Below are 288,358 nucleotides of genomic sequence, written 5' to 3' on the forward strand. Positions count from 1 at the left end.
CCTTTTTCGAAAAGTCAGTGCCTCGTTATCCACGCAGGCTGAGAACAGGGATTCATTTCCTAACACCTATGTCCATTTCAGATCCCACCAGAAATCAGGAGACTACCACAGTGACATGAATTATGCCAATTACGAGAAATGGTTAAAGGAGTGATTTATTTCCAATCTTTCTCTTCATTTCGTCTTAATTGACAATGCTCCCTATCATAATATACAGCTGAACAGAGCCCCAACCTCCAATTCAAGAAGAGACGTTATGATATCCTGGCTCATAGGTGTATCTAGGCCTAGGAAGACTAGGCAGCTGCCTAGGGTGGCAGATTTGAGGGGGTGGTTTTTAAGCTATTGTTATTTTTTTTTTATTCATAACTCTTTAAAATAGTACATGAACTTAAATGACAGTGAAAAGGATATTAATAACATTGGCAACAATCAGCTCAAATTTATTCAACGATCTGCCATCGGACAAAAGGACAGTTTTTCAATAATAGTGTCACAATGTGATCATAGAAATTTTTTCAATGTTATACCCTCTCACCGTGAGAGAGTCACGTAATATCCCAGAAAGAACTTAGTGGTATTATATTATGATACATTAGGAAGACAACTCTCGTTTCTCGCAATCATAAGCTTTGTGATGAGAGATGCAGCAAACTCTTGTCATAAGAGTAGCCAGTTTCAGCACTCAATAATGCCCATTCAGACTTCAATTCAAAGAAGATACCGCCAGCCATTGTAGCAGCCAGACGCATGGCAGTTCAGTTTAATTTGAACTGGTAAAGAGTGTAGTTGTTTTGTACTTAGGTAATTTATATTGTAATATTCATTATAATGAGTGGCAGTCGGAAAAAGCTAAGTGGTTCTCAATACCAGAAACACCTCTGGTTGAGGTTCTGGCAGATATGTAAATCTATTATTATCAGGCAATACATCTCACTTGATGATATGTGTCGGAGGAAGAGCAATTCGTTGACGTTCCTGCAATAACTCCTATGTGCAAAATAAAAAATTTTTCAGTAGGAAGAAAAAACACATTTATTCATTCTGTGGCAGTGGTACATAGGGGATTGTGAATTCTTACATTTTCGACAGAAATAAGTATAATTTTTTTATATATAGGAGATATTATTATTTGCTGTATCTCTATTTAAGTTATTTAATAGAGCAAAAATCTGAAAATATGTCACGTAGGAGTTATTGCAGGAACAATGATGAATTATTGTTTGTTAGCATCTGAAGTCTGATTAGTGGAATATATAGCTAGTCAGCGATGTATACAATGGAGAGGGAAAGGAACTGACCACTCTACCCCATTATCTCCTGGCCTAGTTGCCTCATGAGTGATGTCTTGATGGTGTCACTTATGGAGTCCAGACCTGTCTTCAGACAATTGACTAAACAACAATACCGGAAACTCGCAAAAGACAAGGCAATAAAAAGAGAGGAAATTGTGAGAAAAAGTGCAAAAATAGATGTGCTATTTAAAAAACAAACACAACCAGCTTGTTTCAGTTTCTGTCCAGATACATCAGAGTGTAATAATGTGGCGAACAGTACCAAAAATAGTGGAACGTGTGTTTTATCTGAGTGAGGCGTTTCCGATATTAGAAACAGTAATAATGATGCGGAATCAATTATTTCAGTTGATCCAAATGACGTATATAGGGCGAATTAAGAGGCAGAAATATTTGTTCTCTCCCTAGAGGCGCCAAATTGCTAGATTCGCCCCTGTCCTGGCTACAAAATCGCTTCCCACCTATCACCTTTAATAACACTGATTTTTCTTCCTTGCGCAAGCTTGACATATATATAAATATAATATAATCATACCTTTGAAGCCAAAATATTTCTCATATAAAAGAGATAGCATCTTTGCAGAGCACAACCACATCATTTTGCGCCTCCCTCATCACCCAGAACTCAGTGTCATTGAATTACTTTGGACCACTGTAAAGAACTGGGTTGCAGAACACAACATTTAATATGGACGACGTCATTAAAATGACAGACGAGAAATTTGCTTCAGTAACTGCAGACGTTGACCATTCACCAGTGCATCCTTCAGTAGGCAGTTTCTTTTCAGTCCGTGATCTAACCAGTTCCTTTTTCTCTTCGTGATAGTTTCAGCATCATTCTTTTTTCACCCACTCTTTCCAACACAGTTTCATTTCTTATTCTGTCTGTCCATTTCACATGCTCCATCCTTCTCCATATCCACTTTCAAATGCTTCTAGTCACTCCTTTTCATTTCATCGTAACGTCAATGTTTCTGCTCGAAACAATGCCACACTCCACACAAGACACTTCACTAGTCTCTTCCTTAGTTCTTTTTTCAGAGGTCCGCAGAATTAAGTTTAATGTCACTAGTTAAATACTGTATTCAAGTTATTTCGAAAATCTCTCAACTATTCTGTTGTCGGTCACAATAACATCTACTTTACTTGAGGATTACAACTAACAAAAAAATCCTTCCTTGTATTGTGTCGCTTATCATATAGCATATCATATTACTTCAATGGGAACCAGTGAGTACTGGACAGATTGTTGTTCCGATAAATGTCCTGTCTTGGGATATTTATCATCTTTTGTCATATAGCGTAGTGTATCCTATCGCATCAGTGTGCACTCCGACTTCCAGTAGACCTCTGCTTCAAGGGCGTGTGACCCTTGACAGGATTTGCTTTTATGGTTCCTGCCACTGGTGCCTTTCACATTCGACTGTTAGGTACTTGTTAATGGCAGGCATAACATGAAAACAAGTTCAGAGACTAAATTAGCTGCACTTCGTGAATTAGATTGAGGATTGAAGCAGACTGAAGTGACTACTAGGTGGGGTTTAGGCAGTCAACACTTGCAACATTGATAAATAAATCAAGACAATAGAGTAGTGTCGCAATTGATATAAATAATTAGTCCTGAACATAAGTGTTTAAAAACTATAGGAGCAGAAGACGTCATTGCTACCTTGAAGTGGTTTAATGTCTAGTATTCCACTGGATTCTCTGATTGTACTTGCAATAAGAAACATATTTATTATAGAAAAACCAAAAAACAATACAATTCCTGATTTAAAAGAAAGAAAAAAAAGACAACATTGTGAGAATGTTAAATGTACGTCATGCAGGGTAATCAAATGGTATACTTCTACACACATCAGAATTGTCTAAGGAACAGACGGTTTTATTAATAAAATTCTTTTCAAACCCAAACAGCCTAAGTACTAAGCATTGGATACACATAAGTGAGTTATTCGTTTATCTATGCACCAGATACCATAGCAACCAGTGTTTTGTTTTATTTATGTTATTACATTGGAATTTCTTATTTTAGTGCGTCAGATGGGGTAATTAGTTAATTTGTAACAGAGAAATCGGGTAACTTCAACAGTGTAAAACATTAAAAAAAATGGGAGAAATGAATGCTCAACATCTTCATTTAAGCCACGATGACATGTTTGGAGCAATTGGTATAATTAAAAACAGTGGAACACAACGCTGATACAGTGGGTGCTCTGAATACTGGAAGACGCATAATATCCAGAATGTGGAGTTGATATCGTGAATTTGGTAGTCCAGAATAACAACATCCAGGTAAACTGAGAGTTACAACTGCTGCACAAGACAGATTTCTGTGCCTACGAGTCTTGAGAGAAAGGACTTCAACTGCAAGCATGTTAAGAAGTGCTTTGCAGAATGTTGGGAATGTGGTTGTATCAACCCAGATCATTAGGAACAGATTGCACGAGAGAGGTCTTAATGTCAGCTATTCAACGTGAAAATCGAGAACCTCGTGTTTTGAGTGTCAGCAACATGAGGATTGGACAGATGATCATCGGGGTCAGGTTCTCTTTACTGATGAATCACGCTTCGGTCTACATCCAGATTCCAGAAGAATACACATATGGAGACAACCAGGTCAAGCAGAAAGGCTAAGATATGTATAGGAGGTTCATAAATTTCAAAGAAGTTCTATCATGATATGGGGAGGAATAATGGCACACAGGAAGACTGACCTCGTTTTAGTTGAAGGAACACTAGGAGCAAATTGTTACATTCAAGAGATATTGTAGCCTGTAGTCTTTCCCGTCGCTAAAGAAATTGTCCTGAATTCCTTCTAATGCACGGCAGTCCCACTGCACATGTTGTCAGAACAACAACAGAAAAGTTGGGAAGACACAGTATTCAAGTTCTAGGGTGGCCTGCTCAGTCCCGGGTTCTTAATCCAATTGAGAATTTGTGGGATAACCTTCAAAAAAAGGAGTTCTAGAGGACATTGAAAACATTGAGGTTCTCAATCAGCTGTTCGCATGTCTCCAAATTCACTAACAGAATATTGGTAAAGATGAAATCTTCCATCTCATAGCTTCAATGCCAAGAAGGTGTCGAGCAAGAAGTGGTGCTACTCGTTATTAATGGCAAAAGTGGTTATTTCCAAGAAGTCGTCGCTGAACGATTCACATCGTTTATAGTTCACTTCTATTGTTACACAACAAGATGGATGCACTGAACGATTCACATCATTTATAGTTCACTTCTGTGAACGATTCCATTGTCTATTGTTACACAACATTTTCAAGATGGATGCTAATGCTAATGTTGCGCTATAAACCAATTTTCGGCAATCTAATGTAAAAGACTGCCTACAAATATTTGGAAAGTTTGAGAGAAAATACACAAATTCAATCTTCTAACACAATTTTTTTGTTTTTAAATTAAGTAATTTGCTGGGAGGCATCGTCAGATATATAGGCCACTCTTACACTAAACCTGGAGTAATTTAACCTTATTAATCAAATAAATGATTCTACTTACTGTTTTTTATATGCTCACTTGTATGTAATTTCTATTTTATAACATATTTCATTGTTATTTTCCATCCAAAGATCATTAAGAACGATGAATATTACTTAATATGTCTATCTTTCTTCAAATAGTGTTTATATGCCATGTTAATTTTCATTTGTTTTCATAAGTTAACAATGATGCACATTGGAAGCAACATATAAGAAATTATTTTCCTACACAATCCACGCTATATTCACGTTGTTTTGGAATTATTAATCGAAGATGGTTTGCTTATTGTTTATTACACGCACATTTGTATGTAATTTCTATTCCATACGTTTTTTTCTATCCCCCGATCATTAAGAATGGTGAATATTGTTCATGCTTGTTTCCTGTGTTTCTTAAAATAATGTTATGTGCATTTTAGTTTTTATTTGTCGTTATTTACGTAAAAATGATGCGCCAAAAAATAAAAAATAATAATAATTCCGTACTCACTCCACATCCTATGTATTCACGTTTGTTTTTCAGTGATTTATTAATGTACCGGTATTTAAAAGACTAATAATTTAGAAACATGTTACATAAATCATCCTTGTGCCAAAATAGAATGCTCCCTGGACCAAATTGTCGTATTTTGCAGTGGTCGTCAGTACTCGCTGAAATGGGTAATAATAATATAATAAAATTATGTTGTACGTAGCATTTAGAATCATGTTACATAAATCATCCTTGTGCCAAAAGAGAATGCTCCCTGGACCAAATTATCGTATTTTGCAGTGGTCGTCAGTACTCGCTGAAATGGGTAATAACATAATATAATTGTGTTGCACGTAGCAAGCGGGGTATCGGGGCTTTATGATGATCCGACGTGCAGCACATGATGAAAAAAGGCGGGGTATCGGGGCTAGCCAATGATGATCCGACATGTAGCACATGATGTAATAAGCGGGGTATCGGGGCTGCAAGCCCCGATGATAATCCGACGTGTAGCACATGATGAAAAAAAGCGGGGTATCGGGGCTGCAAGCCCCGATGATGATCCGACATGTAGCACATGATGAAAAAAGCGGGGTATCGGGGCTGCAAGCCCCGATGATGAGCTGACTTGTAGCACATGATGAAAAAAAGCGGGGTGTCGGGCACTTAAAAGTGCCTTTTCGAAAGCATGGTGATGCGCATTTGACAAACGCAGTGTACGTACTTTCTAATAATCCCTTTTTATTTTTCGTTACTTACGTAAAAATGATGCGCCAAAAAATAATAATAATTTCGTACTCACTCCACTTCCTATATTCACATTTGTTTTTCAGTGATTTATTAAAGAATGTACCGGTATTTAAAAGACTAATAATTTAGAAACATTTTACATAAATCATCCTTGTGCCAAAAGACGATGATGCTTCCTGAACCAAATTATCGTATTTTGCAGTGGTAGTCAGTGCTCGCTGAAATGGGTAATAATATAATATAATTATGTTGTACGTATCAAGATCGATTATTCAATTGATAGGATATTTTATGAAGTTGTCATGACTGAGATATCTATTGTCAATTGCTTTTATTTGTCAGAAGGCCTTGACTGACTGGTATATAAGGACCGGCGCTCTTAGCGGTGGAGGTCGGGGTTTGGGATGGCTCACAAGTAACAAGAGAAGGGAGAGAGATACCTAGTATTTTAAAGATTTATATCGTTCACTAGATGAGTTGATTCAACTAACCTGGAAATAATGTGAATCGTTCAGCGACGACTTCTTGTAAATAACCAAATGGCAAAAGTTTACCAACTTGAAAAGTTTTGTGTGAAGTTGAGAAAAACAGCAGTATTGTAAAGATTTCAAACCATTGAGATTTTAATCTTTTCATTCTGAGAACAGGTTATGCATGTTTTTTTTAACATTATTACACACTTTCATACCGTGTAGAACATCTTTCTAGACATAAATAATACATAATAATACTTGCATGTCATGTAGTATGTTTCTTCATTGAGAATTAAATGAAAAATACTCTATTCCTTAGACAATTTTGATGTGTGTATTATATTCTCTTTCAAAATGTAAATATGGGTAAAATTTCATAACCCCTCAATCCAACAATAAGTCTGATATAACAATACAATTTCCTAATCTCCAGAAAATAATTGTATCGAAGTTCGACCGTATCAACAAACATTCCGCCTATTATTTAACTAGTCTGCATTTGTGCAGACATAATGCTTTTACAAAAACATAGTAGCTATGCACAAACCAAAGTAAGAAAGAAAACATTGACACAAATTTTCTATTGTAGACACCGGTACCTTCTTGTTTTGTGCTTACAATGATGTCCTGCATGAAATAACTGCATAAAAACAAATTGATGGATGTGCTGTGGAAATTAAAAAACTGGGGCAGGCTGCATCGAAAAGACAGCCACAAGTTTTATGCTTGGATAGGTCGCTGATAGAATAATTGCTGTTAAGTTAAAATATGTCAGCAATGACAATCATCGTCTCTTTTTTTCCAGTATCCTGAAAACCTGGTATATATTCGCTGTGCTGGGACACTCTGGAGTAGCCATCTTATATGTGTTGAGAGTAAACATGTTGGTTGCTATAGTAATCCGTCATGCTCTATCATTTGCTATCTGTTGCTTATATGCCCATTCTCATTTGCACCACATATGTCTCGACATTATGAATTTTCTCGCTTCACTCAAATTAACTTACGAATTTTTTCAATATTTAACTTGTCTCTGATTGTTGCTCAGTTGTGATTGTGTGTAATAACAAAATTTTGAGACAATTTAAATTATTAAAGTTAAAACGCTTTAAAGGAAAGTGTATGTTTTGAAAGCAGTCCACGTTGAACCTTACCAAGATTAATATATGTATACCGCCGTTATAATGAAAATCTTTTTAGGGTTTCGACACGAATCTTTTGACACCACTGCAAGTATTGTATTGCTTCACTGCCTGCTGAACTACATCCTATAGATGCATAAACTGCCTGCTCAATCAAAGTTATTTTGCTGCTAGGTGGCAGGCAGTACCCACCTCTATTAACATTTTTTATTTTTATTTATTTATCTGGTGGTGTCAATAAAGACACATCACAAGTTCCAGGTCACATGGACCCTTGCCTTAACAAGAATTATTAACATTATCAGTATATGCAAAGTCACTACCTGCCACCTAGTGGCTACTCGCGCATAACCATTGATTGGGCAGGCAGTGTTAACAGTCATAGTGTGTGATCCAGCAAGCAGTGATTGCTTCACATTCTCGAGTTACACTGCCTCGACTGCCAGGTGACCTTGCAATTCATGCAACTCCCCCATCTACGTATCACTAGATGATGTCACCTACTCCAATTCGAAGTCACATTGGATACATTGATTCTTCATCTGTCAATCGCCATTTACATCATTGGAATATACCTTATAGTTTAGAAGTTACAGGCACTACAAAACTGGCCTGTGTTGGTCGACTTTCTGCAATGGCATCCTATTACTAGTTCGAAGTAATAGATTTATTCACGTCAAAATAATAATAAAAAAAAAAACCTGTCGACTTATGAAAAATTTACTACTAGGAAAACCTCCATTGATCATTTACAAGTTCTTACACTAACTTTCAATGCATTTGCTTCTATTTCAGTGGGCTATGGCAGTTCCTTTGAAGTGTTTTCATGAACTGATTGACAGTGCTGCTGTCTCAGCATTGCTTTTGATACAAATTTGCTCTTAATCCAACAAATTTAGTCAGTTACTCTCCATTGGTAATTAATTACCAGGAAAATTACATAATTATAGACAAAAAGTAGCTGGCTTAGTTGGCAGAGCAATGGCTTAAATAAGTGCAGACCTGGGTTCAAATCCTGAGAATTGCAGAGCCGTATTTGTGATGGATAAAATCAAGATTTTCGGGGGTTTTTCTTGGAATTCTCCTATTTCTCTTCCATCATTCTGTCACTCTCCAGTTCATTTCCATAGTATCTATCAAAATGGTGCAGCTGAACATAGTACTATACTGTAACTGATCTTACAGATGTCATCAGTGTGGGGATGTGCTACTTGGGGAGGGGGTGAAAAGGCGCTTTAGCAGGACTAAATTGGACCTTGAGCCTACATGGCTGAATTGATAGATGACATCACACGGCTGAGTCATGATACCTACTAGAAAGCGACCATTTTCACATAAAGGAGTAGTAAAGCACAATAAGCCTTGGACTGCGAAGCTAGCCTTCAGGCCCCTCCCCCATATAAAAGGAAGGAGGGGTATGGAAAATATGCGAAAAGTGCTGATGCAGGCTGTCAGTAACATGGACTATATTCATTCCACAGAAGGAAATTTGAAAACGAAGTTTTTGTTTCAGTGGTTGTGGCATAGCTTATAGAATAGTACTGCAAAAGTGGAAAATGTCAAAATATGTTTTGTGTGCGATGCATAACATTTTTGATTCCATATTCAAGTATATATGATTTCATTTCTGGATGTTTTTTTTTTTTCTTCAAAGAATAGCTCAAGAAAATAATCTACAACCCACAAGACTATTAGTAATATATTATGTAATGGCTGTGAGAAGTGTCCCAGGCAGAAGTCGAGTAAACCATTGCCACATGTGCAATGAGATGGACACCGTACCACATGTGCTTGGCTTCTGTAGAAAGGGAGAACTTCTAAGGATAAATCTCCACAATAGAGGAAGAAGCTCAGTTGCCAACTTCTTCAGTGCAACAAGTTTGAAGTGCATGAAGAGATTCATTGTATTTCAAACGAAGGTTCTACTAAGAGTCCAGACATAGTTGTAATCGACAGACAGAGAAATAAGGGATACATAATTGACTGAACAGTATACTTTGAAAGAGGAGGCGTCTTGAGGAGTCGGACTGGTTGGCTCAGTTGGTATAGCTCTGGCCTTCTATGCCCAAGGTTGTGGGTTCGATCCTGCGTCAGGTCGATGGCATTTAAGTGTGCTTAAATGCGAGAGGCTCATGTCTGTAGATTTATTGGCATGTAAAAGAACTCCTGCAGGACAAAATTCTGGCACACCAGGGACGCTAATATAACCTCGGCAGTTGCGTCGTTAAATAAAACATAACATTAACATTAACCATCTCGAGGACATGAGGCTGCAGATCTTAAGAGCCTCCTCAGCTATAGTACATAATCATTTATATTCTTACAAAATAATGTAATAACTTTTTGAAAATGATAGCTGCCCACTCAAACTTACGTAAACAAAACGAAAACAGTTATTGTACTATTGCATTAAAATTATTAGGATACGGTACTTGAATTAAATTAAATATTTTGTTTATCTTCATGGTAACCCTTAGAAAGGGCAGCTATAACTTTTTTTTTCTTTGGAAGTTTCCTAGTACCCTGTACTCGTTACATAAGCTGTTAAGTCGGCCATCGTTGTATAATCATAAAATATGTAGCCAATATTGCCCCAATATTTTCGCTGGATCAAAAATATATTACAAACTGACTAGAATCACATCTAGTAACAAACTATTAAAATTCTTTTCAGAAAGGAGCCACTGTGTAAACATAAAAACGACCTATGTAACGAGTACCGGGTACTAGGAAACTACCCCCCCCCCTTTTTTTGTTTTGTTATTTTACAAGTACGGCATAATTTTCTATTCCAAAATCGGAGGAAGTCACTCAATGCTTGTTTCTCCATTTTACATACGGTAGTTCAAATTTGGATATGAAAAACATATACGTATGTTCAAAGTAAATTTTGCAAATATTTTTCTGTCGTTACTATAGGCCTATAATGCATAGAATGGAATATATAGCCCTGATCAGGCCCTATAATGCATAATCGAATTATCTTGAAGTGTGAGTCAGATGACGTATGATAAGAAATGAATCATCGCATATCGTATTTGCAAAGAGTATAGACATTGCGTTGCTCATCACAGCACGTTGTTTTATACCTATATGTAAGGATTGGCAACTCCGCAGAATCAATCCCGTGCAAAGTCAAGTCCTTTGTACTTTAGTACTTGATTTTACCACTAGGCTTCTCTCTAGGACCCATTTAGTGCCAATTTATTTTCAATACTGAGTGTTTAAATAAAAAAAATATTTTATTTGAGCTTATTTTACCCAAATTGGAACGTAATTGATATAATACCAGTAAAAATGTCCTTAAATGGATAATAATATGCTGTCGGAAGGAGACAGTTCATTGTGCTCATTGTGTTCATGCGAGTTCTTCGCTTTCTGAACGCACACAAGCATAAGTCTTGCAGCAGTAGTTGGTTCCTGCGGTTTCGCGCCATCTGAAAGGACGCTTAGGACGCCATTAGGAAGAGGTGATTTGTTGAAGAGAGTTCAATCACTAATTCGCAGCAAAATGTCTGGTAAGTTTACATTTATTTATGGATATTTTGAACTATGTGTATGTAAAGTCATGAAAAATGTAATTTTAAATGAAGCTAATGTATGGTTGAATGAATAATTGATCAAAAGTCCATGCTTTATCTGAACCGGCACAATGGATTGTGTAATAGTATGTATATATATATATATATATATAGTTAGGGTGTGATTTATTGAGGCGTAATATGGTTTGTATACATATGTCTTGGGCGTATTAAGAGTAAATATATGGTGTGTGTGTAGGTAAATTCTATATTTTTTGTATTTGATACTGAAAATGTGTCCTCACCGATATGGCGCCGAGAAGCGTTGTAGAGGAAACCGGTTGTGCGCATGGAGGTTGAATGAGTATGAGGTCACTGCCATAGTCTTTAGGAGAATTACGCGTTATGGGCGATGGTTGTTAATTTAACTTTTTGTTATACGTTTAAACTTTTGATTATCACGTTGGTGAAACTATGCTATTTGCGTATTTTTTTTTTTTTTTTAAGTATTTACTACTACTACCCGAAGTTTTATATTAAGCTGTAATATCCTTGCTCACACGTGCATATACATTGTTCAGAAACTGAATGAATATCCAAAAAAAGGAAGATTTTATATGAAAAGGAAGTTTAAGATGTGGTGGCTTAAAACATTTGGATGTACCAACATTTGTAGCGTATGACATAATAATTGAATATTTTATGTATTTTTAATAGGCCTATATTCTTGGGCGGGAAGTGAAACGGTGGAACGCCTAACCGTAGTTAATTGAAAAGTTACGCTGTTTTAACACATTCGCCTCACTTGTTACAAATATAATACTCGAGAGATTCAGGACCAAATATTAAGCAGGAGTAGGTTAAACTGATCGTTTTCCTAATACAGTATTGCATTCTGGATCTTCAGAGTGTTAAAAAAAAGCTACACTAAGAAAGGCATAATTTTATTTCAATATACGGATACCCGACAAAATTATCTTGAAATACTAAAAAGAGCAGATTTGTCGAATGAACATTATCAGTTACGAAAAGGCACTTCCCAGTGCCAGTAATTTATTTTATTTGCACAAAGTTGGAATTTGGAGTAAGAGGGAGTGGAAGGTAAGTATCCGTGTTCTGAAATTATCTTCTCTTCCCTACTAAATTAGCCTAATAATTATCGACATAACATGAGAGTCAAGGATGATTTACTAGGCAAATGGTCCCGTTTTCATGGTATTGAGTCCTGAATCTCTCATAAAAGTATAAACTGGTTTTATATTGAAAGTATTTGCGGCTCCAAACTAAAACTATTGAATCGTCGATCTAAGAAATAAAGATATTTGGGCAGGTCTGGTGGGTTTATAAACGAAAAGAGTAACAAACAGTTAAACCCGTAGAAAAATAAAACAAAAAAAATCCAAAGATATTTACATATAGCGTTCGCAAAGATCACACCTTGTTCTAGAGTGTTGGACTACATTTTTGAGGTTATATTTCAATGATTTAAGTGCTTTTTGACGGTTCACCAAATTTGTAGGGAAATGGTTTTAAGCCCAAATTACCGGTGTGAATCATAACTGTTCCTTCTATCCCCAACCCCGTCTCCTTTTACAGCTACAATGCACCAAATTCATCAACATAGTATTTGCGAGACGTAATGCTTATAGGCATACTATAGCTTCCTGTTTTTTTTTTGTTTCAGATCTCAGGACATCCAGCACTCCACCAGTAAGTATGCAGTGAAGTTTGGAGATTTAGGAAGATATGGTGAAAGCATATTCTATTTAGTATTTTTGCAAAAAAACGGTTAAACGTAACTATCAGTATAGAGATTTCTATCAATTTATAATACCATTTTCATCTGTGTGTAAATTCTTAGACAAATTGGTGATTACTGGAAGTTGGCTGCTATGAAGTCGGCAGGGGTGGTGATTATTTTCATTTACATTCCTCTGTGCTTAAGTGTAAATAAATTGCCAGTATAATGTTGACTGGATGTTAACCATGTGACCGAAATCATGCTTTAATTTGCAAATGTAGAAATGAGTTACTGGTGGAAGTTTTGCTGAGTGAATTGCATATTTCAGGAACTTTGTAGTTACATTTTTACACTCCTCTAGCAGTACTGAACTTTCCACTGAGTCTATAAAATAATTAAAGACTGGAGATTGCTGGGTTTGCAGTGAAAGACCTGTCCTTGGATAGAACACTATGAATCAATGAACCCATTCTTACTAATATTACAACTTTTTATCGGCAGAAAGCCGCATGTAATTTCTATATCACACATGACTAGTGAATGACTGCGAGCCTGTAGTTAATTAGGAATTGAGACACTGTGCAGCGCCACCATTACGATTTTGAGACCCATGCACGGTGCCTATTATGCTTGTTGAAAACTTAATATTTTTTTTTTCCTACTTACATACTGTTTCTTATTATTAGGGGACAGATGTTGATGAAACATTATTTTATTTTTCACATTAGGATGATGCCTATTAATGTAGAAATCCTTCCTAAGTTAATATCAACGTAAAAATTAATTTCTTATATTGCATTTTTTAATGTTTTTGAACTAATGTCATTTTTTACTTTTTTCAGAATTTTTTTTGCCATTTTTAATATTGTGAACTTTTAGACCATTTTGAATGCATTTTACTTCCTTCTTTACATACAGGCCTGTTATGTCTTTTTCTAAGCAAACAGATCAATAATAGTCATTACATTCTGAATGAGTGAATAATATTGAAGTTTGAGCTTTATAGTTTGGAAGTCCATTCCTCATTTCACTGAAGGCTTCAACTCTCACAACAGAAGTAATGTAAAGTACTTGATAACAGCTTAGTTTAGGTGAGGGCTTTGACCGCTGCTGTTCTTTTGTTGGTATGAGGGTGTGTTTAGAATTTGTTTGGAAGGGAGGAAACTTTCACCGTTTCCTGGACAATAGGATGTTGTGTCCCCAATAAGGTACGGAAGGGATGTACTACAGTAGACAGTATTTTTAACACAAAGATTGCAAGTATGTTTTGTCATTTACACTCCCCATCTTGAAGTTCTGGTAACAAAAGTGAAGAGTGGTAGGAGACGGAGAATGAAGACACTGACATGGACCACCTCTGATTGAAACACATTGTAAACCTTCATTTAAATCTACAGTTTTCCCTTAAAACTTTCATTGTATTGAATGCTCTTTTCTTTTATCTTAGTCAAATTCCAGGAAGTTGCCTTCTCCGATATTTGCAGGCAGTCATTGAAACAAGGGGACCGATTTTTTAAGAAGTTGTGCGAGAATGGTGAATAATATTTAAATGTCATTTTTTTTTAATTTCATGTCATTTTTTAATTATTTTAAGGCATTTTATTGATCATTTTAAGGCCCAATTGTATAAATCTCCCTGACTAAAGATCAACTTTGATCGAAGATCGAAAAGTGAACCGAGTTCAGACACTGCTTCTATTGTATAAAACTTTCCCGCGATCAAATTACCTTGGTTCAAATGCAATCTAAGTTCACGTGAAAAGGATTTGGCAACATCGCATAAACAGGTGAAAAACGTGATGCGCGGACAGGTTTGTTCAGTGTTTCCAATCTAGCGACTTTAACTCTTTTTCAACAACAATTTCTTTTAACTTTTATATTGCTTAAATAGGAATTTAGCGACCTTTTTAGCACCCCATAGTGACAAAATTTAATCTTTCTTTGTCGATAATGAGAAATCTAGCGACTTTACAACTACTTTTTGACGACTTTCCGTACACTCTGTTGGAGACACTGGTTTTTTGTGCAATGTAAATAATGGCGGACAATAAGAAGAAGGTTACTGTTCTCCGAGTTGTTATCATGTTATGGTGTTTGATACTGCTAAACATAATAAAGCTTTATAAAACGACAATTTTCGTTTAGTAATACAGTTAATTGAAAATTTATGAATGTACCTATCATATCCGTTAATAATTAATGGTTGTTATAAACATAATATAATTATAGGTTATGTTATTTGATACTGCTGAACACGATAGAGCCTTATAAAATATAAGATTGTTTGTGTATTAAGGCAAGAAATTGAAAGAAATATATATAAATGTACCTATCATATCTATTAATATTAATAATAATGGATATTTTATTTGCACAATCTGTCACTCGTATAATTCAAACAGAAAAGAAATAACTGAACTTGGATCATCTAACTTAATCGGAGAAATTTCTTCAGTCAAAGTTGACTTTAGTTTGAGACAAATTAATCTCAGATTAGACTTTATACAACACAAAATTCCAAGTTCAGCTGAAACAAGGATCAGTTCAACCTCTGATCTAAGATTAAATGGTTTATACAATCGGGCCTAAGTAGAGTTTTAGGTCATATACATCCGCCTCCTACTTTTTATGCATTACTCAGAAATCCATTGTAACTATTACCCGACAGCTTGGTGTGATGTTGGTAGCGCGATATGAGACGTCACAATTACCATTACACAACAGATTTATCCTGCACTGTTTGCTATTCTGCTCCATTAATTCAAATAGTAGTTATGTTCATTTCAATTATCATTAATAGTACATTACTATATTAATTAACATATGTACAATATAATATTTTCATTGTAGATCGTAAATTATATTAATTATTATATTCATATAACTTTTCTTTATGATAGGCCTAACTAATAATTTTATTATAGGACTTTACAAATAAACTTATCAATGAAACTTTCCTTTAAATAAATACATGGCACCAAGCAAATTCCTTCCACTCTTTAAATTCAAGAGTCCTTTGCACCAATTCTAACAGCTATTTAATGCTATGTCTTTACACAAAAGAATCTCCCTGTGTGAGTTCTCCAGACGTCATGTTTTCGACATACCACAGCAAGGCTATAAATTTACAACCCTTAAAACTTACTAATCTTCGTGTAGTAACATACAATGCAGCATGTAGCAAACCGAGAACACAGGAGTGCTCTGTGTAGCAACACCAGGTGATAGAAAATGTCTAATTTCTGATTGGTTCAGATTGCTACTGTGAAACATTCAATTTTTTCATGGAAAGAGTTTCCACTCCAAATGGTTTTTGGGTGCATAGTTGCGAAGTTTAAACACTGTCATTCTGTTGTCACTGAATTTAACTAGCTTTTTCTGCTGTTTTCATTCACATTATTTGGTACTTGTTGCTTTTAATGCCATTTAAAAATTTTTTTTATCCTAATACTTGCACCACACGCTGAGGCTTATTGAGCTCTCACTCCTTTTGTGGGAATTGTTGAAGTCCAAATTGTCGCTTTTCTCTAGGTATCGTGACTGAACTATGTTTTGCTGTCTATCGATTTTTATCATGTAAGCTCAAGGTTCAGTGGAAGTCCTGCTAGAGCATCTTTCATTCCCTGAGGAGTGTACAATGATTCCCCAGACTGATGCCAGTCACAATACATTCTGCTGTCCATGTTAGATATTGACATGATGGTAATGAAATGGAGAGTGATGGAGGGAAATGGACGAACCCCGAGAAGAAACCCCTCTGGAATCTTGGCTTTGTCCACAAATATTTACATGACTTTGACATATACGGGATTTGAATGCGGGTCTGGAGTTACCTTATCATAAGCTGAGCTACCAAGGTGGCTTATATAAATATATTAAAATTTATTTCAGAATTATAGGCATCAACTACATCAGGATATCATTGCAGAATCTAATGTGGCCTCTGCACAATGTATTATGGCAAACTTCTTTCAGGGATAGCAATCTGCATTATACCTTGAGTGGTTTTATTAGCTATTCACTGTGAAGGAAGCTAATTGGAACTAAAATTGAATTCATACGTAGTTTCTTTAAGAATATACAGGCTAATGTGCAAGTGTATTATCATTGTAGTGGTAATTAAATTGTTATCCCATGCCAGAAACTGTACAAAATTGCAGTACGTTAGAAAACTGCATTCTGAAATGTAGGTACATCAATTGGGACAATTTGGGAATGAAAAGATTTGAAATTACTAAAGCTCTATATTTTTGGAAGTCTGAAATGAAGTTCTCATTTTATTACTCCCTTATTGCCTTACCGGAAGTGTGTAGAAATTTATACACGTTTCTGTAATGGGGTGGGAGCCAACAGAGTATTACGTGCATGCTTTGCATCATAAGCTCTTGTCAAGAAACATAGAACTAGAATTTTCTTCTTTCTGTACTGATAGTGTTAAAGATGGAGCAGGAAGCACACTGTAGCAGTTACGAAATCACACCACCGAGTAGAAAAGTAACCCTGTTACCCACAGGACATTATTGCAAATATCATAAAGTGTTATGAGGAGGAAAATTTGAATAAGAAGTTTGTTGGAACTTTTTGATAAGACCTTATATTCCAGATGGCTCGTAATTGATCTCTCTGCTGTCTGTAATAGTTTCTTCCTATGTTGTATGTCTTAATTGTTTTTGGGCAAATATATTTCAAGTGCGTCTGCATTAAAAAAAAAGAACTCGATAAAGCATATGAGATCAGCTAAATACTCTGGCAAAAAATATTAGTTCTCTTAAGAAAATTAAGTTAATTACAATCAAATGAATCATTACTCTGGGAAAGAATAGATATATGATGTTCGCGTAGGCTTCCGCGGCTGGTGTACATGGTGTGTGGATAAGCTTCAGGGCTTCTACCGCATTGTCTTGGTGTTATTAGCTATTTCCTTATCCAACAACTGCTCTGAAGATGGCCACAACACAGTGGTCGAAACGTCAGCCAATAACACCAAGACAATGCGGTAGAAGCCCTTAAGCTTATCCACACACAATAGATATATGATGTTTAGAAGATACTGTTGTAATGACGACCTTCAGTGATTTGTATACTGAGAGCGACATGAAGATGAGTTATTGCAAGATATTACTTTGTTATAGTTCTGCAAAACAAGCTGTTTCATTCCAGAATGAGTACTCATGAGAAAGTTGAAGTGGACGTGTTTGATTAATGTGTCATTCAGGATACGATCGATTCTGGTTAAGAAAGGTTAGAAAAATGATACTGATTTTGGAACAGAACGTTGGGTGGCGGTGGAGTTATTCTTCACTTTGTAATCTGTTTAAAACCCCAGCCCAGACGAGAGAGGAGCATTGTACACACGACTATATTTAGGTGTTCACTCATTACAGAAGAAGTAAGACTGAAACCATGGTCTTCTCTGAAAACTGGAATGGCGTGCTAATGTCATACTGTTATAGTGGCTGAATCAAGTTTCTTTGCAGTAGAGTGCTGCAGTGAAAGGACCAATATTTTCGGAAAAGACTCTCGTTACCTTGGGGAAGGGGCATCCTTGCAGTGTAGTTGACAAGTACATGCTGCACAGAGCAGTTCGAAAGATAAACCTAAAGGATGTAAGGTTCAAGATAACTTGCAATGAACAATATATGTATATATATTGTCAGCAGTTCTCTGGAGGATGTGAGGGGTTTTTCATGATATGCATATCTGCATTTTTTTCGTTTTATCTGTTTTGTTCTTATTCAATAGTTCATCAGAAGTATTTGCTAAAGATTATCCAAAATTACATTTCATTATGCTGATTACTCCAACTCGAAATAAGACCACATAGACCACTGTTGTATAATTCTCCATTTTATTTCAAGGAGTGCAGTTTCGGTGGCTCCTTTGAACACCCACTTACAGATTTATGACTTCCTACACAAACACCTCTGACAATTCCATCCTGTCTCCTCGTCCGAACATTGCACAGTTGCCACAATCCTGGTGACCCTTGAAATGAGACAGTGAGACTGACGGGATTCTTGGAATTCGGAAAAGATGCGGCAACTCTGCCTCCACGTGGATTTGACGGGAGCCTGTCAATTCTTCTGAAAGAGGGTTGTGATTGGTTACTGATAGGAGAAGACATGATTTCAGTCACATTAAGGAAGACATTTATTTATGACAGCCAATTAGTAGGGGCAGTAGAAGGTCTATCGGCGAAGTCCTTTCTATGAAACTGCACGCTATGAAATAAAATAGGGTTTTTGCGGGAGAGACGCCACACTAAGTGTAATTTTATTCCTGTCAATAGATGGCTCTTGGTACTCTCTCAGGTAGTTGTAAGGAAGACACAGCCATACGTTGAGCAGTCTGAGTCGATTCTGTGCAGAAGAAAGGAAGGTTTCAGCACTTTTGTTATGCGAGTACAGCTTTTTGTCCTGAAAAGTTTTCGTAGTTCTGCACTGTTTTATACATATAATGTCGTGGAAGTGTTTTGTTATGAATTCTGTCATATTTTCAAGTAAATACCTTTCTATTGAAGACATGTGGAATGCATTCCACTGCATAACGTCAAATGACGCCATATTAGACCAGTGTGGCATCTCTACCTCAATATCGGGAGAGTCGCCACATGTTGATATTTTCTTATTTGCCTCGAGTTTCAAACTTCAGCAACAATTGAAAATATATATGTATAATTGAGTAACGACAATTTTATCGTATTTTCATCTAAATTCACAATTATTATTAATATTAATGAGCTATTGAACATTTTGTGTGTGAAATTATTGGGATTAAATATATTAATAGATTTTCGATTTGAATAATAATTATTCTAAACACATTTTCTTCGTTAATATCCGTTTAGAAAATGCCAAGAGTGTATGTAAAGAAGCAGGGTGTGCCTCCACGGGGCACATGGACAGAAGAGGCTTTATCGGAGGCAGTTAAGAGGTACCAGGCAGGAGAAATTGGCCTTAGGGAAGCCGCAAGGACCTACGGAGTACCCGCCAGAACTCTTAGTAGGAGAATGGCAGCTGGGAATTTTAAAAAGTCTGGTCTTGGTCCACAATGTAAACTAAAATACTGTGACTACTTAAGACTTCACACAATCACTCATTAAGGATAAGAATTCAGAGTTTATAGTTAGCACTATTTTTTTTCAGGTGTGTTAGGTCAAGAAAACGAAAAACGTCTAGTGACACACATTCAGCGTTTAGGGAACGCAGGCTTTGCTCCAGATCGACAGTCGGTTCGTAAGCTGGCTTACGCATTTGCCACGAAACTTGGGGTGAAGCATAATTTTTGCAATGAAAAGAAAATGGCAGGGTATGCGTGGCTCACTTCCTTCTTGGAGAGGAATCCGGAATTATCTATAAGACAAGCAGAGGGGCTGTCTGTTGCCAGGGCAAGGGGGATGAATCGTAAGGAGACAGATCATTTCTTCAAGCTTCTAGAAGAAGTTCTGACAAAAGAAAGTCTTATGGATAAGCCACAAAATATTTTTAATATGGATGAAAGTGGCATTCATTTAACAAATAAACCAGGGAAGGTCTTGACTTCGAAAGGAGCCAAGGATATCCACATCCTAACTCCTCGTGAAAGAGGAGAAAATGTGACTTATCGCCTGCAACAATGTGGGGGGAGTATTTCTACCACCTGTTCTTGTGATGAAGGGTGTCAACACGAAAAAAGAGTTTGTCGATGGCCTTCCTCACGGTTCTGATGTGTATATGAACCCAAAATCATCATATATAAACGAAGACTTGTTCTTGAAATGGTTTCGTGAGCATTTCTTGCCACGAAAATCTCCTGGAAAGAATGTGTTTATTTTAGACGGTCACACATCTCATTGCAATGCTTTCGACATGTTGCATCTTGCAGATATTAATGATGTGATCATACTATGCCTGCCAAGTCATACCACGCAAGCTCTTCAACCTTTGGACCGCTCATTTTTTAGCCCACTTAAATCCTATTTCAACCAGGAAGCCAAAACGTGGATGCAGCATCATAAGGACAGGGTGATTACAAGATACCAGGCAGGATATCTTATTGGAAAGGCCTGGAAGAAAGCTGCCTCTGTTGGCAATGCTGTCTCGGGATTCGAAGCTACAGGAATATTTCCACTTAATCCCGGAGCCATTCCACAGCATTTCTATTCAATAAGTGATGCATGTGTTGAAGCACTATCATCAGCTGCTCATCCAGTTGCGTCCACATCGCAAAGTACGAGATCGGCTGTTCCTGTTACTTCCATGCCTGCGGCAACAGACCCATGTGCTTCCAAATCGCAAGCTATGAGATCAGCTGTTCCTGTTGTTTCCACATCTGCGGAAACCGACCCATGTGCTTCCACATCGCTGACGAAATCGGCTGTTCCGGTTGCTTCTACATCTGCGGCAACAGACCCAGGTACTCCCTCGAAGTACCTACACCAAATTAGTCCAGTTCCAACTGTCGGTGCTCCACGAACCAACCGAAAGAAGCAAAGCGCAGGAATCCACACTTCACCGGAACACATTCAAAAATGCAAAACAAGGCAAGAGAACAGAAAACTGAAAGCCAAGAAAAGCACTGGGAAACCTCAGCCGAAGAAGAAACAACATGTTGAAGTGTCCGAAGACAATGACTATAAAAGTGACAGTGATGGATCTGAATCTCTCGATAAATTTGTTGACAGTAATAATTGCACAGAGTGCTGGGAGAATTATTACACCACAAAAGAAAAAGCAGACTGGATTCGATGCCAGGAATGCTGCAAGTGGCTGCATGAATCGTGCACACTTTATGGAACGAAGTGCAATGTTTGTGGTAGACAAAAGAAGAGGAATGAAATTATGAAAAGAAGAAATATGAAGTGAGGCATCTCTCCCACATGCTGTGGCGTCTCTCCCCTCCCTAAGGGAGAGATGGCCATTCACACAGAATTATTTTTGTCTTAAAGTAAAGTTGCATTTCAGAGATGTTCATAAGCTATATTTTTTTTTATTAAAACTAGATACCTTGAGTAAGATTGTATCAATTTTTCATAATTAAATTACTTTTGTTACTCCATCTACGATTTTATTTTAAAATGTGTGGCATCTCTCCCGCAATGACCCTATAGTATAGCTCAGGCGACATATATGTTTGTGTGCTGATTTAGAGCTGCTCACGAGCGTGAGTTTAGTAAGTACCTGCTTGTGCTGAATACCTGGTTGGATTTATTCCGCCCCAACAATAAAGCGAATGTTAGGCCCAGTTGATACACCATTAAATACTATGGTGTAGAAAAGGAATGTTTTATTTTCAGTCATATTTAACAACTCTGTATTAAGTTATTTATTTAGTGTCGATGGATTTTGTGTGATTATCCGACATTCACCTCAAAATTGGGGGAAATCTCTGAAAAAATACTTGGCACATTTACCAAGCAGGTAGGGATTCCACACCCGAGCGCAGCTGCAGTTCAGCAAGCATACACGAAAGAGTTAAGTGGGTGATTATTATTTCGAACTGGCGGATCATGGTCACGTAAAAAAAAAGTACAAACCATGCATGAGTCACTGAACTGAAGCACTTGGTAATTTCGGCTGTCCCAGCTTTAGTTGAGAATGGTCCAGGATTGGGGTAAGCACACGTGGCAAATGTAGTCCATTGCTTGACCTTGAGCTGCCAGTTCGAGATGCACAAATAACTGATGTGTACTAAAGGTACGGTCACACGTCGCTATTTTTGCTGCACAACTTTTGTACAGCAGCTTCAAAAGTTGCATGTCGTGTTCACACGTAAGTCAAAAGTATAGCGTGCTGCAGGCTACTTTTCGTGCTGCGCATCCCGGCCGCTGCAAAAGTTGCAACTGGAGGTTGCTAGTCTGTTCACACACAAGGAGCTACTTTTGCAGGTGCCTCCGCCTTCCAGGTGCCCCAACCTCAGAAGTGGGTTACAACCACAATCTACTATATACAGTTGCGAAGCTCAATATGTAGTTAAAATGCAAACATGGATAGTTGCCCACCACTAGGATCGCTACTATCGCCTCATCGCAGATCTCTCTCCTAGCAGACGACAAAATATGTTACTTCCGTTGTCGTGTTCTTTTGGAAAAATTAACACCTTCCTTCCATTATTGAAATATTAAATGCATAAAGTTAATTTATTATTTTAATGAAGTATATTAAATTCCACCATAAACTCGAAGATACCTGCAAGAAATAAGTTAATATAATTTTTGTTTGTGCAAAACGAACTGAAATTTGCTATAATAGCTTCACTCATTCAAGATTATAGCGATAATTAACTATGAAACCAATAATATTAATTTGCATTTCCCTTTACAATAATAATAATGGAAATATGAATTAATGGAGTATCTTACGTGTACCGGTACTTGTAGTGTAGGCTTACGTAGTTAACAAAGTGGGATGAGGTTAAGCAATAATAATCACACCACAATTGGAAATAAAACGTGATCAATAAATTTTATTGTAACAGACTTTTCTACGTCTCTAGTAAAGCAACAAATAAAAATAACAAAATTAACAGCTATAATTAAAAACATATCCTTTGAAAAAAAAAAAAAGTAGGCCTAAGCAATAATAATCCCACCAGAATTGAAAATAAAACTTGATCAATAAATTTAATTAAAACAAACTTAATTTTTCTAAGTCTTTAGTAAAATAACACATAAAAATAATAACAAAATTAATAGCTACAATTAAAAATATATCCTCTGAAAAAAAAAAGTAGACCTAACCTTTATTTCTCTGGAAATTTAGCAGCCTAAATGACAGAACTTTAACCGGTATCTAATGTCCTTTCGGTTAGACTGAAACCTTTCATTGTGAAATTTAAGGATATAATGTATTCTAACAGTCACAAAGAACTTTAAAAATTAACAGTTTTGTTTCTGCACAGCATTCTTGTGGAAACCCAGGAACCTTTCTGAATATTTCGGAAATCGGAAAAAGGATAACTCTGGCCTCTTTCTCTTACTGTTGCTACAATTTATAGCACTACAAACGTTTCCTCCTTGTCTCATATTATTATTCCAATTATATTTTAGCCATTAACATTTTCATTACAACCAATAACGAACATTTCACAAGCATCAATGTGAAATATGCAACGAGCTAGCACTCGATTGAAATTCTTCACAGTCCAAAGTCGACCATGGACAGTCTTGGAGCACTTTATCACGAGATTTGCAAAAAAAACACCTCAAGCTTCGCGACTGTATATAGTAGACTGTGGTTACAACTAAGCCATGGCCAGGAGAGAAGACCAGAAATGTCGAAAAGACAACTTGGTGGCATTGGATTAAAAAAAAAAAACTTTTGCAGGTGCAGTTTTAGGTGCAGCTTTTCCTCTCCGTGTTTTCTCTTCCATACATTTTGTGGTTGTGTTCGCATTAGAGTTTCAGATTATGAAACTCCCGCGATAGCTTACTTATGACTTCTTTTCATTATAAAATGGAGAACAAAATGATTAACTACAAAAGGAAATGCCGATTCCCAACAATAGTTATCAATAGCCCATAGCGAACTTGGCAGCCACAGTGCGGCGTCCGTTCCGCTATGCGGAGACGTTCCGGTGCTGCAAACTCTGTCCTGTGTGAACTGATACATTTAAATTAGTGTGCCATAGAAAATGGAATACTTTAAACTTTACGTCCACAGGCAAAATGTGTTGTAAAAACTTGATTTTGGGGTTCCATAAGTCTAATGATGAATTGCAAAAAGGTAATGAAACTTTGAACTTGAACCACTAAATGACAATGCTTTCACTGGATGACAACGAATTTTAAGTTACATGGAGGCATTTACTTTGACGACGGAGTCATCGTTGCTGGCTGTAGTTGCTCAACTTATACGAGAGATGGTATCATTCCAAATGTCAATTGAACATAGAATTTCTTTCGATACCATAGAATAGACAGACATAAATCAATAATGTTGTATAGAATGCTTCTGTCAGATTAGATTTGGGTAATTGCAATTTAGTCTTAAAAATAATAAACTTTCTAGGATTATGTAGTTGTTGAATACAGTTTGACCGTGTTTAATAACACAAGTAAATAGATTTTGATTTTTTATTTATCTATTTTTTTCGTAAATGCACAATTTTCCTGATTGATGGTGTTGCTAATAACGCGAGTAAGTAGATTTGAATCTTTTATTTATGAATTTGTTCGTAAATACACAATTTCCGTGTACATGTATGAGAATATGCCATAATTAACTCTACCACGCACAAATACAATTTTTTTTTCTTCAGTTAACTTGGAAATAACAGGAACCTAATCTTTTATCTGTAAATTTAGGAAGCCGGTTGCTTGCAAGTTACAATAGCACCTACAGGACCGTTCTAGAGTTAGAGAAACATGTACTTGTACCGTATAATATAATTTTGAAAACATTTAAATGCTATTGGAAAACTTTTCTAACATGTGAGATAGTGAAAGCGCTTGCATTGCAATTTTACTTCCCCTATCTCAAAATTATAACTACTTTATTTATTTATTTATTTATTTATTTATAAATCAACATCTTAGAAAAACAATTTGCGAAATTATGCAAATCTGGCTTTCAGGTAGAAGCTCCCTGTAAAGCAGGCTTGAATAATTTCAAGGGAAAAATGGTTCTGGGGCTGGATATTCAAACCTGCTTCACAGGGAGCTTCTACCTGAAAGCCAGATTTACATAATATACTGTATTCATTACTGTAGGGTACGTTAACAGAAAGCCACAATTTCAGTCGTGCAGAATTGTGTGCACTCAAAGTTGGGTTTCTGGCTTCTTGTCAGCCCATTTGAATTGTGTGGATATAAAGGGAAGAATTGTGACGGTGTCCTGTATAGTTCCTGGGGTAGCTCAGTCTGTAGAGCATTCGTGCACTAAGCAAAGGGTCCTGGGATCGATACCCAGCTCCGGAACAATTTTTCCCTTGAAATTATTCAATAGTGAAATGTTTTAATTAAACATTAATATATCCGAAAAATATAATAATTTATTTTATTTTACCTGGCAGAGTTAAGGCCTTCCCTTCCACTGACCCAAGTCTATACTTAATAATAATAATAATAATAATTTCAAGGGAAAAGTTGTTCTGGGGCCGGGTTCGATACCTGGCCCCGGAACAAATTTTCCCTCGAAATTATTCAAATCAACTTTACAGGGAGTTGTATCTGAAAGCTTGATTTGAATAATAATAATAATAATAGAAACTTTGTAAAATCCTATTATTGAAACTATATTATAAAGGAATATGGAATGAAGTATTCATTGAAAACTACGGGACATCTTATTCAAAGTTTACTGTTTCCGTTAGCAACAATATAACCAAATTACCACTTGACATAATTTCAAAATTTGTAATAAGTTTAAGGGGGTGTTAAAGGACTATTTGTTTTCATAATATTTATCGACATCAAGAATTTCATTGTAATTAAATATATATACTGACATGTCTACCGTACATTGTACAAGCGTACAAGATAATGTATACCAAAAGAACTGTGCTTTAAAAAGCTTCAGCTTACGCTCTTATTTATATATATATATATATATATATATATGTATGTATATCTTCTGTTTTGTTGGTTCTGAACAGATGGAAAAACTATTTTGGACAACTACTAAATATACATAGGCCAAATAGAAATGATCGGGACGAAATTGAAATATAAACTGCTGAGCCATTTATACCCGAACCCACACTTTCTGAAGTCGAAATTGCGATAGAAAATCTGAAAAAATTATAAGTCTCCAGGTATTGATCGAATTCCAGCAGAATTAATATAAGAGGGTGGAAGCGCATTATCTAATGAAATTTATAAGCTTGTACTTGCTATTTGGGAAAAGGAAATTGCACCAGATCAATGGGAGGAGTCCATAATCGTACCTATCTTTAAGAAGGGGGACAAGACTAACTGTAGTAACTTTCGAGGAATATCACTTTTGTTGATGTACAAAATTTTGTCCAATATTCTTTTGAGAAAGTTAACTCCATATTTAGATAAAACTATCGGGGATCATCAGTGTGGTTTTAGGCGTAATAGATCAACTATTGATCAGATATTTTGTATTCGACAGATAATGGAGAAAAAATGGGAGTGTAAGGGTACAGTGCATCAGTTATTCATAGATTTCAAAAAGGCATATGACTCTGTTAAGAGGGAAGTATTATATGATATTCTTATTGAATTTGGTATTCCCAAGAAACTAGTTAGATTAATTAAAATGTGTCTCAGTGAAACGTACAGCAGAGTTCGTATAGGTTGGTTTCTGTCAGATGCGTTTCCAATTCGCTGTGGGCTAAAGCAAGGAGATGCACTATCACCTTTACTTTTTAACTTTGCTCTAGAGTATGGCATTAGGAAAGTCCAAGATAACAGAGAGGGTTTGGAATTGAACAGGTTACATCAGCTGCTTGTCTATGCGGATGACGTGAATATGTTAGGAGAAAAACCACAAACGATTAGGGAAAACACGGAAATTTTACTGGAAGCAAGTAAAGAGATATGTTTGGAAGTAAATCCCGAAAAGACAAAGTATATGATTATGTCTCGTGACGAGAATATTGTACGAAATGGAAATATAAAAATTGGAAATTTATATTTTGAAGAGGTAGAGGAATTCAGATATCTTGGAGCAACAATAACAAATATAAATGACACTCGGGAAGAAATTAAACACAATAAATATAGGAAATGGCTGTTATTATTGGGTTGAGAAACTTTTATCATCCAGTCTGCTGTCAAAAAATCTGAAAGTTAGAATTTATAAAACAGTTATATTACCGGTTGTTCTTTATGGTTGTGAAACTTGGACTCTCACTTTGAGCGAGGAACATAGGTTAAGGGTGTTTGAGAATAAGGTGCTTAGGAAAATATTTGGGGCTAAGAGGGATGAAGTTACAGGAGAATGGAGAAAGTTACACAACACAGAACTGCACGCATTGTATTCTTCAGCTGACATAATTAGGAACATTAAATCCAGACGTTTGAGATGGGCAGGGCATGTAGCACGTATGGGCGAATCCAGAAATGCATAGTGTGTGTTAGTTGGGAGGCCGGAGGGAAAAAGACCTTTGGGGAGGCCGAGACGTAGATGGGAAGGTAATATTAAAATGGATTTGAGGGAGGTGAGATATGATGATAGAGACTGGATTAATCTTGCTCAGGATAGGGACCAATGGCGGGCTTATGTGAGGGTGGCAATGAACCTCTGGGTTCCTTAAAAGCCAGTAAGTAAGTTTGTTGGTTCTGTGTGTGCAGTTGTTTGCTGAACACACAGCCGGCATTGTTCCAGCATTATAAAAATTATTTTACACCAAACTGACAATGTTAACATGTGTTAAGGACAGTGCTTTCTGCTTCTCTATAACCAAACAAAAAATGGCGGTCCAAAGTACCGCCAGCCTCCACAGGGAGTGCCTGTCAGAGGTATACAATGGATATCCACAGATTTTGGTATACAGCCTCTCTATAGTATTATAACTCGTTGAATGCAAATACAGTACTTGCACTTGCACAGAGTGAAGATTTAGGCTCATACTTTCAGTATATCACCATATCTCAATTTTGGTCAGGAATGTACACTTAGCAGCAAAAAGAATGGGCCGACTCTTGGTCGATAGAAATGCTAAGTTCTATCGTGCAGTTCACTCGTGTAAAGGCATTGCTGTGGTGTCTCTTCATTGAAAGTCGTCCGTCTATAATGCAGTAAACCTTACGCACAGTTTGTGGCCCAGTGGTAAGAAGTCTGACATCCGTACCAGAGTTTGAGAGTTCGTCTCCTGGTAAGGTAAAATTATTATTTATTTTCATTTTTACTTCATTTATTAGTTTAAATTGTGAAATGGCATTTGTTAACAAACTTCGTTATACGATGAAAGAGTAATGGAACGGAGAAAAATTCTCTCCGGCGCCGGGATTTGAACCCAGGTTTTCAGCTCTACGTGCTGATGCTTTATCCACTAAGCCACACCGGATACAACCCCGACGCCGATTAGAATCGTCTCAGATTAAGCTCCAACTCTTGGGTTCCCTCTAGTGGCTGCCCTCTGCACTACATCATAGATGTCTATGAACGCAGGACCGAAGTCCACACATGTGTTGAGGTGCACTCGATATGAGTGACTAGTTGGCCGGGATCCGACGGAATAAGCGCCGTCTTAAATCACGAAGTGATTTACGCATATCATATATATATTTTGATGTACCGAAGTGCATATGATATTTCCATGCAGATATTCTGCGTCATCATACGATGAAAGAGTAATGGAACGGAGAAAAATTCTCTCCGGCGCCGGGATTTGAACCCGGGTTTTCAGCTCTACGTGCTGATGCTTTATCCACTAAGCCACACCGGATACAACCCCGACGCCGATTAGAATCGTCTCAGATTAAGCTCCAACTCTTGGGTTCCCTCTAGTGGCCGCCCTCTGCACTACGTCATAGATGTCTATGAACGCAGGACCGAAGTCCACACATGTGTTGAGGTGCACTCGATATGAGTGACTAGTTGGCCGGGATCCGACGGAATAAGCGCCGTCTTAAGATTTACGCATATCATGTATATTATTTTAATGTACCGAAATACATATGATATTTCCATGCAGATATTCTGCGTCATCATACGATGAAAGAGTAATGGAACGGAGAAAAATTCTCTCCGGCGCCGGGATTTGAACCCGGGTTTTCAGCTCTACGTGCTGATGCTTTATCCACTTCGTTATGCCTGCCTTGTAAAAATATTATTGCCCATCACCTGTGGGCTATTAATATGCGAGACCTGGCCTGTATAAACAAAGATACTTGTTTCAAATCCTAAAAAACCGGACGCATATCAAACACAAATAAATAATTAAATTAACAAAAACAAACAATTTGTTAATATATTAAACAAAAAAATGCCTGTGGTGGAGACTAGTATTTCGTCCACAAACCACCTGCGTCAACAACTGCCCTCATTCTGCGCGGCATGGAGCCCACAAGATTATGGAACAGATCTAAATTCTTGGCCACCTCCCATGCATCTAGAACTGTCCCACAATTCCTCAGGTGTCCGAACTGGTGCTGTTTCTGCCCAATTAGAGTGTAGGATCCTTTTGACTGCAGCCCACAAATTTTGAATCGGATTCATATCTGGTGAATTTGGAGGCCAGTCGACTGGGTCGACATCACGCCTCCTCGTAAACCATCTTTGAATCCGGTTGGCGGTGTGTATCGGATGATTATCGTGCTGGATATCGTTTTCGGGTGGAAGGGATCATTACATTTGCCAAAATGTGTTCATAGACTTCTGCTGTAAACTGTCCGTGGATGCATTCCAGAAGTCTTGCCCCATCATATGACATCCACCCCCAACACACGACCCTCACGCAACCAGACTTGTTAATTCATCTCACGAAGCGTTCATCGTATCGGCCATTCATACAATAAACTAGGGCAGTACTATCGTTGCTATTGGAGACAATTACCTCGTCGGAGGAAATGACATTTCTCCAATTGAAGTCCTGTTGGAGAGTAGCATACGCAGAATGCTACTGGAGACAATTACCTCGTTGAAGGAAATGACATTTCTCCAATTGAAGTCCTGTTGGAGAGTAGCATACGCAGAATGCTACTGGAGACAATTACCTGGTCGGAGAAAAGGACATTTTTCTCCAATCGAAGTCCTGTCGGAGAGTAGCATATGCAGAATAACCTATGCAAACCAGGGCAAAAAGTTGTTTCTGTGCCATCTTCAAGCGTAATGACGAGACAGAACATTGTATTAACAGATAGCAGTATTGCTTGAAAGAGAGAGGGTGGTTTATTACTTATTAGAGTTTGGGCATATTCTAAGAGATATCCCCACATAATTATAGCTTTGCGAGACACACATGATGGCAAATTTGTAATTAAAAAAAAGATTGGTGGAGATTCGAACCTTGAGCTATTACTATCAACTTGTTCAATAGACCAATGCCATAACGACTTACGCTACTGTGACTCTTAATATTGGTTTGGCATAATATCTTGTTTTATTATTATTTCACTCTTCAAGGGCCCTGACTCTAGAATCAATCCACCATTCGATTTTATCACATTTTAGACTCTTCAATAAAATAAAGCAAATTTAAATGATTTAATTATGTTGTTACCTAGTGAACTACGGCTTTGACGAGATGAGCATGCACAATGTTGTGTCTCTGGAACTTAGAAATTGTCAACGGCTCATTCTTTTTGCCGCTAAGTGTACCTGCAATATATGTGCGTAAGCCATCGGCATGTGAAACTGTGGGTGAAATATTTTGCTAATTATGTCCACTTTTGTGTATCGTATAAAAAGTGAAATCGAAAAAGAACTAGCATTCGAGAAAATGAAAATTAATACCTTTGGTATATGAATTAAGAGAGTAGTGGAGTGTTTTGTGTTGAATGTGGTATTGTACGGACATTACGATAATGGGAAGAGATATAACTAGAAGCACTTAAAATGTAGATATGGAGAAGAATTCAGGATGTGAAATGGACAGAATAAGAAACGAAGGTGTGATAGAAAGAATAATGCTGAAACTGGTAAGGAAGAGAAAATGAAATTGGCTGGGTCACTTGTTAAGAAGCTGCCTACTGAAGAATGCACTGGAAGGAATGGTGAATGGGAGAAAAGTTCGAGGCGAAAGAATATATCACATGATAGACAACATTAAGGCACAGACCCAGAAATAAAATTTGAGCTACCTGAATTTTCCAAGTTCCAATTCTATATAACATGCTGCACATGCTCAGTAAGCATTTGAGCATGTGCAATAGTTAAAACTGGAACTTGGAAAATATATGGCCCAAATTTTGTTTCTGGGCCTCTGCCTTTGGGCAGAACACAGTGAATGAAAAGATGTACAGATGAAGTGGCAATGCAGTACTGGTATATGCTTTGAAGCTCTGACCATTGCTAAACGATATTAATAAATGGTACATGATTATGTCTTTTAAAAATTGGGTTATGGTATGATACAATATGCAATCAGGTAGTAATTGGAGCATTTGCGTTAACTCAACTGCTTGCACATTCATCACTCTGAACCTATGTGATTTTTGTTGTATTGTGGGAATCTTAAATTGTAGTGGAGAAAAATTGTCATTCTCTAGATAAACTTATTAGGAGAGCAAGGTGTCTACCAATAACCATATATAACTGATTTAAGCATTTTGTAATGAAAGTAACAAATTTAAAATGCTCGAAAGATCGTGGGTGGATGAAGTTACGCTTATTTTGCATTGCTTATTTAATCTTGGTGCTCTGCCAGAGTTGTGGCTTTCAGTAGTCCGAGATTAATTTAATGCAGTCTAGAAGGCTGGGAGAAAAGTTGTGTGCGTCCATTGAAATGATAATAGAAATTTAACAAGATATCAGATCGTAAGATGACTGAAATATGATGAATGCTATTTAATTGTGCTTATGAATAATTATTAACTTGTAACTTAAAATAAATTTTATTCACATTTTCGGTAGACACTCTGAGAGAGACACTGAGATTTAGGTTGTGACGACTATTAAAATGTACTTTGGGAAGTGGCTTAGCCTAAAGCAAAGCTAGATTTGAAGTAAATCTTAGTTATGCACAAACACATTTCGATGAAGGAGAATTTATTAATATTTTGTATACGTCTAAGGAATTTTTTTTAAGTTTGTCCATTATGTATATGTTAATTTCGTTTGAGTACTGAACTAGAATTGCATTGTTACATTACAGAAAACGAAGATTTTTGTGGGTCGATTGCCTGATGAGGCACAGGCACAAGACCTGAGGAGGCTCTTTGAACAGTATGGAATTGTAACAGAATGCGACATCTTGAACCGCTATGGTTTTGTTCATATGAAGACGGAGGAGATGGCTTTGCGAGCCATTAAAGAACTTAATAATGCTGAATTCATGGGTGTCCAGATTAGCGTCGAGGTAAGTATATTGTGGTAAAAAGTCTTTGTTTTAAATTCAGTCTTCTGAAAGCTGTGATAAAATTTCGAAGTATGATTCATAAGTGTAGTGCATCAGAAGTTCGATATTTTTCATTTTGAAATAAGCTAAATGCTGTTGACTCTTGAAGCACATAAAAATACAAAGATTTATATACATTCTCATCATTACGGAATTGTGTATTATTTCCATATACAAGGTAATTTGCTTTGAGTTGTACAAGATACACTTCAAATAATATAATTATAAGTGTTCTTAAGTACAGTGTTAAGAAATATTGCACTTTTTTTTTCCATCACTCGAGGAATTTGTACAAATTGCTGTGAAATTTTTAAGATTACATAACTTAGTAATTTGATAGTAACAAATTTAACAACAGTGTTGGTTTGAGTATGAAATCACAAAAAGTTGTCTGATAATTCATGTGTTGATGAAATGTTTTACAGTTGTGAACTGTTGGCTATTTCTCCAGTTGTATGCTGAAATAGGTCATTAAGAGGGACAATTCAGTTCGTAGAGGAGGACTAGTTGAGGTGATAAAACTAGTTTTGTTTCGTTGTATGTTTGATCGTGCACACTGCCTCCTTTCTGGGACTTCCAAAGTATCTGTGCAATAAAACTTTTTTCTAAGACTGTACATAATGTAACTTAGATCCCCCACTATACAGTCTGTACAAAAAGTACAGAATAGTGTAATGTTGTAAGATGAAAATATCATTTTGAGACTGAATGATGATTTGCTTCATCTGACAAAAAAAATTGAAAAGATTATATCAACATCAATGTTAAAAGGGAAGCCGTTGTTGAAATTTGTTCAGTTGTGATATCAGTTCAGAGGAAATTGTTACTATAAAGCTGAGTCAGTTTTATTTGTGCCTTGTTTCAACTGTGTCTGGCATAAGGAATGATAATTTAACTGTTATATTGATTTTGCGTTGTGCATAATAGGAAATGGAATACCTTGACAAATATATTGGTCCACAATATTAAGTGCATTATTTCTCATAGTACTCCAGAGTATGCACCATTTTTAGAGCATACAGAAATGTGGAGTATGCAATATGTCTCACTAAATGTTAGCTGTAGAAGTTATGAGTTAATACTCATCTCTAGTATTCTGTAGGGAAAACTTGCATTTGTCAACAATTTGTTAAATGTCAAACAGATTATTGCTAGTAGTCAATAGAGAAATTGGAGCTAAAAGGGATGAAGTTACATGAGAATGGAGAAAGTTACACAACCCAGAACTGCATGCATTGTGTTCTTCACCTGACATAATTGGAACATTAAATCCAGATGTTTGAGATGGGCAAGACCTGTAGCACGTATGGGCGAATCCAGAAATGCATATAGAATGTTAGTTGGGAGGTCGGAGGGAATAAAACCTTTGGGGAGGCTGAGACGTAGATGGGAGGATAATATTAAAATTGATTTGAGGGAGGTGGGATATGATGATAGAGACTGGATTAATCTTGCTCAGGATAGGGACCAATGGCGGGCTTATGTGAGGGTGGCAAGGAACCTCTGGGTTCCTTAAAAGCCATAAGTAAGTCAATAGAGAAAAGTTGCATTTGTTAATAGTTTTCATAATTAGCCAAAGGTGTTACAGATGTGTCAAATTGTTCTATTCAACGTTCTTGCCACTTTCGAATTCTTAGATATATGATAGAATGTTCTGGATTTCTGTAAGATTCTACGTGTATAAATATAAATATGTTTCAGTCTGTGCTATAAAATTTATGTAGAATATTTCTTGTAGAGTGGGTATTTCATACAGTTAGGAGGTGTGATAATGTGAATGTTTTCCATTAATTGCTCCTATTTTGCTAAGAAACTTGCTTTTCAGAAGACTTACTCTGCCATTGTTTTGTCTTTATATTCAAAATTATAATATTCTTTATGTGCTTACAGCAATCAACTGGAAAGAAAAGTGGTAGGGGTGGAGGAAGAGGTGGATTTGGCCCTATGCGTGGTCGTGGTGGCATGCGTGGAATGGGTCGTGCCCCTCCATACATGCGAGATGGCCGAGGAGATTATGATCGGAGACCAGGAATGCCTCCTCCACCAAGCATGAGGAATGGTTATTATGACAGTTACGATCGAGGCTATGACAACTACTATCCTTCACGGGGACCTCCACCACCAGTAATGCCATCGCGGGACAGGTGAATTATGTTTCACAGTATTATTCATGTAGGCTTTTCGTATAGGAGGAACCCATGTGACTAGCTTTTAAACTGAAGGGGCTTCGATGTGTTTGACAGGGAGCCAGAAAGGAGATCTTATCCAGACATGATGCGTACTCCTTATGAGCGCCGATCCTTCTCTGATGTTGGCCGCAGCCCATATGATCGCCCATCTATGCCACCAGTGCCCTCCTTTGAGCGTCGTACTGACTACGGTGGTGCCCGTATTTCTACAGACATCTATCGCAGAAGAACACCACCTCCATCTTCTAGTTATGGTGCTGGAGGGTAAGTATATTTTTCTAAGGAGTAAAATACATATTTGTAATTCTTGAGAAATGCATTTGAGTTTGGAAAGCAGTTGTGTTTCGTGTAAAACTGTTCAGTTAGGGCTTAGAATTAAAGATGCGAACAATAGTTGTAGTTTTGACAAAACAGAGGGAATAAATAGACAAATGGCCATGGCAACCTGTCTTTTGCATCATCTTAAGTAACTAATCGTGAAAAACAACTGAATAGACTACAGTCGACTTCAATGTTGTCAGCAAACAGCTGGATACATTAAGAAGATTAAGTAACTAAATAATTGGTAACGAAAGTAACAAATTTAAAACATTGAAACGAAATTATGCAGGTTGTCCTGGTTCACTCATTTAATCTTCCCTTAGGTGGAGCTGAAACAGCTGCAAAAAATTTTATTGGAAGAAAAGGCTGAGAAGTTGAAGTAGATTGGAATTTAGATCAGAGAATATAATCAAATATGAGAGAGTAAGATGCCTGAAATGTAATTAGTGTTTTTTCGTCGTACTTATGAGTAATTATTATGTGTGTGTGTCTGATGCCTTGGGTAGGCATCAGACACTTTGCGTGATTTGGGTTCCACATACTGTGGATAGATGGCAGGACTGTGACCCATTTTCAAATTGCACACCACTTTGACAGACCACATTATGCATGATGTGTATCTGTGAAGAGTTATGTCGTGTACTATGGCGAGTGTATGTTAAGTGTTCGTGTAAGTGTAGTATAGAGAATGGGTGAGGTTGATGATGGTGAGGAAGGGAGAAGAGAAAACCCAGTGCTGGCACATAGCCTACTCCTGTCGAATAGCACCAAAGGGGCTGCCAGGCTTAACATCCACATCTGACAGACTAATCACTATCAACAGTGATATATGCACTGCAGAGAGATTTGGGATTAAATCCAGGCATATTGGTGCACAATTTAGTGATCAGTTGTGCACTGCAATCTCTTCTAGTCTCGAGGTAGAAATTTACAAGAACATTTCTGACCCTGCTGGGAATCGAATCTGGGCGGCTCGTCTGGAGGCAGACACGCTACCACAGAGCTAACTTGGCGGGTTAGTAATTACTAAGTTGTGATAACTAAAAAGCAACTAATTTTTGTATCACATTTTCAGTAGGCACACTGGAGAACACAATGCTAATGAGCATCTAAATCCTTTAATTAGGAATGATTAGTTTTAATATTTATTCTAGTTTCGTCTTGATAGCTACTGTCGTCTTCAGTTCATGAAATTTTCTTCTCTATAGTAACCCTATTTCTTGATGAATCTCAGATTAGCTGATTTAATTTTCAGTTTCCCAAAACAATTCGAGCAATTGCAGAAACTTTGTCATATTATGTAGTATAATATTTTGCTTTTACAGTTTTGCGTTCCTTCCATTTCTTTTTGAGATCATCTTAAAGAAGAAATTAATTTTAGTCCGTACTAAATTGTGGATTGAATGAACCAAGTTGTGAATTAACATCTCAATGTATCACATGAGCACTGATGAAAGAAATTATAATGTATAGTAACAAATATAAAATTACCACAATATTGTCGCAAATCAAATATAAAATTATTACAATATTGTTATTACATGTAACATCAGTGACCTTTCCTCCATTTTTCAAGAACGAAGTTGTTAAAATTTGAATTCTCGGTGACCCTTTGGTGTTTGTTACAAATATTGAAGGTGAGTGAAATTCTATTTCGAGAGATAAAAAAAAGATAGGTCTAAGCATATTAAGAATCGAATTCTTTTTTTGCAGCTGAAGCAAATGCAAAATCTACGAAACTTTTGGTGTATTGCTAACTATATGAAATAGTTCTTTATCATGCTAGTGAAGAAAAATTTAGTTGCTTTTGCAGTATTTTTTCTCAGCAATATTATTTCAGTTGAATTCCATTTTCTTTTATTATTGACTTCTCATACTGTATCTCAGTTCTTTTATGCCTGACCACACTGAAGATATTTCCCACAGTTGTAAATGAGTGATCTACTCTTTCATAGTTTCCTGCCCAAGGGTAGGTCTTTTACTGCAAACCCACAATTCTCCAATCTTTCCTATTTTCTGCCTTGCTTTCAGTCCCCAAATATGTTCATATATCTCAATGTCCTATCTGATACCTTCTTCTGTCCCAAGCTTTTCTCCCATTCACTGTTCCTTCCAGTGTATCCTTCAGTAGACAGTTTCTTCTCGGCCAGTGACCCAACCAATTCCTTTTTCTCTCTGATCAGTTTCAGCATCATTCTTTCTTCACTCTTTCCATCGCCACTAGATTTCTTATTCTGTGCTACTGGAGCTAAATGACAGCTCTGAGCAATATGGGATGATATATTCAAACAAAACGAAGACCATGGTTATTGGAAGAAAAATAAAGAAGAAAAACGTGCGAATTTCAAATGAGGCAGTAGAATAGGTGGACAAATACTTAGGGTGTAACATGAGCCTACTGCCAGGAAGTCGAAAGAAGGATAGCAATGGGAAAGAAAGTTTTAATAGAAAAAGGAGCATCTTCTGCGGACTTCAGGAAGAACTAAGGAAGAGACTAGTGAAGTGCTTTGTGTGGAATGGCATTGTATGGTGCAGAATCAAGAAGTGATTTATGTGATTTAACTGCGAAAGTTCTAGGTAGTATAAGAATAAACTGGTGATTATCTTTATGGTTCACTAAGTAATTGTTTAACTGCAATTAACTATGAAATTCTAACTCTTGTAAGAAAATAAAACTGATCTATTGGCCAATTGATAACAACCACACTGGGATGTGATCGTAGACGAAAATGTATAGGGAAGATCTCCTCAGTCCTCCATATTTTTTCTCTCTCATCTGGTGGTAAAATCGTAACTCGTCAGTGAATAATACTTGTTACATTGTTACATTGTCCAAGCCACATCTCGTATAATGCAGTTGAAATGCGTGATACTTTTGAATTCTGGACCTGTGGCAGGTCTTGTGGAGAGATGATTTGGAGAGTCCCCCATTGTGTTAACTCCTTGAATTTGCTTGAGTCGATCTTGAGTGTGGCAGTAATATGGTTGAATGGGGAGACATCACGTGGTTGAAGAGTACAGGAATAGGACAATAAATGTTACTGCAAAACTTTCGTCATAAACAGTTCTCAAACGGAGGGATCAAGCAAAGGAAATTAGTGTAATAAACCATCCTGTAATGCATTATTCTCAGACAAAATGCATCAGACAGCCTTCCCAGTCAAACAAAATATCAGAGTGCTAAATCTTGGCCAAGTGGACAGTTACATGTTATTATTAAACTTTTATGCCATGTTGCACGTCTTGTACCAGTCAGTATAGTGTAGAACGTGTTAACCAGTAGCAGCTCGTACCTGAAAATAATAGTGTGCTAAAAATATTTTTAGACTCTCCTAATTTTTTAAGGTGAAATCCATCCGTCAACATTTTGAATCGACTTACAATTGCCTTTAAACACTTTATTTTTAATGTATTCTCTCACTGCACTGTCCACACTGCTTATCAGATTAGTAAGCCCTATGAACACACCATTTCCGTCTCATTGTGGCCATGTAGCGCTAGTTCAAATTTCCCACAAAATTTAATACAATCAATTATTTTCGATAAAATATGTCTATTTTCTTTCGACTTTCTCATGTTTCTGTGTTGATTCTTGATAAACTCTATTAGCTGTGCTGCAATATTTATGGTGCCAATCATACAAAGATCAAACGAGTTTGTTTCTTGCTGTGTGATCTTTGACACCTGTCATAGACATGAATCATCGCTACTAAATAGGAGGCAAGGGAAGCAGAACAGAGCATTTCGTATTTCGCATCCACATATCCAGTCACTGTTATAAACTGTTCTGTTCCTTTACTTTCTGCACAATATTGGTGTTGGCCGCCCTAGATTCTTAATTCTAATTTAATCTTCTATGACTGCTTGGAGAATGCAGTTTTGAGTAATGAATCGATGGAGTTCATAATGATATAACTACAGTATATTTTTGAAACTGTTTATAATCCCAATATTAAAACCTGTCTCTGGATTAACATACACATTAAACTTATATATTTGAATTACACTAGGCACAAAATATAAACAGACACACAGCAGAATATACATTTAAAATGACCACAGTATAAAAGATAATGAATCCCATCAACCTACACACACTGTTTTGAAAGTGGAAAATAATCCCTATTTTAACGGACTCCCACAAAAAAGGCATGCCAGCATAGACCCTTAACACATAGATAATAAACTCAAAACTATCTGCTGAGATTATATAAAAGTAAACCTGTTTACACAAACGTTCAAAAATGTATTTCAATATGATTATATTTATGAAAAATACAAAAAGCAAAAATAAGCTACATATATAAAACGTATTTTCTTTATTTCAAAGTTATATCTTTAGTGGTGTCTAGGCATCACTGTTCCGGCTACTGCTACGAACCAAAGAATATGGAAGGGAAGAGAGAAAGTTTCACCAAAACAAAGTGAAGAAGAGCGTACCGCACTGCACAATAGTGAGCATGGTGTCGTGTGAAAAAGCAGGACAAAATATCAAGGATGGGTGAGGTGAAGTGCTGTTCTGCACATGAGCAGACACTGTTAGCCGGGCTAAATTGGAAATTAGCATGTAGAGTAAGGATGGATTCTACTCAGTCTATAGCACCAAATTATCGAAAATAGTGAACTATTATAAGTAGAATTTGTATTATGTGCGTTTTTTAAACAATATTATTTCGACAATAATTTTATGGCGTGCTACAGCACGTTAGCATGTAGGGAGCAGCCGCCACTGGTGTTAACATGAGGGAATGACTGATATTAGATTGTACACATCTTCTTACAGGTATGATCGTGACGGCTTGGACCCATATGGACCTCCTGCTAGACGGTAAGAATTTAATCTTTTCTTAACACCTATTGTACTTTATGCACTGGGCTAGTGAGTTTGTCCTTTTGTTACACATGGTGAGTTAAAAATAATACGCTGCAGGGTTGTTACATATAGTTTTTGTTGGTTATTGTGGGTTTTGTACAAAATGGACGTACTTTTGTATGTACCAATTAACTGCTTACACATGTACAAAAGTGTAGATTGTGTACAGAACTTCACAATATTGATTTTGATACTCCTTATTCTCTCCTACTAACATGGCTACTTGAACTCTTAGTTACAGAAATGCTTTAGAGTATAAAGGTTTTCTCAACAAGAATGCCGGATTTAATAATGTGAATAAATGGAACAAAAATGGGTAACAATAGATAACAGCTCTGTCAAACCAACAATACAGTGGCACAATGTCATGTTATTTTTGGGTTTGCTGCATTGCTATGTGCTCTGTTATGTGATATTGTTGCATTTATTCACATTCTTAAAACTGGCGTTCTTGTTTGGACACCCTTTATATATGAAGTAATAATGTGTAGATAAAGTGTGGCAGCTTGGTACAAGTATGGGGAAGTTAGTAAAGGACTTTGTGATGACCGTGCCATCAAAATTTTCGCGACATATCATTCAGCAAATATTTCCATGTTAATAAGAGATACCTTTTACAATTTCCAAGTATAGAGCTTAGTGTATTCTCAAAGGGATCTTGAATTCTTTTTTCAGTGAAAGAGAAGATTTATGTGTAAGAGACGAGATCTTGCTTTCAAGTTTTTTTTATTCTAACATTTTGATATAAAAATTGTAAGACTTGGGCAGGTGGGTGTATTTTTAATTTTGATACTATTTATGACTTTGTTGAATGCTGTACAAGAACTTCCAGTTTCTCCCTAATCCCTTTATAAGTAGTTACCCTTGAAAATTTTATGTGCATCAGAGGAGAATATGTTCGTTGAAAAATTTATCATGTCTTAGAGGAGAATAATTATTTAAAACACACTACAGTGAAACATGGCAAACTTATTAGAATAATAAAAAATACACTCTTTCAGCTTTCCCAATAATGGGACTGCCTCATTGGACAAAACATAACAAATACACAGAGTGTTCTTTAGCAGTATCTATATGCCAGTATACTAAAATTAGAATGATGAAAGTGAACTAGTGTGAGCCATGTAATTAATATTATGAATACAAACTTTTTTTTTTTTCCTAAATGTAATTACTACAGGATACTCGGAGAGTCACTGTGCACTTACAACATATGTTGGAAATGACGTCCACGAGCAGATGTACAAGCCTGAACCTGTTTAATATGTTAGAAAATACTTTCTGCAGAGGATTCTTCATTGATCGTAACTATGTGTTAATATAACCAGAGAGGTGGGACCAGGTCTTGTCTGTATAGAACAGTCGATGGCATAAGAGGGAAAGTGAAAGGGATGAAGAAACTTCCTCTCACATTTTTTGCTCACACCGCCTTAAAAAATGCAGAATAATGTTCTTCGCATCGATGGTGGATTTTAAGTGACTAACAAAAGCCAAAGTTCATAAAAGCTGTTGATGTCCACCTCATACAATCTGTCAATGACCTTTCTGTCTGCTTGTACCGCACCAAAACATTACTGTCTCAGCTGGGTAAGGTGGAATGGGTAGTTAAGGGATGGTCTGCTGTGACTCAATTGAGTTATTAATTCCCAAACCTGGCATAGAAGGTGACCTCAAGAATATTAACAATGTTATTTTCAATAAAAGTTGTAAACAATTCACAGTAACGGATTCACTTTTTGTGACCTGCATCTTTCAATTCTTACACTGCTTCTACTTTGTACGGGAACAATTTCAGTGTTTTCTTAATCACTTTGTGCTGGTTGCAAGCCTGATATCTTCCTCTTGTGCCATCTTATGCAGTGATTGTGATTAGCTCTGAAGCGTAGTTGGAATCTTCAACAGCTTCTCTTTGGTTAGTTTAGGTGGCCCTCCAGTTCATGGACCATCTAATACTGAGCCTGTCTCTCGAAATTTCTCAATAATTCGAACTGCTTTGCGATGAGGTACAGTAGTTTCTGGAAATTTTTCAGCAAATGCCTCCTGCACTGATTCTGTGTACTTATCGCTTTGTTGAAAGATGTGTTCAATAAGAAACACATTCCTCAATTGAAAGAATCCTAATTGAACTAAACACTACACCAGTGTCACTTTTTAATAGTTGTTTACATACTGAACTAAAACAGTTAAATGTTACATAATACTATGTAGAAAAATTTGTTTGATTCGAACTTACAACCTAATCAACATCCGTAAATGCACAATGACTTCTCAAATGTATTGTATTACATTATATGTGTTGAAGTAATAGACTTTAATAAATTTGATAGTAAATTTTAAAAGATTGAAGGCATTGCATGCATGTACATTTACAGAAACTGAATACCAAAAATTAAAGTAAATTACAGATAAATTGTTTCTTTCCAATTTTGACCACATGTCATTTGCTCTTCCAATAGTCTTATTTTAACAGCCATTTTCAATTTTAACAACGATTTTACATAATATTCTGATCCATATTTGAATTTTATGGAAATGACCCATAAAATGCAAAATATAAAACTTTTGTGTTAGTTACTATATTTCCAACTTCCCAAGTTTTGAGGAAGAGTAGAATTAGTAGGGTGTAACTCATGGCTATAGAATTACAGTAAGTGTTGGCAAGCTGATAATTGGCTCTCATGGTTTATGGCTTTCACGTTTTTATGATGTGATTGTCTTGAATTTTTGTAATTATTGAAAATTTCACATTTCGATTAAATGCAATGAAAGCAGAGGTAGTCTAAGAATCTTCATATTTCACGGAACATAGATTTATTAATTGTAAACAGTGCAGTGTATTGCATTATTTTGTTGTGTTATTAAACTTTCTCCTTACTCACCTGATTAAAAATGTCTATTAAAAAATATTTGCAAAGCTTTTTTAGAAAATTTGCAGAATTTGGCCTCTACTAAGGTTTGTTTAAATAATTGTGCATAATAATTTAAAGTGAGGTTCTGATCTTAAGAATTCTCTGATGTTTATTGTACCTTAAGTAATGAATTTATCACACAGAGCACAGAAGTACCTGTTTTTAAACAGGTTTTTTATTTTACTCATGTTTCACTGCAGTCTTCGAAAATTAATGTTTTTTTAGGATACATTAATTATTTTGGGATTAGGTTAGTGTGCACCAGTCCATGTCTTGCATGTGGGCTTGTTTCACTCTTTCACCAGAGTTTTTAAGTGGTGACATTGGCACTTTTTCTGTACATAGTCTTGCAACCAAGCCATGTAATTGTTAATTGACAATAAGAGGATGTGAAATTCATTCAAAATTAAGTAATATTTAAAATTATTGGCACAGTTTGAAATTTCACTCTTCTGTAGTTGTGTACAAATTGTTTTTTCTCCTCCCAGGAATTAACTAATTTCGGTATGTTTATATGATTAAAATATACAATTAGTCTTTATTCTTCCCCTTTTGTGGTGTATTACGACACATGGATTGGCTTGACTTGGCTTGGCTGAAGACTACTTTGTAATGACAAGGTGTGGTGGCCTTTTGCTGGTTGCATGCTTGGGGGTTTGCATCTTTTGGTTGTGGATTAGTTTACAGGTGATATAATGCAATCACTGTTTTGCTGTTATAATTTATATTCAGCTGTTACATGTTCCAAACTCTCATTTCTTGTACACTCGGGAACTTTGTCACGAATTGTGTCTTGCTATGACATTGATTACATTCATTTTGTGAGGTTCATAAACGTTAATTTATACGCAAGAGCACTGTGATTAATTTGTTGAAATTGAATGTAAGTTAATACATTTAATAAAAAATTGATATTTGTAAACAAATAGTCCAAGATTGTACGGTGTCTTAGAAGTGCTTTGTACAAAGAACTCTGCTGGTATCTTGTATGATTTGCTTCACTGATATTTGATAAGATATTAAATCACGTACTCACTACTGTGAATAATGCGTTATTGATTGGATTCAAATTCAGTGACCATATCAGAGATGAGATAATATATTACAGAAATACTTATTACTATCATCAGAAACTTATTTACAAGGAAATTTGGGATTTCTCCCCTTCTATATATTCTAGGTGGGACGCAGAAATTGTAATAACTAATATTTAGGGTTTGAATTTCTGTGACATCAAACTTGGAAATATGATGCTAAATCGATTAAAGATTGTCCAAGAATTACTAAAACTTATACATTCACCATTCTATAAAGCTTCCTTTTAATGTTAACTCCTTGTATTGGCCATGCCGAACTGGTCACCCTATAAATATAGGAGGAGGGAAAGAGGATGAAAAATATCCAGAGTCTCTTCTCTACGTGACTAAATATTTTAAAGCTATGTTAACAGGATCACTGACTGTTTATGAAATAATACCTGGCAACAACGTTGTTGGATCCTCTTAAGATTCGCATGTTTTGGAGGGGGGAGGTAAAGGTGAGACAGATGGCAACAATTTGGTCATATTCCTAACATTCTTTTGTCCATGTTTTGGCAACTAACATGTAAAAATATTAAGAGCTGCAGCTGATTAGACTTCATAGAGAGTTATGTTTTACATTTTCAGTAATGGAATTATTCTAATATTACCCAACATGATTTAGAAGCATATTGTTAACTTTTGGACTTTAATTGATATGTACCAAATGAGTAAGGGACCATTCTTATGTCATAAAGATGGCCCTTGCTTTTGCAGTTTATTTACGAAAGCTATTATAAGCATTTTGGTCATGAACTCTGAATGAACATATGACTATTGAAGTACACTTAATGGCAAAAGGAATGGGCCAATTCTTCGTCAATAGAAATGCTAAGTTCTATCGCACGGTTCACTCGTGTAAACACACTGCACTGGAAGGCATTGCTGTGGTGTTTCTTCAGTGAAAGTCTTCTGTCTACAATGTAGTCAACCTTACGAGCTGTGTATAGCCCTGTGGTAAGATATCTCACATCGTACCAGAGGTTGAGAGTTCACCTCCTGGTATGGTAAAATTATTTTTTTTATTGATTTAAATGTGAAGTGGCGTTCGTTATTCTGCCTTGTAAAAATATTATTGCCTATCACCTTTGGACTGTTAATAGGCGAGACTTGGCCTGTATAAACAAAAATACTTGTTTCGTATCCTAAAAAACCGGACGCATATCAAACAAATAAACAAAAAACAAACAATTTGTTAATATTAAGAAAAAAAGGCCTGTAGTGGTGACTAGTATCTCGTCCACAAACCACCTGTGTCAACAACTGCCCTCATTCTGCATGGCATGAGTTCACATGATTGTGGAACAGGTCTAAATTCATGGCCACCTCCTCTCACGCATCTAGAACTCAATCCCACAATTCGTCAGCTGTCTGAACGGGTGATTGTTCTGTCCAGTTGGAGTGTAGGATCAATTTGGCTGTAGCCCACAAATTTTCAATCATATATCTGGTGATTTTGGAGGCCAGTCGACCAGGTCGACATCAGGCCTCCTTGTAAACCATCTTTTAATCCGGTTGGCGGTGTGTACTGGGTGATTATCCTGCTGGAAGAATAGTGTTCCTTCTAGATATTGTTCTCAGTCAGAAGGGATCATTACATATGCCAGAATGTGTTCATAGACTTCTGGCATAAACTGACTGTGGATGCATTCCAGAATTCCTGCCCCATCATATGACATCCACCCCAAACATGAGACTTGACCTGTTAAGTCGTCTTGTGAAGTGTTCATCATATCAGTGGCCATCCATGAGATAAACTAGGGCAGAACCATCATGGCTACTGGAGACAATTACCTCTTCGGAGAAAATGACATTTCTCCACTTGAAGTCCTGTTGGAGAGTAGCATACGCTAGATGGTCCATGGCATGCTTCATCATCAAATGTTCTGTACTCACAGCTCGAAGACATTGCATGCCACGCACTCTAAATCGTCTCCTTACAGTGTGTGGGGAACCTGGAAAGTTGGACGCCATCTTGAGTTGAGAGGCAGTTCTAAAGGGGTGGTTCTCACCTCTCAATAACATGGTGTTCTCTTCCCTTGTAGAGTTGTGCAGCCGACCAGGAATGGGATGATTCACAACTTCACTATTCTCAATAAAACATCTAGCCCACTGCTTAGCAGTTGACAATGGGACTCCAATCTCTCTGGCTGCCATCGACTTAGAATAACTTGCACGAACCAGGGCAATGACTTGTTGATGGAGTTGTATCTCTGCCATCTTCAGGTGTAATGATGGGACAGAACATTTTGACAGACAGGAGTATGGCTTCTAAGAGGGAGGGAGGTTTATTATGTATTAGTGATTGGCCATATTCTAAGAGATGTCGTCCCATAAATATAGCTTTGCAAGACATACCGGTATATGATGGCAAATTTGTAATTAAAAATTAAGAAGATTGTGGGAAATTGAGCCTTGAGCTACTACTATTAATTCATTCAATAAGACCAGTGTCGTAATGACTTACACTACTGAGACTTAATATCATTTTGGCATAATACTTGGTTCCTGTTCATATTCACTTTGGTTGATTTTGTATTTATCAGTTTTATTATTTCACTCTTCAGAGGCCCTGATGTATCTAGAATCAACCCTCCATTCCATGGTCACGAGACATAATCATATACTTTGTCTTTTCGGGATTTACTTCCAAACTGATTGCTTTACTTGCTTCAAGTAAAATTTCTGTGTTTTCCCTAATCGTTTGTGGATTTTCTCCTAATATATTCACGTCGTCCGCATAGTCAACAAGCTGATGTAACCCGTTCAGTTCCAAACCCTGCCTGTTATTCTGAACTTTCCTAATGGCATATTCTAAAGCGAAGTTAAAAAGTAAAGGTGATTGTGCATCTCCCTGCTTTAGCCTGCAGTGAATTGGAAAAGCATCAGATAGAAACTGATCTAAACGGACTCTGCTGTGTGTTTCACTGAGACACATTTTAATTAATCGAACTAGTTTCTTGGGAATACCAAATTCAATAAGAATATCATATAATACTTCCCTCTTAACAGAGTCGTATGCTTTTTTGAAATTATGAATAACTGATGTACTGTACCCTTATACGTCCATTTTTTCTCCATTATCTGTAGAATACAAAAAATCTGATCAATAGTCGATCTATTACGCCTAAAACCACACTGATGATCCCCAATAATTTCATCTACGTACAGAGTTAATCTTCTCAAAAGAATATTGGACAAAATTTTTTACGACATCAATAAAAGTGATATTCCTCGAAAGTTACCACAGTTGGTTTTGTCCCCCTTCTTAAAAATAGGTACAATTATGGACTCCTTCCAATGTTCTGGTACAATTTCCTTTTCCCAAATAGGAAGTACAAGTTTATAAATTTCGCTAGATAATGCGCTTCCACCCTCTTGTATTAATTCTGCTGGAATTTGATAGATACCTGAAGACTTGTACCTTTTCAGATTTTCTATCGCAATTTCGACTTCTGAAAGCGTGGGTTCGGGTATAAATGGCTCAGCAGTTTGTATTTAAATTTCGTCCCGATCATTTCTATTTGGCCTATGTACATTTAGTAGTTGCGCAAAATAGTTTTTCCATCTGTTTAGGATTGATGGAGATCTGCAAGCAAGTCACCATTCTCATCCTTGATCACGTTTACCCTTGGCTGATATCCGTTCTTAAATTCCTTTATACCCTTATATAAATCTCGAATGTTTGTATTCTTACTATTTGTTTCTACCTCATTCAGTTTTTCCTTCAAGTAATCTCTCTTTTTCTATTCCTAAGTGTACGACTTGCTTCCCGTCTTTCATTGAAATAATTCTCTCTCTTCCCCTCAACTGGATCCTGTAAGAATTTCAATTTTGCCTGTTTCCTTCTTTCTACTACCATGCAACAATCTTCATCAAATCAGGGTTTCTTTTTCTTAGTTTCATAATAACCTATGCTCTGCTCAGCTGCAATTTTGATACTATCTCTGATATTTTCCCACACGCTATTAACATCTAATTCTTTCTCAACTTCGTCGGAACTTTCTAAAGTGGCAAACCTGTTCGAAATTTCGACCTGATAATTTTGCTTAGTTTCCTCGTCCTTTAATTTCAAAATATTGAATTTAGTAATATTAACTTGTTGCTCTACTTGCTTGGCTACTGATAATCTTTCTCTTAATTCACCAATTACCAAATAATGGTCAGAATTACAGTCTGCACCCCTGAAAGTTCGAATGTCTACTATACTAGTATGTCTCCATTTATCTATCAAGATGTGATCTATTTGGTTGTGTGTCAATCCATCTGGAGAAGTCCAAGTATATTTATGTATATCCTTATGGAGGAATGTTGTACTTTTAACAATTAAATTTTTCGATATGGCAAAGTTGACTAATCTAACTCCATTGTCACTAGTAAAGTGTAGGCTCTCTTTTCCAATAGTTGGTCTAAAATATCCTCCCGTCCTACTTTAGCGTTGAAATCCCCCAATAAAATTTTCATGTGATATCTAGGTAACTGATCAAAAGTATGTTCCAAATCCTCATAGAAGCTATCCTTTATATGGTCGTCTTTCTCTTCTGTAGGGGCGTGAGCATTTATAACTATGATGTCGCACCATCTACCCATTCCCTATTATTATTATTATTATTATTATTATTATTATTATTATTATTATAATAAGGGTTATAGCGCAGTTTTTGACCTTAACATATTCTGGAACAATAGCGCTATCGTTTAGAACATTTTGCATCACTCAAGCTATGTGGTTATAAGAAACAGAAAACATTAACACTCGACACACATTTATGATTCTTCCTCCATATTTATAGGTATGTTGCACGAGCAGTTCATATCTCCTTCGTGTGAAGGAATATTTGTTACACCATGTCATTGAAAAAAAGCAAGCATTAGTGATAAACAGAGACAAAAGGTTTTTTTTTACATTGCCATCCACGACAATATTGATATTAGTTTTTTTTTAATACCAGCGTTCTTTATCTTTTAATCCAAAAAAAGGTTTGGTCTTAAGTTTTGCCAAGCAAAAATGCTGCTATAACTCACCGTAACTAGGAAACCAGTGAAGATTTTTAATAGCATCAACTTTTGAAAGCAATTTACATTCTTCCTCAACATTTCTCCAGCTCTGACCTCCATCCAACGTGAAAAATTAGAGTTTGCTGTTTACCAACTTGAAGGTGTAAATGTCTATTTTGAACAGATCACCTCGACATTACTATTTTTTTTTTCCTCTGTTGTCAAAAGGAATTTTGATTTCTAATTATTTTTTCTGTGCTTTCCTTAGACATTGATCTATCTTAACTGCAGTGCGGTTGATTGACTATCATAGGAGCTACAACATGATAAATGTTAACGAAGCTGGAAAACTATTATCTCCTCCTCCTCTGTGGCAGTCTTTCTCTTGCACGAGACATCACTCTCTTACACAGGCCACCAATATTACAATGCTGCAGCAATCTCTTATTGGTTTTTGTCATATGCAGATTTGCTGCTGAGAATAAACCATACTAACTTTGTGCTGTGTAACGTCTGTACATGTTACATATAATAGTATAGGTGATAAAGTGTAATAATAATCATTTTTAAAATGTTTCATTACATGCTTACCAGTAACAAGCATTATAAAATGTTACGTCTTATTCTATCAATACAATCACTTGTGATATTACAGTTTTACTGAAATGTTTGAATACACAGAAATTAATGTACAAGTAAGGGGGGTATGTGGTTAAATATTACAAAAACTTATTGTTAATTTGTTGACTTGTAAATATTACTTTCATAGTACTTGTACCATAAAATTAGGAACTTGATTGTAACCTTGATATTATTATTATTATTATTATTATTATTATTATTATTATTATTATTATTATTATTAACTCTTCCGTATCTAAAATTGTTGTGCAAGCTGCTCTGGCTTACCAGTCATGATTTCACATTTTCAGTGGTGTTGCATTATTAACGAATTCCTGATTATAGGGCATAGGGAATGGTCTACATATTAGTGACACTTTGGACAGAAATTTAGGTGGGTAACTCTTAATGGCGTCATCTTGTTAATTAAGGGGCCTGAAATATATTAATGGGAGGGTAGTTTGCTCGGTACTTTTCTGGCAACCATCCTTGATTCTTTGCTGCATTTGGATTTTTTGAAGAGGAAGAAGTAGATTTATTACTGGTTGAGGCAAATTTTAAACTTATCAGTATACATATAATAATTTCCGAAATTGACTAATTGAAGTTAAAACTTAAAGGACATTTAATTATAATAAAAAAATAGTATATTTATGGTCAGTAAAAGGAACTGGAATGCGAAGTTGCTATCTCTGCTCTAACAACAATTTTTCGGTTTTAATATTACTTCATTGATACAAGTTTAGTATATAATCCTTCAACAGTCCTGGGTGGTACACTGAAATTTCCTCATATGGCAAAAGAAGAGTATTGAATCATGATAGTCATTCATGGATACCACTGCTCGTACATATTTTTTGATAAAATTTTGCTATTACGTTGTACATAAGTGTAATGTACCAAATCTAGCCACATGTTTAGATCAGATTGTTCCATGCTGCTACACCCCACTCTGAACTATTGACTGGAATGTTCGTTTACTATGTTTTATTTATATTTGAAGTTCTCTCTCTGTCAGTAGACAGTGCTTGATTACATTGCCACTTTCCCATCCAGAATACTGCTATTCTATCACTGCATCTCTTCTGATCACTCGGTTGACGTGAACTGCATGTTTCCAATAATATTACTAATTTGGTAAATTGCTTCTGAGTCATCTTGTCTTTTAGATCACCTTTGTATATGGACTGATATTAGATGAGCGTTCTTTATAGTCATGACATGAGACAAGGGAGATTTTAGGGCGTTAACATTGTCATTCTAAAAGAAAATATTAGTTTGGGATTAATTCAGAGATTGCATGTTTAATTTAAAATATTGATTTGAAAAACAAGTCCTGAAGCTATTATGTGTTAAATAAGAGGACTGTACATATCCATGTACCTTCGCAAGTTTTAAGAATGTGCAACAGTTTTATGGATATAATTGCATCATATCTAGTTTCCTAGATTACCATAAATGCATTGCGTGGTGTGTTGCATTCAGAAAAAAAAAATGCAGGGTACATGAATTTGTTCAGAACTAATAAACCATGTGTAAATTTTCGGAGACCACTAGCCCTCTCGTGATAGTGTTTATTTTCCAGATCGTGTGTCCAAACTCTCAATTATCCAGGATTCTTATTTATAGTGGAGATTTTGAAACTTGCAAATTGTTTTAGTTGTCAGTGAATGTTCGAACATTTAACAGTTGCGGAATGTTTGGAAACTTACTTTGAGTTCAAGTTAACACTCTAGTTTATAAACTAGAAGAGATATTTAATGGATAATCGAGAGTTTTAGTTAGGTTGACGCATGAAAAAGTCGTAATTGGTGTTGGCGATTTAAGAAGATTAGTACAATCATTAAATATTGCAATAGTATTTGATAAATCTCTAAATAAACTTCTCACATTTTTTTATAAATGACAAATGGGCAATTTAAAGTCTCTTCGAATAGGTTTCATTCTTCTAGATTATTCTTTTACTGGTAGTTTTGAGATCATTGCTTGGTAGATTTAATGCAGGAAGTGGGTTATCTAGTAATAATACTTTTGATTTTCATTATAGCTAATTTGCAAGATGCAATGGCACGTTCTTCAGCATATAAATTGCTTGTTGAACGATGACGTAAGAGTTGCGTGCGATTGTTAAATAACAGCTCTGCGTGTTGTCTTTGTTGTGCCGTAGCTACCCCGCGCCTTCACCCCTTGATCGTGACATGCCGCCGCCACGTCGGTTCTAGATGAGCGATCATGTGCGTCTCTTCGGCGTAGCGATCTAAGAAGTGCGGACGGCGCTCACTTGGAAGGTGTCAGCGGTACAAAACACGGAAAACACTTGTGCGGAGATGTCTTAACTTTTACTCTTCACCATTTTATTTTCGATTAGATATTAATTTAGCTTAGTCACTTGGCTTGATAGAATAATTTGAAAACAAGAGAAAGACAATCAAGAGCTGATGGTTGGCGTGCACATCCAAGAGTGTGTAGTGGTCCGTGATCATTCAGGTGTAATCATACGTAGCTTACTGACAAGATGTGAGTAAATCCGTGTCACTTGTTCTTTACTATTTGTGTTGTCTTGCATTGCGCAGTCTTGTAGATTGACTATAAGAATCATTTCCCCATGTTTTGATCAAATACATATACGGCTGGTAAGTTTTGTTAATTTCATACAGCGAATTGTCAGGCCCCTCACTTCGATTTTATTTTTGACTTGTTTTCTTTTTACTCACATTTCATTTGTAGCCCTTAGTCTTCCATTTATTGTATGTGTAGTAATCTCACAGCATCGACCATCATTGTAACCTGCATATGAATAAATAATAAATACATTTTTTCATGGAACAAATCACGTGAAGTTTGAAGTACGATCCTGACGTATGCGTGAAGTGAGGAAACATTACCTTTCCATTCTGAGACGTAAGGGTCAATGAGCTGGATCACTTAGCTTCACACAAATAGAAATGTTTTTACTGTGAACGTATTTGTGCACACGCCGTAAAAGACTCACAAGATGTCTGTCATGTTTTTTTCTACAAGTCTTGTTTTCCGTTTGTAAAATGATGATTTCAACATGGGAGTTTGATATCTTCATTTGTATTGTATTAAGGTAAGACTTGTGAGCTGATGATTTGTCAACATAACTTCCCTCACTAAATTCCTTTAATCGTACGTATAATCTTACTTTTAAAGTTATTACATTATGAGGATTCAGTGTACTACAATATGTAACGCATGAATTACATGTTCTGTGAATAATTAGCACATTGTAACACAAAGAAGGTGTCAGTTCTTTCAGCAATATCCAAGTACTAGGCAATGCATTGGAAATGTGTTGTCTCGTATAACATTCAATCCTTTCATTACCTCAATGTTTTGCATTTGGTTTTATCTGTATCTTACAATACATTTGATACAGATTTGTTCACGAATCCATGGTTTTTTTCGGTCACTCATGATGCCTTATTATTGTTTTCACCGTATCATTTGTGCCATAAAACGATTGATAATATTCTTTAGTAATAGTATGGAAACATATGCTTGTTTCCTTTTAAATGTCAGATTTTTTAAATTTATGCTAAATGTACAGATGGATTACAAGCCATTCACATTTGTGTTCAAAGTTTTCATACATTTCGATTGCGTTTTAAATACAATTGTATTGTTCTCGCTTCCTTTTATTAATATTGTCCTCCCTTTCACAGTCCTAATTTACCTGTCATCCTTCTCGTAAATTAACCTGCCTTAATCACAATGAGATCAGGTTGTCTCTTGCACATATTGTTTTCCTTACACACATATTACTACTTCTGGCATATACCTATATTTTTATCAACCAACACATTGCATTTACCTGTGTTCTCAGCTGTTAGGAGTCCTGTATAACTATGCTGTGCTATTTTTCAACATACAGATTAGCAGTCCTGTTTCTTTGCCTGACATAGCATTGTTACAGGTCTCGGTAACCTGGCATATGAGTAAATAAGTTGTGAAATAAATCAGTATTGTATAAAAATGGTGTGTTGGAAGGGAATATGGATAAATTCTTTTGTGTAGTTTTCCTGCTTGTCATTTATGAAGAGACATGCAGAATGCTAATGTTCAGTATTTGAAAGATGTCTGTAAACATTTCACACATTAAACAGAAAACTGTTGCAAAGAGCAGAATTGTATTCTATGCATGAGAAATACCGACAGTTATATTGATTAAGAATATTTAAAGATCCTGTATAAATATAGTATTGATTTCAAGGATATGCATCTGTTCAAAATTCCTGGCCAGCCTTGAAGTACTGCATTTTAGTAAATATATATATATATATATATATATATATATGTATATGTAAGCAATGGCAGCTCTTGTTCCAAAAGATTTGTGTTTATGGAAAAAGACAGCAGTCAAGGAAGTCATCGTAAAATTCTCTAAACAATAAAATTAAGATATTACATACTTCGAAAGTATGTTTAGTGATCATTTGGAAGACGGAAAACTTCTTTGAAGTCAAATTATGCTCACTTTGGAATATTGTCCTAAAGAGAGAAGATAATGCAGATAAATGTACGTATCTTAATTTATTTGCATATAGTCATTGTGGTGTAATTACATTATTATAGAGGTTTGCACATTTGTAAAGAGAGAAATCAGCGAAGTGTACTTAAAGTGGAAGGCTTATATTGGTACGTAAAATACATGAACTCAAAAAGTACTATGTCATTTATATGACACTTAATAATTGGGTCATTTGTATAACAAATGGACGATTGAGAACGTAAAAATTTAAGTATTATTTAGTGCATATTCTGCATATATTAATGTAGTGCAATGTCTCTGCCATAGTAATCAGCCACTGTACATGCACCTTGCTTTAAAACATTCTCTACAAGTATCAGTGAACCTTGATGGCACTGCTAAATGTCAGGTGTGTTACAGGACAAGGCAATGGATCTTTTATAGAAATAGAATTCCTTTATTTTTTTATATCAGGTAGTCTTTAAACAGTGCATAGGCTCTAGAATAGTAACATAACTAACTTCAAATCAAAATTGAACAAATATTTTAAATGTCTTAATATCAGATCTGTTACCTAATATGAAGATAATAACTTCTTCAATAACAGAAAAACATTTTTTCAGTAACAATATTATCTTAGTAGATTGCCCTTAAGGCGAAGATATTTTAGCCTTAGTTTCTTTAATGATAGATAATTAGAAAAAATTAAGGCACTGTTTTGAATGATGTAACAGGCATGACACGGAGTAACAGATCTGACAGGTAACAGACATGACAAAGCAAACATAAACAAGTGCTAACCTAAAATTTTTTTCCTTAAAAATCTTCAAATTAGCAAATTAACTACTGCACACGTGTACTATTATGTCTTCTTGATCTTGACTTTATATGTTATTTGTGGAAAACACAACACATGCAGATCTGACAGAGTAAAAAAATTCACGCTTAGACTAAAGCACAAAGCGAGAGTATGACACACAAACTCGCCAAATCATATTGGGTGAAGATAGCAGTAAATCAAGATGGCTCTTTGTGTCATCCTGGCTTGTGCTGACATCTGAGGGATTTCTTTTTCAACTGTATCCATAGAACAGAATGGTGTAACAGACCTGAGTGATTTACTGGACTAGAGTAATTTTGAAATCATATTTAAGGAAATATAAACTCAGACATACATGAAGTTTTGATATCAAATGTTTCTTTATTTTTTTTCTCAGTTACATTATTAAACAAACTTTTATCTGGACAGAATCATACTACACTTTAAATACTGTGATTTCCCATAGCTATGGTCCATCCAAATTTTGTACTCTGTAACTTAGTACCTCGTTCATATTTTTGCTGTACTGTAATTTGAAGTTGTCACTGCAGCTATCTACAAATGGTTCTTTGAATAGTTGTATCATGGACCATAGTTGTGGGAAATGACAGTACTTAACTAGTATGGACATGGCATTTTAGCTGTTACTATGGGAATTTTATTTTATTCTCGTGAAATATTTCATATGAAGGAAATCTTGTGAGGTTCACTATATTAGTATTGAAACTACTCACTGTTAGGAATTTGTAACTCTATCGTTATAAATGGAATAATGCGAAGGGTATGAATTGGACATTATTTGTTATACAAATTCTGCAAATGACCCAATTTCAAATACATTAATTCTCTTTTCTAGAAGAACTGTAATATCATGCATAATAGAAGTCTTAGATGTTGTGGACTTACGATGCGTCCTATTTAATAGAATGTATTTGAGAATTAGTCTGTTATAGTAATCTACATAAACTGCACTCTCATTGGTGAGTGTAAAAGATTATTGAAGACACTACACCCTAATGCAAATTGGCAACGATGACATTACTGGGTGCAACCTGCAATACATGCGACTTAATATCGATCGAGGAGTATAGAGCACTCTATTCGGATCCCAATGACTGACTCTGAACACGAGCTTCTGATGTAGACTACACATTACAAAGATTTATAGATGGACAAATTATATTTTATTTCACCGTAATTTTGACTGTGTTACAACATCCTAGGTAAATACGTCACAATTTACCACTCTTAATACATTTTCGTCTGTTTGGTACGATCTTTGTTTAGATTTTTAAAAGTTTTTGTTCAGAAAGGAATTGTTCGGAAAAATACTGAATGTAGAGCCGAACATAGTAGAGTAGTGACATAGACCTAAGATAGGACTATAGATATTTTTCTGTAGAGTGTATTTTAAATAAATCTAAGCCAGTTGGGTATGTTATGTCATATTTATAGTCCCATCTGTTACCACAGATACAAGTTGATTTATATTTAAATTCATTTTTTCGTGCTTGGAATAACTCTTCTCCTGTTGTAATTTCCTTTAAGTGAAATGCTAATGAAAATTACCAATTATATTCCGTGAATATCAATGTTTTCACCTATAACGAGAGTGATCACAAATTGATGCATCTTTGATTTTCTCAGTGTTCATTGTTCTCCTTTGTATTATCGGTGTGGATTTCATACTAATAAAAACGTCAGATTATTCAGGATAAATAATGTTAGAAACTTTATTCGGGCATGTTTTAATGAACTCACCTTCATTATTACACTTAAATGATTTTGCGATTTCCAAAGCATTAACATAACTGGCAAGGAGTTTTCTTTCACTCATATCTTGTTTAATCATATTTTACTACCAGAACTATTGAATTTCGTTTTTTAAATGTTTTAATTCCATCACACTGTCCAGCCCTACAAACAGAAAATTTTAATTTTTTACTATACACATTTCCGTTTACATTTAGATATGTTCATGTTTACCTATGATTTCGTGATCATCATTATGGCATAGTCATAATGTCTTGATGTTTGATTTATAAGTGTCTAGTAGAATTTAGAACATGCAAGACATCTACATTGTCACTGTATGCCCAACAAATACTGTTCCTTCCATTCTTCCTTAAAAACACGTTTTCGAACAGATGTAGATTTTGAGAAAGAAGCAATCTAATTTTAAGCAGGTGACCTGTCACTGATAGATGCTTGTATACTGTTGTAGGGGAGTTGGATGGAAGGGAGGGGGTGAAGCAAAGACAGTTTACTGCGCTGCCCCTGCAACATTATTATTGCGAGTGTTTACAATTACAATTTGTCAATGTCTGCCCTAATGTGCGTCACAACTAGCAAGCTCTTCTATAGTACAGAATTGTCTTCATAAAAATTTTTCATAAATAATGCATTTGCTAAGAATTCTCTGTAATGACATTAATCTAAATGGAAACTAATTTGGTTTTATTTTTAGAACAGTGGAATAAGCCTATCAAAAGGAAGTAAATGTAATGCAAAATAAAAACGAATTATTACTCTCAAAGATATCATAAAATGTCGTATGTAATCCATGATCCTGATTATTCTAGCAAATTATTAGACAATTGTGATAGTTCTGTAATTGACCAGGTTTGTAATATGTCTAGTAGAATAAAACTTGCTGCTTTGGAAGTAGAATAAAATTTTGTTGCTGCTTCAGAAATAGTTATACTGTGCTCGTTATTTGTACAAGTGTGCGATTAAGTACACTGAACACTTGTTTTTCTTTGGTTAATGTGCAGTACATTTATCTCGGTTCGTTTTTGGAATACATGATCGATGAGGGATGGAAGTTTTAAGTGGGTACATGTGTCAGACTCTGGTATGTTATTAGGATAATCTCATATCCGACATTTTGAGCCGAAAGTGCTGATGATTGAGGACATTAATATAAAGACCGACAGTCCTTGGATTATGGAACTTCCACACAATACTTGGTGTATTAGTTTTGAATTGCATTCTCATTTCATAACATTAACTCAATTTCATTGATGTGCAAACCATCTGTGGGACAGATCTTAATATTTTGGTTTCCTTACCCATTTTCATCTCACTGGTATTTTTAACTACATTTTTTCATAGAAGTTTTGGGGGTGTCAGTTTTGTATCAACATTTTTCCCTCGTCATCCAGATGTTTCGATAAAATGTATATCCTACTAGAAAACTTGAATACCGGTACTTCAATTGGTAAATAACAGTTACGAAAATGTCAACTACGTACACAGTCTTATTTGGCATCTTATTACAGTAAATTCTATTTTTTTTTACACCTGGAAAAAAGTTCTGAAGAATCAAAGTTTGCGAGGTTCTTCATTTATATTTTACCAGAAAATTTGTGCTTACTCTCTCTCAATATATTTCTTGTAGTAATGTGAAATTGAGGGGTTGGCTGGTAGAAGGGCGTGATTAAAAATTCATTGTTTTGAAATAAACAAGAAAAATTACGTAAAAGCACCAATTCTCACATAAAATAACAAATATTTATGTATTGTAAGAAGAAATCACCAAGGGATTAGCAGAAAAAAGGTAGCAAAATCATCACATAAATATTGATATAAAAAAATTTCAAATTGTGCCCTTATTCCATGGAATAGAATATTTTGTAAATAAAGAAATAGGTTTCCTTGTACAAAAGTTAGCACATGTTTATTAAATATCAGACATACAATTTTAATTTTCATTCATATTAATGATCTCCTTATTCATCACTCTCGTCTGCATATTCAGAATTATTACATGTACCAATTTGTTTGACGTGTCTAAATATGTTTATACACCACTCTTGTTCACTTCTAAATATTTGAGTAAATCCTTTACGTCTTTCTGTTTTGGCTCTTTGATACTCGCCATGGTTAGTGCTGTAATGTTTTGTGGCTGCACATTGTCCCAAACATTGTTATTTATCCACAAGGTAAAGCAATGACATGATATGTTATTGTAAGTCTCTGAAGCAGTGATGGTACCAACCTACTTATAAGTTAGAACACAGTATTTCTGTACTGAAAACCTCAAACTGTTTGCTTTTGGATTTGTAAATGTGAACTCTTTTAAATAAGAACACCATTCTTTTATCATATTTGACCCACCTCTTACAGCAAATGGAGTGGGCTTTTTTTCTACAACTTTGCAAAATATTAAGTACCGATGAACTGTGTGTATTTCCTCTTATCTTTGAGATGTGATTCATATTATCCAAAATTTCGATCCACTGACAATAGGAATGTCCACAGATGGGATATATGTGGTTAGTCTGAATTTGATATTTACAAGAAAACCATGAACAAAATTTAACAAGAGTACTGTTCTTAATTTTGAGAACATCTGAAAAGAGGACTAACTTCTGAAAGTTTTTATTTTCCATATATATATATATATATATATATATATATATATATTAAATTCATGTAGAAAGGAGGCAACTGTGTTATGCCCCTTTTGTGAAACATGCTCCATAAACCAATACAAAGCACTATTTGAGTCAGCATGGCAGTGGATATTGAAGCCATAAACCCATAGCAAGCATTTGTAGAATTGATTAGTAACTGACAGTTTAGGATGAGGTAAATTTTGAGCATAGTAAAGTTCAAGAACTAACACTCTTCTAACAATGTATTCTTCAGTGTTTTGTAATCCTCGTATTTCTTTTGATGAAAGAAACTGGCTTTACATCAGTCATTGAGGTACTTTCCAACTTAATTTTGCTTTGTGCGCACAAGTGACGTGTCTGTTCTTGAGTGACAAATAGAATACATGCTCCTTTCTCCGATAAACGTGTGGTAGGTGGAATATTTGATAGAAAGGGCAGATTTTTTCTGTTCAAAATAGTATTGTTAAAATGACTGAAAAAGTACTCTTAACAGTTAAATTAGGATTATCAAAGTATTTTCTCTGAGACCCTGTATAGTGGGATGTAATGCTTTGTATTAGATGTAAATATTTCAAAGCCATATCATAGACTGAGTCGTGTATCTTGTGTGGCCTATTGAAATGCTTGCCTCTCATATCAACCATTTCTATTGTTCATTTTTTTAGTTGGAGCTGTTTTTAGTCTATCTTCAGATATTTGAAACGTTTTTATTACAAATGACTTACATACAGATTGTATCCCACTGTCAGTCTTTATAGTGTACCCCCAGGCAACAGTTACGGTTCCTTGTTGATCCTGTTGACACTGCTTTTGAATGTTTTTTTTCTCTCTCTCTCAAGGTATCCCATCAGAAGTGTCTTGTTGCTCCCTATTGCCTATGCCCCAAAGTTCAGCGTGGAAATCTTCCTGCTCCTGGGCTGCAACATTTTTGTGGCATTTGGAACTTCGTCCCATGAATCTAAAACTAAATATCATTAACTACACGTAATAACATTGTCAAAAAACTACCCATTATGTATTCAAGATCTGATTATACTCCATGCCACTTCAATAGGGTTCGCTTTCATGTTCATTGTCCTAACCTCAAACTTTTATACCAAATTAACACTTAACTCATGGAATGGTACATGCCCTAAAAGAAACTTTAGGCCTATTAATGTTAGTGACAAATAATTTTAATTTTGTACTTACATTTTGCCAGAACTGCTAATGTAGTTTTTTACCGCTATTTTGGCGTGTTCTATTTGTTTTCTAAGTTTCGAGAATGTTCCCCCCCCCCCCCCCCCCGTCCTTTATTTTTATCTTTAACACTTCATAAATGATAATCAGAAGATTCATCACCATTTGTAGGCGTATATTCACTTCCATCTGACGAAAAATCAGTTTTGCTTATTCTGCATTTACAGCCATTCTGTTGTTTCATGCAATATATAATTTATTTCAAGAAATAGTCTGCCCAGGCATCCTGGGTTGCCAAAAACACAGAATAACACACATATAAGAATAGTAATGATTACAGTAAGATAGATGAGCCAAATTTAAATGTGAACTAGGAGCTTAAGGTGATCTAAGATGGAAGCAGCGAGTTTATGAAAGACTGACACAATTCAATTATTAATAAGCCTCTCAAACAACATCTTTTGGTTTTAGTGTAATAGGGAGGTATGATAGAAGGTCGCCCATAGAATTTATAGAACGTTTTTACGGAAAAACAACGTAATTCAAATTACGCCCTTATTCCAGCCAACTCCTCAATTTTGAGAAGATGTTATGCTGAACAAAAGAAATGCAGCTGAAAGTTACTATATATTTATTGTCTTAATCGTCCTTCATTCGAAATTTGCGTCTTATAGCAGAGAAGTTGTCAGAGGGCCTAATGCAGAGAGTCAGTTGCGGCTCTTCTGAACACATGTGGTTTTCTTGTGAATCATCACATTCTTCTTATGGAAATAGATTAGAAAGGGGGAAATAGACTTCGAGCATGTTCGGTACGAATTGCTATCTAGTGTAATACTTTGCTCAAGTGTATTTAGTAATATATATTAGTATACATACAGATCATTAAACATGTTGCCTGTAGAGTAGGGAATTATTGTATTAAAGCATTGTGTGGTTTCATCCATAATATAAATATATCCTTATACTAGCCGTACCCGTGCGCTCCGCTGCACCCGTTAGAAATAAATATAAAGTAATTACATAATTAAAATAGGACATTTGATCGAGGGAACATTCGTGTTTGATAGAAGGATAAATCGTTTAATATGTTACTTAATTTAAATTGTATTTAAAATATTAAAATGCGATCATTTTGATCCAGAGATCACTCATTGGTGCAATGAAAATTCCTTTAACATGTTTCTTAATTGTTATTACCAATTATTTTTGGAAAAGCGAAAATTAACAGAAAAATTTTGGCTACAGATTTATTATGTTTATATTATATTATATGAAAAAGTGTGTTGATAACGGATGTACTCGGATTAGAAAGTTTTTAATTTGTTGTGGGAGCTCTTGAATCTCAGGAGGAACAACTTTTACAACAGCGCAACATAATCTGCTTGGCTCATTACCCAATTTTTTTGCATTGCATTTATTGCATATGTATTTTATGTATTTTAACACGATTCAATTGAGCGTAGTTAAAATTTGAATTATAAAATAATGGATTGCTAAGCTAACGTACTATTACTGCATACTAAATCAATACAATCTCGTTGTTCGTTAATTCTCTGAGATAAAAATGAATATGTTCATAAACATTATTATAAGAAATACAGGAAATGAATATACAGAATAACCTATCAAGTTTTCTGTGCATAAGAAGCTATTTTAATCTTACCTGTCCTCAATTCACTCACACGTTACTGTAATAACATTATAGCATTATGTCTATCCAGAAAAACTACACTTTCCAATGATTAAATAATAATTAATTATACAAATCGGTTAATTTAGCTTCAGATATTACCATACAAACACAGAAACATTGTCTGTAGGCTATGTTTAATAGCTTTCGATTGTTGTGTCCAAGGCCCCTTATAGACGAAGTCATTTGTTTTTTATTTCAATACACCGCCTTAGATGGCAGTTATTTTAATTTTAAAACTCATTTATCTCATTAAATATCAGTCCTATCAAAGTTTTTCAAAGAATAAAACTTATCAGAAATCATTTTTAAAGAAACTTTTGTTATGTAACATATTTCACAAAAATCAATAATAAGCGAGATATTTCGATTTATTTAATTCAGGCCCCCTTATAACCCCCGTTTAAATAACGTATTTTGAATGCCATATAGCCTATAATCTAAGTTACAACGAACTTAATTTATATTCCAATTTTCATCGAAATCGGTTCGGCCATTATCGCGTGAAAATGTAACAAACATACAGACAGACAGACATACAAACAAAAATTTCAAAAAAGCGATTTTCGGTTTCAGGGTGGTTAATTATATATGTTAGGACCAATTATTTTTGGAAAATAGAAAATTACCAGAAAAATTTCTGCTACAGATTTATTATTAGTATAGGTTCTCAGGAGAGATTTTTTCAGTCCACACAAGTAGCATAAGTTCTTTCTTGCCCTATCATTTACAGAAAAAGAATCATGGTGTACGCCAAAACAGTCAAGCCATCTGTAGCTTGAACAATTCTATTTTAAAATCTAGAGCATTTTCCTTCAGTATCAGTGGACACTTGTACTTTTTTCCTCCCCAACCACTGACAATAAATTGGAACCATTCAAGAACCTATGTGCTTGCATCACTATATTAGTGCCTTTGTTTACTCTTGATTTCACAACTTTTATTCTTTCCCATCTTTTGAAGTAGCATTCACTTGTTTCTTTTCACATATGAACATTTCTGCTTATTGCACTGTGATACTCGAGACTTTAATTTACTACAGTACTGCCACCACCATCAGCATACTCCTAAATTAGAATTCTCTTCACTTTGGAGGCTATACTGCAGCTGAGAAATACAGTATTTTACTCGCGTATTTCCCACCTCCTTCTCAAAATTTGGAGGCAGAAATCGAATAGGGGAAAATTACATGATGACCACAAAAATCTAGTCACAATATCAAATAATTAATATACTAATCAAGTAAATATTTAAGAATAAATAGCTACAAATATAAAATTTCAGTAGTTAATAGGCAATTTTGTGACTTTTTTATCGCTGCATATCAGTTCCAATGCTGGTGGCCTGATCTTCACTAATCTTAGACCTAGTGTTACACTTCGCAAGTAAAATATTTGTATAAAAATGCATTTGTTAATTACTTGACAATAAACGCACTTGTATTTCTGCACTTCACTTCACTACTTTCAACAGAAACAAATCCAGGTCGTCTTCCGTGTCAGAGTAATTACAGAAGGGATGGATAATGTTCAGTATTCGATATTTTGAATTTTGATGAAACAATACCAGTGTTCAATTTTTTTTAATTTAAGGGGTGGAAATTATGCGAGGAAAGCAAAATTCTGAAAAACATGTCCTAAAAATCTCTAGGGATATAATTGTGACTAAGGTTCTTGCTTCTTAGCTTCCAATGTATGAATGGAAGGTGCAGGATAGATGGAAGTATACCAAGTTAGAAAGGGAGCTTATATACAGGCACGGCCATTAGTCACGTTATCCCTGTAATATTTTACAATCAACTGCGGGTTGCTGTGGCAGAAGCATTCAGGAATATAACAGAAGATTTTCTTTGCAAAACCACTCGTCGAACATGGCATCATATTCAGTTATAACAGCGCACACATGAATCTTCTGTATAAATAAGGAATGCGTTGTTAATTGTGAAATAAATTAGTGGGGGAGGGAGGTAACGTGACTTATGGCCCTACTTGTAGTTTATGTATATTAATGGAGATAGGAATGTTAACCTGTAGATACATTTCCTACAAAGTGAAATCTCGACAGTAATGTAAGCACACATTTCGATGTAGAACAGGAAAGGCTAGTTCAGTTGATGCGGCTTTTCCCAAACATGGTGTCGATTTCTTTCACGTATATTTTTATTGAAGCCAGTTCCCTAATGGGTGCACTATGTCCCTAAATACCCTCCCTTGCACTGCATTGGTTTGTAAGTCTGTAATATAAGGCAGGGATAAAACTGATTAAAGAAAGAGTGAACTATAATATTCCTCAATTTTAATATGCATAAGTGGCATATTTTCAGCTCCAGACTTGTGTTCAATTTCATTTTTCCATATTGCTTTTACTGTGAACAGTAACATTGTCAGTGTTCTAGTCCTCCAGTGTGGTGGATAGCTCTATGGAGGGCATCAGTGCCACACGTAACTATTACGACCATATTAATCATTGATATCACTTGCTCTGCTTCCAACTCTAGCCAGCCATTAGTTGGGAGAAGGAACAGAATTTGCGTGTGCATGCGTATCTGTACATTGCTTTTCTGCGACCACTGCCTGTTCTGAGAAGTGGTTCCTTGGTAGGTGCAATCAGAACTGGTTTTACTATAAATGGAGACTAGTTTTATCCAAGAAGTTGTCAAATTCGAAGATTTTTTATGATAAGGTTGATCATATGAAACATAAATTTTTGCTGCTCCCAAATTTATATCAAACTTTCTATGTTGAGAAATGAATATGTTGTTACCAATGTAATTGCTACGTCGGGAAGAAATAGATGTTTCTTAAATTATTGAACATTGAGCATAACGCATAAAGAAAAAATTGAGATTATCCGAATAAGTTTTTTTTTTTTAAGAAATTTAATCGATAAGTTAACATTCTGTACTACAAAAGCACCCTGCATAGAATGTTATCATCGTTGCCTTGATGGAAGCAGTATATCATATAAGAAAAGTTTCAGACTTATTTTGCATGTTACAGGGAGTGGAATTCTCATGTTGAAGGTCTTTGGCATATTTGCGAACTTGAGAAATTACAAATTCAATTTTGTAGGGACAATTTTACATAAAAACTTAGTATATGTGAACGTGAATTATACAATAATTGAATTTTCAACTATAGGTATTTTCAATTAAATTTTTGAGATTCTTCCGTGTAGCTTTCTGGGAATTTGTGATTTTCTGTTGTGTTATGGTGAAAGTTGATTTCGTCCTTAATTTGACATCTCCCTTGAGTGGTGCTGGCAAAAGGTAAGTGACTGGGAATATTCATGTGGTTGGTAATAGCTTTGTGTGGGATTTTCTCCTTTTTTTGTGTGTGTTTTGCACATGCACATGTAGCACTGGCCTCTGAATTGGTGTGGATTTGTGTTTTTTATACAATGACATTTGGCGTATTAAGTTGTGTAGGCACAGAGATTTTTTTAGATAATAACATAGCACTTATGTGTCAACATATTCTGAGAACTGAGGTAGTGGCGAAACATTGGCCGAAATTCGTGAATAAAAATACCTTTACGTTATTGTATTTCGAATTTGGTGTGACTCATGCGGTTAAATTAATTCGTTTGAATTGTTGAATGTTTCTCGTAGCAAAAAATGTAAATTATATCATTGTAAGCTGCTTCACATTCTCTCCCACAGATGATTCCTGACTAAGATTGATTCCGGGGCTAACAAGCATTGTAAATAATCTCTTGTAACGTGACTTCTTAACTGCAAGACATAAAGGTGGTACGATGTAAATTGAGCAGTTTCTGGCATCTAATATTTGATTTGTGGGTGTACAGTGAACATTGAGGAGCACTACTTGATATAAAATGATTTGAGTTTTCAGTTCATTATGCACTTAAGTGTTGCGTATAAGATATTAAATAAAACAATGGTAATGCGTTCTATTTACTGTTCGTATGTATTAAATGTTATTCACACAAATAAGCCTTTAGATCTTGGATTTTTTTAATTGTATGTGAATTTGAAACGTTATTGAAGCTAGTAAGCTTGTTGTAATGGCGTATTCAAGAGTAAATTTTATGTAATTGAAAGAAATTAAGTTCCGTTTATTATCAAGGAATAGTTTTATACGAAAGAAGACAATTTATATGCTATAGTTTCAGAACATGATTATAAAATGTACCAGTTGACATAGTTGAAATTGCGATTTACTCTGTATATTGGAAATTGTTCATGATTAACTGCATCATTGTTGGTCAGTGGTTTATTACAGGGCCTATGTTAATTATGTAAATAAAACTGCGTTTCAGATAATTATTAGAATGTGTGTAAATTTTGCGTTATTAATAAAGTTCTACTTTGGTATATTTCAAAACTTAAGCTGCTGCCATACATCATGTATATGGCAGTAGACTCCATTTGGAAGTTCGAAATGGCATTTGTATGCAGTCCTTGAATAGAGCAAACATTATGAATGAAATTTTATTTCGAGAAAGAACTGGCTAAGAACTGAGAAAATGCGTGTTATGTTACACAAATCTGCTAAACCTACTTAATTCCCAGACAGTGACTGTGTCTTCTTTATTACTGAATCACCAGACCATCTTGATACTCTAATGCTACACACCTCTATCTAGAAACTAGTTTGGACATCTAAGACCCAAAGTGGTGGACGTGTAAAGAGCTGAGGGGGGGGGGGGTTTGAGATGATTTGCAAAATACAGCAAAAATGCCTTATTAACATACATTTATTGTGCATTTATGAAACTACATTGAACATAAAAATCAAATCTTTCAGCAGTTATAAATTAAAAAAATAATTGTGATGAGTGTCTTCTTTCAGAATGTAGCCTCTCAAATCTGGACTAAGTATTTGATACACACACAGTGATATCATTTCAAGTTCGAGATATCTTGCTTTTGTTTTGATAGTAATCTTAGACGAAAAACTTAATTTCCATGAATCAAATGTTATAAAAAATTTAAGAGCTTTGTTTGCAAAGTCAAGGTATTCTTTTGATGTCAAACTGGTCACTGCTCTGCGAAAAAAGGTCTAGTTTCAACATTCTGTCAGTAAGTTTTACCTTCGTACTTTTATATATATATATAATTTCGGTCTGTTAAACACAACGGATTCAGTATTTGTGATTGTCGTAATTGTTTTGAATTTCTTCCAGAAAATACTCAAGCTGTTTAAAATCATAAATTATACTTCAGGTGGTATCCACAGGTTTTGAGTAAAATAATATAGTTTACGATTTTACAGGAATTTGCATTTTTGGAATGAAATCAAGAGCTGGTACAATAATGGGGGTGGGGGGACCGCAGACTGAAGTCTCGTCCAGAAGTGGGTTGCGCTTTCAAAAAGTTTGGGAAGCAATGATAAAAAATATTGTAGTCGGTGAGTCTTTGTGGAACTAGTGTAAACAACTTTCCATATAGCCACATGAAAGTAGGTTTCCCACAATTATATTGGCTACTCCATTATTAAAAATTCATGATGGGATGATTCGGGTCAAAAACAATGAACATTTCTCAATCATTTGACGGATTTCGTTCTTATTCGGTAATGTCAGTTTGTCATTAGTCATTACTAATAAAAATATTACGTTACTTAATGAGGTGTATTATTTGTGAAAACTATTTTTATGAAATGTTCTCATATTCTATAGCATCATTGATGAGCTTTACTTTGTAAATAGGAACTTCAATTTCTAGTCCACTTTTTTATTATATTGCTTGTTCCACGTGTTTTCATACCATTAGTTGACTAAACTTTTTCACTTCAATAATGAAATTCACAACTACAGTATTTCTACACGAGAAGAGACCTAATCTTATGGTTGTCTTATCCACTACTCATTTTACAGCAGTTACGAAAATATCTCGTTGTACTTGTCCCATCTTGTGTGATAGTGAAAATTCTCAGAAATAGCTCGTTTTTGCAGGCAAAAGAGTTGGCAGAACAAAATATGGTTATGGTGTTATTTTGTTGTAGAATTGTAACTGCCTTCTTGCATTTTGTTAATATCTCTGTAACTTAACATTCAGAGTGAGTTTTAAAAAATGCGGAGTATTGCAGTTACTATTTAAGAAAATATTATGGGCTACATACCTGTTGAATGTAACAGTCAGGATATGTTTATGTTATGAACATTTTGCTAGGATTGTTTTATGGAGAAGTAAAAGTGTTTTCATATGGAGCCATGATATTTGAAATAGAGTATGTTCATCCTTAATGTATTTGGGAATGATGCCTATTATAAAGGTAAACAATTTATTTACACTGCAGATTAAACGATATCCTTTGGATTGCTGTTCAGTATGTAATTGGATATAACATTTTGTCTGTGGCATTCAATATTTGTTGAGTGATCTAAATAGTAAAGACTGGTTGCTAGCTATGTTTGTTAATATATATATATATATCTCCTGAACCACATGGATACTAATTCTTGAACCTTCATTTTGTAGACAATTTTATTCGTTTCCCTCTCTTATGTGTAAACTAATTTGAAAAACCACTCATAGGTATCATCATCACATTGTATGGAACTTATTGAAGTGAAGCATGTTACAATATTAACTGATTCTGTGGTTTAACAAAATGACACCATAATCCAAAATATTTCTGTGAATGGAAGATACTCAGAACAAAGAAGTGTTACTGGGCTGAGATGGAAGATATTTTGTAAATGCTCTTGTGTTAGACGGAAATTGATACATTTGAAGCACCCATTTCTAAAATCTGTGTTTCGACTGCTTTTGGCAGCACATACAGATTCTGTCATACCTATTTATCTTTTCCAATACTGTATAAAGTTTAACATCGAAACATTGGGAACAAAATACAGATGAGAATCCGGAAGGTAATCTCTGCATTTGGATATTTGAAAACAATTATTGTATGATTATTACCAGGATACTTTCAGGTATATTCTAACCATACCATTCTGGAGTTGAAATCGCCATTTTTTGATAGAATGTTTAAATTGCATTGTGATCATTGCTGGAATTCGACATTTTACTATATTTTTTTATGGTTTGGTAATTCTGGGGTAACTCCTGTTTCCTTGATCTTCAACAACATACAAGCAACTGAATATTTTAAAGAATTTTTAGTTGTTTTTACTGCGATTTTTTTTAATGTTGACAGATTGGTAAGTAGTTTGAAAAATACTGAGGTATCTATTATGCAAGGAAAATTCACCTATAATGAGATCAGTGCTGATGCTAGTTACAGGAGTGATGACGTGGTGAGACAGGCGACTGGAATAGGGAAACATTTCAGCATGATGTGTCATGTGTAGTAGTATTTCATCATTGTTCACATTTCTGTGGTTCAGTGCAAGAACTCTGTAATCCTCTAGAAAATAATGTTATTGAATATAAACCTTGTATTTACCATTCCTGTTGTGACTTGGATGAGCCTAAGTATTCCATATGAGACATGGAAGTTGGGCACTGTTCAGAGACTGTCCCACCTCGGAATAGCTTGGGAATCATTGTGTGCATGTGTTTACTGGTGTGTGTTTAACATAGATTCGAAGCCTGGTCTTTGTATAACGAGAAGAAAAAACTATATCGCTGAGCAATAAAGGCTTTGTAGAAAATACATCATTTTGTGACATACAGGTATGGCACTGCTACGACTTGATTTCATCCTTGGACCTCGATGTTTAGTATTTTCGCATGTGAATCTTGGTTAACTTGAATGACACTTGGTCAAATTCATGCTACAGGAGAGCAATCATTTTCCATGTCAAAGAGTATACAATGCTTAAAATTTTCTTCAACTTTGGTTTTCTGAAACCAACCTAATAGAAGGATAACATGGTTCTTGCACTTTTCATGTGTACAAGTACGAATTTATACATCCTCGTATTTAAGTAATGTTATGCCCATGGGCCCGAAAAAAATTGTGCCATCACCAACTAACTTATGCATTTAGCAGTGAACTGTAAAAAAGTGGTGTATAACAACAATTTAGCATTATTGTCTAAAGCAGGCTGCGTGCGAAGTAGGAAAATATCGAACATTTTTTTTCAACTCTTTTCTTTCTCTCTCAGCTTTGTCAGCCCGGGCCCATGTGGCCCATACTTAAATATGGGCTAGCCTGTATACAAATACTGCAGTATGTACATTAGAGTAGGTCTGTCGGAGAGTAAGTATTTCACTGCAAACACAGTATTCTCCAATCTTTCCTATTTTCTGCCTTCATTATTTCCGCATATGATTCATATATCGTAATGTCTTATCATCTGATATCCTCTGCCTCGAACTCTTCTCTTCACCATTTATTTCTTCAGTAAGCAGTTTCTTCTCAGCCAGTGACCTAACCTATTTTTTTTTCTTCATCTTAATCAGTTTCAGCATCATTCTTCTCCCACTTTCCAACACAGCTTCATTTCTTATTCTTCCATTCTTCTCTATATCCACATTTCAAATGATTCTATTCACTTCACTTCGTCGTAATATCCATGCATTCTGCACTGTTAAAATGCCACACTCCACACAAAGCACTTCACTAGTCTCTTCCTTCACCATTGCTATGCTCTTGACTTCCTGGCAGCAGTTCGTGTTACTGCTTATAGTACATTCCAAGTATTTGAAGCTGTCCGCTTGCTCTACTGTCTCATACAGTATTTGTACATTTACCTTTATTTTTCTTCTGGAAACCATGGTCTTCATCTTGTTTGCATTTATCTTGTTCCCATACTGCTCACAGCTATCATTTATTTCCCGTAACATATTCCTTAGTATCGCCTCCTCTTCTGCTAACAATGCCATATCATTAACAATTCTTTTTATTCTTCCTCCTACCATCGCCCCTCTGATCTAAAGACAGTTCTTCTCTAAATCCTCGAAGTAGATGTTGAACAGGGTAGGTGATAAGGGCATATTTGTACTCCTCTACCTATTTCACTTCAGACATGTGTTAAAAAGTTGCATTACTGCCTGGTGAACCTGCATACATATTATGTTTTGGCAGAGTTAACACAAAAAATAAGCTCTTAATTATTATGGTTTACAGTATAATTAAAATTTATTCTTGAGTATTATTTTCCTTTTCTTACATTTGGAGAAATTGCACTTCGGAAAGATTAATTTATATCACTGAGGTTTTGTGTGCCAACTTTTCTGTATATAATGCAACATTTTATGTTTTTAAATTTCGCAAAAAAAAATTTTCAGCTCGCTCTAATGTACAGTCAACATTACATCTCATTGAAACAAATATTCAGGACTTGATAATTGTAGTTAGTACTATTTGATACTAATATGTAAATAAATGAAAATATAATATATGTAACTAATATATAAATAACACGAATCGTGCAAGTGAAGTGGGTAGGCATTGGACACACAAATACACACTTATTATATTATTATTTCTGGTAAACATTCTTGAAGAAAAAGCAGTTCAGTACCTCACTTGGTCGAAGACACAATAAGACTGAGAAGTGTGAATGGCAATTTGCAATGCCACTTGGTTAGTGTTGCTAAGTTTTTAGATATTTCCCAAAAACAACACACCAAAAGGTTTGCAGACCAAATATTGCATCAAGTAACCTCAGTGGATGATTTCTAGTGTAGTGATTTGCTTTGATCTTGCAATATTCAGGGAGTCTGTTACTGTAATACAGTATGTTTCTTCATCTTACCACAAGTGAAAAAAAGAAAATTGCATGCCAATATTTATACGTCAAATGTTAAACGATTTTCGTCCACACCTGTGGAGTAACGGCTAGAGCGTCCGGCCGCGAAACCAGGTGGCCTGGGTTCGATTCCCTGTTGGGGCAAGTTACCTGGTTGAGGTTTTTTCTGGGGTTTTACCTCAACCCAATATGAGCAAATGCTGGGTAACTTTAGGTGCTGGACCCCGGACTCATTTCACCGGCATTACCACCTTCATCTCAATCAGATGCTAAATAACCTAAGATGTTGATAAAGTGTCGTAAAATAACCCACTAAAATAAAAATAAACGATTTTCAACAACATTTTAAGACATGTTTGCAATGTGACAACTGTTGTTCAATACTTGGTGGTGTCTAGTTGTAATTCCTGCAATCAGACCAGAATATTAATTTTAGTTGAATTGAGTAACTTTAAAATAAAAATGAGGGATCGCTGCAGTGGTTAGAAAATTATATTAAAGATTTATCCCCAGGCCTGCAAATGTTACAGTATTATTCTCTGTGTGCTTCAAATGTGTGTTGGAAATAATATACAGTATGAAGCAAATAGTACTAACAGTGGCTTTAAGTACACAACTTGTAGCTCTTTAATTTGTGGTTATTTTATCCTACGATTGAAAGTATTTTTGCATTTATGAAACATAATGTGCTCTGTCTTTAGTGGTGTGAGTTAAAAAGTGAACCGCGGTACAAGTAAAAAAGTAATAGATGTACAAGTTTCAAACTTACCAGTGTTCGTGACGTATATAAATGTTGCTGTATGTTGTCGGGAATTGCATTACAAATGCATTGATTATACTCTGTGATTTTCAAGCTTCCCAGTTTTGAACATCATTATTTCATCTGCTGGCATGTAGTTATGATAATTTTTATCTTACTATAAGCTGTGCTATCACAATTGAGTACTTCTATAAAATTTAGTACCACTGTTTCTTTCTATATTATGCCTAGTAAATGCTGTGCAGAAGTTTCTCGGTTCATTGAGCCTAGAATCCCAAATTTAAATATTTGTAGTTTTTAGTTTTGCGATATACATATAAATATATTGTGTATTTATTTCTGAGTGACTGATTTAAAACCATGGAAAATATTTTTTCTGAGTGATGTGGATTATACTGCCTCATGCTTGGGATGAAACTAATGAGATTGTATTTTAAAAATCTGCTTCCCTAAACTATCTTTGACTGGTTCTAAAGCCACAAACTTTAATTGTAAATCTAGATATTTGCATATTTTATAAATCAATCTTCAAACAGACAGTTGCTAATAATCCAATTACACGAGGTAGGTAGGAAGTAAATGGTTGGTTTTCATAAGTTTTGCGTAGGATTTTTTTTTTCTTTTTTGTATTACATTTTAATGTAAACGTGTTGTATGTTCCACCATCTCTATGAATGGTGATCATACAGAAATGAAGAGTGATAATAAAAGAGCAGATGCAGGAAGATTCTCTATTTTTAGTTACCAAAGGATTTTATCCTTTGATTAAATCGTACTGAGTTATTATTTTAGATCTAAGCCTCTTGAATTGTTACCTCCACCGGCCTCGACAAGGACTGCAAGCCCCAAGTTGTAACAGGAGTCTCGACACCGCCACATCGATGCAAGGAACATATTATATCACAAAAATTAAGTAAGCTGTGACTGCCACCCGATCAAGAATGGGGACATTAAACAAGAAGAAAATGTTCGTATAATGGTTGAAAAGTCAGGTAAAATAACTTATTCTTTGCTGCGGGGATGCCATGGAAGGGAGCATTAAAATGTAATGTTTGTGGGTCTTGATATAAGTATTTTTTTAAATTGAATTGTTAAACTGATTAGAGCGAATGATCTCTCTGGCGCACCCGTACAGATTATAATTGCCTAGTTCTGAGATTAAAGTTAATGTATTATTTAAGTTATGCAACCCCTAAATAGGATTGGCATTTACCATATCGTGAAGATCAATCACGCCGATGTACCAGCTGACAAGACTTGCGATGCTGAAAAAATAATTATAATTGAAATATTGGACTATAATGGTTCAGTAAAATTCGGCTAATGGGGTGCATTTTTTATTAAAGCGAAAACATTCAATTCGTAATGCGCTGTTCGGCCCACTTTATACGAAAAATAAAATTGTATTTGTAGATTATAATTTCAATGTTCGAATGTGTATTTATTCAGTGTTAGTAAGTGCACTTTGTTTCTTTTCAGAATGAGCTCTTCATTTTGGTGAAACCCAGTTTTATGGTCTATATGATGAACACAATTATCTAGGTGAGTATTGCAGGATGTCTGTTGTCGCATAGAGTAAAGCAGAGTTATATTGCAGTAGGTACTTCATTTTTCATTTATTTTTGCTTTACAGAGATAGGATGATTATTTCATTTGACGTTTTGTCCACCTCATCTCTAATTATTAGATTTGACCTGATTTTAAATGCATCATGATCTCCAGGAATTCCTTATAATGTTTAGAAAATGTTCAGTCCAATTTTTGGGTGTATCTTAACCAGTTATGGAATATGATAAAGTCATGCAGTGCTTATTTTCTTGCTGCTGTGTGTCTTTTTATTTTCATAAAATCTATTATGGTTAGATTTATTGCTAGGTTTCTTTAAGCGATTAAAAATTAATTGCTATAACTCTTCAAAGGAGGAAGGTGGGTGAAATTTTGTTTGTATTTCGAGAAAAAAAAAATAATTTTCGTCCCTCCCCCTCAATGGCGGATCCTTAATTTTTCATCATTCACCCATATGAATTATGTAGACCAATTTACTTAGTCACTGTCCAGGGTGCGCCATAGAAGGCTGGTCCGTTCTACACCCTCAATGAGATGAGATGATGGTTTGTTCGGATGCCGCAGGGAAACCGGAGCTCCCGGACAAAACTCCTGTGTTACCTGGACTGCAGGGTTACCCAAAACAAGTTATAGCTAAATTGGGGCTATGCCTAGGATTGAACTTGGGTTCACAGGATTATAAGTCCAGTGCTATAGTCACTACACCACCTTGGTGGCTAAAAATAATAATCTTATGTATCCCACCAATTAACCCTTCTGGTATAGCAAACCATTAGGCGTTCATTATATATTGCTTTCAAGTCTCATACGAAGCTCGGATTTTGCTTCTAAAATCCATGCTTCAGTACCATCCCCAAGAAAAGAGATCTTTGGGTTCAGATTGACTCACTGTGACCTAACACACCTTGTACTTGTTTGGATTTGGACGGGGTTTTTTAAAGTAAATATTTTCAGAATTAAAAAGTAAAAATTGCTGTCAAAAGACAAAGTTATTTGAGTGTATTAAATTGGGGACTTAATAGTGACGAGAGATCAATGTATACAAAAAGTTAGCTTAAAAAAGGGTAAAAAATTGAAAATCAAAGTTCAGGAATATACTGCAGTGTGTCATTTTGTTACATGGTCATGGGTGTGTATATATTCTATCTTGTGTATGTGCGTAGATATACATTGTTTCAGTGCTGTTTTTTTCTCATGTTGGCATCTGTTACACCTCTGCCACCAGTGCTCACAATTACACTACCTGTTTTTTGCCTGATTTCAATTACTTGTTTGGTTTGTGTAATAAGTACAATTTGTTTGGGTGATTAGTAAAATCCATTTTAGTGTAACATACACGCCTAAAGTAAATACGAGAGGATATAGGGGAAAAAATAGGCTTTTTCTTACAGAGATTGTTATTAGTTACCTATCTGAAGACAGGTTTGAACTTCACAAGTGACACCAATAAGGCATCACTCATGAGGTAACTAAGCCAGGAGATAATGGGATAGGGTGGCCAGTTCTTCCCCTTCCTTAAAATTCCATATCATAACAAGACTGAAAAATACGAGAAAATGTTAATGAAACTTGTTAGGTGTAGGTAGGTACAGCTTAACACCTCCAAAAAATCTATTTAAAAATTGAAATATGACTTAGGTGTAGGTAGAGCTTAACACCTCCAAAAAAATTTTTTTATATAAAATATGCGCCAAATATTAAAGTTTATTTTGGTAAAAGAGTTCTTTCAATATCTTTATTAGTTTCGAAGTTACAAATGTTAATGCAAGGGGCTGCACATGATACTACATTACAATTATATAGCTTTAATGCTCATTTCCCATTTGTAAAGCCTTATAAGTGATAATTGTGAATCTATTGAACAGAATTTGATATTTGTGTGTGTTTACATGAACATTGTCTACAAAAAAATCAGCAGAAGTAAGCTCTCTCTGTCGGATACTTAGTCTACAAAAAATATTTTTGAATTAAAATACCTTCAAAACTTGTTACGCAAGTCAAGTTAAAAATATAACTTGCTTAGGAATCTGATTGTGAGTCTTGTAGAGCTATATTTTACCTTTAAAATGAAAATAGTACTACATGTAAATGTTGAAAATTGATAGCAAAACTCTGGATCCTGACAAAGCGAGTAGCTGTAATTTTGAATATTTAAATTATGCATTTAAATTCGTGTCAAATAAAAAAAATATTTCAATATATTGAATATGCTTTTCTGCGTTAATTTGCAATTGATTATCAGCTGTGTACACTGAGAAAAAATATTTAATATACAGTAGAACCTCAATTATCCATTACAGTGGATAGGAAGGGGTTGACTGTTAACCGGAAATGATGAATAATCTCTTACTTGGACAATACTATAGTTTACTTTACAACAGTGTTTTTTTTAATTATGAACTAATCCTGAGCCATTTAAATGAAAGATATGCTATTGTCTGCATTTAGTTTTTTATTGATGTCAATTTTTAGTTTTTTAGTTGGTGAAGAATTTCCGGGTAATGGTATTCTGCTACAGGTTATGCAACAACAAATCAGCTGATTCCAAGGCTAATGATTACCTAGTACACAAAAAGTAGTCAATCTACTGGATGTTAAGGAATTAAAGAAAATAAATAGAAAATTTATATATTGGGAACTACTTTTAGATAATACCACCAAATTTATGATTAACTACAATAGTAGGCAGACTTTGGAAGTACTTGTCACGTCCAATAAAACTGAAGTAATTTTGCCACGCTTTCTAAACTAATTACATTATTGATTGCATTAATGTTTGTGAATAACGAAATATTGATATGACATAGACCCTACATACTACAAGACAGTGAACCCATTATTGGATGGATAGTGAAGGAACACATCTTTCATCTATGACATAAAGAGCCAAATATAATTCACACTCTTGCCAACTGTGACTGGCTGTTGTGTAATGAACAGATCCTGTTTAATTAAAATAGAGAATATATTTAATTACATTATTTTCGTAAATTACGAACTTTTACATCCGAAATTTCTTTTTGTAACATGAAAAGTACGGTAATCGTAACATATTATAGCTTTGCGAACTGTTAATACAGTATATAGAATATTGATAGTACTTTATATATCAATTCAGCACAATATCTAATTGCGGTTCTTAATATATTTTGTCATAAACCAGACTATACAGTATGCACGTGATAATTTGTGAGTTTTATGTACTCTTCGCTTATTAGAAAACAACAGGAAACAGGTGGTTAATATGCTAAATGGATAACTGGGCAATGGGAAATCGAGGTTCTACTTTGGAAATTCTTCAGTGCTCAGAGCTGTACCTAACCCTTTAAGTGGCGGAAGTTTTACAAAACATTTGACGATAGAATTAATAAAGGGTATAGTAAGATCATAGAAGAATAAATTATAAAGGGTATGGTAAGATGATAGAATAAAGGGTACGGTATAAGAAGACCCCACAGTGAAATACTGAAAGTAATTAATCCTGAAAAATTATTTACAATAGTCAGAACATGCTAAAAGAAAAGAACCAGAAAAGATACCATAGCTAGTTTCAGAAATTAAACAGCACAAGACTCTTAGGAATGATGAGACCACATAGAGTATAACAGGTCAGAGAAGTAAAGAAAATATATATATACATATTGAACTTTTTAAAGGGTCATTTTTATCTTTGTACTGTTTCAGGATCTTACAATGAAAAGAGGACAGCAGTCCTGTTCTGACAGTACTGGCCTGTGATAGAGGTACCAGAAGCACGTTTACAGTGAGTGTGATACAAGTGTTCTCTGGTATTCCTGCAGAAACGTTTATTCAGATTTTTCTGAAAAATATAAACAAATTTATCATATTTAATTGCAAATAATTTCCAAATTGTATTGGAGAAATATGTAATCTCGATATAAGAGAAATTGATATTTGGGTACTCCTATCATAGAAAACAGAGCAGTGGCCGATATATTATTGGCTTTAAGTAATAGCTACATCCGATTTTTTTTGTTTGCTCCAGCAGTATTTCAGCTTCCTTTGTTCAGCCAACTAATGTTTAGCATTGAATAATTCTTTTATGTTTAAGCTTTGAAATATTTCGTTAGTAAATTGAATATATTATATGACTAGTCTTGGACTTCCGTACATTAAATACAAATATTTACAAGAAAAATAGAAAGTTTTTTGGTCTTAGGCAAAATTTGCAGAAACTTCGCAGTTTATTTAAGTAAGTTTTAATAATTCTCATGTTGATTGCCTTTTCTAACATGAACTAATGCCAAACATGACAGTATAGTCTGCATATTAAAAGAACTTTATTTTGTATCAATAATCGTCTTTGTAATATGTAAGATTGTTTTCGTATGTACTACATTGAGACAATTCCAAGCACATGTTCTTACAAAGCACTGTTTAACCCTCTTCGTAGAATTCCAATTCTTGGTCAGTAAAATGCTTTTGTCACAGTGAATGAAAATCAGCTGTGAATTTCTGTTAAAGACGGTATCTATTTAAGGTATTTTACAGTGTTGTTAAATGTCACTGTAGACGAGTTGCTTATTAAAAATGTGCCATTATTTTTATAATGTATCACATTTTTAATACAAATAAAAAACAAACTTCATGCCAGTAGCCGTAACAGAGGTATCACACTAACCGTTGTTGCTATGCTCAAGTTCAGTTGTAGTTTTAACGTAGAGCATATGTGGCCTTGATGAAAGAAAGACACTAGGAAGATTATAATTGTAAAGAAATGGTTTCACATAATTTAACGAAATTATTATTTTCGTTGTTTTGTATGAAGGTTTTGAAAAACTATGGATTATTTCTTATAGATCTTTCTTTATAATTCTAGTGCATTGCGAGACGTATTGACACTAACTGAACCCGTGTTATCTTAGGCTGGCATTTTCATGTCAATGCTGCATGTACGAGTATATGTTATACTGCATTGAAATTTAAGGCTTGTACAATGGTTGTGTAGTTTGTAGGCTTGTACAATAGTTGTGTAGTTTGTAGATTTCAGCCATGCGCTTGGACTATCTCCAATGTTACTGAGCTACAAATGTGCTAAGTACTGAATTGCATCACATTGATTGCAATCATCACAAATGTTAAGGATATCTTGGAACACAGGTTTCAGTCATACATATCCTAAGTTTATCTATGCCTTCCTTCTGATGATGGAAGCAGAAGGGAGTTCCAAAATGTTGGATTCAGTCCATTTTACAACAAGGTTGGAAATACTTAAAGCTAAACCACATAGTACACAGAGTTTACATGCAGATTATTTACAGTTAACCCTGGAACATGCTTTCTCTTCCTCTTTTGTAAAATAGTGAACAGACCTTATAACATTCCATTGTATTTGAGATTAAGAACTTAGATTTACTTCTTAGAAATTAACTGCTTATTTGCCTCTTTGTATGCTTCCTGCTTCAAGACTTCAATGTGACATTTCAGATGTAAGGTAGATGCCGAATGTAACTTATTCAACAGAGCGACATGCAGTGCTTTGCATTTGTTGATGTTACCACATGTCATTCTTTCGGAGGTTTTTTTTCTCTTTGTGTTTGGATGGAATGGCAATTAGTGTTTGAATCAAATTTCGTGGTTTAATGTGATTCACAATTTTATTTTTTGGGAGTAGACACAATTCTGTGATCATCTGAGAGATTTATTTGTGCAAGTCTGGTGTGAGATCATACAGAGTTTCTTCTATTATAGGCCTATCTCATATTTTTCCTTAGATGGAACATAGCTATATCTAACCTTAGGCACAGAAACTAAACCCTTCAGTTTTGTGCTCAATTTAGTCTTTTGAAACTAAGGCAATATAATACCTTTGAATGACGAAATTTCAACCAAATCTACTTGTATTACTAATCATCTTGTGTAATATGTGCGAAATTATGCAAATGTTAGAAGATTTATTTGTGCAAGTCTGGTGTCAGACCATAGTCAGACAAGTTGTTTGAAAGCATCTGCTTGTGAATTCTTGATAGTCTTATTTGTTATACCATTGCAAATTATAATAGGGATCACATAAGAATAATTCCTAAAAGACCAATTTGACAATCTCTTCAGTGTTGCCAACTAATACTGGATATCACCAAAAGAGGATGAAATCACACAATGCCATGTACTATAATAATAATAGTATTAACAATAACGATGTCTTGCTTATTTACCACATTTCATCTTTGTGTCGGGGAGGTGTTTTCTAAAAGGTTTAATAATTTGTGAAAGTACATTTTTCTTCTGGACCTCTCGCACATTATGTTAGTAGTTAGTAGATTAGTGTATTGATCTAATATTAAAACGTATTTTGTCTGACAACATGAAATTCATTGCTTTGATTAAACAGTTTACGAATTGCGAGACCTAACCTAAAAATGTATTTTGTTTGATCATGTGAAATGATTAGTATGAATTCCGAAAACGAATGCCACTTTGAAATGTATGCTTCAGAATATATACTCCATTATTGTAATAAAAGTCTAAACAGGAAACAAATTAATTAAAATATGAAATGGTATTTTTATCGATCACTCAAGGGCATGTATCACACGAAATACTTTATATTTATTTACACTTAGCCTACCTGACCCTAATCTTGAAATTGTAATCACTACACAAAGCAACACATACAATAACTATTATGTATTAATATTAATACAGATATTAATTATTAGTATGTTCAAATTTCATTAGCTTCCAGTAATGGGCTCAGAAATCTAGAACAATTTGAATTTTCAGAATTTAAACTTACTGACAACTTGTCGCTGCTGCCATCATAACAGTTATAAAATCACTACCAGTTGTAGTATTTCTCAGTACCGAAATTCGAAACGAAGTCGGCAAAAGAGAATTCAACCTGCAAACTATATCACCATAATCCACTAGCTTATGTAGTAATGGGGGAAAAATGGTTGTTTCACCCTTAGGATATTAAGTAAGTTGACCCGGACTATACATAGTATTTCTAAAAACTCGTATTACCAAGGTAACAATTAATGTGTAATTCATAAGATTGAAATATGCTAATGTGTGATTAATTTCACATGACAGCTTCAAGTGGATGTTAAAAGACGAGTAAAAAAAGGTAAAGGTATCCCCGTCACATGCCATGAAGGCACTTGGGGGGGGCGTGGAGGTAGAGCCCCATGCTTTCTTTGACCTCGGCACTAGAATGAGGTGGTGTGGTCGGCACCACGCTCTGACCGCCTTTTACCCCCGGGAAAGACCTGGTACTCAATTTTATAGGAGGCTGAGTGAACCTCGGGGCCGTTCTGAAAGTCTGGCAACAAGAAAAAAATCCTGTCACCACCTGGGATCGAACCCCGGACCTTCCAGATCGTAGCCAGCTGCTCTACCAACTGAACTACCCGGCCGCCGTTAAAAGACTAGTAGAAGTATGAAATGATCAAATGGAAATGGAGGAGCAGAGTGATTTATATTGTTTACTGCGAACTTTTTTCTTTACATAGTCTCTATTTCAGTATTAAAGTTCTTGAGCACTTAACCAATACAAAGATTCTTTTAGTAAAAAAATTCCCTTGTCTGTCCAGCTATTTATGTCATCTACGAAGTAAGACTGTCCATATACGAGGAGGAACTAATCAGATCTCATAATTTCCCCACAGTCTACTATATACAGTCGCGAAGCTTGAGGTGTTTTTTGCAAATCTCGTGATAAAGCGCTCCAAGCGGTTAGCAACTAGAAACAATAGACTGTCCATGGTCGACTTTGGACCGTGAAGAATTTCTATCGAGTGCTAGCTCGTTGCATATTTCACATTGATGCTTGTGAAATGTTCGTTATTGGTTGTAATGAAAATGTTAATGGCTAAAATATAATAATTGGAATAATAATAATAATAATATGGGACAAGGAGGAGACATTTGTAGTGCTATAAATTGTAGCAACAGTAAGAGAAAGAGGCCAGAGTTATCCTTTGTCCGATTTCCAAAAGATTCAGAAAGGTTCCTGGGTTTCCACAGGAATGCTGTGCAGAAACAAAACTCTTAATTTTGAAGTTCTTTGTGACTGTTAGAATACATTATATCCTTAAATTTCACAATGAAATGTTTCAGTCTAACCGAAAGGACATTAGATACCGGTTAAAGTTCTGTCACTTAGGTTGCTAAATTTCCAGAGAAATAAAGGTTAGGTCTACTTTTTGTTTCAGAGGATATATTTTTAATTGTAGCTAATAATTTTGTTATTATTTTTATGTTATTTTACTAAGGACGTAGAAAAATTAAGTTTGTTTTAATGAAATTTATTGATCACGTTTTATTTTCAGTTCTGGTGGGATTATTATTGCTTAGGCCTATTTTTTTCAAAGGATATGTTTTTAATTATAGCTGTTAATTTTGTTGTTATTTTTATTTGTTGCTTTACTAGAGACGTAGAAAAAGTCTGTTACAATAAAATTTATTGATCACGTTTTATTTCCAATTCTGGTGTGATTATTATTGCTTAACCTCATCCCACTGTGTTAACTACGTAAGCCTACACTACAAGTACCGGTACGCGTAAGTTACTCCATTAATTCATATTTCCATTATTATTGTTGTAAAGGAAAATGCAAACTAATATTTATTGGTTTCATAGTTAATTATCGCTATAATCTTGAATGAGTGAAGCTATTATAGTAAATTTCAGTTCGTTTTGCACAAACAAAAATTACATTACTTATTTCTTGCAGGTACCTTCGAGTTTATAGTGGAATTTAATATACTTCATTAAAATAATAAATTAACTTTATGCATTTAATATTTCAATAATGGAAGGAAGGTGTTAATTTTTCCAAAAGAACACGACAACGAAAATGTAACATATTTTGTCATCTGCTAGGAGAGAGATCTGCGATGATGAGGCGATAGTAGCAATCCTAGTGGTGAGCAACTACCCATGTTTGCATTTTTACTACATATTGAGCTTCGCGTCTGTATATAGTAGACTGTGATTTCCCTTCTTGAAAGAAATTAATGGCACAGAAAATGTAAAATGAAATGTAATGGACAAAACACGATTTGTTGCAACTTCCGATAATTGGAATGATTTCTGAACGTGACTAAATACATTTTCAAGCAATTTCAATATCGAAATATGTAAAAACTGTAAAACGATATAAAATGACCTTCAATTTTTTCTTCACATGGACAAAATGCTTTTTTATTAGTTGCCCATTATCACTTTTTTAGTGGTATGTAATTATTTGGAGCAAGGTCTAATTAGCATGGTGGCTGTGGAAGACATTGGAAATGTAGTTCCTCAATAGTTGCAACTGTGGAACACATTGCTGCAAAAAGACGCCAATACTCAGGATTTCGAATTGTTCTGACCTGACCTATCAGTTGCAGATGGTTGTCTAGTAAAGCTGAGATCAGTTACAGTGTGTGTCTGAAACTGCTTCTGTCATAGACTGCTTGAGTGACAGCCTTGCATCACTGTAGAGTAAACTTCCATTCTCTGGCGACTTCACGTATTCATTGTTCTCAAAATGGATGATAATGCTGTTCCTGTTTGTACATGCTGTCTTGGGACAGTTTGATGTAAAGTCATAGTGAATTAAGTGCCAGTTTTTTTTAGTTATATATATATATATATATATATATATATTTTTTAAACCAATGCCACCAGGTTGTCTTTTCGACATTTCTGGTCTTCTCTCCTGGCCGTGGCTTAGTTGTAACCCACTTCTGAGGTTGGGGCGCCTGGAAGGCAGAGTTACATTACCCCGATGTTGTGATAGGATGATTATGATAATGTGGTGCCAGGAGAGGTCTTAAATCTAAACTTAACCTAAATTCCAGACCATGGACGAACACAGGAATAATCCCCTTTAAGGAAAAATTCCTGTGCTCTAACCGGGAATCGAACCCGGGACCTCATGAACTATAGCCAGAAGCTCTGACCACTAGACCATGAGGCTGCCTCCCATTGGAGATAGCCCAGAAGGACTCAGTTACTACACCTTCTTTAGTTGAAGTTACTTCAATATCTGCTCGTGCGTAAGTATATACTGGTGAAACATAGTAAATTAATGTTGTGTAAATAATAATGGTCAATTCTGCTTCAACTTCGTTTTTCTCAAAACTATATTGTGGCACTAAGTTCAGTATGGCTTTACACTGAACAATATGGCTATGAGAGTACCAGCAGTAACGAAAGTAACAAACTTAAAAGACTCGAATGGTTGTGGTTAACGAAATTACGCATATTGTTCTGCTGCACTTAATCTTGGTGTTGCTGCCTGAGCTCTGGTGGTTGGTGAGAGTCTAATATACTGTAGTCCAGAAGGCTGGGAAGGAAGTTGGCTGTGCGTCCATTAAAATGAAGATAGGAACTTGTTTTTCATCATGCTTATGAGTAATTACTAAGTTGTGGTTATTAAAAAGTAACTAATTTTTTTTTTTTTTTTATGTTTCATATATTCGATAGACACCCTACATTATGTCATTGGTTATGTAATCTTAAGAAGGCTTGGATATCCAGTGATGTATGCACTTTGAAACATGTGTCCCCATATGTTATAATTCTCTGTCTGTAGGATCGTAGACTAGATAGATTTCTAGCAGGCGACAGTATTAATTTTTATATTAAATGTGAAATATGTGACTTCAACAACCACTCATTTGGTTGCTAAGCAGGCGGAACTGTCACCAAGAGGATTGTAGTGTGTGAAATTATTTTGAGGCAAACAGGATACACCAAATTTGGCCACCAGAGATGAATACTGTTTGCATTTTTTCTACTCCTATTTTAGAATTTGATTAATTTGCAGTCCAAAATGTAAAGTAGGCCTTATTCATAAATAACTTTATTTCATTGAATTTAACACAGCGTTGATCACAATATTTGGAGGATTTGAGAGTCTTGAAATTCTTTCTTCTTCACTTAATTCAAATTCCTAATATCTGTTCCAAAAATATTAAGATTTCTGTTTTCCGTTCTCTGCATTACACATGCATAATGCTGAAGAAATTCGTATTCCCTTGAATTATATCATAGAGAATGCGGAGGGAATCATGGGATGTCAGATTTTGATAATGATAAATATACTGACAGACCATAAGTACTATTTAATGGTTATTAATGTGTCTTTATATCTTTAACAGGCACCGTTGCTGCTAGAGTGTCTCTATTACATGGGCTTTTAGAATCTATTTCTGTCCGTAATTAAAACGTAAGCAATGATGTAAGACGTGCTATAAGTAGATTGTTCGAGTCACTGTTGCTGATGCATGCAAAATACATCAATGCACAGCCTAATTTAGAATTCGAATTTTCCTATTTTTCACATCGTTTGTCTTCCCTTGTATAATTAGCCTTGTTTATGTCTGTTTGTGAAACTATATTTTTAGTGTTCATTTCAAGTAGATACTTTAAGCTGACAGAAAGTGTCAAAGCAGTATTAACAATTAAATACAATGAAAGTAAGTGAATTCGGTAAATGTTGAATACAAATTACAATGGATAAATATGTATGTATGTAGATATAAAGTAATGCATGATAACAGGGCAAAATACCAATCTTTCATAATATTAGCATTGAATCAGGAAAGAGCACCTTAAAATTAACAGTTTGTTATTGTGGATGACTGCGTATAATGCAAGAAATAAAGACACTAAATGTATCTGAACAGTAGGAAATGAGAATTTCAGTATTTAGTATTTAAGTTCTGATACAGAAATAGAATTTTCAGATATTTCAAAACATTCTGATGTGCTAATGGATTGATTATTTTCCCTTTCTTTCTTTACAGAGTTGAAGTTTGGTACCACAAACGAGACCAGTGAAGATTTTATACTTTATGATGCTGGAATTGTATGATTGAAATGACACCATTGCTCATTACATTTTGTGATCAGTTTGCATTGGCACATTTTATAATTTTGATGAAATAAAATTATATTTTTCTTACGGATTATTTTAGTCACTTGTTACTTTTTAACCTATTTATCTTTTAATACAGTGTATTCCCTCATGAACTCAGCCACCAGTTGGTGGCTCACCAATGCACACTCCTGGCAAAATTTGATATAGTATCCCTGGCCTCAGGCTCTGGATTTCTCTTAATTACGTTTTATTCAATATAAAATTACAATGACAAATACATACCTCGCCATATGATGTTGAGAGCGAATTAGAATCTGGAGAAAAGAATAAAAAAAATGTGAGACAATGTGCATCAGCCAGGCAGGTCACAGCATTAAGACTTGCTGAGTTCACCAGGGAATGCACTGTATCTTGTGATTGAACACTCTGAAATACACATTACATTCTGTGTCATTTGAACAACTCTTTTCTTAAGGGCAGCTACCTTATGATAAATTATACTCATACACACACACAGTGTTCTGAAGAATGATGTTAACAGATGATTAATCAGTAATTGCAACAGTAAGGTCATAATATCTGTGTGGTTTATGTCAGCTATCAAAGTACATAAAAAGTGTCACTCTTTTACTGTTCTACCAATAACGAGATAATGATAGTGGTATTACCATTCTAATGAACATGGATATTTCGTGGTCTGACAAACTGTTAATGATCTCATGTCGAAACTTCTCTTCAAACTGTGCACATACATTTCCATGGCAGGTGAACACTTGTCCCTTTTGAAGTAATTAATTTAACTTAATATTCTTTCCCTTACTTTGTTTGATTAGGATTGAAAACTGGAGGTATCCAGCCTGTGTAAGATAAACTTCTTTGAAGTCTAATGATAATGACTTTGAAAGTAAAATGGTTAATATATTTTGGCAGTAAACAAATGGAGAAAAATAGAACTGCTGAAATGGACAGAACATGTAATGAGATCAGATTACAAAAAATAGAAATTATTAAAACCAAAGGGCGATCAAAACATCAAATGAAAAGGTACAGCTTAAACAGTTGCAGCTTTATGAAAATCATTTTTCTCAACAATGTCGCAACCTTACAAGTACAGTGCAAAATGCAATGAAATGACTTAATGCACAAGTTGATTCTTCCCCTCCAATTTCATCAGACCTGAAATTGTATTGCACAGGCAAAGTGATTATAGAAGCATTGACCCTTTGAAAACATTACTCCCACACAAATTTCTGAGTGCATAAGACATGTACTTCCAAAGGAACCTGTAACATGAATTTGATGAAGCCTTTACAGAAACAAGAAGTGATCAGGTAAGAGAATTCATCCGACTGCGGGGGGGGGGGGGGGGGGCTGGCATGTGAGCTGTGTGAGAGGAGGAAAGAATTATCACAAATAAGAGTTTGTTTCAGGATGGTCAATGCAGGGCTATTCATAAGTCCGTGAAACATTTTAATGTTTAATAACAAAGTAGGCAACAGATCATGGTAATTGATATGCTGATAGAGAAACTTTCCAAGTTTTTTTTAATTGCCATGATTTATTGCTAGTTGGCAGTAATCCATTCTGGCAAAATGGCATTTACTAAACGTGAGCAATCATTTTGTGTGTTGGAATATGCAAGGACCTCGTCAATTCTGACTGTGTAGTGACGATTTCGAGTGCATCTTCATCGGACATTTCTTTCTGTTAAAGTCCACGATCTCAAAAATCCTGCAAACATTCAATGACATTGAAGGGAGAGGATCTCGTGCGACAAAATGTAATGTGCTTATTCCAGGCCGTAGCTGTCTGAACATGGACTTTCTGGTTTATTAAGCCCATATCCTTGTAACTATGTTCTAATGGAAAAAGTTACTCTTACTGAGTCATATCTTTTGAATTTATGGACCAAGGCATGAATAAAGTGAATAACAGTATAATTTTTTTTATTCTGGCATGTGCATGAATAAAAAAATTTGCATATGTTAGACTGAAGAATCAGATGAAAGAAATAGTCATATAGCATTGATGCAACATCTGCCCCCCCCTTTTTTTTTTGCTATTGTCTCATTGTGTAAATAGACTTCTGAAGCGAGATCATGCGCATTGAACATGTAGAAAGACAGTTGCCACTTATAGTACATAGTCATTCATGCTGATCTTTAGTATTGGAAGGTTTTTCATGAAATCTATACAAATTGCTCCCTTATTCCAAACCTTTTCTAGCTTTAATTTTGACATTGCGCTTCTGTTCATAAAACATTTCATCTTTTTTCTTATGTAATAAGTTGAGGGTCTCTAGCCTTTCCACTTCATCTACTGCTGTGCTACTATTATTAAGCTTCTTTGCAATAAGAGACTATTTCTTTGCTTTGAATTCATCGCAGGTGAAAGAGACTGTTTCTTTACTTTGAATTCATTGGAGATGGAGCAAGTATCAGACCTGGGATATCCAAATGCAATATTAAACTTGGTCTGAAAAATGTTTTGAATAAACTCATATGAAACGGTATTCTGGATTTTCGTCTGTGTACATTTGATGTAATTTTTTTTAACACCAATTCCTCAGAAAGATAAATTTTTGGAAAATTTGTGTAGGCTATAGTGAGAAGATAACCGTTGAAGAGGACTGATGTGATTTATTAGTTTCTGAACTGCTTCATCCTTTTTCTTCATACACCTATTACTATGAGTACGAGGCGTGTTCTTAAAGTAAGTTCCGTTTTCAATTATAGCCATCACATCGCTGCAATCGTTATTTTGCACATACGTGTTTTCTTCAGTCCTCAGGCAAGCTGTGCATTCAGTTTCAGAGCTCCAGAGTGTGTGTGTGTGTGTGTGTGTGTGTATGTGCGTGCACGCGCGTGTGTGTGGTTAGTTGTGATCAGTTGAAATTTTTAAAGTGATCGAGCACCCCGCCGACTGAGATACAGTCTGTTATCTGATTCTTGAATGCAAGGAACATCAAACCTGCTGACATTCATCGTCACCTTTGTGAGGTGTATGGTGATGATGCCATTAGTGATGGAATGGTCAGGAGATGGGTTAGGAAGTTCGAGGGTCGCGTCTCTGTGCATGACGAGCAGCGTACCGGTCGGCCATCTTTGATCAATGATGATTTGGTGCGTGCTGTCGAAAAAATTCATGAGGACAGGAGGTTCACAATTTCTTCACTTTCCTTGAATTTTCCACAAACGTCACGGAGTGTTCTCTACAAAATTGACAGATTGATTACGATATCGAAAATTGTGCTCACGATGGGTACTCAAGATGCTCACCGAGGAACACAAAACCAAACGAGCTTCCAGTGCATTGAACTTTCTCACACGTTACAATGAGCAAGGCGATGAGTTTCTTGACCATATTGTGACAGGTGACGAGACTTGGGTGTCTCACATGACACCTGAATCGAAGTAGCAGTCCATGGAATGGTGGCACATTGCATAGCCAAGGAAAAAAATTCAAACTAACCATATCAACATGCAAGATCATGTGCACTGTTTTTTGGGACAGAAAAGGAGTCCTACTCATCGAATTCTTGCCTCGGGGTGAAACCATTAATAGAGAAACCTATTGTCAGACCTTGAAGAAGCTCCGTCATGCGATTCAGAATAAGAGAGTGGGATGCTGACTGACGGAGTTGTGTTGTTTCATGATAATGCTTGGCCACACACAGCTCGTGGCACCCAAAATCTCATCTCGAAATTTGGCTGGGAACAAATTGACCAACCCCCCTACAGCCCAGATTTGACTCCGAGTGACTTTCATCTCTTCCTGCACCGCAAGAAGTTCCTCGGTGGTCAATGTTTTGAAGGTGACGATGAAGTGAAAACGGCAGGAGTGGTTCGCATCACAGACGGGCTAATTCTACAATGAGGGGATAGAAAGACTTGTGCCACGACTCGATAAATGCCTAAATAATGGTGGAGGTTATGTTGAGAAGTAATTGAAGTGTGGGGGAATACAATGCAACAAAAATGGTTTGTAAATATCTTCCTGTTTACTTACTAAACCCTTTTGGAACTTACTTTAAGAACACGCCTCGTACTCCGACAGTCTACAAGTGCATTACCAGTAGTAGAAAGTGTTTTCTTAATTGTAATCATATTTTGACAGCCAATCGAGTCAGATTGAGGGTTTTCAAAGTAATTGTAATCATATTTTGACAGCCTTCGGATCAGATAGAGAGTTCTCATTGATGCCCTATGCTCCACCAAGGAGTGAAAAGTTCTACTTCTACTACTGATCATACTGTATTTTGATTTGTTATATCATGCATGTTTAAAAAAAGCTTTGTAATGGAATTTCAATAGTTTTTCCTTCCCTCAGAACACATACCTTTTAGGCATGAGTGATCTCTGTCTTCCTCTGGTTTCCTTTGTTTATGTTTCACTGGCAGAACTGATATTAAGGTACACAAAAATGAGCACTATTTATTTTTGTCACAAAGTAAATTAAAGTTTTGGATTAAGATATCACGCTTCTGTTTCACATTGTCTCTTGCACTTACAATCTTCTTTACCAGGTATATGAATCATAGCCCTAATAATTTACTGGCATTAGTAAATCTACCTTCTTTCGATCTTATATACATAATTCCCACAAGGGTAGCTGCCCTTCAGTAAGACTTGCCATAAGACACAGCATACTAAACAAAAAATAGAAATTTGTATTACAGTAGAACCTCTATTATCCGTGGTAATGAAGTGGGTGGACTGAATGATTAATCGAAAAAATCGGATAATCCGCACTATAAAATACTTTCGTAAATGAAGTGAATAATACTTGAAGTTTCGTAATTTCCTCCGTAGTCTTGTGTTTAACACGCTAGGTAGTGGATCAAAAGTTCACTAATTTATGTTTGGTTGTGAAGGACGTGTTTTTAATGGGCAAGGAAACACTTTGTAATGGCTGTAGATTTACATACAGTACATACTTTATCCTTAATTTTTATTAAATGGTGCACAGTTGTAACATCAGTCTCGTATTCTGATGCGAGATGAGCCACAGTTTCTCTTTCTCCAAATCACTCAATTATAGTTTTCTTTTGACACTCATGGAATACATTTTATTTAAAGTTGTACAGTACGACAACTCGAACAGTAGACCAAACTGGAAATGTAAAGGCTTGTAATGACACTCTCTAGAAAAAAAATACGTACTAATATAACATACAGTAGTATTCCATATGTTTTTGTAACAAAAAAAAAAAAAGAGTGAGCGAGAGACAGTCGGATAATACGTCAATCGGTTAATAGGATGTCGGATAATTGGGGTTCTACTGTACTGTATCAGTATTACCTCTACTGTGATGAACTGTCACATTTTCATCACTGGAACTACCGAATTCAATCACGTTTTTTTTTCCAGTTTATGATTACACAATCAGTAACAAAAGCTTTGACCAACAGCAACAGAGTGATGAATATGAAAATACAATCCACAACAATGGAAACAAAAAATTACAAATGCAGCAACCAGGGCTGCTACCACTTAAATATTTTTCAACTCTTCCTAATAACACACAATATTTAACTAATTAAAAAAATATATGGACTGTGAGTGTTTTTCCAAAATTTGTCATGTTGGAATGTAGTATTGTTGTTTAGTCAACTGTCTGAAGACAGGTTTGAAACTCATAAATAACACCAATAAGGCACCACTCATGAGGCAATTAGGCCAGGAGATAATGGGGTAGTGTGGCCAATTCCTTTCTCCCTCCAATGCACACATCGCCGATTAGCTACATATTCCACTAATCAGACTTTAGATGCTTACAAGGAATATAGTATTCCATCCCTAAAATAACAAAGCATCAAAATCATGAGTTTCACCAGAAGTGGACGTTGATTGTTTCCCCCCCTGAACTCTTCAAGTGTTAACATTATCATTCGTCACCATTTGGTATTTGAGTCATGGAGCATTGTGTGAACGTTGCTGTTGTCCTAGGTTTTTCGGACAGTTAGAAATATGAAAGTTTCTTATCCATGCTTCAGTAAACATACTAGAATAGTGACCGATATCGAAAACATGCAACAAAATCTTTTTCGAGATATTCATTGGAATAACTGGTTTCCCAACAGCTTTTCTTTCTTTTGTGTGTGTGTGTGTACGTGCGTGCGCGGAAGGGAAAAGGTACAAGAGATGCAATTGGACTACTGCGAAAGATACCTAGAGAAGAATAAAGAAGTGTATATAGTGTTTGTGGATTTAGAAAAGGCATTTGACAAGCTGGATTGAAATAAACTGATGGGGATCCTGAAGAAAAGTGGTGTGGATTGGAAAGATAGGAGACTGTCCAGTAATCTATAAATATATTAAATGAGTCAAATTCAGGATAGGAGAAGAAATGTCTGAAGGAAGTGAAATAGTGAGAGAAGTACGACAAGGATGCCCTTTATCACCTACTCTTCAATATCTATTTGGAGGATTTAGTGAAGAATTGTTTTCAGAACATGGGAGGAGTGATAGTAAGAGGAAGAATAAAGTGCATAAGATTTGTTCATGATAAGGTATTGTTAGCAAAAGAGAACACAATACTAATGGATATGAAGCAACTAGAAGCATTTGAAATGTGGATATGGAGAAGAATGGAGTGTGTGAAATGGACAGAAGAATAAGAAATGAAGCTGTGTTGGAAAAAGTGGGTGAAGAAAGAATGATACTGAAACTGATCAAGAAGAGAAAAAGGAATTGTTTGGGTCACTGGCTGAGAAGAAACTGCCCACTGAAGGATGCGCTGGAAGGAATGGTGAATGTGAGAAAATATCGGGGCAGAAGAAGATATCAGATAATAGACGACATTAAGATAATATATGGATCATATGCGGAGACAGAGAAAGGCAGAAAATAGGAAAGATTGGGGAATGTTGGGTTTGCAGTGAAAGACCTGCCGTTGGGCAGAAAACTATGGAATGAACGAATGAATTAAACTAGAAATTGGAATATCAATGGTAAGGTGATACAGAACGTTATTATTTGGAAACCCATAATGAGAAAGTATGTGTCATCTTCATAGCCTACAATGTTCTCCACATTTCAAATTTCGTCTCAAATTGGCGTTACCGTGGGCATAGGTTCAAGATATTTGTGTCATATGAGGTAAATTTATGTAAACGATCTGTGTCGAAGAAAGAGACGAAATAACATAAATCAAAAATAATATTCGAAGTCTTTGCTTTAGTGTGATAGAAATTATTAAACTATTGCATATTAGTATTGAATATTGACCTAAATTACACGTGCATTTAAAGTTCTCGGCGTCCGGGATTTTGTATTAAATTCACAAATATTACAAATATACATACCCTAAATTAAAGCATGAGGTATCGATAAATCATTCAATCATGGAGGGAAATGCGTAATTTAAAAGATTAACATAATTCACAAATTCAGTTTATTCAATTTCTTTTGTTTTGTTATGATGGTAATTGTAATTAAATTATTTTGTTAGTTTGTGAGTTGTAATTGAATTACAATTTAAGTTACTGTACATAATTGAAGGTTTTCGGTTCATTGATGTGTACATAACAATGGAAATTATCGAGCACAAACTCCACGAAACTTCATAATGCCTAAGATGCCGTGACTGTAAGTTCAGCTTGCAGATCGGTATCAGCTTTATCTGCGTCTGTTTATGTTCGTTATTGTTAGGTGATGTCTTCATCTTAATTTACGTGCACAAAAATACATTTGTGTGTTTTATGAAGGTAATACGATTTACTTCATTGCCCTTGGATTATATAATAGAAATATACAGAGGTATTTTTTCTCGCAATTATGAATTCTCTTCTGCCACGCAGTAATGTGCTGTGTTGAGAGTTCAAACTACATTGTAATTTTAATTCGTATATAAATAACAATATTTTAGCAACATTTTAGTGCAATATCCCTGAATCTTACTGAAACTTCTCCAAAGATTATTCGAGACGCTGGAATCTAAATATATTTAAGTTGCTACTGATAAAGAAATAGTCCTAAGGGTAAAGTGAGTAGGCCTATTACTTTATAGCCTAGAATCCGTATAACGGCTTGAGTCTTTCTTGTAAGCACAATTTCGATGTGAATAGATTGAAGTGTTACTTACGAAATTATACATACTCGTATTATAAGGTGCAGGTACCGTACACGAATCAGTTAACCGTATAAATTATAACATTTATCGGTAATTAATTTTAAAAAGTTTCATGAAACAAACGGGCAAACTGACACTTCACCTGATTTCGTCATATCAAAAGCAAACCGGCATTTATAATGATGAATCCTCGTTCCTTAATAAAAAAAAGAAGAGACAATTGAAGGAGGCTCAAATTATGTTTTTTCCAACATTATTGGGAGTTATGAAAGGACTGCATAAAAAGCAGGCAGATTCGGGTGAAACTTGATGTAGAAAATATAATCCTACAAAATATTACAAGAAATCGTGTAAGTGGAAAGAGCGTGATACCGGTAGACAGAATGTGTCAGCATCAATTGTCATATAATTACCGTACCCAAAGTTACACTAACTTGCATTACATTATAACGACAGACTGGAGAGCAATAGGGAGACGTTATGAGAGAAAATGAACAGGCCTAATGAATGAATTGCTGTTTTTTAACGAGAAAATATCTTACCCAATTTTTCGAGGAAAGAAGGACAATTTCAATATAGGCCTTCTATGTAGGTACTGTATGTATATACTTATAGTAAGTATATGTTGTATTGTGTATTTCCAACGTAGATTGGGCCATTTAGATCAATTATTTGAATGTATGTACGTCTCTCTAGTCTCTGTGATTCACTTTTTAACATGGGATGGCATGAGGAAGACCGTATCTGATATTATTATGCACAATTCTTCAGAACAAAGTAAAAAAAAAAAAAAACATCAAAACCTAACAAAACAATCGTGTAAACGCACAGATAGAACTTCGTTATAATTATTAACAATTTTCGAAGTCAGGTTAGGATAGCTGAGAGTTGTGTAGATAGGTAGGGTAATATAGGTAAGTACAGGGGTGTATTTCAGGCATGACGAGAAGGTAGGTACTATAGCAGGTTAAGTTAGATCCATTCAATGTATAATAGGTCTCATTTATCTGGTGCTTCATTCATAAGTTTCATTCCACAAAAGATCATACATACTGTATACTGTATAATGAAGACTGCTTTTTCTCATCTTCTGCTGCCAGTACTTGCTAAGTATAGTTATAATATCGAAATAAGGTATGTGGTAGTTTTAGGAGTTCGTTTCAGTTTGTAACAAGAAACAAAAAAATGGACCAAAAAATAAAAGCTCCAAACGAGAATAATAAACTTATTCTTTCGTCGATGGCATTTTGGAATGTAGGATATCATATTGCTGTGGAAACAGGACTACTTGGGAATGATCTTTATGTTTCTGCAGTATGTCAAAGCTTGTGTTACCAAAACCAACCTAAAGGAGTGTGACACTTTTGTAGTTAGTATCATACTTAGAGTCATCAGCAACTTTGTCTTTGAATGCAAAGGGGAAAGAGAGGCTGTAACCACTCTGCCATTCTGCTTAGTAATTTTCTATGTAATGTCCATTATATGAGTGATTAAGTATACCTTAATGACGACAACCATGCACTAGACACTGTCAACTAATACCAGTTTTAAAAAAGGATGTGATTTTTGTTAGTATCTTCTCAAACAGTGCATAATTAACTTTTTTACCTCTTCATGATCACACTAACTTTTTGATGACAGTCTGGAAACAATGTTGAAGTTTTATAAGACTATTGCAGTTTCAGGAGCCTTATAACGTCGTGAGATGTGGACACAATGATATCTAGAGATAAAAGTAGATTATATAACCATCTGAAATGAGGTTTCTGAGGCAAGATTTAAGAGTGGCAAGATGATGGAGATTTGAGAATGAAACGAGAAATCAATTACAGATTTATAAATTAAATAAACAAATAAAACACTATATACTGTGGCTAGAAAACAAAGAACGAATGAATGATGAAAAATATCCAAAGCAAATATCATGAATCATACACCAAAAGGAAAAAGAATCGTTGACCAAAAAGTAATAAAATAAAGAAAAATAAAAGAATAGAGATAGATAACTGGATTAATATAGGCCTAAATATTTGAAGAATTTCCTGTTACCTTGTAAAAATAATTTGATCTTACGTCAATGTAAATACTTACAAATAAACACTTCTAATAGAGATTATTTTACTCCATCTGAAACTTTTATATTATTTTTAGGACGTAAGTAAATATGTCTTATGATAAAATAGAAATGAATCTTTATCAGATATTAGATAAGTAAGACTATCCTGTTAATTAATCAATGGAAAGAAGTACCAGTATGGTTAGGTGGTTGAAATATTGGTTGTCCTTTATTGTAATTTGTAATAAAACTTGTGTCCGTTTGTACTTACAGGTTGAGAAAGAGAAATTATCAATGGATTCATTCTTTGACAGTTTGAAATTGTCAGCTTTTGCTGAAAATGATTTGAGAATTGTGAACACTATACAAAATGGAAATTTTAACATACATATAGACACCATAAATTCTCTGAGAAAAATTGTAGAGAAGACTACGTTAGCTTCTGTAAGTTCCCTTGGCTTTTGTAATTTTCATTGTATGTTATTGTTATCTTTTATTTGTTTTTAACAAAGTATCTTCATGCAGTTCCTGTTATAATGTGGCCTACTGATAGTTGAATGCTGCACTCTATTTTGTACGGTAATTATGGAGATAATATAGACCTACTAACTTTATTCCTTGATGCTTCCGTTTCCCCTGCCATCATTACACCAATTCCTTATTAGTATCTCATCACTATTCAGTGATAGAATATCCAACATTGCTTTCAAGCATAACAATATATCTTTTAAGAATTTCGTATCCAGATTTGCTAGATATCTCAGACCAGAATAAGGGACACAAATACTGTAAACACATCTCAACGTATAAATAATCTAAGTAAATCATTAAAAAAAATGAAATCAGTGTTTAATAGATTTATTTTAATTTTATGTGTGCCTAGGTGTATTTTCATAGTCAAATCATGATTTAGTCCCAAGTCAGTCCTTACACAGAGTTCTGAACAGGGGACTATTATTCTGGAGATTTTGCTTTGGGAAGTATTTTTCATGAGCAATTTATAAACGTTTTAATATGGGCTCTGTGTTTTTTATGATAGTGCAGTTGCATGACCCACTTTCAATTCCAATTTTGATTACAGGGCCATCGATCTTTGGTCAAGCAAACTGACATAGCAGATCCATTGACAATTCTGAATCTATCAACTGGAAGGGAGTATCATATGGTTAGCACGATCCCTCCCCCCCTCCAGCCATTATAGCTATGCTTGTATTCATTTATCAAGAAATTATATATTGACTATTTTCTTCACAATTTCTACCCATTTATTACCAGTAGATTATTGAATCATAAGCTTAAAAATATGGGACAATTGGCATTCTGCGAATGAATTAGAAGTGACGCGATATATTTGTGTTAAAGACAGGATTGCCCTTAAAATACAGAACGTAATATCATCCTATTTGATCAGCTATTCAGTTGAAAATAAGTGGAAAGAAATAACAAAATTAAATTATACGATATTGAAACTTTAGAGTTATGGATTTCTTTATTGTTGTTTTTAAATGAATATTTTAACATAAATTATTCGAAGAGAGCTACTTATATATGCCATACTTAGAAATATCAGTGTGAATTATAACTCTTTTCTATAACTTTACAGGATTCTGCTGTCGGTGTTGATGGTGTTCAATCTGTGTTGAATTGTTTGCAACATATTTGTAACCAGGATGTAAGTTTGACTCTGATAAGAGTATTATATACAGTAATATATATATATATATATATATATATATATATATATATATATATATATATATATATATGTAGACACACACACACACACACACACACTCACACACATATAGTAGGTAAAAAAGGCACAAAATTAGAAATACTCCATTTTCGGAAATACATAACATTAATTTATAATGAATACACTGTTTGAAATAGTAGACTTCAAAGATGAGCAGCACTTTTTAGTATGTTTTTTTGAGGCTCAATTAAAATCTTATGGAGGTCAATACACGATGATGTGAAAAATGTGATTTTTGAAGACAATTTATTACCAGTACTTCAAAATGCAGAAACTGAATGTTGGTAAAATTAATAATAATTAATGATCTTTCAAATAATTAAAATTAAAAGTGATGCTCTATGTGACCGCCATTTGCCCACACAACCATTTGTAGGCGTCTTCTCCATTGTCTAATAGCACTGGTTATCTGTCTTTGATCAAGCCGGTCCCAACATTCAAGAAGATGTCTTAAATGTTCAATATTACAAATTCTTGTTTCGTAGTAAATTGCTTTTTGTAGTTGACTCCATACAAAATAGTCCATAGGATTAAGAGCTCGTTTGAAACTCCAGCAGAAACCATCAGAGAATCTGAGAAATGGAATCTTTCACGCAATAATCTCTCAGGAGGGATATCATGTCCGTGTACACTTGAAACAGACCATTCTCGCTGAGTGTAGTTCCTTACAATTTGACGGGCAGATAAATTATCATATTGGTGCAAATGTTTAATGAAAATCTTGTCTTCATTCGTTAAGCGACCTATTATTCACAAAATGAGAACTTAAAAGGGAAGAAAACAAATTATGATAGCACAACAAACAGCTTGGCCTGCTGAACTCGTAAGACTGTAATGCTTAGTTCGGCATAAATGATCGATTTTGTACTGCCTTACAAAAGATAAAAAAATAATGTTTAATAAATGGTAAAAAATTAAATATTACAACACTTTCCCGGTCTACAAGAACTGTGAAATTTGCCCGTGGAATAAAGTTTCAAGTGAAATCATTAGCTATTGGAATATAACCATTTAAATTCTGTGCCTTTTTTTGGCGCACTGTGTTTGTGTGTATATATAAGAAAATGTTATTATACGAAGATTGATTCATAAGTAATGGCAACTATTTTTTTCTGCCGAAAATGCTCCAATGCAGAAAATGTAATATATACGTTTGAATGTGTATGACATGTACTATTTAAAGTTGGCACCACATATGGTATGGATGCAGTAATCTCTGGTAGAGTAAAAGGACAAATGTGACATTTTGAAATCATCATTTTATTCCTGTACAACCTGTTAACGTCATTAATTGTACAAGCTGTTTAACATCCTTCAAAATAGTGTCCTAGGTTGTTCACGATTCGTTATCATTGACGAGGAAGACTAAAAATACCATTGGCTGCATGAGATTTGCTAATGTGTGCTACTTCACGCCGAGAACTGCAGTTATGTTGTCTTGTGTGTAGGCAAAGCGTTTCCCACACAATGGCTTCTTCACCTTAGGGATAAGAGAGAAGTCACAAGGATTTAGATCAGGAAAATAGGGAGAGTGTGGCAAGACTTCCCATCCCCAATGCTGTAAACAAAGTCTGTGTCTGTTGTGTGAGGTCTAGCGTTGTCATGTAAGATTATAGCATTGCCTAACAGTTCTGTGCATTTACAGTTTGTCCCTCGCAAACTGGATGACACACTAAAACACTTTAACCGTCACAGGCAAAAATAATCATCAGCTTTGTGAGTGACGGATTTTGTCGTACCTTGTGTCTCCATGGTAAATTGGACTGTCATTTCAATTCGGGTTCGTATGCTCATAATCATGTTTCATCAATTATTGTAATGATGTAGTTCAACACGCTGTTTCCTTCAGGGTGAAACCTTTGCAAATAGATATGACAAGTCTCACATCGTGTCCACTTCTATACTTCAGTTAAGTGATATGGCACCCTCTTGGCAGCAATTTTCCGTACATTTAATTCCTATCGTAGAATTCGGCGCACTGACTATGCAGGAATATCTGTATGCTGGGCTAATTCCATCACTGTTCAGCACCTATCTTACATTAGGCACTGCTCGATCACAGCCACCAATATATCTTTGTGAACTTATACAGAATGTTCACTGTGACGCAGGTCGGCAGTTGACTCTCCTTTCTCACTTTGCCACTGTATGATGGGGAATAGCACGATTGCCTAATGCTTCCCGTAGCTCTGAAAGATATTCTCATGCATTGCAGCTGCGGAGAATGTCTATCTTGATGTATGAAAGCTGTTCAACTTTGGTTATTTCCATTACGCACCGCTGTCATCAGACGACTGACATAGGGAGCATGATCATGTCCAGACTGGTGGTGTCATACCCCATCTGATGACAACATTAAGAAGTTCATGTAACATACTTCCAAACATACATATTAAATCTTCTGCGTTAGCATATTTTAGAGAAATAAAAAATAGTTGCCATGACTTATGAATCAACCCTCGTATGTATAGTGCGTCTAGAGATACTGTAGAGTGGACAATATCTGGCAGTAGGTGCGGCAACTCTCGCCCAGTCCAAGACCACCGTCACGGCCGACTCTATCTCTAGACACACTGTATAATAGTCATATACTGCACATACTATGTAGATCACATAGTACTATGTTAACATAGGTCAGTTTTAAAATACAGAACCTTCAACTTAAGATGCAACCCTGGTCATGACAGACGGAAGGGCGATAAGCCGGTCTTTATAGCGGGAAACCCCAGCAATGTTGTGTGGCGGCAGGTGGGCAGGTGTGTGGATAGGTCAGTCTAGTTTCTCTTCTGTAAAGTGTATATGTGTTTGGTCAGCTTTAGTTTTCATTAACATGTTTGGTGAACTGTGCTCTGTTTAAGTTTAAATTTATCATGGTGTTTACCACTGATCAGAAGGTGTTTTTCCTTTTGATGTATGCGAAGAACAAATCCTACAAAAGTTGTCTTAAATTTCGTCATCAATTCCCTGATGCAACTATCCCAAGTAAGGCCACAATTTCAAGACTATTCAGGAAATTTTATACTACTGGTTCAGTTTAGAAGAAAAATAAGAGACGTACTGTACTAACTGAGGAAAAGCTTGATGGTATAGGAGCACTCTTAGAGGCGAGTCCGAACAAATCTGTCTCGCATGTAGCTGCACAGGTAAGTGTCTGTAGGATCAGCCCATAAAAACACGAAATTCTTACATTTAAAGCCTTATAAAATTAGAAAAGCTCACAAACTGAACATTCCTGATTATGATGTTAGAATTAATCTTTGTAACTGGCTTTCAAATTCCATACATGATGGCATAATCAATCCCGAACTGTTGTTCTTTACCAGTGAAGCATGGTTGCATTTAAGAGGATATGTAAATTCACAGAATAATCACTGTTGGAGTGACAAAAATACGCATGTGCTTCACGAAGCAGCTCTGCATGATGTTAAGGTTGGCGTGTTGTATTCGATTACTTCCAGGAGAATAATTTGGCCAATCTTCCATTATAACACAGTAGATTCTCATCGTTACATCAATGACATATTGTCTCAATTTTTAAAATTATGGATGGTTTATGTAAGACAGCGCAACAGCCCATACAATCAAGCGATCTATGCAGGAATTAAGGCGTATGTTTAGTGACCAAGTGATCGTAATTGGCCCCCGTGTTCCCCGGATCTTAATCCATGTGCCTATTTTCTTTGGGGTATATTAAAACATAAAGCTTATGTGAACAATCGTCATACATTAGAGAAACTTCAAGAAAACATTCGGGCTGTGATCTCCAGCATTTCAAGGCAGGAATTGGATTGCATATTTCAAATCTTCTTCGCTTTGAACATCTTATGTCTTAAGGTAAGGAAATAAACGTCATTCAATTAATTTTACAGAAGATAAACTAACACTAAATATGGGTAAAAGGAATGCATGCCAGGCCCCTTAACAGTTCAATTATTGCACAATGCTGCTGGATGTTACCGCTTGAGATTACAGCCTGCCTGCCAGTGCCTGGATTGCTCTTAAGGTGAAGGCATTGCAGTAATTTGCCTTTGTGAAATTGTTTTTCTTTGAGTATTAATCAAGTAATTTCAGAATGTAGTCTTGCTTCTTACTAGATAGTAGTAAAAATCTTCAGAATGATAAAATTAGAATGTAAAAAATGTTCTTGCTATGAATTATATAATCACATCATGATAATGACGATGACGACGATGAAGAAGAAGAAGATTATAATGATGATTACAAAAATATTTTTGGAGATTAAAAACACCTATAACCAATGTAATACTACTTGTGTTTCAGGATCGATGTAATTGGGAAGAGTTACATAGTGAGTTTGTGCATTTACTGAGGCTTTGTTTGAACTTCATTGGTATAATGTTCAGCAATACTGATATATTTCATTCCCTTTGTACCGTATTTATTAATGTGATGAATGTAAGTACTATACTGGTATGTTACAGTTTTTGTATCACTAGCCTGGAAGAAAAGTGACACAACTGAAACAAATATGAATTTTCAAGAAAAGCAATTGAAAAATATGTTAGGAAATTTGTAATGAGCAAAATTATGAAACCGGGCATCTAATTTCTTCTAATGATATAAAGCATGTTTCATGCATTGCTGTGAACATAACTGAATATTATCCCCTGAAGAGTATAATTTTCACCCCTTATTTTGACTTGTGTCACTTTTACTGTAGAATAGATTATACTTTTGGAGTTAAAATATTATTACAGTCGACTCCCGATAATTCACGTGTGGTTAATTCGCTTTGCGGGTAATTCGCGATTCTTTTCTTGGGAGGGGGAGGCGAAGTATAATTGTCCCTTCCATTTTTACTCAATTTACACTCTTCCCCTCCTCTCAAATGGTTAGAAGTTGATAAGGAAGATCAAGGATACAGGCAAGAAAGATGAGTTTGGAAGGTACTGGAAAGGATGGCGTAGATAACGAAGAGTACGAGGATGAAGCCAGGAAGTTACGAAAGTTGCATTTGCCCAAGCTAATATCACTTCTGATATGCTTTTGTGGTATGTGGAAAATTGTGATGACTTTTCGTTTACAGGCATTGTTTTCTTAAGAAATTTTCGTTCTAAAATAAGAAAAAATTAACAATAATTCTCTAAAAGAAGAGAAAGATGATATTATTTTGTTAAACTAAAATGTCGTACGATATTTTGTAAAACTTGTGTTTCTGATTTAAGATTCAATTCCACTGCAGTAACTACTATGTAATATGAGTATTATAATGTTTTAAAATGTTCTGCACTGTTTTATATTTTACACTTAATTTTGAAGGGTAGTTTAGTAATTAAACCTGTCAGAGTACCTAAATTTTACTGGACTTTAAATAATACTGTACCAGTAATAAAAAAAAAACATTTGCGAATAATTCGCAATTTTCGATATTTCGCATTAATTACCGCGAATTATCGGGAGTCGACTGTATTAAAATTATAATCATTACAAATCGTTATAGAAGGGTACCTAAGTGGGCCCTACATGTTTGGAATAATTTCTTTTTTAATAGTGACACTAGACTCTACTTTTTTGTTAGAAATTCCTTGTTTACTCTGATACCGTAAGTTGATTTTAAAACAATCTTGCCAAAAATGTTGCTGAAGCTGATACTTGACTTATTCCTTCTAGTGCTGAAAATATCTACATGTTTAAATTCTGTTTCTGCATAGGGAATTTTGTAAAAGACTTTTCTAACATATTCTTTTTCTACTCTTACAATTTTCACTTAGCATATTTTGAAAGGATTTCCATCATTATTCTTGAGCACATTGATGAAACCAATATCTGCTGACAAAGTCTTGAAATCGTCATAAATAAGGCCTACTATTTTTAAAACATAAAAGAAAATCGGAGTAGAACAGTTGTGTTGTGTCGTGAGTGAGATTTCATTAGAAGTGCATTAATGTTGTGCAATGGTGAGATATTCACTGCGTTATCGTATGTTCATCTTGACGTGCATAACGTGCAGGAAGGAGATTTTTGAGGACTATGTTCCAAAGCCAGTTGCTATTTCATCATTTTCTGTTGTAAACACATGACATCTTCATCTTGTTTTGCACTCAGTCACAGAATCTGTGTTATTAATCTTATCCACTAACTTCAATATTGCTTTTCGTGTTGGAACTGGGCTGGCAGGAAACTTATGAATAAATGCTTCTCTTGTTCTGCCACACAACTTTCTGTCTAGTATGTAATTTTATTCTAGTATGGATATGCTCATTCTGTTATAGAGAAGCAAGTTAGTCAAACGAAAACTTTCACAATTCAAAATTTCATAGTTAGAAACTGTTCCCTCTGAAAAAGAATAGTCACATAAGTAAAAGAGAACATAGTAACATGGGAACTTAATCCGTGGGAAAAGGTGTAAAGTGATATACTGTATTTTAAAATAATATTAAAGTATTTTAAAATAATTATGTCACTTTAGCACGAAAGCTGTCACAACTTCGAAAGTGACACTTTTGTTTCAAATAATAAAATTAATAAAAATATTCACCTTATCACAGAAAAAGTCTTAGCTAAAGAAGTGACAATTTTCTTCAAAAAAGGATTGCTGTAAAACTGTCACATTTATACTTGTGCTGTCTTTCTTATTAAGCTACACACACTTAACTTAATGCTTGTGCTGTAACTAAAGATATGACGTTATTCTTCAACAATGGCTTCATTCCTTTACTAGGAAAAAAAGTCACACTAGAACTTTCTTTTGGTGTATGTGGAGTGCAATACAATGACACGCTCTGAATGATGTGGGTTGAGGTTGCTCATTACAGTTCAGCTGAAAGACAGTCGCAGATTGACAAGGTTTTGTTCTTAATATTATTTTAAGTAAAATATAAAATTACAAAGCAAACTGTTACAACGAGTAGGAAAACAAGTACCAAATTGTGTTTTTTTTTTCATCAGTGAGTGAAGGTTTAATCGACCCACAGCTCATGTTCTTTTCAGACAAGGCGTGGTTCTACCTTACTGGTCGTGTAAACAATCAAACTCGTTATTGGTGTTCTAAAAATCCACACACTGTACAAGAAATCCCTTTTCATGATAGGAAAGTTGAAGTTAAGTGTGCTGTTAGCACAAGACGAATCTGTTCGATTTTTTACGAGTAGAACACACTTTGTCTACTCTTCATTGTTCTTGAATCGAGCATTTTAATTATTGTGAGGTTAAATATACTTAATCATGTCAATCAGAGTGTGTTTTCCCGATACAACACCTGTTTAACCGAAGGAGGACGAAATTTCAGCATCTTCTATAAGGTACAATTTTATACACATTTTAAGTAGCAGGTTTAACATGAGTCCAGCTGCGACATTCCAAACTGCCGAGAAGAAAAACACTGCGCCAGTGGTCAGTACATGTAATAGAAAAATCTCTAACAATATTCTAAATTGTAGAATTTAATAGAAGCCCTATTGTATGTATATAAAATTTCAAGGTAGTAACCAAGAAACTGACAAAATGTCCAGGGTTACAACCTACACCTAGCGAAAAGTTTCTCTTTAACATTTGTCATAAAAACATAAATCAAGTAAACTTCATGGTCACTGCTTCTCAGTCAATTTTTTTTTTTAAACATCCAGATTTTGACACATTGCTTTTAAAACTAATACAACTTTTACTTCGGAATATGTATGATAAGAACTTTCTTGTGTTAAATATATGTACAACTTTTTAGTGGTGTCGCACTTCGAAATTCAGAACAAGAATTTAAGCCCATTTTCTATACAGCCTAATGCACATGCAGTTTAGAAAACAAGTCATATTGATCACTATATCAGATTAAACAAAATGTTGAAACACTGAAGTTTAATTAGCCCTGCTCTGATACTGTTCAAAATAAAATTAATACCACTTTATTTTAATGTGCTGTATTTTGCAGAATATATTTTGTAAATTCTCTCGCTTATTTGTGAGTAATTGTGTAATAGAACATACCAGTAACATTCATTCACAATTCTCATTGCCAAAGTTTTTATTATGATTTGTTTTTTATTTTTAGATTTTTTTAAATTTCTTTTTCTTTCCAATTCATTCCTATGTAAATCTCCATCTCAGATCAATGTGCGAATTTATTTTCTTAATAACATCTTGTGATAAAAGAAAGCAGATGTAAATATTCCATGTTATGTTATAAATTACTTTTTCAGTAAAATGTTTAGCTGAGAAATATTGTATGCTTTTTTCGTTATTAAAAAAATCAACCCAGTACTTCAATGTAATTTAAATTATTTTCATTTCTTGCAGTGTATATGATATAGCAAACAGACCATTTATTGAAACTTTGAACATGCATTCAAAATTTTATTGTGATCTATAATATTGTTAAACTAACAATGTGATACGTGATGCACTAATCTAATTATACTTATTTTTAATAAAATACCAGGAATAATAATTTTCGTGAAAATGTTAATAAGCATATTAAGTTTCTCAATATTATTAAAAGCTATATAAAGGCTAAGCCACAACAATTGAATTTTACTAAACTAATATTTTGCTACTTGTATAATAAAAATTGTATGTTTTAGGAGCGTTTTTCTTTCACAGATATCCTCTCTGAAACATTCACATGTGAAGACATCAGTAGTGAAGATACTGTCCCAACCTATACTGAAAATTACTTTGAACGAGATTATTCCTGTAACTGAACGCAGAAATATTATAGATTCTTTTAGTGTTATTTTGTCTCATTCAAGTCGAATTATAAGAAGAGAAATTGCTCATACACTTCATCATCAATTGTAAGTTCTTCTGCTAGTTTATTTTTTTTTTAAATACTTGATACATTTCACGTAGTAACTTACACGAAAAAAAAAAAAATCCTTTGAATAAAATTATTTGATTTTATACAGCATAGTCAACTGTAGTATACTTAAAATTTCTGCTTTCTCATTATAAGAAGTTTAAGAATGAAATATTGTGATACTGAAAAAAAATCTATTCAGAGATTTTCGTGGAAGTCTTGTTTAAGAGACCATTAAAATGCCCTAGTTTTATTATATTTTTTATATTTACTTTTTTGTAAATATTAATATCGCATGTTATTCTATTGTTTTATATGAGGTGCAATATTCGTGTTAATTTTTTGGTTTTTGTTGAAACATCTCCAACTTTATGGAGCTACTTGCTAACTCCATCACAAAGGAAGGCAAGGAAAGAGACAGCTTATCTTGTGGGTCCGTTACGGAGACATATTCTTCACTGATTAACATTATGACTGCCTTACTATGTTAATATTATAAAAATTACCTGGCTGGTTAGTTTAGACGTGGTGTCCGTCATTGTCTGAAGCCATTGTCGAAATATAATTCGACCTGGAACACTGGCAGTATGACTAGCTGCTAATATAATTGCTGGACACTTACTGCTAACCTAAAGCAGTCATAACGTTAATCAGTGATTATAAGTGTTAAGAGAGTGTATTCAAGAATGAAGACATATTCTTCAGGACTCCAACAAGGGAACAAGGGAACCTATGTGAGCAGCTGTTGAGTTTTAAAAGTGGTGGGTCATGCAAAATTTGATAAATCACTTCTTGTGATCAATATAATCCCTGTGCTTGGTGATGTGGCACGTTCGAATTATAACAATGCGATCTTTGTCATAGAGAGACCTACCGCCCAGTACTGATCTTGTAATAAAATGAACCTGGCACAAAATGAAATTTAATTTGTTGTGAAACATATTGAAAAAGTTGTTTTGACAGTTCTGCAGTGCATATGTTAAATTTTGTGCATTATTGATTTTAAAGCATTTTAAGAGGGCATTCATCAGTTCATTTATTTATTGAATTTATTGTGAAATGTTTGTTTAAAGTTTTGTGCTTTGGCAATTCATATTTTTAATAGTAATAATTCAATTATTTATTATAATATTAATGTGCTGGTCAACAGCCGTGGGCCAATGATAGCCCAGCACAAGTGATACAATAAATTTACAAGAATGATGATGATGATGATGATGATGATAATAATAATAATAATAATAATAATAATAATAATAATAATAATAATAATAAATAATAAAACATACACAACATTTGAAGTACCTGTAATGTAAATTATTAACAATTTAAATAATGAACCCCCCTCCCACCCCCCTTTACAAAGTTCTGCATACGCCACTGTTGTGCACCATTTTATTTTTTTTTTGCAGACAGCAAAATGATTTCTTTACTAAATGTTCCATATTATTTTATATTTTCATTGTTGCAATATGTTTTCCCTTAATTTCAAATTGAATTCTCGGTTTATTTAATTTGAACAATAGCAAAAGAAAAATTTCAAACTTAATGTGGTACAGTTGTAGAAATGAAAGAAATTACAATAGGCTACATATAAGGAAGCATGATATTGGAAGTCAATGAAATTATGGTACTTTTGCGTTACAGTACATTGAATCGAATTTGAATACCATCGGCACCCCTACTGCATTTCTTTTTTATTTTGGTAGTATCATCCAGGGACAACTAACATTAACTAATTCAAGAAGGCTATAATCTGAATACGAACAGCCATAATTGCCTCCCACTGACCTCAGATGAAAGGAAAGGATTCAGTAACAGCATTAGGAAAATCAGCCACAAACTGTATGTTCAGTAGCAGTGCATTCTTTGCATTCAATGGTTCAGAGAATTCCCAGGAAAAACAATTTAATTGTTTAAATCAATTTATTCTTTGTTTCTTGCTTATCTTTAATGAGTTTACTTGTGGCTCTGATGTATTTTTGTCGTATAAAAACCTATGAACCGCAGAGATCGCACACATATACGAATACATGCTTACGAATGCTTCCGAGGTTCAATTTATCCTCTGAACCTTCTCGAGTCAGCTTCTGGACTTGCGTGCGGGGCGAGAGGCAAGGGGAAATGCTGCATGGCAAACGTGTGGTTGCACTGGTGTTTGGACCAGCGCAGCCGACACGCGGAAGACTTCGTGATGCAAACCAGAAGTTAGCTCCAATCTGTAGCTGAGATCACACATTTAGCACGTGTATGTGTGTGTTATTGATTGTCGTATTTATTAATGGTTTCTTACAATCCTTTAAATGTCCATTTAGCCTTTCTTGATGTTTTAGTCTTAATATATTCATCTGTGAATGTGACCAGTGTTCGTTTCCAAACAAAATGAATAGTGTTCAGTATATTTTACAAATAAAAATTTTTCAGTTTTAATCTAGGAAAATAAGTGTAAAATAAAAAAGTTTGGAAGGCCGTTATCTCAACTCGATTTAAAGCAAGTACAAACAAGCCGAAGTAAGACATTTTGCAGGGCTTTCAATATGAAAAAATATAAAGGAAACAGCTGGAGTTGCGGTTGTGAATCTAAAAATAAATTATTTTTTTTTCTCGTGCCTGCTATTTGGGTAAAGATACGAGCTGGACATGCACTGGTGTATCGGATTTAAACCATTTTACATAGAAAATTAAGAAACATGAGGAATCTATTGCTCATAAGAATGCTTGCCTAGATTTATCAGTCCTTGGAAGAACAGAAATTAGGCAATAGCTTAGCTCAACTGTGAGGCAGAATATTGCAAGACAGAATGATAATGTAAGGAAAAATCGCTATGTTCTTTCAAAGACAATTAATCATCATCGTCATCATTATTTTAAGGCAAGGCAACTATCTACTTTAAAGAACTGTAGTATATTTTTAATTTTTCAGAAATGAGATATTGTTTAATTTGTTGGAAAACTATGTAATATCATAAAAGTAGTGAACTACTTGTCATTTTAGGCACGAACCGCTACTTTGTATGTTACCTTTGGTTTGTTACCAAGTTTAGTTATCACTATGGATTTATACAATAGCATTGATTGGAAGAAAGTAGCTGGGAAAAAGCTGTTGTTAAATTAATTATTATTTTGGTAATATAATCTTTTTAAATGAAGGGACACATAATCATGTGTGATCTTAGGGTAGAACTGCACCTAAGCTTTTCCCTTACTTGATTTCCTGATGAGTGAGCTGAGACATTTCCAAAATGTTAGATTTTTTTCTATCAATATCATGGTGTATCACAGTGTGAAGACCCAAAAATCTCTATGTGAAATGTTGTGGTGGTATTAAATAATATATGTTCTATTTTTTTTAGGTCGTTACTGCCACAACTGTTGTTTACATGTGGAGATTATAATTTCCAGGCCTACATCTTGGAACTTATTTTCCGTTTTATCTCTGTTAAAGAAGATAGACAGTTTCTATGCGCCTCATTTAAAGATTATCCCGAAATTGAGAAAGCATTTGTTAGCACATCATTTAAAGACTTTGATCCCGTAAGTAATGTACTTATAATACTATCCAAGAATGCAAGAACTTCACAGCTTCGTCTTATACTTGATGAATTAAAATGATTAAGACATTTTGCCTTTTTATATACAGAGTTAATACTGTACAGTGAAACTTCTCAATAGGAGACACCTCCCAGGAATTAAAGAATATCCGATGTCGAGAAGTATCCAGTATTGTGGAAATAACATAGAATTAAACTATTGGTGCTATATTTTGATGCATATTTTATTTTGAATTTCGTAGTATCCTTCCAGTAGTTATTTTTTTCACTCTCCACACCTGTTCAACTGCAGACATGTTCACTGTAGAACAGTGGGAGATCCACTTATTATGACTGATTCACTATAAAACAATGGGGGAAGCTCTGTAGTGGATGACTGTTCTGTCGCAAGAGTAGAAGTGTGCAAAACACATGAGAGATATAGTGTGTTAAGGCCTAAAAGTACGAGTAGAGTTATGAGATGACTGACGATGTTTTTACTACTTCTCGTGTCCGCTATTGAAAAATTTCTTAGTAAAAAATATATTTATGTAGTTGTCTAATGTCCGTTATAGAAAATGTCCACTATTGAGAAGGTATTTCCTGTAAGAAAACATATAATTCTGCAGGGAAATTTTAAAGTGCCCGTAATTGAGAAGTGTTTAAGAGAATTTTCAGTGAAGCTGAGAATAATGTTATCAAATTTATTCTGGACTCAATTAAATGTATTATTGTAATTATCAGGCAATACTTTTTTTTTTTTTTTTTTTTTTTTGAGAATCATTCTCAAAGAAAATGATATTTACGAATTGTATGTAATGCAGTTATAGTGACTTTAGAACGTACCTATTATACTTTATAAGAATGTCGGATTATATTGTGTTAATTACTTTATAGGAATGTCGGATATTCTTGAACACTCTTAATTCAACAGTGGAGAACAACCAGCTAGTTTTCACACTTCCGTGTTTAAGAACTTTTATTGGAGACAAGGAAATCTTCAAACCAAAGGTAGAATATATCTTTTCAATTGTATTTTCAGCATTTGGTTTTATGTATATTACACAGTTGACTTTATGTTTATACACCCATGTAATTAGAATATATGAAAATGTGACACTCAATTTGGTCCATAACTTAATATTTTCGATACCAGTAGTTAATTAATTTTCCATCAGTATTTTTTTTTGTGTCGGATAAAAACTGAAATATGCGCCTGTTCGTATTTCTACTAGAATAATACTTATTTTCTAAAGATGTTTTTTATTGTTCATTTGATATAACCATGTTCTGTGGCTAATTTTAATATGTACCGGTACTGATATTCTTTGTTAAAATTTGATTTACTTAGGGAGATATTTAATAATCTGTCAATTAAAAACCAGAATTTACTATTTTTGTGTGTTGCGGGGTGGACAGAAGAACTGTGTATAGTATGATTGGTGCCAGTAGGTTTTCGATAAATATCAAAGGTTAGTGTTGGTTGATGGTGATTTTTATATCCAGGAAATGTATAAAATTATTTATACCGTCTTCGTTTTCGACCAAAGCCATCAGTAGATACTTTCCAACAATGTGGCCTCCGCGATCTCCAGATTCCAATTCGGTCGACTTTTGCCTATGGGGTTACCTTAAAGAACGAGTTTTCTTGACACATCCAACAACCCTACTGAAACTGAAAGATTCCATGTATAGAATTATTTATACCATCTTCGTTTCCGATCAAAGTCATCAGTAGATACTTTCCAACAATGTGGCCTCCGCGATCTCCAGATTTCAATCCGGCCGACTTTTGCTTGTGGGGTTACCTTAAAGAACGAGTTTTCCTGACACATCCAACAACCCTACTGAAACTGAAAGATTCCATGTATAGAATTATTTATACCATCTTCGTTTCCGATCAAAGTCATCAGTAGATACTTTCCAACAATGTGGCCTCCGCGATCTCCAGATTTCAATCCGGCCGACTTTTGCTTGTGGGGTTACCTTAAAGAACGAGTTTTCCTGACACATCCAACAACCCTACTGAAACTGAAAGATTCCATGTATAGAATTATTTATACCATCTTCGTTTCCGATCAAAGTCATCAGTAGATACTTTCCAACAATGTGGCCTCCGCGATCTCCAGATTTCAATCCGGCCGACTTTTGCTTGTGGGGTTACCTTAAAGAACGAGTTTTCCTGACACATCCAACAACCCTTTTGCAACTGAAAGATGTAATCTCGCAAGAAATTGCCAATATTCCAAGAAATTATCTGCAAAGTGCTGTGCATGGGTGTCACAGACAATGCTGTATGTTGAACAAGAGATCGGAGGACATCTTCCCAATGTTTGCGTAACACTGTGAAGTTTTTGTTTTTTTCCTATCTCAAATATTATAGTATTTATAGCGGTTTAATGTTTGAACTGACTTTTGGAATATCCTATATAAGTCTATAGCAAACTATATTTACCAGTATAGATTCTGAAGACCTTATTTTAATGTTTCCATTTGGGCCTCGTAACTCATAAGGCCGGCCCTGTTTTATTAGTGTATAAGATGCTGCAGTGTATAAGATGAATTCCATAAACTAAGGCAGTTTTTCTGAAATAAAACTAAAATATTGGGAGATATAAGGATGAGGATGAGGATGATGATGAAGATGATAATAATAATAATAATAATAATAATAATAATAATAATAATAATAATAATAATAATAATAATTTTTTTTTGTCCAGTGGCGGAGCCCGTAACTTATTTGCTCCTACTCTGTGAACTTCCTCATAGATGTCACTAGTGCTGAGAAATGTAGATCGCTTAGTTTGTCAGCTGAGGAGTGTAGACAACTTAGTTCGTGCGTCAGAGACTATCCAGAGTGTACCACAGCAGTGTATGTAAATTACAGTCGTAATGAATTTCTGAAACAATAATCTGTTGAAATCCCAGATTTTCTTCCAGTTCTCCTACAGTTTTAATCACCAATTTTCGTTGACTGAAACCCGCATACATTCTGCTTGTTGAAAATCTTGCAAAATTTTGATCACTTTCAGCTGATTCCTGACCATCCTTGAAGCGTCAGTACCACAGTTTTATCTGGTATTCACTCATTGAATCATTCCTGAAAGCCTTCGGAATCACTCAAATAGTTTTCACGGACGAATGCTCAAATTTGAAGCAAAACTTTATGCAGATTTGCTAATCTACTTGTTCGGTCATTGTGTATGCAAAGGCCATACGGTATATTAGTTCATTCAATGACATATCACTGCCGACAGATTCTGCCACTGTTCACATAGCTACAGTTTCAATAAATGAAATGTAATGGTGTTTGAAGAAAATAGAGTACCGGTAAATTATGTTGGATTATGACTATTGCACTCTCCTGATTTAGCCTATATGTTGGAGCAACTAAAATACAATGTCCTGAGGGAAATAGAATCAGTTTCAAGTAGTTTACTTCTCCGTGTGAACAACGATTTTTTTAGTGTTAAAAATGTGTACGCGCAAGTGGGCAGCATTTTCAGTAGTGTCTATCTATAGGTAGATGTGTGTATCCAGTGCTTAACCACTTCACCTTCGTGATTCAGATCTGAAGGTAAATGTTGAAAGTTATAGAAAATTCTCTTAACTAAATGAAACTTAATTGATTTTCTTCTGTTTAGAACTTTTAATAAGTTGTTGTTGTTTTCTAATGCCAGGCGTTTGACAATAAAGTCATTTGACCTCTTGCACTCCTATATTTTTCAAAGATATTATCATGGTCAGCCACTGAAACACAGATTTTGAGGTGTTGCGAATCCATTTCTTGGTTTGAGTTGCACAATGGGCAGTTAGGGGACTGATATATTCCAATTCTTTGCAGGTGTTTGGCCAAACAATCATGGCCTATTGCCAATCTAAATGCAGCTACAGACGATTTTTAATATTTTTAATAAGTACAGTATTATATAAATAAATAAAATATATAAGAAAATCTAAATTACTGGATAACAAACATACAATAGGCGTCTAGTAGTCTAGAATTAATATGGGCTGTGGTCTCAGTTTTAATTTTCTCATTTCAAAAATATCTTTCTTTTAACAAGAGAAAAAGATGTTTCATATACTGGTATTTAGGGAGTCTGCATTTACTTGGTCCACACTCTAAAACTGCCATAGCTTCCTACGCAATCTCTATTTGTGACAGTATAACCTTTGTCCCTGCTGTGAAGCACTGGAGGAAGAAATATTTTTCATTTCCATTGTTCACCCAGTTTATGTCTAATTTCAATTTTTGCATTATGTTTTTGTGCAGGACATAAATTACAAAGAATTCTGGATTGACTTCAATAAGGGAAGCAAGAGTATAAGCATTTCATACGACGGGAGCTTTCCAGAAGATGATACAATGAAAAACAGCTGGGAGGTCATCAGTATCCCATGCAGTTTTGTGAAAAGAGCTATGATTGAAGATAGGTGAGTCTATTAGAATGTTTTTCAAAAGGGATGTTCATCTGCATGTAGTGCCTTACGCAGAATTTTGCTAAGGCAGAGGGAGAGGAATTCATTATTAAAATTGTTTACAAAAAATCATTAAAATCGTTATCGGTATTTTAAACAATGTATATTATTGTTATTATTATTAAAAATATGAACTGTCAAATGCACAAAACATTAAACGAACGTTTCACAATAAAGTCAGAATTAAACTAACAAACGAGTGAATATCACTCTTAAAATGAGTTTAAAATCGACAATGCACAATATTTAACATCTGCACCGCAGAACTGGCAAAACAACCTTTTCAATATGTTTCACAACAAGTTAAATTTCATATTGTATTGGCTTCATTTTATTACAAGGTCAGTACTAGGTGGTAGGTCTCTATAATAAAGATAGCATGGTTACAATTCGAACATGCTGCAGCACCAAGCACAGGGATTATATTGAAGGAGGAGTAGGAGGACTATGCTTTATGTCAATGTAGATTTTGTTACTCTGAAAAATTCTGTGGTGTGTGAGTAAAGGGAGATAAGTCATAAAAATGAGTTTGGAGATAAATGAAAATTGAACTTCGGACCATTATTGAAAATAATTTTCTACACAAATAAAACACATCAACTGCTAATATTCTTTTGATTTTTGGACACTCACATGTATAATTTAACTCGTGTGTTCATCTGGGGAACAAAATTCCATCTGCACAAAAATATGACTTATCCCCCTTTACCCGAACACCACAGAATTAGAGAAGGGAAAACGATTATGGATTAAAAAATATTCAAATCTAAATGTGTTTTTTTTTTAAGTTCAAGAGGGGGGTTCAAACCTCTGAACCCCTGGTTACCCCCTCCCTTGCGTACGCCCCTATCTGCATGTGAGTGGTTATGAGTGGGGAGTATTGTGAATGTATCTTCACTAATGCTAGTATGCATGTAATATCTATTACTCAAATCATAACTCTCCTATTGAATATCCCAGCCTTCAATCCAGAAGCAGATTGTTTTGGCTTTTCGCATTTTTTGCTGTACAGTAGAGCGTCTCGTTTAGGCAGAGTGAAAACATAAACAAAGCGCAGGTAACGTGTGGGGGAGGACGAGCTGTACGATAAACACGAGGGATGCACTAAGTTTTAGTTACAACATTTAGGACGGAGCATTAATTGAAATTATATTTTCCAAAAACACACAAAACAAAAGAACACAAATTGCATAACACATTTTAACAAACAAGCAATTGTAAAATTACTGTTAAATACGAGAAAAATTCGTACTGGGACCGGGAATCGAACCCAGGACCTCTCAGCTCTGCATGCTGAGTGCTCTTTACCAACTGAGCTATGCTGGGACACGATCCACTGCGCCGGCCGAACCCCTCTCGTAGTGTTATTTTACGGCCTTACTACCTGCATTTGAGATGATACACGTCATATATATGCAGGAGCGCATATTAAATGACTTTGTGGCCATATTCAACATCAGTTTAATGAAAACTGCTAACAGTTTATATTTGATATATATATTGATCATGAAGATCCAGAATAAAAGCACTACAGAATAATTTAGAAAGACAAAAAGATTAAATAGGCCTAATGTTACATTATTATAATATTTATTTATTATAACGGTTTAATAAACATGGTATTGGATAAAATATTGTATGCCATACGAGAGTAAACAGATTTCATGTACTCAGGCACTAAATATTTCACTTATGAATAAAATCCTCTTCTACTCTTTTGTACCATAAATTTATTAGTATTATACTGGAGGTAAAAGTGGTAAAATAATTCATGCATTATTAGCTTAGTGTACTTGATAGTTTGCTTTCTATAGATGATAAAATTGTGAAAAAAAGTCATATTGAGTAAATTGTTTTGTTTGAACTTTAGGACAGTAAACAATCTGTACCTATCAGCATTGGTTACAGTTGAATTTACGCTAATTCTGGTTACAAGGATACAGAACTTAACAATTAAAATAACTAAAATTGGCTATATCCACTTTTTAAACACAGTGCAGGATTAGGGAGGGGTTTCAATTAAAAAAGTGGGTTTACTGCAGCATCATATCTCTTCGAAAATTAATCAGTGTCAATAAATTTGATGTTATTTCTTCAAATTGGGTCATTTATTATTTCTGTTATTTATTAATGATCTTCTAGTCATACTACCACTTTGTAGTCAGTCCTATTTGCTGATAACACTTAACATGATTTTCGATAGCAGTAACCTAGAAATCGCAACAGAAAGAAATTAGTAATACCAATAATTATACACTTACTAGATTGATTAAAAAATAAAATAAACTCAGTTTAAATTTAAATAAGAATGTATTTATGAATTTCAGCCATTATGTCAGATTTCAAAATGCTATTATGTACACATGCAGGCGAGTCTGTAAGCAAGTAACAAATTAAAGTTGTTATTGTTTTCTAATGCCAGACGTTTGACAATAAAGTCATTTGACCTCTTGCACTCCAGTATTTTTCAAAGATATTATCATGGTCAGCCACTGAAGCACAGATTTTAAGGTGTTCCGAATCCATTTCTTGATTTGAATTGCACAATGGGCAGTTAGGGGACTGATATATTCCAATTCTATGCAGGTGCTTGGCCAAACAGTCATGGCCTGTTGCCAATCTAAATGCAGCTACAGACGATTTGCGTGGTAAATCGGGAATTAACTGTGGATTATGATGCAGAGAGTTCCATTTTTTCCCTTGAGATTGTGTTACCAAATTTTGTTTGTTGAAGTCTAAGTAGGCCTATGTAGATTTAACAAATCTTTTCATAGAGTAATACGTAGATTTAGTAATAGGTCTGTAAGTAGCAGTGCTGCCCTTCTTTGCTAAAGCATCCATATTCTCGTTTCCCAGGATTCCACAATAGGATAGTATCCATTAGAATACAATTCTTTTATTGAGTGTTATTAATTGAGAGAACATTTGAGTTATTTCTGCTGTTTGAGACTATTGATAGAATAGCTGCTTTGGAGTCTGACAATATAACTGCATTTTTAAGTTTATTGATGTGGCATAGAAGATTCCTGAGACTTTCATTTATTGCAATGATTTCTCCATCAAAACTTGTGCCATATCCAAGAGATCTATAAAGTGAGAAGAGACAGCACGTAACACCTGCACCTACACCTTGTTCCCTGAAGATCAAGGATCCATCGGTGTATAAATGAAGCCATTTTGTGGAGGGTACCTAATATTAATTGTCTCTAAAGACAATTGTTTCATTATTTCAGTGTTTACTTCTGATTTCAGTATTTCTTCTGTTAAATTTAGATTATACTCTATATTTAATAGAGTTAAAGGGTTTGGTTTAATTTGTAAGTTTTCTTTTAAATTCGGGATGTTGATTTTCTGTTTTAATTCTTGAACCATGGATATGAAACTTTTTTGAGTTTTTAATCTACCGAGAGGACTCTATGAATGCCAATTGTTTCCTGGTAATCTGTTAAGTTTTTCATAAAGTAGTGGCCTACATTTTTTAATGATGCACCTTAAGCTATCACCATTAGATGACATTATAAAGCATGTGTCTAGAGGATTGATGTGCATACAAGAGAAACAAAGAATCAGCAGTTGAAAAATAGCAGCCTGCATAAGTGTACTATTATCGAACAATGTTTTATTGTGCGATTTTTCTGGGCAGAAATTCTGGCAGCAAAGGTTATTTATAAAGAAATATTAGTCGTAAATGGTGAGCACTGCCTGTCACGTTAAGCTATCTACAGTTGGACATAATTTCTCTGAAAGGCAGACAAATATTGAATCCTGACAAGTCGGCTGACCAGTGGAGATTGTCTTGGAGGCAAATTTGCAACAGATATGCGATTTGATCTGGGTAGACAGGTTGAAGGGAACAATATTCTGGCCCAGATAGTCACAGATGCATAATTACCAATCCGAGACAAAACATGCATCAATGCTCAGGTCAAGTAACCAGTGGTACATTTGTGTAGAAATGCCTGCATCTTATAACTGCTACTGCTTTGTCTTGCTTGTGTGCACATCGATAATATTGCCATCTGATGGTGATAGCTTCAGACATCTCGTTAAAAAATGTAGGTCGTTACTTCAATTTGTAACTTACCGACTCTCTCGAGTATTAATAAAATTCCATTTAAAGAGATAACAAAGTTGAAGTCCTTGGCTTCGCGATTGATGCAGATCTGACCTGGAAAACTAGTATAAATTACTTCTGTGCTTGGAAAATTGAGTCAAATATGTTATGCCATAAAAATATTAAATGAAATTTGTAATATAGGATCTTTAAGAATGGTTTAGTAATTCTCGACTCATCCCTTGTATGATTATCTTTTGAGATACCTACTTGTACTAATTTAATTAATTGCAGAGTCTGTAAATTTTCGGTACTGTGTTTGTATTTGATGAAGCCAATTATACTTTTGTATAGGTACTATTATGGATAAAACGTTTTATTCCAATACAAATTTAATAAGTTTGAAAGGCAGTAATTGCAAAGTTATGTTATTTTTCAACATCATGCAATTGACCAAATGAATCATAAGATAATTTTTCTTTTCTCTTATTTATTTAATTATTTATTTACTCACTCACTCACTCACTTATTTATTTCAGACAAGATAAAGCTGAATTGAGAAGTTTACGAACTCTGATTCTGGAAATGGGAAATATAAATCAGAAAGATGCACATCAGTTTCTTCTTTCTGCAAGAAGAGTAATGATAATATTTGAACAGAGTTCAACTATGCAGAGTTTGGTAGATAAGGTCTTGCCATCCCTGTTTGGTGAGATATTTTCTCAGGTTAGTATAGTTAAGATATGATCAGTGAATAAAGTAGGTGTACCAGTACTTAAAAGTGATGCTTTTAAATATATTTTGAGTTTGTAGGAATGACGTATGCAAAAATGAATTAACATGATATTATGTTAAATATGAAACTATATACTTTGAATTTTTGGCATTTTAAAAAATAAAAGCCTCACAATTGTAAATAATTATAATTGCTCTATTTCTTTGCAAAAAATTACTACCATACTTTGAAATTTTGTATACTGGTAGGCTTAGTATTAAATATCATGTTTTTGGTAATCTACTATTTTCGTGCTTTCTAATTAATAAATAAGCTTAGCATGTTTTTTTTTTTTCACTTGACCCTGTATCGTAATTTTACGGCATTTATACATATTAACAAATTTACCAGTCTTTTCTGCCACTGTCCGAATTCAACTGTCATCCTATCGTGGGATACAATTCATTTATTATACTGCCAAATTTAAGAGTCCAAGAAAGTCTCAGCTGATCACACCAGGAAAGGTTAAAACACCAGATTAGCTGTTGTAATGAACCCAACAATTAGGTGGTCTCTCTGGTCTTACCCTGGTGATGGAACCTGTATGTAGTTCCGAAACGCTGGAAATGTCAAGTTTCAGGACATAGTAGAATACCCAAAAGCCTAATTTGGATCAAAGTCATCGTGAAAGCCTAAAAACTCGCACAACAAAACATTATGGTTTTGTCTACATTATGTTTTTTGTGTGTGTGTGTGTTTTTTTTTTATTAAGCAACACTAAGAAGCTTTGAGAAAAATAACAAACAACATTTATTGAGGAAAATTTCTCCATTACAATCATTGCATTTCTCCCAGTGTGAAATTAGATTGTAATTGTCAATTCTATAATATTTTCGCTGTTTGAATGCCATGGAAGTTATTAGGGTTTTGTATAATTGTCATCATTTATGGTATTATGCTTGCCGAAGTACAATATTGTCGTTGAGGGAAAGGAAAGATGATAATCTGTTGGTGAAAGATGTCGAGAACATGAAGGATGCATTAGAGTTTTCCATTCAAACCTCTCTATTGTGTCCTCCATATGTTGAGCAATGTGCGATTTCATATTGCTTTCAAGGAAAAGAACACCTTTATAATTGACTAACCGGGATTTCTTCCCACGAAGAATTTCGTTGTCTCGGTTTAGTTGATCTGAATATATCTGAGTAGTGAAAGTTTGTCTCTGAGGTAGAAGCTGGTAATGAATGTTTCATACCGAAATTCACCAGATACTCAACAAATCATTTCTTGTTGTAGTAAACATTTTGATATATGTGGTTGTCCCCAAGGTACAACATTAGTTTGACCACTTTGGATTGTTTGAAGAATCCATTTCTCGTCACATGTTAACACATGGCTGAGAAAAGCTTCATAGCTCTTTGTGAAGATCGATCATTTTCACTCCTCATAGGTGTGTACGACGATTTGTTTCATCATTGACATAGAACCTTTTCACAATTTCTTGATATGTTTGATCAGTATCAAATGGGTCTTAATCGTTGTCAATGATGTTGGTAGGGCGTCCATGTTAAGGAGTTTTTAAATGTCTTTACTCCTTTTGTGCTGTTCTTTCATTTAGTGATTCTTCACCAAAAAGTAAGACATATCTTTCGAGCTGCTTAGGCTGCTCTGATCCCGAGTTTTAACTTGTAAAGAAACTCGTATTATGTTCTTAAATACAATCGTTTTGTCATTGACTTACTCCCACTGGAAGTGCAGTTGAATTGTTATTTTTCAAGAAATAACAAAAGAACATCTGCAGTTGTTCAATTCAATAAGTTTTGGCGGCTTTACCGAATTTATTATGGGCATCACTGATTATGCAAAATCTGAATGATCTATCTTGGTCACTTAATAGAATGTCCCAGTTATGTGAACCACTCGCAGTTGATTTTTATTTAATATGAAATTAAAAATGTTGGAGAAAAAATTATTTTTCTAGAAGAAGAATATTCATTTTCTTAAATGGTACCATGTATTTCTTCTAAGTATTACGTGCCAACTCTTAAAGCCATGCTGAAAAATTCATCATAAGGTGTTGATTACAATCTTATCTGATCTAATCAACAGAAAATTAAAAGTGCAGTAGAATATGGAAACTTGAGGAATTGAAAATCAAGGTTATTTGACTGTATGAGGCATTACATAGGTAAGCAAATGCAACAACTCATTAATTCAGTTGTCTACATATAGTAAAATCATGAACAAGATCTGAAACATATTCTGTTTTATATTGCACATCCATAAATTTAAAAGAAAAGGAATTAAAATCATTACCAGTCGCACAAGACTCAGTTCTACAACAAATATTGATTACACCTCATCTCTGGCTGTTGACAGCAGTTATCTATGATGAACATTGATCAAAGTACCCGTCATTTGTTAGAAGAAACTCTCGTTAAAGGCTATAGTGTACTACAGTGGATTTTGTTATCACCATCTGCTGGATACATTAAGAAGATTGATTGATTGATTGATTGATTGAGTCAGTAATCAAAACTCATGTTGAACAATCCATAATATAATGTTGTACAAGATTTACAACAAAGAAGAAATAGTGGAAATGTTCCTCATGTATGGGAAATGAAGAAAGAATTCTGTTCAAATAGAACAGCTGTATGTACTCCGTACTGGTTGATGATCGTTCACCTCTGCTAAGGAATTTGGATGTGAGGGCAGCAGTTGGCTGGACCTCCATGGACTGTTGTGATTGTTAGAACATCTGTACAAGATGAGATATTCTAACGGAGTCCACTTTAATACATTCACATAGGCCTAACATATTTCATGTTATGGCCGACAATTAAATAAATTGGATGAATGAGGGTCTCATTGTTTTATGTTGTCTGCTAAGTAGAATCGCCAAAATGCAGTTCTCAGTATAAATCATAAAGATAGTAAATAAACTTATAGGATCGAAGAATGCAGTGTGCACTTGTTATAGAAATGTCTGGTGTTCAAGCTGGTGAATGCTCATAGATAAATTAATGGCTAAAAGTACAGGATGGAGAACAGCAAATTCTGCATCAATGTGTGAGATTGACGCCTATTTCGTGTCTATAAATTAAAATTTTTCCTTTCATAGAGACGAAACCAAACGAGAAATCATCAAGATAAATAGGACATTCTCTGTGTGTTTGTTGAATGAACATCGAATGATCACCACATAATTAGCTATATTGTGTTTACGAGTGTTCACTGGCTGTTTGTTCTCTTGCCACAGGAATGAAGTAGTGCAAACACCTCCTGTTGTTGATTATTACTCTATTTTGCAACTGTTATTGTGTTCACATTTGTGGTAGCGCCTGCTGCCAACAATGTATCATCATATGACAGAGATACGGATTGCTTCAGTCATTCGTTTGACCATAATGAGTTAACTTTCTGATCATCATTCGTATGTTGAAATTCAAGTATAGGCCTATACCAGTGGCAGTACACAGATATTTTATTTTTGTTATTAAACATTTAAGTGACACATACAATATTTTAATCTTTTCAGGATACAAGTAATATGAGAAAAAGTAAAATCAATGACACTTCAAGTTCGAATGAGTTAAGACAATCGCAGAGATCTTTGTTCAGAAGGGCAGCAAAAGGTATGTTTATAAACCATAATAACTGAATGACAAATTTTAACTTTTTGTCTTGTGCCAGAATGAACGTAAGTAAATGACTCTTACTAATTAGTGTGCCCTGAATCAGAATTTGATATTCACTACCGTTTTCCGGGGAAATAAAATTACTTATTTTCTAAAATAAAACTTTTTTTTTTCCCCCGTATTTTCACTTCCACAAATAAAATTTCGGAACTTGAAGGATTCTAATTAGTCTATGTTTGTTAAATTCTGCTTATACTGTAGTTTAAAAATGATTTTCTGGAAGACTTTCATTTGTAACTAGACACAAAACCGTCTCTAACAAAAAAAAAAAAATCATCAATAGTCAGCAAGCATGCTGGGAACATCATTTTGTATACAAACCAAATTTCTTGGTTTACAAATCGATAATTGGAAAAATCTTATTAAATAAATTACCCCCAAACTGTAAATTCAACATGATTTGCTGCTATTAGAGCTATGCAAGAGATTGTAAATATCAATGGGTACTAGCAATATACTTTGCATACTTCCACTCGATAATGAGTTTAGGAATAATATTCTGGGGAAATTATACAGATAGTAACAGTATATTCATACCACAAAAAAGAGTAATTAGAATAATATAGTAGGTGCCAAATCCAGGGAATCGTGTAGGACCATTTAAAAAAAAACTACAAATAATGCTCATGGCTTATTATTATTGTATTATTTAATTAATAAACTTCCTTGTATGTAATCGTCAAAACTTTCTAACTCATTCAACACTTCATAGTATAAATACTGGTACTGGTACTCCCGGTACTCGTCAAAAAATGACTCATATTCCTATCCTATCACACTATCGAAAAGGATTGCGTTATATGGCAATAACAATTTTTAATAGCCTCCCTATGGATATAAAAAATCAAACTCAAAACATGAGATTATTTAGGGTCAAATTAAAGAAATATCAGCTTTAAAACAACACCAATTAGTGGCATACAAATCCTAACTCAAAGTAAAAATATAGAAGAAGAATTGTGAGAACAAACATTAATTCAGTATGAAAAATTAATAAGACTAACAAGTAACAACAGGGGGAATTTGAGATTTGAAAATACACTAGAAACACAAAGAAGTTTTATAAACATTGTACAGTATATTAAAGAAAAACTACAGATTCCACATGCAAAAGAATATTTATTACAAAAAGGGAAACCCCCTTCAAATATTCTAAATAGATTACAATTTAAAACTAGTCGAAGATTTAAAAAAATCAGAAACAAATATTGAAAAAATGTAACTTTTGACCTTAGAAACTACAGAAACAAGATACTCCGTAAAAATGGCTTCATATATATGGCTCCCTCAAGTCAAATGAAATAGGAATAACAGCAGGAACAGGAGGAACTTGTCAACATTTCTCATTTTATTCAGTCTGAAACCTAATATTACAAATTTTGATAGCGAAATAACCGCAATTCATACATCCTTGACGAGCCTTCTATATAGAATAAACAAATTTCAGGAATGCTGTTATACTGTCAGATTCTCAAGCAGCTATACTAGCCATTGCGAGTCTTTACTCACCAAAATCACAGTAAAAACACGAATGCAAAAAAAAAAAAAAAAAAAAAAAAAATATATATATATATCAATACTGGTACCAACTAAGAAAATTAAAACGAAACTTTATTCTTCAGTGGATCCCAACACATAATGGTTTGATTGGAAATGAATCTGCAGACTTTTCGGTTAGAAAGGTACAGAAATTCTACAAAAAAACTCAACGAAATTTATCCTACCATTCTGTAAAACTGCTAATCAAGAGAAAATTTCAGTAAGTGTGCATAAAAACTGCAAAAACGATGCTGAAGGCAAGAAGTGGCAAGTTATTATATCAAATCATTGAAAGATGGTCACATTAGTATTTATAATGTAACACTCGATACACGTCCAGCAATTTTGCCAATTAATGAAAGATTCTATATATAAGAACTTATTTGAGAAACCACCAATATAATGTCAGTGAATTGGCTGAGTAAGTAAACAGGCCTGTCAGAGTTGGTAGCATCGAAAAAATTATTTACTGAAGTTTTCAAAAGTGTGTGTAAGATGGGTGCTAAGAAATCTGATTAAAGAAAACAAAGCAAGACCAATTGAACTTTGTTCCCAATATTTCCAGTGCTACAAATAAGAAAGTCACGAATTCTGTTTACAATTGTGATAACCAGTGAGACTTGGGTATGTTAATATTTCCTGAAACCAAGATTGCTAGCAAGGAATGGAACATTCAAGATTCGCCATCATCAAAAAAGTTTAAAGTGAAGTAATCTGGGGGAAGGGGCAAGGTCTACAGTTTTTGAGACGTGAAAGGACTGATATTAATTGATCGATTTTTTCTTAGATCAACAAGACAGTAATGGACGCAGAATACTATGTTAGTCTTTTGAAAGGAAAATTGAAAGAAGCTGCAAGGTTAAGAAGATGTACAAAAGTATCTAAAAGCACTACTCTCCTTCATGGCAACGTCCATTCTCACTGCCCAAAAATCACACAAGATACCACTTCTGAACTGGCTAGGAAGCGCTGCTACGTATTCCATATAGACTAGATTTATTCCAATGCTATTATCACCTGTTTGGACCGCTAAAGAAAGTAGTTGTTGTTTTCTAATGCCAGTCGTTTGACAATAAAGTCATTTGACCTCTTGCACTCCAATATTTTTCAAAGATATTGTCATGGTCAGCCACTAGGAGGCAAAACATTTGCAACGAAAAATCTGGTAGGTAATGAAAGATGTGCGAAATGGCTGTACAGTCAACTGAAAATATTTTTGAAAACTAAATAAACACCACAGTTCCCTGGTTACTGGCAGAAGAGTATCATTAAGCTAGGGGACTATTTTGATAAAATGTAATCATGGTTTCAATTTTTTGTTCACAAATACATAAAGTCGGGGTTAAATTTGAACCTCCTATGCATATATCCCATGTGATAATTCATACCATGTTACAAAAGTTGCTTCATGTCTTGGAATATTGCAAAATATTACATTACAGTAAGTTGCAGGGCATTGCTGTGCATTTTTTGATTTAAATGTTTATTTATTATTGAATCTTTCAATTCTTACACAAATGCATGTATTAAACAATTAGTCTACAATCAGAAGTAATAAAATCCATTTTGACGTAACATCCTTAGGATTAAAAATTATAGTACCAGAAAATATATGAGCATTTGTGCCGTTTAGTAATGTTTAAATTTTGTTTGGTAATTTATGCTATTGTAACAAGTTTTCAATCTTTATAGACACTTTAATATGTTACAGCCAGTTCTACTGCAATTATTCATACACATAATACCAGATCATCATCTGATCATCAAAGCAAATATAACCCTCTAAAAATCGTGAAAAATGTAAGAAGTCCTGGGTCTAATGTTCAAGGTACAGTATCTTCATCAGATATACGGACTATCCGGCTGCTAATAATGTTAACTAACAAGGGAACTGTTAATGAGCTCATGTCGAAGCCTCCCTTCAAACTGCCCATATTGATAGATATCCAAGTAAATAGACAATTAATTATTTAAAAAAGCTGTCAATAATAACTGTTTGCGAAATGAAGCTTGAACGTAAGACTATCGAACAATTGAGTACCAGTAGCCTACGGCCTTGAATAGATAGTGAGCACTCAGTTGGCACAGCTTGTTGGCTGCCCAACCTTGCTTTGCATTCACATGATAGATCAGGGATTCACGGAGGTGAGAACTCAACTCCTCTGTTCAAGTATGTACCATTGTTTCTTAATGTAGCATTCCAAATAAGTTTTCATACCCTTTGTTAGTATGAGCAGCTATTTTCTTATATTTGTATATCTGCTGTGGAGATCTAAGTAAATGCACAGTCTGAGCAGAGGTTTCGACATGAGTTCAATAACAGCCCTTGTAAGACTAGCTTCTTATTTTCGAAATAATTTCTGTAAGTAATATATTCATATGGGGTGCGCGGTAGCATCGCAGTTAAGGTGTAATGCTGCAAGTCAGAAGGTCGCAGGTTCGATTCCCAGTAGGGGTCATGGATTTTTTTTTTTCATTGATCTAATCCTTCCAGCCGCACTATGACCTGTGGTCTACTCACCCTCTAATAGAAATGAATACCAGGAGCATTTTCTTGGGGGTAAAGGTGGCGAGCACAGGACTGAATTCCTACTGCCATTAAATGCCAATAATTGTCTATAAATGGAGCCTTGACCTCTTGCCATCCTCTGGGCGATTATACCTGTCATGGGGTTGACTCCATCTTTCTTAAATATATTCATATAGAGGTTATTGTGTTTATTTCAAATTATAATTTTCTTTCAATCCAGTGATTCTTTAGTCAGTGTCTGGAGAAATTCCTCTTTCCGCCACAAAATATATGATAATCAAGATTGATAGATTGTGCCTAGACGTGGACTAAGTTATTCTTAACACTTCAATTCCTAATGAGCCCATTGTATCCACCTCTTTAACTTAGAATACCGATCACTGGTAACTCAGCTCCATTAGTTTCGACAACTTATTTTAATAATCCTGTAGGTGCCTTCAGAACCTTCATTATGATGCTAGAGTCGAATTTTGTACTTCCATAATTTAAGCTTCAGAGATCGCTGCAAATTAATGAAACTATTGATACATCTTACCATGAAGCGGGAAGGCTGAACAGATTTTGTATGTACCACTTCAGCTTCAGTTTCCTCCTGAAGGAATCTATGCTGAGGTTTCTCATCACACCTTGAATGGATATGAATCCTCAAACCTCGAGTCTTTCTGCACTATTACCAGTTGGGCTGGAATGCACCAGAATGCAGTTTCAGTAAAAATAATGTTAGGGTTCCACAATTCCAGTATAAATAATACAGGAAAGGACTGATGAAGCACAATTTAGGGGCTTCTGATATAGCCGAGTTCCAGTACAAATTTTTCTTGCAACTATAGTACTGACTACTACCAATCAGTCTTGTATACAGGGCGATTCTGTGACTGTTACAAACTTTTAGAAGAGGTCATTATGAACAACTTTCATATGGGAACCTGTGTCTGGAGAAGTTTCGTTTGGTAATTACGAATGTGATGTGTGTACTGACTGGTCTAAGTAACATTGCAGATAATAACCAAACATGTTGATTATTAATAGGTCATCGTAAATAATTTTTTTTAGTGTATAAACTTCTAATGCAAACCTCAACTCAGTTTAAATGTAGCTGCTTTCCTTGTATAATGTTTAAAAAATGCTATGTTTTATTTAACTTAACGACGCTCACAACTGCAGAGGTTATATCAGCATCGCCGGATGTGCTGGAATTTTGTCCCGCAGGAGTTCTTTTACATGCCAGTAAATCTACTGACATGAGCCTGTTGCATTTAAGCACATTTAAATGCCATCGACCTGGCCCGGGATCGAACCTGCAACCTTGGGCATAGAAGGCCAGCGCTATACCAACTCGCCAACCAGGTCGACTGTATGATGTTAGGCTTATTTGGGTTAAGCATTACGTAGAGACAGTAACTTTTTGTTTCTTTAGTTTCTAATCACAGAAAAACTCATGTTAAGAGATTTTTTTAACCAGTGGCAGGTACTTGGCTGTTGCCTGTTCGCTTTCATCGAAATGAAGCCAGTTGTGTAATCCAATTTACCTACCGAAAAGTCGTCACCCAGGGTGCGCCATAGGAAGCTGGTTTATGCTACACCTGCGATGAGATAAGATTATGATGAAGTTTTGTTGGAATGTGACAAGGGAACCAGAGTTTCCGGAGAAAACTGCTGTGTTATCTGGATTATGAGCTTACCCAACATTAGTTATAAATCAGGAGTTCGCTGAGAATCAGACATGGATCCACAGGATTATAAGTCCAATGCTTTGGCCACTAGACCATCATGGCGGCCATTAAGAGAACTTGCTGTTATACATTTTATTTATTTAAGAGCAAATGGAAATGGAAGAAAAGATGCTAGAATTTATCAGTCAAAATATCATACCACGTTTATGAGAATTCACCAAAGTTTGTAGAAAACAGCAGTCTGCAACCACATTTCAGAAATATGGCCTGGAGTTCGATGCTAGCTGGCTATACTCACTGCACTTATCAAAACTTTTAACTACCAAATGTAACGTTTCTGGTCTGGGTTCCTATATGAAAATTGTTCATATTGATCACTTATAACGTCTCATGAATTTCATTTCTGCTGTAGTGATGTGGGATTCATCTTTTTTTTCATAGCCCAGGTCTCACATTCATACAGTAGTGTAGGTCGACTATTGCTGAAGTGTTATATATTTTGAATAGATATTGTTTGTTTCTGGACTTGGGAAGGTTTTAAGACTTCATTTATTACTCTGGTTAGTTTAAGAAATTTCATGGTCTTGGCAGCATTATCCTTTTATTGTATGAGTTGAACAAAATCAATTAAGGTGTTTACTCTAACTTTTTATTTTGATTATAACCTCAAAATATGAATATTTTGCTGCTTGTTATAAAGTCTTTGTTGTTCCTTCATATAGGCCAATTCCTGCTGTATACTTATCGTCATCATACATTTAGATATCTGACACTTACCTGTGCATTTGCCTGACGTCAAAGTTGTGGGGGTTGCTTTGCTACAACTCATTACAAAAATCTCAGTTCAAGACGACATGCTTAGATTAGCATAGTGTAGGCCTAATACATAAATGTACAATTATATTATATACCACAAATTAAATAAACACAACATAAACAGGAAATACCGGTACTCACTTTTAGGAGCACAAGATAGCACACGTGTGTTCTTTACTCAGAAACAGAGTCTTTCTTCTCTGTCTTTCTCTCACACACTAAACGGTTGGAGAAATCATAGATGAAATGTCAGAAGTCTACAAAATATATTTTATAATGGCCTGTGGGAAGACAGTAAGTTAGTTGATTGTAAGCATATAGAGAGTTTCTATGAAGACCGATCACACTCCAACCTCTACCTAACAAAATCTGTTGTTGGGCAATAAGCGGTCGTATGATGGTATATGGACAGATCTGTGCACGCTATTTGTGCACACTTCCCTATGCAGACCAGTCCCACTCCACCTCCTACTACTTAACTTCCTTGGGTCAGGCGCTTCGTACTGCCATTGTTAAGCCCACGAAATATTACTACCTGGGACTGCTTGTCATAGAGGTTCTCTGTATATCACATTGCACAGTGTTTGATCAGACTTCACTACGATCATATCTTAAAACCAAGAAAGTTCATACTGTATTGTTGGATAAAGAAATTACTCAATCTTTTAAATATTGAATGTGAACTGAATCTAATCGACTAGTAGATGAATATTTCAATTGATTAGACATAAGATTGTTTATATTTGCGAGTATGGTTTTTCACTCTGAAATAGACTTTAGTTATATATCTTATAGAAAAATAGGAGAATAATCAGAATTTAGCACTTAATTAATGATCTAATATAGTTAGAATTGAATTATAAAATAAGCTAAATATAATTACAATTAATTTTACAGGAAGAAATGCAGCAAGAACTAATGTTATTAAAATACAAACACCACTGGAACCACAATCATCTGATGAAGCAAATAGTGCTGGTACAACTCCTGATCCTGGCAAGGTAAGATCTAGAAAGAACTAAGATCTATGTATATTATGCTCGAAACTTATCATTATTGTATAATATATGAGCGAAGAATTCACTATATAGAGAATCTTTCAATGCTCGAAACTTGTCATTATTGTAGCCTACATATGAGCCTTCCTACAGCCTGTAATTTGTTTTGAGGAAGTATGGTAAATGTCATTTATGATATTTTGACTGCTACCACCACTGCTACCACCACACAAAGAAATATAAGCAACATTGACTCAAAGCGAGAGAGGCTGAAGGCAGTGACAAAGAATCACAATCCAACGGTAATATGGCAGTGTGATATTCAAATAGAGCACATTGCATGTTAACATACCATAAATAGTAGTAGCAACTTTCTGGAAATAGTGCTCAACATGAATGAAGCTCATAACCAAGCTACCAAGTCGCGTATGTGCACAAAACCAAAAGAAGTATAAAGCATACTATACACTAATATAACATTTTCTTTCCGGAAGTGAATACCAGTAAACATAGCTGTTGCTGCATAGTTCAGAACATGATTTAACTTTAATTTTACTAGGAATCATTAATCCATATTTCCCTCTTCATTAGCCAGAAGCCTTAGGAGATAAGAATACAAAATTGACATGTTGATTTTGCAGGGAGTAGGATTATTCGTCGCTGATCTATTTCTCTATAAAAGTTGAGATTTCACTATTAGTAGAGATGTACGGTATTATAAGAAGTGTAACTTAACATTGATAGCAAAAATAAAGTTGGACTAGTCTGTGGCTTGACCAGTTAGATAACCACTTCTTACCAAGAAGGCCAGTTACTGGTCCTCAAAAAATGTAAAAATTATAGTCGAGAAAATTGTAAGGAAACATGTGCTTAAACTTCTCCAGCCTATTTTAGTTTATCATTTCTCCATTAAGCCTACCACATATTCGTCTCATCATTTCTGAAGAGGAATAGTAATTGAAATATATAAATATAAAAAAATGGTAGCTAATTACCAGGCTTTTTTTACTCCAGTATCTTAGTATTTGTGAATGGATTAGTTAATCAAATAAAGCGTGCCATTTGTACCACTTTCAAGGGGCGTGGAATCAGGGGGCGTATTTTGCGGGCTACCGGCGGTAGCCCAAGGAAATTACAAAAGAAAAAGTTTATAATATAACATAATGTAATAATTTTGTATTATTAGTTTTACCATAGTAATTAAAATTAAAGTAATTGTTAGATATATTTTGTGTAATAATAGGGTCAGTGGTAGCTCAAACCCTTTAACCAGTATACGCCCCTGCGTGGAACATTGTACGATTAGGTCCACATCTTATGAATTACAACAATAATGGCAAAAGTTCAGGAATAAGATGTGGTGTTAGGGATGTTAAAGTCTGCTTCCTGTATAATTTTCGGTACAATTCAACATGATATGAATGCTTAATTTAAAGCAGTGGGCATTATTTCCTAAAGAAATAGATGGAAGGTATCAGATATGTTGTTGATGTAGTTATTGTTGTTGTTTTGTTGTTACTCCTATTGTTATTGTTAAATGTGCCTCATGGTTGTGATGTGGCAGTAACAATAAACATTCCATTACAATAGAAAAAATGCATTTCATAACCAAGACTTGGTGATTTTCTTATCATATTACTAGTTTCTGGTAGATAATAACTTTTGAACGTCGAGTTTTTTCATGTTTATGTGAAGCTCTTTAGGACATCTTATGTCGTAGAGATTGCTAATGGAATGAAGAGTGGGTCTACTTCTCGACTCCAGATTCTCTTGATTTCTTATTTCAATTTCTGGTATTTTTTCCGTTCTCGCGCCTCTGTTCTTGAAATGTTGTTGGTGATGAGAACAGCGTAGTTTATATGTTGCTGTTAAAACTCTTGAAATGACTTCCACAGACTTAGAATTAGAAAGGGGGTTTTTATTTATTTTTTTTCAGTTTATAATTTTCTTGATATTTATTTATTTTTATTTATTTATTTGGTTGCAGTGCATTTCAATGTTGAACGACTGCTTTGACCTCCAGTCATTTAGCTATCATTCACTTATCAACATACAATTTTGTATATACATAGGTAGGTTTACATCATACACACTTAGATTTTGAATATTATTTTACATTTCTTTAAACTTGTTTATTTCTCTCTTTCGCTTTTCTCGTATTTTATATAAGTATGTTCTTAAGAATTTTATTGTCTATTCATTTGTAGTTCTTGGTATTTTCTTGACATTAAGATATGATGGGTGAGTAATACCAGTGATAAAGGCATTTCTTTTCCGAGGGTGTTAAAGACAATATAGTATATCGGTACAGTTTATTGACTGGAGAAATGGTTATGCTGTAATATAATTTGTAAAAATTCTTAACCATTAAATGTGAGCTGCGTTATTCCTTCTTTATAATGCAATCCAGAATTTTCTAAAAATGTAGATACCGGTACTGGTACTTCATTAACAACTAATATGGTTTGATATCTACATTTATATTATTCTTAAACAAGCCTTTGTGAATTGTACCAGAACTTATTTTCAGTTTACACACAGTAGACGAAAAACAAAATGTTAATGAAGACATTCTCAGGTGACATTGATTGTTGGAAGTGCGAAATAGGAAAACGAAATAATCTAATGATATAATTAATTACAGGTATATGAAATCGTAGATTATATCATCTTGAAAAATAGTTTGTTTGAAAACAGTTATAAAAATCATATTTAGAAGTGTTAAACTTTTTTTACTGGTAATTTGAGAAATGCCATGCATATTGATGTATGGACAGATGGAGTGCAGATGATGGCATCTTCCAAACTGTTATCACCACCACTGCTGCTGGTAATGCTACTGTTACCATGACCGTTTTATTACTGATACTAAGTAGTCTAACTGCGTAATTTTGTGTGAAACAATAATACATATCCTGAATATAGAGCCACCCACAGGAATTGTGGGTTCCCTCACAAACATATTTTGTCTGGGCTCTTCCCCCACCATTATTTTAATGAATGTTGAAAAAAAAATGTAATTTTAAAAGTAAGTGCAGGCATTATTTAATGAAGTATTAAAAATATATTTGACACAAATTAATATACAGATATAACTAGTGTAACCTAATTAATTATTGTACAGTATCCTAACTGAAACTTCACATTTGAAGAATCCACTGCAAGAATGATGGATGTCATTTGGAATACATTTTTCAGGAGAAGCAATTGAAAGTTTGAAATGCTTAGCTGTCAAAGCTTAACTGTGATTTTCCGATCATTACTGGACAATGACTATCAATGTTAATGCCATATAACTCTCTATGTACATTCTATATGTCTTAAGCTATATTGACAGTCTTGGTTTATTTTCGACAAGAAAGTGACATCCATCATTCTTGCAGTGGACTCTTCATTTATAAAAGATCTTGAGAAGTAGACTGCTTCAGTCTTTCAATAGAAGTGTAGGGCTACTTCTTAAAACTTGTTGAATACCGGTACATAATCATTAATTACTGTTACAATAATATGTGATTAAACAGAATTCTTCTTTCATATAAAATAAGTTTTATGAATATTTTATCTTCCTCTCTCTAAAAAAACTATCTTAAAATTCAGGCAGGACCACCTTGATGTCTGGCGCTCCTCCGGGGGGAGGAGCGTCCCCTCTCGAGTAGTGTTGGTCCCCTCCTATGGGCGACCCTGCTGGTTAACCAAGAACTATTTTTGAATATTTTACTGCAAGTGTAAATTATAATTTATTTAACAAATAATTATTTATTAAGTTTATAAATTCGTTTTCTTTGTTCATGCATTTTGATATGTCCTTGTTTTCTGTTTTCAATTAAATGTTGCAGGACCTGAAGGAAATATTGGAGGCTCATTCTCTAGAAACATTTCAGAAAACTCCGGCAGCTCCAATATTGCTTAGCCCAGAACTCAGCTGTATAAGTGAGGAGAAGTCACAATTATCTGAAGAAGTACAAAAAAGTCAATTATCTAAAACAGCTAATCATAATGAAAATATAGGTACTGTAAGTTACCCGTACATTTCTGAGAATAGAGATGCTGAAATTGATGACAGAGGTGAGAAAAAACAGTTAAATAAAATTGAGACGGAACATAAGCTGAAAGGAAGGTACTCAGAATCTAGACCTGTTGCTGTTTTTTGTAATAAAGAGGCTGAGGAAAATGGTAGTAAACATTCAGATGACAAGATTACACGTAATGTTGAACAAATTTCTAAGGCTAAACCCAGAGTCTGTGTTTCAAGAATACACAGGATAGACAATAGTATTGTGCAGAACTATATTTCTTCACATAAAAAAGTTTATTCAGAGCAAAATTTAGATTCACCTGATTTACGAGTAGAAAAAGAAAATACACGTTTAAAAAATGTGCAAGGATTAAATAACGTGTCAGGTAATAATTCATGTTTGGATATAGATTTAAGAAAATGTAACTCAAAAACAAACAAGTCAGAGTACACTGAGTCTTCAAGAAGAACTTCAGTACCCCATAGTGTGAGTGTTACAAGTGAAACAAATATTTTCTCTTTGGAAAGATCAAAAGAGTTGATTCAGAATTTTGATCGACAAACAGAGGCACCAGTTCAGAATGAAACAATTGCAGATATTAAACAGACAGCTAGTTCCAGTACAGTTCTGAAAGTGATTCCAAGTGTGAAAGAGAAGAAAGAAGTAGAAACTACAGTCTCCATTGATGAATCATTAGAGATTTCTAGTGCTGAAGAAAGAAAGAAGTCACCGATCAGTATAAACACAAGTAGAGAGAAAGACACGTCAAAGATTGAAAAACGTGATGAAAATATTGATGGTGTTTGCGAAACAAAATGTTCGATTTCATCATTCAAAGAAACTGTAAACACTGAAGAAAATAAACGGTTAATTGAATCACCAGTGAAAGATGATATTTTGCCCACCTTAGAGCCTGAGATAACTAAGGACGTTGTCATTAATGTGAAAAAAAGTGTAAGAAAGTGTCAGATATCAGCACAAAAGACAAATATGAAAAAGGATTCATTTGTGGAGAAGAGTATGAGAAAAACAACTTCAAAGAGGTCCACAAAATCATGCCGTAAACAGCCAGTACAGATTTCACGTTTGGAAGAAAAGTCAGCAGTCCAAATTACTGGTTCAGAAGAAAAGAACTGCGATAAAACTGTCAAGAACAATAGACAATGCGAAATGCATTCACCACCAGTAATGGAAGCTGGGATCACCTCAGACTTTGAATCGTCTAAAAATAAAAATATGAAAGCAAACGCAGAGAACTATCAAATGTCAGAAGAAAACATCAGTGAAAAACTTTTTTTGCTTGTGGAAAACAATATACAGAAAACAGCTCCAAAGATACCAAGAAAGCTGTGCGACAAACAGTCAGCACAAAGTTCACATTTAGAAAAAAAAACAGTAGCCCTAAAGCCTTCTTCAAAATCTGAAAATATATGTAATAAACAAGTATTGGATTACACAATTCAGTCTAAGTCGTCATGCATCAAGCCAGATCCAAGAAGTTCTGAATGTCAAGGAGATGCTTCAGTTATCAACTCAAACGAAGTATTTTATACGGAAAAAAGTGATATCATATCTAACAACACTTATTCAGAAGATGAAATTTGTTCCGGAGTAACTGATAAACTTAACAAACGAAAAAATACTGAAATTAATGTGAAAAATGTGCAATTATATAAGGCTGATATAATAAAATTATCAGAAAATCGTTCACAAGAGTTGTGTTTGGATAGATTACAGAGAAATATTACTGAAATCCCTCAGATACGAGTAGAAAGTGTAGTTTCCTCAGATCATCCACAAAAGTGTAGTGAATTATCATATTGTAGAAATTTGAATGCTTCTGTTGCCACAAATCTAGAAAATGGTTTATTGTCAACTTATAAAGACAATATTTCAAGGGAGAACTCAGTAAGTAATAAAAATGATACTGGAACAAAAACAAGTTTTCCTTCGAAATTGGAAATCGAAAAATGTGAGAATAAAATTGTTAAAAACCCACACACTGTTTATAACAAAGGTAACTCTGCAAATGCTAATCATTCATCCCTTCAAGATATTACGGTCAATAAGAAAATAACTTCCTCTTCATCAGCAATTAAAATACAAGAACTTCTTAGTGAATGGAACAGTAGTGATGATGAAAATATTACTGACAATGTACCTATTGTTCAAAACTCAAGTCATAAGAAAATGAATACAATAGTCACAAAGTCAAATCTGGATACAGGTACGCAGAAATATCAGAAATCACCACTGTTATCACATTTATTGACTGTCGGTAAGAAACTTCTGAATGAAAATGAAGTCCAATGCGCAAGTGCTGTGTTGAACACTAAGGCAGAGTTTAATGTTTCCAATGTAAATACAACACGTGGTGGAAGTGCAACAGATACGAGACAGTCTTATAAATTAGGCACTGACATTTCCAATCTCTCACATTGTTCTGATTCAGATATAAGTTATTTACAAGAAACTCGCAGAACTAATACAAATACAGTTTCTTCAGTAGACATATCCGACAACTTGTCGAAAAACCAATCTGTAAATGAAAACATTAAAACACCCTCTAGAAAAAGAAGACTTTATTCTGCCTCTAACAGTCCAGAAGTACCAGAGATAGAGAGTTTTGATGACACTTCACATGACCCTTCTTGGTCTCCCGCTGCTTCGAAAGCACGCTTTTCTAAGTGGAGGAAGAGAAAGTTACTGTCAGAAAGGAAGAGCAGTAAAATTAAGGCAGCAGTTGAGAAACCCAGACGCAGAAGCCGACAAACAAAGACGACAGAACAGGTCCTTGCATTGTGTCAAGAATCAGAACAGCAAAAAGACATTTTTCAAATAAACTCACAGCAGCAAGAGACAGCTGTATCACAAGCAACGCGTTTCTTTTCAAAACCTCTCAGTGGTAGATGGCAGGTTAGATATATGGAAAAGTTTAAAAAACGTAATGAGGAAGAAATGAAAAAAGAAATGGAAACCGATACTACTGGTACCAAATCAGTGTATTCTGATTTTGATGCAGACAGTGATAGTGCAAGTTGGTTCGAGCCTACAAAACCTAAACCATTACATTCTGTTCAAAAACCTAAGATTACCTATGAGAAAAAGAATCGGATAATGTTCCCGAGTAAAGGAAGAAAGAAATCATGCAAATTTAATAAAACGAACAAGATGCTTGAAGCTAAGGTAGATAATTTTAAGAATAAAAAGATTTCTGAAATGGTTCTGTCTATAAAAAGGGATAGTTTTAAAATTGAAAATGTTTTAAAGCGTGACACAAAGAGTAAAAACTGTGATTTTGATGTATTTCGTGATGATGGAAATGTAAATGAGGATACCGGTACACAGGGAGGAGCTCTTTCTGAAATTAATTTTCTTCAAGGTATTAACTCTGAAACTGTTGCATCTGACAGTGAATCTCTGCCATCTTTAATTATAGAAATCGATGAGAAGAAATGTGGCGAAATTAATCAGGTTAGCTATCCAATCTTAATGGAAGAGCCTGATATAGACATGAACTTTGATTCTGTTTCAGCATTTCATGAGAATGAAAACACAATGGAAAAGGAAAAATATTTGTCGACCTTAACAGAAGATAACAAGAAAAAAGTCAATATTAATGATCTTTCGAAGGTTGGTGAAATTAAAATTACGTCGAAAAGAAAAAAGGAGAAACATCTGTCATCCAATAATGTTACATATTTCCCTTCTCCTGAAGTGTATGCTGAAAATATCGAAAAAGATGCTCCTGCAACAATCATACCAGAATCATTAAAAATGCAGGAATTTTGTGATCAAGCTTCGTTAGAAAAAAATATACAATGTGGTAGCAAGGAGTTTTCTATTTTGTCATGCAATAATGAAACAGAAAGAGATATTTCCTCAGTCACACGTAAGAAAAATAAAACTCTGAATAAGAGAAAGTATTCAGATAAAAATAGTCGTAAAATAAAAGATAACTGCAAGCAAGCTGTCGATATAGAAGTAATGTACGAAGTTGCAGAGGATGAAAGACCTGAAATAAATAGTGCTCCTTCTCATTGTGTACGGAATAATAATGACACTAAAATAGCTTCTGAGAATAACAGTAACTACCTCTTAAGTGATACAAATCTTGATTATGGTTCAAGTGAAAAAACATTTGAAGATGATTTGAATGAGTTTCTTGAACAGTTCACAGACAATGTAACTGAAAACATAGATTTGCATGAAAAGATAAAATGCAATGACAAATCTAAACATAATAAAACAAATACAAAAGTTTTAGAAGGCACAGAGAATGAAATGGGAGGAAAGCCGAAAAGAAAAACTAGGAAGCATAACACCAATATTGTCAGCACATTGAAAAACGATATGGATTGTGAAGGGCATTGCCCACAAACTTCAATAAGTCCTGTAAAACCTGTAAAGAAACTTGAGCAACTTGATGTGCTTCGTCCTTTGTCACTTTCAATACAAAGTCCTGTTAAGAGAATTGAGGAATCGAATGCATGTAGTCCTTTGTCACATTCAATGGACTACAGTTCATTTGTTGATGATGATTGTTTGTCATTTTCAAAGAATGTTAAGTACGATGCTTACACTTCAAGTAATTCATCGATTTTCGAAGGATTTGAAATACAAAATAGCATGGAACATTTCGAAGATTCACACAAGAGAGGAGAAAAGCCCATATTATTGTCTCAAAATTCAGTATATACATGTAAAGAAATAAAGTCTGCAAGTTCATTACATGTTTCGTCATGTCTTAAGGGTACTCGAGATACCCTTTGCCCATCCAAAAAATCACCAATTTCTGTAAGAGGACAGGATTACGTTGATCTAGCCTCTCCTTTACATGTTTCAAAGGAAGTATCACAGTCATCCAAGTTACTTCATATAGATACGGAACCTTTCAAGCCTATTACTAGCCTTGTTGCTAATCTGTCAAAATCCAAGTCTTCGAAGAAAAATCTGAGCTCAAAAGTTACTTTGGAGGAAATTTCGCAGGACGATATTCTACCTTCACGGCAGAAGAGTCAAACAAATGTTGAATCTGCAACTTACCTTATACACAGTGATATTCGCACAAACGGAACTGATATCAAAGAAACTAATGGAGATAGAAGTTTGAAAAGAAAACTTAAGAAGAAAAATGATTTTGTGAAGATAATTTCTCCTTCTAAAAGCAAGACAAAGAAAATACAGGAAATATCTGAAATAAATGGTAAGTTTCTCTCAGTCACACTTTCTACAAGGAAAAAAGTATGCTTGTATCATTTTTGTTTCCTGGTGAAATCCGTCAAAAATAGTGCAGGAACTTGAATGAGCCACCGGCGTAGCTCTGTCGGCTAAGGCGCTTGCCTATCGATCCGGAGTTGCGTTCGGGCGCGGGTTCGATTCCCGCTTGGGCTGATTACCTGGTTGGGTTTTTTCCGAGGTTTTCCCCAACCGTAAGGCAAATGTCAGGTAATCTATGGCGAATCCTCGGCCTCATCTCGTCCAATACCATCTCGCGATCACCAATCCCACCGACGCTAAATAACCTCGTAGTTGATACAGCGTCGTTAAATAACAAAGTAAAAAAAAAAACTTGAATCATGTGAATGATGTAAAAATACATATTCAAAAATCTACTTAAAGTAGTTCAAATCTCTGAGTTTTATTTCTTGCATATCTCCGCAAGTCAATAAAGGTAGGTGTTTACTTACCGGAATAAATTCGTTTAGCACATTCGAATTTTTATTATAGTATTCTTCACTTGTATGCATTTCCGAATTGATCATTAAATAGTGTAACTTACCGCTAAAGCACATAAATTCATTGTAGTGTTCTGAACTGAACTTGGAAATAAAATGAATAGCTCTATAACTTAAATAAACCGTGAAGAACATGCTTGGTTGATTCATTATTTTCCCAATCTCATCCTATATATTCTTTTTTTGCATATTTATATTGCTATAATCCTAATTTGATAAATTGTAAAGCTCTTCATACTGTCGCACTAACATCATTAGCTTTGCGTGATCAGTTTCATTTATACCTTCAATATTACCGCGGTTGGAGGATTGCAATTTATATAATTATTATCATAATTAGGGCTGGTTTTTTATGACTATTTATTTAAGAATAAAATGCACATGAGAAGCAAGCTGAAGTATGGAATTTGATATTGTAGTATGCTTTTTATTTTATTAAAATTATTAATAGTTGGCATATGCTATGATTTTTTCGCATGCTTCTTTTAGTTCAGTCTAGAGTCCTGAGTTGCAGTCTACAATGAATACCTTATGCAAATTTTCAAATAAAGATTTCCTGTTGTCAGCCAACAAAGCCTTGTACTTCGAAAAACTTCTTTCTACTTCAGCTGACACAAGAGGACCATATTTAAAATTAACAGTATCATTTGAATCTAATTTTGAGTCATTAAGAGAAAAATTTTCACTGGACAAAATCATTGAAATGGAACGCAGTGTATGATACCCTTAGTTTTTTTCTAACACCTTTTCCATTTTCTTTGACACTTCTTGCCCCACTTTACCACAAACATCATCAAAGTTATTCACATATCCCTGATTTGTCATTATATGATTTTCATTTGTTTGGACCTTAAAAAAGTTCTAAAGGGGCACAAATTATGCACAAATGATAAAGGAAGACCACAATGTTGGAATGCTTAAAAGAGCTTCCTACGCCTTCTTTTTTTTCTCTCACTTACACCTCCCCAAACAGTGGGACGCCTATGTGAATGCCTATGAAGATTTCTTGCAAGGAAACTTACCATCTTACTGTGTGCATGTATTCTTAAACATTGAATCAGAAATATCTCCCTATTTTCAACTGCACATAAAATGAAAAATATTGAAGTCAAATATCAAACAGTGTACATATGGTTGTGTTCGATCTTCAATTACGTCAACATTATGAAGTACGCATAAGGAATAGCCACTGGTGTGGCTGAGCCAGTTAAGACGCTTGCCTGCCAGTCTGAAGTTGCACTCGGGCACAGGTTCGATCCCCGCTTTGGCTGATTACCTGGTTGAGTTTTTTCCGAGGTTTTCTCCAACAGTAAAATGAATGCCAGGTAATCTATTGCGAATCCTCGGCCTCATCTCGCCAAATACCATCTCACTATCACCAATCTCATCGACGCTAAATAACCTAGTAGTTGATACAGCGTCGTTAAGTAACCAACGAAAAAAAAATACATAAGGAAGAATGCGTCAGACATTGTTTATGTTTACGTCACCAGTGACATTTGGTCAGTAAATAAGTCAGTTGTTATTAGACAATGCTAACGCAACATTTGCAATACAAAAAATAGCTGGTTCCCATTTAAATAATTAAGTTGACTCTAATTATCTTGAAAATTATTTCATGCACAAAAAACACATTATATGTATGAGATGTCCCCTTCTATGTAATTTAACTTGTAATTATCTGTTTATATATATCTGAAATATTTCACAGCATCATATCATCCTTTATATGTATCTTAATAAATAGCCTAAATTTATAAATTGGCTCGAATGAGTTTCATTTGACCACGCATCGTATTTAAATATACAATGAAATGTACCCTCATGCTCAGAAATGGTCGGAAAATGTAAACACATGACATGTGTTCCAAGCCTGCTGTTTGAGACAGAACACGTGTGAGGTTATGCTCACAAGTGAACATGGCATACATACCCATTGGCGAACTATATGAAAGAGCAGCTAGTCTTTGTGTATTACTTCTTCTGTACCACAATACAAAAAAAGGCCGTACAAAAACAAATTAATGAAATTGAGCATTGTGGAGTAATCAGTATAGTGGCAGTTACATATTTAGAGTCAACTCTTCAGTAGGATTATGTATATTAATTGTAAAAATGACTCCAATCATTCATTAATAGAGAACGCATTGCAATATGCATGCGAGAGGCTTATATGCCTTCTGAATGTATAGCTTTGCTCATGCTCTGCAAGGTTGAAGCCATACTTCCATTAACACATGGGAAGAAAAACTGAAAGACTACAGGAAACAGAATTGCAGGCCAAACAAGATGTCATGTTTGAGAAGAGCTTCAGCATCATCTTGACTTCTTCGAACATTTAATTCAGTGTCACATTGAGATGTGTGATGGGCTGGAACAGTGACAGAATTAATGATTGAATAATGCAATGGTGACAGAATTAATGATTAAGTAATGCAATGGCGACAGAATTAATGATTAAATAAGTTGGAGGTATATATATATATATATATATATATATATATATATATATATATATATAAAATGATTGTTTCATATCAAATTAAATTTAAAGAGTCAGGAGTAAAATCTCTCTGTTGTGTTCATTTATTCCTGATCTGTGGCTTTAAAGAGACGTTCGTTCAATATTCTTTGTGTACTTAACACACTTATAATAACATGTTTATATCATTAATAATAGTCGTATAAATGCAGTTATATCTGTATATGAAACTGATCAAATTTGATTAATTTGTTATTTGTATGTTTAAATAGTAATGTCATACAGAAGAGGTAATACGCAAAGACTAGTTCCTTTCCTACAGTCCACCACTGGGTCTGTCGTGTTTACTTAACATAACTGCGCTCATGTTCTGTTTCAAACAGCAGGTTTGGAACGCAAGTGATCTGTTGACATTTCTGGCCATTTCTGAGCTTGAGGGTACCTATGTAGTACAATGAATTCTGAAGTCTGTAGAAATAATGTTCTCTTTAAAATCTAAAAGGAAAACAAAATTTAACTGGCCTGAATTGTCATATCATATGATGCAGCAACTATTTAATCATTAAGTAACGAAGTTAATAAAATTAAACGAGCCCAAATTTTGACATTTATGTTTTCTCACAACTGTAATAAATTATTGTTTTCTTCAGTACCTTTTGGCGAGGAACTGAGCTATTGAGACCATTTTTTTCCTTATCATATTTTATTGCAAATATCTCGTATTCGTTGATTAACAACTTATACTGGTACCAATACATCTTTTTTAGATGAATCGTTAGTGGATGCCTATGATAGCAGTCATGTAATGGAACTGACAGAAGAAAATTTTGATTTCATATTTACTACAAGCACACCTTGGACAGTGAGTATCATATTAAGCAGTAACATCTTAAGTGTGATTAGGTATATGTGTTATGACATATGCAGGTTTGAATTTGTTAACAAAAGACACATCCGGAAAGTTTGTAAACATTTTAATAATTTTGTATGGGCACACTATATTATAATATTAATGAATTCGTGAGAAATTTCATTACAGATTCTGAATACTGGTACGCAGAAGAAGGGGTCCTTGACAGACTTCACAGGAACTTATACTCAAATGATTGAAGATAATTTTAAGAAAAGTTTTAAGGAAGGTAGTAAGAAAAGGTAAGAATAAAAGAAAATTCGTGTTTTTGAAATAAATTTGATTTCTTATATTACCGTACTTCTGTGGCTAATGATTGTATGAATAGGGGAGAGTTGGGTAGTATCGGATATCGGGTAATAACGGACAGTGATGTTTCTTTCATCTACCACCAGATGGTAGTAGGAGTGTTCAGATGTCGCATACAGAAACATAACCATGTTACTTAGGTACTACCATCTGGTGGTAGATGAAAGAAACATCACTGTCCGATATTACCCGATGTCTGATACTACCCAACTCTCCCCTATATGCGACCAGCTATTGAATATAGCTGTATACAAGTTTCTGACATCTTATTTTTTCGGTGACTGCTGGTACTTTTTCATTTTATCCACTTATAACACTCATCATACACCAAATATAATCAGAAAAACGTTTTCTGCTTGCTTTTATGTATAATGCCATAACTGAATACTCAAACACTGACTCCGTCCCAAGGGATACCATGGAGTTTGTCTCTTGAGAAAAATTGTTCGATGTAGAAGTTTCCTGTTACTAATACCCTAGTAATGCCCCCTATTTTTTTGTGTTGACCTGTAACATCTGACCTGGATGTTAGTGGGATTGTGGTAAAGGTTGAACCTTCCCGCTAATATCTTGTTAGTTTGGTTGTCGTGCAACAAATAGTGACAGTAGGGCAGTCTACCAAAATGGCATCTGACATAGAGATGTGTAAGAAATAGAGATCTGTTATTGAATTCCTCACTGCCGAAAAAATTGCACCTAGTGACATCCATTGACGCTTGTTAAAAGTGTATGCAGATATTACAATGGATGCAAGCACAGTGAGGTGGTGGGTAATGCATTTCAACAGTGACGAAAATGATAGTCCTTTTGTATAGGCGGGGCGTGATTCTTTTGGATGTCCTCGAGCCTGGAGGAACTGTCAATTCTGAATGCTTCAAGCAGATGCTGGCTAAGTTGAAAGTCTGTATTTCCAGAGTCAGACCAGAGAAGAAAATCTTTTGCAACCACAGAGCACGTTGCAAAAGTTAGCTGGACTGTCCTACCACATCCACTGTATAGTCCGAATTTAGAGGCGTTAGACTTCCATCTCTACTACGTGGACAACATTTTCCAGACAAGGATGCTGTTATCGCAGCTATAACAAAGTGGCTTGCCTCTGCTGGTTCAGATTTTTACGAATGCGGCATACAGACTCTCGTTCATTGCTGGCAAAAGTGCATAAAGAATGGTGGTAACTATGTGAAAAAATAACTGCATGTAGCTGAAATCTTGCTCTATTTAACTGTCTTATTATGCTCTCTGTATCTGCTGTAGTTCCCGTGAAAATAAATAGGAGGCATTACTTCCGGAACGACCCTCACATTTATTGATGACATTTGATTATAATGAAGACAGTGGATTTTAAGTTTTTTTCTTTATCCTTTAGTAAATATTTGCACAAGAAATTGTATATATCCAGCTCATGGATCTTAAAGCACAAATATATTAGTTTTATGTGCTACAAAATGCCTACTTGACTTGAGTGCTTATTTTTATATCAACCACTGTTTTGCAAGTTTCCATTGCAAACTTAACTAGACAATGTAAGGTAGCTCTACTTGTATACCAGTCTATTGTTTAGCTAATAAATAATGTATGTTGACGATATTTTTGCCTGAGACAATTATCGCAAAAAATGGTAGCTAAGAATAAAGATTACTTTTAATTTTTATCGACTTGGAAAAGGCCTATGTTTTTGTCTCAAGAATAAGACTGTAGTAGTATTTGATAAGGATGGGAGTGGACCAGAGCCTTACATTTACTAATTTCGCTTGAGCATAAGAAAGTGATGATGTAGTTGGCTATTAAACTGCTAGATGCTGCGAGTGTACGAGGCTTTATCGCTTGCCACTAAATTTAGAGTGAGTGATGCTCGAGACGAGCAAAACACATTCGTGAGAATTTTTCCAGTAAACATAGATTGGGGAAACTAGTCTGGTTGTGGAGGCTAAACTTTTAAGCCATCAAAAGTGATGTGTGGGAAAAATTTATTATAGAAGGAACACAAATCATTATTTAATTCCGTTGCTCTCAGTTGTTATTATTGTATTATTTTTATTTTTGAATGAAAGACACAATTTAATATGGTATTAATTCTTGTATAATTTCTATTTTTGATCCAAAGACGTACCGTAATTTAATATAGAAATTCTTTATGTTTCGTGTAGTGTACAAGATGAAAAATATACAATTAATTTTCATTGACCATTACATTTTTATTACGTTATACTACTTTTGATCCAGGAAAATACTAGCCAACCTATTATTCATAATAACAAAACACTAACAGATAGTAGAGATATAGCAAGCGCATTTAATAAACACTACTCAAACTCTCACAGATTACATCCCAATATAAAAAAAACTGACAAATTTATCAAAAGAGAATTACATAAAAATAATAAAAACAATATTACTAGTACAAAACCTGAAATATTTCATGAAACTTTTACTTCCAAAGAATTAACTCTAGCTATACAAAATTTAAAAACCAAGAAATCTCCTGGCCCCGACAACATTCATTCCGAATTTTTTAAACTTCTGGGGGAAAAAGCCAAGTCTGTACTTTTATCCATTTTCAATTTATCATGGAACACCTCAATTCCTGCAGCTTGGAAAAAAGCAATCATTGTACCAATTCACAACATTAAATCCAGACGTTTGAGATGGGCAGGGCATGTAGCACGTATGGGCGAACCCAGAAATGCATATAGAGTGTTAGTTGGGAGACTGGAGAGAAAAAGACCTTTAGGGAGGCCGAGACGTAGATGGGAGGATAATATTAAAATGGATTTGAGGGAGGTGGGGTATGATGATAGAGACTGGATTAATCTTGCACAGGATAGGGACCGCTGGCGGACTTATGTGAGGGCGGCGATGAGCCTTCGGGTTCCTTAAAAGTCATTTGTAAGTAAGTAAGTAAGTAAGTATGTACCAATTCACAAAAAAGGGAAACCTGCTCATGATGTTAATAGTTATCGACCAATAGCATTATTAAGCATGATACCAAAAACCATGGAGTCCATAATCTCCAACAGATTAACTTGGTATTTAGAATCCCAAAATCTTTTATCACCAAGACAAGCCGGCTTTCGACAACTACACTCTACCAATGAACAAGTCATACGCCTCGGCCAAGAAATAAAAGATAGTTTTAACAAGAAAGAAGATGCCTTGGCAATATTTATTGACTTTCAGTTAGCATATGACTCTGTTTGGAGAAATAAATTATTACTAAAACTCCTAAAATTAGGTATCTCCAGCAATATGTTCAGATGGATATCAGAATTCCTTAGTCAAAGATTCATTGCCACTAAATTCAATAATTCACTTTCTAGTTACAGACAAACATATCGAGGTCTACCTCAGGGCGCTGTCCTCAGCACAACTTTATTCAATATTTATATAAATGACTTACCCTCCCTATTAGAGGAATCAAACATGAAAACAGCACTATTTGCAGATGATATAGTTTTGTAGACTTCCGGATCTTACAGACATAGAGACAAAATTCAAAATTCTGCTCTTAAAGCTCTAAATCAACTACATGAATGGAATACATCAAATTTGATGACACTCAATTTAAGCAAAAGTAACTACCAAATATTTTCACTCGGTAAAAAAGAAAGAGAATTCAATATCCAATACAATGGCCAACACCTTCCTAGGACTTATGAATCCAAATATCTTGGAGTTATTTTCGATAGTAAGTCAACATGGAACAATCATTTGAAATACATTTCTGAAAAAGCTCGTAAAAGATTCTCCCTTCTAAAAAGACTAGCAGGAAAGAAATGGGGATGCTCTAGGAATACTTTGAACACTACATACAAAATGTTTATACAGTGCTGACATACTGTGGAGAAATTTTAGTTACTTTACCTTTCATAAACGACATAGAATATGTTCAAAACCAAGCTCTCAGACTCATTACTGGTGGAATCAAAACAACTCCAATAGATTCTATGAGATTCTTCACTAATATTAACATCAAAATGACACTAGAAGAAAAAGCACTGATTCAATATGAAAAACTTATCAGATTACCAGGAAACAATTGGGATTCATACAGTCCTCTCTGTAGATTGAAAACTCAAAAAAGTTTCATATCCATTGTTCAAGAATTAAAACAGAAAATCAATATCCCGAATTTAAAAGAAAACTTACAAATTAAATCAAACCCTTTAACTCTATTAAATATACAATATAATCTAAATTTAACAGAAGAAATACTGAAATCAGAAGTAAACAGTGAAATACTGAAACAATTGTCTTTAGAGACAATTAATATTAGGTACCCTCCACAAAACTGGCTTCATTTATACACCGACGGATCCTTGATCTCCAGAGAACAAGGTGCTGGTGCAGGTGTTACGTGCTGTCTCTTCTCACTTTATAGATGACTTGGTTATGGAACAACAAGTTTTGATGGTGAAATCATTGCAATAAGTGAATGTCTCAGGAATCTTCTATGCCACATCAATAAATTTAGGAATGCAGTTATATTGTCAGACTCCAAAGCAGCTATGCTATCAATCGTCTCTAAACACACACCTTCACCTCAAACAGCAGAAATAACTAAAATACTTTCTCAATTAATATCACTCAATAAAAGAATTGTATTCAAATGGATACCATCCCATTGTGGAATCCTGGGAAACGAGAATGCGGATGCTTTAGCAAAGAAGGGAAGCACTGCTACCTACAGACCTGTTACTAAATCTACATATTACTCTGTGAAGAGATTTATTAAATCAACATACTTAGACTTCAACAAACAAAATTTGATAACACAATCCCAAGGGAAAAAATGGAACTTTCTGCATCAAAATCCACAGTTAATTCCCGATTTACCACGAAAATTGTCTGTAGCTGCATTTAGATTGGCAACAGGCCATGATTGTTTGGCTAAACACCTGTATAGAATTGGAATATATCAGTCCCCTAACTGCCCATTGTGCAACTCAAATGAAGAAATGGATTCGGAACACCTCAAAATCTGTGCTTCATTGGCTGGTCATGATAATATCTTTGAAAAATATTGGAGTGCAAGAGGTCAAATGACTTTATTGTCAAACGCCTGGCATTAGAAAACAACAACTACTACTTTTGATCAATTAAAACAGTATGTAACGAAATATATTACCGGTTGTTCTGTATGGTTGTGAAACTTGGACTCTCACTTTGAGAGAGGAACAGAGATTAAGGGTGTTTGAGAATAAGGTTCTTAGGAAAATATTTGGGGCTAAGAGGGTTGAAGTTACAGGAGAATGGAGAAAGTTGCACAACGCAGAGCTGCACGCATTGTATTCTTCACCTGACATAATTAGGAACATAAAATCCAGACGTTTGAGATGGGCAGGACATGTAGCACGTATGGGCGAATCCAAAAATGCATATAGAGTGTTAGTTGGAAGGCCGGAGGGAAAAAGACCTTTGGGGAGGCCGAGACGTAGGTGGGAAGGTAATATTAAAATGGATTTGAGGGAGGTGGGATATGATGGTAGAGACTGGATTAATCTTGCTCAGGATAGGGACCAATGGCGGGCTTATGTGAGGGCGGCAATGAACCTCCGGGTTCCTTAAAAGCCAGTAAGTAAGTATGTAACGACATGTTTCAACCAATCATGAGTGCTTATCCTATAATTTTTATCACCTCTCTAGCATTTGTTTATTTTTTTGCCAACATTATACTTTCAATAATTGTGCCTTTTAAAAAGATTCATATTTATTTCATCATCCTTAATTAAAACTTAATAGATGCTGATTTACCATCGCAACTCACCAAATACTATTGGGACAACCGCAGGAGAATGGAAGAAATCGAAGTTCCTTAGCATTCGTCAACAACAATTAAAACTTTTCAATCATTTATTTTGTTTATATTATTAGATTATGTTATAGCTTTTGCTGTATGAGATTATGGATAGTCAGTCACGTATCAAAGATTGTTTAATATATATTGATAATTGAAGCGGAATAAAAATGAAAGTGAAAGAACAAAGCCTTCTTGACTAATAATCGTCCATGATTTCAATGAAGATTGTATAATTAGCACAACTGGTAACAAGAGAACGGCTAATCATAACACACTACTGCCATCTAGCAGGATATAGTATAATAATATATTTTCAAGACTGTTTAATACTTTAGTAAGTCAATATTTTATTGTATTAGAGTAATTTATTTCTTCCAATCTTTATATACTTTCTTCTAATCGTGTAATAATCAATTAAATCCCACTCGAGTTTTGATTTCCCCTAGATAAATCAAAACCTCCAGTGAGATTACTTTATATAAAATATTTAAAAAACGAGAAAAATGTCAAGTTGAGCACAAAATGTGATAAATATAATGGCAAGTTAGAACTAACATAAATATTATATTACTTTATCCTTCATATTCTGACAGAACATGTTATTTATTGTTTAGTCAACTGTCCGAAGACAGGTCTGAATCTCACAAGCGATACCAACATAGCAACACTTATAGCCCTAGCTAATTCATTAGGTTACAGTAAGGAGTACTGTAGGCTAAGTGCTCTTCCGAGTAAAAATTTAAATGATTTCCGGTTGCTTGAAGCAAATCTTTTTTTATGCGAGCATAGTTCGCTCTTTAACATGGTTTAGAGGGCTCTTCGCTCGAAGGAAATGCTCTTGAATGTGGGACCTTCGAACGAATACTAGCGAGCGAAACATTTGCATTGCAGTACTCTGGAGTGGACACAGGGGTAGGTAATGTGGTGTAGAGGATATATGAGCTGTTAAAGTTCCAAATAATATTCCTAACCTATTTGTAACATCCAAGAATCTCCACTAGGACGGTTGAATATTGCCAACACTAATATACTGGAACCAAAAATATTATTTAATGGCAATGATAAATTCTCTACTTTTGCTATTCTTGTAAGAGATATGGATGACGTTGAATACCAGATAGGAAAGCTAGAATAAATGGCACCTGAAAGTAAACTTCCGGTTATCAAATACAAAATATTTAGTTATTTAAAGTTGTTTTAGTTGTTTAAATTTTAATTAGGCCTACTAGTACAGTGGATACGTAATTGACAAATTAGAACAATATGAATTAGGTATGTCCTATAGATTTGAGCAGGCACGAGCAACACAGGAATCTCAACAGAATTTTCTGGATTCATAAAATGGCGAGAAATGGAGATACTAGTCGAAATGGATTCATTCAGGTATAGTATGGGAGTTACTTATACGGACTGTCTTAGAAATGCTTATATTAGACTTGAAATGAATGCTGAGGAATTGGCCATAGGACTCCAGAATTTTGAGATGGTATCCATATTAAAAGGATGACAGAGAAAAGATAGCCCAACCATATTCTTAGATGGCCTTCTCTAAGAAGAAGGTATCGATGGAGAGAAAGTCATGAAACTGTGGGGGCTGAGGGAAGAAGATTGGATGGATCACTATTTGTGAAGTCAGAGAAGAGGCAACTGTTGAAAAGTGAAGGAACCTGCAACATCTTGTTCGTGTGTGCATGTGAAAATTCGTTTATTTCAACTTCGGTGATATTAAAAAAAATGTTAGTTTTAGAAACTGACTCCACGTAAGATTACACAGAAATTAGCTGAGTATCTGGAGAAATTTGAGAAAAAGTAAGAACAAAATTGGACATAGTTTTAGAGGACAATGGGTCTGAAGAGTCATAATTTGGCAGGTAACATATTATTCGAAAAGTCACGTGAGACTGAATGTGAAATCCTAACAATCTAGAACAGTGATCACCAAAAGCTGTGTCGCGACACATGCCCCTGCCTCCACTCAAGCGTAACCATGGCATCACACCCCCACCCTCTGTTTACAACCTTCACTTCGATATAAGTAAAGACATTTATCAGCAGCAGACGTACACATGTAGATAGATAGATATTTATTAGCCTTAGGAAATACAATGATTTCATGGCATCGTCAGAGTGAATACATAATAAATATGCGGTTACATACATGTTTTTCCGACATACAAGATATCTACAATAATATACAAGTAATATACAATCAATACATTCAGTAATGAAGTCAATTCTCCACAGTTTTCTTCAGACCATTACTTGTACAAGGTTCTTGGTTTCCTTATCCTCTTGGGCAGTCTCACCCCAGACATGAATCAGATAGAAAAGAAGAGAAGTAAACACAAAAGGAGATACTAACTACTGTAAGCTAAATTTGGAGTGCTAAACTAAGATACTCATTGACAGTAAAAGGCATGTGGAAAAGTAAAATATGTTTCACTGACTTTTTAAATCTAGCATAGCTAAGGGCTTTAGTTTCAACAGGGAGTTTGTTGTAAAGTCTTATCCCTGTATGTGATAAGCTATTGAGACTTTTGGATAACCTATGATGATTAAAATGTAAATTATTGCATGTTCTTGTGCTGTAGTTGTGATAATCAGAGTTTATTTTAAAACTATCATAATTTTGGTGGATGAAACAGACTGTTTCAAGAATGTAAATACAAGGTAGGGGCAAAATATCAAACTCTTTGAATATTTTTTTACTATCCGAGCGAATAGGTACTTTCTTTATAATTTTCAATATTCTCTTTTGCAGTCTAAACACTTGTGCAAGTTTTGATGATGACCCCCAGATAATTATCCCATATGATAATACAGAGTGAACATAGCCAAAGTAAACTGCTCTAAGTAGTTCCTTGGGAGTTATATTGGTTAGGACACGGAAAGCATAACACAAACGACTTAGTTTATCAGTTAAGAATTGAATATGACTTTCCCACGTGAGGTTGGAATCAATCCATATCCCTAAAAATTTTGTACAATCGACGTCCTTTATTCCAGTATTATTAAGTAGTATTTCAATGGAGTCATGTAGTTGTTTCTGACTGAAATACATACAAACGGTTTTACTGACATTCAGTTTTAGTCTATTGCTAGCTAACCACTGTTCTAGTTGTCTTGAGGTTTCATTTATTTTCTCCTGTAAATTATTTTTATCAAGAGCATTGAAAACAATATTGGTGTCATCTGCAAAGAGAACGGTTTTAGCTTGTGTTATCCTTGAGGGAAGGTCGTTTATATACAGGAGAAATAGAATTGGGCCAAGTATGGAACCCTGGGGCACCCCGCTTTTCATGATAGTGGGATATGATTTCATTGAGCCTATTTCAACAAATTGTTGCCTTGCACTTAGGTAAGAAACAAACCAACTTTTAGCTAACCCCCTTATGCCAAACCATTGTAGTTTCTGGATCAGTATCATGTGGTCAACTGTGTCAAATGCTTTGCTCAGGTCCAGGAATAGCCCAACTGTTTGATTCTTGTTGTCTTTTGAATTTAGAATAAATTCCGTGAAAGTGAATATGGCGTTATTAATTCCTTTGCCTTTTTGAAATCCAAATTGAGCATTAGATAGTGCACCATTGCAATCTAAAAACCGAACTAATCTATTATACATAACTTTTTCAAGGATTTTGGAGAATGTAATGTTACAAGTGTGTAGGATAATATGTTTCGATGTCTTTTCGAAAACAGATAATAACTAAAAACTTAGTTTTAAGGAGCATGGGAGAAAAAGTATTTATTTTGTGCAGATGGCAAAAATATGCGATACTTAATTTGTTATAAAATTTTAAGTGAAGTATAAAAGAAGAATGTACGTTGTCATTATTCTTCTTGTTATGAAGACTACCACGCCCTTACCCGTAACTTGCATATTTATTTAACAAACCAACAATAAAAAGTATCGGCTTCTATGTCTTAATCGGAGTAAAATACTTCCACGTTTTTTTTTCGATGTAGTGTAATTTGAATATTTCATTAACAATAAACAATAAAAAGTATCGGCTTCTATGTCTTAATCAGAGTAAAATACTTCGACGTTTTTTGAAAGTATGTAATGTAATTTACAAGTTCGTGATTAGCCTGGTACGTTTTTATAATTTAAAATATCTGTTGATGTAAAGTACACGTTCTTTTTTTATTTTATTTTATTAATAATACAAAAATTATGAGTTGGAGGATAAAAAATTAACATGGAAAAAGTGTGTATAGTTAATAAGTAGAAGAATATTATATTGCTTTCGTTTTATGGTCACAATCCGTCTCTGCAATGTCATTCACTGAGGAGATACCCACTCCACCCCTCTCTCTCCCTGCGATTGTGGTGTGCGGGTTGCATTTCTATTACGTCACAATTTCGTGGTGTTTGGCAACCACTGATCTAGAATATCGATACTCTCCAGAAACATCATTGTTTGTGGAAATATTAAGTAACAAAAACCTCACATTTTTAATTGGCGGTTAAAATTTGTATCTCAAAAGGATAAGGATGTATGTGTCATTTCCTCTATTTATTGTATATTCTGACGATATTTGTAGTTGTTTATTAACATTACATTTGTAATTTCTTTCAGTCTTATATATCATACGGCCTATTTAGCCCCCTTAATGAGCATAATCAAAGAGTCTATTTTATAGTGACTTATCTTAATTCAGAGTGACAGCATTTCATTATTAAAAGTCTAAAAATTACTTGAAAAAACTCAAATGTTCTTCATTTTTCCAGAGACAGACACTTTTAGCTTCAGAAAAGTTCCTGTTTTGAGGATATTTAACTTTTGATATTGAAGTTAACATAATGCTTTTAAAGACAAATTATCATCTTTCAACTACCATTTCATCTTTGATGCAATTGATGATAGGCTAATTAAAGCATTTATTGATTGTTGTACTCAGTCATGTTGCAGTTTGCTAAATTCTAACTATAGGTACATTTTTATATTTGAAATTAAGATTTCTTTTACTGATCACTTACGTACACATAGATACATTCACACTTGCATGATTAAATCGATAATAAGGGAACTATTATGTAAACTTAATTAATGTTGAAATGTAAACTTCTTCGAACAATTGCATGAGAAGGTATAATTGCATAATAAAAAGAAGTTCCAAGTATCTTATTTTTATTTGCAGAAAGGCAATTGTGGACAATTATCTTAAGAATGCAAGTCATGAACTGGATAAAGTAAACAATAACATTGATCATCTGAATCAACAGGAAGAGCGCTTGAAGAAATTGGAGAAATACATTAAACGTTGCTTCAATTTACAGCAAAATTGCTTTGAAGAGGAAGTGGAAAGGTAGGTTTCACAGAAGTTTGCTGTTAATATTACATTGCTTATAAAATGAATTTCCTTAATTGATTGGTGAAACAACAGTCTCGCATTGCAGCCAGTTTCTTGAGAATCTCTTAGAGAACACTAAAAATGCTTTGGTTATTCTTGTTCGTGTCATTCTACCATTTTCCTTCCAAGAAGCACCCTTAGACATTCCGAAAGTTTGAGATAAGAGCAACTATGTGTCACAGATCATAATGGCGTAAGATGGTGGGTACAAAAGAAAGAGGCTGCAGCGTGGATAAATCAAACGAAAATGTGAAGATTAAGCCATGGACTGTGACAGGATCCCAGAATGACTCCTCTGAGAGTCAGAATATCAGTTGGTCGACTAACAAAGAAATGGATCGAGACCAGAACAGGCTACATGACCCAGTATTCATCTGCAAGATTATGATTAATGTTTGTTTGGTTGTAATGAGGCAGGAACACTGATTAGTTATTGCAGGCAGACAGTAGGCTCATAAATATTTTGTTATACTACTGAGTCCTGCGGTACGAATGTGGTTGTCATCGTCATTGTCAGTCTTATATCACAATCTCACCATTATTATTTTCGTAACTATCCACCATTTTCATGACTAGACTATGGAACTTTAAGCAATATGAAAATATGTATGTATAAGTTCGTTGTAACTTAGATTTTAGGCTGTATGACATTCAAAATACTTTATTTAAAAAGGGGGTTATAAGGGGGCTTGAATTAAATAAATTGAAATATCTCCCTTATTATTAATTTTAGTGAAAAACGTTACATAACAAAGTTTTTTTAAAAATGATTTCCGATAAGTTTTATTCTGTGCAACATTTTGATAGGACTGATATTTAATGAGATAAATGAGTTTTAAAATTAAAATAATGCCATCTAAGGCGCTGCAATTAAATAAAAACAAATGACTTTGTCTATAAGGGGCTTTGGACAACAACAATCGAAAGCTATGAAACATAGCCTACAGAGAATGTTTCTGTGCTTGTCTGAAGTAATATCGGAAGCTAAATTAACCGATTTGTATAATTATTATTTCACCATTGGAAAGTGTAGTTTTTCTAGACGGAGATAATGCTACAATGTTATTACAGTAACTTCTCAGTGAATCGAGGACAGGTAAGATTAAAATAGCTTCTTATGGACAGAAAACTTGATAAGCTATTCTGTATATTCGTTTCCTGTATTTCTTAAAATAATGTTTATGAACACAAGCAGATTATGTTGCGCTGGTTTAAAAGTTGTTCCTCCTGAGATTCAAGAGCCCCCACAACAAATTAAAAACTTACTTATCGGAGTACATCCGTTATCAAGACACTTTTTTATATAATATAATATAATATAATATAATATAATATATACTAATAATAAATCTGTAAGCGAAAGTTTTCTGGTAATTTTCGCTTTTCCAAAAATAATTGGTCTTAACATGTATAATTATTCATCCTGAGACCGAAAATCGCTTTTTTGAAATTTTTTTTTCTATTCTGTCTGTCTGGATGTTTGTTACCTTTTCACGCGTAATGGCTGAATGGATTTCGATGAAAATTGGAATATAAATTAAGTTCGTTGTAAGTTAGATTTTAGGCTATATGGCATTAAAAATACTTTATTTAAAAGGGGGGAGGGTTATAAGGGGGCCTGAATTAAATAAACCGAAATATCTCGCTTATTATTGATTTTTGTGAAAAATGTTACATAACAAAAGTTTCTTTAAAAATAATGATTTCCGATATGTTTCATTCCAAGAAAAATTTTGATGGGACCAAATTGCACCAAAAACGGATGTTCTCTGAACCAAATGATCATATTTTAATTATTTGTATGTAATAACAGTTAAGAAACATGTTAAAGGAATTATCATTGCACTAAATGAGTGGTCTCTGGACCAAAATGATCGCATTTTAATTATTTAAAAACAATTTTAATTAAGTGACATATTAAACGGATTATCCTTCTATCAAACACGAATGTTCCCTGGACCAGATGCCCTATTTTAATTATGTAATTACTTTATTTCTAATAAGTGCAGCGGAGCGCACAGGTACGGCTAGTGCATAATATTGAGTTACAATAGTACAGACGTGGGCATCAGTAGTACATGTTGAACGGAGACAAACGCAAGGACGTGATCTTCCTCACTCCACACCCCTAGCTGGGATACCTGTCCGACCGGTTGAAGTACTGGCGGACAGCGGTGCATTTCACTAAAAAAAAATGTCGCTCTCTAAGGAAGCTCCTGAAGTAAAAAAGTCCAAAAATATTATTTCCACAAAGAATGGGAAAATGAATTCTTTTGTTGCGAAGAAGGGGAAAGCGTTAGGTGCTTATTATGCTACAAAATTTTACTAGCACGTTGAGCGACATTATGAAAAGATTCGTTTTAATGGAACAATTTTTTTTTATTTTATTTTTTATAATAATAGTAGTCCACACCTGTGGAGTAACGGTTAGCGCGTCTGGCCGCGAAACCCCAAGTGCAAGTACACAAATATGGCTGGTTTAGATGTATATAAGCTTAAACAACTTTGAAAAGTAAAATATTCACATCTTCGGAGTTTTGTTATGAAAATTGCTTCTATGTTTGGCTCAGCCTTTATTTGTGAACAGTTTTTTTCTCAGTTGGCCCTTGTAAAATCCAAATCAAGATCACGCATTTCAGACGAAAATTTATTCTATCAGCTCACAATTGCAATGTCTGACATAACTCCAAATTTTGAAACACTTGCTGATTTACATGACGAAGAAGAATAACCGAATCCTTTCTTTTAAGGGCATGAGTCAATTGACGTAAATTGACAAAAAAAAAAAACAAAGAACTACAGTAAGAAGTTTAAAAAATAGCCTAATTGTTGCTTTTCTGTTTCTTGGTAATGTGCTTGATATTTTGTTAAGAATCTATTTTTCCTTAGTTTCTTAATTTTATTTTCAAAGGATGCAAATTAGTGACTGATGCCCTTTCAAAACAAATAGGTTCAGATTATGGCATTACTTTTTAACTGTTGTGGAATTGTACGTTTTATATCATTTTATAAGGATTTTACAGTAATTGTTTAAATTAGAAGTACAGTTATGTTTCAGATTTTTGTAAAATAGTTTGTATTTGTTTTGGAAAATTTGTTTTCTTTCATTGTCATTATTCATAAAAATAACATTTGTAGAAAACTGTGTATCTTTTTGTCCTGCGTAATTACTTAACGTTCCGTGTTTGAATACTTCACACGATCCACTGCTGAGTATTACGTTAACAGGTGATGTGTGTTGCAGCAATCAGAGTAGTATGGCGCATCTCTTTAAATGCCCACGTCTGCAATAGTAATTCGTGTTAGAGTTTTAGGGCCTTGTATAAAATTATATTTTCATTGTTGTTCAGAAATTACAAGGAAATGAAATAGGGTAGTATTTTTTATATTTTTTTAATTGGTCATTTGACGACGCCTTATCAACTACTGGATTATTTAGCGTAAATGGGATTAATGGTATTTTGCGAAATGAGGCAGAGGATTCGCCATAGAATGGCATTGTGTTTAAATTCAGTATTATGAGTGTGCTTTCATTTAATAAACACAGTTCATGCAATTTGTCGTGAATTTGAGGCAATTTCATCTATTCTTGAGTTTAATTTTTAATTTCCAATCCTTAAACATTTGTGGGTCATCAAAATCTGGACTCTCATAATAATAATAATAATAATAATAATAATAATAATAATAATAATAATATTAATATTAATAATAATAATAACAACGACGACGACGACGACGACGACGACGACGATGGCAACAAGAAGTTAACAGTTACTACCATCATCGTCGTCATCATCATCATCATCATCATCATCATCATCATCATCATCATCATCAATAATAATATACGAGATGTGTTTGAAAAGTTTGTGGCCTGACATACAGATGGTATTGACAACTTGTCAACAATGCTGTCATTGTTAGTGGCCATTTTACATTAATTCAAGCACGAAAAATCGTAATATTCTGTTGACTACATTTTGTGTAGTTTGATTTTGAAGTTAGTGCGCCGAACAGATTGACAAAAATGGAAAATATGGAGCTTCGTGCTGTCATTAAATATTTTGTAAAAAAGGGAATGAGTCCAACAGAAATGAAAACAGATATGGATGCTACGCTGGAGAAATCCACGTTAGCATTTTCGACTATAAAATTTGGTTGGCACTTAAACATGGTCGAGAGAGTGTAGAAGACGACCACAGCAGTGAATGTGCAGTAACAGTGCCGGTAACAAATGAAGAAATCATAGAAAAAATCCACGATTTGATGTTGAATGACCATCGTCTGAAAGTGCAGGATATTAGTGAGGTTATTCTTATCGAAACTGAACGGGTGTGCCACATCTTACAAGCAAACGTTGTGATAGGAGCAGATAAAAAAGTTAAATTTTTTTCTTTCTCCATGTTAATAATGTCAAAAGAAGTGCTTATACAAATTTTGGCCACTCAACCGCAATTACGAGACTGTCCACAAAGTGATTTTCCCTGGGGCCGTGTATAGAAAAAAGCACAATTGCATGGAAATATTTATTGAAACAGATACAGCAATTGTTGCGCTATTTGTCAACATATCCCCCACTGGAATTGAGACATTTGTCATACCATGGGATCAATTTTTGTGTGTAGAAGTCAGCCGTCTCAGATCGAAACCATTGTTTGACTGCGTCTGCACCTCTCTCTGTCGATCCCATGATGAGAAATGTCTCAATTTCGATGAAAAATATGTTGAAAAATAGCTCAATTGCTGTGTCTGTTCCAATAAATTGTCCAATGAAATTGTGTTTTCTTTCTGTTAATGGCCCCTGGCGAGCTTATTTTTTTTACGGCACTTGTAATTGCGGTCGAGTGGCCAAAATTTGTATAAGCACTTCTATTGACATTATTAACATGGTGGAAGAAAAAAATTAACTTTTTTATCTGCCCCCATCAGAACGTTTGCTTGTTAGACAATTAGGGCATGTCCAAGGTCTCCGCATGGTGGGTTCCACATCTGTTAATACTGGAACAGAAGTAGTCCAATGTCAAATTTCGAGGGATTGTCTGGCTTGATTCGAGAAAAACACACCGATTTTTTAGTCTGTTTGTGACCACTCATGAAACCTGGATCCACTAGACTTACTACATAAAGAGACAAAATAATAGTCGAAACAACGGAAGCACAATGATTCTCCACCTCCAAAGAAAGCAAAAGCTGTTCAGTCAGCGTTGAAAGTCATGACGTCCCTGGGATTCTAAGGGGATAATCACGATATTGATTATCTAGCAAAGGGGAGAACAATAATATAACCGGAGAATATTATTCAGATCTCCCACAGTAACTGAAAGAGAAAATTAGATTCGCAAGAAGAGGCCGGATATGGCCAAGAAGAAAGTGTTGTTTCATCATGACAATGTACCTCCTCACATGTCGACAATCGCAAACTACATGAACGACGATTCGAATTATTACCTCATTCCACCTACTCACCAGATCTCGCACCCTCAGACTTCTTTCCCTTCCTAAAGCTCAAAACTCACTTGCTGGGAAGAAATTTTCGTCAAATGAAGAGGTTATTGCAGTACATAAGGATTTTTTTGCAGACTTCGAGGAATCTGTGTACAAGGAGGTTATAGCAGCATTGCAGCACCAGTGGACCAAGTGTGTGAATCTCGGGGGATTATGTTGAGAAATAAAGATTGTTTCAGAATAATCTTAGTTTAATTTCTATGTCAGGCTATGAACTTTTCAAACAACCCTCGTAGCAACTACTATCATCACTGCTTCTGACACCGTCATTGTCACTACATCACTATCACCAACTATCATCACTATCATTACCACCACTTTCTTGTGGACATATGCCAGAAAAATATCTATATATTTTATTATTATACTCTACATTGTAGTTATTATTGAAGTACTTACAGTAGTCCATTTCGTATGTTTAAATTGAATACTTCTATTTCATGTTGAATGTTCATATTCATGATGAGCGAAGTTGAGATAGCGCCGAGATCTAGTAGGCTCTGAGGATGGTGTCAAGTAACACCGAAACAGCTATAAGCCACACATGCTTACATAATTAACACGAGTAAGATCGCCATTTAATCAATTACTTCTATTTCGTTTTTGCAGTAAGTTCAGCATTAGTGACTGTGTTCAACACTTCAGTGAGCAATGGATGACTCTAGAGAAAGAGCAAAATAAATTGTCTAGAAGAACAAACAGAAACTTCAAGCAACAGTTGCAACAATTAATTACGAGCAGATTTAATGAAGAAATCCGTAGTGATGTGACCAGGATGAAGAGTAGATTACAAGCCATACTTGGCATAATGGAAAATTCGTAAAGACATATGATTAGCAATAATTTTACTGCGGTATGACTGGAAGTCATGTCAGTAGTTTTGAATTACATGTATATAATGTTACATGTAGACTGATATTACACATCAAGTTTGTAGGCAAAATAGAGATTTATGTTTATAAATGAGTTTAGAAATACAAACAAACTACTATTATATTATGTTTTTGTTGTGATGAGTGATGTGTGTGAAGATAATAATGTTACTGTATTCAGTTATTGAAAAGGCAAGACATTACTTTCAGTACTGTGTCGAAGATTTTCACAAGGAAATGTTTGTACGTTTGTATTCTAAAAACTTATTAAGAAAATAATAAAAGTTTAATTTTTTTAATGTACCTGCGATAGTTTTAACGCAGTTCACAAAATGTATTTTAGTAACGGTACGATTATTGTGATCTTAGCTTTCATTTCCACAATTCGATGTCCTCTTCATTTATTTGTAGAAATACAGTCACCTTTAAGATGTTTAACATTTAAAATTCCTGAGAACTTCCAGGCTGAAATCTAAATGTAATAGTTGATAGTATAAATTAATAATTTGATAACTACAGAATAGTATAATCTTAGATTTAATTGTAGTTACTTTTTTGTTGTGAATGCATTTCATCATACTATGTTGCAGAGAAGAGATTAATAAATAATAAAGTGAAATATTCTCATTTCCACAAATCTGTATTTACAGCACATTCTATGCTAAACTAAATGAATGTTTCATTTCTGCAGTGTAGGACTACTCAAGAGGGGTATTCCTACAGCATCATGTTTAAATTATTATTTTATTCTAAATCTCATATTTGAATTACGAAAATTCTTGTGGAGCATAATGAGAATTTTTTGTCGTTTTATTTAATATTGTAAAAACTGCAACAGGACTATTCTCAGCTACTTTCGGATTGAGACATTATAACATATACCAGTAGTTGGAATACAAAGTATTTGACACCTTAATATATAAATATAAAAGATAAAAGAAAAAAAAATCCGTGGGGAGCCAAGGCACACACAGGCCATCAAGTCAGGAATGATGATAATATTGACATATTTCGATGGCTTGGTTCCAAATGTGGCCATCTGCAAAATGTTCAATTTTGAGTTTTCTGCACATTCTGACTCAGAACCTGATTATCTATCAGTTCTAAAAGTATCTATTTGTTAAGTTCAAAAATAGCGCCACAAATCATGGTGTATCAATGTAGCTATGTGAAACCTTAGGTTGAATGTCAGTTCCAAATGTGTCTCAAAACAGATAGGCCTAGCCATAATTGGAACAGTTTTTTCTTTATTTGTATGCTTTCCATGTATAGCTATATCACATAGCTACTTATGGAATGGTTTGCTTATTGCAGAAAGTTTGTGAATTCTGCAGATAGATACATAGAATAATAATAAATGCAACAGGTAATTTTATTACGAATCTTACTCGTGAAGGAAAACTAGATTTACAGTCGTTAATTCGTTATGTTAAAATTTAGTAAAATTTAATATCTGAATTTTATTAACTTAGTAAGTGTCTTAACAATGACAATAAACCCTTTTAATCTATAGTTGTTTGTCGTTGTAATGGATGGCTAAAATTAGAAATCATAATACTCCAACAATAGTAATTTTCTCACTCCTTTATGTAAGCATAGCTCAGTTACTGTTATGAACAACAGCATGCTAGTTACTAGTGCGAGTTTTCTTCATAATTAGTGATACAATTATTGTATTGAAGATGGTTTCCAGAGGTAAAATAATGCTAAAACTATTACATTTAAAAATATATTATGATCCCCATACTACTGGTACTTGTTCATCTAAGGAAATGAATACACAGCCTCTTTCAAGTGTAGATAATAGCCATTTTATAATAAGTCCAGAGATAAGTACAGCCACTGCTACGAAAACATCGCAGGCTGTGGATTTACAATGCAGCGTGATAAGGAAGTACAACCCTCAGCTGGTAGCTTATGGTTATTTTTATTTGAAATTAATTATTATTGCACACGTGTTCATTATTTGCTGTTATGAATTTCCTTTTATTATATTTTTATAATTATAAGTAAATGTATCAAAATTTACTCTTTCATAATTTTACATACTTCGAAGAGTCAACATATTCCAGGTAAATCAATGGCTGAGCCTTGTGATTGTAGGCTAAAATGCAAAATACGTATCAACCAAGAGCAAACAAGCGAGATTTTCATTAATTATTGGAAACTTGGCAATATTAATAGGCAACGAGATTTTTAACAGTCTTGTAGTGGTGACTGAATGTAAAAGAAAAACGGGTGTAGGAAATTCTAAACTGTTTAAACCTTGAAATTATTTTTTAATGTTGATAACTCGCGAAAAGAAATCTGCAGGAAGACGTTCCTCAATACTCTGGGTATTAAGAAGGGTGTACTAAATTTTGCCATTCAAAGCAGGACAACACAAATTGACAACAGGAGTGGGTATGGATCTACAAAAATATCTCAGGAGATGGTATCTTTAGTAAAAGATCACAATAACAAATTTCCTATAATGTCATTCCACTATTGCAGGAAGAATTAAAAAAAGAAATACTTGAGTCCAAAATTGAATGTAAGGATAATGGTATACAACCTGTCAAGAACAATTTTTACCATCATATTTTCAAAACTTATTTTAACCTGTCCTTCCATACACTACGTAAAGATCAATGCTCTAAATGTACAACCTATGAATCATCTAATGCGAAACAAAAGCTAATAATGCAAGATGAACATACGAGACACACAGCAATAAAGGACAGAGCAAGAGAAGAAAAAGAACTTGACAAAAATTGATGCTAAGCTAAATCCTGATACAATACATTCTTGTAATTTTGATTTACAACAAGTTCTGTATGTCCCCACAGATCCAACGAACCCCATCCTCTTCTACAAAACAAAGAAAACTACATTATAATTTTACTATACTTAAAGTTGGAGATGGGAGTGGAAAATGCTACATGTGGAATGAAGTAGAAGGTGGGGAGGGCCTTGTGAAATTGTTTGATGTATCTTTCACCACCTTGAAAAGTATTTCAGAACAGTGAAGAGTGTAAGGCTCTTAAGTGACACATGTGAAGGACAAAACAAGAACCAGTATGTAACTGCAGTGTTCATTTATGCTATAATGGTGTTACCAATAGAAACTATTGACCAAACGTTTACAGTAGTACTTCTATGTTTTGTCATACAATAGCAGATAATTTTGAACAAGATTTATTATTTTTTCTTTGTTCATATTATTTAATTGTAATTTTCTGTGCAGGCCTACATACTATTTCAGCAATAACTTTGGATAAAGAAATTGCGCTATCAAAAATGGATATGACTCGTTTCTTTTTTCACGACGGCTTCACAAGAACATACAATCATAGCCGAAACAAGAAATTCTGTTCTGTCAGTGGAATAAATATTCTAGCTCATGAATTCTATTCGATTCGATTAGCTTAGGTTCGATTCAATGCGCCGTTTCTGCTATCTTCCACTTAAATACATTGTGAAAATAAATTCTGTTCAATTCGATTCCGCTAAATGGGAGCAGGCCTTTATACATTTGTGCTTTAGTCTTGTAGCAACTTAATTTAATTTAATAATAATATTATAATAAAAGGGCCTAATAATAACAATCGCAGCAGAAACAACACTAACAAAAACAGTAACAGTAATGTAGTGATCGTGCTGTGGAGCTGACAGGTGTCCCTGGATTTCAGGCAAATATTCTGGTAACCTGAACTTACATGCTGCATGATATCTGTACAAATTTTCAAACAATTAAGAAAATTCTAATTTCACCTCGATGTATCCTTAATGGCCTTTCGAGGTCTTTAATGGGATAGCTTTGCTTTGGTCTGTTCATATTAATTAACACTATCATTTGAACATGTATAATTTCAAGGATTGAAATATGTTTATATAGTTATCCTGATCATGTAGTGTGAAATCAGTGCATATTTTTAATTAAGCAGAGATTGATACCGGTATATTATCTCCTCCAAATATATTATGCTAGTCAAACATTGATATATTTAACTTATTTAATTGTGTAGAATTCAATTCCAATTTCTCTGTGGAATGTCACATGAATTTATATTCATTGTTTGTTTATTTGTGAATAGTTCATTGAAATATTACACTACTTTGTTCTTGACGATTACTTGTTTAAAAAAGTGAGCAAGCAGTATTGAAATACAAACCAATCTTATTGAAAGTGAAAATGGAGTCTTCCAAGATTTAACTTGTATGTTTTGTAATTTCATTTAGGGACTGCAGTTCTCTCCTTGTTTGATTTCACAGCTGTAGTTCGTAGTTCTATAGAACTTTCTAGTATAGCGATACTCTCTGACATACTTGTGTGAGCTTCAAACATTGACAATGTGTTATTTTATCAATTTATACACTAATCACATAATGTGACATAGAACACTTTGCAAACTATTATGTTCTTACAACTAACATACACAGAGTGAACCGTAAGTAATGTCTTTAATTTCAGGGGGTTATTCTTTGAGATATTTCAAACAAAAATGTTTAATACAATTTATTTTGATCGTTTTTGCTTCCTTTTCGAGATAAAAATTGTTTTAAATGAAACATTTCATAGCGCGTTTTGGGAAAGCCATTAATTGAATTCCCACTATGCTCAGTCAATTTAAGAGAGCAGTGTATTATGGCAATAAATGATTAAAAGAATTTTAGTTTTGTCAGGAAATTTGATCTAAACAAATGTAACATTGTAAAATTCCTTTTCATAACGAAAAGTTACATTCGTTCGGATCAAATCTCTGCACATTTAAAGAACAAAACTAAAATTCTTTCATTCACTATTATCATAATGCACTGCTCTCTTAAATTGACTGAACACATTGCGGTACCTGCACAAGTGTAATTTTGTAAAATTAAATATTTATTTTTTTTTACTTGTTTTTATTTATTTAATAAGCAAATATATTGATCAGGATGTCCATACAGTAAATGTTGGCTACATCTGCCTTCAGAGTTTATAAATAAGACTTCTCAAACAATAGTAATTAATGTGGGCCATAATATAATAATATCTGAATTGGTATGACTTAAAAGTGTTGATTTTATGAGCTTTGTTCAAATTATAAGAAATAATAGCTTTATAGTGGTTAGAGCTCAGTACAGTAGGCTAGGTACATTTAAAGTACTATGCCAAAACAAAATTGTTTAATGAAATCTGTATGAATGTTTCCTACATCTCGAGAATTAAACAAATCCTCTATTAAAAATCTCGTGACCACTGTGTGTGAATCCCATACAATGTGTTTTCAGTTCTTACACAAATTCTTAAGCATGCTGCAGCCTCTCTGCACGATAATTTTTTCAAGTTGTGGGTGCTGAGTTGTTTCTGCAAGGCATTGTGGAGAATCAGTCTCCATTAGGTTCCTTCAGTTTGTTTTGAACAACTTTATTAGAACTTTGTCACTTAATATATTACCTACTTTTAAACTGTTTGAATATCTTCGTCACTATTGCTTTGTCGATACAATGTCTGTATTGAAGAGTAATGTACCAGTACTGAAATCGTGAATATTGCTTCATTTTTATATATTGTACTATAAATAGAAGCCTACTGGTAACACGAGTTCTTCCAGGAAGTCAAAAGAAGGATAACAATGGCAAAGGAAGATTTTAAAAGAAAAAGGAACATCATCTGCGTACCTCTGGAAAAAGAACTAAGGAAGAGACTAGTAATGCTTTGTGTAGAGTGTGGTACTGTATGAGGCAGGAACATGGACATTATGACGGAGTGAAGAGAAACTATTGAAAGCATTTGAAATGTGGATATGGAGAAGAATGAAGCATGTGAAATGGACAGACAGAATAAGAAATAAAGCTTTGCTAGAAAGAGTACATAGGTGAAGAAAGAATAATGCTCAAACTAATCAGGAAGAGAAAATAAGAAACTGACTGGGTCACTGGCTAAGAAGAAACTGTCTATTGAAGGATGCACTAGAAGGAATGGTGAACGAGAGAAAAGTTCAGGGCAGAAGAAGATACCAGACTATTAACCTTGATAACAATATGGAATATTCGAATTTAGCTATATCACCACCAGTTTTGATTATGGCATCTGAAAAAGCAGCAGAGTTGCATTACCAAAATTCATCCAGTGATGTGCAAGGATCATTAAGCTATGTTAATAATTAACAATAAAATCCAGGGATATCTGGGAAGAAATTAATTCTGGGCACATCCCGGGTCGAATTTTGTTTGGCGACAGAAAGCAAAATCCGGGGACTGTCTCCAGAAAACGGGAATGTTTGATAAACTTAGACAAAGAGGATGGCGGAAAATTGGAAAGATTAGAGAATGCTGAGTTTGCAATGAAAGACCTGCCTTTGGGCAGGAAGGTGTGAATGAATTAATGTTATATATAGGGCTACTCGAATAAGGCATTTTAAATAATTGCTAATGTCCATTACTAGGTAATGTAAAAACTAATGGTACCGGTTTTTTTTTAATTTTTTATTTATTTATTTATTTTTTTCACTAGATATTGTATTGTAATATTCTCGTAAGAGTTGTGGAGAGTTGGGACTACTTTTAACTTTTAATCTCTCTTGTTTCCTTTCCACATCCAATGTACGTAATTTGAAAAAATATCGCGAGCCAAAGCCGGTACGCGAATCGGCGGTTGGATGCTCTAGTTCGTATGTACATAGTTCAACTTATTTCCGTATGTGGCGGTTTAAGTGCGGAATTGATACGTTGTAGTAACTTAATCCCCAACCAGATAGCACTACCAATCCTGCAACATGAATGACGGGTAATTCAGAAATTTCCATTTTTGATGTATACAGCAGAAGAGCGGTTAGGTGAATGTTATACACTCGTGGTGTTGTGTAGTTATAACGCATTTCTGCGTGGTTTTGTTAATGATGGAAGAATCAGCTGTTGTAGCTGTGCAGGAACATCAAGGAGAGGTTTTCCATTTGACGTTTGATGGAGATGGGGATGGGGATGGAGATAGTTCAAGCAGTAGGGTCAGCAGAGTACATGGAGAACGTGAAGGTATGACGTTTATCATTATGCAACTTGGGGTTTAATTTTATGTCATGCTTGAGGATGACAGTTGATAATAATTAAATTGTTTTAACAAAAATTTAAGGCATGCTATGGTTGTCGTAAGTACGGAAATAATTCACTTTCACGACTAATTGTAATCTTTGTATATCTCTAATTAGATTCATAAGCATAAAGTCTATAAAGCGACAAAAATATGTAAAGTATTGTGTGCAACAATAGCATGCACACGAGGGCAGGAACTTCTAACCTATGAGACTAACTAACTAAGCTTAACGCTTATTATGTCTAAAGTAAAACATGTTGTTTCTGTTAACCGCCGGCAATAAAATAAGTACAGTATTCTAATGCTAGTACAACATAGACGTGCTAATTGATGCACAACAGAGCAAATATAATAATAACCTTGACAAGAGAATATGAATCGTTCTATAGTATTTAGGTATATTGTCCGATTTTCTTTATAAGAGTATGAAGTGCATTAGCTTAATTAAAAATTGACTCTCTTCCCCCCCCCCCCCCCCCCAAAGTGCGGTTACTGGTATTTGATTGTTGCAGATGAAATAGTTTCATTTGGTAACGAAATATACTATAGGACGTATTTTAAAATCGGAGAAATGTAGCAATAGAGAATTTTTATTTTAAGGACACTATAGATACTGCTTTATCTATATTTACATAATAGACCAACCCATATAGCCTATATGTGTGTGTTTTTAGTCAATTGTCCGAACCTCACAAGTGATACCAAGAAGGCACCACTTATGAGGCAACTGGGGTGGAGTAACGGTTAGCGCATCTGGCCGCGAAACCAGGCGGCCCGGGTTCGAATCCCGGTCGGGGCAAATTACCTGGTTGAGGTTTTTCCGGGGTTTTCCCTCAACCCAATTTGAGCAAATGCTGGGTAACTTACGGTGCTCGACCCCGGACTCATTTCACAGGCATTATTACCTTCATCTCATTCAGACGCTAAATAACCTAAGATGTTGATATAGCGTCGTAAAATAACATACTTAACAAAAAGATAATGGAGTAGGGTGGCCAGTTCCTTTCCCCCTCCATTGCATGCATTGCCAACTAGCTACATTTTACACTAGTCAGATTTCAGACGCACACAAACAATTATTGTTCTTCCTCTGACACATACCGTCAAATGAGATGTAAGCTACTGCCTGATAATAGATGTATGGTACTTATCAGCCAGAACCTCAATCAGAGGATAATATTATATATAGGCCTATTTATATTTGTAATTAATAGCAAATTTCATATCTGCCAATAAGTATGAAAGGGCGGGAAAGCGAGTAGGAAAAAGGGAGATGCCTTCCGAGTAATTTTGTCTCCCCTTCTCTGGTGAGTTATCTTGTAACATCTCAATTCGTTTTTATACACTATTATTACATGAGAGGGTACATTTATTATAATGAGAATTAGACTTTCCAGTCTATCTTGTATAAGTACCGTTGCTTACGTGATTATACACAGTTCTTAGTTGTTGAACTTTGATGTGCGAGTGAATACACGCTTTCTATCTAAACAGACTAATTTTCGAAAATACTCGTATAATGCTGTAAAATGAGGAAATGTGCTCTGATTAGGCAGAGTTTTGTATGCTATTATTTCGCTACATAATCCTTTCATTATTTATTACCTATAAATTGTTAGCTATAAAGTAATTATTTCGTGCTCTTAATTTGTACAACTTTTCTTCCTACCTAACCACAGTTTAACCTCGAATACCGCGATTTAACCACAGCTATAGTTATTACTTACTGTATTTATATCGGTACCGGCAAGCGAATATAATATCAGCACTCAAGAGGTTTAGGCTAAGTAGACATCACTTTATCAGGCATGTTCGAGTACAATACGATAATAATAATAATAATAATAATAATAATAATAATAATAATAATAATAATAATAATGGAAAAACTAGCGAACAGGTACTTCTGGTGATTTTGGAAGTGAAAATCGTTAAATTTGCAAGTCTTTTTTTTTGGGGGGGGGGAGTTGAAAATGTAAGGATTTTGTAGCGATGTATTTGAAGGAAGAAAAGTGGATGGAACATGTAGTAAATTACGTTTGAAATGAGAGGTGCGTTGTAATGGAGACGAATATATGGTGATTTCCAGTGTAAAAAAGAAACGTACCGGTAAGTACATAAAACAACGATTCGATGTAAGATGAAATGCGCATAATTTGTAGTAATGGGATAAGCGCGAAAAATAATAAAACAGAAAAAGTAATAACGAAATAATCACAGTTTTCGTAATGTGACTTCGTTTTTCATATCCTTCGTTATATCTATACTGATGTCACTAAAAAATCACCAGTTTTCCCCAGCCCTAGACAATTTTGAGTATATGCAAGACATACAAAAAGCCTAAAATCAGTGATCATCAACTCGCGTATGAACGGGCTCGGGCAGTGCTTGGCTCCTGCGTGCTTACTGTACCGGACAGAGGACCGGTTTGTAACGTTGCGTTGTAGTGAACAGAGGCGGTTCTTGCCATCCATTCAAACAAGAGATGTGAGGAGCAGAAAACACTTCAAAACGTAGGCCACACTCAAGAAATACAATTTACAGACACATCATACAATTCACAGTAACGAATATGGCAGATACGAAGAGAAGAGCGTGTAGCATTAATTCAACAATTGAAGGAAAATGAGCTAGAAGTTGTTTCAGATCACAATGTTAGTAAATCGGCTGTGCGACTCAGTTATAAAATTTCACTTGTAATAGTACGATATTATAAACCTTTTAGAGATTGAAAATTTGAAGACTGTTTAATTACAACTGAAGAACTTTTCTCAAGTGTAGGAGTTTGAATATATTAGTTTGTCTCCTTCCACAGTGATGCATCCCATCCGAGGTCTAGCCGAGGACGTTCAGGTGCAACTAGTAATTATTTGTCGGTCTGTCATATGTTGTTCTTTGGCAGTAGATGAAAATACTAACTTATGTAAGCGATAATCCCCAACTGGTGATTTTTGTAAGAGGCGTTATTAAGTAGCCCAGTTGGAAAAACCACCAACACAATTATATCGAAAAGTCTCGCTCATTGTCAATTTAAGTCTTTCTTGATGAATGCAATAGCGAGTATGGCGATCTGTCATATTATAGTAAAGTACGGCATGGTCGTGGCAAATTACTGAATAGGTTCTTTGAACTGAGGGAGGTAACATCATCGTTCACGGAGAAAGAAGAAAAGTCTGTATCATAAGTGAAAAATGAAAAAATAGATTTGTGAACTTGCCTTCTTAATGGAATTATCTGAATGCTTTAAATTGTTTTCTACAAGGTAACAACAATATTATTATATAGTTACATGACAGAGTGAAGGCGTTTAATATGAAACCACTTCTAATTATGGAACGTTAGCTTAACTAAAAGGATAAGTTACAGCACATTTTTCAAAATTAACAACGATATAGGTATACTAGTTTCTTAAGACTTTGGATTTCAAAGAATGTATTCACACATCATGACGATCTGCGCTAGGAATTTGATATGAGATTTAAAGACTAGGAAAATTTTCAATTTTATTTTCGATTATTATTTGTAATTAGAACTTATTGATTTACTTTACGATAGTGAATTGAAGGACAAATATCAAAACAAAAGAAGTTATCTGACTTTTATATTAACTTTCTCTGTCTTAGATTTCCCCGATTGTACAGACATCCATTTTCGGATTCACATATCTGTGCGAACAGTAATTTTTTTTCCTGTGATGAAGATAAACAAGCCATGCCATGGAAGCCAAGTATCGGATCACAACTTAAAATGTGCTGTCACATTATGCACTATATAAACAATAGTTCCAAACGTTGAGAAATTGCTGAGGGAAAAGAGAATTAAACAAATCCCGAAAAATCCGTGCTAATGCCAGTGTTGAGTGAACTGAATGGAGTTAAATTTCTGCATTACTATTCCTAGGGTTTTTGTGTGTTTTGTTCAACATTTTCCTTAACAGAAGCAGTTTACACATTTACAGTAATTGTCATGCATTACCCGAATAATTAACATGAAATGTGTATTAAATTTCTAAAAGTAATTATCAATTTATTAACTTCTAACTTTGTTGAAAATAGGCTACAATGTTTTTTTTTTTTAAATTGCTTAAGATAGTTTATTTAGTTATTTCTATTCAGCCCGTATCTTTTTTCATCAGAAAACAATCATAAACCTATGCAGTAAATTCATATTGTGGTCCCGCCGCGCCGCTGAACGTCTTACCTGCCCTGTTACGACTTTCCGCGTGCGAGCGGGCAAGGCTTGTGACGACACAGTGCTCTGAATTGGGGACCACTGGCCTAAACTAACCCAACGCTATGTTGGTAAGACTGAAGAAATAACTTAAAACTGAGTTGAAGGTGTATAAGCGGAGTACGAAGGGAAATACTTATTCGCTAGTACAAACACATAAAAAAAAACGTGTATAATAAAATATAATACATTGCAACGCTTGGTCACGCACTAAAAAGTAGCACTAAAACTACTGCACCGGAAACACAAACACTCGTTGGACTACATTCACTCCATGCACTGCCATGGTAAAATACCATTACGATGGGAGCGCAACTCTTGTCAATTGGATAACACGTGGTCCCTACGAAACAAAGTTTTTTATGGCAACTCGTCGTCAGGTTACTTGTTAATTGTTTGATTTCAATAATTATTTACCAATTAAGGAAGCCGGTATAAAGCCCACTAATTCCTAATTCTAGATGACGTATGGTTAAAACCTGGACTAGTCGATTACTCAGCTGAGCACAGACATTCTTAAACAGATATTTTAATATAAGCTTTAATTATGTTTCAACGTAGGCCTAATATAATTTATTGATTAAAGTTCTCGTTAACACTTTGTTAAAAACATAAAATTTACTCTGTCACACGTTAAAAGTGTTAAAATTGTTAAAAAGGTATTTACCTTCGACAGACGGCCCGTTTCGACGCTATTTGTCGTCGTCTTCAGTGTCTCTTGAACCACCAAGAGACACTGAAGACGACGACAAATAGCGTCGAAACGGGCCGTCTGTCGAAGGTAAATACCTTTTTAACAATTTTAACACTTTTAACGTGTGACAGAGTAAATTTTATGTTAATATAATTTGTTGACAGACGAGTAGATGACCTTATTTTTTTAACCGGTTTATTTTAAAACGCTTTATCAACTGCGGTGGTTATCTAGCGTCTGAGTGAAATGGAGATGATAATACCAGCGAAATGAAGCCAGGGTCCAATGCCGGAAGTTACGCAGCATTTGTTCTTAATGGATTGAGGAGAAACACCGAAAAAAAACAGCTAACTTGTCCCAACCAGGATTTGAACTCCGGCCCGCTTGTTTCACGGTGAGACATGCTAACCGTTGCTCCACAGCGATGGACCTCCGTTCTTAACTTTTTGAAAATCATTTACTTGGCTTGGCTTTTCGAGGGTCTGACCCGGAACGGATCCACACGCTTGGCTTACATTTATCGGTTAAATGTACTATATAACCTATGCGAAGATTGTACGAGTTCAACGGGTGGTTTGGGTGGCATTGTGAATCCGACGCTGACAGGTGGGCCATCCTGCCTCAGCCCCGACAAAGCCAGATCTCATCCTCTGAAACGAATAGGCCGACCTTATAAATCGTAGGGTCGAAGCTCCAAGTCTTCCTATATCAGAATCGGAAACCCATAGCATACAACCCCATAGACTTCATCCAAGCTTATTATTATTATTATTATTATTATTATTATTATTATTATTACTACTACTACTATTATTATTATTATTATTATTATATTACTGTTGCGTGTGATATAGTGAGGGGGAGGTGGAGAATGTTGGTGGAATGATAGACGGAAACTGGAGTATCCCGAGAAAACCCTCTGCAACGTCTGCTTTGTCCACCACAAATTCCATCGCGACCTGTCCGGGGTTCTAACCTGGACCGCCTGGATAGACGCACCTAGCACTTGAGCTACAGACGCGGCAAATTGTAAGATACATACTGTCCGTCCGAGTGGTTATGCGAGTTATATCACATCCCGGTTTCCCCCACCCGTTTTGCTAGTCCTTCTGCAAAGGCTTGTGACAGCTATTTCCTGAAAACATTTTTGCTGTTCGGCATTATTTGACTTTTACTTAATTTTATACAACTGTTTAAAATAACTTAAAGAAAAGGGCCCCGTTAAGAAAGTAACTGTCACGTGATATCCCCCGTTTCGACCCTGCGACATAACCACTTGGACGGACAGTACGTTGAGCTGTGTCCTTGCAACATCCCGGTCATCAGACAGCGAACTTCAAGATTATATAAATATTGGGTTATTCAAAAGTCACTTCAAACCTTTGGGCTGAAGGCAAATCGCAATATAGCGAACGTAGAAGCTCCGCCCATGACCCCTTCCACTTTTCCTCTACTAGCTCAACAGACACTCTACGTGATAAGCGAGTGTTGTGTTGAATGCACATTTCTTGTGGGTGGGGATAACTTCCCCTACTGGCGTTCGCTATATTGCGATTTATCCAAACCTTTAAACGCTACCTATAATTTATAAATAGGCCTATATTTGAGGCAGAAAAAAATTCTGCGCTCTATCAGGAATACACCGGCACGTAATATAAGTCACTCAGTTTCGGGAAAGAAAGTGGAACTGTGTTGGTTTGAATGTTTGAGTTTTGTTTTGGTTTGCAAATAGAGAATGGGTCTACGATAATAAACGTACCTAATTAATGAAGGGCGTGCAATATGTTTCCTCTTCATATGAAGCGACATTCCGAAATTAGTTTCAGCTCACAAATTTGTCACTATGGTTCACTTAAAGCGTATCGCATGTGTGTGTTGTTGTTTAGTCAACAGGTTTGAATCTCATACGTGATACCAATAAGATATCACTCATGAGGTAACTAAGCCAGGAGATAATGGGGTAATGTGGCCAGTTTCTTTCTCTCCATTGCATACAATGTGGACTAGTAACATATTACACTAATCAGACTTGTACAAAAAATTGTTCTTCTTCTACAAGCGAGATGTAGGCCTACATATCAGTCACAATCTCAATCAGAGGTAACATGTCTATTATCAGTTTAATATAGCAGAACTCGCGATTAGAATTGATCAAACAAATGGTCGCACAGGCCTGTAGGTGCTTTTGATGTCGAGATATTACTGAGAGAGTCCGCGCAACACGGCTGATTTTGTATGCAATTTCGGCGCCCTAATGCGAATGGAGGTGGCGTCATTGGGAGTTGTCACACCAGTTACAATGAACGTATTCGGAATCTCGCGCTAGCAATCTGATGGCATCACGGTGTTCCGAATTTCAACGATGACGTCACTGATGCTTCACCGGTGTCGCACCGGTGCCATCAGCTTGCAGAGGTGGTGGCAGTCTCCATCAGTGAATCTGATTGGTTCTTGTATAGGGCGGGAATTAGCAGACGAATGACATCGTGCACTGTTGTGTCATGGCGGTGTGTTCTGCTTTGGTTCTGCTGTATTGTTTATAATTAGTATAACGTAAAAAAATATGTTAATGGCTTATGAACGAACATGTCAACGGACCAGTTATTACTAACTTACTGGTTCAAGAAATAAATTGTTTATGCTCTCTTTCCTTTGAGCGAGATGACAGTATGGAAATTTCGCAAAATCTTGCTAGCGTAGCACAATAACAACTTGTACAGCCGCCATGATAGTCATTGAACCTTCCTGCAGTTTTGTTCCTATTCCGCTGCAGCGTGACGTCATTGATGTCCACCGGTCTGGTGAGATTCGGAATACGCTGAATGGTTCATGGCTTAACTACTAATAACATTAGCATTCGGCTGTGGCTCATGTCTTGTTACAGTAAGCGTTTGAAATTCTAGCATTTTTTTGTTTAACCACGAATCCCGAAACTGATGGCCATACTCGTGCGAGGAAAGACGTATTCTACGTAAAGAAGCATCATTGTTGACTGTTGAGTAAATATTGGAGTGTGATTTTTGTGAAGGACTGGAAAATGTTCGCCATTCTCTTATTTAACAAACACCATTGTTTCTACGACACTTTGCGTAGCATTTTGCAGACTTGGAATATTCCTAATTAAGATATTATCTTCCATATTAATGTAAGGTTATGTGGTGTGCCACGAAAACTCATTCTTTATGGTAACCTCACAACCAGAAGAGAGATCTAGAGATCATGGAGAACATATTGTTGGAAATTGTCTTCTGAAGGCACGATCGTAAAAAATCCAAGTAGATGTGTGGCAGTGCGTCATCTTGCATTGAAGATTATGTTTTCCAGGACATGATTCTTAAGTTTAGTGGTGACGAAGTTCTGTAACATACTGAAGTAGCGCTCACCGTTTGCTGTGACAGTCTTTAATATTTCATTGCATTCTTCGAGGAAATTGCGAATTGCGAAGTGAAACCACACCAGACTTTGAAATCAAGGGCATCTTATTGAATTAAACCCTGGGGTTTATCCTTTTCAGATCAAACTCTGCAATTATAGTCGCGACGCTGTTATTCCCGGGGTGACGCCTCCTCTTTGCTTACATCTTAGGAAGTCAAGGTTCTATAAAGTCTAGGTAGGTAGTATCGTTCACTATTTTTGCTCTTTCGTTGCCGAACTAACAGACGAGGAATCTATTTGCCACACCGTTAAACATTATCATGTCGTAGCTCCTATGATAATAAATCAAACGCACTGTAGTTCAGCAAATAATTGAGCGGCAAATAAAGTCCTCGTGTGCTTCCTGCGAACGCAAATGAAAGAGCCAAAATGGCGGGCGATTAAATTAAGTATTTATCAAGCCTTAGGAAATGCATAACTTCTTCATCAGCGAATCACAAAATGCACACGTTTAAATGTAGCCGACCTGTAACGCGATTGGCTGCCGGAAATTAGAGCGACGGGACTTTTATACGTGTGTTAACTCCTCCTGTTTCGTCTGTCCAGAAAACTTTGTACAGCCAATGATTAAGATGAATGTCTGCTAGCAGAAATAAAGCAAAATCATACATTTTCTTCATGTCACTTTCTTTGAGTGCGAAAAGTGGTATTAGTTTATATATAGATTAAGATGTATTCTTAGAATTCTCCAAACCGTTCTATAACTCATTTGAGAATGCCTGAACACCTAACACTACTAATTTCATAATAATTATTTATACTTAGACTAGTAGTTAATAATTAACATGCAATTATTGTCTGAAGCACCACAGCACCAGTCAACATCATCGATCATTTTTGACTTCCACATTTCTTCTTATCAGCAACAGAACCAGTTTCCTTTTCTCGAACTTCTTTATTAAATTAGCTTACCGTAATTATTATGGTTGCATTCATACGGTTAACGTCGGCAACCCTTTGATACTCAGTTTACACCGCTCACCGTGTGTTTGTTATTTTACTCGTGTGTTTCTTACTCGCCGAACCAATTGTTATACACATGAGTCTTTAGGATCAGTGGAAGGAGAGGTCGAGGTTAGCAGTCACGTCTTATCTTCACCTTTAAGCGTATCGCGTATCGAATGACTTGTAATAAACGAAACAATCAGCCAGTGTTGAAAGGAAGATATGAATGTTTGTTTTCGGTAAAACAAACATGGTTTGCCGACGTTAACCATTTGAGTGAGACGATAATAATACGATACGAATAAAGCATGGGCCTCTAAAGTTGTTGAGAGTTGTAAATTTTCTCAGATTCTCATTGCTTTAATAATAGCGTTGTATCAACTGTATCCATAAGAGTCACTGATAAAACCATGACTTGAAACTTCAAAATTCTTGTAGCAGTACTAATAAAATAACACCTCCAAAGTTGCTGGTTCTGCTGCAACATCCGCAGTGAGCATCAAAAGGAATAAGTATCGGGATCTCCAGGACAGATACTTGTTCTCTGTTTTTGCTGTTGAAACGTTGGGATCTTGGTGCTCAGAGGCTAAAATGCTGGTTTCAGACATCGGGAAAAAGTTGCAAGCGGTCAATGGAGATTCCAGGTCGACTGACTTCTTGAGGCAAAGAATCGCTATTGCTATCCAGCATGGGAATGCTGCCAGTGTTATGGGGACATTTCCTCAAACACTGGCTTTGTAGGAAATATTTTATTTAAAAAAATTCAAAATACCGGGATCAACTGCGTTTGTTGACGCAACAAGACTTGAGAGTCTTGAAGGAATTCTGTTGGAAGACGTTCAGGAATCTTTGCCACATTGTAATAAAACCCTCAAGGCTTTGCAGAATGAGATCATCATACATCTCGTAACCGATTGATAAGAAGTAGATTGTGTTCTTCACAAACAAGACAGCAGCTCTGCCTGTGGACGATGAGTTCCAGAAACTCTGGCGTTCTGTGGTAGTTGAGAGCACGGATAACCTGAAGAACAGAGGAATATCTGGAGAAACAGGGAATCCGCTCCATGGAAGATCATAGACCCAAGAAGGCGACATCCACAAGCGTAAGAAACCGAAACAGCGCAAGAAGCCGCGAGAAAACGACCACTTGGCTGACACCCTGGAAACATACGATGACAAGTGAAGAACGGAGAAGTGAGAGTGGGATTGATTATTTCTTGTGACGTTGGTAGAGGAGACTGATGCTGTTGACTGAACACGAAGACCGGTAGACAATGCGTGTGCATTGTGTGCGACTGAAATGATGACGAAAAAAAGTGACTGACGTTCTTCTGAAAGGAATTCAACCACCACATTATTGTGCTGAGCTGATGGTGAAATCGTGATCAGCTATTTTGCATTTACAGTGTAACTGCCATGGAACAGTGATTAATTACATATTTATGTAAAACTTTCATTTGTTATATACAATTTGGTATGAAGTGAAAAAAAAAAAAAAAACATAGGTGTTACCTTTTGCTACGAGTACATTAGCGTTTATAACTTATTGTAAATGAAGTATAATGTTTTTTGTTAATTGAAATAAAATAATTAATGTTACATTCAACAAAACTATAACTATGGCAATGCAAAAAGAAACAAATGAAAAACCAAATTATTTGCCCAACATAGTGATGTTTTTTTAACCTCAAATATTATAGTGTATCGTCACGGCACGTTGGCTCAGTGCTAGCGCGCTCAGGTTATAAGCCAAGGAGCCCAGGTTCAAATCCCGGTCGGTAGTTACACTCATACAGAGGTGCCACAATCTTGCAACCGCTGCTTCTTTGTTTCGCTTGTGCACACTTGTGTAATCTTGACTTCTGAATATGTTGTCATCTATTATTAGCTGTGATAGCTTCAGGCGTCTTATTAAACCAGGTTGCTACTTAAATTTGTAACTTACTGACTCTCCCTCGTATTTAGACTTGATTATGTGTAAAGCGGATGGATATAAACAGGTTTTTGTGCAGATATCAATCCGAAATAGCAAATAAATATCAAGGTTTTTACTTTAATCCGCTGTTTACTGATTATGCAGAAAATTAATTCGGCCACTTAAGATGCCCAGTGTTAGATCATAATATTCTTATTAATTAGAGTGCGGGCGATACTGGTTAATTCATTCATACATTATTTTCTGCCCAAGATACTGTTGATGGGCCCTAATATTAAATGTTATATTTTATTTAACGACGCTCGCAACTACCGAGGTTATATCAGCGTCGGCAGTGTGCCGGAATTTTGTCCCGCACGAGTTCTTTCACATGCCAGTAAATCTACTGACATGAGCCTGTCGCATTTAAGCGATGTAATGGTAACGATGATGGTGTAAGTGGCTCTCCTTTTCATCAGACTTTTGGACTAAATTTTGTTGTGATTTCCATTAATATTGTCGACTATTTTGACATTAAGTGTAATTTATTTAGAACTTTTGTATTTTTTTTTTTTTTGCTCTAAATTTCGTGCCGTTCTTCTTTGCCGAAACTTAACGACATCTGATTTTATATTTTGCATCATGTCTTTATATTTGTAAGCAAGTTCTTTGATGTTTATCTTTCATCTGCGGTTCCTTCCATTTCAGTGGACGTTTTTGAAAGTAACAGGTTTGAAACTAAACGTAGCCAGCAATGCATGATTGATTTCCGTACTTTTCACATGGAACAGCTGTGGTGGGCTGGAAGCGCTGCGTCATTATATGACGACGTCGAACACCAAGTTCACTTGCTTTTTGCCTTGTTTGACTTTGTGAAGAGAAAAATAAGTATTGTCTCTGAGTACGGATCCTGCACTTTATATGATCTATCTTCTGACTTCACAAAGTCAAGACACAGTGACATTGAAGTGACGTTCTTGAATACGGAGGCCCTTAAAGTGTACAACATTTTTTGAGTGAAAATTAAAGTAACGACAAAGAGTTAAACTGTGAATCCAGTGATATTTTCAGTGTTGAAAGTAAAATCAACTACATTTTAAAATAAGTACCTAGTTAAATTTCCTTTTCAGTCAGTTTTTTTCTTTTGGGTGTAACAAATAATCAAACTTGTTTCACTTCTAGTTTCAGAAACATACATATGAAATACATTCGAGGCATGTAAAACTGTTATTAAATTTTGAAATTCAATCCAAATAAATTGTCATTCATTTTGTGAGTAGTAGGTAGTGCAAGAAGTAGATATCACCAATTTTCACAATTAAAAACGGAAAGAACTGGTATCATTTAAAAAATTTGTTAATACTCTAGGTGACTATATAAACTCATTAGAATGTAATGATCAGGGAACGGATTTATATGGACTAAAAATATATGAAATATGTAAATATATATGTAGTTATTTTTACCAAAATATGGAATTAAATATGGATTTTTACCAAAATATGGAATTAAATATGGACTTAAAATTATAAAAAAATGACTATGTACGTTAAATATTGGTACATTTTAATCAAACTAAACAAAAAATATAATGGACGCACCTTATCTTCCAATGTAGTTTCAACAAAACACAATTTTTATTGTCTGTTACCATAACAATAGGTTACAAACATTTCTTTCAAGTGCTGAAAAGTGAATCTTCTTCTATTGTCTCTGAGGATAGATTTATACTGACTAAAAGAGCGTTCGACGTCACAAGAAGTAACTGGTACATAATTCAATTTCACAATGTCTGCTGGGGATAAGTCCAAGTTAATCTTCACTGTTGATTCACCACTCATCACAGCAACAACCTTTTGTAGTTCTTCATATCCAGGGTTTTTTTAAAGTACAGTGTCCACCTTAGCTCTTACTGCATCTGCAACTTTACCTCTACCACGATTCAGTTGTTCCACAGTACTATTTATAATTTCAAAACTTTCAGATAGTGAAAGGTGCCTATTTTGGAGACTTTTGAGCGTTTTTATGATGCATGAAAATGTATGCTGAATGTGAGCTAAGTCATTCTTCACACTTGTGTCACAGGTAACTGTTTTCGCAGTATCAATTGAGACTGCATCTTCAGAGTCCAATGCAAGGAGAACATTGTTAATAGAGTCTATATGTTCGGCATAATATTCAACTGCTTCTAGCCATGTACCCCATCTAGTTAAAATTGGCTTTGGTGGCAATGGAATTTCAGGGTACATTTCTTTCAACACGTTAACTCTACTGGGAGCTTTGAGAAATACTTTTTTCACTGATGAAATCAACAAATCTACTTTAGGGAAATTGTCTCTGACCACTTCTGCCACACGATGAAATGCATGCGCCACACAAGTAAAATGAGTCAATTTAGGATATACAACAGATAATGCTTGTCCAGCTTTGACCATATAAGGGGCAGCATCGCTAATAAAGAATAACACATTATCGTACATAATACCCTTTGGCCACAGGATACCCATAGCTTCGTTGAACAGTTTAACTATAGTTTTGTTATTGCACTTTTCTAGAACATCACAATGTAAAAGAATTCGTTCAGAATATTGTTCACTTAACAAACCGATAACTACATTACCAACAAGTCTACCTTCTTTGTCGGGAGTCTCATCAATGGAAACCCAAATTGAACTATCTTTAATTTCATCTCTTATCTTCTGTATTGTCTCATCGTAGATGGATGGAGCATACGTCTTCCTAAGTGTTGACTCATCCGGGATTGTATGTTGAGTATATTTTTCAAGGAATTCCCTGAAGACCTTATTCTTTAGTTTGTAGAGAGGAATATCAGCAGAGATGAGAGAACGGCACAGGTCGATGTTAAACTCAGATCTTACATTCGATGTTGTTGGTTGTGTTAAAAACAATTGTCTCTGCTTGGAATTTAGTTGTTTGTTGGCCTGATGTTTACTAGTTGTAATGTGTTGTTGCACCAGGAACTTTTGTGTAGATGATACTGCACACTGACAAATTACAAAATAATATTTTATTGTCAGTTGATAAACCATCTTCTTTAAATTCTGAAATGTAACTTGTTAGTTTTGATTTTAAATTGACTGAATGACGTACTTTTGGCATATTTACCGTCTTTATAGTATGATTTACAAAACTGAACCTATGTGTACTCTGACTGGCATTTAACTGTTGAGCTGCACAACTGAAGTCTGTTAAAAATTTTAAATTAAATTAATACAGTTTTGTAACTTACTTTCCCATTGTTGATAGGACTGCTAATTTTCAAATAACTCTGATGTTAAAGGGATTACTGAACATGTGTTTAAATCTCTATTGTTGAAATGTATTTTTAAAAGTTAATGGAATTTTGTTTTGTTTTATTGTTAAACCTAATATAATATGGACTGTTTTATATGAAATATGGAAAATATATGGAAATTAACGAAAATATGTACTAAACTCTAAAATATGGAAAAATATGGAAAATAAAAGTAGGATTTTTCAACCCTACACATTGTGAAACATAAAGATAATGCAAAATATAAATTATATTAGCTTTATAAGTAAATATGTATTTACATATAAATCCTTTCCCTGGTAATGATTTAATGCAGAAATATATGGTAATTAAAGTTTAAAATATAATACAGGTCTAATTAAAATAGTTTATTATTAAGACACGAAAGAAATTAATTTTTACTCCACGTAATTTTTGTTACGCCAAGTGAATTACGTAAAAACGTAACGAGGAAAACCCAGCCACAACGATACTAGACTTCTACACTAGGCCTATATTTAATTCACTGCCTTTATTCATCTCTCTGAAAGACCTATTTAGTCCCCTCCCACTCTATATAACATACCGATGGAAAGGAAGCGAATCCCTGTTATCATTGTACGGAGAAGTAGATTGGTAGTTACTTGTAGATATGAAGTGCGGGAAGTGTAATAGAAAATATGTAATAGATTGGGTGTGTTATGAGAGGCGGTAGAAGTTAAGGGAAATTTTATTTTGTAATTGCTTATAGGCTGAAACGTGGGGAATGCAATGAGAGAAAATACAGCGATGACGAGGATTATAATATTTCTTCCTTCTTGTCGTCCTCGGTGGTCTTGCAGTTAACGTGCTGGCCGCTTGATCCGAGGTGCGCGGGTTCAAACACGGTCGAGGGCGATGGATTTAAAAGGACGATGGAATCCTTAGCTTGACTTCCTCTGGAAGAGAAGTGAAGTTGAGAGGTTCCGTTCGTTAATTTATGATACCGGTACGTAAAAGAATTCTGTCCTTGGTAGAGGGCTTCAGGCAAAAGTCCACGGTCATTTTGTCGCCCCAACCCCCCCGCCTAAATTTCGAAGTCGAATAGTCTGTGCAGTTGAAAATGTCGTTAAATAAAATACTACCGTTGCTGTTGTTACGTTGGTAATGAAATCTGTGTCGCTCTTTATTATGAATATGAGTTCAATCGGTAATCAAAAGTTGGTAGCGCTATAAGCCTATTCTAATTTGCTTTGCCGTTAACTTTGTTTAGATACCTTATGGAGTTTGTAATAAAATTGGGCATCATTAGTTGACATTGTTTTCACTGATACAAAAATAATTATGACGGCCGGGGGGAACAAGAGATGACAAAGAGAATAGGTAGACGGGGAGGAGAACAAGGGGAATAGAAGTAATACAAGGGACATACAAGGGCGAAAGGGGGTTGCATTTTATATGATGGTTATTTTCTAACTTACTTTCCATACCTAGTGAAGAGGAAGATATAGTTCTGCGTCGGAACGTAATTTGTGGGCCGGGAACTATACATTTATATTGCATAATATCTCTAGTAGCTCTGATTGAGGTTCTGGTTGGTATGTACAGCCTTAGACACAAAAAATGACCCATCTCCTGCAACGTGAATTTGTCCAAGTCCACCTTCGGACAGCGCCTGGTTCACACGATTAGGGAAAGGATGTTAATTTGCACCTAATTTACTTCTTGAATGTATCTCTATTATAGACACTTGATCTATAAACAGAAGGGAAAAGCAACAAACAAACAAAACAAAAGAAACAGAGCGGAGTCCAGTATAAGAAATTCGTTCACGTGTAAATCTAAGTTCTTACGACATCAAACGAAGTCTTCCGAAGGGAACTTAGCGTATGGTAGCCGGTCTTTATTACTAATCTGTAGGGCTCGGAAGTTGAGGCAAAATACTTTTTGTTTCGAGTGTCTGAAGACGAGGCCCAACATAATATATTTTCATTTTGGATCATTGTAGGCCAGAAAAATGGTGATTTTATTTGTCTTTTTTTTTTTTTTTTGCCTTTTTCTGCGTTTTTTGACTTACTGGTCCTTTCTAGCCTTTTTTTTTTTTAGGTCTTAATGGCTTGTTTTGTTTTGCAACTTCAGCTTCTTTCGGTACATTTTTACTGTCACTTTTACAATAAATTCAAGAATGCACCACTTACTTACTGACATACGTTGATGTGGAGAGCAGTTTCTCGATGTTTCGCAACGTGCTCTCAGAAAACCGACGATCCTTTACACCTAAGAACCTGGAGATGATTATTGTGATATACCGGTACTGCAGTGCTAACTGACGTAAGGTTTCTGAAGTCCAATGTCTGTAACCCTAGTGTGATTAAGCCAAATATGATTCTGTTTATACTAATTTCAATTTCTTTCTCCAGGATGTCCATTGCAGGTTCGCTGAATTCATTTTAGGTGGCAAAAATCGTTCATTCTAAATTCTACAGGTACTTTTTTTTTAACAAACACGGGTAGCTCAGTGGTAGAGCGTTGGTACGTTAAATCAAAGGTCCCGGGTTCGATACCCGGCTCCGGAACAATTTTTCCCTCGAAATTATTCAAATCAACTTTACAGAGAGTTATACCTGACAATCTTGATTTGCATAATACACGTCACTGTTCGTCAACAGAAAACCACAATTTAAGTCACACGGAGTTAGTGTGCACTCGAAGTTGGTTGCTTGACGGTTGTCAGCCCACTTTGAGGTCTGTGGATATAGAGGGAAAAATTGGATCGGTGTCGGTTAGAAAGTTCCCGGGTAGCTCAGTGGTAGAGCGTTGGTACGTTAAACCAAAGGTCCCGGGTTCGATACCCGGCTCCGGAACAATTTTTCCCTCGAAATTATTCAAATCAACTTTACAGGGAGTTATACCTGACAATCTTGATTTGCATAATACACGTCACTGTTCGTCAACAGAAAACCACAATTTAAGTCACACGGAGTTAGTGTGCACTCGAAGTTGGTTGCTTGACGGTTGTCAGCCCACTTTGAGGTCTGTGGATATAGAGGGAAAAATTGGATCGGTGTCGGTTAGAGTTCCCGGGTAGCTCAGTGGTAGAGCGTTGGTACGTTAAACCAAAGGTCCCGGGTTCGATACCCGGCTCCGGAACAATTTTTCCCTCGAAATTATTCAAATCAACTTTACAGGGAGTTATATCTGAAATCTTGATTTGCATAATACACGTCACTGTTCAACAGAAAACCACAATTTAAGTCACACGGAGTTAGTGTGCACTCGAAGTTGGTTGCTTGACGGTTGTCAGCCCACTTTGAGGTCTGTGGATATAGAGGGAAAAATTGGATCGGTGTCGGTTAGAGTTCCCGGGTAGCTCAGTGGTAGAGCGTTGGTATGTTAAACCAAAGGTCCCGGGTTCGATACCCGGCTCCGGAACAATTTTTCCCTCGAAATTATTCACGGAATTCCTTATTCAAATTATGTTAACCTAAAAGATATTTGTCTGAAAGAAGAAGCATTTCATTCACATAGCTTTTGCGCACTGTATGTTGCATACCACCAGAATTTTGTATTTTTGAAACATTATATTCATTAAATATGTAATTAAAACTGAGATTATTAATTAATTTGGATCACCTTTTTTACGTCTCTTTTTCCAGTCTTTAGGTCCTTTTTAGGATATCTTTAGATCTTTTTAAAGGTCTTTTAGGTAATTTATAGGTCTTCACCTTCCGAGCCCTACTAATCAGCGATGTATGCAATGGAGGGGAAAGGAACTGGCCATAGTACCCCATTTTCTCCTCACTTAGTTGCCTCATGAGTGAGGTTCCAACCAGTCTTCAGATAGTTGACTAAACAACAATATGTTACTCTTTTGAGAAATTTTGTTATATTAAAAGTCTTTAGAGTACGATATATTTCAAACCCCATTAGGTAGTTTACTTCTTTACATTTATTTATGTCATCTTTCTCTTCCTGGCTATGATTTAGGATATGTCAATTCCTGGCGTTTAACAGTTCGTTGGCACATAATATTGAATCAATTGTTCTACATTATTATTATTAAATGAATAACTAATAAATAATTACCCTCATCTAAAGATTAAGAAGATTAAAATTGAGATAAAATCTAATAATTTTACTATTCTAGGGAGAAGATGTAAAAATATCAATATTCATGCACATACAGAAGAATTATAGAAACACATACTTAGTGGTCAGTAATAATAATAATAATAATAATAATAATACTAATAATAAATACATTATTCAGCGTGGCAGTTAATGTTTCTATATACTTATAATTGAACCGTTAAACAAAGTAAACAGATTACATTTTGTCCGACAGAACAACTAAAGAGTTCTCCTCATTCTTTACCTCTTACTGCTTGTAGAGACAGAGTTTGTAGAGCGACATGATACCGCCACTGCTTGCCTTCAGCACGTAAATGAAACACATAGTAATGCACAGGAAACTCCTCATGCCCATTTGAATATCTGTGATTACACGATGTAATCACGACACCCACTTTGGTCACCGCTGGTATAGAGCAACGAATATTAGTTTATTTGGAATCCCAAGATTTGGAAATTGCATCCACTAGAGCTCCCTTTTCACGTTTGCAGATTCCTTGCTGTTTCGTACATTAAATGGATATTGGCTAATTGAACATCAGTGAATCTTCCATTACGTCAAATGTTGGCGAGTGAGCTTCCTGCAAGGTTAGTGACCCTTAATGACAAAAAAAAAAGTTTGTGCTGGAGTACATGTGATTGAAAGACGTGAGTATAGTCTAAACTGACAGGCGCTTTGTAGAATGATCATTTATAAAACATCAGACCTCAAAATATGTTACACGTTTTTTAAAAACACTATTAGAGCAAGGGAACAAGTAAATGGGGCGTTATTTTACATGCATTTTTCTTAAATAAATATCAAAATATTTGCACTTATAAGTTACCCCTGAGACCCCGTATAATCCGATAACGGAGGAAATTTTTTATTCTGTGACAACTGTGTTGGCAGTACGATTTAAAATGTTGTACAAACAGTATGTTACGTAACGAGGCATGAACATTATCAGCACAGTCACGCGTCGGCTGTAGAGTTCAGATGTGTGTGACATCAGACCCGTGTGCTGCTAGCTGTACGGAATCGGAGTGAATCATCGAGCGGCCCGCCATATCTTGAGAAACGAATCACTTCAGCGAGTGTCATTGCTCTATGAATAAGCAATGTCGTTTAGGGCAGACAAGATCTACTCATCCTATGATCGTGGTCGTCGGAGACAAGTGGCGAGGCAAGGTAGATAGATCTCTGGCCGTGACGTTGCAGTCACATGTTGCCTTGATTGTGGTTACTATTCAGTGACTTCAAGTACTAGGAATATGGCGACCAGAATTTTATTTCTTTTTAGGTAGATTTGTAGAACTTAACACTTGCATACTTAATGTTTGATTATTTTTATTTGAGTTTAGAAAAGCATGTGATCGAATGTTGCAAACGACTTCCGGATGGACTTTTGTTCCCTGTATAGTTTTCACCTTTCTCGGAAGAAATACCGTAGATAATAAAGCAAACATTTTAAAATGAAGTACAGTATATTGCTCTTTCTGTGCCCTCATTTTCCTGAGGTTATACAATGCAAATAAAAGTAGAAATTTTATGCTAAATTGTTTCAACTGAAATATTATTTTAACAAATGTGTAACTCTATGTCAAGGTATGACGCCTTAGACCAGTGTTTCTCAATCTTCTTGATGACGAAACCCCTATTTTCCTCACAATATTTCAGTGTGGGCCTTTGGCCTAAGGTGTAGAATAGAATTTGGAACATGGTAATGTGAAATTTGGTATCAGTTTAAAAAGAAAACATTTTAATTACGTTTTAAATTAATGTAAAATACTCTGATACGTGAATTTTCATAGAACTTAAAATTATTATTATTAATTATTATTATTTTCTTCCTTGTTGGATGCCTATAGCTAATGTGTGTCTACTGCGATAAAGATGTCTCTGAATTTGTGTTAGTTTCTTCATGCAGTTTCCTTATTTTCCCCATTTAGTTTCCTTCTACCAATCACAGTTCACTAATCTCTCAACATGGCTTCCCAAGCAGCATGGCACCTCTTGTCCTACAAAGTTTTTCATAAAACTTGACTTTGCACTTTGCGTCTGCCTTTCTTCAAACTTTTTCTTTTCAAAAACTTTTCCTTTCAAATGCAATGCGAGCTAGCAATGTATTTTATTTAAGGATATTTTTTAGACCTATATGCGGAATTTATGGCATAAATAGAGGTAACTGAACAAAAATGCTTTTTCTTTAAAAATAACATTTCATCTTGATTACACAACTTTTGGAAAAATATATTTTGTGTCTTTCACATGTTAAAATTTTGAGCCAATAGCAGGCTGAAACATGTTAACAAGTTAACATAAAAATTAATACGTGAAAGACAGAACATACATTTTCCAAAATAACATTTCGTTATAACGAAATTTCAGTATAACGAAGTAATTTCAGAGGTCTCTAGGATTTCCTTATACTGGTGTTTTACTGTACTTGTACTTTTCAGAAGTGAAACCTTTTTCAGTTAAAAGATGTCTGAAGACTGAAAAATTCCAGTTGTTTTAATTACACAGGCATAACGGACTCAACAGAATACGGGACTCTTCAGGAGCCTGTTTATTAAAACGACTGCTTTGACTAGATGTGACAAGGAGTACAAGTGACAACTACAAACTTCTCGAATTTTTATATTTACTAAGCACAGAGTAAAGTGTATTGCGACAAGCAAATTAGAAGATAATTTTTACTAGCCTTGCCAATGTTCTGTTTCTTGAAGAAATTTACTTGTCACATTTGGTAACAACTTTTAGATTAGTTTGACAAGTTCAAAACATATGGTGAAACTTTAGTCATTCCATAAATCTTTATTTTTAAACGAGTGAAGAAGAAATAGTAACCAAGTAATATGGTGAAGTGATTAAAAAGGGGAAAATGTAATATAAAACCCTAAAATGAATCCAGTGTACAGAAAAATAATTGTTTATTTTGGTATGGGAAATAAACATGAATTTAATGAGAGATTCAGGTTAACCTCAACAAAAACTAAACAGCCTTTAACTGTGAATTTAGACGAAACACTGGTCAAATAAATGGTTTATCAACAAACAAAGCAATTGTGGAGTAACTGTTAGCATGTCTGATTATGAAACGAACGGATCCGGATTCAAATCCTGATTGGGATAGGTTACCGAGTTGAGTTTTTTTCTGAGGTTTTTCCTAAACCAATTAAAGCGCAATTTCTGAGTAACTTTCGGCGTTGGATATCGGATTCATTTTGCCATAATTTTTTCACATGCCATTATCATTAGTTACCATCGCCCGGGTTAAGTTCGCTGTACATAGTGCTGTATACATACAAGAGTGCGACCGTTCGGTGACAGATATCTTTCCCAGAATAGGAGTGGTAGACACAATAAGCTTTAGGCTGCGGTGTAAACATTCGAAATCTTCCACGTTAAAAAAAAACAGGGCAATATCTTTCCATTTTTTAAATCTTTTGTTCTTTTGGCACATATGTACAAAATTAATCTAATTTTCGTCTCTGATTTTATGAAGAAATGCTATATTATGATTGCCATCATGCTTGTCGAAGTTGTCAACAATTGAATGTCACTTGACAAGTTTATCAAAAATGTTAAGAAACGAAATTTACTCTAATAGTCACTTGTGTGATTTCCATGCCAGCTTGTCACTAGTGAAAGTAGTCACTTAAAAAAAAATAAGCCTTAGGTAGGACATTGCGTTATCTTGATGTTGAAGAACTTGTAAATAGTTTACGAAGTTTGCAGGTATTCAAACACTGTACAGAACGTGAAACCCTAAATCGAAAACCCCGCATTGATGGCTATACTCAACACTTCTATTTAAGTAAATAAATAAATAAATACATAAATTTAATCACATTAATAATTTAATAAAAACATTTATTCTGCAATCTTAAAGCACTTAAAAGTTATACTAGAGGACCTTTAAGGTTCTTTCTCCTTGTTTACTTGAACTTTAAATACAGTAATTTAAATTTAAATTGGGAATTATTTTTATGTACCGAAGTACATATGATATTTCCATGCAGATATTCTGCGTCATCATACGATGAAAGAGTAATGGAACGGAGAAAAATTCTCTCCGGCGCCGGGATTTGAACCCGGGTTTTCAGCTCTACGTGCTGATGCTTTATCCACTAAGCCACACCGGATACAACTCCGACGCCGGTTAGAATCGTCTCAGATTAAGCTCCAACTCTTGGGTTCCCTCTAGTGGCCGCCCTCTGCACTACGTCATAGATGTCTATGAACGCAGGACCGAAGTCCACACATGTGTTGAGGTGCACTCGATATGAGTGACTAGTTGGCCGGGATCCGTTCCATTACTCTTTCATCGTATGATGACGCAGAATATCTGCATAGAAATATCATATGTACTTCGGTACATTAAAATAATATACATGATATGCGTAAATCACTTCGTGATTTAAGACTGCGCTTATTCCGTCGGATCCCGGCCAACTAGTCACTCATATCGAGTGCACCTCAACACATGTGTGGACTTCGGTCCTGCGTTCATAGACATCTATGACGTAGTGCAGAGGGCGGCACTAGAGGGAACCCAAGAGTTGGAGCTTAATCTGAGACGATTCTAACCGGCGTCGGAGTTGTATCCGGTGTGGCTTAGTGGATAAAGCATCAGCACGTAGAGCTGAAAACCCGGGTTCAAATCCCGGCGCCGGAGAGAATTTTTCTCCGTTCCATTACTCTTTCATCGTTAAATTGGAAAGCTAACTATATAGAGAATAAAATTAAACATAACTACAAGGCTTAGTGATAAGAATGTTTTATCTACTGTACATACCCAAATGAGTAAGCGAAAGCAGAACAATATAGCTGTGATTTATGGTTATTATCTGTAGATTTTGATTACGTCTGTAGGAACGACTGGTGATTGATGGCCATTAACTGGAGGGCGGGTTCACTGTAACTATTTGCAAAAAAACTGTTTATCTGAAGAAAAACATTAAATGCGCAAGCCAAATGAAATAAGATGTTGCTTTATCCATCTTAATGCTTCAGGCTATCTGCTCGATATTTGACGGTATGTTTCCATTCTCAGAAAAAAGATCCAAACTCAGCTAGTCGCATGTCGAAGTTGGTAAGATCTGCTAGCCAATACTTATTCTAGAAAATGCTTTCGGGGATGATTACAATCACTATGAGGATGTAGACACTATCTGTAACAAACTGTACTAAAAGGGATGCTGGTTCGAATCTCAAGAAATTTAGGCCATTACCTGGGACTTATTCAGGATTGTAGCTGGACAGAAACCTAGGGCCTATTCCACCGTTAAACTTTTCAACTTTTCACTTTGTAGTTGCACGTTTCATTACAATTTTTGTTCCAGCATCACTTTTCAAATCTGGTTTGCAAAGTGAAAAGTGAAAAGGAAAAACAGAGAGACTTTTTCAAATATATTATTACTTTTGTACTACCATTACAGTAATTTTGAAAAGTGCAAAGCCATATACTGGAAAGTGAGTGCGATTTTTGCAAAGAACCAAGTCTCTACGTCATTAAGATTAGAATTAATTATATCCAGTATATTTTTTCTTTGGATTGAAAATAATTTAGATAAATATATACTAAGGGAAAATTTACTATGAAGTGATTCAAGTGACGAAGAAATCCCCCTCCCCAAAGAAAAGTGTAGCCTATATAAAAACAGGATAAATTTCCATAACTTAAGTTTGTCACAGTTCTGTGAATGTTTTCGAATTGCGATAACTCAAGCAGATTATATTCTTGGATCTGTTTTAATACCAAAAATCAAGTTCATCTCTTTCATCTAAAAACCATTCATTAGTCCTATTACGTCTTCATTGGCTAGAAAATGGAGTTGAACAACATGGACGACATGAAGTTGCAGTAACTACTGACATGCAAAGACTTTGCAGAATGAAATAGAAAGCGCAAAATAGTCTCTAATTCGTGAATCAACAGACTTTTAAAAAATTGAACAGTGAAATGTTGCGAAGTTTCAAAGTTTAATGGTGGAATAGGGCCTCGAACACACGTTTCAACGTCACTTTGTTGACATGTAACGCCATCAGTTAGCACAACGGGAAGGCATTAAGAGAATAATGATAGTTAAAAATGATATGAAAATGCCCTCTGAGTAACATCAGGATTGGGAGGGGGGACTACATTAAGTAGTGTAATATGGGTTTGTACGTCATCTATAATGACTGAGGGGATCATCGTGCTTCCACACATTATTATTGACTCGGTATCATCGGCGACAGTTTAGATGAAAAGAAATTGCCGGAAATATGTAGTAATTAAACAGACTTTGACTGCTGGAAAACATGGCGATTGGCACGGGAGGTCTTAAAGACCTGTCGGTATTTCTTGCGCTAATATGCGATAATAACTTTGACCCTTGATAATGTGACTGGCACGGGAAAACTTAAAGACCTGTCGGTCTGTTTGTGCTAAACTCAAAGCCCGCTGCCTGTCGCCGACGAAACCGACGCGATAATAGTCTATGGCCCCCCCCCCCCCCCCAAGGTTAGATCAGGGATGCAGAAAGACAGCGCAAGGCGCGCTCTTCCGCTCTTAGTATAGGTACACACAGTACGTTATGAGTGAAGGGTGAAGATTATCAGAGTGCCTGAAAGTAATAACAGAACAGTCAGTGGCATATTTCACAAAATGAGTTCACGTATCAATACTTTGTTGTTTGTGAAAATGAAAGTGCAGTTGTATGTATGTATGTATGTATGCATGTATGCATGTATGCATGTATGTATGTATGTATGTATGTATGTATGTATGTATGTATGTATGTATGTATGTATGTATGTATGTATATCAATAAGGCATCACACATGAAGCATCTAAGCCTGGAGATAATATGGTAGGATGGCCAGTTCAGACTTGAGATGTCTGCAACAATTTTGTTCTTCCTCTTCAAATGAGATCGTACTGTATGGTAACCTTATGCTCATGCTTATGCTCACCAGAACTTCCTCTTCAAATGAGATCGTACTGTATGGTAACCTTATGCTCATGCTTATGCTTATGCTTATGCTCACCAGAACTTATGTTCATGCATTACGCAGCCATAACATACTGAACGAACGGGCTAGTCTACTAATAGGGGTTAGTTGAAGCCGTAGGCCAAGGATGTGCAACGCTTACGTAGGTTACATGCAAGAGAAATACAGTAAATGTAAAATAAAGTAGTGAGGGGGGGGGGCAGTGGATAACATGCAAAAAAAATCATCACCAAAAAATGTAAAGTGGAAAGACAGTGCGAAGAATATCACGAAGAAAATTATAACAAATACTGAAAGTGACCACAAACTGTAACTTCACAAAGAAAAAATAAATTATCTTTATTTAATTTTAATAAAAAACGAATTGAGTTCTTTAGACTGTAATAGTTTGGGGCTAGTGTATTAATATGGAAGAATTTGATATTAGAAATTGTATTACAAACTCGATTAAACTCACTGTAATGCAAATGTCACGGAACTGTTACCATCATTATATACTTACAACTTGCTTACAAATGACTTTTAAGGAACCCGAAGGTTCATTGCCGCCCTCATATAAGTCCGCCATCGGTCCCTATCCTGTACAAGATTAATCCACTCTCTATCATCATATCCCATCTCCCTCAAATCCATTTTAATATTATCCTCCCATCTACGTCTCGGCCTCCCCAAAGGTATTTTTCCCCCCGGCCTCCCAACTAACACTCTATATGCATTTCTGGATTCGCCCATACGTGCTACATGCCCTGCCCATACCATCATTATATTATTATGATAATTACCACAAATAGTTTATTTTAGAAGACAACAAGAATTACATGATTCGCACTTCGTCTTCATAATAATTTTTCTGACTATCGCCATTTCGTTTCCTGTTAGAATTTCTTTGGGAAGATTATTCTCTGCGATAGAAATGAATGGTTTTCATGAGTGAAGAGAAATACGTAACTTAACAGCAGCACTGTGAAATAATTTGCTTGCAGCGAAACAGTATCTAATGGAGTTTTAACATGCAACCAACACAATGCACGAACTTTGACATCACCTAATGACAATTTTATGAATCCATTTCACCAACTTCAAGACTAAAGTTGCACTTCAACCGACTTTTCTTGTGTGCCACAGTATGTAATAACCTGTTTTATGAACTCCAAGTATAATATAGTTAAACATTTTGTATATTACGTGGATCCTAGTCGTGGTTTTTAACCAGTTTACTTCGGGGGAACAGGATTTCGATTCCCACTTGCTTCTCAGAAATGTGTGTTTAGCGAGGCGGCTGTAGATTAGTGCCTCGGCTTTCCTTACCGAAAGTCATGGTTGGTACGCCTTTGAGTCAGATGTAATTTGTGGTACCGGTATATAATGTTGAACAGTGTTTTGGTACTGGTTAATTACCATATGTCCTAATCATTGTTCAAAAAGCCATTGTCGGCAGGTTGTATACGCCTTTGGAATCTCAGTTTTTGATCATACTCTTTCTGGTGGAAGTTAATTATACTCGTATAAAGCAAAGTATACCAAAGTCAAATTATACAACGCTCAAAGATTGCCGATTTACTGACAACAGAAATTTGAGGGCTACCATTTCCTTAGTAGTCGCCGTGATAAAATCCTTGACATGGCTTCCTACGGACAGGTAGAAAGGCTGTGGGTACGTGTTAAAGATTTACGACACTTGAAGGACCTTGTTCACGAAAAATGGTTCCATGCAAAATTTGTAGCACGTAGAATTTCGACGTTGAATAACTTCTGCAGTTGTGTTGGTTCCAAACTTTTTGAAGGCCCGTTACTTTTGAGAGAGACTTTTGTTTGTGACCCCCCCTACCCCACTATCGTACGGTAAGCTACTAATTCCATTTGGAAAGTACAAATCCCTGTAAAATCGAAAACCGATAATTTTACTCAAAACCAGTGATACCATTCAAATAACAACAAAAAGGGAAGTATATGGTGCAACAGTGACATGAAATATTAGGCAAACAACATTTCTGATACTTCAAATAATTATTACAGCCGTGGGGTAATAGAGTTTTATAGTTAAAAGCAGAACTTTGAACAAGTATCTGCAAGGCGAGAAATCAGAATATGCAAACCTTTTTTACAACTCTCTTTGGCTATTTCGGCTGCCTTCCTGCTGATATTTTTTAACACTTAGGCCCGGTTTCTTCAACCTTTGTTAAAATGTAATTAACATAGAGTTAATTAACTGTAAGTTATTAGTATAATTTGCTGTTAAAATATTGCGTTTCTCCAACTTTATATTTCACATTTTAACATACTGTTTGTTAACTCTCTGTTAGGACCAGAAATTCTAGAGTTTAACCATAACCTATAACCAAGTATAGGCTCAGTTCTGTTTTCTGAACTCCGATAATTGCGATTCTCGCATGTTTCCATTGTTTGATTTAGAGAAGATAGAAGTCTTTCTATTCTCTCAGGTCAGTCGTCAATCAACAGCCAGCGAAGACAGCCATGTTTAACTGGGCTCCGTAGAGCCAGACGCTGATACAGCAATGTAAGGTTATAGCTCCGAGTATGAGTACATTCACCTAAGTGAAACATAGTATAGTGTGTATTACTAATCAAGATCAGCCGTGGACACTAAGTTAATTTCGAATACTACGCAAGTGAATTGAGGAAGGAAGATGGAGGTTGAGTTATGTGTGTATCGGGCAAGAATAGGAAGATTCAAGATAAAAATGGGTGAAGTGATTGGAAGTCAGAGCCCCTTGAGCTACGATCAATTACTTCGAGCAATAGAAATAGTATTGACAATATTACTGATAATTGGAGGTGTTGAGTTAAACCCGGGGCAGACAAATGGAAAAGATACGTCGCTGTTATCAATCCGTGAAGAGATAAAGGAGGGATTCAAGTCAATGATGGAGGAAAACAAACAGAACTTCAATGAACTGAATAGTACAATATCCTGACTGAAGGAAGAAATTGTGAACAATAACTTACTGACAGCATAAATAAACTTCAACAAGACCAACTGCAGAACAAGATAAAACAATTCGAATTCCAGCCGAGTAAAACTTCTGCATGCCCTGCCCATCTCAAACGTCTAGACTTTAACTTACTGGCTTTTAAGGAACCCGTAGGTTCATTGCCGCCTTCACATAAGCCCGCCATCGGTCCCTATCCTGTGTAAGATTAATCCAGTCTCTGTCATCATATCTCACCTCCCTCAAATCCATTTTAATATTATCCTCCCATCTATGTCTCGTCCTCTCCAAAGGTCTTTTTCCCTCCGGCCTTCCAACTAACACTCTATATGCACTTCTGGATTCGCCCATACATGCTCCATGCCCTGCCCATCTCAAACGTCTGGATTTAATGTTCCTAATTATGTGAGGTGAAGAATACAATGCGTACAGTTCTACGTTATGTAACTTTCTCCATTCTCCTGTAACATCATCCCTTTTAGTTTTTTTTCAGTAGGTTATTTTACGACGCTTTATCAACATCTTTGGTTATTTAGCGTCTGAATGAGATGAAGGTGATAATGCCGATGAAATGAGTTCGGGGTCCAGCACCGAAAGTTACCCAGCATTTGCTCATGTTGAGTTGAGGGAAAACCCCGGAAAAAACCTCAACCAGGTAACTTGCCCCGACGGGAATCGAACCCGGGCCACCTGGTTTCGCGGCCAGACGCGCTGACCGTTACTCCACAGGTGTGGACCCCTTTTAGTTCCAAATATTGTCTTGAGAACCTTATTCTCAAACACTCTTAATCTCGGTTCCTCTCTCAAAGTGTGAGAGCGACACGGAATTACGGAAAGAAACACGCTTGCCTTCCATTCGTAAGGTAAAGTCAGGATAGTTACTATTTCAATGGGCCACGAGTAGCTTCCTCCCAAATCGTGTAATTCCTCTATCATATAATTCTATAAGTACTGTGTCATCCATATTATCTTCGAGACAAATCTGTCACCTGTACAGCAAGTATCATAACTGGCTGAGTGTGTTTCACTTTCGAGAGAGAAGAGAGATTAACTCCATGGAGCATGAGTGACAATCACTAATAAGTGAGCCGTTCAGAGCAGAAGTGGTGTAAGTCAAGAATGGGTAATGAGGATTGAAGTAAACATTCTGTAAAATACAGCGCAAAGTAGCAATTAATATTTCAATTTATTTAAACTATTAATAGTCAGTGGATAGCACGAAGGACATATTAATTGCTACTTTGCGCTGTATTTTACAGAATTTTTACTTTAAACCTCATTACCCAATTTTGACTTACACCACTTCTGCTCTGAACGGCTCAAGTAGAAACCCTCTAAGAAATACTTGCCTTCCTCTCTTATTTTAAACATACGAGAAATATAACTTATCTAAAAATAAGTGGCAGCAGTAATTCGGTAAGCATGTTGGAAAGATAGAAAAAGAGCTAAACTAAACGGGTTCGTTCCATTTCCAGCCTACCTTCTGAACTATTGCTACAATCTGATTGAAATAGGGGAAAGACAAGTATATTGACTATAATCCTACAACTTCGTAAAAATATACTTACAAAACACAGTGTTATACTTTACTCCATCCAACATGGCGAACGTTGGCAAACCCATGCAAGTCTGCTCAGAAGGCAATGTTACATGTCAAGGTCGCAGTCCTTGTCTATCTCTCTCTCTCTCTCTCTCTCTCTTAGAGTTGCTATTGCCTTTTAAATGAGACACGCCTCCCGACAAGACAACAGACAAACAAATTCGGTTCGCTGTCCCACACAATCCTGCCCCAACCACGTGAAAGACACATTAACATGCGCACTCTTTTTGTACCGAGTTTCCTGCCTGTAAGGAGAAGGCATATGCCAAATTTTGGTGTTAATCATAGACGCCGACTACATGAGTGCTCCGGGACTCAAGCCCCAACAAATATACTTAATTGGTGTCACAATCCATTGGACTTTTTTTTTTTGGTGAAATTAATTTTGATTTCGATTTTCGTGCCGCAATGGGGTGCAGGAAAACCATGGATCATGTAATGTGAGCTTTACAAAAGAATATAATTATCCAATTTACACAATACAATTTTAAAAATTTGCGTTAGCTATCGATTGAGTTCTTTCAGGGGAGATTAACTACCTTACCGGCAATGCGCTAGTGTTAAATTTGCTTACTTAATAACCCATTATCTCGGGAACTACTGAAGATATCATATTGACGTTTTTATAGGATGAAGGTGCAAAGTTTTTAAGAAAGCTGAATTATATTTATGTAAAAAAATGTTTATTTTTTATGTCGATTTCACTAGGCCTATTATTTTTTATGCAAATGCCAAAATTTCTCAGGAAAATAACAGAAGGATGAAATTTTAAACACATGTTGACAACAATACAGTATGAAATTGACGCATATTAAGAGATGTACAGGGTAAATCAAAAGTCTGGAACCATATAAATATTTTCCATATGCTAGATTTTCGATCATTATAGGTGTTACCAGTATTTTTAAGACCAAATGCTCTACCAGTGACACATTCGATTCTAGCCCTCAGCTATCTCAAAAGCCGCCATTTTGAATCCAACTTTGAAATTTTAAATGGAAAGCGGGTCATTTAAATACTCAAAATCATGTGAAATTTTCTGAGAAAACCAGTGGTGCAATCCGTTTTGAGATATCTCTAATCATTTTCAAGTTATTTAAAGATAACTGTAATAATGACACAAACATTAGTTACTGCATCTACAGATATTTTGTAACATGGTACGGTACTAAAAAGGCTTTGGGAAAGGTGTTTTTATGCAATTCTGGTAATTAACTTTTCCTGCTTTACTGTTTGGTTAACCTGTGACAGTTTCAATGCATTGTTGTGATTATTTGAAGCTTTCCTATAACAAATTTCTTGATTTTCGTGATGACATTATTGAAAGAGGAAAGAATTTATATCAGTCTTCATTCTGGTAGGTTAAGCCCCAGAAATGTTGCAGCAGACTGGACGAACAGTTCCCTGGACATTGGATTGGTCGACGTGGACCAGTACAATGGCCGGCCAGGTCTCCAGATTTAACACCCCTCGATTTTTTCTTTTGGGGTTACATAAAGAGCTTGGTAGAATGAAGAGAAAATTGAGAATATGGAACATTTAAAGAACCGTATCATTGAAGCCTATGCTAAAGTTATCCCAGAAATGCTACAAAATATTCTGTCCACATTCTCAATTTTCTCTTCATATATCAAGCCCACCGACCAATCCAATGTCCAAAGAATTGTTCGTTCAGTCTGCTGCAACATTTCTGTGGCTTAACCTACCAGAATGAAGAATGATATAAATTCTTTCCTCTTTCGATAATGCCATCACGAAAATCAAGAAATTTGTTATAGGAAAGCTTCAAATAATCACAACAATGCATTGAAACTGTCACAGGTTAACCAAACAGTAAAGCAGGAAAAGTTAATTACCAGAATTGCATAAAAACACCTTTTCCAAAGCCTCCTTAGTACTGTAACATGTTACAAAATATCTGTAGATGCAGTAACTAATGTTTGTGTCATTAGTACAGTTATCTTTAAATAACTTGAAAACAATTAGATATATCTCAAAGCGAATTGCACCGTTGTTTTTCTCAGAAAATTTCACATAAATTTGAGTATTTACATGACCCGCTTTCCATTTAAAATTTCAAAGTTGGATTCAAAATGGCGGCTTTTGAGATAGCTGAGGGCTAGAATCGAATGTTTCACTGGTAGAGCATTTGAGGGGTTTGGGGGGAAAACCAGGCAGCTCCAATTTTTTTTGAGCTATTTATGCACAGAGGAAAAAAAATACGCTCTATCGTTTGGTCGAAGAACCAGATAGTTCCAAGAATTACATTCACAGTTATAATGCATTTTGAACCTGCCTCTTTCTGTACATGCTTATTGTTTGGCGGTAAGTTTTTCGTCATTATCTTGAAAAGTACTGAATTGGGACGCCTGGTTTTTCCCCCAAACCCCTCATGTGGTCTTACAAATACTGATAACACCAATAATAATCGAAAATCAAGCATATGGAAGATATTTATATGGTTCCAGATTTTTTATTCACCCTGTATATCTATTAGTTTGACCAGAAAAATATTTTACGTAAAAGTAGGAAAACAAACTCATTCTTTTAATATATATACATATTATAATTTGTATTTCCTGATAAATCCGTTTGCTTAGAAACCTTGAACCTTTATCCTGTATACGTTTCAGCACGATATATTGAGCAGTTTCTGACGTAATAGGTCATTAGATAATCAAACTTAACATTGGCAGTATACGGTAGTTAATCTTCCCTTCACCGCAATACATTCATTAGTATTCTCAATCGAAATCGACATTGACTTTTATTATCTTACTATGCATACTTTCTCACAGAGATTGCTCCAGAAACTAAACCAAAACTTGCGACTCTTTCTGTTGCTGACCAAAGAGCAGTAAAGGAATTTGGAAATTTGTTATTTCTTGGGATGAAGAATTAAACGTTTTAAAGTGTCCTTGTTTATGTCATGTGTCATGGTGTTTTCCTTTGTTGAAAAAGTAGTTAATGTTGCAGCTTCTATATTAGCAAGCCATCGGTACCTCTCCTGAGCAAGATTAATCCATTCCCTAGCAAATTATTCCACTTCCCTCAAATCTATTTTAATATTATCCTCCCATCTCCGTCTCGGCCTCTCTAAAGATCTTTTTCCTCAAGTCTTTAAACTAACACTCTAGCCAAGACATGATTGAGTGCAATAAATTTTGCTAAATAGGTATCAGTATCGTTCGACACTCAGGCAATGCAAGATGCAAGTACCATCGCGTGAACTCCTCACACGATATGGACATAGCGCCGGTGTTGGGACCGGAAATTGAGTCTCCACATTAGAGCGATACAGTGCAACAAATTAATATAATAAAAATATAAGATTTTTATATAAAAATGTCCATGCACGAACAAAATGTTATATGTCTTTGTTCCTTTCACCCAAGAATTTATAGGCCTATCTGAAAAGGAAAGTAAATACGCTCTCTCCCACTGTGCACGGTATAGAACGGGAAAGGCATTAGAGCGTCGAATTTCTAAGCCGGAGACCCGAGTTCAAATCTCTTTAAGGGGACATTATGGTGAAATAATGGTGAAAAATTAAGAAAAATCCACTTGAAAATTTATTGTGACTCTTTATTTAGACCGAGCTCAAATAGCTAATTAATTTATGTTCCCATGACTATTTTGAAAATATGAAGTAAAAATTGTGAAAATTGTGACGCAAGGAGCTTTTTTAGTGATGTCAACATAAAATACATTTTAAAAATTTCATTTCAAAACTATTAGCCCTAATGAAACCAAATTTTATACAGATGATAATATTGTAGGCATGTTTATGTAGTTTAAAATTCATACATTTTGGATGAAAATTGTAAAAGATTTAAGACTCACATAAGTGTCCCATTAAGCCCAAAACTAATTCGTTAGACAAAATAAATGCGTTGTTTGTTGATGGTTTCTTGGGGGCACTCATTTCGCATTGATTATGTAAGCCGGCTTCGGACCTTGACTCACTTCTTAGAAGCTTCATGATCTTTCTTTCCTTCTTTCTCTGTTTAATCTCCCCCTTTTCCGACTCACACACCATTACGGATAGGGGAAGGAGATTCTTTAGATCGTCTCATAAGTGTGGCCCTCACTGGTCGTGAGATCGGCATGATGTAGGACCACCGCAAAGACAGCACAGGACAATGGACAAACACCCAGTCCCGTGGACGGAAAATAATTTTTTTCCATTCGAACCTCGGAACGCTTGCTTGGGAAGTGCGCACGTTATCCACAAAGCCACAACGACGGTCGAGCTTCATGATACAAACCTGCTTTGTTTTGTGTATAGCGTTGTCACATGCCCGAGTAATGCACAGTGAGAACGTATTAAAGCTACATACACATAGTAACAAGATACTGCAAATAAGAGACCGAGACCAAACAAACAATTTCGCTTTCTGTAGTTGCGTCATTCAGTTAATTTCTTTATACAGACTATGCATAACATTCAATAAACAACCGTTAGCGAGTTCCAACCGAGAGCAGCTCGTCTTTCTGTGCAGCTATTAAAAACAAAAGAAGTAAACAAGTACGCGATGTAGTGCACTCGGTCCTATTTTTATAGTGACTATTAGGCCTACACTTTTACTACGTCATACTGCTTTTGATCGTAAAACGGTACGAAAGGACGTCTTTCAACCAATCATGACTGCTTATCGCTTCCCTAACATTTGTTTATTTTTATCACTACCCTAGCATTTGTTTCTTTGTTTGCCAACATTTCAAACTGCAAATTCTTGACGGTACTATAAAACATACTTTGCGATCGTCATTTCTTTACAGCATAGACAGTCATCTGAAAATGGCGGCTCCGTTCAAACGTTTTGGTAAAGTTAACATTAGTGAAATATAATTTCAGTAAATCAATTAATATTTTATTACATTACTTACCTACTTACTGGCTTTTAAGGAACCCGGAGGTTCATTGCCGCTCTCACATAAGCCCGCCATTGGTCCCTATCCTGAGCAAGATTAATCCAGTCTCTATCATCATATCCCACCTGCCTCAAATCCATTTTAATATTATCTTCCCATCTACGTGTCGGCCTCCCCAAAGGTTTTTTCCCCTCTGGCCTCCCAACTAACACTCTATATGCATTTCTGGATTCGCCCATACGTGCTACATGCCCTGCCCATCTCAAACGTCTGGATTTAATGTTCCTAATTATGTCAGGTGAAGGATATAATGCGTGCAGCTCTGCGTTGTGTAACTTTCTCCATTCTCCTGTAACTTCATCCCTTTTAGCCCCAAATATTTTCCTAAGAACCTTATTCTCAAAAACCCTCAATCTCTGTTCCTCTCTCAAAGTGAAAGTCCAAGTTTCACAACCATACAGAACAACCGGTAATATAACTGTTTTATAAATTCTAACTTTCAGATTTTTAGAGTACTTTATTTCTTTTAATCTTTATATACTTTCTTCTAATCGTGTAACAGTAAATTAAATCCCACTCGAGTTTTGATTTTCTCTTTCATTCATTTAGCCTAATACCGTGCGAATAAGTGCGTAAAAATCTGCTTGATGTAATGGTTTAGACGTTCAGGGATTCTAGAGTTCTCCGTAAAAATGACTGGCGGACGCTACACAGTCGCTTATATTTTTAGTCTGAGCGTGCGTGAAAGGATGTTGAATTCTTGATGGAATTCGCAGTATGCGTTGATCAAAGTTGCAGCGTCGCAGTTTCCTACGCATAGTGAATCATACGCATAATTACAGAATTTGTTGGACTTCAGTTAGAAAATGGAAACATTAGCCATCGCCAGGACTTTGTTTATATTAGCTATGAACGCGAAATTTGATTCATAGATACATCAAGAAGTATATGCAGGTTTTATCATGGATGTACTGATTTATGACAGTATATTTGTCGCAAATTTTCGCGAAAATTGGCTGCTTCTGCGGAAAGTTTTCATTTATGCGATAAAAACGAAAAAGAAAAACATTCTTTAAAATAATTTTAAAAACATACTGTACAGTAGCGCTCGAAAGTATTTTGTAGAAAGCATATGTCACAATTACATAAAGATAAGTATTGAATAAAAAAAATGCCAGTGGATAATTGAAAAGGCATATTTTTCTCGTATGTGACCTCAAATGTGAGCTGTTTGTTCATAATGGCGAACCATCCTGTATTTTATGATTTCAGTTTCACTTTTTTCTAACATTTAAAAATTAGACGTATTATTACATGAAAACTACAAAGGAAGATCAGAAGGTTTACATCGCAGCTTGAGGCTTATTGTGTCGACCTCGTTATCGAATGATTGTTGAAGTTCTCAGGACCTCATTCCTGTACGTATCGTGATTCACTATTTGGTGCCATCAATCGATTGAACTACAACACCCAGGTCCGACGGAGTCCGCCCAAGAACGCTCTCTGTCCCCCTGGGAATTCTGCAGTTTCCTCAGATCAATGCCATCTGTTCGCTTATCACATTACTAGTCCTATTGCATCCTGTATTGATTTGAAGGTCGCATTAATGTAGGTATCGTGATTTACTATGGTGCCATCTGTCGATTCAGCTTCACAGCACCCAGGTGCAATCGACGTCCTTAGTCCAAAGCAGTCCGCTATGAAAACTTCTACGTTCGTTTCCCCTGTGCCTTACAGCTCCCTCAGACATATCGTCTGTATGCATGTCACGGTACTACACATGCTGCATCTGGAGTCGAGCTAAAACTATTGAAATGTGGTAGATGAAGTTGAAATTAATGAAGGCGAAATGATTCCAAGGTTCAACGCCGAAAGTTACCCAGCAATTCTGCTTCAATTGGGTCAGGGGGAAAACCTAAAAAAAATCCAAAACCAGGTAACTTGTTCCAACCAGGATTTAAACCCGGACCCGCTTGTTTCACGCTCCGAAATGCTAACCGTTACTCCACAGCGGTGAACACATGTAATCTGTTCTGGAAGAAAAATCATATTGGACGTGGTATGTGACCCTTCATACAAAAAACACCAAATGTACGAATGTATTTCATAATGGTAGACTAACACTCTTCATTTAGATTTCACATTTTTACAGTAATTGTAGAAACTACAGTACCTAACGAAGGTATCTGCATCGTAATGGGATTGGTGAGCTTGTTTCTCGTCACACAAAGCATCGAATCTGGGGACTATTCGATATAGCTACACTGATCTCAGCGTCAAATTTGCTTCTAATATCTGGATTTTATTACCATCGAAGTTGAAAATCCTGCCTCGCGAAGGTAGGATGTGAAAAAAGAGAGAATTAACTTAACGGCTTTCACTCAATCCTTGGCACTCCTTTACCACACTGTTTCAAAACTATGGCAGAGTCCTGGAAGAGAATGTCATTTTTAATGTGGATTCTGAAGACATGTCTACGTATTGTTCCTGCTGAGCAATAGTGACGGTTGATGGTGGACCTGTTGTAAACGGGTCTGTAACCCACTTCTGTTTATTTGTTAGTGTAAGTTATAAAATATTAAAAAATAAGTATAAGTTATATACGTATTGAAAATTTGCATGTTGCATTTCACTATACAATATAAGTTTAGTATTTCCTTAAAGCTGGGATCGGCAGAAATGTCATCGTGATCACTAGCAATAATGACGTCGCAGGGGCAGCGCAGTAAACTGTCTTTCCTTCACCCCATCCCTTCCGACCAACTCCCCTGTAACTTCAGTATACCGGCATCTATCAGTGGCGGGTTACCTGATTACTAGACTTCGTTGAATTGCCACACGCAGCATGCAATCAGGTTGCCGACGTACGGCAGTATAGAAGAGGTGAGCGACCTCCCGGTCTCATAGTATAAGCAGTTCGTGTTTAGAGATGTGACCGGTCCAAATAGATAGAGCAGCTACAGCTAATGTATACCTATGTAAGCACATGTTTTTGCATTGCTGTGGTTGGAATAGTCAAAGCTTAACATTTGTTCAGTGCAGACAAGAATTCAATCAAACATGCTACAATGGGAGTGTTGCTGTTCCAAACAATTGCCCCTGGAATACCCTTACCCCCGCAGCCAGTCTTGACCCGTTGGAAAACGTGGTTGGATGCTGTTAATTATTATGCAGAATATTACGGCAAAATAATGGAGCTAATTTATGCATTGGATAGCACAGACAATTCCGCTGTTGTAGCTGTAAAATCATTGCCTTCTGAACAGCTATTGGAAGATATTCTGTTCATTGATTCTAATTTTAAAATCGCGTCCAAAAGCATCACTCTGTTAGAATCGTCTAAAATACAACTCTCAGAAGCCTTTAATATAATGTATAAAGTATCACAAATCGTTATCCAAAATAACAATTCACTAATTTCAGAAAAAGTGAAATGTAAGTTGAGAAACATTATTGCTAAAAATTCTGCCTATTCACAACTTCGTATTATAAATGATGTACCATCAGGTCACGACAAGACGTCTGAAGTTGGTGTACTAAAAAGTAGTGACTTTTCGTTCTTCAAATATGCACCTATTACATCGTGTGATGTTGAACGTACATTTTCCCAAAAAACTGTTTGAGTGACCATCGGAGGAGGTTCACTTTGCAGTCGCTCAAAATGTACGTAACTCTTATCTGCAATGCACATATTCAAGGATGATGTGAGTATCTTACATTAAATTTTAAGAGTTAATATATCTCACTACAAAATAATTGTGTATTTATATGTATAGACATTTCCTACTTCAATGATCATTCATTATATTTCTTGAATGTAGGATACAGGTTTTATTGTAACCGGAGTATACTGCTCAGTGTTTACATTAGAGGCATACTCTATCCTTTCCACGCCCCCTTCTCATACAGCCTATACTGCGTGCATAGTAAACCTTACGGTTCTCGTGGAAATTCCACGAAGTCTACTGATTACATTTAGATTGCTTCTTTCTCAAACCTTCAACGTCGTTCGGAAACGTGTGTTTAAGGAAGAATGGGAGGACAGTATTTTTTGTGCATATTGTGACAATGTAGACTGCTCTTGTGTTCTAAAATTCTAATAGGCATTTATAAATCAAACATCTAGCGACATTACGGCACGTCATAAGATTATCACGAATCATAGGTAACCAAGAACATATCCAATGTAATAGTAAACGGAAATGTATACAGTAGAAAATAAGTATAAACTTAATTTTCTAGGGCTAGACGGAGCAAAGGAATTAAAACATAAAAGAAACTAAACTCAAATAATAGTTCCGGTACTGAAATATGATGTAACAAGATGAGTCAAAGGGAACTCCATGCAAGTTATGTTATTGCTTTGGAAATCGCAAAATCATTGAAGTGCTATAATGAAGGACAATTCATTAAAACATGTCTAAATAATTAATAAGTATTTAATGAATTTCAATCTTAAGGCATATAAACTTGCCTTAAGATTGCCTTAAGATTGAAATTCATTAAATACTTATTAATAATTTACCAGGCATATTGATATATTAAAATGAATTGTAAATGTCTAAATAAAGTTGCTAACAATATTTGCCCTGAATAATCTGATGTTTTTAACAGTATGAATATCCACACGAACAATACAAGGGAGGATAAGGGATATTGAAGCACTAGCTGAACGAGAAATAAAATCAAAGATTAATAAACAGTGGTCTAATCTCTCACTTTAGGTGAATACGCAGATATTGATGGAGTAGAATTGGTAATGTTCACTCGCGGAGTTACGAAGGATCTCTCTGTATGAGAATATTTGCTCGCAGTCATTGCATTTAAAGGAAATAAATAGGAGAGGAGTTATTTCAAGCATGAAAAAAATATATACAGTACAAGAAATGAATCTGAACATAAAGCAATTTGTATCTGTAGTAACATACGGGACTCGAAATACGATTTTAAAAAAGTCTACGAGGTGAAGTAACGTGTTATTAAGAGAGTTGGAAATAAATGAGAACATAAAATGTTGTCATTGTATAACACACCAGACTGGCTTAGATTTATTTAAAATGCTCTTCTATCATAGGTCGCCTTCCGCTACCCTCCATAGCTGCAATGTTTGGCTCTATATTCAATATATTTCGGAACACTTGTTTTCTGAACGATAACTTGTAATATCCTAACAGAGATTGTGAGTAACAGACGAAAGTTTACGAGTTGCATTAAGTGATAATTTGTGACGTATTTTTCTAGATTGTTGTAGCATAGTAGAAATAAAGGCGAAACAATATATAATCTGTACATCTATAAATCAGTATTATGTAGTCTACGTCAGATGTTTGTGGGATCCGAACGGAGTGCTCTATGCTCCTGGATTGATATTACATATTATGTATTGCTGGTTGCGACCAATGATGTCATAGTGAGTATAAATTTGCTAGGTACCTTATAGCCACGACGCCACATTTCGGGAACCCCTGGTGTAATGTATTTGGAATGGAGTAGTCGCCCCCCCCCTCTAACAGCACAAGTAGTGAAGTACAGTAGCTGATCTGCATAGATTGTGTGGTAGTTTTATGTTGTGGGTAAACATGTCGTTTAAGTCTTTAATTACGTCTGTCTCATTTTGTGTTCCTTTCAATTTTTTTGTGAACGTCGTTAATGGTAGAGTGAGGAGTGAATGTTACATTAAGGATGACTTGTGCTAAGTTGGTTGTGTGAGTGTTGACTCATTGTAAGGCCTGTTAGCTTCGTTAAATAGCGCATCTGTTTATTAAGCAGAACGAAACCAATTCTAGCTTTTGCGTACAGTTGCATTTCTAAGTCTGTTTATGACGTTTCTTTTTTTCTATGTAGTACTGCATATGGTCTCTCTAGTAGTTTAGCAGAGTAGGTGATTAACACATTTAATTCTTGTTGTAATGATTTTTATGTACGAATCAGAGTCCTCCATTGTTTGTGTTGAGAGTAATAATATTATTTTATGAAAATAGTTCCCTTTGCAATAATGAGCTACAATGTTTGCACGAAAGTTACATTTTTTATAATTAATTTTATTTATTTATTTAATAAATATAGTCGGCCTAGGTAGCGTAGTCGGTATAGCGCTGACCTTCTGTGCGCGAGGTTGCGGGTACGATGGCATTTAAGTATGCTTAAATGCGACAGGCTCATATCAGTAGATTTACTGGTATGTAAAATTATTCCTGCGGGACAAAATTCCGGCAGACCGGCGACTCTGATACAACCTCGGCAGTTGTGGGCGTCGTTAAATAAACCATATTTTAATTTTTTAATAAATATATTTCTACTGGCAGAGTTAAGGTCATAAGGCGCCATGGGTTCCACAATTATACTTAAAATATGAATTACATCTTTTCATATAAATTATTTTTGTGAATATGATCCCGTCATTGTTTACGTGAATAAAACTCAACTTTTTCATTGTGATGTTTGGTTTTGCAAGTAGACCTAAAGGCTTCATAATGATTTGTGTCGAATAATGAACAGTTTTGTCTCTGTAACGATTCTAATAATAATAATAATAATAATAATAATAATAATAATAATAATAATAATAATAATAATAATGGCGCGACAGCCCATGGATGGCTAAGGCCGATCAGAAGACTGCTGGACTAAGGTGCATATGCCTCAGCAGAGGTGGACAATCATCCGTCTAGTATCTCGGTAACGTAGGGTCATCACGATGATCCTCCAGTCATTAACGCCGGCATACTAAATTGGACTTCGTTTTTCACTGTAGCTCCCCAAATTCATCGCGATGCTGGGTGGGTACCGGTTTCATACCCTGACCTAAATTTCTTACCCCATGAGAACTCGAACCAGTGTTCATTATGTACATTTAGTCCAAGGCATGGCGTCTTCAACCACACGACTAAGTAAAATAGTAAATCCGTGGCGCTAAGTCCATGAAGGACCAAGACCGATCAGCCGGCTGTTGGCCTCACGTCCACATGCCGAAGCAGAGGTGGACGATCATCCAACCAGAATAGAGGTATCGTGTGATTAGCACGATGATACCCCCAGCCATTCAACCAGATGACTACGGTAGGAAAATTATTTATTTCTTTCTCAGCTGACTGTGGGGCACTGACCATCACCATCGAATAGTGTAAATGGAAAAATATTGCAATTAATTTTATTTCGTTGCCGGAAAAGAGCAAGGCCTGCTAGTATACGATCTTAACTAATGTAGGCCTACTGCGAGTAATTATGTATACGTAAGAGGAGGCCGTGGATAGAGATGCCACTTTGCTTTCAGATGTTTCTCACATTACGTATATTGTGTTCATTCGTTATAATTGTCGTACATTAACTGATATATCATCTCATCATCTACACATAATGTAATCTCATAAAATCTCATTTAATCCCATAAAATAGCTCTAACGCTGAATGTTATCTTACGAATTTCCCGTTGATTTCCACCGCCAGTATTAATAAATCTTTTAAACTAATAACATTTTATACACAAAAGTGGTTGTCATGGCAATAGATCATATGCTAATAGATTAGTCTATCAGTTACACAAAAATAGTTGCCGTGACATGAATAAATTAACACGGATTATAATGGAAGCTGCATTTTTTAAACAACTAGCATCTGTCTACTTTGTCACTTTAAATTCTTGGATGTCCGATTTGAAAAGTGAAATTCTTCTCAATATTTCTTATTGTTACATTTATTTTTTATATTTACGCTGTTGAACAGAATTAGGCTTAGGTATATAGGGCCTATGTGTTGATCTGTATACAGGGTTGTTTCCGATTTCTGATAACGAATTTGAACGACATCATGTGGGTCAGGAGTCATACCACAGCTGAACTGTGGCGCGAGGTGACAGACCAGTAGTGAGTGATCTCATAGTCAGAGTGCACGGCGACTCTCAGCAGAAATTCCTAAGAAAATTGAGCCTTTTTGGGAGGGGTACATTACGGCCCTTTCCAATGCCAAGTACAGTTAAGTGAAAATAAAAGAAGCCTGCAATAAACGAGGTTTCGTTATTTCCAAGGAAGGCAACTTCTGTGTACTTAATAAGATTGGTAAAGCTGGAATGGAATTAATTTGTATCATCTCGTGGGGTGCGGCGACTTGTGATGGGGGTGGATTTGCTTGCTTTTTCCACTCTGGAATTAATCCTATCCGAGCTTTGTCAGTCTTAGTAGGTACACAAAAGATGCCTTTCTTGTAAATAACGAAACCACGTGCTTTGCAGGCTCCTGTGATTTTCACGTAGGGGAAAGGTCCCTATATTGAACCGTGTCTTAAATTGAAACACTCGGTTATTTCCCAAACTGTCCTACAGACTTCACCACAATCCAAGCAGAAGAGTATTGTGTAGCGCAGTGAATGCTGGGTGCAGTTGACCTTGCGTCCGGAGCAATGGTTTCAGCTGTAAAAAGTGTTTTGTGTTTATGATGCTTCTGATATATTTGATTCTCCTAGCTAAGCTTGTACGACAAATCAGGTACGATTGTGATAATCTTAATCTATTGCATGTTGTGAAGTAGTTACATAGCAACAATATCCATGCGTAAACTCTTTAAAGCAACACGTTTCCGTGTTTCACAGTTACTAAAGAATCTAAAATGGCATTGCCCGTAATTTGAACCACCGTTTGAACCCTATATTGAACTGGTCCAATTTAAGAAACTGTTTTGTTTTAGGAGCTTCCAACTGTGAATATCTCGTCCAAATACATATACCTGACAAGTGGTGAAAGAGGCACCAACACAACCTGTGTCTGTTGCATGAGTGCAACAGGAACGTATGTTCCTCCCATGTTGATCTTCAAAAGGCTGAGATTTAAGGATGAACTTAACACCTGTGCACCACCAGGTGCAATATGCACATGTTCTGAAAGTGGATGGGTTACTAGCGAGTTACTTCTTAAGTGGTTTCAACATTTCATCGCCATTGTGAAGCCCAGCACTAACAATAAAATGTTACTTATCCTTGATGCCCGTTCCACTCACACCAAGAATGTAGAAGCTATCATTCTTGCTCGGGAAAATTGTATTGTAATGCTTTCTTTGCTCGCACATACAACGCACAGGCTTCAACCATGTGACGTATCCTTCTTCAAACCCTTGTCATCATACCATAATTAGGCTGCAGACAAATGGCTTCGAAGTAACTCGTCTCGAAATATAACTGTTTCAGGTGTCAGCTTTAATAGGAGAAGCTTATGGTAAAGCTGCTACAGTGGTAAATGCAACGAGTGCATGTGCGAAAACTGGAATTGGGCCACTCGACAGAAACGTTTTCCAGGACCACGACTTCGCTCCTACTGCCGTCAACCATGCGAATGGTCCTAACACAAGTGTTCCAAACTCATCTTCACAAAATCCAGTTCCCTCTTTTCAATCTAGTAGGCCTAACAATTCTGAACACATTTCTACGTTCAATTCTCACTATCCAGAAAAATCGCCAAACATAACTAGGCGTAGGCCTAACACTGTTGCTGAAATATCCCCTATTCCTGAACTTACCAGCTCAAGGAAACAAAAAAACCACGTCAGTTGCAATCGTCATATGGTGAACCAGAAAATGAAGACAAGAAAAATTGTGAATTGTCGGAAATGATGGATATGATCCAGTGCATGAAATGTAGGATACGAGTATGCCTTCACTAAAAATGTTCAAACGTTAGTGCTAAACAGAAAGTGTTTTGCTGTGAAGACTGTGGATAATGGACTCTTTTATATAACAATGAAAACACTATATTTGTAATTCATGTTCTAAAAACAAGATGTTTTTTATTATCTAAAAACTCCAGTTTTCAAGGAAATTGACATTATAATCACAAACTTCTTTTGTACTTTTGTTGCTAATTAAATAATTGCAGTAAGTATAGGACAAAAATATTTATGTTTTATATTAATAAAAATGTTTCTGAATTTAAAATGATGTGGTTCATTTTAAGATAAGGCTGGTCCAATTTAAAGACCACGTTCCTAATTTGGACCATTTCGCACCTTCCCAGTTTTAATTTTTTATTTAAGTAATGACAATATTAATTAGCAATTGTGTACAGGTTATGTATAGCCAAAGCGTCTGCAAATGTAATGCATATTTTCCTGATAAATTTGATTTGAGATTATTGCCACAATTTAGTGTTGAAGGCTAAGTGGTTCAATATAGGGGCCTTTCCCCCAACTGTACTTGGCATCGGAAAGAGTTATGTACCCCTCCCACAAAGACTCAATTTTCTTGGGCATTGCTACTGTGATACACCGTGCACTCTGATTATGAAATCACTCACTACTGGTCTGTCACCTCTCGCCGCAATTCAGCTGTCGGTGTGATTCCTGACGCACATGACGTCATTCAAATTCATTATCAGAGATCGGAAACAACCCTGTATTCTTTAGAACAGCGATCATCAGCATAGTGCACCCTCGGGCTAGTATCTCTTACCCGCAGGTCTCTTACAGCACCAGCGTGCACATGTGGGTGCTGGAGGGTATGCTTTCTACCTCTCTCTTCTGCACGAACGTGCATATTTCGTTGCACCGCTTACCCGTTACCCATTTCAGCGAGTGCTGACGATCACTGCTTTAGAACATTTTAAGATACCGTAAAGCTGGGATGTTCATGGTAAATTGACTTGCTAAAATTAGCGTGAAATGACTGGCTTGTATTTGCCGATAATTTTGTTATGCTGAGTTATGTACCCATATTTGAGGGGGAGCAGGGCTTTTGGCGCAATATATAATCCCAATAAAAACACTGGAGGCATTTCTTTGTCAGTGGCTTATCACTCATTAAGCCATCGATGAAGCAATTTTTCACTTCATCTGGAGGTAGGAACTAGTGTCGTGCACTTCAAGCTCTATGTTCGGTTCAAGTTTGTCGAGCGTGACAAGAACCGAAGTCTGCTTTGAAGAAGAGAGTCTGTCACAGCTCGCTCGGACGTAAGCTTTGTATGATCCGTGCCCTTGAAGTTTGCTGGCTTCTCCTACCCTCCCCCTCCCATCTCATCATGCTTTCAGCTGAGTAAAGATTTTAGAACAATTTTTGTGAAATTTTATTTAGATGTAAAGACAAGTAATTTTTATTTCAAAAATATGATTAAATATCGACCGAAATATACGTATATATACATAGGTACATCGCATTATGTTTTAAAAATATAAGACAGTTGTTACTATATCAATTGCCGACAGAAAATAGCTATAATTAGATTCTTAATATAATATTCAAATTAATCACAGTTGCTCGGACACAATATTTGTGTGACTATACGGATGATGAAAGTATTAGCGAAATATATTACAAGCACAGTTTTCGATTCAAGTTAGTCGATTTTCGCTCTGCAAAAGAAGGCCTGTCGTGTTTGTTCCACCTTGTTATAAAAATATTCGCTGTCCTCCACTCCCACCCCTTCATGTTTTAGCACAGATCTTGCTATTAGTTTTTCATATTAAATACGATGTAAGGCGACGTTTGTAATGTCTTGATTGTCTTTCTCATGTTCGAATATTGCAGGACACTATTTTAAACCGCTTAAGGTTTTGAGCACATATCTTACGATTAGCTTTTCGCATGGGATAAGACGAAGTTTGCAATGTCTTGGTTTCCTCTCTCATGTTTGAACATTGCACAATATTAGTCGGTACTTTGAAATATGCATTTTTATATACAGTATTTTGTTTAATTTATTTATACGTATAATTTTGTGAATATTTATTCATATTAATAACAAGAAAAGTTACCTATACTCATTACCAGGGAAAGGATTTATATGTAAATACATATTTACTTATAAACAGGGAACGGATTTATATGGACTAAAAATATATGAAATATGTAAATATATATGTAGTTATTTTTACCAAAATATGGAATTAAATATGGATTTTTACCAAAATATGGAATTAAATATGGACTTAAAATTATAAAAAAATGACTATGTACGTTAAATATTGGTACATTTTAATCAAACTAAACAAAAAATATAATGGACGTACCTTATCTTCCAATGTAGTTTCAACAAAACACAATTTTTATTGTCTGTTACCATAACAATAGGTTACAAACATTTCTTTCAAGTGCTGAAAAGTGAATCTTCTTCTATTGTCTCTGAGGATAGATTTATACTGACTAAAAGAGCGTTCGACGTCACAAGAAGTAACTGGTACATAATTCAATTTCACAATGTCTGCTGGGGATAAGTCCAAGTTAATCTTCACTGTTGATTCACCACTCTTCACAGCAACAACCTTTTGTAGTTCTTCATATCCAGGGTTTTTTGAAAGTACAGTGTCCACCTTAGCTCTTACTGCATCTGCAACTTTACCTCTACCACGATTCAGTTGTTCCACAGTACTATCTATAATTTCAAAACTTTCAGATAGTGAAAGGTGCCTATTTTGGAGACTTTTGAGCGTTTTTATGATGCATGAAAATGTATGCTGAATGTGAGCTAAGTCATTCTTCACACTTATGTCACAGGTAACTGTTTTCGCAGTATCAATTGAGACTGCATCTTCAGAGTCCAATGCAAGGAGAACATTGTTAATAGAGTCTATATGTTCGGCATAATATTCAACTGCTTCTAGCCATGTACCCCATCTAGTTAAAATTGGCTTTGGTGGCAATGGAATTTCAGGGTACATTTCTTTCAACACGTTAACTCTACTGGGAGCTTTGAGAAATACTTTTTTCACTGATGAAATCAACAAATCTACTTTAGGGAAATTGTCTCTGACCACTTCTGCCACACGATGAAATGCATGCGCCACACAAGTAAAATGAGTCAATTTAGGATATACAACAGATAATGCTTGTCCAGCTTTGACCATATAAGGGGCAGCATCGCTAATAAAGAATAACACATTATCGTACATAATACCCTTTGGCCACAGGATACCCATAGCTTCGTTGAACAGTTTAACTATAGTTTTGTTATTGCACTTTTCTAGAACATCACAATGTAAAAGAATTCGTTCAGAATATTGTTCACTTAACAAACCGATAACTACATTACCAACAAGTCTACCTTCTTTGTCGGGAGTCTCATCAATGGAAACCCAAATTGAACTATCTTTAATTTCATCTCTTATCTTCTGTATTGTCTCATCGTAGATGGATGGAGCATACGTCTTCCTAAGTGTTGACTCATCCGGGATTGTATGTTGAGTATATTTTTCAAGGAATTCCCTGAAGACCTTATTCTTTAGTTTGTAGAGAGGAATATCAGCAGAGATGAGAGAACGGCACAGGTCGATGTTAAACTCAGATCTTACATTCGATGTTGTTGGTTGTGTTAAAAACAATTGTCTCTGCTTGGAATGTAGTTGTTTGTTGGCCTGATGTTTACTAGTTGTAATGTGTTGTTGCACCAGGAACTTTTGTGTAGATGATACTGCACACTGACACAAATTACAAAATAATATTTTATTGTCAGTTGATAAACCATCTTCTTTAAATTCTGAAATGTAACTTGTTAGTTTTGATTTTGAATTGACTGAATGACGTACTTTTGGCATATTTACCGTCTTTATAGTATGATTTACAAAACTGAACCTATGAGTACTCTGACTGGCATTTAACTGTTGAGCTGCACAACTGAAGTCTGTTAAAAATTTTAAATTAAATTAATACAGTTTTGTAACTTACTTTCCCATTGTTGATAGGACTGCTAATTTTCAAATAACTCTGATGTTAAAGGGATTACTGAACATGTGTTTAAATCTCTATTGTTGAAATGTATTTTTAAAAGTTAATGGAATTTTGTTTTGTTTTATTGTTAAACCTAATATAATATGGACTGTTTTATATGAAATATGGAAAATATATGGAAATTAACGAAAATATGTACTAAACTCTAAAATATGGAAAAATATGGAAAATAAAAGTAGGATTTTTCAACCCTACACATTGTGAAACATAAAGATAATGCAAAATATAAATTATATTAGCTTTATAAGTAAATATGTATTTACATATAAATCCTTTCCCTGCTTATAAAGCTAATATAATTTATATTTTGCATTATCTCTATGTTTCACAATGTGTAGGGTTGAAAAATCCTACTTTTATTTTCCATATTTTTCCATATTTTAGAGTTTAGTACATATTTTCGTTAATTTCCATATATTTTCCATATTTCATATAAAACAGTCCATATTATATTAGGTTTAACAATAAAACAAAACAAAATTCCATTAACTTTTAAAAATACATTTCAACAATAGAGATTTAAACACATGTTCAGTAATCCCTTTAACATCAGAGTTATTTGAAAATTAGCAGTCCTATCAACAATGGGAAAGTAAGTTACAAAACTGTATTAATTTAATTTAAAATTTTTAACAGACTTCAGTTGTGCAGCTCAACAGTTAAATGCCAGTCAGAGTACACATAGGTTCAGTTTTGTAAATCATACTATAAAGACGGTAAATATGCCAAAAGTACGTCATTCAGTCAATTTAAAATCAAAACTAACAAGTTACATTTCAGAATTTAAAGAAGATGGTTTATCAACTGACAATAAAATATTATTTTGTAATTTGTGTCAGTGTGCAGTATCATCTACACAAAAGTTCCTGGTGCAACAACACATTACAACTAGTAAACATCAGGCCAACAAACAACTACATTCCAAGCAGAGACAATTGTTTTTAACACAACCAACAACATCGAATGTAAGATCTGAGTTTAACATCGACCTGTGCCGTTCTCTCATCTCTGCTGATATTCCTCTCTACAAACTAAAGAATAAGGTCTTCAGGGAATTCCTTGAAAAATATACTCAACATACAATCCCGGATGAGTCAACACTTAGGAAGACGTATGCTCCATCCATCTACGATGAGACAATACAGAAGATAAGAGATGAAATTAAAGATAGTTCAATTTGGGTTTCCATTGATGAGACTCCCGACAAAGAAGGTAGACTTGTTGGTAATGTAGTTATCGGTTTGTTAAGTGAACAATATTCTGAACGAATTCTTTTACATTGTGATGTTCTATAAAAGTGCAATAACAAAACTATAGTTAAACTGTTCAACGAAGCTATGGGTATCCTGTGGCCAAAGGGTATTATGTACGATAATGTGTTATTCTTTATTAGCGATGCTGCCCCTTATATGGTCAAAGCTGGACAAGCATTATCTGTTGTATATCCTAAATTGACTCATTTTACTTGTGTGGCGCATGCATTTCATCGTGTGGCAGAAGTGGTCAGAGACAATTTCCCTAAAGTAGATTTGTTGATTTCATCAGTGAAAAAAGTATTTCTCAAAGCTCCCAGTAGAGTTAACGTGTTGAAAGAAATGTACCCTGAAATTCCATTGCCACCAAAGCCAATTTTAACTAGATGGGGTACATGGCTAGAAGCAGTTGAATATTATGCCGAACATATAGACTCTATTAACAATGTTCTCCTTGCATTGGACTCTGAAGATGCAGTCTCAATTGATACTGCGAAAACAGTTACCTGTGACATAAGTGTGAAGAATGACTTAGCTCACATTCAGCATACATTTTCATGCATCATAAAAACGCTCAAAAGTCTCCAAAATAGGCACCTTTCACTATCTGAAAGTTTTGAAATTATAGATAGTACTGTGGAACAACTGAATCGTGGTAGAGGTAAAGTTGCAGATGCAGTAAGAGCTAAGGTGGACACTGTACTTTCAAAAAACCCTGGATATGAAGAACTACAAAAGGTTGTTGCTGTGAAGAGTGGTGAATCAACAGTGAAGATTAACTTGGACTTATCCCCAGCAGACATTGTGAAATTGAATTATGTACCAGTTACTTCTTGTGACGTCGAACGCTCTTTTAGTCAGTATAAATCTATCCTCAGAGACAATAGAAGAAGATTCACTTTTCAGCACTTGAAAGAAATGTTTGTAACCTATTGTTATGGTAACAGACAATAAAAATTGTGTTTTGTTGAAACTACATTGGAAGATAAGGTACGTCCATTATATTTTTTGTTTAGTTTGATTAAAATGTACCAATATTTAACGTACATAGTCATTTTTTTATAATTTTAAGTCCATATTTAATTCCATATTTTGGTAAAAATCCATATTTAATTCCATATTTTGGTAAAAATAACTACATATATATTTACATATTTCATATATTTTTAGTCCATATAAATCCGTTCCCTGCTCATTACCATGCGTAAGTTCGCAAGATATGTGCCGATATCCTTATGCAGTTAAAGCATAAAGGCGAAGAGAGAAGAGGAACTAAGGAGGAAGGCACCGAACATAATATATGTAAGGAAAGAGGAAGATTGAACAAACGCAAAGGGAGCTTCGCTTCTACAGAAACTCGGCAAACATGAACCGAACATAAGGCCTCTTACCGGTTTTCAATAGACTCGCTTATTTTAGTTTACATGCTTCACTTCCACGTAGATCTACTGTTGGGATGCCTATGGAGTACGGCGAAGTTTGTAGTATCTTGATATCTCCTCACATGTTCGAACATTGCACAACACTACTAGGAACATCAAGCCAGATGTATGTTTCAGTAATTTTGGTACACAATTTTTGTAACTTAGACTAATAATCACTTGGCACATTAATTGCTATAAAGACGAAACATTTCAATGGACCTAAGTAAACTCATGTTGTTCACTTTCACAATTTTTTTTGTCGTTTCTGTGCTTTGCTGAGTTAAAGACTCTGCATTTTCCGATATTATGATTGTACGAGATTAATTCTATAACTTCTCAGCTTACAATCTGGCGGCGGCATTCGAAGGACTACTGCATAAATACCAATTTCGAAATCAATATTTGCTTTCTCTGACCAGAACATAGAAATAGTTACCAATCTATTTTGATGAAAACAGGCAAAACACTAGTGGCACGACTATGAATTGATGGCGTAGAATATTGCGTTTCATCTTACCCATGGATGGGCAACTCGTGCTCCCAAAGTGCTAAAAAAAACCTTGAAAGAGAGAAAGATAGACGGAACCAGCCGCAGCAGTTACAAGTTGTTTGTAGTTTCACTGCAAAAGCCACGGTGCGCTCTGGCGGCTCATGCAGGTGATCGTGATATCTATTCCATGATTTGAATTTCAGAATGACACATGGTACAATAATTATAGTAATTTTAGACGGACTATACCTGAACACATAACAAAATTATATTATTTTCTAGCTTTGTAAATTAGTTTAGTACTGAAAACACAAACTGAATACAACCTTTTCAAGATACAAGAAATATAGCTGCAACACTTATTTAATATTACACTATTTGTTAATATTTCTTATTATATGTCTTATTTGAAACGTAGAATGCTAGAATTTGCAAGTCTTTTTACATTAAAGAGTATTCCTCTGTTCTCAGAAAGGTAATAATCTGTATTCGCAAACAATAACGAATTCAAGGAATTATTTTTTAAATGTCGCGGCAGATGAAATAAGCTTACTTCTGAGCTCTTTCTTTATTTTGAGAGTTTTACACTTCTTTCTTGTATTAAACTCTGCCTCAAGCACATACAGTATATATGAAAGCAAAGAGTATATTTGGAAATTCTACTTAGACAACATTACGAACAGTTCGATTCCTGATTTTGCTGGAATCTGAGTGGCGTGCTGTTCTGTAGATTTATCAATTCAAGCTATAAATTTTCAGGATTTTCTATCGGCGTAAGCCAAAAAGATTTCAGAAAAATTTCGATTCCTTGTCAATTGTCACTGTTTCTCCAAACATAGCAGTGAATTCTACTGCAGGTCTTGAAGTAGGTTCTTATATTTGATAAGAAGATTTTCTTATCACTCTTCAAGATAGTTTATAGTCAAAGAAAGTGAAGTTGTCTATGTTCTACATGATACTACCACATTTCAAATTTATCCATAAATGTTCTTAGCTAGTCGATTATATGTCGTGCAATTCTGTAACTCGCACGCACAACGTGCTAACGATATTTGATATCCGTCTCACCTTGTTGATATCTCATTTTTACCTTTAGCTGTTCTAAAGCAGATGCAGACAGTAATTCTTTACTAAAACCTTCACTTTTTATTTGTAACATAAAATGTCATGCGTAAGAAAGTGTACTTAATAGAATACAAGCTTTACCTCTTTCTTAATAAAAAAATTCTCTTTTTACTCGAAACTAAAGGGAAATGATCTGGGAATTATATTGTTTTTCACTTAAAACGAGCCGCCACTTACTGCAGACGCGATCGAACTTGTGTCTTGAAAGAACCGCACACAGACAGTACAGCTAGTATAGAGTCAGTTCTACCTGCATTGAGATTGTGTTGACACTTTGAGGGCACGAGTTGCCCACCCATGATCTTACCACATAAGCAATTGTATACGGGGTGCAATTTTGCTACGGCTTTTTTTTCTTCACCTTTTAGGTCCGGGACGCAACTATGATCGCAAAATAGGAACCTTTTTCATCTATGTATATAATCTGTAGAACGCAGCTATGCCCTCCCCTCTGCGTCAACTGTAAGGAGAGATGTTCTTTAGTGGAGATTATATAGGATGGAAATAATATAACTGTTCAGATTTTAACATCTTATTCCTTGCATGGAATACAACATGTAAGTCTAATACCATATGAAAACTTTCACAGAAAAGAAGTAATTTTCTCTACATTGTTACACGGTTTTACTCGATAAGTAGGCTACTAGCCATACAATTCCGATTTTTATCTTACCATTAGAGGAACTTATGAGGAAATATTTATCCCTTTGCAGTTTTTCAATATTGAACGGTTTTCTTGCAAATTAAACACGTATCGTTATTTTCTCCCAATAGAAGTGAGACAATCCTGCTGGAGTAATTAAGGCACGTAACTTTGCTGTTCAGATCGAGTGTGTGTGTGTGTGTGTATGTGTGCTTTCGTATGAGAGCCGGCGATGCGCTGTTGCCAGACTAGAATATTTTCAGTCTAATTTTCTAATTAACCATGCATTTAATTACGAAATGTATGATAGAATTTTAAAATGTGTTTTAATGTATTATTTTGCCCCCTTCAGCCTGCACAGTTATCATGTCCACCATGTTATAGTACAGTATAGTTTTCCGTTTCCTCGTACACCCGTAAAGGTTATTGTGAATTACATATAAATAAAAGAACTTATGACGGGAGAAACGGAAGTGGTGCAGGAAAGTGGTGTTATTCATGCCTCTTTCACTTGGGTTGATCACGATTTGAGCCTTAATAGTTTTATAAAACATTTACAATATTTCAAAAATATTATATGAGCGCGATTATTAATTTATGGAATGAAACAGTAATCGCTATATGGAACGTAATATCCGGATATTACTGAGATGAACAAAGTGGTTTCAATGAGTCCGCGGAGAGGATGGCAAGAAGAACTTGTCTCGCGTGTACGCCATCAGTGTCACGCCTGGAAATCAATAGAGCGCATGTGAACAAGCCGGGGAAATAGGCGTCTCAGACCATAGTGATATAAGAGAATGCTTCCGAAGTTCCCCTTCCTTTGGACGCCTATTTATTTTTAAAGGGAGCTACGGACTTACTTTCATAACAACGTTGTCTGCGAACTCTATAGCTAAATTTGATATGACGTATTTTGTTTTGCGTCTAATAGAATTGCATAAATTGAATTTTACTTTTATTCTTGATACCTGACAGCATAGCTTTATAGCGACTTTCTGCGGAAGTAGAAAGACGCCAAAGAATGTTTGTCTTGTATGTACGAGTATGTATGTATTTATTCACAGTGCAATGGGTATATACCCGGTGGCAGTGGTAACTAATTACACTCAATAATGACAATAATAAACTTGTTGATTAAAAATACACTTAATAATAATACCAATAATTAATACAAATAATTAATACTAATAATAATAATAATAATAATAATAATAATAATAATAATAATAATAATAATAATAGGGAATATCCTAAATTAAATGAAGCACGATCACTTAAAATAACATTTAAAATAAATCTAATTTGTATCTTAAATCTAAGTTCGAACTAAAACCCACGAGTATGATATGTTCATATCTGCACAAGTACCTTTCCACATTACACTCATTTCGCTGTCAACTCACTCACTGCACTGGAACTACGACACATTTCATTCTATCCTGATTTCACTAACACTTCAAAAACATTTCACTGTTCAAATACTTTGCACTGCCACTATAAACTATAAAGCTTCCCTTACAGGAACACGTTTCACTGACACAACACACTTCACTGACACAACACACTTCAATGACACAACATAATTCTTCACTGATACAACACTTCAATAACAAAATATCATTTACATCCTTTAACAAATACTGTGTATAATTATCGTCTATTAGTAAAGTCCTTAAGCCTATTTTTAAATACGTTTTTGGTTGTTGGTAAAGCCTTTAGTAAGTCTGCAGGTAAAGCATTCCAGTCCCTGATAGTACGATTGAGAAAAGAAAACTTTCCAGTGTCCGTCCTCTGTCTTCTTTCCCTCAATTTATATGAGTGGTCGTTCCTTGAAGAGTAATTTGGCGGTTGCAACCTATTTTTTATTTCTCTCCAGGCAGGCTCACCTCTGTCTTCGTAACTTCTAGAGCAGCTTTTTAACAATACCTAATTTATTGTATTTCTACCATGTTGCCTGAAAATGATTCCCTTTCCTTCACAGAGTTCACAACACACTTTGGCCTCTATGTGTGTGTTTTCGAAAATAATTTAGTATTACGCAGATGTTTGGTTTATGTCGCAATTTAAAAATGTTTAGGGGGAAAAAATTGTTTTCAACTGTTACTTGGCTGTCTTAAAAATAAGAACATCTGGGTTTGAAGGAAGATCGTGGAACACTTGTGAGGAAGATAAAAGAGTCCGCAGATGTACAATCTACTGAACGCTGTTTACAGAGCTTAATTAAAGACAAAAATAGAACGGACCGGCCCTCATTGAGCCAGATCTTAAAATTACCGGGTCCGCTGTCATCCGATGGATAGAGGGGAGTGGGTCAAGTCGAATAACTCTTAAATTACAGCTTCGAGGTAGAACATGTCACTGTGGCATGATTCTACTATTGCAAGTAACATTTGCTCGCGTGCATGTGTTTGTGTTCTTGCAATGTGTGTTTGGTAAACTATAAATAGCCCAAATATCGTGTCAGAAAATCCACATTGATTTTCATCTGTTGCTTATCAGTAAGGGGCGGATGTTGATGACCTAAAAATCTACTCAAAATGATCAATAAAATGCCCTTAAATTAATGGAAAAATGACATAAAATTAAAAGAAAATTACATTTAAATATTATTCACCGTACTCGCACCACAACTTCTTAAAAAATTAGTCACCTTGTATCAAAGACTGCAAATCTCGGAGAGAAGAGGTAACTTCCTAGAATTTGACTAAGATAAAGGAAAACAGCATGCAACAAAATGAAGGTTTGAAGGGAAAACTATAGATTTTAATGAAGGTTTACAATGTGTTTCAATCAGGGGTGGTCCATGTCAATGCCTTCATTCTCCGTCTCCTTCTCCTTCCGTTGTTCACTTTTGTTACTAGATCTTCCATATGAGAGAGTGCGAATTACAAAACAAATTGGGGCGCAGCGTGCATTCTTGCAATCTTTGTGTTAAAAATAGACATCCCTTCCGAACCATGTTGGGGACACAACGTCTGTCCAGGATACGGTGAAAGTTTCCCCCCTTCCAAACATAAATTCTACCGACAAAAGAACAGCAGCTGTCAAAGCCCTTACTTAAACTAAGCTGTTGTCAAGAATTTTATATTATTTCCGTTGTGTGAAGTGAAGTCTTCAGTGGAATGAGGGATGGACTTTAGAGTTTGTTCCAAACTATAAAACTCAAACTTCACTGTTATTCACTTATTCAGAAGGTAATTACTATTGACCTATTTGCTTAGAAAAAGATTTAACAGACCTATCGGTAAAGAAGAAAGTAAAATACATTACAAATGATGTAAACGTTCTTCAAAGTATTAAAAATGACAAAAAATGCCGAAAAAATATAAAAAGACCTATTAGTTCAAAAATGTAAAAAAAAATGCAATAAAAGAAATTAATTTTTTTGGTTGATATTAACATAGAAAGGATTTCTATATTAATAGGCATCGTCCTAATGTGAAAAATAAGAAGCTGATTTTTCATCAACATCCGCCTCCTACTTATCAGTATCTTTAGAACAGGTTACTGAGTTCTCGTTGATTGGGTTTTCATCGTAAGACGTTCGGAGTTATTTATACATGTAGGCTACTTTCTCTGTAGGAGTAATGCTACTTCTGCTGGATTCTCCAGAAACTGAGCATTGTTCAGATTTATCGCCGTCTCTACTATTGTGGTCTTCATCCATAACTCTGGCTCAGTTCTCTCTCGTTGGCACACGCCCATTTTGGGTACAGACGACGCTTGTTGGGGGGAGAGGAAAACTGCTTCCTTCACATCTTCCAGCCAGCTAGCTACTCTAACAAATTAAACTCCCTTAGCGCGGTTGTCTGCTCAAGAATAAAAAAAATGTTATAAAAATCAGTTATAAAATTATAGGCCTACATAACGTTCGCGTCGAAATGTACAGTACCTGATTAATTTAAATGCCATTTTCTTTTAATTTCATGTCATTTTTCCATTAGTCTAAGGACATTTTAATGATCATTTTAAGTAGATTTTTAGGTCATCAACATCCGCCCCCTAGTTATTACAAATCTTAACCTTCACTCAATACTGCTGTCGCTGCCGACAACATGAATACTTATTTCTGGGTTTTTTGCCAACTTGTAAAATAATCACTCTACTTGCTTTCAAAGAAATAACGCAAGAACATCCACACAATTTATAGCAAACCCGCGCACCATTCAATACTTGCCCTACTATTCCTATGCCGTACCGTATAACTTCTATGCAAAATGTTTTTCATGGGTTTCAAAAGAAAATGTGTTTTGCTAAGTACCAGTATAGGTCTATAAAAAAAGTTCAAACAATTGAGCGGTTTGAGAAAGGAGAAGCTGTGGCTCATCTCGCAACAGAATACGAGATTGGCGTTACAACTATGCACGAGTTATTAAAAAATAAGGATAAAGTGTATCAAATATGTAAATTTACAACATGAGATCTCCACTAATCCTCTCTTTCCGCAGACAGCCAGCACAAGGAGTTTCTTGGCCCTTCAAAACCTGTCGTTGACAACCGAAATTAAATTAGTGAACTTTTGTTCCACTACATAGCATATTATTAGACACAAGACCACGGAGGGAATTGCGAAACTGTATATATTATGCACTTAATGTAGGAAAATATGTTATGGTACGAATTATCCGATTTTTTCGATTAACAGTTCAGTCCAGCCCCTTCATTACCACGGATAATAGAGGTTTTACTGTACTCAGTATTTAATATTAAGCAAGTAAAAATGATAGCGAGGATAGCCTCAGTATAAAGGACGTTGTGATACTTACGGATAAGGACGTTCATTTCGCTGCAGTCTTTACTTCAACGAATTTGTGACGTGTGAATGAGTACACCTGTCTCTGATTCAAAACTAGCGGGTGAGTCCTCAAGCTGTTCATTCTCCGTTTGTTGATTATACATCTTTGATCACCGAAGTGATGACAGTATCGTATAGCCTACACACATTACATATCGGTGAAACATTTCACCTGCAAGATTCAGAATATACACTCTTCCAAAGTATTCTAACTATACAGATAATCAATTTGGCAAGGCATCGTCTTCAGTATTACAGATCTTTATATAGAACATTTAATTACTTCGAAAGTAAGATTACTGGTTTAAGACTGGAACGGTGCAAACCTAGTAAAAGCATTTTTTTACTCGTGATGTATATATTCGATCAACACTTACAGAAAAAAATGAAAGGTTTCTATGGAACGGAAATTCGACCTCAGTTATCAAGGAAATGCTCAAATCTTGTAGATAAAATGAACAATGTGAACGAGTCCATTCCTATGCATAAGGTGAGTCCGCGCATTCATTCATTAATACGTAGTTTTCTGCCCAAGAACAGGCTTTCACTATAAACCCAGGATTTTCCAATCTTCCCTCTTTTCCGTCTTTCTCTGAGTTTCTACATATGATCTATATATCTTAATGTTACCTATCATTTGATACATATTCTACCCCCTATAATTTCCTCCCGTTCACCTTTCCTTCCAGTGTATCCTTCAGTGGGCAGTTTCTTCTTAGCCAGTGACCCAGCTAATTTATTTTTCTCTTCCGAGTCAGTTTCAGCAATACGTACTATAAATGTTATTTTTTTAGTTGGTTATTTAACGACGCTGTGTAAACTACTGTACTAGGTTATTTAGCGTCGAAGAGATTGGTGATAGCGAGATGGTATTTGGCGAGATGAGGCCGAGGATTCGCATAGATTACCTGGCATTCACCTTACGGTTGGGGAAAACATCGGAAAAAACCCAATCAGGTAATCAGCTCAAGCGGGAATCGAATCCGCACCCGAGCGCAACTTCAGACCGGCAGGCAAGCGCCTTAACCGACTGAGCCACGCCGGTGGCTTATACATTTTATTAAAATTGTTGGTGTTCCTTGTGGAAGAAGATGAGAAAATATATGTTGGGTATAATTTTTATTCTTTCTTTGCCCACTCTTCCTAGCACAGCTTCATTTGTTATTCCATTTGTGTATTTCACACTCCATTTTTCTCCATATTCACATTTCAAATGCTTCCAGTCGCTTCGTTTCACTTCGTAATGTCCATGTTTCTGCTCCAGGCAATACTACATTTCACACAAAGCACTTCACTAGTTTCTTCCTAAGTTTTTTTATCAGAGGTCCGCAGAAGTTGCTTCTTTTTTATTAAAAGCTTCCTTTGTCATTGCGTCCTCCTGGCAGCAGCTCATGTTAGTACTTAAAGTACATCCCAAATATTTGAAGATGTCCAATTTTTCTACTGCCTCATTTCGAATTCGCACATTTACCTTCTGTATTTTTCTTTCGATAATCATGATTTTCGGGTTTTCGTCTAATTTGCATTTATCTTCATCCCATACTGCTTACTACTATGATTTAGTTCCAGTAGTATATCCCTTAGTATCATCTCTTCTTCTACTAACATATGCATTTTATTCTTCTTTCTCCGATTATCACCCCTCCTATGTTCTGAAAACAGTTCTTCACTAAAACATCCAGCTTTATGTTGAACAGGGTAGGTAATAAAGGGCATCCTTGTCGCAGGTCTACTCCTCTGCATATTCCGCTTCCGAGTATGTGTATCTATAATTAAAGACCTCCCCAGAATAAGGATGTAACCAACAAAACTGTAAATTGTGTTTCAGGAGAAAGGAAAATAATTTCAGGGGCATATTTAATTTGACCTATATTTACTATCACAACTATTTGACTGAACAAGGATACACGTTTATCCAGCTATTGAACGCAATAATTTATTGTTATAAATAAATGCTTTAAAATTACTTTTTGCACCTACATAATGTATTTCAAGAATCTGATGTTACGTTCTTTTTCCGGGGAGGTCTCCAATTACGCATATACATATAATGTATACAGGGTGTAAGGGGTATAAGTGCCATTATTTTAATTGATTATTATTCATGTCGTAAGGAAGAAAAAATGTCCTTACAATTTTTTCTAATTGCCATATTTAACAGTTTTGCTAATATTGTCTTTGTCTCAGAAACAGTTCTTTACTTGTTCTCTTCAGTGCGTTATTATTATTATTATTATTATTATTATTATTATTATTATTATTATTATTATTATTATTATTAAATCATCAAAGCAGGGAGATGCACTATCACCTTTACTTTTTAACTTCGTTCTAGAATATGCCATTAGGAAACTTCAGGATAACACAGAGGGTTTGGAATTGAACGGGTTACATCAGCTTCTTGTCTATGCGGTGACGTGAATATGTTAGGAGAAAATCCACAAACGATTAGGGAAAACGCGGAAATTCTAGTTGAAGCAAGTAAAGCGATAGGGTTGGAAGTAAATTCTGAAAAGACTAAGTATATGATTATGTCTCGTGACCAGAATATTGTACGAAATGGAACTATAAAAATTGGAGATTTATCCTTCGAAGGGGTGGAAAAATTCAAATAGCTTGGAGCAACAGTAACAAATATAAATGACACTCGGGAGGAAATTAAACGCAGAATAAATATGGGAAATGCCTCTTATTATTCGGTTGAGAAGCTTTTGTCATCTAGTCTTCTGTCAAAAAATCTGAAAGTTAGAATTTATAAAACAGTTATATTACCGGTTGTTCTGTATGGTTGTGAAACTTGGACTCTCACTTTGAGAGAGGAACAGAGATTAAGGGTGTTTGAGAATAAGGTTATTAGGAAAATATTTGGGGCTAAGAGGGATGAAGTTACAGGAGAATGGAGAAAGTTACACAACGCAGAGCTGCACGCATTGTATCCTTCACCTGACATAATTAGGAACATAAAATCCAGACGTTTGAGATGGGCAGGACATGTAGCACGTATGGGCGAATCCAGAAATGCATATAGAGTGTTAGTTGGGAGGCCGGAGGGAAAAAGACCTTTGGGGAGGCCGAGAAGTAGATGGGAAGATAATATTAAAATGGATTTGAGGGAGGTAGGATATGATGGTAGAGACTGGATTAATCTTGCTCAGGATAGGGACCAATGGCGGGCTTATGTGAGGGCGGCAGTGAACCTACGGGTTCCTTAAAAGCCAGTAAGTAAGTAAGTATTATTAAATCATCATCATCACCATCATTATCATCATTATTATTGGAGCGATATTTTACTACTTAATTAATTTAATATTCCCAGAACATGAATTTTACCAGCAATGGAATAGTATTGGGAATAAATTTGAATAAGGAAAAAAAAAAAAAAAAAAAAAGACTGAAAACTTGTATTTGCTTCTCGTTTTATGTAAACAACAGTATTATAATGGCCCGCTCCTGCATTAGAATAGAGCATCTGTACCGGTATGTCTGTACCCGTTTGAGCTGTACTGTGTGCTTATAAACCCACTCCTCCCTATCCAGCAACGCTGCAAAACGTCTAATATTGTGAACTTTAATAATCAGTCTATCGTGCTCTCGAGTGAACAAGGCTCTGAAATCAGCTACAAGAGTCGGTCCAGTTTTTTTTTGCCACTACTGTACATATGTAGATCGTCTGCCTCCCATGCGCCCAGTGGCGTATACTGTTAAGATCTTTTATTATATCTCTGTCTCTGTGCAACGACACAGTTTGCGATGAGGGGAAGAGAAATTGAAAAAGATTGTAACGCTGTTTAATACTCTGAGGCCCACGACTGAGATAAGCAACCTTGAAAGTTAACGGTCACTGACCGGCAGAGATACAATGCAACATATTGTACTTCCACTGGCAATGGTGTCTTTTAAATATCAAAATTTTAACTGTTATTAATATTCATTATGGAAGTGTGATTCTGTTATAACTACCTTGGTAAATTACGGCATTTAACTAATAAACTGGAATCAGACACGTTATTTGGGATATAGGCCTACATTATTTTTACAACTTGAACGTTGTTGTTGTTGTTTAGTCAACTGTCCGAAGACAGGTCTGAACCTTACAAAAGGTACTAAGAAGGTACTACTTATGAGGCAACTAAGCCAGGAGATAATGAGATAGGATGGTCAGTTCCTCGCCCACCAACTTGAACGGTATTAACTATAAACTTTCATGTGTATGAATTAATTGAAGTATGTTATCCTTCTTTTGTTTAATCGAGTTAATTTACATAATATTTTTCTACTCATTTTCAATTATTTGTTTAATTATGGTTGTTGTAATAAGGATCGCCCTGATAGTAATGCCCATTCGCGCACGTTTAGTCAGGTCATCGACCTGCGCAAATTGAAGGTCATCCAACCTCAGCCACGTGCTGACTTTGATCCACGCAAACTTCGTTTCGATAGCGTCAGGTTTACCTTCAGTGTAAACTTTTATAATGAATGGAAATCGATAATCCCTCCGCGTATGAAGTGTAATCTGTTATTCGATACTACCTGTTAGTGCACAGAATATCGAACCTAGTGACATTTGTCGTCAAATTACGACAGTGCATGGTGAAGGTGTATTGGATCTAGGGTTGCCAACCCTCTCATATTTCCCGGGATATCCCGTATTTCCCTCTAATTTTTAACAGTCTCCCAGCTCCCGCATTTTTCTTCTCTTCTAATATTTTCTCCCTTATTTTTGCATTTTGCAGGTAAAAGTTATTATTCTAAACATTTGATTTTGCCGTGAATAATCATTGTTTACATGATGAATTTTGTTGTTCAAGAGACGATTTAAAATCTGCAGTCTTTTTAGAAGGTAATGCTTGCCAGAAATAGTTTTAATGCTCACCTGTTTAAAATCAGCAATATCAATATACAAATTTGGAAAAAACTGGCTAGTTTGTTGTAAGCATACCAAGTAGTAATTCTCATACAAAGAGGGTGTTTTATCTCATTAACAATAATTGACATGTTCGAAACAGGAGCACGACAGATCTATTGAAATCAGAGCTGCAAACTGCAGTCGACTTCAAATATTACGCGAATCAAAATTTGTTTCAAAATAGACTTAATTTAAGCCTAGCTGCCGATGTGTAGAATAAAGTCGTGTTTTAGTAACTGAACGGAATAATTTGCCAGTTTTCTATGTGAAATTTTGTATATTCTTTAGTCTCTCATATTTCCTCCAAAAAACGTTGGCAACTCTAACTGGATCAATAATCTTTGAAATGGCGGTGTTGCATGTTTAATGAAGAAAGGAAAAATGTTCGCGATGAAGAGGATCTGAGCGTCCATATCTCATTATCGAAGTCTTGAAACATCGAATGTTCGAATTCATTAAATAGAACGGCGCTTACTATCTAGAAATCTAGGCTTGCTTTCGCCCATTGTGCGCCCTACTGTACATATGGGATGATTCATTGTACGTAATGAACCAGATGAACAGGCGAAAGAAGATGCTTCCGCTGTTCTATCTTATTCATACACATAGTATCCCATGTTACACATTAAATTAAAATTTAAATAACGTGTTCTATGTCCCAGCCAACCTTGTTCCTGATTGTAAACAAATAAGAGTAGCAGTAACCTTGAACGCTCTTCACGATTTGGTATAATTAATATGCTTCCACAGAAAATAGTTCCCTGTTTAATCGTAATATTTCAGTCTTATAGTGATGGAACTATTACAGCGAAATGGCACGTGACGTTTGTTAATTCTTTTAGTTAATTTATTTATAAATTATGAATCATAATTATAATTTAATTTAAAGTAATCTTAGTAAATGAACGGTCATTAGTTGAGGATTGGAATCATGCTGGAACTAAAATGTAGGCCTAAATGAATTTAATAGAATCTACACAGGAAACGTGTTAAGTTTATCATGCCTTTGACTAAGGGACCATGATTTAGGTTCACACAATAGAAGTATTTTATATACATAATGAACCGTAAGTAATCTATTAATTTCAGGAGTTTATTCCTTGAGATATTTCAAACAAAAAGCTGAATACGATTTTGCTCGTTTTTGCTTCCTTTCCGAAATAAAAATTGTTTTATATGAAACATTTCATAGCGTATTTTGAGTAAGCCATTGATTTAATTCCCAGTCTGCTCAGTCAGTTTAAGAGAACAGTGTATTGTGGTAATGAGTGTTTGAAAGAATTTTAGTTTTGTCTTGAAATATGCAGAAATTTGATCCGAGCAATGTAACATTTGAAAATTCCTTTTCAGAACGAAAAGTTATATTTGATAACATTGCATGTTAGAAACAATGTGTGTGTGTGTTCCAGAATAGTGTGAAAAAAATCGCCTATATAAATGTTTGTACTGTTCAATGGCTGTTTATGGCGACCACTTCATTTCGAATCAACACTATCAAATTTAAGGCGAGTCACAAAGTTAATACATGTTTTAAATTGAAATTAAATGTGTATTTCAGCAAGAGTACTGTATTAAAATGAGTTAAGAGAAAAAGGAAATTGACTAAAGCATTAATGCGAGATCTGTGATACGGTGTTGCGGAACTATGAGGATCCGAGTGCGTGCAAGAAACGGCATAAATAGCATCAATTTTCACGTCATTATACTTCATAAACGAGGAAAACGCTAAACGAATGGCTGTTACCACGTTTCTTAAAGAACGAAAATTAACATTTTCATTAAATTCAAGCACCATGACTTGAGACGGTTCCTTTGTTAAGGCTGGTTCACAATAAACCGGGAACGGAAACGAGAACGGAAATATTGTTAAAATGTATTTAAATGTGAGCATTCACAATTAACTTTCACGTTCCCGTTCCCGGGCTCCTGTAAGCTTCTCGTTAATTGTGAATACTCACATTTAAATACATTTATTTTAACAATATTTCCATTCTAGTTGTCGTTTCCGTTCCCGGTTTATTGTGAACCAGCTTTTAGCCTAATCTAAATAGCCCTAATATAGGCTTACTTCATGTAAAATAGAACTTCATAAATTTTGAATACATACATAGGCCTACATACATACATACATACATACATACATACATACATACATACATACATACATACATACATACATACATACATACATACATACCTAACCGCCCTGCCGCTGCTGCTGCTACTGCTACTAGTGCATCGTTGGAGTAATGGTTAGAATGTCTGACCGTAAAATCAAAGGCTCGGATTAAAATCCTGGTTTGGAAAGTTACCTGGTTGAGGTTCATTCCAGCGTTTTCCCTCAACCCATTAACAGCAAATGCTGGATAACTTTCGGCGCTGGACCCTAGACTCATTTCACTCATACCTAGATAACCATTGCAGTTGATAAAGCGTTTTAAACTAAAGCAATTAAAAACTAATAGTACTACATGTGTTGATTGTCCAAGTCCGACAGGTGAATCCGATGCTGGCAGGTGGCCATCATATCTCACAAGCAAACATTCTGATGGGGGCAGATAAAAGAGTTACATTTTTTTCTTCACCACGTTAATAATGTCAAAAAAAGTTCTTATACAAATTTTGGCCACTCGACTGCAATTACAAGGGCAGTAAAAAATAAGTTCGCCAGGGACCGTTAACAGAAATAAAACATAATATCATTGGAAAAATTTATTGGAACAAGCACAACAATTGTTGAGCTATTTTTCATCATATTCCCCACGGAATTGAGACATTTGTTATGTCATGGGATCGACAGAGAAATACAGACGGTTGTCAAACGCTGGTTCCGATCCCAGGCGGCTGACTTCTACGACACAAGGACACAAAAATTGATCCCATTGTATGAAAAATTTCTCAATTCCAGTGGGAGATAAGTTGACAAATAGCGCAACAATTACTGTATCTGTTTCAATAAATCTTTCCATGCAATTGTACTTTTTTCTGTAAACGGCCCCAGGGAAAGTCACTTTCTGGACGGCCTCGTAATTGCGATCGAGTGGCCAAAATTTGTATTATTAACATAATGGAAGAAAAAAAATTTAACTTTTTAATCTGCCCCCATCATAATGTTTGCTTGTCAGTCCTGAGAGTCAGATCCCACCTCCAGGGCTCGGAGTCCCGAGCCTATCCTATATGAGCATCGGAAATCCGTAGGTCTACTACTTCCAAGACTTCCCCCATCCTATTTTGAACTATTGCTTATGATATATGAAATGAAGGGAAGGTGGAGTGTGTTGGTGGAATGAAAAGAGTAAAACGGGAGTACCTAGAGGAAAACACTGCCACGTCTACTTTTCACCACAAATTCCACTACGACCTGGCTAGGGGTCGAACCTGGGCCACCGGGATGGAAGACCAGTGCTGTAGCGCTTCAATCACTGATGATAAAATGGAGATGGAAATGATAATCAAAGGAGCATTGTAGGCCTGTAGAGTGTCGGTGGATTGAGGAGGGGAAAAACGGGAGAACTCCGAGAAGAATCTTCACAAATTTCACTTGTCTACCACAATATGAACGGGATTTGAACTCGTTTGCGTGATCGTCCAAATCTGCGCTGTGCAAATTGAGAAACCTAGACGGCTTTTTAAGCTTAATTAAAAAGCACTACTATTTGTATTGAATTGGGTATGTTTTATTTTTAGGAACTCTATATCGCGATGTTGACACTTCACCATAAAACTGTTCTCAGCGTGACTTAAGTGATTGCTTTAAAATTGATATTATGATACGCATTAAAATGTATTTTGCATGGAAATTTCCCAGTCGTTACGATAATATTTCATGTTGGAAATTGCAACGAGCGTGCATTTAATTTTCGTTAAAGTTGTTTTAATGTATTATTCCTTACCGGATTCGTGCAAATTACGTTGACTGCAGCCTTTTATAGAAATGCTGCTCTAGAAGAAAGTTCAGTGAACTGAATAATTGGTGCATTTTCAATAGAGTTTTCTGTGGTTTTCGGAGTGGAGAGGAAGTGGAAATGGGACGTTTGCTCTTGACAAAGAAGTAACGGCAATGCTTAATTGTAACAAGAAATAGCAGCAAGCAGCATAAATTCGCTTTACCGTATCACTTTCGGTGGAGTAACCATCATACTCAATTTAGTTTAGTACACAGAATAATGCAGATCCAACAGCGTATCGCAGTTTGCTACCCCTTGGATCATTAACAGAATTATAGATATTCCAGTCATCTCTTTCTTATGTCATGCAGATTATACTAGTTTTAGAATAGAAACAATAATGAAAAAAAAAAAGATGTTATGATGATCTCACACACTTTCATTGTACATTTTATATATTTCGAGTCCCAATCATATCAATGTTATTTCCGTTTGTGGTTTATTTTCTTGCAGTCTTACTTAAAAGGCATGCAGAAGCTTTTAAAAAAGATATTTATAAATTTATTCATGGTAGGCCTATATAATATTAACAAATGTGTGTATTTTTTTACTTTTTATTTCTGTTGACTATATTCATGTTTTTATTGAATATTCTGTCTGATTGCCAATTTATATTAAATATGTTTTTTCTCTCTTTTTCTCTTTTTTTTTTTTTTTGCTTGTGTGTTATTTATTGGTTTGAATTAAGTTACTGTATTTAGTAAACTGTCCTTGTAAATTTTATGTTTTATTATTGACTAAGACCACACCGTACACGAACCTGGCTCTTACAGTAGTGGCTAGAAACATTTTTGTTTTATAATTTTAATTTGTACTCGCTAGCTAGTTTGTTAAGTAAATAAATAAATAAATAAATAAGTAAATAAGTGAATGAATGAATACAGGCTGTAACGAAAAAAAATAGACAAAACTTCAGATATGGATTCCTCATACGTATAGAAGAAAAAAAAATGTTTATATCAACATGGATCCGGAAGTGGTTTCTGAGTAGGGCTTGCAAGTATGATCAGTACCTTTGTTCGCTAGAATTAGGTATTATGATACATTCTGTTTACATTTCCTTAGATTAATTGTTCAAAATTTCGACCTTCTACATGAATATGGGCCGCAGCTTGTCATTTCGACATCCGAAAATGGTTGGCCTTCACGCTCACCAGATCCAAATTTATTGCACGTTTTTCTGTGGAAGCACTTAAGGGGGGAGGTAGGCCTAAACCATTGGCCCGCAAAAATTTAGTGAAATTCATTTTGTTTATATCTCAGCTGCTATAAAAGCTAAATGAACGAAACTTTTCATGCTTAATATGCATACGTTACACTTTATAAAACACTTCAGGATATTAAAATGGCTAATAATTAGGTACCTGTAAAAATGAATCAAATTGGCATAGTTTTCTTTTACAATCGTAAAGAATGTACATGATAAAATATACAATTAATTAAATATCTGCATGATTCTTTTACCGGAATGGTTTTCACGTAACTGTACTCGGCATTGGAAAGGGTTGTAACGTACTCCTTTCAAAAAGGCTCCATTTTCTTCGGCATTGCTGCTGTGAGACACCGTGCACTCAGACTATGAAATAACTCACTCCTGGTGTGTCACTTCTCACCACAGTTCAGCTGTTGTGTGACTCCTGACGCATATAACGTCATTCAAAATTCCTTTCCAGAGGTCGGAAACAACCCTGTAAAACACATTATAGCAACTTAGGCTTTCATTATTTTAAAAGTTCATTATATAAGAATTTGTTGATTCAGTTATATACCTAGATAGCTTTATAAGATTTATATATAAAAGCATAAATTTGTTGATTTCCATGGTAACAAGGTTTCAGAACAGATAATAATAAACATCATTGTTGGATGTAGGCACTACGGATCACGAGCGACTCCGGGTGATCCTTTAAGGCAGTGGTCGTCAGCACTCGCTGAAATGGTTTACGAGTAAGCAGTGCATGGCGACATGCACCCTCGTGCAGGAAGCATACCCGCCAGCAGCCACGAATGCACGCTGGTGCTGTAAGAGACCTGCGGGTAAGAAAAGCTAGCCCGAGAGTGCAGTGTTCTGATGACGCTGCTTGCTTTAAGGGGATAATCGCAGCGGCTTTTGGCAGGGTGCGCCAGTTCTCTCCTACCACTTATGTCTAACTTTAACTTAAACCTAAGGACAACACAAACATCCAGGGCATACATACCAAGGAACAATTTCTAACCAAGGCAAAATTCCTTGACAATCGGAACTCGAACTCGAAACCGTCTGGTTAAATCCATTGTTGCTAACCACCAGACCAAGAGGATGACCAACAACAACGTTATTATTATTATTATTATTATTATTACATTATTTATTAATTTACACGCAGTGATAATTAATTAAAAACCTCCAGAAAGACAAGTTTAACGCCCAGTGAAATCCTTCAGGGTATTTATGATATATGTGTTGGGAGATGATGATCCTGCATATGAAGTGGTGACAAATCGGTGCCGCGATTTTAAATGTGGAAGAACAGCCATGCGAACACACAAAGGGTGCAGATCGACCACAACAGATTGTTTTCATAATGTTGACATTATGAATGATTTAATTATGGGGGAACGCCGGTTGGTCACTAGACGTATTACTGAAATAACAGGCTTCTTCAACGGCACAGTTGGAACAATTCTAAATGGTCATTTGGACCTCCATAAAGTGTCTGCCAGGTGAGTGCCAAGAATGTTGAACTCAGAACTAAAGCGTGCAAGAGTACTTTGCTCTGAAGCCAACTTGGCTTTATTCAGACGGCATCGAGGGCGTTTTCTTGGTCGATTTGCGATGGTAGATGAAACATGGGTGCACTGCTTTGATCCAGAGTCTAAAATTCAAAGCATGGAGTGGCGGAATTGAGGTTCTCCACCTCGCATGTTTTGAGTATAAGGATAAAGGATTATAAGCACAATTTTCTGACGATTTGAACAATGTCAGACGATTACTGGACAACAGTACTCACTATTAATGATTCACCGACGAGATTTCTTCAAGTAAAAAATATTAAGATGTCCCGTGGAACTGGCTTCCATTAAGACAACGCTCCTGCCTGCCCACAGAAATCTGATTGCTATGAATGCAGTTCACAATGCTGGATTTCAACTTGCTGAACATTCTCCTACTCTCCTTAGCTTGCCGCTAGAGACTGTTGTTTTCAAAGCTAAATTAGAGGGAAAAAGTTTGAGAAAGATGACTCATGAAAGCTGTTGAAGATGTCTTATTAGTCAAGTACAGAATTAAAAGAAAAAGAGTAACACTACTGGAACGTAGATGGATAAAGTGTCCAACAGTTCAAGAGGATAATGTTGAAAATAATTTTATATTCTATGTGAGGGACAATAAATATTGTACACCCTTCGTACTTTTAGTTAGTTCAGTTCATGTGGCTGTAGAAAAATATTCCTAATTGTATCTAAAATTCCCAGACCTTGCAGGTAAGCGCTTCATTATCGGTTATATATTTTAACAAATGTTTAATGTTGAAAAGCAGTGTGATTCGGCAAATGGTCTAATGAAATGTCTGTCCATAGCATTTTATACATCGTGGACACTTACATTCGGATAATGTTTTAATGTTTTACCAGGAGGCACTGAAGACATATTTCAGAGCTTTAATTGGATTACCAATAACTAGACCTCGGAATTTTAGGCCTTTAAAATCAACTTTTAGACACTAAAATAGGCTCTAAAGTGATCTAAGTAGGCACTAAAATACAGTTTTAGACATTTAAAATACAATTTCTAGGCAGCTAAAGATTATATTTTATGCAGCTATATGTTTTTATACTGATTTAAACTACAATAACCATAGAAATGCAAATAATGAGTGAATTACAGTATACAGTGACAAAAACGGTAAAAATTGTGGTTAGAAACTTTATTTTTATTATATCTTAAATTATGAATAATTATTGATGAATTCGTTGGTATCATTGCTTCATGATTGTTGATACGTAAGCGTCAATACGAATATTACAATTAAATTAATTAATTTACTAATGAATTTACAATTAACACATTATTCAGAACTGTCATTGCAGTTCATAGCATTAGTTATATTTTCTGTTGTGAAACATTGCCTTTTGTTAGAACCATTTTATAAGTGGCAGAGAATCTTTTCAACTCCCTCCAAAAGCTCATATTTTATGTAAAACGTGAAGATATTTCTCTAGTTTTATAGCCCTGATCAGCTTATTTAATACCCTAAGAATGAAACCAACCACTTATTCCCTATTACTACATTATGCTAGTGGATTATAGTGATTTTCTAGATGTGAGGTTGAATTTTCTTTTATCTATTTTGTTTCGAATTTCGAGTACTGACAAATACAACTGACAGTTATTTTCTAACTGTTACGTTGCCAGCAATGACTTTGGTTTGAAGTAAAGGAAACTGATGAAATGGAAGTCCCTAAGCTTGTGAAATTTGAACGTAATTAATAGTGAATTAATAATACCGGTATTAATATTAATATCAATACATAATTCAGTTGTGTCGCGTTGTGATTTCATTTCAACACTATAGGCTATTCAGATTAGTGTAATTAAATAAGATATAACTTATAGACCTACTTGGTATGAAACATGCACGTGACTAAAGGACAGATTTTTATTAAAATGTCCAAGAGAGGAAATAGCATGGTAGCGACTTAGGAGCATGTATTTTAACTTAAAATACATACTTAGCATTAATTGTAAGTCATACATTTCAAAGTGGTATTCTGTTTTCGGAATTTGTAATAATCATTTTATGTGGTCAAACAAAATGAATTTTTAGGTTAGGTCTCGCGAATCGTAAACTGTTGAGTCAAAGCAATGAATTTAATGTTGTCAGACAAAATATATTTTAATATTAGATCAAACCAATCTACTAATTACACTAGCCTGCGAATTTCAACTTTGTGTTTGTTGCCTAAACTAAGTAATGTGATTTTATATAATGTCGATGTGCTGAATCCGAATTTTCAATCCGTTTGCTTCTATCACGTCAGGTTTGTTTGCAAAATCACTTTAAATGTATTTTATAATTACGTGAATTTCATCACCAACTTTTTCATTTCACTTTTTTATTTCAAATTCAAAAACAGCATTTAAAAGACACAACTTGCTGAAATTATGTGTAGGGTTGTTCATACATGTCACTAGAGTGTTTTTGCTTTGTTTTGTCTTGTTTACTTCACTATTGGATGTATAAATTAGCATAATGTATCACACAAAAAAATACACCACTTGCTTCTTAGTTGAGAAAGTCCTCCTGTTCCTCTTTCGTTTATGTTTCTCTTCAGGTATTTCACGCTTTAACATCCAACAATAATCACCAAGCATACTGATGCTCCCGCGTCCCTGGTACCTTCTTTCGAACTCCTGCAAATCCTTGTGAAATCGTTCATCTTACTCTTAGCTGAAGAATCCTAGATTTTCGGCGAAATAATCTACCTGAGAAAACAGAAAATTTTGATACTCATGTTACAACCAAATTCCTTGTATTCTTCAAGCATGTTAGCCACAATGTTTCGGTAATTAGGATCCTTGTTGCCAAAAAATTTTAAAACAACTTTACAAAGAAAAAAAAATCCATGCTGATTTCTCGTTTTCGTCCATACTGTTTTTAAATGCTGCACTAGACATGTACTTAAAACAGCCTCCTTCCTTATTTAAAGCTTTACAAGCTGTTTCATTAAGCCATGCTTGATGTGGAGAGATGGCAGCACAACTTTAGAAGAACTCACAAGGCTTTGGCGCACAACATTCTTACAACCGACTTCCAAATTTTGTCGAGGTGGCCAGTCTTTCATAGTCCAGTGATCAACTCGTGCCCTCCTATCCCACAGGCAAAGAATGCATGGAAATTTAGTAAAACCAGATTGTTGACCCAGGAACATAGTAAGAACTTTGTAATCATCACAAACTTGCCACTAGTGTTCTTATAGTCTAGTCGCAACAACAGCAGTTGCAAATTAGTGTATGATTTTTTTAGGATCACTGAATAGGCAACGGGCACTGAACCAAAAATGTTTCCGTTATGAAGGAGGAAATCCGTTAAACTTCGCTTAGAAGCATCAATGAACAGTCTCCATTCACTTAGATCATAGTTTGGAAGTCCAAGTTTTAGCATAAATTCTTTCACATTACTGCAATATACAAGATTATCATCTTCGGAGAAAAAGTATTTAAAGCCTATTTCACGTTGTCAGTACCAATAGAATGATGTTTGTTTAAGATTTTCTGGTCGCACAGGGATTGGTACATTAGGCACAAGTAAAATGGCTGACCGAACAACTGAATACACGATTTGATTTTTATATTTAGAATCGTACCCCTTCACATCACACGAACAGAAGTAGCAGTCTTTACTATGGTTCGACTGCTCTCTCCAAACCATAGGTACTCCAAAAGATAGCAACGGTCTTCTCCAATTGATCAAATGACGAAATTCTTCAGTGTATACTCTACATACTTTGTGTGGTGCCCAAGCTTTACTTTGGTCTCCAAGTTTGATTCCAAAATAGGCATGGTATGACTTCTTCACAAAATCTGTAATATTACACCTCTGCTTAGGCAATATGTATATCCTACATAAGTTATATAACAAAAGTGGTCCGGATTATTTAGACATCCTCGATGCAACATGGTAAATACTTTCTTACTGGACTACTCTACTCCACAATAAAGCTTCAAACTGATTTCGCTTCGTTTCCAGATAAAACGCAGATTAATGCAATGTGAGAGAAACTAGACGAGTTGAGTTCAGTCTCTCACCAAGGAGTGGCTGACATTTCTGTCTTTCACAAATAAAAATAATGACAAGGCTGCACGTTATTTGCCCTAACTTCCTTATGTGTTTGCACCCCCTATCTGCTAAGAAACATCCAGTGTCCTTGGTTTTCAATACAAACACCTTAAAAATATGTTGAATACATTTGGTTTTCATATCCTAACATACTAAACCTACATATGTTAAAGTATTACAGTTTAAATAATTACGCTATAAATTGTCGTAATATATTATAAGAAAATTAAAATAACAAAAAAATGGTAGCCTACGTGATAGGAACTTTTTTGCCTTGAATTTGATTTCAGCATGCTAAAAATACCCTAAAAACATTAAAACTTTGGAGGCAGGAATTTCATCGCAGACTAGTGTTATCAACAAAATGTGCGAAAGCTCCAGGAGGAAAATATACTGTTACACAAATTATTGAACCATTTAGAAAACATCTCCCAACATAAAGATGAGATATGGTAAATAAGTAAATAAGCAAGACATTATTATTAATACTATAATAATAATAATAATAATAATAATAATAATAATAATAATAATAATAATTATTATTATTATTACTAATACATTATTATTAATTTATTATTATTATTATTATTATTATTATTATTATTATTATTATTATTTCAGTACATGGCATTGTGATTTTACCCCTTTGGTGATATCTGGTATTAGTTGGCAACACTGAAGAAACTGTCAAATTAGTCTTTTAGGAACTACTCTTACGTGATTCCCAGTAGGCTATAGTTGATTCCTGTAGAAAAATATACATTTGAGGGAGGTGGGATATGATGATAGAGACTGGATTAATCTTGCACAGGATAGGGACCGATGGCGGGCTTATGTGAGGGCGGCAATGAACCTTCGGGTTCCTTAAAAGCCATTTGTAAGTAAGTAAGTAAGAAAAATAGACATTTAACCTAAAATCTGACGTCTATCAATAATTTCCTATGTGTTTAATAGTGCCAGATTATAAATATGTATGTATATATTCGTATATGTAATCTTTAAGTTAAAATGTTTTAAATAAGTTGCAGTTTTCATGCAAATATGTCGTATGTCGTGTAGAAGTGCCTTGTGAGTATATAACAACCTATTGGGAATCATATTACTTGAGTCCATAAAAAGAGGACTTGTTCTGCATGATGCGCAGTCTCCGCCAGTTTGCGACACGTGCTGTCACTGAACTGCTTACATTTTATAAATATCTTGGTTTTCGTTGGCGCAGCGTGCAGGTTGAGAGGAAAGAAAACATTTGGATGACTGAGAAGATTCTAGCTAATTTGGCTTTGACTACCGTGAAGTTTGGTAGCAAATGACAATGACACATGTCATTATCTTATTTATTTGCTGAACTAAAGATGTTTAAGTTCATCCCACACGTATGGTTATGCATACGGAAGAAGAGACCGTCTGACATGTAATTCATGAATGCGACTTCTTAATTCTCAGGAGGTATCAAATGTTTAGTCCAAATTTTTTTTTCAGGACGATACTAAAGTGAAGTACCTACTTAGGAATTATTATTGATCAGCATTTAAGATGAGATAAACATGTTTCTCATTTATGTAACAGACTTTGTAAAACAATTTATAAATTTGTTATTCTTTATTCTTACATTTCTACATATAGGTCTGGTTCAATCTGTCATCCAATATGGTATAATCAGATGGAGAGGAAAAACAAAATTTACATTTCTCCACCGATCTTGTTTCTAAAGCTAATAATTAAAATTAGCTTAAAGAAATCAACATGTTCTTTAGCTGAACCTAAATTTTACACAACCTCTGGACTAATTCAGAACCATAGTTGCGATCCAAAGTTATAGCTACAACTCAATATTGAATTTTAATTTTGATAACTTTAAGAAATAAAATTGGTTAATATTCATGCCCCTTTTTTCTTTTTCCTTTTGCTTATTATCAATATAGGTACTGTATTTATTCATTGAAACATATTCTGTTTTTGATTTCATTCTCTGTTTTTTGTCTTAATTCCTGTTTTCTAATATAATATAAAATTAAATTTTTGTTAAATTGTATTTTAATACAAAATAGTTATTTATGGGAACTGCTCCCGAACATGTACTTAGACAGATGTGCACCATGTTTATCTGTGTATTAATTTCTTATTGCAATGTGTAGCAATAAATACAACACAGTAAATGAAAACGGGGCTGAGAATACGACCAAAAAGGATTGTAAGCTTCTAAAACTGAAGATTTCATGACTGCTTAATTAACTCTTCCCTTTTGGCGTGAAAAAAGGAGAGCGTTTTATATCCCGCCAGTGCGGCGCTTCTCACCATTACCACTGTTACAAAAACGTTAATTTAGAAATGTGCGCAGTAAAACATGAGAGCTTAGACAACTCATTGTGGTGGTCGGCAGCGTTTGCAGGATTCAGCTGACAAGCGTTGGAACTGTCCATAAAAAACGGCCAATGAAATAAGAGTCGTGCTAATTAGTGGCACGTTTGAACCAGGAAGCAGCACCGCCCAGAAGCGCTACTAATTGGCTGAATGTGAAATAGAATGTAGAAATGATATCTCTATTGAATTTTGGGAGCTCACATCTAACCTCTCTCGCTTCAGTTCCATTACATTCCATTCTATTGTTACTCTATTCAGCGTGCTATTGTGTTTTAATTGGTTATGTGTGTTGTGTCTGTTATATTGTATGTATTGTATACTCCGATTAACATTGGTCGGTGTTTAACATGTTGGTGCTTGTTCAGGGGCCGGTGTCCATTGCCATGGCAACTTCCATACACAACCCTTGCTATGATACATTTACTATAGCATACTAGATGTTGGTCGCGTGGCATGAGCAGATGGTCATTTAAACGAAGGTATGTAGGCCTATGCACCGACGGACTATTGGCTGTGTGCACCAACAGTTCTACGAGGCTACAACTACATACCTACTACTTACGTAGACTACAAGTAGTTCCTAAAATAGGTAGTCAAGACTAAGTTGCACATCCTGAAAGGTACATAACTTGAAATAAATTAAATCTCTACATACCTTACTTACATATCTACATATTTGAAGAACAACTTATGAATATTTTAAATAAATTATTTATATAATTTATCTACAAGTGAAGAGTCGAATTTCTGAAAAGCCGAAGTAGGCCTACGTACATTTTCGAAATGGATTACGATTGGAATTGATGTTTTCCCTATCCCTATATTCTATAAGTGATTGCACCATGAAAAGACTGGTGTTGTATAGGTCTACTTACAGAACTTCAAACGTTGAGAATTTGAAAATGCCTTACAGTAGAATTTTTTATTTCGATTTTCTTGAATTTTACACAACTTTCTGGAAAAGTCAATTTTGCCGTCTGGTTTTGTTTATGACATGCAATGCATGTCTGCAGCATCCTTATTTTTCATTAATGCAACATTGGTGGGGTTTAAAAAGGGCGCTTCAGCTACTCTGGCTATTTGCGCCCTTATTTAAATTAATATTTATTCGTTGGTGTATATTGTTTCCACTGTATGCACTGAACGACTGAACTCCCGGTACCTTCATATAACACCGCCTCCTTAAGATCACTGTAATCGGAGGTTGTCTTATGCTGAGTGTAAACAGGGACTGCATGACGTAGACCAGTAGTCACAACCCTATGTGCTTATAATTTTTTTGGGGGGGGGGGGAGGGTTCCGAAACCTCCAGCCGTTATTATCATACTGAATTCTTCCTCTTCATTGCTATATTTGTGTGGAGTTTCTAACTGTGAATTATAAACATGGAAACGCGTACAACGTTAACAAGTATTTTTAAAAATCTTCCCAAAATTGGTTAAAATGCGGTAGCGATACGTGATTTAGAGATAAACCGTTTTTGAAGGGTAGAAGTGTTTCCATATTCCTCATTCGTCACAAGGCGCGTGCACGTTACTATGAACGTAGTGCCAATTGACACTAATCGACGAGGTCAGGAGTGAATTCTTTTAAATTTTGCGTGATGAATTTGATCGAAGTTATGATTAAAGGGTGACGACCGCGGTGTGGAACACGGATTTGCAATTGGTTTGTGGTAAACAGACAATACGCCGTTGCAGTGCTGTTAACTGCGTTCCAAGACTATCGAATCAATAACTTTAGAGTGTTTTGACCTTCGTCGAAATAGAGGGGTTAAAAGCGATGTTGCACCAAGCGAACCATGAAGTGCGAATATAAATGTTACATGACTGCAGCCACGCGGATTATACTTTCTGATTTTGGTAAGAACATAGCTTTAGATACTGCTAATATGACTAGACATCATGAATTTATGCACTCTTCTCTCCTGTACTCTTAACCAGGGTTGCCAGATTATTCCAGATCAATGTTGCCAACTATACACCAACAAGGCGCCAGAAAGTAGCCATTGGTTGACAATGAAACGAGTAATAAATTTAAAAAAATACCTTACAGTGTAATTATGAACATAACCATTTATATTCATTCATAAATTTGTAATAATTTTATTGTTAATGTTATTTAATACAAAGATACAGAACCATTAAATGGCATTATTCAGCTATGATGTTGTATCTTCGATACTTGCATTTTGTTGTTCGTTCAACCTGTATTCTGTTGTTTGCAGATTATTAGGCTACATATTTTACAAATTGCTTCATTCGAATTTTTCTTAAAATTCGTAGCCTCTTGAAGCCAGCCTGAAAATATTCATTTTTTGCATTAGTTTAGTCTGTAGTCTAATGATGCATTTTTTAAAATGGTAGTGATTTTGAATTATGACTAAATACCGGTACCGAATTTTGAAGCTTGAATATATAATTTTAATTAACTACAATTATTGTCTTTAGCCAGGGCCGGTTCTCCCACTCCCTGTACCAAATGAAAGAATCTGCTAAATGTTAATAGGCCAGGTAAATCGCTGAATTCCCGCCGTTATTAATTAACAGCTTACTGCTCAACATCGTTTCTATTAATTATCGAAGTTTAGAAAAAAAGCATAGCAATTAATTTTATGTAGGAGGCCTATTTTAAATTAAAAGTTTAATTGATAATAAAATCCACCTATTTAATCAATTAATGTAATATATTTATGTGCATTAATTAAACTTAATTATGTTATTAAAACATCATTGTAAATCACCAGATCATACAGGTTGTAGATCCCCGTGCCAGAACCTGGGGAAGTTTTCTACGCAACCTTGAACGTTACTCTGTCTTCTTTTGAAAATGGACGGAACTACAATAACTGACGAATATTTACGATCTGAAGAATATTACTTTCAATGGATCACATTCTTGTGAAAAAAATGTTTTAGTTAAATTATTTTTATAATTTTAACATTAAAGACGCCAGAAAAATAGCCAGGTCGCGAAGTGGAAATTTTCGTCGCCACAAGGAACATAAAAGGCGCCAGAATGGCGACAAGTAGCCACATCTGGCAACTCTGCTCTTAACTCTCCTCTCGTCTTTTCTACTCTTCCCTTCTACCTCTCCTTTCTTTGCTTTTCCTTTATTCTCTATCTTCACCTGTCATCTCCTTCCTGTCTTTCACTCTCCTCTCCTCTCCTCTCCTCTCCTCTCCTCTCCTCTCCTCTCCTCTCCTCTCCTCTCCTCTCCAGTATTTTTCCCCTTCTCTCCTTTTCTCTTATCTCTTTTCTCTTCTCTATACTCTCCTCGTCATCTTCTCTTTCTTATCTTCTTCTCCTGTGTTCTTCCTTTTTTTTTCTTCTCTACACTTCCATTTTCTAACTCTTTACTCTTTCTTAGCCACCGACGACATAGCTCAGTCGGCTGAGACGTTTGCTTGCCGATTCAGAATTGCGCTCGGGCGTGGGTTCGATTCCCGCTTGGACTAATTACCTGGTTGGATTTTTTCGAGGTTTTCCTTAACTGTAGGGCAAATGTCAGGTAATCTATGGCAAATTCTCGGCCTCATCTCACCAACCCCATCGACGCTAAATAACAGAGTAGTTGATACAGCGTTGTTAAATAACCAACTAAAAAAATCTTTTTTTTTCTCTCCTTCAGTTCCTCTTTTCTCTTCTCTTTCCGTTCCTTTTTTCTTTGCTGTCCCTCATTTCTTTTTCATGTCTCCTTCTACTGCCATTTCTCTCCTTTTCCCACTCCTTCTGTTCTTTTTTTCCACCTCGTTTCTCACTTTTACTTTCGTCTCGTCTCTTCTCACCTTAATTTTATTCTCGTTTCTTTCTTCCGTCCCTCTTCTTAGAAAAAGAAACGTGATATGTTTAGGAATTAGGCCTGCTGCAATACCTGAGCAGCGCAATGAACGATATAATGTGAAGCTCGCTAAATTCTTCGTCTTCGATTATGAAGAAACTCGGAACGCATGTTCTTTGTATTGAATCTGTGCCAAGCCTTGGACTTGTCACTTCGTTGGCAGTAGGTGTGACTACATGCGAAGGGTGAAGTCTGTAACCTGGCGACTACCGTTCGGTTTGTTGCGTAATAGTTCTCCTGGGTGTTTAACTGTCGCGTTTGGAAGTTTGTAGAAGTACTTAATTTAAACTGTAGCAGATTTCTTTGAGGAGAAATATCATAAGCTTGTGTGCTGTTCGACGTATCTCGAGTATTAAAGTGATTTTAAAGTGAGTAACATGGCCAAACAGTCTTAATTTTTTTAATTCTCTTTTAGTCATGGTCAAAAATGTCTTAGTTTTTCCTTTCTTCTTCTTCTTCTTCTTCTTCTTCTTCTTCTTCTTCTTCTCAGCCTATCTCTTACACTCCGACGCTAAGTAAGCAGCGTGCTTTTCAGGATCTGCTTTCATTCTTTGCCGTCGTAAACTCTCTGCTTCTCTTTTCTTTGCAAGTTGCACTTTTCGCCTTTTCACATTTTTTGAATCGCCAGATTTCTTACTTTTTAAAAGCTTTGTCTTTAAGCTTTCTTTTCTTGTCCTTTCCTTATTCTCGTTATCGTTTTTCCGTCCCCTAGTTAGCCTATCACCACTCATCCTGTAATACAAATAACACATTATACACATTGCATCCATATAGAATTACGTAATTCTAGAGACAGTATATTTCTCCACCTACATCATAGACATGACGTCAGTAATAATTATCATGAACTATGAACTAAACATTCCGTCCTAAATAAATGCACGGTGTTTACGGCCACGGTGTCCACATTTCAGACTTTGCACTAGTGTGTTCTAATTTACTTTCAAACATATTAATTTTTCCGATCATATTTGAGAAGTAGCTTATGAAGTCATTACTTAACCAGTAGTTGGTAATTTACCCTTACGTAGTTGAGCTGGCACTTTATCCAAGGTTCGACTAAAAAAATGAACACTTGCTATTCGATACTGCTTTTGAACTTGACATGCAAGTACTGATTTCTGAATATCTGAGAAAGCATTGGCAATTCACCGTCTTTATCTTCCGAATGTTCTGGTAGCGCCACATTGAACTTCTCTTTCAAAGCGGCAAATTTAAAGCGAAAAATTATTCGTTCCATGACAAAAACTACACCACTTCTGTAGTGATACTGTAAACTTTTATGAAACGGTTGTGCTGTATATGAGATGTTTACTTCCTTTAAAGTGCTTTTAAATACAATGTGTTTCTTTATAATCACATTTCTAATTTAAAGATGATATTCAATCAAATTTATATTTTGTAGTGCGGGACATCCACGGTGTCAAAATATTTGGGTATGCACGGCGGTAAGAAAATATAATATCGACCTATGTTTAGGGTGAATAACTAGGTGTACCTAGTCCTATATTACTTGCAAAGGAGACATTTTTCAAGTTACAAACCATTACAGAAATATATGCAATGGAAAGAAATATGATGGGTTTCGTGGGATAAATATTGTAGTTGTGCCCGTTCCTGTATTGCAGTGGTCGTCAGCACTCGCTGAAATGGGTAAAGGGTAAGCGGAGTCGTCCCGTGTGCCCTGTTGTGCAGCAGGAGGCAGAGAGCATACCCGCTAACAGTTACGAATGCACCATAGTGCAGTATGTTCTCCGCGGATAAGAGATGCTAGCCCCAGGGTGCTCTGTGCTGATGACCGCTGCTGTAGTGTTTTTAAATATTATAAATTGAAAAGAGGTGTATCTACTTTAGATCTTTAATAAAATTTTGTTAACATTCTGTATTATGATTATGTTGAAACGCTAATTACCGAGTTTAGTTGATGACACTATTATATAGCCTACTGTATGAGAGATGACATAATCGCATGACCATGGATGCTTCAAGTTCCTTTATCGCTCATTCAGGCGTAAAGAGCATTTATTGCACAAAAGCGCTAGGATACGCCGCTTCCGTGATGCCAGCCAGCGCCTTGAAAAGATTTAAAGTAGGCCTACATCACAGAGTTCAAAACATCGTGGCAGTGGACGTTAAGGGACGCTAAACCAAAATAGATTTGCGTGTATCACGACATACGCTTATAACAGGGACGTCGTTCAAGGAGGCAATGTTGCTGTCATTAGAAATATTACAGTGTTTGCGTGTAAGAAGGAATAGGAGGCGTTGATGGTCGCATCCTTCACTTTCCAACCGTTTATCGATTGGATACTTCCATATCGGTACTGAGTTTGGAACACATCGGAAATATCCAGAAATGTTTTTACTGCTAGTAAATAATTTTCATGAGCTTTTATGTTTTATTCATGAAATGCCAAAGAAGAGTAACAATGATTACGTAGAATTACATCATTATGCCATTCTGCTTCATCCTTGTCTTGACTTGTAACTCCTCCAGTGTCGTTACAGCACTTAGAATTAACTTCACGGTTACTGTATTTTTGCGATTTAACATAGAGAATTCTGGCATTAACGTATTTAGACAAATGATTTGCTCTGCATAAAACAAATAATGCAAAATACAATCAACAATCTTTCCCTCTCGCTGACTAGCTCTTCGAGAACCGGACCCAGAATGAATCCGTGCACTTCAAGTTCACATTGGCTCGTGCGCCCTCTTAAGTGATTATTGTTACTTTCGGATAGGTGGCCTGGTGGCATTCTTGAATCCAATGTTGAAAGGCGGCTATTCTTGCCTCATTCTTGACAGGGCTAGGATCCATCCCCAGACGAGTATTTGATAAACCTCAGAGAACTGAATCTCAAGACTTTATACATCGTATATCAACAACGAAAATCAGTATAATCTCAAAGACTTCACACATAAGAATTATTGTGCATTTTTTTTTCTGTGCCGGTATTTAATTATATTTGAATTTCTACTATATTGCATTATGATAGATAAAATGAGAAAGGGGTGAAGAATGATGGTGAAATGAAAGAGCGAAACGGGAATATCCCGAGAAACTATTTGCAACATCTGTTAGAGTACGTTCACCGTGAATTACCTAATCACGATCAAATTGGTGATGCAAACCAAAATTTGTACTCTTCCTTTAGGTTTGTGATTGTATTCATATGTATTCATTTTTTCTTCAGTTAATACTTGTATACCATATGTTTTCTCCTATATGTACTTTAATCTTGGTTGAGTGTAAGAGAAGGCCTGATGGCCTTAACTATGCCAGGAAAAATAAAACTATTATTATTATTATTATTATTATTATTATTATTATTATTAGTAGTAGTAGTAGTAGTAGTAGTAGTAGTAGTAGTAGTAGTAGTAGTAGTAGTAGTATATGATTATGTCCCGTGACCAGAATATTGTACGAAATGGAACTGTAAAAATTGGAGATTTATTCTTCGAAGAGGTGGAAAAATTCAAATATCTTGGAGCAACAGTAACAAAAATAAATTACACTCGAGAAGAAATTAAACGCAGAATAAATATGGGAAATGCGTGTAATTATTCGGTTGAGAAGCTTTTATTATCTAGCCTGCTGTCAAAAAATCTGAAAGTTAGAATTTATAAAACAGTTATATTACCGGTTGTTCTGTATGGTTGTGAAACTTGGACTCTCACTTTGAGAGAGGAACAGAGATTAAGGGTGTTTGAGAATAAGGTTCTTAGGAAAATATTTGGGGCTATGAAGGATGAATTTACACGAGAATGGAGAAAGTTACACAACGCAGAACTGCACGCATTGTATTCTTCACCTGACATAATTAGGAACATAAAATCCAGACGTTTGAGATGGGCAGGGCATGTAGCACGTATGGGCAAATCCAGAAATGCATAGTTGGGAGGCCGGAGGGAATAAGACCTTTGGGGAGACCGAGACGTAGATGGAAGGATAATATTAAAATGGATTTGAGGGAGGTGGAATTGATGGTAGGGACTGGATTAATCTTTCTCAGGATAGGTACCGATGGCGAGCTTATGTGAGGGCGGCAGTGAACCTCCGGGTTCCTTAAAAGCCATAAGTAAATACATATTATTATTATTATTATTATTATTATTATTATTATTATTATTATTATTATTATTATTACAAACCAGCCTGTTAGATGGAAAACCAGCGCTTTAGTGCAGAGCCACAGCGCGGTAACCTCTCCCTCACGTTGATATATTACTGCAGTCGATGTCGCATGGGTTCATGTTCATATAGTTTAATTCGTGCATTTGGCTCCGGCGTTGCTAACGCCTTCCATGCCGTAGAGAGCGAGCACTGCTCCGATAACGTCGTTCGCGATGGTTGCTCTCGCTAGGGTCACTTACACGGTGTTTGTAACTTTGTCGGTTAGCGGTCAATACGTCTAAAGATTTAATATCTAATACAATTGTGTCTGATTCCTTAGATCTAAGGAAAGATGGTCTAAGAAAGCTGGTCTAATACCAATATGTCTTAATGTTAAATTAAGTTTATTACAACTATGTCTAACTTACAATAATGTCTAATACCTCTTTGTCTAACGTGCAATATTATATAATTCCTTAGTTATAACGACAGAACGTCTAAGAAAGTGGGTATAATACCAATGTGCCTAATGTAAAATAAAGTTCAATACAACCATGTCTGACTACAATCATGTCCAGTACCTCTGTCTAACTTCCAATGTTGTCTAAAGTTATGAAAAATAAAAAAAAAATGTTCAACAGATTTCGACTCTTAGAATGTTTGGATAGAGAAAATTATATATTTATAATGTATAATAATATTTCGGAATATGTAGTTTATTGCTTTCGCGTGTTTAAGTAGGCCTACTAGGTACTGTACCTTGTTGACTAGTTTCAGCCTGTTGTGGGCTATCTTCAGAACTGGGTGGTCCTGGTTTTTGCACCTTCAAGATGCATAATAATATATTGAAAAGTTAGTTCAACCCTTTTAATTTTACGCTAATTGTTCAGTTTTCAATTTGAGCGTAAAGCGTAAAGTTTTTAGGAAGAGAGATCACTTTCTGGGACTATTTAATAGACACTGTTTCCAATTAGGCAATGTACAATAGTACTATATGGTTTTGTCGGATCAGAGAATGGTAACACTGATAGACTGATGGCATTTAAGAGTTGCAGTGTGATTTAGTTCTTACTTTTCAATTGACCTTATTGTACCTTGAAGTTCATGGATATTGTTACTACAGCAATAGACCATAATTCAGTAGATATTATCAGTGATTAGACCTAATTCAAAATTTGACATTTTGACATGAGGTCTTTTCTCATTAAACGATTTTAGATATTGTTTCCAATTAGATATTTCGGCATTAGACCATGCGCTAGTAGATATTAAACGATTTTAGACATTGTTTCCAATTAGATATTTCGGCATTAGACCATGCGCTAGTAGATATTATTTCATATTAGATTTAATTCAAAATTAAACATTTCGGTATGAGACATTTGTTCCGTTAGGCCTATACATGGATAAGTTGTAGATTTATTTTTCATTAGATGTAATTGCTGATTTACTCATGTCGTAGCTATGTTTTTGAAAATAAGTCATCGCATTGTTGTTCTGCCTCGCTCTCCTTAAAATATTTAGGTATCTACATTTTGAATGATTTTAGATGTGTATGTATGGGTTTACCGCGACCAATTGGAGACACACAACGTTCATTCTATCACCATCATATTTTCAGACCCAGACTCTCAAGGACGCCATATGATAACAATTGGTTTACACTGTAACTAATCCCAACATGAAACTTATCTTCAACACGTAAGCGAAGAATGCTAACTAGCAGCCTCTTCTTCAAATAATGTGTTGGAACCATGTATGCGTTCTTGTAACTGTCGTGTGCCGATACGCTTTACTCGCTCCAATTTTTTTTTTAAGTTGGTTATTTAACGACGCTGTATCAACTACGAGGTTATTTAGCGTCGATGAGATTACTGATAGCGAGATGGTATTTGGCGAGATGAGGCCATAGATTACCTGGCATTCACCTTACGGTTGGGGAAAAACTCGGAAAAAACCCAACCAGGTAATCAGCCCAAGCGGGGATCGAACCCGGGCCCGAGCGCAACTTCAGACCGGCAGGCAAGCGCCTTAACCGACTGAGCCACGCTGGTGACTCGCTCCAATTTGGACATACACTATTTTACTCCTTTTCACTGGCTAAAACATCAGTGAGCGGACAGTATACATTAAAACAGCTCTGGGCATAAAGGCGAAGAAAAAAGGAAAGGAGATACCCCCGCCCTTGTCCTTCCGCTTCACCGCTTTAGAAACGAACACTGTGCATGAGTGGTGGATTTTAGGCGATCAGCGAGAGCTATGATGCATGCCTTATACCAGAGACAGAGCGGGTAGAAGAGAAAGTGACGTTACTTCCTCTTGTTCAGTGGTTCGTCGCCGAGTGGCGCTAGCCCTGTTTTCCGTGCCCAGTTTCAGGATCGCTATTCAAGTGAATGCAAAAGGTTTTTAAAAATAACCCATTAGATAAGAATGTATTGCAGAGTACTTAGTTACAATATTTTACTTCTTTAAAAATGTAATATTACTACATTAACAAATTGTGAGTTATATAACACAACCCTGAATAGTAAAAATAATAATTAACCTAAAAATGGAACATTGTGCCGGCTTCAGCCAGAAATACGCAAAAAAAAGTACAGCATCGCAAAACTTAACATTTTTTATGGCATTATAAAGTACACATCTATTCTAAACGCTCTGCCAGAGATGTAAAAATGTGACTCGCGGAGCTATTTCTCCTCATCTCCCCATACCGATTTAGTGCGCGTGATGCAATTGAGGGAGAATGGCAACCCCTCCCTCAGCGTTTCCTGAAGTTCATCTACGTCATTGCTGTAGGCGATTTCTTCTCATTTACATCCCTGCCTTATACAATCGTCACTAAGCAATGCTTGCCTTCAGATCTACTCGTATCGTCATTAAGCAATGCTTGCCTTCAGGTCTACTCGTATCGGTCAACTACATAACTGTCTCTGCCGGGAAATGTGGAGTGGGGAGTTAAGGAGTAGTGTGCTCAATTGAGGTATTAACGCCCAGGCCTGCACTACAGTATACGCAATTCTTGTGCCGCGTATAGCGTCGTGGTCTGACTGAGGCACCATGCCCCGACTCGCGTTACGGAATGAGCGCTGGTTCGAATCCTCAAGGAGAAGGAATTTTCTCATTAAATTTCTGCCAATGTTTGGGGCCGGTGCCCTCCGACCATGTTAATGAATTTGGGGAGGTATGCTAGGTAGCGAAATCCGGTTTCGAAAACTAGCTATAACAACTGACTGGTTGACCATTGTGCTGACCACACCTTCGTACTGACTATATGATCGTCCACCTGTATACAATTCTACTTTTCGTTGCAAATTTTCTGATTTCCGAAATCCGTCACATAATACATGGCCTGGTAGTTGTAGTTGTTGAAGGATTAGTATCCCCCATCTTAAATAGATTTTTTGTTATGCGTTAGTAAACTAATAAGGCAGTTTCTAATGTATCACTTAACATAACTTTTAAAGGCTATTTTTTTTTTAAACAAAAATATTTTTAGAATATATTACTTTATATTATGTATAGTATAACTTAGCTGTTCTCTGCAGATTTTACAAAATGAAATGTATAGATCTATGTTTACTTAAGCCGTACAATGTTAAAAAAATGAAGTCATATGTCTTACTTTTGACGTTTGTGTACAATCCAAATATATATTTTTTATTTTACGACACTTTATCAACTACTTTAGTTACGCAGCGTCAGAATGAGCTGGTGATAATGCCAGCGAAATGAGTCCAGGGTCCAGCGCTGAAAGTTACCCAGCGTTTGCTCTTAATGAGTTGAGAGAAAACCCCGGAAAAATACTTCAACCAGGTAACTTGTCCCAACCAGGATTTTAAACCGGACCCCCTCGTTTCACAGTCATGCATGTTAACCGTTACTCTACAGCGGTGGATAATCCAGATATTAAGGTCATTCTTGTTACAGTATACGGATATACATTAAATTATTCCGTTTATGTATTTCTTTTGAGTAATGGTTCAATTAATTAACAGTAAACATGGTAAAGAAAAATGTAAAATGTTTAATTAGAAAGACGATCAACTCAGTTGACACATTTTTATCTATGCTTCTACAGAAGATGCTGACTTTCAGGATAGTTTTTTTTTTTCCTATTTTAAATGTATATGACTGAAGTTCACTGCTTCAACGCATTTGTTACATCTGAAGCTTACGAATTATTTTTTTTACCCTTGGAGGACTGTTGAAACATTTGCCTTTGAAGCAATCCGCCACATATAAAGTGGACGTGTCTGTTGATTCTAGCTCAAGATTTATTTATTTAACTTCATTAGTTTTAACTGGATCATATATATTTTAGGGACCACCCTCCTGATTGATTCGAATGTTGCTATCGATTTATAATGTTGTTGTTACAATCGATATAAAATATGTTTCCAACCTCAAAAATAACCGACAGTTTTCGTAGCAACACCACATTGTATTTTCCGTGGACCAAAAATACAATATGGTGTTGCTACGAAGTGGCAGGGTGTTGTTTTCGTAAAAGACAAATATTTTTCCCTGTACCAAAAATATAGTATGATGTTGCTACGAAGTCGCAAAGGTGATTGTTTTCGTAAAAGACGAATATTTTTCCTGTACTGAAATACAATATGGTGTTACTACGAAGTGGCGGTGACGTGCTGAACATTTTACTTATTTATTTAATTTGCCCTTAGTTAAAAATATCTTTATCTAGTGTGCTCAATAATTTTGCCTTATTGAGTACTGGGAAATGTCTCTTGTCGTATTACGTATTTCATGAGGTATGGAAAAATTACATTATTTAATTTATTTTGATAGCCTTTACAGCTTATCGAATATCGATTACTAGAAAACGCTAATCAACCGTTATTTCCGCTGATCTTTCTTTTTGCGCACTATGGTGATGGGTGGTTCCTATAATACTTCCGCAGATAATTGTTAATATTATAAAATAAACTGTAGCCTATTAACAAATTCAACGAAGTCAACTAAATGGCTGATCCATCTCCGCCGGATTAAGCATGCGCGTTACAGGAAATTTGTGGCTATATTTGTCTACGTTTGCAGGTAACACTAGTTCGAGAATTGTGTTGACATGTCTATTTACTCTTTCAAATGTACTTACATGTGAGAACTTAACTTCTCTTTGACTGTTGTCACTCAGCTTCCTCTAAAAACTACCACTCGATACGTTATGTTTTGTTACATAGAGGGATGAGTGATGGATGTCCTTGTTTCGCAGTTCCCCCCCCCCTCTTCGCGAAACTCTATGTTCGATCTCTAAATAACCTTACACTAGAGAGTTAAATTTAAACCATGTTGTTGATTATTTCTTAAGCGGCGTCCACATTTCCTGCTTTTTTCAGTGGTATGACGTATTCATTAGACCGATAATGTTTTTTCCTCCCGCTCACAATCAAGGTTGCATTCGTTAGCAACGTGATTTCAATTGTTGTCCGAGTTGTAGCCAGGTAACAGGTGGTACGCTATTGTGTTGCTGCTAAGAATAAAAGTTTAGAATAGAAGTTTTGAATTCTGGCCAGCACAGAATAAGACGTTGTCTAGCGAGTGACCGAACGTCTTCAGTGTTCGGCCGGCGATCCAGCCTGCCAGGTGTTTCAAGTGGTCTGTGAGATGTGTTCCCGGGGCGTTCTCAACGCTGTCGACGCGGACGAGATACTTCCGAGGATCAGAACGCCAGATCCGTTCGTCGATTATGAAGGTATGTCACCAGTGTCGCTGTCAGTGGATTGTGGTGTGAGTTGCGAATTGTCACTGTACACTATATCTCGATATTCCAGCACCACGTGACTTTGCCTTGTTCTAAGATTTGCCATTTATATTTTTGTCTTAATTAATGACTAAATGAGCGGTCGTGTAGCTCAGTTGGTAGAGCAGCTTGCTACGGATGGAAGGTACGGGATTCGATCCCAAATGGTGTCGGGATTTTTCTCATTCCCAAACTTCCAGAAAGGCCCCTCCTATAAAATTAAGTACCGGGTCTTTCCCGGGGGTAAAAGGCGGTCGGAGCGTGATGCCGACCACACCACCTCATTCTAGTGCCGAAGTCATGGAAAGCATGGGGCTCTACCTCCATGCCCCCCCCCAAGTTGCCTTCATGGCGTGTGACGGGGATACCTTTACCTTTTTATTAATGACTAAATGCTTTTTAGACTTGTATTGGGTACTGGCGCATCGGAAGTCGAATGGCTAGAGGAGTGGTTACCAATTGGTGACCCACGGAATCCATCCACGGTGTTCGCTACACTGTTCACAAAAAAATAAAAGAATTCTCCTCTGTATTAGTGATAACCAGACTTCGGATCAGGGTACCGAAACCCGAAACTCATCAAGTTACGAACGCACGGACCACTATGTTGTGTAGATTGAAGGGAATGAGAACGTGAGAGTGCAGTTACTCCTTGCCTCAACAGGTACACATTTAATCACAGTAGAACATAAAATAAATGTTCACGTTTACAAATAGGCCTATGCTCGTATACAGTGCATTTCTAGTATAACAAATAATTGCCTACATTACATGTTTCAATTTACTTTATACCGTAAAAGTTTTAACAATATGAAATAATGTTTTGTGTGTAAGCAAAAAAGAAAAAAAATATGCAGTACTTACATAAAATAAATTTCTTCACAATCCAATGCCCCGAATTACAAGGTACGAGTACATTCGCAGCGTATCAGGAGAAAAGTATCTCCTACTTTCACTCAGAATAACTTTTTTCGAGAAACACTAAAGGGATGTTGGCATATACCAACATTATTCACAAATCTCGATTAAATTCTTTTTCATACTTTATGTCGGATTTTGATGTTGAAGGTCAGTTTTGACTGTATAATTATATATTTTCCAAGTACCTTCTGCTATTATACTGCTTTTGAAAGAATCGAGTTCCTTCTGTCCTTATATTTTTTTAACAATTTGCAAAATTCAGTGTTTTTTTTCCCCTTTAACAAGAAAATATTCCTTTCCGAACTTCTCTATAAGTTCGTTCTGAAGGGAACGCTTGGTGCTTTTAATTTTCGACATGTTCCTCAGTAGTGTTAATTATAAAACAGCTAAATTAACAGTAACACGAATATGAATGTAAAATAATAAAAAAAATACATGAAAAAAAATATATAAACTGTATACTTATTTACTCACAGGATCTCAAGCACGTGTGGTGATTGCAAGGACCCACGCCAAGTAGAATTAGAAAAGAGTTAATGTAATTTCTTAGGAAACCAACTATACACTCACAGCACCATCCCACCCCAGGGGTCATGGCGTCATGTATACTCCGTGCGTTCCAAACTTCAGTCTCGCGAATCTGTGACCCTAGGCCGAAGTCTGGTGATAACACCGGCACGTAGAATACGTCACCCATTTTCAGAAATGAAACTATAGATGTGTTTGTTTGAATATTTTATTTTTCTTTCGGTTTACAGATGGATAGTATGGGTGTGATAAGAGAAGTGTTCTTGGTATGAAGTGACATTTTGAAATAAGTCCCATCTCGCAACAAATGTTTCACTATAGCTCACTCGACGTGTTTTGTACTTGTTTATTATCACTTTAATTCGCAGAACACGCATTTACAAATCGAACGAGTGTTCGCACAGGTCTGCAGCTCCTCTATATGCCGAGATATTACTGAGGGAGGCCGCGCCCACATGCCCGTAGCGAGACGAGGTGGCGTCATTGGGCGTGGGCACACAAGTTACATTGGTTCACGGCCCAACTACTAATAACATTAACATTCGGCTGTGGCTCATCTTGTTGCAGTAATCATTTGAAATTATGTTATTTTTTGTTCCACCATGGTTTCCGGAATAGGTGCCCGTACTCGGTGCGGGAAAAGAGTTATTCTACGTTAAAATTTAACTGATTAAATACACATTCAAAATTGTCCTATGGTTAGTTTAACAAATTTCGAATACTTAGTAAATATTTGGCATAGTAGCCTACTTCAATACTTTCAACAACAAACTTTAGCAATTGTGTGAATATTACTTTTACACATAAATTGAGTAAGCGATTATGGTATATGTCCGAATTGAAGGTGGTAGCCTCACTAATATCCCATCACCGAATAATAGTTTCATTCATACTTCCAAACACAATTTTGAAAGTAATTCAGGAGCAAACGACTTATAACTTATAATAAACTGATTAGGTCTGTTAATTAATAATAACAAAGCTGTATTTGGAAATATAACAGATTTAAGTCAATTATTTATTGTTATTTATAACTAGACGTGCAGCGAAGCACACGAGTATGGCTAGTGAAGCAGTAAAATGGGAAAAATGATGATTTTATAGTACGCATTATGTTACATATTACGAGTAGATGGATAGGCCTGCGGATTGTTAACTATTGATCAGAGATTCGGCTTTCAGTATTGGAAGTGAGGTTTCAAAATTTTGCGGGTTCAAGTTGAATTTATGAGAGCGGAGTTGGTCTAAGTTTACTCAACATACTCAAATTCCACTCTTAGCGCCCTTATTTTCCAGTCACTCTTTTCGAATTCGCCTTGTGGCGTTGTTAAGTTGATGTAGCTATTCCAGAAAAGGTTTAGATTGATCTGAGCGGTCACCAGCAATATAAAAAGACTAGTTCAGAATTATTTCCAATAATTCATTGTTGCTTCCTTCCGACGTTGGACCGATTCAGTTAAGATTTTGAATTGCAAATCAGGTAGTTTATTTTTAAGAAATTGCATTATGGTAACGGCGTATTACCACAGTCTAGTATATACAGTCACGAAGCTCAATACATAGTAAATATGCATCCATAGATAGTTGCTAACTACTAGGATCGCTACTATCGCCTCATTACAGACAGTGCGAAATAGTACCTGCACAGTCTATTGTTCCTAGTACCCTCACAACTCAAGCTTCGAGACTGTATATACTAGACTGTGGTATTACCACACAGATTTCCGTCTCTCTTTTTGTCTCTCTCTCTCTGTACGTGTATTTTTAAAATAAAATACTATATTCTGTTCAAAAAATAATCTGCACAATGCAGAGGGGAAAGCCTTACGTCAAAAGCACTATTTCAGGTCATTCTAGGAATATCTTCGGCGCTTTTGCGTTACGGAATGGATGGCTAGTCTGTCGCTGAAGATAATTGGAAGACTTATGAAGTGTAATGAACTAATGATTGGGAGCATAGGATTGAGCATGAAGCAGGTCCTAGCCCTTGTGTAATTGATACGTACTATATTTGAATTTTCCTCTAAGAGACTTACTTGAGGAACTACGGAAAACTCAAATTAGGATATTCCCTTGCTGCCAGAACTCGACCTCCCGATTACAATGAGGCGTGCTAACCACGACACCACCATAACACTAACGTAAAATTAAAAATTATTCGTTCATTTTGCCACTCAGATAGTGCTGTAAATGACATTTTGATTCAATGAAAGACGGGAAGCAAATCGTACACTTAGGAATAAAAAGAGAGATTACTTGAAGGAAAAACTGAATGAGGTAGAAATAAATAGTAAGAATAAAAACATTCGAGATTTATATAAGGGTATAAAGGAATTTAAAAACGGGTATCAGGCAAGGGTAAACGTCATCAAGGATGAGAATGGTGACTTACTTGCAGACTCTTATTCAATCCTGAACAAACGGAAAAAACTATTTTGGGCAACTACAAAATATACATAGGCCAAATAGAAATGATCGGGACGAAATTCAAATACAAACTGCTGAGCCATTTATGCCGGAACCCACACTTTCTGAAGTCGAAATTGCGATAGAAAATTTGAAAAAGTACAAGTCTCCAGGTATTGATCAAATTCCAGCAGAATTAATACAAGAGGGTGGAAGGGCATTATCTAGCTAAATTTATAAACTTGTACTTGCAGTTTGGGAAAAGGAAATTGTACCAGAACAATGGAAGGAGTCCAAATCGTACATATTTTTAAGAAGAGGGACAAGACAAACTGTAGTAACTTTCGAGGAATATCACTTTTGTTGACGTCGTACAAAATTTTGTCGAATATCCTTTTGAGAAGATTAACTCCATATGTAGATGAAATTATTGGGGATCATCAGTGCGGTTTTAGGCGTAATAGATCAACTATTGATCAGATTTTTTGTATTCGACAGATAATGGAGAAAAAATGGGAGTATAAGGGTACAGTACATCAGTTATTCATAGATTTCAAAAAGGCATATGACTCGGTTAAGAGAGAAGTTTTATAAAATATTCTTATTGAATTTGGTATTACCAAGAAACTAGTTCGATTAATTAAAATGTGTCTCAGTGAAACTTACAGCAGAGTCCGTATAGGCCAGTTTCTATCTGACGCTTTTCCAATTCACTGCGGGCTAAAGCAGGGGGATGCATTATCACCTTTACTTTTTAACTTCGCTCTAGAATATGCCGTTAGGAATGTTCAGGATAACACAGAGGGTTTGGAATTGAACGGGTTATATCAGCTTCTTTTCTTGTCTATGCGGATGACGTGAATATGTTAGGAGAAAATCCACAAACGATTAGGGAAAACGCGGAAATTCTAGTTGAAGCAAGTAAAGCGATAGGGTTGGAAGTAAATCCCGAAAAGACTAAGTATATGATTATGTCTCGTGACCAGAATATTGTACGAAATGGAACTATAAAAATTGGAGATTTACCCTTCGAAGAGGTGGAAAAATTCAAATATGTTGGAGCAACAGTAACAAATATAAATGACACTCGGGAGGAAATTAAACGCAAAATAAATATGGGAAATGCGTGTTATTATTCGGTTGAGAAGCTTTTGTCATCTAGTCTTCTGTCAAAAAATTTGAAAGTTAGAATTTATAAAACAGTTATATTACCGGTTGTTCTGTATGGTTGTGAAACTTGGACTCTCACTTTGAGAGAGGAACAGAGATTAAGGGTGTTTGAGAATAAGGTTCTTAGAAAAATATTTGGGGCTAAGAGGGATGAAGTTACAGAAGAATGGAGAAAGTTACACAACGCACAGCTGCACGCATTGTATACTTCACCTGACATAATTAGGAACATAAAATCCAGACGTTTGAGATGGGCAGGACATGTAGCACGTATGGGCGAATCCAGAAATGCATATAGAGTGTTAGTTGGGAGGCCGGAGGGAAAAAGACCTTTGGGGAGGCCGAGACGTAGATGGGAAGATAATATTAAAATGGATTTGAGGGAGGTGGGATATGATGGTAGAGACTGGATTAATCTTGCTCAGGATAGGGACCAATGGCGGGCTTAGGTGAGGGCGGCAATGAAGCTCCGGGTTCCTTAAAAGCCAGTACGTAAGTAAGTAAGTATCAATTATATTATCGACTCTTGTTCCTACTCTACGAAAATTTAATCTTCAAGCAATAGCCATAAATAATTTCATAAACTACTTTTCATATATTCCAATTAAAATCTCAACAGAAAAAAATCCATTAGAAATTCATTTATTAAATTATCGATAGTCCTATCGATAGTTATAAGTTGTAATCAAAACCATCGATACTATTGATAATTATCAAAACTATCGATACTATACAAACTGTTTTGTTAATTAATTATAATCTGAATTTATACTTAAACACGTACTGAACTATTAATTTAATAATATACTATGCTGGATTTAATCTGAATTACATATGTACCAATAACACACAATATTATAATCTGTCCTTAAAGTCCCAACATCAGCCACCATTATAATGTTTTTTAAACATGTGACCATTGCTCCAAGGATAAGTTTCCCATTAAAATAATCATTTCCACTTTGTCGGGATGCAGACTGTTTCGCTTTTCACTGGTCTTAATGTAATATTACAAGAATTTTAAACGTGTTTACCAATTTCTTAGATGCGTATAATAGTGTATTCAGAAGACCCGTATAACACAATCATCTCTCTTAGAGTACATTCATTTTTTGTGGATACAATTTCAGCTTTGTCTTGACAAATTACTTTTAATTTGGCACTGTACTCTCTTGAGCTTGTGACATGCGAAGACATCTTTGATCACGTCTTGAAATATTAGTCATCTTGGCACACAACTCACTTCACTAACCTGCAGTGATTAATACAAAGCTGTTTGGTTAATTAGCTGACGTCTTCGGACAGCCACTTCAACTGTACATTTCCATTGCTTGTGTGATTCTGTTACTGTACGGGCAAATTTTTACATAACAATGCAAGAAAAGTTAAGGTAGTCAAATACCAATAAATTCTCGAAATTACGTCAGTATTATTTTTTTTGTAGCAAGTACACTTCAGTGGAGAGAAAGCCGGATGCAATACATGAAGTAATTCTCAGCATTACCGCTAGCATAGCTAATATGGTTTTTGTAGAAGCATTCAGTTGTGAACCATTGTGGCTCTCTGTGGTAGATCCTCTCCGTCAGCAACAAAGCAGCGCTGCGGACTTCAGCTGACAATGCATTGAGAGTTTTCACACAATACGATTAATAAAGTTAACAAACTATACTAATCGATGCTTGAAGCACACAGTAGTATCACTCGGGAGCGTATACAAGTTTCGTAAATTTATTAATTATAAATACTTTTAGTGGAATGTTCCGACCACAATTTATGACACTGAACACTGGGAGAACCATTGTTTTTGGCGAAGAGATATGCAGTGGCTTAAAGGACATTCGAGCCTAAGCATGTACAGTTACCCTGAAAAAGAATGAGACGATTCTTGGTCGTCGGAAGTTAAAGTTCTACAGCGCGGTTCACTCGATATCGACGTAGGGATACATAACATGACAGATAGTACAAGAATTGTTACAAGGACCACAACAAGGACAAGGACCAGAATAAGGATCACGAAGAAGACTGCCATTTAAGGCCAGGATTTCACAACATAGCTCGAGTCCCAAAATATCATTGCTTCACTGTACCGAATGGCAAATGCCTGCTAAGGGATCTACATTCTGGACTGCTGCTATCACTGTCTTGTCTCGGTAGCTCATATAGTAGCGTGCCGGTTCCATTGTATAACCGAAACGTCTCGTGTTCGATCCCAGGTAAAACTTTTTTTTTATTGAGGTGTAATTAATTTGTTCAGAGTTCCTCGACTGTCTAATTTGTCGAAAAATATGGAATAATTTATGCCCAATTTCTGGGTCTTACAAGTGGGCTGAACCTCGTCAAAAAATAAATAAATCTTACTTGGAAGTTAAAAGTATTCTTCCTCAAACAAAAATCATAAGAAACAAAAAGAGACCTGTTAACTTAAAATCTTGTCCACATGCCATCAGCTTCTATTACAGCTCTAAGTCGATCCGGCATGGATGTCACGAGATTGTGGAATAAGTTCTGATCCCCGGCGAGATCTTCCCAGGTGTCAACAACTTGATCCCACAATTCGTCTCGATTTCGAGGGCGTCGGTGGGCATAGGTGGCTATCCTTCTCTTTTTTTTCAATTCCGCCCATAAATTTTCGATGCTATTCAAATCAGGTGACTTCGGAGGCCAATTAATGATTTCGATCTCGGGTCTCCTTTGAAACCATCTTTGAATGCTTGCAGCATAGTGCACGGGATGGTTATCCTGCTGGAACAGCAATGTTCCTTCGGGAAAACGTTCTCGGGCGGAGGAAAGGAATATATTTTCCAGAATGTGCTAGTAAGTTTCCGCATTAAACCGGCCATCGATGCGTTCTATAACGCCAGGTCCATCGTAAGACATCCACCCCCAACACGATATGCTAAAGCGCCCCGATCTTTCACGTCGGTGCACATAGCGCTGATCATGTCGGAGACCATCCTCACGATAGACACGGACAGGACCTTCGTAATCACTCGAGATGGTTGTTTCGTCGGAGAAAATTACATTTCTCCAATCGAAATCCACTCGATTGGTAGCGAAGGCAAGACGGTCGACAGCTTGTGCTTCCCCCAATATTTTCATTTGCGCAGCCCTCCGGCTCCTAATACCGCGGTTCCTCAACCTGCTGATCAGCCTGTGAAGAGCCGGGAAAGATAGATGCTGCTCTTGTTTCGTTAGCAGTCAGAAAGGGGTCCTGTCGAACTGTCTCGAATAAAAGAGCATCCTCTTCCAATGAAGAAATCCGCGGACGCCCAGGAATAGGGCGATTTTCGACCTCCCCAAAATTTTGGTAACGATGAACCCATCTCGCGGCTGTACTTCCAGGAACACCGACCAAACGGCCAGCAGATCTAGCCCCATATCTTTTTTTTTTTTTTTTCTTCTATATCCGGCCAGAGGCCATTTTCCGAAATATTTCTGTTTTTCAGGTTTTCAGTTTTCTGTTTCTGTTTACTAACTAACACTAACACAACACCCATGCCCGAGGCGGGACTCGAACCCACAACCCTTCGGACCAAGCCGTAGAGTCATTGCGTGCCTCTACGGCTTGCGCCACCCGGGTCGGCTATATCCAGCCTCAACTAGAGCTATAACTCGCTGTCTCATGTCACGTCGGTTCGCCATTACGATGAGAAATGAGAGATGACGATAATACTTTAGTGTAGACAATGACTATTTAACATGATATAGAATTATTGAAATAAGAGGCATCTTGCATAGTAAGAGTTAATAAATCAACCCTAAATTAAATATCTAAATAACAGGATATAACAGGAAGTCCAATTGTTGCGAAACTAATCAAATTAAATCTAATTACATTAAATAAACAAACCCCAAGTTATGACACCACATTGCTACAGCTAAATTGTATGTTATTAACATAAGCATTGAATAGGTCCGTGGTTGTGCGTTGGACGACAAAACCAAACATCGAAAGTTCGAATCTTGCCGAGGAATGTAACTTCTTGCTTTTTATAATGTAAATCAGACTTATAACTACAATCATTCATATTTCTTACATTATTTATTAATATTTATAGCCAACATTGAATTTGTAAAGAAAAGACTTTGGAAATCTCATATGGAATTTGTGATCTGTAGTGACATAAACATAGATTATCTCTCGGAACTTTTCCGTAAAAGTAAATTAAATTCACTCCTTGAAACTGGAAACCTTATTCGTAGGGTCATTTTCCCATAGCATACAAGCTGAAGTAACACAGCCATTGATAAACGTTTTGTACACAGAATTAGACTGAATTCCTATTCGACAGAACCTATAATCAATGGCTTGTCTGACCATGATAAACAAATCCTATGTGTTTCCAATGTCACTGAACAATTTCAAAATATTAATTAAAAAACTAAGAAAGGATCGTAATTGCTGTATCTAGTGATTATTTACATTTATGTCTACAAAATGAATCTTGGAAAAACATATATGATACTGGTACTACTGATATTAAGAGTAAATATATTGAATTTTTCACTTAATTTCATAATCACTTCAGTGGATTTTCTCCACTCAATGTTGTGAAAAAATTCAAAAGTTAAAACATGTAGATAACGCAGGGACTTCAAAATCTCATGTATTAAAAAGAAGAATTTATATGTAATGAGTTGCAATGTAATGATCTTCATGTTCTTAAATACTGCAAGAAGTACAGTGTAATTTATCAAAAATTATGAAAGAGGGAAATAGAATATATTTGAGTAGAAAAGTACAAAATTCAGATAATGCAATTAAACCTATTCGTAATATTATTAAATTTAAACTTGTAGATATCCTAAGAAAGAAAATATTTTTTCATTAAAACCAATGATTATAAAGTAGAGGATCCCAAATCTATTGCAAATTCTTTTAACGTATTATAGTATATAGTACAGAAATATTATTGACAACTTAAACATTCAAGATTTTGCAAAATATACTGCAATTGGTTACTTAACAGATGTATTTAATAATTATTATTAATATATGTAATTAGTCAATAACTGCAACAGTGCTTATACATTCAATCATAACATGAATAAAATTGAATGCAAACACGTAGATAAAATAGTTAAAATTAACTGCAGGGGTGAGAATGAAATAATCCAAAGCCATACTTTTAACAAAAATTGTTTTTTGCGAGTGCATTTCTTACACATATGGAAAAGCTATTAATAAGTTATTGTAATAATTACTCAACAAATGACATAGCCTAAGGACTCTAAACCTTTGTAAAAGTTTGTCTATTATTACAATTTTTTTAAATTTCATTTTAATTGTTAGTTTTTAATATATATGCATTTACATTGTATATATATGTGTGTGTATAAATGCATTCATTAGATTAACATTTATAATATTATAACTTGTAATTTTGTATTGTTTGCGATCATTAACACTTAATCTCAGGACTTTGTAAAACTATATTTCAACGTGACTTAACTATTTCAACGTTATTTAGACAAAAAAAATTGTTGTGTAGACTAAGAATCGAACTCGCACTCTTCTACACAACACGCAGAAGTCTTACCGTCTGAGCTATGGAAACGACATGAAAGCTTTCCTTTCTGTGCGGAATGTCTATCTAGTCATGAAGGTCCATTGTCGATTTAACTACACGATTTATGTATATATTTATCTTTTATTTACGTAATATTATCATATTTTTTGCAGTTTTTTAATTGAATTTCGGAACGATGCTAGTAACAAACCAAATAGCCTGAATTTAAGTAACTCAATATTCGTTATCTTGTGTATCGGTGCTCTGGTCTCCGATCATGCGCAGTGTCTTACATCTGAGACTTAGGAATATTCAATCGTCTCATCCTTTTCCAGGGAAACTGTACATCACAGTAATCGAATGAATTGAACTTTCGACAATTAATAATTAATCCGATAATGAACGAGATCATTGACGCTAGATTGACCAATGAAACCGAATTACACTGATAATTAAAAGCATTCTGCTCAAAATTAATAAGAGTTAGTTTTTTCCTCCTACTTTCATTTGTTTTATTTGTATCGTCTCTGCTTCGATGTATCATAATCCAACGATTACGTCAGACTCACAGTCTCAACATGTAACAGTAATGAATTACAATAATTGCACAATTAATTTATTTATTTATTGGTCTGACCCAATATTTTGGGTTTGCCCTGCGACACAGAATAGCTCACAATAAAATTTAAAATGGTTTCCAATAAAATTAAACATGTTCAAAATTATTGATAAATAATGATAAAATTATTCAAAATGAAGTGTTGTTATAACCTCAAATTTTCAGTTGTTTTTATTCCTATCATCTCTTTTTCGATTCGATTATTTTTCTGGATCTTACTATAACCTCGAATGTTTAGTTAAGAATTACAGTTGTTCTCACTGGGATTATCTTGCCGAATACAATTCGTGATAATAGTTACCCTCAGGTAATTTAATTTAGCTTTTTAAACTCATGTTTGTTGTCATTACATAATTATTTCTCGAACTCCGGTCTCGAAGTAATTATCATGACAATAACATTCGATAAGCTCAATTAAATTACGGAAAACTATCGGCACTCATAGAAGATAGTCTTATTCGGGTTAAAATCTCATAATTTATGAATTTATAGATTTAATTCCTTCCAAATATAAACATCTCGAACAGTCGCATTATTCGATAAGTTTGTGTTCGAAAGTGTTAATTATATTTTTCTACATGCCCCTTCCTCCTCTTCTTTTCGTTCATCACTGCCACTACCACTACTATATCTGGGAACAGAAATATTAGACCATTGGACAAATAATACGGTTAGCTACGGCAACTTTGGTCTTTTTAAAATCTGAATGTCGTAACACAAGTTGGATGTCATTATGCTTATTCGTTAAGTTGAAAAACGAAGGAATTATAAAAGAAAGTAAAAAGCACAAACACAAAAAGAAAATAATAGTAATAATAATAATGATAATAATATATGCCATATATTATCCGTAATTCTCTTCTTTTTTTTCTCATATTTTTGACTGACTATTACACTTTTACTAACTCATACTAGCCCTACTTTTGACCTATAAAACGGTACGAAAGGGCGTGTTTCAACCAATCATCGCTGTTTATCGCTACAATTTTATCACTTCCCTAGCATTTGTTTGTTTTATTACTACCCTAGAATTTGTTGCTTTGTTTGCCAACATTTCAAACTGCAAATTCTTTGGGTACTATAAACCATGCTTTGCGATCGTCATTTGTTTACAGCATAGACAATCAACTGAAAATGGCGGCTCCGTTCAAATGTTTGGTGAAAACAACATTAGTGAAATAGAATTTCAGTAAGTCAATTAATATTTTATTGTGTTAGAGTACTTTATTTCTTCTAATCTTTATATATTTTCTTCTAATCGTGTAATAGTCAATTAAATCCTACTCGAATTTTGATTTTCTTTAGATAAATCAAAACTTATAGTGAGATTATTGTTGATAAAATTGTGTAACATATAAATAAAATTTCAATAATTATTTCTTTCTGCAAAAATCGAAAACTGGGTTTCTCTATCGAAAAATTAACCAAAGTTTCACTCATCTCCTTTCTTAAAGGTGGGTGGGAACAAAATATTCAAGTTCTCGGTAGAGCGTTGGCGCGCTCAGGTTCCTGGGTAGCTCAGTCGGTAGAGCGTTGGCGCTCTCAGCCGAAGGTCCCAGGTTCGATACCCAGCCCCGGAACAATTTTTCCCTTAAAATAATTATTCCAATCATCTTCACAGCAATCTATATCTGAAAGCCACATTTGCTTAATATATTATTCTTTAATTATTTTCATGATTAACAATTTTATTTAAATACTATGAGGGTGACTCCAAAAATAATGCACAACATGTATTTAAAAATTACATTTTTATCATACAGCTTTGCTATTTCACAGAATGTAGATACTTCCTTTAGGAACAAAATGCCACTTTTCCACATAATCCCCGTCCTTTTCAACTGCCTTACGCCACCTTGGAACGAGGGCCTGTATACCTGCACGTTAAAAGTCTGGACCAACATGTCTGAGCCTAGCAGCGTGCACGAGGGAGTCGTCATCTTCAAATCTTGTTCCACGAAGGGATTCTTGCAGTTTACCGGAGAGATAGTAATCGCATGGTGCCAGATCAGGACTCTAATACTAATAACAAGTAGGTTGAGAGTCACTGTCCTACTCTATATCTTAGAATATGAAACAGCACTGAAGTAAAATGAAGAAAAGGCAGCCTTATCAAAAAGATTCAGAAACACTGGCTGATGATGGTGATGAACTGATGATGAGTGACAAATCTTAATGCGTAATTTACTCGAAGAAGGGGTTTATGTGGTAAATAACGGTACAGTATATGAATTTCTTTAAATACCCAGATTAAGATAGCATAATAATATTTTTTCCTCTCATATGCATCTTGCATATGACACCTTTACAGTGCGCAGTGTAGCAAGAATCTCGTATTAATTTAATAGTTCAAAATTTTTTAATCACCGTCACTACATGTATTGGGTTCATGTTTATTTACAAATCTGAAGATAGAATACTTGCACGTGTGTATTTATATGAATAACTTCCCCATTAACTCCTCCACATGTGGAATTGACAAGGAGCCAAAATGCAAACCGTTGTTTCATCTCCTCTCCACCTTCGCATCAATTTTTCGTAGAGAAGAATAAGTACAGCTGTTAAAAGAAAAAGTGGCCGCTCTCTAGAAACTAAGTTACCTTCGGATGTCTCCCCTACAATTCGGAGACTGGCGATGTTACATATTGTTCGACCACGTTTCCTGATATGTACAGTTACAATTAAAGTATTCTTCGTGTTACTGAATAGTGACATTATAACATTATATCGTAATGGTAGGGTTTCGGGTTGGTATTAGTGAGGTCGTGCGTTCAAACACAGCCTAGTGCTTTTTATGTTTTTTTTTTTTTTTTTTTTGTTTCTAATAGAGAGAGAAAATATAATTGGCCCTGTCTCTTTTATGACTGTTTTAGTAATTAAGATCAATTTCATGAAAGTATTATGCCATAACTTTATTATCATTATTTATTATAACATTATGGCTGAAAATGGAAAGAAAGAAAGATTATATTCTCAACAAAAATATCTTTCGTGGCATAAACAAAACAAACTTACTGGCGTCTACCTTAGAAAAGTCAAACAATTAAAAGTTCAAAAAACAAAACATAAAGCCACGATTCAATATTTAGTCAATCTTCCTCCCATCTTGATCTCATCTTGCAGTTGAATTGACACGGAATCGACTAGTCTTTTCATTTCTCAGCCTCAGCATCCCAGGCATCCTGACGAGTTTCCACAAATCATCAGGACGTCTTTTAGGAGGATTGGGCAAATTTTTCCGCATATGTCTCTTTACTTGTGCCCTCGTAGTTCAATCGGAAGAACGTCGGAATTTAGATGTCAACATCTCGGGTTCAAATCCTCGTCACTCATTTTCATTTTCTGTGTTACAGGATAGTATAAAGTAATAATATAAGAAGAAAAAACTAACACAAGTATTATGCAACTGTATTGTTTTAAATCTAACATTAAATTTATATTGCTTATATAGCTAAAGAACGATAACAGAATACAAATGATAACTTTAATATTATTTATATCGCTAAAGAATGATAACAAAATAAAATGATAACTTGAATATTATTTATAACGCTAAAGAACAATAACAGAGTATAAATGATAACTTGAATATTATATTTATATCGCTAAAGAACGATAACAAAATAAAATGATAACTTGAATATTATTTATATCGCTAAAGAATGATAACAAATTAATTGAACAGCATGGGACAACATAATATCAAGCCACATTTGAATTTAACTTCTCTATGAATATTTTACAATAATCACAGTAATTTCCTGTGACAAAATGTATTATAGACTTTTCAATGTGCAATAGGTCATGCCATCTTACACTATAATTTAAAAATCAGGCTTATTAATTGTTATAGTTTTTAATTTAAGAGTTGCTTTCCCGTGAAATTGGAGTGTGGCTTGTCATTATGTTACTCCAAGCCCTTCAGTTATAACTTCAATATTATTTATAACTCTAAAAAACGATAATAGAGTATAAATGATACCTTGAATAGTATTCATATCACTAAAAACGATAACAGGATAACGTAAATATTATTTATATCTCTAAAGAAGGGTAACAAAATAAAATGATAACTTGAATATTATTTGTAACGCTAAAAACGATAACAGAATATAAATAATAACTTGAATATTATTTATATCACTGAAAACAATGACAGAAAATAAATGATAACTTGAATATTATTTATTTCGCTAAAGAACGACAACAAAATAAAAAGATAACTTAAACAAGGCTCAAACTCACAACCTTCGAATCATTAAGCGAACACACTACCGCTGCTCTACGAGACGCAGATGTGAATGACTCCTGCTTAAACATCTTAGTTCCGAAACTGCTTTTATAAGCGCATGCATCATGTAACATCACCGTTATTTGAAGTGGACTTAGAAAATATTCGCTGTTCACTAGTGCGACCACTTTTCTTGACACCTGTACAATTACTTTCCTAGATCTGAACTCAACGATGAATTATAAATATGGTGTGATAATGCCACTTATGTTATACAGACCGTATCAAACACATTTGTCTACTTGGCTTTAGGTAAGCAAACCTCTTTCAACATTGAGACGGGAGTTGAATTTCAGTGAGTGAGAATGGCATTTTTGATAAGTGACGGTTTTTCGAAGTACTTCCGTTCTCCATAGTATAATTCTACAGCCTCTCCATAATTCATATTCAGACAAACCTTTTTACTACTGCAGTAGCAACTGGAAACTGCAATGCAATGTTTCACTTCGTGTATCATACAAGACAAACATCGTTTTGGTTTTTACAGTCAAACATTTGACTTACACACGTCGGAACTTCGTGTAGTGGTACCAGCTCCCACAAAGGCAGCACATGAGTACATGACGTCACACCGTTTTCGTATTGCCATCCGTACGAACATCCCACGATCGTGCGTCAAAGCTACGCCATAACGCTTTACGAAGACACGTAGACTGGTAGACTCATTTGTCTCTGTTCAAAATAAACTCCACTAGTCAATTTTATCGGTGTGGTTCTTCCTTTTATGTCTTTTAATCTGTTTTTGGCCCAACTAGTCTAATGTGCGGGAGGATGTAAAGGGTGTAGCTAAAATAAAACAGAGTATTTATAGGCATTGCCACAGACAAATATCGGGATGAATCCTAAAAGAACGCTGCCAATGGAGCCTTGGCATTGGCGGTACTTCTTCCATCTCCGGCGCTAGTGAGACGGCTTTGTCGGTGCTTCTTTCCTCCTTCGGTCCAAGGACAAGACGTGGGCTGTTGTGGGATGCGTGCTAGTCGCTGCCTATGCTTAATATTGCCCAGTTATTTAACTCCTTGCTAGTTTGTTCTTTTTCAGCTTTTCGCCGAGCGAAATTTACTTATGTACCGGTAACTTAAGTGGGACGTGTGAACGAAGTGATACAAGTGGTCTTTAGACTAGGAGCTCACATAAATGTTCAAGAGCGTTTGTAAGGACGAGCACTCGTATAGTCCTATCTTTCAGCTTACAATCCCTCCTTTCTTCCTCGTTGATTGATTTTTTACGTTGCAGTCCATTGTGCGAGCCCTACTGGCCTTGTATTCACATTCCAAACGGCACTCGACCATAATTTTGAGAAAACTAATCAAGTATCTGGTTTTACATTACATTCATTCAGTACAGTCAGTGTTAAAATCGCTTTCAATTGTGTGCTAGAACCAGTGTTAATGTTTTTAAATTGTGTGATTTATACAACAATGTCTCCTGTTTGTTGTTTAGTCAACTGTCCGAAGACAGGTCTGAACCTCACAAGTGATACCAACAAGGCACCACTTATGAGGTAACTAGGCCAGGAGATAATGGGGTAGGGTGGCCAGTTCCTTTCCTCCTTCATTACACTGCATTACGTACCTAGAGCTGGAAAATTTAGTATTTTATATAGTTAAACATTATTCGGGACAAATCACTACCTTGACTTGCTCCTTTCTCTAATTACATAAAAAGTTCTTTCCAAGTAAACGCATAATTGCAATTAAAATTCAATGAGGAGATTTGGAACAAAAGCCCAGCACTTCAAATCTTGTATTCAGAAAGAAATATTTTTATGGAAACAAAATATTTTTGTTATGCGACTTATGACGTCATCAAAAACTTTTTTTAAATTGCATCTTATGATTTTTTTAACAGTCTATCAACTGAAAGAGCATATTTTTCTATTGCTGTGCAATAAATTTGTTTTATACAGAAGCGTGGTTACAATTTAATTGAAGATACATTTTGTTAGTCATTATGTTATGAAAATAGTTTTACTGACGAAATCAAAATGAAACAATATTTTGCTCTCTTTTTATTTATCTGGCATTTCCATGTTCTCTGTATTTCGCTTCTATTTTACTTACAATTGACTAAAAAATACGAGTAGGTGGCCGATTTCCATAAGTTTCGTTAAAAAGTGTGCATACTTGTTGTGTCGTTCTGTGTCACCAAATTCTGTCATCATCAGAATCTCATTTCTCATTTTCTGATAAGGACATCTTGTTTTATGTTGATTTCATCAATAAAATTGCTTTCATAACACAAATACTAAATTCCGTTCATCCTTAGAATGAGCTCTAATGTAAACAAAGAAATTGTGTCCAATCGCCAAAAATTAAACCTCCAAACACCAGGTCAATCAGTTCCCCCCCCCCATCTATACGTGGTTTTAGATTGTCCACTACTTCTCTTTGATTAGAATGTCTTGCGGTCAATGACACGTGATTCATGTTTAAATTTTGATCCAAACTAAGAGCGGACAGACTATAACAGAATGTATTAAAAATTAAATTGATACCATAGTAACCATAACCTTACTGCTTCTGTATAAAACGAATTAAATATTATAGAATAGTATATTATGAAACAAGGTTATTATACTTTATGGCACGAGTCAGTTCGCGAGTCTTCTAATTTTGACGAGTGCAATAACTGTATAACATTATAAACGAGTTTCATACGGTATTTTTTGTACGACATCATTATAGAACAATTAATAAAGAAATAACATTAGATTTGTAATGATGGGTAGTTTGATATTATGGCCTATGAGGAAAGAGATGCTATGACGTACCGGTATTGAATATTATAGCATGCAAATCGTTTCATAATGTTAACTTTATAGCACAATAATATGCCATCATATTAGAAATCGTGACGTTTTAGTTGGCATGATAATATTTTACGGCTCTGGTAAAATAATGTGGCATATTATGCACATTTTCACTGACGATAAGATTGATTATAATGCTTGAGTACAAAAAAAAATGTTCTTTCAGATGGTATTAAGAAAACCTATAGGATGTAATTTAAAAATGTTCCCGATGACGTCATAACTCGCACAACAACAGTATAAAACCATTTAATTTCCATAAAAATATTAATTTCTAAATACATGTACAGAGTTTTACGTGTTTGAGATTTTTGTCCAAAATCCTCCAGTTCAATATTAATTGCAATTAGGTCTATGCGTTTTCAAAAACCTTGTATAATTTCATACAGGAAGACCTGAAATATTAAGAAACGTTTTGAACGCCCGTTAACAAAGACATTTTAGAAGTGCAAAAAAGAGACTTAGCAAAGCGATTGAATTGTCAGTTAAATTTCGAGAGTAAATGAAAGATTATTAGAGACATGAGGAAGAAATATCATTTAAAGGTCTTGATTTCTTAGAACTTTCATTTTTGTTATATAACATCTATATTCGATCTACATTAATAATAGAAAAAAACAAAGGCTTTTGTGGAAATAAATAACACTTTGATCGCTACGGAAATGTTTACGTTATATTGGATAAACATAGTAACAATGTGAACGAGTCCATTTTTATAAACAAAGAGAGTCTGCATGTATACATATAATCTACTTGGAAGAGTTTATTATTAGTACATCATTATAATTTGTGGGAGTTGAAATATATGTTTGAAAGATAATATTATCAGTTGTGATTTGATATGGAAACGAAACAGAAGAGAGGACAAAACTATAGAACGTGACATAATCATGTACAGATGGAGAAATAACGATATTCCGGGATATTCTCAAGTGCCTCTATACAGTTAGGCTAATTGTTAATTGTCTGTGGCTCAAAAACAATTCTTCACTTGTCCTTTTAATAGTAAATTCTGTTAGATGCATTATTATTGTTATTATTACTATTATCATTATTATTATTATTATTATTATTATTATTATTATTACTACTACTTACAAATGGCTTCTAAGGAACCCGAAGGTTCATTGCCGCCCTCACATAAGTCCGCCATCGGTCCCTATCCTATGCAAGATTAATCCACTCTCTGTCATAGCCCATCTTCCTCAAATCCATTTTAATATTATCTTCCCATTTACGTCTCGGCCTCCCCAAAGGTCTATTTCCCTCCGGTCTCCCAACTAACACTCTATATGCATTTCTGGATTCACCCATGCGTGCTACATTCCCTGCCCATCTCAAACGTCTGAATTTAATGTTCCTAATTATGTCGGGTGAAGAATACAATGCGTGCAATTCTGCATTGTGTAACTTTCTCCATTCGCCTGTAACTTCATCCCTCTTAGCCCCAAATATTTTCCTAAGAACCTTATTTTCAAACACCCTTAATCTCTGTTCCTCTCTCAAAGTGAGAGTCCAAGTTTCACAACCATACAGAACAACCGGTAATATAACTGTTTTATAAATTCTAACTTTCAGATTTTTTGACAGCAGACTAGATGACAAAAGCTTCTCAACCGAATAATAACAGGCATTTCCCATATTTATTCTGCGTTTAATTTCCTCCCGAGTGTCAGTTATATTTATTACTGTTGCTCCAAAATATTTGACTATTTCCACCTCTTCGAAGGATAAATCTCAAATTTTTATATTTCCATTTCGTACTATATTCTGGTCACGAGACATCATATACCTACATAGTCTTTTCGGGATTTACTTCCAAACCTATCGCTTTACTTGCTTCAAGTAAAATTTCCGTGTTTACCCTGATCGTTTGTTGATTATTATTATTATTATTATTATTATTATTATTAGAGGGTTAATGTTATTCATAGCTTATTTCATTTCATTTATTATAAAAATTATAGCTAAGGTCAACCCCACTGCAGGCCAGATCGACCCAGAGGCTTCCCGCCTTTTACAGTAAGCATTAATGTCAGTAGGGATGTCAGTCTTACGTTCCCGCCACCTTAACCCCCAATAAAATGCCCCTGGTACTCATTTGTTAGAGATTGAGTAAACCCCATGGCAATAGTGCGGCCGGGAGGAATTAAATCATTAGAGAAGATTCATGACACATCGGGAATTGAACCCACGTCCTTCCGCCTTTGCAGCGTTACATCTTAACTGCTATACTACCGCACGATCTGATCTATTCTGTTTATTAGATACACTTAAATCTCCAGAAAATTGTACTTATTTATCTTAAATCCAGTACCCTAATTCCTATATATTGTATAGAAGTTACGCGAAATCATAGGGATTTCCTCAAATCTGTCACTTTTTATTTCTTTACAAACTGGAATTGAAAAATATATTTTTCTAAAACATATTTACATGTAGATGCAACACATATTGACAGAGATTATACATATTCAGAAGTGACTGTACTGTGCACTTGGTTGCGACCCAAAATAGAAACATCTGTCGGTCAGTACTCTGGTCCCAATAACTTCCTAGTGACTGGCATCCAAGCTTTCAATGCAATAATTTCATACCTCAAAATTCTGGCGCTTCGCTGGAGACACTCAATATTTCGCCGCTGCCGGACCCCGCCTGGTCGGCAATAATGCATTGCTGTTGGGCAGATGGACTAGAGTCTCTGTAAGTGGTTCATCCTTGAGTACGAGTTCAAATTCTGCAACTGAAAGGTCCCATTCATTGTGCGAGCTCAAACGTAAACATATCGTTGACATGAAAGCTAGGAACCATTTAATTAAACGTGGCCATTCATAACACATTCTCGTCAACTCAACCGTAACGACCTAAAATTAGACGCTCGGTGGTTCCAAGCTTCTTAGTTTAAGTTTGCGTGAACGTGAATAATTCAGTTAATTGCAGAACAGGAGTGACGCTATAATGGAAGGTAGAGAATCTAATCAAAGCACAAGTAGCTTACCACCACATTTGCCAGTGTGGTCTTCGGTCTTAATACTACAAGGAACCAAACAGTACGCGAAATCTGCTTGTCATAGGTACAGTTGTCAAAAAAAAAAAAAAAAAAAAAAAAAAAAAAAAAAAAAAAAAAAAAAGTGGCCGCACTCGTGAACAGCGAATATTTTCTAAGTCCACTTCGGGTCACGGCGATGTTACACGATACATGTGCTTTTAGAAGCAGTTCCGGAACTATGGACTCATTCCATATCTGCGCCTCGTAGACCAGCGGTAGAGAGCTCGCTTAATGATTTAAAGCAGGGCTGGGCAGCAAGAGCGGATTCTACTCTCTCACGGGGAGCCATATGATTTCTCTTCATCCCCTTTCTTCCCCGCCGAACACCGCGCAGCGTTGATTCAGTGACTGATGAATATTAAGCGTCCCCGTTTAGAGACTGGTTCCGCTCCCGATGTCCAGCCCTGATTTAAAGGTTGTGAGTTCGGGCCTTGTTCAAGTTTTCATTTTATTTTTTAATCGTTCTATAGCGATATAAAAATTTATTATTCAAATTATCATTTATATTCTGTTATCGTTCTTTACCGATATGAATAATATTCAAGTTATTTATATTTTATCGTTCCTTTAGCGATATATATATATATACATATATAATATTCAAGTTATAATTTGTTATATTCTGTTATCGTTCATTAGCAATATACATAATATTCAAATTATCATTTATATTCTGTTATCGTTCTTTAACGATATGAATAGTATTCAAGTTATTTATATTTTATCGTTCCTTTAGCGATATATGCAATATTCAAGTTATAATTTGGTATATTCTGTTATCGTTCTTTAGCGACGTGAATAATATTCAAATTATCATTTGTATTCTGTTATCGTTCATTAGCGATATAAATAATATTCAAATTATCATTTGTATTCTGTTATCGTTCGTTAGCGATATAAATAATATTAAAATTATCATTTATATTCTGTTATCGTTCGTTAGCGATATAAGTAATATAAATTTAATGTTAGGTTTAGAACAATACAGCTGCCTATACGAGTGTTAGTTTTTTCTTCTTATACTGTTATATTATTACATTATACTATCCTGTAACATAATAAATTGGAAAGGTGTCACGAGGATTTGAGCCTGATACGTTGACATTTCAATTCCGAATTTCGCGACGTCCGACGTTCCTACATTCTTCCGACTGAGCTATGTCATTTACCTGGTATTAACGTAATTCAGCGCATTGTCAGAAACACTACAACTGAACATTCATTTCAATTATATTCTGAATATTTAATAATGATATAAAAAGGTTACGTTTATGACAATATTTGTAGTTGTAATACCAACTGCAACAGCAGCAGTGTTAACAGCAGCAATGATTAAGGACGTATTGCGTGGATACAGTTGAATACAGATTTTTCGAAAACAAATTACGACACTGAGGTCGAGATTATAAAATAATTATATTCTTCTTAACTCTGTGGACTTTATGTTTGAAAATTATATAGTTATTAATACGACTCTAAAAAGTATTTATATTATTATTTCCTAATTGAATATATATTTTTAGTATAATGAATGTTTTGCTGTTATTTTAAGACCTAGGTAGAGGCTAATTCTCTGAGGAAACACGATGCCATTTCTGCCTGCGACTTTGACTGACATGGCTCCACAAAGAGGTGCAGGAACGAATGAAAGTATAATACGGGCTGTGGTTCATCTTGGTTTTTCGGCATCCGAGGCAGGTAGGCGTTTCAACGTTTCAGAAAGGACAGCCCGGAGATGGGTGCAAAATTATCAACGCTCGGCAATTTTTGGCCGAAAATCTGGGAGTGGTAGAAGGAAAATTTCAACACCACAACAGGACGCCAGATTAGTGGCAGAGGTTGAAAGGAATCCCTTTCATACCGCTGCTACTTTGAAGGCAGTTGTTAATTTCCCTGGCCACGACCAGACCGTGAGAAATCGTTTAAGGGCCTCCAATTTGAGATCTCGACGTGACATTCCTAGGGAAGTTCATAAGGAAGAGCATATAGAGGAGCGTTTAGTCTTTGCTGTGGGAAATGTTGATCGGGATTGGAAAAGAGTAATATTTTCTGATGAAGTCACCTTTTCTAGTACAAAGGAAGGACCCACTCTTGTATATCGTCCTCCTGGTACCCGATTCGACCACATACACGCTACCATGCGTGCCCGCAGTGGTAGAGTATCTGTGTCGTGTTTGAATTCTTCAATTTCAGCAGGATAATCATCCAGTCCACACATCTCAATTGATTCGGGACTAGTTTGCGAGGAGACAGGATATTGAATTGATAGACTGGCCTCGTCGCTCTCCGGACTTGAACCCTTTAGAGAATATGCGGGAACAAGTAAAGAAGCATATGCGGAAAAATTGGCCCAATCCCCCTCCAAGACACCCTGATGATTTGTGGAAGCTCGTCCATGGTCCCTGGGATGCCGTGACTGAGAACATTCGGTATTTGAAAACACTAGTCGATTACATGCCCACTCGACTGCAAGATGTGATCGAGATGGGAGGAAGATGGACTAAATATTGAATCGTAGTTTTTTTTTTAACTTTTAATTTTTTAAGGCAGGCGCCTGTAAGTTTGTTTTGTTTATGCCACGAAAGATATTTTTGTTGAGAATAGAATCTTTCTTTCCATTTGCAGCCATAATGTCATAATAAATAATGACACAGTCATGGCATAATACATTCATGAATTTGATGTTAATTACTAAAACAGTCATAAAAGAAACAGAAACAATTATATTTTCTCTCTCTCCTAAAAAAACATAAAAAGCACTAGGTTGTGCTCGAATGCACGACCTTACGAACACTTGCCCGAAACGCTACCATTACGCTACAGATTAACACGGAGAAACTTTCCTTCTGACTGTAGATATCAGGCCACGTGATCCAACAACATGTAACATCACCTGTCTCCGAATTGTAGCGGAGATACCCGAAGGGAACTTTGTGTCTCGAGAGCGGCCACTTTTTCTTTTGACAACTGTACATTGGGATTAGCGGCCAAAATCCAAGATAAGAATAGAAACATATTTTGTCTTAGCAACTACAATCAATCTTCCCCACAATCGATTCTATCAACCGACAATGGGCCTATTGATAACCGATTGAACTGGTTATTCCTTACGTATATGCTTCTCGTTCTGAAAGTCCAAATAATCTTCTTTCTTATATTTATAGCCTATTTACTCGGAGTGAAATATTTAAGTTTCAGTTTGCATAGTAGATGTAGCATTGTAGTCACAAAACTTCAAGGCTCTTTGGTTTAAGTAGGTGAGTATTCAGGGAAAGAATGAGTGTTACGAAACGTCTCTTATAATATCAGTAGTATTCACATACTCTACTTAAAACATGGATGCCGATCCGCGGAGTTGCGTTCGGGCGTGGGTTCGATTGCCGCTTGGGCTGATTACCTGGTTGAGTTTTTTTCGAGGTTTCGCCAACCGTAAGGCAAATGCCACGTAACCTATGGCTAATTCTCGGCCTCATCTCGCCAAATACTCTCACTATTACCAATCCCATCGACGCAAAAAAATCCTAGCAGTTGTACAGCGTCGTTAAATAGCCAAATAAAAAAATAATAAAACCTGTAACTTATAAATGAAGCCAAATCTTCTTCTTAGGATTATAAATAATTATAATGCTTTTGTGTGCAATCTGCAAAATAATCTTCTTGCTTTGGTGCATAATAGGCCCAAGTCATTTCATGTACAGTGTGTCAAAAAAAACCGGACCGACCCTTTTAGCTGATTTCAGAGCCTTGTTCACTCCAGAGCACGATAGACTGGTAACTAAGACTTTCGTGGTTCGAATCCTGCCTGGGAAGGAAACTTTTTTTTGTTCCTTATTCAAATTTATTTCCAATACTTTTCGATTGCAGCGGTATTTTACTACTTAATTAACTTATTATTCCCAGAAAATGAATTTTACCAGCAATCGAAAAGTATTGGGAATAAATTTGAATAAGGAAGAAATAAAAGTTTCCTCTCCAGGCAGGATTCGAACCACGAAAGTCTTAGTTATCAGTCTATTGTGCTCTGGAGTGAACAAGGTTCTGAAATCAGCTACAAGGATCGGTTCGGGTTTTTTTTGCCACTACTGTACCTATCTTTGTAGTTCGTAAAGGGTCTTCCAATAAGAGTACTTTTAACATGTAACAGCTGCCGTGTTTATTAAGCTAATAGCAGTCATATTTGTTTCCCATGGTTACAAATTAATAATTATGGAACGTTACACCAATCCACAACGCGTAGAAATCATTAAGCATTCCGTGCAGTGTACGATGTGTGTAAGATACCGGGCTAATAAGAGATTATTTTTGGCCTCAATTTGAAGATATGGATCTCAGAAAAGTTTGGTTTCAGGAAGATGGCGCCACGTCTCTTACTCCTCACGAAATAGTCGACCTTTTGAGGGAGAAGTTCAGTAGTTTTCGCGTGGTGGTGATATTAACTGGCACCCGAGATAATGGGTGCTATTCATAGACATTTCGCTAGCCCGCGCTACGAGTGTGCTAAACTAGCCCCGACTATCGACTGGTTACTTGTACAGGATTCATATCATATCACATCGCTAACACTGGTTTATGAATACGAAAAACGTTAGTTCGCTGATCATCCACCGGAAGCCCGCGCTAAGAATGTTTATGAATATGGCCCAGTGTGATTTAACACCGCTGGGTTATTGAACTTTTTCTGAATATAAGGCACAGTACTGTTGACAGATTTAAATTTCTTCCTTTCAAGTGCAGTAACAGTCACGTCTTTCGCTATATTTCACAGGACTAATGCTCACTGTTGCTTTACAGAATGTGTAGCAGTGGCGTGCATTCATCCCCATCTACCCCAGCTCAGCTGGGGTAAGTAATGCACGTATCGTATTCCTCGAATTTATATATTTATATATTTTTTATAATACGACACACTAACCACATTTAAAAAACCCGCGCGCGATCACTTATTAACGTTGGAAGGCCGCCCAGCTACTTGGGTCGAATGAAGTGATGGTAAATACTTATGAGAAAATTTCCATTTTTCGTCTCTTTAAATTCCATTCTGGAGTGTAAATTTCCTCTCAACTTTGTATTAGTCGAGAACAATAACCTGAGAGCCGAAATTGGTAACAACGAATTCAATGCATATGTATTTCTTTCCCTGCCGATCTAGTGATAAAGCAGATATGTAGCTCCTGAACGTTGGATGGTTCTCTATTTATAATATAGTGCAAAGAGAAACAAATCTCACACCATAGTTTTATATTCATTTTCACATTTTCACTGAGATTCAGTAGATAATGTTTAACTTGTTTAACAGTTCTTGGTACTCAAATTAAAAAAAATAGTTTAATACTATTTATTACTTTAAATATGTATGCAAAAATATAAGAGAGGGGAGGAAAGAAGTACAAGTAAGAAGATAAGATCAAAATAGGCACAAAATGTACTAATGTAATATATTGGCAATCTAATACTTGTTGATAACGTTCAAAAGTCAAAGTTTTTTACCCAGTTGGTTAAATAGCATTTTCACAGAATTAAAATGTCTTATTATTGAACTTAATTATTTGTTTTATTTTGTAGGAGATTTTCAGTTAATGAATTTTTCTGATTTTTCTAAACATACAAATTTCCTTTCACTTTCCATTACTGGCCAATTATATTCGTGTTGGTGAAATCTCGAACAATCGACATTATACACGTAGATGAATTTTGCAAGGAGCATCGTATTGGTTGCACGCTAAATCATGTGTAAAATTGTCTTGTTAGAATTCTTGAATAACATACTGTAAGTAGTAGTACATTAACTCTAAATGTAATCTCTTAGTTACAGAAATGAGACAAAATAATATTATATGTATATTTATTTTTTCAGAATTAAATAATTCAGACGTCAAATTTTCATCCCGTAAATATAATATTGGAATTGCGATTTTAAACTTTAGTGTATGTTAATTGAATATTAATCTTTAGAATTTCCTTACATTTACAAACTACTTAACAACTAGAAAGTGAATTTTAAGTTGAAAATATGCATAATATTATAAAATACTATTTTTTCAAGACCTTTTCATGAAGAAAAAAGAACATTATGGAAGAAGATAGACCAGCTCAGTGTTTACCTGAACTAACCCATAAAGTTTACAAAGCATTTAATTGCATCGTCTTGTTAGAAATATATATGACAAGTTGGTATTGTGTAACTTCATGCATTATTTTACTGAAGCTGCCTCCTCTTCTGTCAAGGTAGGATAATACCTGGACCAAAACCGGCTGTGTGAATAGATTTCCAACAGCTTCCTCAGATAGATGTCATCTGTGTGCAAATCTTGGTACTACATCAGCTACATCTTCGGTCGACCTGAAACTATTGAAATATAGGCTAATATAGATGAAGTTGAATTTAATGACGCGAAATGAGTCCGAGGTTTAACGCCGAAAGTTACTCAGCAATTCTGCTTCATTTGATTGAGGGAAAACCCCGGAGAAACCCCAACCAGCATTTGAATCCTGGCCCGCTCGTTTCACAGTAAGACATGCTACTCCACACCGGTGAAGAACGTGATCCTTAATTAAAAATACACTTACAGGCTACTACAGTAGTCAAAGGTGTGTCTAATAGGATTCAAAATGATCCTATAGAAGCTGTAGCTCACTCCTTGCTAAAAGAAATGAAGTCGGAAATAAAAAACGCTAATTTTGTTCCGGTTTTAGCTGGCTATTACACTTTTACTTCGTCATACTACTTTTGACCAATAAAACGGTACGAAAGGACTTCTTCCAACCAATTATGGCTGCTTATCCCATAATTTTATCGCGTCCCTGGCATTTGTTTAATTTTATCGCTTCCCTAGCATTTGTTTCTTTATTTGCCAACGTTTCAAACTGCACTGGTCTGAACGTCAAAGAAAAAAAAAAAAAATACAAACCACTCCAGTCGATGCACAGCAGTTTCAAATATGACTCGCATTGGCATTCAAGAACAAGAATAAATAAACATCACTGGTCATAGCTATGCATCTTCCCTGAAACCCTAATTACAAATAAAAATGAAGAGCACCATTCGGAAATCCTGAATAAGTTGAGGAATACATCATGTACATCAACGAGTTCCACTTCTTTTACGCACACGTCCAATATAACATCAACTGAACCACCAACCATTAAAACATTCAAATTTGAAAATTGTACTTTCAATAATTGTTCCTTTTAAAATTATTCATGTTTATTTTTTATTTCATCATTGTTAATTAAAACTTTTCTTGTTTATTTCATCATCCCTAATTAAAACTTTTCTAACACTTGCTTATATTATTTAGGTTATGTTATAACTTCTGCTATATGATATTATGAACAATTTTAGAAACTAAGATGGTTCACCCTTGTAGTGTTATAGACAGATATAGTGACGACGGCTCGCGATGATTCTAATTAATCAATGCTCATTAACACAGCCCTGCTACTTACACATAAGCATTCTTACAGAGTAACACGTGAACGGAATGCCTTTAACCTAGATGCCCCCGACTCTCGGTCGAAAGTGAGATGCCAATTTGGCAGAGTTCCTGTTGAACACGGCATGTCGGAAATATTTGTTTAGCAACACATATTGCCAATGTTAAACGTTACACGTCATTTTCTGCCATTCCTTTAACTTGTCTGTCGACTAAATTCAATTTCTTCTCGGAAACCTATGTTCTTGGAGCAAATACGTGGACGTCCCTGTTTTTGTCAGCATCTGGCGACCTTTGGCTCTTAAGAACAATTACGTCGTGTTTTGTTTCTTTGGGAAATTACGCCGTGTCAGAGAACTGTCTCACGGAGAATAACCGACTCCAATTGGCCACATACTTGGCACAGAATTTCATTAAAAAAATAAGAAAGGGAAAACCAAGCAAGTATTCGAAATTGATTCAGAAACAAGGGTAAAATTTACTTTGCCCAGCTTTCTCAT

The 288,358-nt window shown here is 35.4% G+C and overlaps 3 protein-coding genes and 1 non-coding gene across 15 annotated transcripts in view; all 4 read left to right on the top strand.

Moving 5' to 3' along the window:
* Positions 1-10,817: 10,817 nt before the first annotated feature.
* On the top strand, positions 10,818-86,290 carry LOC138710620 (probable splicing factor, arginine/serine-rich 6). Of its 8 annotated transcripts, XR_011335281.1 has the most exons (10): positions 10,818-11,147; positions 12,835-12,860; positions 32,596-32,799; positions 34,729-34,982; positions 35,061-35,291; positions 40,132-40,176; positions 66,071-73,791; positions 74,279-74,341; positions 78,050-78,128; positions 86,129-86,290. XR_011335281.1 is itself a non-coding variant. In XM_069841639.1 (8 exons), exons 1-7 carry the CDS (start codon positions 11,141-11,143, stop codon positions 74,298-74,300), a joined length of 789 nt encoding a protein of 262 aa, XP_069697740.1. In that variant the 5' UTR covers positions 10,818-11,140; the 3' UTR covers positions 74,301-74,341; positions 86,129-86,290. The 8 variants fall into 8 exon arrangements, 4 of the variants coding, with proteins under 4 accessions (XP_069697740.1, XP_069697739.1, XP_069697737.1 ...); XR_011335282.1 differs by lacking the exon at positions 78,050-78,128; XR_011335279.1 differs by lacking the exon at positions 66,071-73,791.
* A 10,171-nt stretch (positions 86,291-96,461) lies between these two features.
* On the top strand, positions 96,462-162,478 carry LOC138710622 (serine-rich adhesin for platelets-like). Its single transcript, XM_069841640.1, has 16 exons — positions 96,462-96,776; positions 97,936-98,004; positions 102,370-102,504; positions 106,642-106,835; positions 110,191-110,371; positions 111,265-111,378; positions 114,647-114,807; positions 119,446-119,632; positions 123,163-123,259; positions 126,573-126,689; positions 130,778-130,881; positions 134,715-140,100; positions 143,882-143,976; positions 144,154-144,266; positions 155,273-155,440; positions 161,603-162,478. Exons 1-16 carry the CDS (start codon positions 96,513-96,515, stop codon positions 161,814-161,816), a joined length of 7,599 nt encoding a protein of 2,532 aa, XP_069697741.1. The 5' UTR covers positions 96,462-96,512; the 3' UTR covers positions 161,817-162,478.
* Positions 162,479-168,637: 6,159 nt separating this feature from the next.
* AMPdeam (AMP deaminase) overlaps positions 168,638-288,358 on the top strand; it is a 343,486-nt gene continuing 223,765 nt past the window's right edge. Inside the window, exons 1-2 of one of the 5 annotated variants that reach the window (XM_069841641.1) lie at positions 258,880-259,071; positions 285,217-285,267. In XM_069841641.1, the coding sequence (XP_069697742.1) occupies positions 258,984-259,071; positions 285,217-285,267 (139 nt within the window). In that variant the 5' untranslated portion in view covers positions 258,880-258,983. Of the gene's footprint in view, positions 168,862-188,480; positions 188,694-258,879; positions 259,072-285,216; positions 285,268-288,358 lie in introns of those variants that run through there. The other 4 variants (XM_069841646.1, XM_069841642.1, XM_069841644.1 and 1 more) reach the window with 4 other exon arrangements.
* TRNAN-GUU (transfer RNA asparagine (anticodon GUU)) lies at positions 186,752-186,823 on the top strand. The gene has a single exon. It is a non-coding gene; the product is annotated as a tRNA-Asn (tRNA).

The sequence above is a fragment of the Periplaneta americana genome, chromosome 12, assembly GCF_040183065.1.
Source record: "Periplaneta americana isolate PAMFEO1 chromosome 12, P.americana_PAMFEO1_priV1, whole genome shotgun sequence".
NCBI classification, from domain to species: domain Eukaryota; kingdom Metazoa; phylum Arthropoda; class Insecta; order Blattodea; family Blattidae; genus Periplaneta; species Periplaneta americana.

What these genes read in the sequence shown, in the direction of transcription:
- LOC138710620 (XM_069841636.1), top strand. An exon ending in GGACATCCAGCACTCCACCA is followed by an intron (nt 12,861 to 32,595) that starts GTAAGTATGCAG and finishes GTTACATTACAG; the next exon opens with AAAACGAAGATTTTTGTGGG. An exon ending in TATGGACCTCCTGCTAGACG is followed by an intron (nt 40,177 to 51,995) that starts GTAAGAATTTAA and finishes GTTGTGCCGTAG; the next exon opens with CTACCCCGCGCCTTCACCCC.
- LOC138710622 (XM_069841640.1), top strand. Translation starts at nt 96,513, where the DNA reads ATGGAAAGAAGTACCAGTATGGTTAGGTGGTTGAAATATTGGTTGTCC. An exon ending in AGGAAATCTTCAAACCAAAG is followed by an intron (nt 111,379 to 114,646) that starts GTAGAATATATC and finishes GTTTTTGTGCAG; the next exon opens with GACATAAATTACAAAGAATT. An exon ending in TTGGTGAGATATTTTCTCAG is followed by an intron (nt 119,633 to 123,162) that starts GTTAGTATAGTT and finishes TAATCTTTTCAG; the next exon opens with GATACAAGTAATATGAGAAA.